Source organism: Salvelinus alpinus, chromosome 23 (genome assembly GCF_045679555.1).
Source record: "Salvelinus alpinus chromosome 23, SLU_Salpinus.1, whole genome shotgun sequence".
In the NCBI taxonomy this organism is placed as follows: Eukaryota; Metazoa; Chordata; class Actinopteri; order Salmoniformes; family Salmonidae; genus Salvelinus; species Salvelinus alpinus.
Genome location: NC_092108.1, coordinates 6570921 through 6843420, shown reverse-complemented (window position 1 = coordinate 6843420; position 272500 = coordinate 6570921). Strand labels below are relative to the sequence as shown.

General features: G+C 42.8%; 2 protein-coding genes and 1 long non-coding RNA gene across 7 annotated transcripts in view; 2 read left to right on the top strand and 1 right to left on the bottom strand.

Moving 5' to 3' along the window:
* The window catches only part of LOC139550121 (guanine nucleotide exchange factor VAV3-like), a 102875-nt gene extending 75947 nt beyond the window's left edge, over window positions 1–26928 (top strand). For 2 of the 5 annotated variants that reach the window (XM_071360763.1, XM_071360762.1), the window contains exons 21-27: window positions 4392–4457; window positions 4657–4691; window positions 4895–5011; window positions 8519–8606; window positions 11880–12012; window positions 23922–24070; window positions 26311–26928. In XM_071360763.1, the coding sequence (XP_071216864.1) occupies window positions 4392–4457; window positions 4657–4691; window positions 4895–5011; window positions 8519–8606; window positions 11880–12012; window positions 23922–24070; window positions 26311–26352 (630 nt within the window). In that variant the 3' untranslated portion in view covers window positions 26353–26928. The other 3 variants (XM_071360765.1, XM_071360767.1, XM_071360764.1) reach the window with 3 other exon arrangements.
* Window positions 26929–53940: 27012 nt separating this feature from the next.
* LOC139550119 (netrin-G1-like) lies at window positions 53941–220046 on the bottom strand. The gene is made up of 6 exons (XM_071360761.1): window positions 218299–220046; window positions 175780–176423; window positions 117178–117356; window positions 78202–78228; window positions 77418–77462; window positions 53941–57578 (listed from the first exon to the last, which is right to left on the bottom strand). The coding sequence occupies exons 1-6, from the start codon at window positions 218560–218562 to the stop codon at window positions 57301–57303; spliced, it is 1437 nt and encodes a 478-aa protein (XP_071216862.1). The 5' UTR covers window positions 218563–220046; the 3' UTR covers window positions 53941–57300.
* LOC139551310 (uncharacterized) lies at window positions 201885–202847 on the top strand. The gene is made up of 2 exons (XR_011670242.1): window positions 201885–202357; window positions 202570–202847. It is a non-coding gene; the product is annotated as an uncharacterized lncRNA (long non-coding RNA).
* Window positions 220047–272500: the final 52454 nt, after the last annotated feature.

Sequence of the window (272500 nt, the reverse complement as noted above, 5' to 3'; positions counted from 1 at the left end):
CCTCATGGCTTAGTTTTTGCTCTGACATGCACTGTCAACTGTGGCACCTTATATAGACAGGTGTGTGCCTTTCCAAATCATGTCCAATCAATTGAATTTACCACAGGTGGACTCCAATCTAGTTGTAGAAACACCTCAAGGATGATAAATGGAAACAAGAAAAAAAAACTATTTTCGCTTTGTCATTATGAGGTATTGTGATGTCATTATGGGGTATTGTTTGTAGATTGAGGGAATAAACAATTTAATACATTTTAGAATAAGCCTGTAATGTAACAACATGTGGAAAAGGGAATGCACTGTATTAAGGATATTTGTTTATTAATTCGACACTTAAAAAAAAAACAATATTCTGGGCTATCTGGAGCTTCCCCTTCATAAGCTTAGATAAGCCCCCAAACCAGTAATTACTAGCGTAATCAAAATGGCATTGAATGAGGGCAGTGGCCCTCTCATGGAGTCCTTAACAAGCAGCTTGGACTTTCTAGCCGATATCTTAGTCCTGGCAATAACATAACCCTAGCACTTTAGTGGTCATGTGTCACGGATTCCCCCGGTACTGCTGCTCATTCCGTGCACCAGTTCCGGAGGTCTACTTCATCGGCCTCTAGGCGTCACTGAAATGTCACATTCCCATGATTAGTAACTGTATATATGTGCCGTCTGTTCACCATTGTCTTGTCGGTTATTGTTCCCATGTCCGTTGGTCTTGTGAGTACCTGCGCTTTGTTGTTTTGGCTTTCGTGCTGCGTGTATTGTGTACTCATTATAACGGGTCTCGTCCAGTGTATTGTTGTGCCTTTGTTATTACGGGTGTCGCCCTGTGTAGTGTATTGCGGGTCTCGTCCTGTGTATTTATTATTTTACCTCGCTCTGTGTGTTTGGGTTACGTGTTTGTTTTGGGCTTCGTCCCTGTGCCTTTTCATGGCATGTGGTATATTTTGGGGTGGAGTATTAAACCCCCATATTACGAATTCCTGCGCCTGTCTCCAATCATTTATACAACTTGACTTCATGCTCACACCTCCCAAGCTTCCATAAAGGATGCATCCCAGGTAGCTAACAGAGGTTTTAGTCGTTAGCACCTCACCCCCTAGCTCCAGTCTGATTTCAAAGGACCTACACAATTTAGGTCTGGACACAAAATGAATTGCCTCAGTTTTACCTAAGTGCAGAGATCGTTTATTATCTCCAAGCCATTTGTTAATGTTAGTAAGCTTTGTGCTAAGTATGCGCTCCAACATAGTTTTACTTTTGTGAGACACCAGAAGTGTAGAGTCATCCACATAAAGGAAAAGACAGCCAGAACAAGCATCTTTCATATCGTTTAAATACAGTAGAAACAGTAGAGGGCCAAGGACGCTCCCCTGCGGAATGCCACAACTCATTGGTTTTGCCTGAGACAGTGAACCATTAACCTCTACTACTTGCTCCCTACCTGACAGATAGGACTTTACCCAGCCTAGAGGGATACTGCTCAACCACAGTGCCTCCAGTTTGGAGATTAGGAGACAGTGGTTAACTGTATCAAAGGTCTTCTGTAGGTCAAGCAGTACCATTCCACAGAGATTTTCCCTCATCAATCTCGTTCCTGATGAAGTCAGTCAAGTAAAGTAGACATGAATCAGTGGAGTATGTTTTTCTAAAACCCGACTGAAAATCAGACATTAGACTTTGTTTGTTGATATATTCATAAGTTTGCTCATGTACAACTCTCTCCAGGATCTCTGATGTTACACTGAGGATAGATACAGGCCTGTAATTCCCAGGGTCAGACTCTATCCCCTTCTTATACGGAGGTATAACTTTAGCTTGTTTCATGTCCCTGGGAGAGATGCCTTGTTCAAGAGAGAGATTAGCCATATGTGTAATACAAGGGGCGATTTTTTTTTCCAGAGCATTTAATCTGCTAGCATACTGGCTATGTTAGGTGTTGCTACCTTTGTAAAAAATTTAAATAATTTTGCTGAACCCCTAACTCGGCATAATACTTCTTGACTTGTGTCAAGGGTGGATGTGCAGCAGGTGGGATGGAGTGAGGCGCAGGACACAGAGGATGAGTAAAAACGGACTTTACTCAAATACAACATCAAAATAATATCCACGCAGGGAAAACAATTCAGCTCACAAAATGTAGCGACAGCTTAACACAGAACAAACACGCACAAAACCATGGGGGGAACCAGAGTGTTAAATAAGGAACATAATTATGGGAATGGAAACCGGGTGTGTACAATGAAGACAAAACAAATGTAAAATTAAAAGTGGATCGGTGGCGGCTAGAAAACCGGTGACGTCGCCCGCCGAACGCCGCCCGAACAAGGAGGGGGACCAACTTCGGCGGAAGTCGTGACAACTTGGTTGTTTCCGTACAAACCAGAACTGGTGGGCAGCTTACTGGTGGCAGAACTGAAAAAATAAAACCACTCTGCTTTATCGTATACCTTCTCTCACCTGAAGTTCAGTCCAATACTGTTTAATGTGTTTTTGGTTCTACAACCTAGTTCCTTAAATGATTTCCAAAGCTTTTTAGAGTAATTTTTGTTCTCAATCATTTTATCAGCAAAATAACACCCCTTAGCTTCATCCATCGTGCTCTGTGCTTCATTTCTGTGACGTTTATATAGAACAAAATCAGGCTGCTCTTGAGAGTTCTTACATTTCTTAACGACCTTATTCCATTAGCTGCTTCCAAGGCAGCAGCTAATCTTCCTGGGGTCCAGCAACATTAAGTTTAAAATATGACATTAAATTTCATAACACTTTACCCAATACATTTAGCATGTTCCCTCAGGCCACTACTCCACTATCACATATTTACAATACAACATCCATTTGTACGTGTGTGTAGAGTGCATGTCTTATCATGTTTATGTGTGTCTGTGCCTGAGTGAGTCTCTTCACAGTCCCCGCTGTTCCATAAGGTGTATGTTTATCCATTTTTAAAATCTGATTCTACTGCTTGCGTCAGTTATCTGATGTGGAATAGAGTTCCATGTAGCCATGGCTCTATGTAGTACTGTGCGCCTCCCATAGTCTGTTCTTGACTTGGGGATTGTGATGAGACCTTTGGTGTCTTGTTGCGGTATGCATGGGTGTCTGAGCCGTGTGCTAGTAGTTTAAACAGTCACCTCGTTGAATTTAGCATGTCAACACTTCTTACAAAAACAAGTAATGATGAAGTCAATCTCTCCTCCACTTTGAGCCATGAGAGATTTACATGGATATTATTCATGTTAGCTCTCCTTGTACATTTATGGGTCTGCCGTGCCGCCCTGTTCTGAGACAATTGTAATGTTTTGCATCACTAGTGTGTTGGTGACTGCTGCATCACTAGTGTGTTGGTGACTGCTGCATCACTAGTGTGTTAGTGACTGCTGCATCACTAGTGTGTTAGTGACTGCTGCATCACTAGTGTGTTGGTGACTGCTGCATCACTAGTGTGTTAGTGTGTTAGTGACTGCTGCATCACTAGTGTGTTAGTGACTGCTGCATCACTAGTGTGTTAGTGACTGCTGCATCACTAGTGTGTTAGTGACTGCTGCATCACTAGTGTGTTGGTGACTGCTGCATCACTAGTGTGTTGGTGACTGCTGCATCACTAGTGTGTTGGTGACTGCTGCATCACTAGTGTGTCAGTGACTGCTGCATCACTAGTGTGTTGGTGACTGCTGCATCACTAGTGTGTTGGTGACTGCTGCATCACTAGTGTGTTAGTGACTGCTGCATCACTAGTGTGTTGGTGACTGCTGCATCACTAGTGTGTTAGTGACTGCTGCATCACTAGTGTGTTGGTGACTGCTGCATCACTAGTGTGTTAGTGTGTTGGTGACTGCTGCATCACTAGTGTGTTGGTGACTGCTGCATCACTAGTGTGTTGGTGACTGCTGCATCACTAGTGTGTTGGTGACTGCTGCATCACTAGTGTGTTGGTGACTGCTGCATCACTAGTGTGTTGGTGACTGCTGCATCACTAGTGTGTTAGTGACTGCTGCATCACTAGTGTGTTGGTGACTGCTGCATCACTAGTGTGTTGGTGACTGCTGCATCACTAGTGTGTTGGTGACTGCTGCATCACTAGTGTGTTGGTGACTGCTGCATCACTAGTGTGTTAGTGTGTTAGTGACTGCTGCATCACTAGTGTGTTAGTGTGTTAGTGACTGCTGCATCACTAGTGTGTTAGTGTGTTGGTGACTCTTGCATCACTAGTGTGTTGGTGACTGCTGCATCACTAGTGTGTTAGTGTGTTGGTGACTCTTGCATCACTAGTGTGCATCACTAGTGTGTTAGTGATGCAGCAGTCGGAGGAGGTCCACGGGGGAGGAGGAGGGGATGGATGTTGCTCCCAGACTAATATAATGTGATTAACCAACAACCATGTGCCGTTGCAGGGCAAGATCTTGGCGACGAGAGAGATTGGTTTCTTTCCCAGCGATGCCGTTAGGCCGTGCCCATGTGTAAGTATAGATGCTAATTTAACAACTTATTTAAAGGCTTATTAATGAAGCCTTCATAAACTTTCATAAGCCTTCTCATAAACTCTTTCTAATGCCTACGTTCTTCACAGGTGATTGCTCATTACTGCAGATGACCTCTAGTTGTATGCATTGATTTCATTTAGCTGGAAATAACTGTGTTTCTCACTGTCCCTCCCAGGTACCCAAACCAGTGGATTATTCAGCCCAGCTGTGGTAGGTGAAACAGCAACTCTTACACATTAGGAATAATAATGTCATTGTTTCTGGGTTTCCAATGGTTATTTGTGGACTGTTTGTGATTGTCTAATGATTGTGTAATAGTTGTGTGTTGATGGTTGTCTGATGGTTGTGTGTTGGTTGTGTTGATGGTTATCTGATGTCGTCTTATGGTTATCTCATTGTTTTCTCATGGTCAGGTTTGCAGGGCCAATGGAAAGGCAGGAGGCGGCGGTAAAGCTGATGGACAGAGAGAACAGCACCTACCTGATCAGACACCGGACCAGAGAGTCTAACGAGTACGCCATCAGTATCAAGTAAGTGGACCTTGGGGCCCGGGGTGTGTGTGTGTGTGTGTGTGTGTGTGTGTGTGTGTGTGTGTGTGTGTGTGTGTGTGTGTGTGTGTGTGTGTGTGTGTGTGTGTGTGTGTGTGTGTGTGTGTCAGCATCATGTACGTGCAGCAGGGCCATGTTCTTCCCTACCAGGACCATGGTGTAACTGTCACGTCACACTGTCCTGTTCAAGAGCCATTGATAGTCTGAAAGCCGTTTTTTGGGGACAGTGTTTTTACCTTCCAGATTATATGTGGAGCAGGAAATTACACCTTCAGCTGTTCCAAACAGAACCAGGATTTAACTGTCGTGTCACTGGACACGCTCATGGTCAGTTAGCCATTCAGTAAGTCTTAGAGCAGAGACGTTGTCCAGTTATTCGGCTACGGTCTATGGGCTAGAGAGACTATGAAGTAGAGCAGAGTCGAGGGGCTCGGAAATGGTGTCTGGTAATGTGACACAGCTCTCCAGCCAGTGGCATTCAAGCCACAGTAGACTCTTATGGTGGACTCTATGGTTATCAAGGTGGACTCTATGGTTGTCATGGTGGACTCTGTGGTTATCAAGGTGGACTCTATGGTTGTCATGGTGGACTCTACGGTTGTCAAGGTGAACTCTATGGTGGACTCTACGGTTGTCAAGGTAGACTCTATGGTTGTCATGGTGGACTATATGGTTATCAAGGTGGACTCTATGGTTATCAAGGTGGACTCTATGGTTGTCAAGGTGGACTCTATGGTTATCAAGGTGGACTCTATGGTTGTCAAGGTGGACTGTGGTTGTCATGGTGAACTCTATTGTTATCCAGGTGGACTCTATGTTTGTCAAGGTGGACTCTATGGTTGTCAAGGTGGACTCTATGGTTGTCATGGTGGACTCTGTGGTTATCAAGGTGGACTCTATGGTTGTCATGGTGGACTCTATGGTTATCAAGGTGAACTCTATGGTTGTCATGGTGGACTCTATGGTTATCAAGGTGAACTCTATGGTTGTCATGGTGAACTCTATGGTTGTCATGGTGGACTCTATGGTTATCAAGGTGGACTCTGTGGTTGTCATGGTGGACTCTATGGTGGACTCTATGGTTGTCATGGTGGACTCTATGGTTATCAAGGTGAACTCTATGGTTGTCATGGTGGACTCTATGGTGGACTCTATGGTTGTCATGGTGGACTCTATGGTTATCAAGGTGGACTCTATGGTTGTCATGGTGGACTCTATGGTGGACTCTATGGTTGTCATGGTGGACTCTATGGTTATCAAGGTGAACTCTATGGTTGTCATGGTGGACTCTGTGGTTATCAAGGTGGACTCTATGGTTGTCATGGTGGACTCTGTGGTTATCAAGGTGAACTCTATGGTGGACTCTACGGTTGTCAAGGTAGACTCTATGGTTGTCATGGTGGACTCAATGGTGGACTCTATGGTTGTCATGGTGGACTCTATGGTTATCATGGTGGACTCTATGGTTATCAAGGTGGACTCTATTGTTGTCAAGGTGGACTCTATTGTTGTCAAGGTGGACTCTATGGTGGACTCTATGGTTATCAAGGTGGACTGTGGTTGTCATGGTGAACTCTATTGTTATCCAGGTGGACTCTATGTTTGTCAAGGTGGACTCTATGTTTATCAAGGTGGACTCTATGTTTGTCAAGGTGGACTCTATGGTTGTCATGGTGGACTCTATGGTTGTCATGGTGGACTCTATGGTTATCATGGTGGACTCTATGGTGGACTCTATGGTTGTCATGGTGGACTCTATGGTTATCATGGTGGACTCTATGGTTATCATGGTGGACTCTATGGTGGACTCTATGGTTGTCAAGGTGGACTCTATGGTGGACTCTATGGTTGACAAGGTGGACTCTATGGTTGTCAGGTGGGCTCTATGGTGGACTCTATGGTTGTCAAGGTGGACTCTTTTGTTGTCAAGGTGGACTCTATGGTGGACTCTATGGTTGTCAAGGTGGACTCTATGGTTGTCAAGGTGTTACGATCAGTTAGGATAGCCTTCCACAAACTTCCACAAACGGGTAGCCTTCCACAAACTTCCCACAATAAGTTGGGTGAATTTTGGCCCATTCCTCCTGACAGAGCTGGTGTAACTGAGTCAGGTTTGTAGGCCTCCTTGCTTGCACACGCTTTTTCAGTTCTGCCCACACATTTTCTATAGGATTGAGGTCAGGGCTTTGTGATGGCCACCCCAATACCTTGTCCTTAAGCCATTTTGCCACAACTTTGTAAGTATGCTTGGGGTCATTGTCCATTTGGAAGACTCATTTGCGACCAAGCTTTAACTTCGTGACTGATGTCTTGAGATGTTGCTTCAATATGAAGTGCACCAGTCCCTCCTGCAGCAAAGCACCCCCATAACATGATGCTGCCACCCCCGTGCTTCACGGTTGGGATGGTGTTCTTCGGCTTGCAAGCCGCCCTCTTTTTCCAAACTTAACGATGGTCATTATGGCCAAACAGTTCCATTTTTGTTTCATTAGACCAGAGGACATTTCTCTAAAAAGTACGATCTTTGTCCCCATGTGCAGTTGCAAACCGTAGTCTGGCTTTTTTATGCCGGTTTTAGAGCAGTGGTTCTTCCTTGCTGAGCGGCATTTCAGGTTATGTCGATATAGGACTCATTTTACTGTGGATATAGATACTTTTGTACCTGTTTCCTCCAGCATATTCACAAGGTCCTTTGATGTTATTCTGGGATTGATTTGCACTTTTCGCACCAAAGTACATTCATCTCTAGGAGACAGAATGCGTCTCCTTCCTGAGCGGTATGATGGCTGCGTGGTCCCATGGTGTTTATACTTGCGTACTATTGTTTGTACAGATAAACGTGGTAACTTCAGGCTTTTGGAAATTGCTCCTAAGGATGAACCAGACTTGTGGAGGTCAACAATTTTTTTTCTGAGGTCTTGGCTGATTTATTTTGATTTTCCCATGATGTCAAGCCAAGAGGCACTGAGTTTGAAGGTTGGCCTTGGAATACATCCACAGGTACACCTCCAATTGACTCAAATTATGTCAATTAGCCTATCAGAAGCCTTCTAAAGCCATGACATCATTTTCTGGAATTTTCCAAGCTGTTTAAAGGCACAGTCAACTTAGTGTATGTAAACTTCTGACCCACTGGAATTGTGACAGAGTGAATTATAAGTGAAATAATCTGTCTGTAAACAATTGTTGGAAAAATGACTTGTGTCATGCACAAAGTAGATGTCCTAACCGATTTGCCAAAACTATAGTTAACAAGAAATTTGTGGAGTGGTTGAAAAACAAGTTTTAATGATTCCAACCTAAATGTATGTAAACTTTCAAATTCAACTCTATTTACTTAACATTTTTCCCAAAACCGCATTGTTGGTTAAGGACTTGTAAGTCAGCATTTGAATGTAAGGTCTACTACACCTGTTGTATTCGGCTAATGTGACAAATAACATTTTATTTGGTTTGATTAGCTAAAGCCTAGCCATTCTCTGCCCACAGGATCAACGACGAAGTCAAACACATCAAGATCCTGACAAAGAATGCGTGCTTTTACATCGCAGAGACCAGGCTGTTTAAGACTGTGTTGGTATGTCGTGTTTTGGTCCCACTTTGCAATTTAACACGCAATACAGTATACATAATTATACCACCGCGTTGTTGAATACTCTTTTCTGATTGGCTAGAAGGGCATTATAAAACCAGATAATGGAAAGTTGGAAAAGATAAGATATACTTTATTAGTCCATACAGGATGGGAATTTGTCTTCTGCTTTTTATCCAACCTCCCCGATATACACACACAAACACACACACACACACACACACACACACACACACACACACACACACACACACACACACACAGCACACACACACACACACAGAGAGATATGTAGGACGCCTTGCAATGCATGATGCAGAAAGTACCTACACTGCAGCTTGTTTCTAGTTATAAAGTGGCAGCTATGCTGAATCAACATCCTCACAAACTGCAGCTGGAAATATTGGAAACGTAGATTTAGTGAGTGCTAATGCTGTCAAATAGCTAGCTCGCCTCAATTCGTTTCTAGTTTAGTGACGCTGTGCTGTCAAAGTCCTCCCTCATGATTCTAGTTTAGTGAGCGCTATGAACATGTCAAATCTCTGGTCCCTACATGTTTCTAGTCATTACGCAAGTGGCGCTATGCTGTCAAATCCTCCCATGTTTCTAGTTTAGTGGTGCTATGCTGTCAAATCCTCCCTCATGTTTCTAGTTTAGTGACGCTGTGCTGTCAAATCCTCCCTCATGATTCTAGTTTAGTGGCGCTATGCTGTCAAATCCTCCCTCATGTTTCTAGTTTAGTGGCGCTATGCTGTCAAATCCTCCCTCATGTTTCTAGTTTAGTGACGCTGTGCTGTCAAATCCTCCCTCATGATTCTAGTTTAGTGGCGCTATGCTGTCAAATCCTCCCTCATGATTCTAGTTTAGTGGCGCTATGCTGTCAAATCCTCCCTCATGTTTCTAGTTTAGTGACGCTGTGCTGTCAAATCCTCCCTCATGTTTCTAGTTTAGTGACGCTGTGCTGTCAAATCCTCCCTCATGATTCTAGTTTAGTGGCGCTATGCTGTCAAATCCTCCCTCATGTTTCTAGTTTAGTGACGCTGTGCTGTCAAATCCTCCCTCATGTTTCTAGTTTAGTGGCGCTATGCTGTCAAATCCTCCCTCATGTTTCTAGTTTAGTGGCGCTATGCTGTCAAATCCTCCCTCATGTTTCTAGTTTAGTGACGCTGTGCTGTCAAATCCTCCCTCATGATTCTAGTTTAGTGACGCTGTGCTGTCAAATCCTCCCATGTTTCTAGTTTAGTGGCGCTATGCTGTCAAATCCTCCCATGTTTCTAGTTTAGTGGCGCTATGCTGTCAAATCCTCCCTCATGTTTCTAGGTTAGTGGCGCTATGCTGTCAAATCCTCCCTCATGATTCTAGTTTAGTGGTGCTATGCTGTCAAATCCTCCCTCATGTTTCTAGTTTAGTGGCGCTGTGCTGTCAAATCCTCCCATGTTTCTAGTTTAGTGGCTCTATGCTGTCAAATCCTCCCATGTTTCTAGTTTAGTGGCGCTATGCTGTCAAATCCTCCCTCATGTTTCTAGGTTAGTGACGCTGTGCTGTCAAAAATCCTCCCACATGATTCTAGTTTAGTGACGCTATGCTGTCAAATCCTCCCTCATGTTTCTAGTTTAGTGGCGCTGTGCTGTCAAATCCTCCCATGTTTCTAGTTTAGTGGCGCTGTGCTGTCAAATCCTCCCATGTTTCTAGTTTAGTGGCGCTGTGCTGTCAAATCCTCCCATGTTTCTAGTTTAGTGGCGCTGTGCTGTCAAATCCTCCCATGTTTCTAGTTTAGTGGCGCTGTGCTGTCAAATCCTCCCATGTTTCTAGTTTAGTGGCTCTATGCTGTCAAATCCTCCCATGTTTCTAGTTTAGTGGCGCTATGCTGTCAAATCCTCCCTCATGTTTCTAGGTTAGTGACGCTGTGCTGTCAAAAATCCTCCCACATGATTCTAGTTTAGTGACGCTATGCTGTCAAATCCTCCCTCATGTTTCTAGTTTAGTGGCGCTGTGCTGTCAAATCCTCCCATGTTTCTAGTTTAGTGGCGCTATGCTGTCAAATCCTCCCTCATGTTTCTAGTTTAGTGGCGCTATGCTGTCAAATCCTCCCTCATGTTTCTAGTTTAGTGGCGCTGTGCTGTCAAATCCTCCCATGTTTCTAGTTTAGTGGCGCTATGCTGTCAAATCCTCCCTCATGTTTCTAGTTTAGTGGCGCTATGCTGTCAAATCCTCCCTCATGTTTCTAGTTTAGTGGCGCTATGCTGTCAAATCCTCCCTCATGTTTCTAGTTTAGTGGCGCTATGCTGTCAAATCCTCCCTCATGTTTCTAGTTTAGTGGCGCTATGCTGTCAAATCCTCCCTCATGTTTCTAGTTTAGTGACGCTATGCTGTCAAATCCTCCCATGTTTCTAGTTTAGTGGTGCTATGCTGTCAAATCCTCCCTCATGTTTCTAGTTTAGTGGCGCTATGCTGTCAAATCCTCCCTCATGTTTCTAGTTTAGTGGCGCTGTGCTGTCAAATCCTCCCATGTTTCTAGTTTAGTGGTGCTATGCTGTCAAATCCTCCCATGTTTCTAGTTTAGTGGTGCTATGCTGTCAAATCCTCCCTCATGTTTCTAGTTTAGTGGCGCTATGCTGTCAAATCCTCCCTCATGTTTCTAGTTTAGTGGTGCTATGCTGTCAAATCCTCCCTCATGTTTCTAGTTTAGTGGCGCTGTGCTGTCAAATCCTCCCATGTTTCTAGTTTAGTGGCGCTGTGCTGTCAAATCCTCCCATGTTTCTAGTTTAGTGGCGCTATGCTGTCAAATCCTCCCTCATGTTTCTAGTTTAGTGGCGCTGTGCTGTCAAATCCTCCCTCATGTTTCTAGTTTGACCAGCTGTTTTCAGCAACTGATATGTTTGAATTCGGTTGTCGTATTGGCAGGTTTGCTAGCAACAAACTATTTAGCTAGCTTCTAGCCTAATGTTTGCATTGCGGTCTCCTCGTAATGAACAGTGACCAGTGTCCTGACGAAAAGGCAAACTTTTCTAACTATGCCAGGCAAAATCGGTTATTATCAGCTCATTGTTATGGATGTATCCAAATTAATAGCAATAGAAAACAGTTTATTAAACAAACGCAAATGCAGCTACTTTGCTGTTATTCTGGCTGCAGAGGTCGTGACCATGTTAGCCGTAGCTAGTTAGCAAGCGAGGAATACGAACCGCTAGCAACGGAACATGTAGAACCAACAACTTGGTCGCTTCTATAAATATATATTTATTTTTAAACACCCAGGACCTGGTAGACTACTACAAGGAGCATTCTCTGAGGGAGGGCTTCAAGAGTCTGGACACAACACTGCAGGTACCATTCAGGGAGCCAGGCAACGGGAACAACATGCCCCGAGGCATCCGACACACTGGCACTGGTGAGTACAGGACAGATCCCTATCCCCACTAACATAATGGTCTAATGCCTCTACACCTGCATTGCTTGCTGTTTGGGGTTTTAGGCTGGGTTTCTGTACAGCACTTTGAGATATCAGCTGATGTAAGAAGGGCTTTATAAATACGTTTGATTTGATTTAATGCACACTGCCACTGGTGAACACAGTGTGAACACCACCGGTAGTCGCTTAATGGTCTAGTACAGTAATTGGTGAGTACAGGAGGCAACTGAATCCCATCACCACCATATATATCTTGTTTTTGTATTTTGAAATGTTTAATTCAAATCACTTCCTCAATTGACCCCCAACACTCGTTGGAATGTGTTCAAAGAAGTGAGTCCTGAAATTAGGATGTCTGAATGTTCTCATGGTTTTATATCCAACAAGATATCACAGACTCACGTCATTGATCTCTCTGTTTATATCACAGCACAGCCAGAGAACATTGTACATGTGTACAGAAAATATACATGCTTACGCTCACTGCTTGCACAACCAACTCCCAATTTTCAAACCAAAAAATATTGTTGTTCAATTAAATAAAATCTGCTTTTAGCACTTACGCTTATTAAACACTCCAGTGAAAAATAGTGTTATATTCAAATCACAGCCCTGTTTTTGACTTACTGTATTTAAGTGGTAATTTGACTCTCAAGAGGAACACATCATGCTATCAGTATTCCATGAAACACCTAATAGTTGTCTATTGAAATGTTTAGTTCGATTAGGAAACAAGCACACATTTGCCCAGACAGTGTAAATACGCAGGCTTCTTTCGCCTCTGCAAATCATCCTCCTCCACAGCCTGCTTTTAGCACAGTGAGATTTAGAAATGGCCACCTGTCTGCATTTCTCTAATATTCAACTGTACATATTCAGATATTCAACTGTACATATTCAGATGTTCAACTGTAGATATTCATATATTCAACTGTACATATTCAGATATTCATTCGTGTCTAGACCTTGTACCACATGGAAATGAAGGCCGTAGATATGGCCAGACTGGAATATTTGACCTTCCCTCAGCCCTGATATAGCCAGATTGGAATATTTGACTTTCTCTTAGCCCTGATATGGCCAGACTGGAATATTTGACTTTCCCTCAGCCCTGATATGGCCAGACTGGAATATTTGACTTTCCCTCAGCCCTGATATGGCCAGATTGAAATATTTGACTTTCCCTCAGCCCTGATATGGCCAGACTGGAATATTTGACTTTCCCTCAGCCCTGATATGGCCGGATTGGAATATTTGACTTTCCCTCAGCCCTGATATGGCCAGACTGGAATATTTGACCTTCCCTCAGCCCTGATATGGCCAGATTGGAATATTTGACCTTCCCTCAGCCCTGATATGGCCGGATTGGAATATTTGACTTTCCCTCAGCCCTGATATGGCCGGATTGGAATATTTGACTTTCCCTCAGCCCTGATATGGCCAGATTGGAATATTTGACTTTCCCTCAGCCCTGATATGGCCAGACTGGAATATTTGACTTTCTGATACTGTAAATATTCAGGCTGTGATGAAATCAGTGATATGTAGGCCTAGTCAATACGTAGCTCTGTATGTATCTAAGCCAGTCAACAGTCAATACCACTCTCCACAGCCTCAGAGAGCTCTACAAGATGCCAGTGATCTTAGTCAGTAGAAGAAGCAGCAGCAGTATGAGCAGCGCTCAGCACCCAGGCATTATGAATCAATGTATTGCTTTGCTCCAGTTCAAACCAGAAGCACAACAACAACAACCAAACCTCATAAGGATTGCGTTCCAAATGGTCACCTATTCCGTTTACGGCGCACTACTTTTGACCAGGGTCCGTAGGGGTCATGTGATCACCCCCTTTTGCAGGATAACTTTCCTGCCTATCTGAGGTTTAAAAGGGCTTCTGGGGTTTGTAATTTTCACTTTAAAATTTCAGAATTGATTTTCCCCCCCTTAGGACCAAACCCTACAAAAAAATGGCCATGAATTATAATCCACATAATTATTCACAGTTCCTGTTGCTGCAGGATTATTTTCCTGCTTTTTCAAACTGGCTCAAATTAAGATCCTACATCTGTAATAAGGAATAGGGTGATATTTATGATGTACCCCTGGTAGTGCACTATATAGGGAATAGGGTTCCATTTTGGGATGTACCCCTGGTAGTGCACTATATAGGGAATAGGGTTCCATTTTGGGATGTACCCTTGGTAGTGCACTATATTGGGAATAGGGTTCCATTTTGGGATGTACCCCTGGTAGTGCACTATATAGGGAATAGGGTTCCATTTTGGGATGCACATTAAGCTAACTGATGCTCCAGACTGAAGCAGCAGCACTCTGTAACAGCCAGTGAAAAGGAGGAGAGGACACACAGTGTGTGTGTGTGTGTGTGTGTGTGTGTGTGTGTGTGTGTGTGTGTGTGTGTGTGTGTGTGTGTGTGTGTGTGTGTGTGTGTGTGTGTGTGTGTCTCCCAATGAATGTATATATGAATGGACAAAGTCATTGATAACGTTCCTATTTGTATTTTTGTATTTATTATGGCTCCCCATTAGTTCCTGCCAAGGCAGCAGCTATTCTTCCTGGGGTTTATTATGGATCCCCATTAGTTCCTGCCAAGGCAGCAGCTACTCCTCCTGGGGTTTATTATGAATCATGAGAGATTGACATTCATATTATCAATGTTAGTTCTCTGTATACATTTAAGGGCCAGCCGTGCTGCCCAGTTCTGGGCCAATTGTGATTTTCCTAAGTCTCTCTTTGTGGCACCTGACCACACGGCTGCACTGTAGTCCAGGTGCGACAAAACCAGGGCCTGTAGAAGTAGGGCCTGTCTTGTTGATAGTGTCCCCATCTTAGCTACTGTTGTATCAACATGTTTTGACCATGACAGTTTACAATCCAGAGTAACTCCAAGCAGTTTAGTCACCTCAAATTTCCACAGTATTCATTACAATATTTAGTTCACGTTTCGGGTTTAGTGAATGATTTGTACCAAATATGCATAAATTAAGATACTTCCACACCTCATTCCTTTTTTTTCTTCTTAGGCCAATTAAAAGATGAGCCCCCACTTGTCACAAGTCGGCTCATAGCCTGTGACAAAAATGACGGGACACAAACAACAGGTATAGGCCAATTAAAAATGTTCTTTATTATAAACCAAACTATTAACTTTAAACTAAGAAAAAGGAATGAGGTGTGGAAGTATCATAATGTAAGGTGTATGTAAAGTGCATGGATGCGTGAATCTGTGTGTGTGAATATGACTGAGTGAAAACTATGCAAAACTACAAAGGAACAAACAAAACAGGATCATACCTGGAGGAGCAGAGAGAGAGAGAGAAGTGATTAGTGAAACAGCAGTTTAAATACCCTGAGCCCAGGTGACTCCAATCACTAACGACCCTCCTCTGCCTGCAGGAGGAACCGCATAGACACACTGGCTTTACTCAGACAGCTTTCCTGCGGAATTCCTGACTCTACCTGGATTATGATGGAGATGCTTCCATTAAAGAACACCCTCTGTGTTCTGTTAGATAGGTATCTCTTTATCCACAACATAGCAGGGGGTGTAAAGCCATAACACATACGTTTTTCCAGGAACCGACTATGATCAATAATGTCAAAAGATGCACTAAAAGACTAATAAAACAGCTCCCACAATCTTTTTATCATCAGTTTCTCTCAGCCAATCATCAGTCATTTGTGTCAGTTCTGTGAATGTCCTTCCCTATAAGCGTGCTGAAAGTCTGTTGACAATTTCTTTACTGTAAAATAGCATTGTATCTGGTCAAACACAATTTTTCCAAAAGTTTGCTAAAGGTTTATAAAGCGGCCTTAATGTTCTTGGGTAGCGGAATTACTTTTGCTTCCCTCCAGGCTTGAGGGCACACACTTTCCGGTAGGCTTAGATTGAAGATGTGGCAATATCGTCCTCTATTATCCTCAATAATTTTGTTGTCAGACCAAATTACTTATATCATTGTTGATAAACAACGATAATTGTTTTCACCTCTGTTCACACTCACTTTTCAGAAATCAAAATTACAATGCTTGTCTTTCATAATTTGCTCAGTTATGTTTGGTTGGATGTGTAGTGTCGGTGTTTGTTGCTGGCATGTCATGCCTGGGTTTACTAATGTTGCCTGAAAAATCAGTAAAGTAGTTGGTAATATCAGTGGGTTTTGTGATGAATGACTCATCTGATTCAATGAATGACGGAGCTGAGTTTGCCTTTTTGCCCAAAATTTCACTGAAAGTGCAGCAAAACTTTTTATGATCATTCTTCATATAATTTATCTAAAGGATAGTAACTTTATTTTATCTTTGTTTCATAGTGTAGTTTCTTCTTCGTTTTATTCAGTTTAATCATATGATTTCTCAATATGCAGTACGTTTGCCAATCGGTTGTGCAGTGAGACTTATTTGTTATTGATGTTGCCTCATCCCTCTCAACCGTGCATTTGTTCGATGATGGTTGGGATGAGGGGTGAAGGATAGCTGAACGTGAGAGTGGTTTTATTCAGAGTTCGATAATCAATGCAAGGGCGCAGTCCCCCATCTTTCTTCTTAACAAAAAATAGGCTTGAGGAGGCTGGTGACGTAGAGGAGTGGATAAAACTCTGCTGGAGGCTCTCCTGTACGTAGGTCTCCGGATAGGAGAGAGAATAGACGTGTCCTCTCGGGAGGGCTGTGCCAGACAGCAGGTCAATGGCACAGTCCCAGGTTCGATGAGGAGGCACGCGTGTAGCCTGGGTCTTGGAGAAAACCCGGTGCAGATCCTGGTATTCCTCTGGTAACTCCACTTGAGGGGCGTGGTCCGGACTTTCCACCGTAGTGGTGTTGACAGACACTACGAGACACCTCCCCTGACACTTCTGGATTGGAGAATTCCCTGGCTTGTCACCTCCTCACCTGTTTGTGGATAGACGGCAGGTTGGGGAGAAATTACTTTCCCCTCAAATCCTTTCCCCTCAATAGGAGCAGAGGCCCAGATTCCTTCTTCTCCTACGCTCTACCTCGGGCAAACATGCAAGCCCCCCTCCATCGGCTCTGGCCACAGAGCAGGTGTAGTCATGGGCTCCGGATTCTGCGCAGGTCTTCGTCGGAACCTCAGGAAGTTGTCCAAATGAATCGCCATGCTGATGAGCTGGTCGAGTGACAGGTTGTCATCACGGCAGGGTAACTCCATCTGTACCTCCTTCCGCAGTCCACTGCGAAACACGGTGACCAGAGCCAACTCGTTCCATCCGGTGGAGGCCCCAATGGTCTGGAACTCCAGGGCGAACTCCGAGGTGGTCCTAGATCCCTGGCGTAGTCGGAGTAGACGCTCAACCCCCTCTCAGCCCTCCACAGGATGATCAAACACAGAGCGGAAGAGGAGGGTTTTTAAAAGAAAATAAAGGTTTGAGCTCAGTGCTAACAGTATAACTCTGGTTCATAGGCACATGATTACTCGTATACAATAGCTGCAGGATTGACAGAGGAAATCACGGGAGATAGAGGAACATAAATTAGGTTGCTTACATTGTGTCTGCCAACTCCCCTGGGATAATGTACATTTGCTTCAGTATTACGACAACTCAGTGACACAATGGTAGGGATTATCTGAGCTGGGTTTGGGTATTGATAAGTCATTGTCTCAACGCAGCCTTGAAATGCGAGGACAGAGTCCAGGAGCGAAGATGATTTGGATGGACTCCTTCATTCTATTCCATCTTCTGTTTCCATGTGTCAAAGTTATCTATGGATGTGATTCCAACAGAGACATAACATGCGCAGTTTGAGCTACTCCAGAAAGTGATGTTGCAGGCTAGCTCAATGCTGCCCCCTCTAATTGGTTCAAGGACATACACTGTACAACAAAAAACATTAGGAACCTCCCCCTTAAGTATTGGTACCATGATTGTCTTCAAGTTTGTATTTTTATTCTAGCAAATTGAAGTTGGTCTAGGGTGTCAAATAAGGTGGAGGAGATATGATTCTTAACGAGCCTCTCAAAGCACTTCATGATGACAGAAGTGACTACGGTAGTCAATTAGTTCAGTTACCTTTGCTTTCTTGGGTACAGGAACATCTTGAAGCAAGTGGGGACAGCAGACTGGGATAGGAAGAGATTGAATATGTCCACAAAAATCCAAGCTAGCTTTATTTGACTAGACAAGTCAGTTAAGAACAAACTCTTATATACAATGACAGCCTAGGAACAGTGGGTTAACTGCCTTGTTCAGGAGCAGATTGACAGATTGTTACCTTGTCAGCTCAGGGATTTGATCTAGCAATCTTTCGGTTACTGGGCCAATGCTCTAACCACTAGGCTACCTGCCTCCTCAAGGTTTTTCGAGGGTTAACATGCTTAAATGTCTGACTCACGTCATTATGGGGTATTGTGTGATGAGTAAATATAACAATTTAATAAATTTCAGAATAAGGCTGTAATGTAACAAAATGTGGAAAAAGTCAAGGGGTCTGAATACTTTCGAAATGCACTGTACATTTGCTTGATCTTGAACTGAGCCTCAATCCAAATTGCACCTGCTTCTAGTACTTTGTTGGTTGGATGCACCAAGCTTGGCACACCTGTATTTGGGGAGTTTCTCCCATTCTTCTCTGCAGATCCTCTCAAGCTCTGTCAGGTTGGATGGGGAGCAACGCTGCACAGCTATTGTCAGGTCTCTCCAGAGATGTTTGATGGGGTTCAAGTCCGGGCTCTGGCTGGGCCACTCAAGGACATTCAGAAACTTGTCACAAAGCCACATCTGCGTTGTTTTGGCTGTGTGCTTAATGTTGTTGTCCTGTTGGAAGGTGAACCTTTGCCCCAGTCTGAGGTCCTGAGCGCTCTGGAGCACGTTTTCATCAAGGATCTCTCTGCACTTTGCGCCGTTCATTTTTCCCTCAATCCTGACTAGTCTCCCAGTCCATGCCACTGAAAAACCATGATAATTGCTTAGTAATGTGGACACAAAGGAACTTGAAGCTCTCGACCCGCTCCACTACAGCCCCACTGACGTGGATGGGGTGTGCTCGGCCCTCCGTTTCCTGCAGTCCACGATCAGCTCCTTGACTTAAATGTAAATGTAAATGTTGAGGGAGAGGTTGTTGTCCTGGCACCACACTGCCAAGTCACTGACCTCCTCACTGAGGAGGCTGTTTCATCGTTGTCTTTGATCAGGCCAACCACCATCGTCAGCAAACTTAATGATGGAGTTGGAGTCGCCACGCAGTCGTGGGTGAACTAGGAGTACGGGAGGGGACTAAGCTCAGACCCGGGTGTAAGCCAGGGAACCATATTGACCTGTGTTTGTTTATCACTGAGGGAGTGGGTGTAAGCCAGGGAACCATATTGACCTGTGTTTGTTTATCCCTGTGGGAGTGGGTGTAAGCCAGGGAACCATATTGACCTGTGTTTGTTTATCCCTGAGGAAGTGGGTGTAAGCCAGGGAACCATATTGACCTGTTTGTTTGTTCCTGAGGGAGTGGGTGTAAGCCAGGGAACCATATTGACCTGTGTTTGTTTGTCCCTGCTGGAGTGGGTGTAAGCCAGGGAACCATATTGACTTGTTTGTTTATCACTGAGGGAGTGGGTGTAAGCCAGGGAACCATATTGACCTGTGTTTGTTTATCCCTGAGGGAGTGGGTGTAAGCCAGGGAACCATATTCACCTGTTTGTTTATCCCTGAGGGAGTGGGTGTAAGCCAGGGAACCATATTGACCTGTTTGTTTATCCCTGTGGGAGTGGGTGTAAGCCAGGGAACCATATTGCGGAGTTGACTTGGGCTAGGGTGCACAATACGACCAGTCTGGCTATTCAGCCTCTCTGATGGGAACAGACGTGTGTGTGTGTGTGTGTGTGTGTGTGTGTGTGTGTGTGTGTGTGTGTGTGTGTGTGTGTGTGTGTGTGTGTGTGTGTGTGTGTGTGTGTGTGTGAGAACAGAAGTCACTGTTTGTGTGGTGGGAATTGCAGAGATCTGTATTTGACAGACCCCATGCTGGACTAAGGCGGTTACCTCATGCTGGCACGCTGGAGTGTGCGTGTGTATGACTGGTGGGTTGGCATGGAGAAAGATTTGACTTACATAAAAGTCACACACACACATACACACAAAATAAAAGTGGAACTAAACCCCTTTCTGGTTTTTTTCTTGGACAGTATAGGATGTCAAGGCTTAGAACAATGGAGATGGTTCTACACGCGTAAAATCTTCATTTGATCCTGCAGCAACAGGACATTTGAATTAATTATTATAACAAAAATATATATATATTATTACATTTTTCTAGGGGTTGATACATTTTTCATAAAGGAAAATAAACTCAGAAATGTCAAACTGGAAATTAAAAACTTTGGAAGCCTTTTTACATGTGTCATTTAGCAGACTCTCTTATCCAGATCCACTACAGTAGTGAGTCATTTAGCAGACTCTCTAATCCAGATCCACTACAGTAGTGAGTCATTTAGCAGACTCTCTTATCCAGATCCACTTACAGTAGTGAGTCATTTAGCAGACTCTCTGATCCAGATCCACTACAGTAGTGAGTCATTTAGCAGACTCTCTTATCCAGATCCACTACAGTAGTGAGTCATTTAGCAGACTCTCTAATCCAGATCCACTACAGTAGTGAGTCATTTAGCAGACTCTCTGATCCAGATCCACTACAGTAGTGAGTCATTTAGCAGACTCTCTTATCCAGATCCACTTACAGTAGGGAGTCATTTAGCAGACTCTCTTATCCAGATCCACTACAGTAGTGAGTCATTTAACAGACTCTCTAATCCAGATCCACTACAGTAGTGAGTCATTTAGCAGACTCTCTTATCCAGAACCACTACAGTAGTGAGTCATTTAGCAGACTCTCTAATCCAGATCCACTACAGTAGTGAGTCATTTAGCAGACTCTCTTATCCAGATCCACTTACAGTAGTGAGTCATTTAGCAGACTCTCTGATCCAGATCCACTACAGTAGTGAGTCATTTAGCAGACTCTCTTATCCAGATCCACTACAGTAGTGAGTCATTTAGCAGACTCTCTAATCCAGATCCACTACAGTAGTGAGTCATTTAACAGACTCTCTTATCCAGATCCACTTACAGTAGGGAGTCATTTAGCAGACTCTCTTATCCAGATCCACTACAGTAGTGAGTCATTTAGCAGACTCTCTTATCCAGATCCACTACAGTAGTGAGTCATTTAGCAGACTCTCTTATCCAGATCCACTTACTGTAGTGAGTCATTTAGCAGACTCTCTTATCCAGATCCATTACAGTAGTGAGTCATTTAGCAGGCTCTCTTATCTTGATCCACTACAGTAGTGAGTCATTTAGCAGACTCTCTTATCCAGATCCACTTACAGTAGGGAGTCATTTAGCAGACTCTCTTATCCAGATCCACTTACAGTAGTGAGACATTTAGCAGACTCTCTTATCCAGATACACTTACAGTAGTGAGTCATTTAGCAGACTCTCTTATCCAGATCCACTACAGTAGTGAGTCATTTAGCAGACTCTCTTATCCAGATCCACTACAGTAGTGAGTCATTTAGCAGACTCTTTTATCCAGATCCACTACAGTAGTGAGTCATTTAGCAGACTCTCTTATCCAGATCCACTACAGTAGTGAGTCATTTAGCAGACTCTCTTATCTAGATCCACTACAGTAGTGAGTCATTTAGCAGACTCTCTTATCCAGATCCACTACAGTAGTGAGTCATTTAGCAGACTCTCTTATCCAGATCCACTACAGTAGTGAGTCATTTAGCAGACTCTCTTATCCAGATCCACTTACTGTAGTGAGTCATTTAGCAGACTCTCTTATCCAGATCCATTACAGTAGTGAGTCATTTAGCAGGCTCTCTTATCTTGATCCACTACAGTAGTGAGTCATTTAGCAGAGTCTCTTATCTTGATCCACTTACTGTAGTGAGTCATTTAGCAGACTCTCTTATTCAGATCCACGACAGTAGTGAGTCATTTAGCAGACTCTCTTATCTAGATCCACTACAGTAGTGAGTCATTTAGCAGAGTCTCTTATCTTGATCCACTTACTGTAGTGAGTCATTTAGCAGACTCTCTTATTCAGATCCACTTACAGTAGTGAGTCATTTAGCAGACTCTCTTATCCAGATCCACTTACAGTAGTGAGTCATTTAGCAGACGCTCTTATCCAGAGCGACTTACAGTAAGTAGTGAGTGCATGCATTTCATTCCCGTAGGAATCTAACCACCCTGGCTGAGCCACAGGAGACCATTTTAAACGTCAAATACACAAGAAGTTTTACATTTATGTATTGCAGTAAAATTCTCCTGCAAACGTGTGGTCAAATTAAGATTCTACATCTGTATACAGTACAATGACTAACAACACAAACATGGTTGCTGAATTGTTTGGCACTTTCAATGTTTTGCTCACTAACTCTTCTCCCATCAGCTTTTGCTAGTCTTTTATGATTTTGCTAACTTTTCCCAACTCTCTCTCCCTCTGCTCTCTCTGAAACTTGTTTACATTGCTTGTGTTCTCTCTCCCCATCTCTCTCTCTCTCTCTCTCTCTCTCTCTCTCTCTCTCTCTCTCTCTCTCTCTCTCTCTCTCTCTCTCTCTCTCTCTCTCTCTCTCTCTCTCTCTCTCGCTCTCTCTCTGTTGGTCCCATGTTTTATGAGCTGAAATAAAGATCCCAGACATTTTCCATACGCACAAAAAAGCTTATTTCTCTAAAATATTTTGCACACCTTTGTTTACATCTCTGTTAGTGAGCATTTCTCCTTTTGCCCAGATAATCCATCCACCTGACAGGTGTGGCATATCAAGAAGCTGATTAAACGGCATGATCGTTACACACATGCACCTTGTGCTGGGGACAATAAAAGGCGAGTTTTGAGGGAGCGTAAAATTGTTAAGCTGACTGCAGGAATGTCTACCAGAGCTGTTGCCAGAGAATGGAATGTTCATTTCTCTACCATAAGCCGCCTCCAACATTGTTTTAGAGAATTTGGCAGTTGGTCCAACAGTACGCCAGCCCAGGACCTCCACATCCGGGCTTCTTCACCTGCGATATCGTCTGGGACCAGCCACACGGACATCTTATGAAATTGAGGAGTATTTCTACCTGTAATAAAACAATTTTGTGATTGACTAGGCCTGACTCTCAAGTGGGTGGGCCTATACCCTCCCTGGCCCACCTATGGCTGTGCCCCTGCCCAGTCATAGATCTCTCTCTTATTGTTTACATTGCCAAAGCAAGTGAAATAGATAATAAACATAAGTGAAATAAACCCAGCAAAAAAATGTACAGTAAACATTTGCACATTGTCATAACACTGTATATAGCGATAATACGACATTTGAAATGTCTCTATTCCTTTTGAAACTTTTGTGAGTGTAAAAACTCTCTCTCTCTCTCATCCATACTTTCTCTCCCTCACCACTTCTTTCTCTCTGAACATTCTGAACGTCTCTGTAGTCTGTCCTCCTGGCAGCTGGGGCTTTGTTCCTCCCTCCTCCTCTCCTTTCTGGTCAGGTACAGGTGCACTCTTTCTACTCTTTCTGTGTTCTACTTTTCTTTCTACAGCTTTTCTAGTCACTGTAGCTTACCTCATGCATTTCAAGTGTGTGTGTGTCAGTGTGTGTGTCAGTGTGTGTGTCAGTGTGCGCATGTCAGTGTGTGTGTGTGTGTGTGTGTGTCAAAGGAGGTTGGTGGGAGGACGAATAGGAGGACATTGTAATGTCTGGAATGGAATGAACAGAACAGAACAGAGTCAAACGGGGTTTCCATGCGTTTCATGTGTTTGATATCATTTCATTATTTAATTCCAGCCATTAGAATGAGCCCGTCCTCCTATAAGCACCTCATCACCAGCCTCCTCTGGTGTGTACTAACGAGCCTGTTGTTGTTGTTTGTGCCAGTGTTCTCTCCCAGGGTGGTGGGCATCGCGTTGGCACGCTACGACTTCAGCTCCAGAGACACCAGAGAGCTGTCTCTGCAAGAGGGCGACATAGTCAAGATCTACACCAAGATGGCTAACGGCTGGTGGAAGGGGGAGGTCAACGACAGGGTGAGTTAATATCTCTGGTGGAAGGAGAGAGGTCAACGGCAGAGTGAGTTTATATCTCTGGTGGAAGGGAGAGGTCAACGGCAGGGTGAGTTAATATCTCTGGTGGAAGGGGGAGGTCAACGGTAGGGGGAGTTAATATCTCTGGTGGAAGGGAGAGGTCAACGGCAGGGTGAGTTTATATCTCTGGTGGAAGGGAGAGGTCAACGACAGGGTGAGTTAATATCTCTGGTGGAAGGGAGAGGTCAACAGCAGGGTGAGTTAATATCTCTGGTGGAAGGGAGAGGTCAACAGCAGGGTGAGTTAATATCTCTGGTGGAAGGGAGAGGTCTGGTGGAAGGGAGACAACAGGGTGTGTTAATATCTCTGGTGGAAGGGAGAGGTCAACGACAGGGTGTGTTTATATCTCTGGTGGAAGGAGAGGTCAACGACATGGTGTGTTTATATCTCTGGTGGAAGGGAGAGGTCAACGGCAGGGTGAGTTAATATCTCTGGTGGAAGGGAGAGGTCAACGGCAGGGTGAGTTTATATCTCTGGTGGAAGGGAGAGGTCAACAGCAGGGTGAGTTTATATCTCTGGTGGAAGGGAGAGGTCAACGGCAGGGTGAGTTTATATCTGGTGGAAGGGAGAGATCAACGGCAGGGTGAGTTTATATCTCTGGTGAAAGGGAGGGGTCAACGGTAGGGTGAGTTTATATCTCTGGTGGAAGGAGAGGTCAATGACATGGTGTGTTAATATCTCTGGTGGAAGGGAGAGGTCAACGGTAGGGTGAGTTTATATCTCTGGTGGAAGGGAGAGGTCAACGGCAGGGTGAGTTTATATCTCTGGTGGAAGGGAGAGGTCAACAGCAGGGTGAGTTTATATCTCTGGTGGAAGGGAGAGGTCAACGACATGGTGTGTTAATATCTCTGGTGGAAGGGAGAGGTCAACGACAGGGTGAGTTTATATCTCTGGTGGAAGGGAGAGGTCAACGACAGGGTGAGTTTATATCTCTGGTGGAAGGGAGAGGTCAACGGTAGGGTGAGTTTATATCTGGTGGAAGGGAGAGGTCAACGGTAGGGTGAGTTTATATCTCTGGTGGAAGGGAGAGGTCAACGGTAGGGTGAGTTTATATCTGGTGGAAGGGAGAGGTCAACGGTAGGGTGAGTTTATATCTCTGGTGGAAGGGAGAGGTCAACGGCAGGGTGAGTTTATATATGGTGGGAGGGAGAGGTCAACAGCAGGGGGAGTTTATATCTCTGGTGGAAGGGGGAGGTCAACGGTAGGGTGAGTTTATATCTCTAGTAGAGGGGGGGGGGGGGGGGGTAAACGGCAGGGTGAGTTTATATCTCTGGTGGAAGGGAGAGGTCAACGACAGGGTGTGTTAATATCTCTGGTGGAAGGGAGAGGTCAACAGCAGGGTGTGTTAATATCTCTGGTGGAAGGGAGAGGTCAACGACAGGGTGAGTTTATATCTCTGGTGGAAGGGAGAGGTCAACGACAGGGTGAGTTTATATCTCTGGTGGAAGGGAGAGGTCAACAGCAGGGTGAGTTTATATCTCTGGTGGAAGGGAGAGATCAACGGCAGGGGGAGTTTATATCTCTGGTGGAAGGGAGAGGTCGACGGCAGGGTGAGTTTATATCTCTGGTGGAAGGGAGAGGTCAACGGCAGGGTGAGTTTATATCTCTGGTGGAAGGGAGAGGTCAACGACAGGGTGTGTTAATATCTCTGGTGGAAGGGAGAGGTCAACAGCAGGGTGTGTTAATATCTCTGGTGGAAGGGAGAGGTCAACGGCAGGGTGAGTTTATATCTCTGGTGGAAGGGAGAGATCAACGGCAGGGTGAGTTTATATCTCTGGTGGAAGGGAGAGGTCAACGGCAGGGTGAGTTTATATCTCTGGTGGAAGGGAGAGATCAACGGCAGGGGGAGTTTATATCTGGTGGAAGGGAGAGGTCAACGGCAGGGTGAGTTTATATCTCTGGTGGAAGGGAGAGGTCAACGGCAGGGTGAGTTTATATCTCTGGTGGAAGGGAGAGGTCAACAACAGGGGGAGTTTATATCTCTGGTGGAAGGGAGAGATCAATGGCAGGGGGAGTCTTTCATCCCACTTTAATTGAAACATGACTTCCTTCCGTCTGTGAAAGGTCATATTCTCCCTGCCGGTGAATCCAACGTTCCTGATCTTTATCTAGATGATAATGCATGTTGTTTCAGTGATCTTTCCCATATGATTTCCATTTTTTTTTGTTTTCATTGTTGGCAGGTGGGCTGGTTTCCCTCTACATATGTAGAAGAGGAAGACTGAGCTGGTTGGTTAAACCTCTGTTCTCAGGTGACACGGCTACAGCCCACACTGCACTACTGCTCCAGACATCCTCCAGGCTGTGGGGCTCCAGCATCCTGGCACTCTGATCGAACTCAGACAAGACAAAAGCCCCAAGCCAGACAGATGGAAGTAGAAAAGGCCCTCTATCCTCACCCATCCTCACCCTACCTCACCCATCCTCACCCTACCTCACCCATCCTCAACACACCCCTCCTCACCTCTCCCATCCTCACCCCGCCCCACCTCACCCCTACTCACCCCTCCCATCCTCAGCCCTCCTCACCCTTCCTAACCCCTCTCCACCTCATGCCCTCCTCACCCCACCCATCCTCACGCCTCCCAACCTTAACCCCTCCCCACCCATCCTCACCCTTCCCCACCTCATCTCCTCCTCATCCCTCCCTACCTCATCCCCTCCTCACCCCTCCCCACCTCACCCCTCCCATCCTCAACCGTCCTCACCCCTCCCTACCTCATCCTCTGCTCACCCATCCCCTCCTCACCCCTCCCCCCCTCACCCCTCCCATCCTCAACCGTCCTCACCCCTCCCTACCTCATCCTCTGCTCACCCCTCCCCATCCTCACCCCTCCCCACCTCACCCCTCCCATACCTCAACCTCCTCACTGCTCACCCCTCTCCTACCTCACCCCTCCTTCTGCTCACCCCTCCCCACCTCACCCATCCCCTCCTCACCCCTCCCTACCTCATCCTCTGCTCACCCCTCTCCACCTCACCCCTCCTCACCCCTCCCTACCTCATCCCCTCCTCACCCCTCCCATTTTCATCCCTCCTTATGACCAGCACTGTTCTATTTTGACTGCACTAGACTCCAGACTTAAAGTAGGGCCACTCCCTCCCTGGTTGAGAGTCAAACTTGATGAAGCTGTCTTCTCTTACCTTGTGTTGTTATTGATAACGTCACTGGTTAGTCTGACAGATTAGTCAATTATTAAACACTTCTTGGCATGAAAGCAAGAGATTTTTCTGCTTTTCAACACCCACAGTGTTTGAAGACTGTACACAATGTTGAAGACTTGTTTGTTGTGCTACTTTAATTCCATTATGTGACCGCTATGTTCCCCTTATATACAGTGAGCTCCAAAAGTATTGGGACAGTGACATTTGCATCTGCATTGCTTTGCTGTTTGGGGGTTTTAGGCTGGGTTTCTGTATAGCACTTTGTGACATCAGCTGATGTTAGAAGGGCTTTATAAATACATTTGATTTGATTGGTTGATCGATTGATTTGTTGTTGTTGTTTTGGCTCTGTACTTTAGCACTTTGGATTTGAAATGAAACAATGACTGAGGTTAAATTGCAGACTGTCTGCTTTAATGTTAGGGTATTTTCATCCATATCAGGTGAACTGTTTAGAAACTACAGCACTTTTTGGACATAGTCCCCCTATTTGAATGAATCGTGAATAATGATGAGTGAGAAAGTTACAGATGCACAAATATCATACCCCCAAAATAATGCTAACCTCCCCTGTTAATGTAATGGTGAGAGGTTAGCATGTCTTGGGGGTATGCTAACCTTACCCTGTTAATGTAATGGTGAGAGGTTAGCATGTCTTTGGGGTATGCTAACCTCCCTTGTTTATGTAATGTTGAGAGGTTAGCATGTCTTGGAGGTATGCTAACCTCCCCTGTTTATGTAATGTTGAGAGGTTAGCTTGTCTTGGAGGTATGCTAACCTCCCCTGTTTATGTAATGTTGAGAGGTTAGCATGTCTTGGAGGTATGCTAACCTCCCCTGTTTATGTAATGTTGAGAGGTTAGCATGTCTTGGAGGTATGCTAACCTCCCCTGTTAATGTAATGTTGAGAGGTTAGCATGTCTTTGGGGTATGATATTAGTGTGTCTAACTTTCTCACTCATCATTATTCAGGATTCATTCAGGATTATCCGTAACCATGGTAATGTCCATGTTAATGTAGAAGTGTTTAGAAACATATTCTAGTCTTATTTACAATAAAAGTGACTCCAAAATGACACAATACATTATTTACCATTAATTTCTGTTGGGCACAAAATAATCTGAAACACAACCAAAGCAAACAGCAAATGCATCTAACAAATGTGTAGAGTCACAAGCTTGATGTAGTCATTGCATGCTTTGAATATGGGACCAAATACTACACATTCTACTACTTTAATAAACATATAAGTGAATTTGTCCCAATACTTTTGGTCTAATAAAATGGGGGGGACTATGTACAAAAAGTGCTGTAATTTCTAAACAGTTAATCCGATGTGATTGCAAATTACCCTCAAATTAAAGCTGACAGTCTGCAATTTAACCCCCTTGTTTTTGTATTCAAATCCAAAGTGTTTGAGTATAGAGCCAAAACAACAACAAATGTGTTACTGTCCCAATACTTTTGGAGATCACTTTATGACATTACTTGTTTCCTGTATAACAGGGTTTCTCAACTGACGACCTGCGGGCCCATTTTATTCCCCCCACCCCCCCCTCCACCCCCCCAAAATGTTAGATAGTTTTTAAATTGTTGGACATAAAAAAAACGATAAAAACACCAGCAAATCAGCTCCAAGTGATGTTATTTAGAAAATCTATTCCAAAGTATTCCCCATGCATAATCGAGGGAAATACGTGACCGTATACAAATGTAAGCAAGATTTGAAATTATAAAGTTTTTTGTCAAATATAATATATTTGTTTGTGGCTTCTTGCCGTCAGTCTACAAATGATTTGTAATGATGTTTCCGGTCCCCCACCATCCCTTCAGAATCTAGTTGTTGATCTCTGCTATTATAAGAACAATGACTGATATTGTTATTGATTCCTGAATGTGACAGCTCATCCCTCTATACTGTACCCATTGTTCACCTGTGTTTTTTTTCCTCATCAGGAGATTTGTTACACACACTTTTGTTGAAATAGTAATTCAGTAGTTAGCCAGAAAAACAAACCATATTTAGCCTCCAGATTATGGCCAAGTATTGTTTTAGCTACTGTACATCATTTTGGATGGATAGCCATGTAAACTTTGCTGGACAGAGTTTGACGTCTACCTAAGATCATTACAGAGTCGAACTGAGAGACTGTTTCCTAATTTGGCATATTCAAGACAATCCAGTTTTGTTCAATTTGAGTGAAAGGGACCACTTGATGCGAAAAGCAATACATATTTAATGTTCATGTTTTTTCACGATGTTAAAAGTCACTTCCTTGTTGAATGCTGATCTTATCCTCTATGTTGTAATGCAGTCCCTATTTTTTTCCTTTTTTTTTTATGAACATTTATTAAATAATTTGTATTACTACGAAGTGTTATTTCATGTGTACTACATTTAAAAAAAATAAAAAAAATGTATTCGGTAAATTCTGCACAAATGTTCAAGCCTGCTTCAGCCAACGCATCTGAAAAATAGTTATGCAACAACGTCATACACACGATAGTCCCCCTGCAACAAGGGGCCAAAATAAATATAATCAAAGGTTATTGCTGGCATACACAGATTTGCAGGTGTTATAGCAGGTGCAGCAGTAGAATCTCAACAAGAAATTAAGAAATGCCAGAATGAGTCCAATTTAACAATCCGAAAGTAGATATATTAGAGTCAGCAGTGTGAGAATGGGGAATATAAATGCATAGTGTGTATAGACAGTAGATCATTTGAAAAATAAAATGGCACTTAGAGCAGTAGGTATATTAGGATGAGCTGTGTAGAGAATACAGTATATACATACACAGTGAGTAAACAAAAGTACATAAACAATATATGAAGTGACCCGTGTTCAATGACTATATACAGTACCTTTTTTTATTTTACCTTTATTTAACTAGGCAAATTCTTATTTTCAATGATGGCCCAGGAACAGTGGGTTAAACTGCCTACTAAGACGAATGGTCTTGCTAAGACTAATGGTCCTACTAAGACTAATGGTCCTACTAAGACTAATGAATTTTACCTTGTCAGCTCGGGAATTCGATCTTGCAACCTTTCGGTTACTAGTCCAACGCTCTAACCACTAGGCTACCTGTCCGCTGCCACATGGGGAATGTACTGGATATAGCCGGCTAGTGATGGTCCTGCTAAGACTATTGGTGCTGCTAAGACTATTGGTCCTGCTAAGACTAATGGTCCTGCTAAGACTAATGGTCCTGCTAAGATTAGTGGTCCTGCTAAGAGTAATGGTCTGGTCTTACTAAGATTAATGATCCTGCTAAGACTAATGGTCCTGCTAAGACTAGTGGTCCTGCTAAGACGAATGGTCCTGCTAAGACTAGTGGTCCTGTTAAGACTAGTGGTCCTGCTAAGACTAATGGTCCTGCTAAGACTAATGGTCCTGCTAAGACTACTACTAAGACTAATGGTCCTACTAAGACGAATGGTCCTGCTAAGACTAGTGGTCCTGCTAAGAGTAATGGTCTGGTCTTACTAACATTAATGATCCTGCTAAGACTAATGGTCCCGCTAAGACTAATGGTCCTACTAAGACTAATGGTCCTACTAAGACTAATGGTCCTACTAAGACTAATGGTCCTACTAAGACTAATGGTCCTGCTAAGACTAATGGTCCTGCTAAGACTAATGGTCCTGCTAAGACGAATGGTCCTGCTAAGACTAGTGGTCCTGCTAAGACGAATGGTCCTGCTAAGACTAGTGGTCCTGCTAAGACTAGTGGTCCTGTTAAGACTAGTGGTCCTGCTAAGACTAATGGTCCTGCTAAGACTAGTGGTCCTGCTAAGACTAGTGGTCCTACTAAGACGAATGGTCCTGCTAAGACTAGTGGTCCTGCTAAGACTAATGGTCCTGCTAAGACTACTACTAAGACGAATGGTCCTGCTAAGACTAATGGTCCTGCTAAGACTAGTGGTCCTGCTAAGACTAGTGGTCCTGCTAAGACTAGTGGTCCTGCTAAGACTAGTGGTCCTGCTAAGACTAGTGGTCCTACTAAGACGAATGGTCCTGCTAAGACTAGTGGTCCTGCTAAGACTAATGGTCCTGCTAAGACTACTACTAAGACGAATGGTCCTGCTAAGACTAATGGTCCTGCTAAGACTAGTGGTCCTGCTAAGACTAGTGGTCCTGCTAAGACTAGTGGTCCTGCTAAGACTAGTGGTCCTGCTAAGACTAGTGGTCCTACTAAGACTAATGGTCCTGCTAAGACTACTACTAAGACTAGTGGTCCTGCTAAGACTAGTGGTCCTACTAAGACTAATGGTCCTGCTAAGACTACTACTAAGACTAGTGGTCCTGCTAAGACTATCCCTCTCTCCTCCTCTCCTCCTCTCCTCCTCCCATCCTCATATCCTCCTATCCCTCTCTCCTCCTCTCCTCCTCTCCTCCTCCCATCCTCATATCCTTCTCTCCTCCCATCCTCCTATCCCTCTCTCCTCCTATCCTCCCATCCTCCTCTCACCCTCTTCTCCTCTCCTCCCATCCTCTTGTCCTCCTCATATCCACAGTGATGAAAGTCAACAGCAGGGATTTGGACTCAGCATCTCAACAGAGAGAAAGAAAAATGGGAGATCGATGGAGAACGAGGGAGATAGAGAAATGGAGAGAGGCAGAGTCAAAAGCCCTGTATCATACTTCAGCTGTCTGTATGATCTCTTTAACCCACAGCTTCTCTCGCTCAGTCCCCCCAGATCACTCTATGGAGTTAAACAAGGATTTAGGAGGGTCTGGAGCAGGCTTCAAATAGTATTAGAGCTTTCAAATATTCTCCTAAAGGAGTTAACTCTCCAATATACTTTTTTTTTTTTAGCTGACGGCGTTCTAGACGGCTTTCTTATTCAATCAGTCACATGACTGATTCCTTTCCCTATCATGATGGTGAAACTCCAGCCTCTAGGTACCTGGCTGCTTTACATTGTAGTCATTTAGCAAACGCAGAGCGACTTACAGTTAGTACATTCATCTTAAGATAGCTAGGCAGGACTACCATATATCACAGTCACATTAAGTACCTTTTTCTTCAATAAAGTACACTCGGAAAGTATTCAGACCCCTTCTATTTTTTCCACATTTTGTTACGTTACAGCCTTGTTCTAAAATGGATTAAAACAATATAGAATCTCATCAATCCACACGCAATACCCCCATAATGACAAAGTGAAAACAGGATATTACATATTTACTTATTTACATAAGAATTCAGATCCTTTGCTATTGAGCTCAAAATTGAGCTCAAATTGAGCTCAGGTGCATCTTGTTTCCATTTATCATCCTTGAGATGTACCTAAAACTTGATTGGTATCCACCTGTGGTAAATTAAATTGATTGGACATGATTTGGAAAGGCACACACCTGTCTATATAAGGTCCCACAGTTGACAGTGCATGTCTGAGCAAAACAAAATTCTGCAGCATCGAAGGTCCACAAGAACACAGTGGCCTCCATCAATCTTAAATGGAAGAAGTCTGGAACCACGAAGACTCTTTCTAGAGCTGGCCGCCCGGCCAAACTGAGCAATCGGGGGAGAAGGGCCTTGGTCAGGGAGGTGACCAAGATCCCGATAGTCACTCTAACAGAGCTCCAGAGTTTCTCTGTGGAGATGGGAGAACATTCCAGAAGGACAACCATCTGTGCAGCACTCCACCAATCAGGCCTTTATGGTAGAGTGGCCAGACGAAAGCCACTCCTCAGTATAAAGCACATGACAGCCCTTTTGGAATTTTCCTAAAGGACATTCAGACCATGAGAAACAAGATTCTCTGGTCTGATGAAACCAAAATTGAACTCTTTGGCCTGAATTCCAAGCGTCACGTCTGGAGGAAACCTGCCACCATCCCTACGGTGAAGCATGGTGGTGGCAGCATCGTGGCAGCATCATGCTGTCAGCGGCAGGGACCAGGAGACTGGTCAGGATCGAGTGAATGATGAACGGAGCAGAGAGATCCTTGATGAAAACCTGCTCCAGAATGCTCAGCACCTCAGACTGGGGCTAAGGTTCACCTTCCAGCAGGACAACGACCCTAAGCACACAGCCAAGACAACGCAGGTGTGGCTTCGTGACAAGTTTTTGAATGTCCTTGAGTGGCCCAGCCAGAGCCCGGACTTGAACCCGATCTAACATCTCTGGAGAGACCTGAAAATAGCTGTGCAGCAACATTCCCCATCCAATCTGACTGAGCTTGAGAGGATCTGCAGAGAAGAATGGGAGAAACTCCCCATACAGGTGTGCCAATCTTGTAGCATCATGCCCAAGAAGACTGGAGGCTGCAATTGCTGCAAGAAGTGCTTCAACAAAGTACTGAGTGAAGGGTCTGAATACTTATGTAAATGTGATGTTTCAGATTTTTAAAAAAATCATAAATTTGCACACAAAAACAAATGTTTTTTTGCTTTGTTATTATGAGGTATTGTGTGTAAATTGATGGGAGGGAACGATTTAATTAATTTTAGAATAAGGCTGTAACATCACAAAATGTGAAACGAAGTGGTGGTCTGAATACTTTCCATATGTGCTGTATATACAAACGTATATTAATGGATTCGGCTATTGGGACCCGTTGCTGACAGGTATATGAAATTGAGCACACCGCCATGCAATCTCCATATACAAACATTGGCAGTAGAATGGCCTTATTGAAGAGCTCAGTGACTTTCATCGTGGCACCGTCATAGGATGCTACCTTTCCAACAAGTCAGTTTGTCAAATGTCTCCTAGAGTTGCCCCGGTCAACTCTAAGTGCTGTCATTGTGAAGTGGAAAGTCTAGGAGCAACAATGGCTCAGCCGCGAAGTGGTAGGGCACACAAGCTCACAGAACAGGACAGCCGAGTGCTGAAGCGGAGTGCTGCCTCTGTAAGCAATGTCAGCACAACAACTGTTCGTCGGGAGCTTCATGAAATGGTTTTTCCATGGCCGAGCAGCGTCACATAAGCCTAAGTTCACCATGCACAATGCCAAGCATCGGCAGGAGTGGTGTAAAGCTCGCCGCCATTGGACTCTGGAGCAGTGGAAACGTGTTCTCTGGAGTGATGAATCACACTTCACCATCTGGCAGTCTAACAGACAATCTGGGTTTGGTGCCAGGAGAACGCTACCTGCCCGATTGCATAGTGCCAGCTGTAAAGTTTGGTGGATGATAAATAATGGTCTGGGCTGTTTTTCATGGTTAGGACTAGGCCCCTTAGTTCCAGTGAAGGGAAATCTTAACTCTACAGCATACAATTACATTCTAGACGATTCTGTGCTTCCAACTTTATGGCAACAGTTTGGGGAAGGCCATTTCTTTTTTCAGCATGACAATGCCCCTGTGCACAAAGTGAGGTCCATTCAGAAATGTTCTGGAAGAACTTGACTGGCCTGCACAGAGCCCTGACCTCAACCCCATCGAACACCTTTGGGATAAATTGGAACACCGACTGATGCTCTTGTGGCTGAATGGAAGCAAGTCCCCTCAGCAATGTTCCAACATCTAGTGGAAAACCTTCCCAGAAGAGTGGAGGCTGATATAGCAGCAAAGATAAGATGACAGACAGACAGACAGACAGACAGACAGACAGACAGACAGACAGACAGACAGACAGACATGCCACACCTGTCAGGTGGATGGATTATCTTGGCAAAAGGAGAAATGCTCACTAACAGATATGTAAACAAAGGTGTGCAAAATATTTTTGAGAATTAAGCTTTTTTGTGCGTATGGAAAATGTCTGGGATCTTTATTTCAGCTCATAAAACATGGGACCAACAGAGAGAGAGATAGAGAGAGAGAGAGAGAGAGAGAGATGGGGAGAGAGAACACAAGCAATGTAAACAAGTTTCAGAGAGAGCAGAGGGAGAGAGAGTTGGGAAAAGTTAGCAAAATCATAAAAGACTAGCAAAAGCTGATGGGAGAAGAGTTAGTGAGCAAAACACTCCCATATCTACTGGGTGAAATACCACAGTGTTCCATCACAGCAGCAAGATTTGTGGCCTGTTGCAACAAGAAAAGGTCAACCAGTGAAGAACAAACACCATTGTAAATACAACCCATATTTATGCTTATTTATTTACCCTTTTGTACTTTAACCATTTGTACATCGTTACAACACTGTATTTATTTTTAATATGATATTTGTAATGTCTTTATTCTTTTGGAACTTCTGTGAGTGTAATGTTTACTGTTCATTTATATTGTTTATTTCCCTTTTGCATATTATCTGCTTCACTTGCTTTGGCATTGTTAACATATGTTTCCCATGCCAATAAAGCCCCTTGAATTGAATTGAGAGAGAGAGCCAGAGAGAGAGAGTAGCATGTGTGTGAATATATTCAAACTGGAGCAGGCTGAAACTGGGAGAAGGGAAGGCAGTTCTCATTTAGAGAGTTTTGATCTGAGAGATGTTAATTGCTTGATAGAGCTGATAGAGTCCTGATAGTCCTGATAGAGTCCTTATAGTCTTGATAGAGTCCTGATTGTCCTAATAGAGTCCTTATAGAGCTGATATAGAGCTGATAGAGTCACTTTAGTCCTGATAGAGTCCTTAAAGTCCTGATAGAGTCCTTATAGAGCTGATAGAGTCCTTATAGAGTTGATAGAGAAGACAGTCTTTATAGAGCTGATAGAGTCCTTATGGTCCTGATAGAGTCCTTATAGAGCCGAGAGAGTCTTTATAGAGCTGATAGAGAAGATAGAGCTGATAGAGTCCTTACAGTCCTGGTAGAGTCCGCATAGAGCTGAGCGAGTCCTTATAGAGCTGATAGAGTCCTTATAGATCTGATAGAGTCCTAATAGAGATGAGAGAGTCTTTATAGAGCTGATAGAGTCCTTATAGAGCTGAGAGAGTCCTTATAGAGCTGATAGTGTCCTAATAGAGCTGAGAGAGTCCTTATAGAGCTGAGAGAGTCCTTATAGAGCTGATAGAGTCCTTATAGAGCTGATAGAGTCCTTATAGAGCTGATAGTGTCCTTATAGAGCTGATAGAGTCCTTATAGAGTTGATAGAGAAGACAGTCTTTATAGAGCTGATAGAGTCCTTATGGTCCTGATAGAGTCCTTATAGAGCCGAGAGAGTCTTTATAGAGCTGATAGAGAAGATAGAGCTGATAGAGTCCTTACAGTCCTGGTAGAGTCCGCATAGAGCTGAGAGAGTCCTTATAGAGCTGATAGAGTCCTTATAGAGCTGATAGAGTCCTAATAGAGATGAGAGAGTCTTTATAGAGCTGATAGAGTCCTTATAGAGCTGAGAGAGTCCTTATAGAGCTGATAGTGTCCTAATAGAGCTGAGAGAGTCCTTATAGAGCTGAGAGAGTCCTTATAGAGCTGATAGAGTCCTAATAGAGCTGATAGAGTCTTTATAGAGCTGATAGAGTCCTAATAGAGCTGATAGAGTCCTAATAGAGCTGATAGAGTCCTAATAGAGCTGAGAGAGTCATTATAGAGCTGATAGTGTCCATATAGAGCTGATAGAGTCATTATAGAGCTGATAGTGTCCATATAGAGCTGATAGAGTCCTAATAGAGCTGAGAGAGTCGTTATAGAGCTGAGAGAGTCCTTATAGAGCTGATAGAGTCCTAATAGAGCTGATAGTGTCCATATAGAGCTGATGGAGTCCTTATAGAGCTGATAGTGTCCTTATAGAGCTGATAGAGTCCTAATAGAGCTGATAGTGTCCTTATAGAGCTGATAGAGTCCTAATAGAGCTGAGAGAGTCCTAATAGAGCTGATAGTGTCCATATAGAGCTGATAGAGTCCTTATAGAGCTGATAGAGTCCTAATAGAGCTGAGAGAGTCCTTATAGAGCTGATAGAGTCCTTATAGAGCTGATAGAGTCCTTATAGAGCTGATATAGTCCTTATAGAGCTGATAGAGTCCTTATAGAGCTGATAGAGTCCTAATAGAGCTGATAGTGTCCTTATAGAGCTGATAGAGTCCTAATAGAGCTGAGAGAGTCCTTATAGAGCTGATAGAGTCCTTATAGAGCTGATAGAGTCCTTATAGAGCTGATAGAGTCCTTATATAGCTGATAGAGTCCTAATAGAGCTGATAGTGTCCTTATAGAGCTGATAGAGTCCTAATAGAGCTGAGAGAGTCCTTATAGAGCTGATAGAGTCCTTATAGAGCTGATAGAGTCCTTATAGAGTCCTAATAGAGCTGAGAGAGTCCTTATAGAGCTGATAGAGTCCTTATAGAGCTGATAGAGTCCTTATAGAGCTGATAGAGTCCTAATAGAGCTGAGAGAGTCCTTATAGAGCTGATAGAGTCCTTATAGAGCTGATAGAGTCCTAATAGAGCTGAGAGAGTCCTTATAGAGCTGAGAGAGTCCTTATAGAGCTGAGAGAGTCCTTATAGAGCTGATAGAGTCCTTATAGAGCTGATAGAGTCCTTATAGAGCTGATAGAGTCCTTATAGAGCTGATAGAGTCCTTATAGAACTGATAGAGTCCTTATAGAGCTGATAGAGTCCTTATAGAGCTGATAGTGTCCTTATATAGCTGATAGAGTCCTAATAGAGCTGATAGTGTCCTTATAGAGCTGATAGAGTCCTAATAGAGCTGATAGAGTCCTTATAGAGCTGATAGTCCTTATAGAGCTGATAGAGTCCTTATAGAGCTGAGAGTGTCCTTATAGAGCGGATGTAGTCCTTTTCCCCCCATTCTTTTCCACCTTTATTTAACCAGGTAGGCAAGTTGAGAACAAGTTCTCATTTACAATTGCGACCTGGCCAAGATAAAGCAAAGCAGTTCGACACAAACAACAACACAGAGTTACACATGGAGTAAAACAAACATACAGTCAGTAATACAGTAGAAAAATAAGTCTATATACAATGTGAGCAAATGAGGTGAGATAAGGGAGGTAAAGGCAAAGAAAAGGCCATGGTGGCGAAGTAAATACAATATAGCGAGTAAAATGCTGGAATGGTAGATTTGCAGTGGAAGAATAAGCAAAATAAAGATAGAAATAATGGGGTGCAAAGGAGCAAAATTAATAAATAAATACAGTAGGGGGAGAGGTAGTTGTTTGCGCTAAATTATAGATGGGCTATGTACTTGTGCAGTAATCTGTGAGCTGCTCTGACAACTGGTGCTTAAAGCTAGTGAGGGAGATAAGTGTTTCCAGTTTCCTTATAGCCCTGATAGAGTCCTTATAGAGCTGAGAGAGTCTTTATAGAGCTGATAGAGAAGATAGAGCTGATAGAGTCCTTACAGTCCTGGTAGAGTCCGTATAGACCTGACATAGTCCTTATAGACCTGATAGAGTCCTTATAGAGCTGATATAGTCCTGATAGAGCTGATAGAGTCCTTATGGTCCTGATAGAGTCCTTATAGAGCTGATAGAGTCATTATAGAGCTGATAGAGTCCTTATAGAGCTGATATAGTCCTGATAGAGCTGATAGAGTCCTTATAGTCCTGATAGAGTCCTTATAGAGCTGATAGTCCTTATAGAGCTGATAGAGTCCTTATGGTCCTGATAGAGTCCTTATAGAGCTGAGAGAGTCTTTATAGAGCTGATAGAGAAGATAGAGCTGATAGAGTCCTTATAGTCCTGATAGAGTCCTTATAGAGCTGATAGAGTCCTTATAGAGCTGATAGAGTCCTTATGGTCCTGATAGAGTCCTTATAGAGCTGATAGAGTCATTATAGAGCTCATATAGTCTGTATAGACCTGATAGTGTCCTTATAGAGCTGATAGAGTCCTTATAGAGCTGAGAGAGTCTTTATAGAGCTGATAGAGTCCTTATAGTCCTGATAGAGTCCTTATAGAGCTGATAGAGTCCTTATAGTCCTGATAGAGTCCTTATAGAGCTGATAGAGTCCTTATGGTCCTGATAGAGTCCTTATAGAGCTGAGAAAGTCTTTATAGAGCTGATAGAGAAGATAGAGTCCTTATAGTCCTGATAGAGTCCTTATAGAGCTGATAGAGTCCTTATACGGCTGAGAGAGTCTTTATAGAGCTGATATAGTCCTTATAGAGCGGCTATAGTCCTTATAGAGCGGCTATAGTCCTTACAGTCCTGATAGAGTCCTTATAGAGCTGATATAGTCCTTATAGAGCTGATAGAGTCCTTATAGAGCTGATAGAGTCCTTATAGTTCTGAAATAGTCCTTATAGAGCTGAGAGAGTCCTTATGGTTCTGATAGAGTCCTTATAGAGCTGAGAGAGTCCTTGTAGTCCTGATATAGTCCTTATAGAGCTGATAGAGTCATTATAGTCCTGATATAGTCCTTATAGAGCTGATAGAGTCATTATAGTCCTGATAGAGTCCTTATAGAGCTGATAGTCATTATAGTCCTGATAGAGTCCTTATAGAGCTGATAGAGAAGATAGAGTCCTTATGGAGCGTTTACTTCAATTCTAGCTACCATGCAAACGCAGGGCTAATGGTCGTTATGGAACTTTAAGTCGAATTACTGTACCACACAAGCAGATGCTTCTAGTTTCTCTCTCTCTCTCTCTTTCATTCTCTCTTTCTCTCTCTCTGTCTCTCTGTCTCTCTTTCACTCTCTCTGTCTCTCTCTCTCGCTGTCTCTCTCTCTCTTTCATTCTCTCTTTCTCTCTCTCCTCTCTCTGTCTCTGTCTCTGTCTCTCTCTTTCTCTTTCCTCTCCCTCCTATCTTCTCTCTCTCTCTTTCTCTCCCCTTCTCTCTCTCTCTCTCTCTCTCTCTCTCTCTCTCTCTCTCTCTCTCTCTCTCTCTGTGTCTCTCTGTGTCTCTCTGTGTCTCTCTTTCTCTCTCTCCTCTCTCTCTCTCTCTCTCTCAAATTCATTCTCTAAGAACATCCTCATTATATGACTGTTGAAGTGTCTCTTCAGAAGGCTGTGGAAGTGTTTCCTTATGTTTGTTTTGTTAATTCAACGTTGTGTTTGTGTGGTTGTGTTTGTAGCTCAGTGCTCACTAGGCGCTAGCTCCTTTCGTCCTCCCAGAACATGATCACAATCAGTATGAACCGATTTCTTCTAGGCTGGCTCAGGGAACACTGTGTGTGTGTGTCTGGGAATGGCATATTTTATTTATGCGTGCCTGGACACCGTCAGTTTAATCCAGCAATAGTCATTTCTCCAAGAGGGTGTTAGTTACTGGGGGGCGGTGGTGCGGTGGTGCGGAGCTGCTAATCCCAGCTGGGGTTGATTTGAAATTCAGGCTCTTTGGCACTAGAAGGATAGTCGTTGCTTAGTTTTACATTGAGAAAGTAGACAAGAGCTTTTATATCCTGTCATGCTGAATGGAAGAGAGAGGACATTACAGTCTGTAGCAACACAGCTGATCGCTGCTAGTGTGTGTGTCAAATCAAATCAATGTTTATTTTAATCATTATTTCAAATCAAAGTTTATTTGAAATTTGTGTGCGTTCTATTCAGATGAGGAGGCTTTAGATCGGTGTGAGATGAGATGAGGGGGGACATCAGATTGCTTTCTAAACGTGTGCTTTTATAGGACCCACTTTGAAAATGAGATGTATGTTCTCGGTAAGATTTTTTGGTAACTCAAGGGTAATTTCTGTTAACAAAGAAGCTGGGAGTCAGGAAGCAGACACAGTTGGGGAGTTTAATATAACACCAACGATATTAATACAAAAACAAGAGTACCGTCAGGACATGGAAATAGAGCAAATAAAGGTTGATTGGAAATAACCACACAGGGCTATATATAAATATATATATATGGGGAGTAATCAGGAAGGTGATAGAGTCCAGGTGTGTCTGATGATGAAGCGCAGGTGTGCGTAATGATGGGTAACTAGGGCCGGTGGTTAGCAAAGCGGCCATGTCGGAGGGAGGAGAGGAGAGGAGAGGAGAGGAGAGGAGAGGAGAGGAGAGGAGAGGAGAGGAGAGGGAGTAGACGTGACAATTTCAATCAATGAGAAAACTGGCCTACTGTATTACCCATTTGATTGTTGAACATTTATAAATATGATGTTATTATCTCTGGCTAACAGCCATGTCAGTTCAGACATCCTCTGTTGTTAACCTAGTGTCCTTGAGGTGCATCAGATTGATTTATGATGTGTTTTTTTATAATGCCTTCTTGAAGTACGATCGAAAATGTGGAGTGCATCTGGAATATTTCCTCCTGTTCAATTACATTCCCAGATTGACCTCGATTATCTTGTTCTTCTTATTGTCTCTTAGTTCTCTGTGTCAGTCTCCAGCCACCCAGTTGTTCCAGAAACCCTGTGTCCTTGAGGGGTCAGTGGCCCCCCTTAGCGTTCCTGAGCCTGCTGATGAGAGAGTCTTTATAGAGCTGATAGAGTCTTGATGGCTTAATGGTTTTGTGTGTCCCAGCCCAACATAAGTGCTGTTCCTGATGTGTTGCAGTGTTAACGGACAGGATGTACTAAAGTCTCTCTGGTGGAGTGGAGAGGACAGATCGATTATGAACCATCCGCCCATTCCAACGATGGGCAGGAAGGACAGCATGTGCGTGGAGGTGGTGTGTGTGTGGGGGGCTAGTGAGTTTGTGTTCTTTTTTTTCTTTTTTAAAATTTTATCCCATTTTCTCCCCAATTTTCGTGGTATCCAATCGCTAGTAATTACTATCTTGTCTCATCGCTACAACTCCCGTACGGGCTCGGGAGAGACGAAGGTCGAAAGCCATGCGTCCTCCGAAGCACAACCCAACCAAGCCGCACTGCTTCTTAACACAGCGCGCCTCCAACCCGGAAGCCAGCCGCACCAATGTGTCGGAGGAAACACTGTGTACCTGGCCCTCTTGGTTAGCGCACACTGCGCCCGGCCCGCCACAGGAGTCGCTGGAGCGCGATGAGACAAGGATATCCCTACCGGCCAAACCCTCCCTAACCCGGACGATGCTATGCCAATTGTGCGTCGCCCCACGGACCTCCCAGTCGCGGCCGGCTGCGACAGAGCCTGGGCGTGAACCCAGAGACTCTGGTGGCGCAGCTAGCACTGCGATGCAGTTCCCTAGACCACTGCGCCACCCGGGAGGCCTCGAGTTTGTGTTCTTTAATAAAACCCCATTACATAGTCAAACATAACTGAAATCTGAAATTAATTTCTAAATTAACTTGAGGCTTGGGCCAAAAGTAGTGCACTACATAGGGAATAGGGTGCCATTGGGTCCTGATCTAAAGTAGTGCACTATATAGGGGATAGGGTGCCATTGGGTCCTGATCTAAAGTAGTGCACTACATAGGGAATAGGGTGCCATTGGGTCCTGATCTAAAGTAGTGCACTACATAGGGGATAGGGTGCTCACCCAACATAAGAGTTGGTTCCTGTGTCACATCACAGAGAGAAGAAGTCCCTCATGGCAGCATGTATTGATTTGTCCTTGTGGAACATCTTAATTACACACCAGTCGTTGTCCTAGTGGAACATCTTAATTACACACCAGTCGTTGTCCTAGTGGAACATCTTAATTACACACCAGTCGTTGTCCTTGTGGAACATCTTAATAACACCAGTCGTTGTCCTAGTGGAACATCTTAATTACACACCAGTCGTTGTCCTAGTGGAACATCTTAATTACACACCAGTCGTTGTCCTAGTGGAACATCTTAATTACACACCAGTCGTTGTCCTTGTGGAACATCTTAATTACACACCAGTCGTTGTCCTAGTGGAACATCTTAATTACACACCAGTCGTTGTCCTTGTGGAACATCTTAATAACACCAGTCGTTGTCCTAGTGGAACATCTTAATAACACCAGTCGTTGTCCTAGTGGAACATCTTAATTACACACCAGTCATTGTCCTAGTGGAACATCTTAATAACACCAGTCGTTGTCCTAGTGGAACATCTTAATTACACACCAGTCGTTGTCCTAGTGGAACATCTTAATTACACACCAGTCGTTGTCCTAGTGGAACATCTTAATTACACACCAGTCGTTGTCCTTGTGGAACATCTTAATAACACCAGTCGTTGTCCTAGTGGAACATCTTAATTACACACCAGTCGTTGTCCTAGTGGAACATCTTAATTACACACCAGTCATTGTCCTAGTGGAACATCTTAATAACACCAGTCGTTGTCCTAGTGGAACATCTTAATTACACACCAGTCGTTGTCCTAGTGGAACATCTTAATTACACACCAGTCGTTGTCCTAGTGGAACATCTTAATTACACACCAGTCGTTGTCCTAGTGGAACATCTTAATTACACACCAGTCATTGTTCTAGTGGAACATCTTAATTACACACCAGTCTTTGTCCTTGTGGAACATCTTAATTACACACCAGTCGTTGTCCTAGTGGAACATCTTAATAACACCAGTCTTTGTCCTTGTGGAACATCTTAATTACACACCAGTCGTTGTCCTAGTGGAACATCTTAATTACACACCAGTCATTGTTCTAGTGGAACATCTTAATTACACACCAGTCGTTGTCCTTGTGGAACATCTTAATTACACACCAGTCTTTGTCCTAGTTAAATAAATGTTAATAAAAAAATAAAAACGTCATTTAAAAAATAAATAAATAGCGTAACACCTTAATTACCAATCTTTGTCTTATTCTTGAAAGTCGGGAACATCCTCGTCTGGCAGGGAAACTTTATTTTTATTGTTGAAATTTTGTTGAAAAAATTGTTGAATTGTTGAAATTTTACCTTAACATTTTTATTTAGATCAATTTTATAAGCGAAAACTATTCATTTTCATGTCGGCTTTATGCCTGCAAATGCCTTTGTCCAGGGCAATTACATTTTTTTCTATAATTGACAATAAAACAAAAAGTATGTAGTTTCGTGCAATAGCCCTATGTGACGACATTAAATCATATTTCTCTTAAAACTGTGATTCCTAAAAGATGTGTCCGGAGATTTGGTCAACTCTGTCAGATTTGTCTAAAATCCTAAATGAATCAGGAATGAGCAGGGACAGCTATACCCTTAAGGACCCCTTATTCATATCCTCATTACATGTAGTACAACAAAACCACTCATGGTCTGTAAAGTTCTCTACTTTTGAAAGAATTAAACAATATTGGAATCACCATGGTGACAAATATAAACCGTCAACTCCATCTCCCTGATAGATTAAGATAGTATATTTATGTTGGTTCAAATATGTTATATTTAATTAGGTTTTAGAGTCATAAATCAACTGAGGAAAAACTAAATTGCTAGTGTGTATACTACTTTAATGAAGAAAAATTCAAGTTTTGTCAACTTCGTAAAACGTAAACTCCATCAGAGTGCTGAAAGATTTGATAGAATGGTTATGTTTTTTGGGGGAATTTTTAAGTGAATAATTCCATATATTACAAATGTCTGCATTGAACCTTTCTTTTTAGGGGAAAGAAATATGTATGTTTGAGTTTCTGTCAATATTTTTTTCAATATTCTTACAAAAAAAATGTTTTGCCACTGTGCTTCAACATATGCTTAAACAATGGAATTATTTGCTGTGATAGACCTAAGGGTTAATGTTTACTTTATAAATGTTGTTATATGTAATAAATCTAGAAAAACATGCCAAAATACTAACGAAATGAGCCCTGGAGCATTCAATAGTGCTCTGAAACAAAACAAAAAGAATTTGGGAGATTTGTATTAAATATTTGAATAATCTAATGTTAGAATTAAAGGCCATTAAACACTTGCATTTTATGGGGTCTGACAAAGTTGACATAAATCCAGTTTATTGCATCTTACGACAATATACATATATATATTATTTTTTTTAATTATGAGGTAGTTCCTTTACATGGTGATAGTTTGGTATATAGAAATATACTTCAAATGTTGTTAATATTAAGAGTAATATACTGTATGAGCTCTAAAACAGCAACGTTTTCTCTCAGCCTCATGGCAAAATGTGTAATATATATATTTCTTTTTTTTGGAGGGGGGGGGCCTTGCTCGTACCTTGCGGAGAGGCCCCGCGAAACTATAATACGCCACTGACCACACCAGGTACTATATATCTTCCAGTGAGGTACCATAGCAGGTATTATACATCCTGCGTATTGGCAACTTCTGCAACAGAGATGTGACAGAGATGCTAGTAACTCAAGCATATGCAGTGATTGAGGTCAAGGAGAAGTATAGTCGACCTTCCTGGAGTTACAGAGCTGGGCTGTTGTTGCTGACTAGCGACTTCACACAACAAATCACTGTGTACAACAAATCACTGTGTACATGTGACCAGCTGGGTTCAAACCGAGGTCTTTGGTGTACCATAGGAATGTGTTAGCCCGCTGAACTAAAGCATGAGCTAAGCTGAAATCCAAGGCCTATGTTCAGGGATCCTCAAAAACTCTCGAAATACACGGCTGATGGAAACACACATTTCTTAAACCAGCCTGAAGAAAACATTTTGAATTAGTAAGTCATTTTGCCTCCCCTTTCTAGAATAAACAATATTAATATTTAAATAATCCTCTGAATTTGGGGGAGAAAGTACTTCCCCCTCAAATGTGAACCAAGGGGACTAAGCAGTACCTTATTATGGATGAGCGCAAATTTCAATAACAACTTATTAACTTAAAAACACAGAAACAGTCGAGAAAGTCTAGCTTACTCTCTCTCTCTCTCCCCGTGCCCTACCAATACTAACTGGTGTTGTGCAAGTACAGAACGCGTCTGGTGTTTTGCAGACAGACAGGGAAGCTGCTGCTGTGCTGAATTGAATATGGATATTGTATCGCTAATAAGATGAACCTCCCAGTTCCCTCCTGGCAGCTGCTGAGCTTGTTGTTTCCCAGATACAGAACACCAGGAGTGTGTCCCAAATGGCTCCCTATCCCTATATAGTGCACTAGTATTGACCAAAAGTAGAACCAATAAAATAACTGGAAAACTACAAACCCCATCCACCTGGCACTCCAGGCAGGTTAAAACAAACAACTACAAACCCCATTCACCTGGCACTCCAGGCAGGTTAAAACAAACAACTACAAACCCCATCCACCTGGCACTCCAGGCAGGTTAAAACAAACAACTACAAACCCCACCCACCTGGCACTCCAGGCAGGTTAAAACAAACAACTACAAACCCCATCCACCTGGCACTCCAGGCAGGTTAAAACAAACAACTACAAACCCCATCCACCTGGCACTCCAGGCATGTAAAAACAAACAACTACAAACCCCATCCACCTGGCACTCCAGGCAGGTTAAAACAAACAACTGCAAACCCCATCTACCTGGCACTCCAGGCAGGTTAAAACAAACAACTACAAACCCCATCCACCTGGCACTCCAGGCAGGTTAAAACAAACAACTACAAACCCCACCCACCTGGCACTCCAGGCAGGTTAAAACAAACAACTACAAACCCCATCCACCTGGCACTCCAGGCAGGTTAAAACAAACAACTACAAACCCCATCCACCTGGCACTCCAGGCAGGTTAAAACAAACAACTACAAACCCCATCCACCTGGCACTCCAGGCAGGTTAAAACAAACAACTACAAACCCCATCCACCTGGCACTCCAGGCAGGTTAAAACAAATAACTACAAACCCCATCCACCTAGCACTCCAGGCAGGTTAAAACACTCAGAGTATTTGAATAGTATTTAGAATAGTATCTGAACCCAGGTCTGCTGTGGATGTGTTATATAAGGGTCTCTCTCTCGTATGGGTGCAACCGACCAATGCTGACAAGGACAGAACCCAAAGACACTGTGTGTGTGTGTGTGTGTGTGTGTGTGTGTGTGTGTGTGTGTGTGTGTGTGTGTGTGTGTGTGTGTGTGTGTGTGTGTGTGTGTGTGTGTGTGTGTGTTTACATAGGGTGCTCATGTCTAAGAACGTCCTCACTAATACCCTCTCTTCTCAGGTGAAAAGGGAAAGGGAGCACCAAGATACCACTCACTGCCAGGGACAGACTGGGACCAGAAACCGGCCCTGGCCTTAAAATACACCGGGCCATTTCCCCCCCTTGTGGCCCCCACTGTCCTATTTATTTCCTCTATAACTAGCCAAATTATGATCATTTTTTTGCACAAAACTCCTGAATATTGACAGGTCCCAATGAGCTAAAGATGGACCGGCCCATCTGGCATCTGGCAGAATTGCCCTTTTGACCAGTCCGTCTCTGCTAACGGCTGCTGTGACTCTGGGGAGGTAGAACACCACCCAGCCAGCTAGCTAGCTAGCTAAATCTCTAGGTGTTTCTTTCCTCCCTGTCCCAGTGTTTACCTACCTGTCTACTGTAGCATGGTAACAATTCTCTACCACCCACGGTGTACTGTAAGCTCATAGCGCATTAAATACACCATTGTTAAAGTGCACAAACTTCAACTAAAAGGACTATTGGGGTTTCGTTTCAAATGGTACCCTATTCCCTATATAGTGAACAACTTTTAACCAGAGCCCATGGCACCCTATTCCCTATATAGTGCACTACTTTTAACCAGAGCCCATGGCACCCTATTCCCTATATAGTGCCCTACTTTTAACCAGAGCCCATGGCACCCTATTCCCTATATAGTGCACTACTTTTAACCAGAGCCCATGGCACCCTATTCCCTATATAGTGCCCTTGGAACGAAGCCCCAATAGACATTTTATTAGCATTCTGTGCACTTTGATGATAACCCACAACTAGCCAGCCAGTCAGCCATACTATATACTGTACCATATACTGTACTATATACTGTACCATATACTGTGCCATTATACTGTACCATTATACTGTACTATATAATGTACCATATACAGTATTATATACTGTGCCATTATACTGTACTATATACTGTATTTTTATGTTACCATATACTGTATCAATATACTGTACTATATACTGTACCTTTACTGTACTATATATTGTACTATTTATTATACTGTACTGTATAGTATACTGTACTATATACTGTACCATTATACTGTACTATATACTGTACCATTATACTTTACAATATACTGTACTATATATTGTACTATTTATTTTACTGTACTATATATTATACTGTACTATATATTATACTATACTATATACTGTACCAATATACTGTATTATATACTGTACCACTATACTGTACTATATATTGTACTATTTATTATACTGTACTATATATTATACTGTACTATATATTATACTATACTATATACTGTGCCAATATACTGTACTATATACTGTACCATTATACTTTACAATATACTCTATTATATATTGTACTATTTATTATACTGTACTATATATTATACTGTACTATATATTATACTATACTATATACTGTACCATTATACTGTAGCCTAGCTTTTTGAGGATACGTGTCTTTATGTTGAAGTTAACACGTTTACTTTCAGGCTTTGTAGATTCGGTACTGAAAAGAAGGTGGTTTCAAAGGAATGCAATTAAGTGAGAAAAGATGTGTAACCCAGTCTATTATTCCACGAGCAAGCAGCCTGCATACCCATAGTCTATTATTCCACGAGCAAGCAGCCTGCATACCCATAGTCTATTATTCCACGAGCAAGCAGCCTGCATACCCATAGTCTATTATTCCACGAGCAAGCAGCCTGCATACCCATAGTCTATTATTCCACGAGCAAGCAGCCTGCATACCCATAGTCTATTATTCCACGAGCAAGCAGCCTGCATACCCATAGTCTATTATTCCACGAGCAAGCAGCCTGCATACCCATAGTCTATTATTCCACGAGCAAGCAGCCTGCATACCCATAGTCTATTATTCCACGAGCAAGCAGCCTGCATACCCATAGTCTATTATTCCACGAGCAAGCAGCCTGCATACCCATAGTCTATTATTCCACGAGCAAGCAGCCTGCATACCCATAGTCTATTATTCCACGAGCAAGCAGCCTGCATACCCATAGTCTATTATTCCACGAGCAAGCAGCCTGCATACCCATAGTCTATTATTCCACGAGCAAGCAGCCTGCATACCCATAGTCTATTATTCCACGAGCAAGCAGCCTGCATACCCATAGTCTATTATTCCACGAGCAAGCAGCCTGCATACCCATAGTCTATTATTCCACGAGCAAGCAGCCTGCATACCCATAGTCTATTATTCCACGAGCAAGCAGCCTGCATACCCATAGTCTATTATTCCACGAGCAAGCAGCCTGCATACCCATAGTCTATTATTCCACGAGCAAGCAGCCTGCATACCCATAGTCTATTATTCCACGAGCAAGCAGCCTGCATACCCATAGTCTATTATTCCACGAGCAAGCAGCCTGCATACCCAGTCTATTATTCCACGAGCAAGCAGCCTGCATACCCAGTCTATTCTGTCTTAGTAAGCAGGTCATGTAGAGAAATGATGCTGGTTTCAGGACGATGTATATTTCAACAGCGTCCTGCACCTGCTACTATGATTTAGAGTCGTGGTACTTTACAGTCATGTATTCTACTCTCTTGAGCTTCATCTCTATCTAAGAGACGTATAACTTTTAAAAAGTGATTTTGAAATGTCCAACTACGGCTGAGCCAGGAGCCTGGGAGAAGTGTCAAAAGAATGTTTATTGCGTTAACAGATGCGTACAGCCTTCATCACACCTCTTCATCACCAAGACACCAGCCACCCAAGACATAAACTGTTCTCTCTGCTACTGCACGGCAAGCAGTACCGTTGTACCAAGTCTGGAACCAACAGGACGCTGAAAAGTTTTGTAGCCATGAGAATGCTAAACAAAACTGCTAAATAGATTATCAAATGGCTACACGGATTACCTGCATTTACCTTTTTTTAACTAACCCTCTTGCACTGACTCTATGCACACACATTAGACTCATTAGACACATTACCCACACACTGGACTCTACCCAACACACTGGACTCTACCCAACACACTGGACTCTACCAACACACTGGACTTTACCAACACACTGGACTCTACCAACACACTGGACTCTACCCCCACGCTGGACTCTACCCCCACGCTGGACTCTACCCCATACGCTGGACTCCACCCACACACTGGACTCTACCAACACGCTGGACTCTACCCACACGCTGGACTCTACCCACACGCTGGACACTACCCACTCACTGGACTCTACCCACTCACTGGACTCTACCCACTCACTGGACTCTACCCACACGCTGGACTCTACCCACACGCTGGACTCTACCCACACGCTGGACTCTACCCACACGCTGGACTCTACCCACTCACTGGACTCTACCCACACGCTGGACTCTACCCACACGCTGGACTCTACCCACACGCTGGACTCTACCCACTCACTGGACTCTACCCACACGCTGGACTCTACCCACACGCTGGACTCTACCCACACGCTGGACTCTACCCACATGCTGGACTCTACCTCCACACTCAACTCTACCTCCACACTCAACTCTACCCCCACACTGGACTCTACCCACACTGGATTCTACCCACACTGGATTCTACCCACACTGGACTCTACCCACACACTGTACTCTACCCCCACACTGGACTCTACCCACACACTGGATTTTACCCCCACACTCGACTCTACCCCCACGCTGGACTCTACCCCCACGCTGGACTCTACCCCCACACTGGACTCTACCCACACACTGGATTCTATCCACACACTGAATTTTACCCACACACTGAATTTTACCCCCACACTGGACTCTACCCACACACTGGATTCTACCCACACTGCATTCTACCCACACTGGACTCTACCTAAACACTGAATTTTACCACCACGCTGGACTCTACCCCATACGCTGGACTCTACCCACACGCTGGACTCTACCCCCACGCTGGACTCTACCCCCACACTGGACTCTACCCACACACTGGATTCTATCCACACACTGAATTTTACCCACACACTGAATTTTACCCCCACACTGGACTCTACCCACACACTGGATTCTACCCACACTGCATTCTACCCACACTGGACTCTACCTACACACTGAATTTTACCCCCACACTGGACTCTACCCACACACTGGATTCTACCCACACTGCATTCTACCCACACTGGACTCTACCTACACACTGAATTTTACCCCCACACTGGACTCCACCCACACACTGCATTTTACCCCCACACTGGACTCTACCTACACACTGCATTTTACCCCCACACTGGACTCCACCCACACACTGCATTCTACCCACACTGTACTCTACCTACACACTGAATTTTACCCCCACACTGGACTCCACCCACACACTGAATTTTACCCCCACACTGGACTCCACCCACACACTGAATTTTACCCACACACTGGATTCTACCCACACTGCATTCTACCCACACTGGACTCTACCTACACACTGAATTTTACCCCCACACTGGACTCCACCCACACACTGAATTTTACCCCCACACTGGACTCCACCCACACACTGAATTTTACCCACACACTGGACTCCACCCACACACTGAATTTTACCCCCACACTGGACTCCACCCACACACTGAATTTTACCCCCACACTGGACTCCACCCACACACTGAATTGTATTTATTTTTATCCTGTTGACTAGTCACTTTACCCCTACCTACAGTATACTGCTGTTACTGTCTATTATCTATCCTTTACCCCTACCTACAGTATACTGCTGTTACTGTCTATTATCTATCCCTTTTCCCCTACCTACAGTATACTGCTGCTACTGTCTATTATCTATCCTTTACCCCTACCTACAGTATACTGCTGTTACTGTCTATTATCTATCCTTTACCCCTACCTACAGTATACTGCTGTTACTGTGTATTATCTATCCTGTTGTCTACCCCTACCTATATGTACATAGCTACCTCAACTACCTCGTACCCCTGCACATCGACTCGGTACTGTTACTCCCTGTATATAGCCATGTTATTACCTGGTACTTCCTGTATTTAGTCAGCAGCATACCACCCTGCATCCCACTGCTGGCTTGCTTCTGAAGCTAAGCAGGGTCGTTCCTGGTCTCTCACTAGATGGGAGACCAGATGCTGCAGGAAGTGGTGTTGGAGGGCCAGTAGGAGGCACCCTTTCTTCTGGTCGAAAAAAAAAAATATCCCATTGCCCCAGGGCAGTGATTGGGGACATTGCTCTGTGTAGGGTGCTGTCTTTCGGATGGGACATTAAATGGGTGTCCTGACTCTCTGTGACCACTAAAGATCCCATGGCATATAAGAGTAGGGGTTTTAACCCCGGTGTCCTGGTTAAATTTCCAATCTAAATTTCATACCATCATGGCCACCTAAACATCCCCAACTTACAATTGGCACATTCATCCCCCTCCTCTCCCCTGTAACTATTCCCCAGGTCGTTGCTGTAAATGAGAATGTGTTCTCAGTCAACTTACCTGGTAAAATAATAATAATATATATTTAAAAAAAGTTATTACCTGGTAGTCTCTGTAGCCATGTTATTACCTGGTACTCCCTGCATATAACCATGTTATCACCTGGTACTATGTATATAGCCATGTTATTACCTGGTAGTCTCTGTAGCCATGTTATTACCTGGTACTCCCTGTATACAACCATGTGATAACATGGTACTATGTATATAGCCATGTTATTACCTGGTACTTCCTGTATATAGCCATGTTATTACCTGGTACTCTGTATATAGCCATGTTATTACCTGGTACTTCCTGTATATTGCCATGTTATTACCTGGTACTCTGTATATAGCCATGTTATTACCTGGTACTCTGTATATAGCCATGTTATCACCTGGTACTTCCTGTATATAGCCATGTTATTACCTGGTACTCTGTATATAGCCATGTTATTACCTGGTACTTCCTGTATATTGCCATGTTATTACCTGGTACTCTGTATATAGCCATGTTATTACCTGGTACTTCCTGTATATTGCCATGTTATCACCTGGTACTCCTGTATATAGCCATGTTATTACCTGGTACTCTGTATATAGCCATGTTATCACCTGGTACTTCCTGTATATAGCCATGTTATTACCTGGTACTCTGTATATAGCCATGTTATTACCTGCTACTTCCTGTATATAGCCATGTTATTACCTGGTACTCTGTATATAGCCATGTTATCACCTGGTACTTCCTGTATATAGCCATGTTATTACCTGGTACTCTGTATATAGCCATGTTATTACCTGCTACTTCCTGTATATAGCCATGTTATTACCTGGTACTCTGTATATAGCCATGTTATTACCTGGTACTCTGTATATAGCCATGTTATTACCTGGTACTCTCTGTATATTGCCATGTTATTACCTGGTACTCTGTATATAGCCATGTTATTACCTGGTACTCCCTATATATAGCCATGTAATTACCTGGTACTCTGTATATAGCCATGTTATTACCTGGTACTCCCTGTATATAGCCATGTTATTACCTGGTACTCCCTGTATATAGCCATGTTATTACCTGGTACTTCCTGTATATAGCCATGTTATTATCTGGTACTCTATGTATATAGACATGTTATTACCTGGCACTTCCTGTAGATAGCCATGTTATTACCTGGTACTCTGTATATAGCCATGTTATCACCTTGTACTTCCTGTATATAGCCATGGTATTACCTGGTACTCTGTATATAGCCATGTTATTACCTGGTACTCCCTGTATAGCCATGGTATTACCTGGTACTCTGTATATAGACATGTTATCACCTGGTACTTCCTGTATATAGCCATGTTATTTTTTACTCTTTATTGTTATTCATTATTCACTATGTATATATTCCTAATGTTACTATTTCTTCATCTTTAACTCTGCATTGTTGGAAAAGGACACGTCAGTAAACATTTTACTGTTAGTCTACACCTGTTGTTGACAAAATACATTTTTATTTGATTTGATTACTCAGCCTTGTAATGCTACCAGAACTTGTATTTGGTGTGCTACTCCATTTTCTGGGCAGCCATTTTGGAAAATATAACCTTCAACACTACTAAACAGATAGTACACGACTGTTAGTCCATGACACCACTGACAACTATAATGTGTGGGCCCAGATGCATAAAACTCTGGAAAATGTACAATAGTAGAACATAAAGAATCACCTATTAAATTTATCATTTTATCATAGTAAAGACAGTCAGTCTGCCAAAACTAATCGGCTCAAGATGCAATATGTAACCCACCAGGAGTGACTTAATTCCTATTCATCCACCGTGGATTACAGCTAGGCTAATTTCCCCCTCTCATGAATACGCAGAGTCACAACACCAGCAGGAAAGAGACGAGCTTAACGGAACTTCTTCCTTTCTTCATCGGTTTCATGGATTATATCAACTACCAATCTCACCTGGATTACCGTCAATTAGTGTCATGCAATCTCATTCGGAGCCCGTTGGTACATTTCCACACGGCGGGGAATGGGTTTGAGATCTAGAGGACTGCTGCATCATGAATGTAAGAAGGGACACCACTGGTAGAATAGAGTTAGTTTAGCAACACTTTTGAAGTAAACAGTTTTATATTATACTCAGAAAATATTTTCTGTTGTTGACATCAATAAGACACCTGGATTTGTTGCTGTAATCTTGGGGAATTTACACACAGCAGGGCAGGCTATGAGTGTCTAAAGTGAGGTTTTGTAAGAGTAACAATATATTGTCTTGTCTGACTGAATTGTAATGTTATTATTATGTACTTGGATGATGTGTTCTGCTGTAGGCTTTAAAGCAATAGAAAACACCTGGATTTCCCTTTGGTGCAGCTGTATAGTATGTCTGTGTGTCTGTAAACAGTTTTCCATACAGTATGTCAGCAGGTCTCAACCACAATATCAGGAAAAATAAAACAATTTCTTTATGCATTCTGAGTCGTAGACATCTTCAGGAGTTGCCCTGCCACCCCAAGCTGCCCAGCAACGATACAAAAATGTAAAGTAATACATATTTTTCATTTACTTTTAAAATCATGAAAATATCTTTTTGTTTTGTACAAACATTAAATACAGCTACAATACCAACACAGGTGAGCTCAACAAGCGTTTCCATGACTACGAAGCCGGCAACAAAAATAACAGTAGTTTTTGTCTCCGAGTCAACCGGTAGTCAAGGAGAATGGCCTTTTTAAGCAGCCAAAGAAAATCACTAGACACTAAAGCACAGGTAGGAGGAATAGAAGTACGGGAAGGAGGTAAGGGAAGGTAACCAAGAGGGAGGAAAGAAGGAAAGGGGAATATTTACCAAGAGTGACTTCTCAACCACTTTGTAATGCAGATGACAGATCCAGAGAGATTTCAGTTTTTGTTTTGTTTTCTACAGTTTGGTTGGCCCACATTAAGTGGCATAACCTCTGTGAAGACTATTCTTCTGTTCCCAAAGAATGAGAACGTTGTCAACATTGTTTCTAGGTCACACATTGGTATACCAACATCTGTTGTCATTAGATGTGTCTTTAACTGATAATTCACCCAAATTCCAAAATTACATAATGGTTTTCTTACTCTGTAAGCAGTCTGAGGACAAGGTTTGACAGAAATCTATGCTTTGGTTTAGTTTCCAAATGCTATTTATTTTTTAACATTTTAGGCAAAAATCCTTACAAGTCCTGGTACTGATGTTAGCATTTTTCACGCATCATGTTCATATCATCTATACGTAACTTTGTTGAGCTTCAAAAATCAATTTTAGATACTTCCGGATGATTTAAACATGCATGAAAAATGCTAATATCGGTACCAGGACCTACATTGTATTTGGGCTACCGAGTGGCGCCGTGGTCTAAGGCACTGCATCTCAGTGCAAGAGGTGTCACTACAGTCCCTGTTTTGAATCCAGGCTGTATCACATCCGGCTGTGATTGGGCGGCACACAATTGTGTGCGTCGTCCAGGTTTGGCATGGGTAGACCGTCATTGTAAATAAGAATTTGTTCTTAACTGACTAGCCTGATAAAATAAAAAATAAAAATAATAATTTGTGCCACGTGATAAAACCTTAGCATTTGGAAACAGTGCCAGGGAATTAAAACCAAAGCATGGATTTCTGTCATAACATGTCCATAGACTGGTTACAAGATAAGATAGCCAATGTGTCATTTTGTAATTTGGGTGTACTATCCCTTTAAATGGCACCCATATTCCTTATAAAGTCTACTACTGTTGACCAGAACCCAATGGGTGCACTATATAGGGAATAGGGTGCACTATATAGGGAATAGGGTGCACTATATAGGGAATAGGGTGCACTATATAGGGAATAGGGTGCACTATATAGGGAATAGGGTGCACTATATAGGGAATAGGGTGCACTATATAGGGAATAGGGTGCACTATATAGGAAATTGGGTGCACTATATAGGAAATTGGGTGCACTATATAGGAAATTGGGTGCACTATATAGGGAATAGGGTGCCATTTGGGACAGGACCATAGTGAGATTGTAGGTTGTAGATTGTACTGTAAAGGCGTTTACAGATGGGCCACGGTAAGCGGCGAAGGTCTCATAAACTTCAATGGGAGTACGGTGGCGGGCGGCAAAATACGAGTGTTTTATTTGTAAGCGACGCGGTTCGTGGTGCTTGCTCCGTGAGCAGCTCCGCTGGCTTGGAGCTCAAGGCGCCAAAATAATAAATTAGCTGAAGTCTTGAGCGGTCGGTGCACATAGTTGACCAATGAGCATCGTTCATCTTGTCAACCAATCAAACAATGTTTTAATGACAACATTCGGAGCTGACAACAACCGGGATCGCTGGTCTCTACAGACGGTATGCAGATTTTCTCATGGTTCAATTGCCATTTACCGCAGCGTCTGTCTGTCTGTCTGTCTGTCTGTCTGTCTGTCTGTCTGTGTCTCTCTCTGAGCAAACGTATCTAGCATTTATTTGTTATCCATTCAGTTTATCAGCCAACAACATATTGCACTTCTACTCTCATCCTTGCAGTCCTTGCGGTGACTTTTGACATTAAATAAAGGTTCCTTATTTATACCTCGAACCAGGGCACGTAATATCCTGTTTAGTGTCCCTGCTTGATCCCATGTCCTTCAGGGCTGAATTCCTTTCCCTTTTTCTGTAGATCTGATCTGAGCTGTCTTTCTGCTGTCCCAGAATGTACTTGCATTAGGTCCTGCCCTGCTGTCCTTCAGAATGACAACATGGCTGACAAATGGCCAAGTGGACCTCTTCAGTTCCAAGTTCAAAGTTCACTGGCCAGTTGTAATGAATACAACAATTCTTAGCAGAACCATATCACCACCAGGGGGAGCAGTAGGGAGAGGAGCAGACCTGGAGGGCCCAGGAGGAGAGGGTAGAGGAGATGGAGGTAGTGGAAGAAGAGAGGGTGGTGGAGGGATGGCTGCCCAGCAGTGGGGTACTCCTCGCAGTGCCCGAGGACCTGGCATCGGGTCTTCTCACACAAGACGCCTTTGAAACCTGGAGCACAGTGGCACCGTTGATGGTGGTGGCACGTTCCCCCGTTCTGACAGAGAAGCATGGCGTTGTCACACACATGGGCTGTGAAGAGAGAGAGAGGGAGAGAGAGGAAAGGGGGAGAGGGAGGGGGGAGAGGGAGGCGGGAGAGAGAGAGGGAAAGGGGAGAGAGGAAGGGAGAGAGAGAGAGAGAGGAAAGGGGGAGAGGGAGGGGGGAGAGAGAGGAGAGAGGGAAAGGGGAGAGAGGGAGGAAGAGAGAGAGAGAGAGGGAAGGGGGAGAGAGGGAGGAGAGAGAGAGGAAAGGGGGGAGTGAGAGAGAGAGAGGAAGGGGGAGAGAAGGATGGGAGAGAGAGAGAGAGAGGGAAGGGGGAAAGAGGGAGGGAGGGAGAGAGAGAGAGAGGAAAGGGGGGAGAGAGGGAGGGGGAGAGAGAGAGAGAGGAAAGGGGGGAGAGAGGGGGGGAAGGGAGGAGAGAGGGAGGGGGGAGAGAGAGGAAAGGGGGGTGAGAGGGAGGGGGGAGAGAGGAAAGGGGGAGAGAGAGAGACAGAGAGAGAGGGAAGGGGGAGAGGGAGAGGGGGGAGAGAGGAAAGGGGGAGAGAAAGAGGGAACGGGGAGAGAGAGACAGAGAGAGCGAAGGGGGAGAGAGAGAGAGGAAAGGGGGAGAGGGGGAGGGGGGGAGAGAGAGAGAGAGAGAGAGAGAGAGAGAGAGAGAGAGAGAGAGAGAGAGAGAGAGAGAGAGAGAGAGAGAGAGAGAGAGAGAGAGAGGGAGAGAGAGAGAGGAGTTAAAGGATCATGAGTTTTTACTAATGTTACAACACAGTGTTGTTAAAGACATGGTAGCTTAGTTGTGGTCACGATCTGTTTACCTATAAGTACAAACATAGTTATGTTGTTGAGTTATTACATATTTATTAACTTATTTCCGGATAACCTCTAAACAACCTACAATGCATTGTTTGTCAACGTCATATGGAGGATCTACTCTGTCCTACCAAGTTCGTATGCTACCTCTGTAGCTAGCTCAAGCTGGCTAACATTAGCCACATCTCATGCTATTCACAGACATTTTGGCTGTGTTATCTAGTGGGAATCTGACAGTACGGCAGGCTCTGGTGCTTCCTCGCCGTGGGCTCAAAAGGAAAGAAAAAATCATACCTGCTTGTTCTAATTATACCTCCTCTGTTCTCCTTTTTATCTTGACAACTTTTTTGCATGTTCACTGTGAAGAAGGCTACAGGAGTTTTGTAACTTTCCCCATCTTGGCTTAGTGCTAGCGCGCTAGTTGATGGACATCTGGAATCTATCTTTGTTGGATTTCGGTACAGTGAAGTGGCCACCTCCCCCTCACTTGGTAGCTAACTCAAAGTTTTACCATCGGATTGGCCCCAAACATCAACATGTATGTATCTTTGCTTTTAGTTTGCGGTTAAGTTTTTTGGGGGTTTATGGTGTACTTTTTACCCCTTTTTCTCCTCAACTTCGTGATATCCAATTGGTAGTTACAGTCTTGTCCCTTCTCTGCAACTCCCCTACTGACTCGGGAGAGACGAAGGTTGAGAGGCCATGCGTCCTCCGAAACACGACCATGCCAAGCAGCACTGCTTCTTGACACACTAACCACTTAACCTGGAAGGCAGCCGCACCAATGTGTCGGAGGAAACACCGTACAGCTGGCGACCACCGAAGTCAGCGTGCACTGCACCCGGCCCGCCACAAGGAGTCGCTATGTTCTTATGACAAGGACATCCTGGCCGGCCAAACCCTCCTCTAACCCGGCCGACGCTGGGCCAATTGTACGCTGCCTCATGGGTCTCCCGGGCGTGGCCAGCTGTGACACAGCCTGTGCATTAGACTGCTGCACCACTCAGGAGGTTATATTCTAGTTGTGTTAGTTGTGTTCTAGCTGGTCTCCAGTAGTTGGGCTCTTGCTTGCCGACCATAACCGTGGTGGTTGGCTAGGCTGACCCTGCTAATAGCTAGTTGGCTGGCTGGCTGGCACTGCTAATAGCTAGTTGGCTGGCTGGCTGGCACTGCTAATAGCTAGTTGGCTGGCTGGCTGGCCCTGCCAATAGCTAGTTGGCTGGCTGGCTGGCACTGCTAATAGCTAGTTGGCTGGCTGGCTGGCACTGCTAATAGCTAGTTGGCTGGCTGGCTGGCCCTGCTAATAGCTAGTTGGCTGGCTGGCTGGCCCTGCTAATAGCTAGTTGGCTGGCTGGCTGGCCCTGCTAATAGCTAGTTGGCTGGCTGGCTGGCTGGCTAGCTTGCAGGCTAAGATAACTGCATATACCTAACATTCTTCGATAACTGGTTAGATGGTGTTGTGTATTTCCAAAACGTTGGTTTACTTTAATGTAGCTGTAACCTAGGTGTTGAAAGGAACAGGCTGACTCATTCAGTGCTATCTGGTAAGGCCAACATCAGCAGATTAGTAGGGCTTCTAATAATTTGAAAAATTGCTTAGAAAACCAGGTGTTTTCATCTGCGTATTAAGATAATAGAGTAAGGTGTTTACATGACTAAACCATAACTGGCCTACTGCCATAATCAGTTTAAAATCAAAGTATTAGTTTGGACGTAAACGTAATGTGTGAGTATTGGGACACATCCGCTCACTTCGGTTTCAAAAAAGGACTGTGTAAGTGATTGTTTATGACTGAGACCATAGAAGGAGACCTTGCGGAGGTGTAGTATTTTAGAGACCACGGGGGGATTTGAGAGAAAATAACACTGAAACAAAAGGAACCACAGCAGGCTATCCACATGATTGGCTCTCAACTATCATGCTCGTCATGTAATTGGTGCCCTCCTACCAGGCTCTCCACGCGATTGGTTCCCTCCTATTAGGCTCTCCACATGATTGACACCCTCCTATCAGGCTCACCACTTGATTGGCTTCCTCCTACCAAAGCTATCCACGTGATTGGTGCCCTCCTACCAGGCTCTCCACGTGATTGGTGCCTTTGTAATGCAAATTGGCATGTGCAGATGATTCCATTATAGTTCCTCCCTGGCTGAAGTAAACATCGCAGGCAGCAAACACTGGGATCCGAATACCAAAAACTAGGATGTTAGGATTGTACTGAAGTATTGTAACAAACACACACTTTTGCTAAGTAATAACGACTGTTAATACAATCATTTATATTGACATCCTAAAATGTGTCACTATTCACTGCACTTCTCCCTAACCTTAAAAATCAACCACATTGATTTCACATTAAAACAATCTATTCATTATATATCATTCCTATCCTTCAAATGAACACACCTGACCAGCAGTAGGGGGCACAAGGGGCAGTGGAGTGGTTTCTCTTAAGACAACCTTGTCCAAATGAACACACATGACCAGCAGTAGGGGGCACAAGGGGCAGTGGAGTGGTTTCTCTTAAGACAACCTTGTCCAAATGAAAACCTTTGCCTTGATCTCCAAGGGAAGGCTATTCCATAGATAAATGCCTGTATATGAAAACACGCTCCTCGCAGGACTGTTTACTCTTGGGATTTTACAAGACATAACACGATAGCTCTGCTATTGTAACTGTGTTGGTTATAGACCATATCAATGTGGTTTTTCACGTAACCTGGGGCATCATCATTTAAGATGTCAAACATATGATTACGTTTAAGTTGGTCCACTCTGGACTCCAAAGGCAACAAGCCCACCTTCCGGAACTGTATCCCTATGTGGGTCCTAGGTGGGACATTCAGCATATACCTAATAACATTATGTGGGTCCTAGAGGGGACATTCAGCATATACCTAATAACATTATGTGGGTCCTAGAGGGGACATTCAGCATATACCTGATAACATTATGTGGGTCCTAGAGGGGACATTCAGCATATACCTGATAACATTATGTGGGTCCTAGGTGGAACATTCAGCATATACCTGATAACATTATGTGGGTCCTAGGTGGGACATTCAGCATATACCTGATAACATTATGTGGGTCCTAGGTGGGACATACAGCATATACCTGATAACATTATGTGGGTCCTGGGGGGGGGGGGGACATTCAGCATATACCTGATAACATTATGTGGGTCCTAGGGGGGACATTCAGCATATACCTGATAACATTATGTGGATCCTAGGTGGGACATTCAGCATATACCAAATAACATGATGTGGGACCTAGGTGGGACATTCAGCAAATACCTGATAACATTATGTGGGTCCTAGGTGGAACATTCAGCATATACCTGATAACATTATGTGGGTCCTAGGTGGAACATTCAGCATATACCTGATAACGTTATGTGGGTCCTAGAGGGGACATTCAGCATATACCTGATAACATTATGTGGGTCCTAGGTGGAACATTCAGCATATACCTGATAACATTATGTGGGTCCTAGGTGGGACATTCAGCATATACCTGATAACATTATGTGGGTCCTAGGTGGAACATTCAGCATATACCTGATAACATTATGTGGGTCCTAGATGGGACATTCAGCACATACCTGATAACATTATGTGGGTCCTAGATGGGACATTCAGCATATACCTGATAACATTATGTGGGTCCTAGGTGGAACATTCAGCGTATACCTGATAACATTATGTGGGTCCTAGAGGGGACATTCAGCATATACCTGATAACATTATGTGGGTCCTAGATGGGACATTCAGCATATACCTGATAACATTATGTGGGTCCTAGATGGGACATTCAGCATATACCTGATAACATTATGTGGGTCCTAGTGGAGACATTCAGCATATACCTAATAACATTATTTTGCATGACCTGCATTCTCTTTTTCAGCTTTTTTGATAGCCCACTATACCAAGAAGAGCAGCATAATCAAAATGACACTAAATCAAGGTTGAGACAAGCACTTTAATGTTAAAATATCTAGTGTTACGATATAAACATTTCAATTTGTTCACCATTTTAGAATTAATTTTAGCAGCAATCAGGTCTCCAGAAAGGGATTGATCTAGGGACACACCAAGATAAGATACACTTGTTTTAGATTCAATCTCCTTGCCTGCACAGTATACCGTTATTTTGTCAGCCCTAAGCAATCTACGTTTTGTTGCAAACAAAATCGATTAAGTTTTTCCCAAATGTTGCGACAATTTGTTGTCAGTTAACCAATCTGTAACAAAATGCAATTCCTTACTCAGGGTCTCCTCTATGTAAATTATATCCTTCCCTGATACCAGTATGGCTGAGTCATCAGCATAAAACAAGAGGTTAACCTTTACTGTATCTGGCATATCATTAAGAAATGAGAGAGGCCCTAAAATGGATCCCTGTGGTACTCCACAGGATATTTATTTGGCCTCTGACATCACCAACATGACATACTTGTCTTCTGTTGGTCAGATAAGACCTAAACCAATTAATTAATTAATTAATTAATTTTACATTGGAAAACATATTAACAAGAATGCAGCCATTTGTCGTTAGTGGGAAGAGCGAAAATCTATGTGGTTTTAATTTTAGAATCTAAAATAATTAGATTTAGGAATCTTTGACCATTTAAAAAATAAATAAATCATAACTATTGCAGTAAACATTCCTCACCTTTTTTGGCTGTGATGGGTTCATATTCGCGAAAGAGACATATACAACAAATGACCATGTGCATCTCTCATTAAATTGGACCTAGTAGCCTGGTAAATAGATAGGCTATATGTATTTAGAGTTTTGCAATATCATAGGCAGTGCAGTTTACAATACGGGTGAACAGTTAATTTTTACATTGAAGTAGGCCTTAGTAAGCTACTGTAGCCTGTCTTATGCCTCATGTCCATCAAACTCTTGGCATTCCGGCAGAAGTCATTCGTTGCCAAGGGAGCAGTCCGCAACGCTACGTTGTGGGTGCCGCACTAGGCGTGTGTTCTGTGTACCGCAAACAGTCAATATGTTCTACCTGTGCATTGTTTTTACCGCGGGGTGGTACAAAACGGTTCTACACACACAGACTCCAACTAGCTAGCTTTTTAGCAAGTTGAAAAGCGAAGCACACGTGAATCAAGTATAGATATTGCGGGCTAGATATCCAGAAAAAACAAAACGCATATGCATCTGGTGGACATTGGATATCAGACAATGTTTCAGAATTCGCGGGCAGCCCATCATATTAAGGTTGGGGGAAAAGTCGATGAAAAACATTTTTGAATTCCGTTCTGCTGACAGGTCCACAACAATTTGCCATTGTTTGACAATTTGACAGTCCTTTTCCAGATACAGCATAAATTACTGTTAAAGATTCTGCCAACACTGTAAATAGACCGCTAGCCTATTTAAAATGTTGTTGTCTTAGGTTTCTCTTTATGTGGTGTTGTGTTGTGTTGTCTCTTGTCGTGACGTGTGTTTTGTCCTATATCTATATTTTATTAATTTTCAATTTGTAATCCCAGCCCCCGTCCCCGCAAGAAGCCTTTTGCCTTTTGGTAGGCCGTCATTGTAAATAAGAATTTGTTCTTAACTGACTAGTCTAGTTAAATAAAGGTTAAATAAAAATAAAAAAGTTGACAGTATGGGTAGGCTACAGTATTGCTGTGCGATAGGAGCGCGACATCATTGCCTATTTGAACTCAGAGCCTATACAAAGGCAGGGCATAGAAACGCAATAATCTACTGATCAACTAACAATTTATCTTTTGCATGTCGTGGTTTAGCCTGAACAGCTTCTACCCCCCCAAGCCATAAGACTGCTATATAGTTAACCAAATAGCTACCCGGACCATCTGCGTTTACCCTTTTTTTTGCACTAACTATTTTGACACATCACATACGCTGCTGCTACTGATTATTATCTATCCTGTTGCCTAGTCACTTTGCCCTTACCTAGCCTCGTCACGAACAAGGTTGACCTAAAACGGGAAGCTTAGGGGGGAGGTCCATGGCAGAAATCAGCCAAAGAAGGGTCGGAACTCGGTTGTATGTATGTGATGTCTAGCAATACATCAAACCAATGAAATGCCTTGCTAGGGCGGAGCTCCAAAGATGCTCAGAATAGTGAATAGTGCCGTGAAGACTAAACATCTCAACAAAACAACCACTGATGACAAAACATTTTTTTTGAACGTTTGCAGCACGCTGGATAAGTATTTGATGCACTGGGGTAGCGAATACTTGCTATTGTTTAAATGTATGGACGTTCTTAGTTTCTCAGCTGCAGCAGCAGACTAACTTTCTGCCTCAGATTCAGATTCAAAGGTCTCTAATCTGCAGACTTTACAGAGTTTACTTTGTTGGCAGTGGATCTGTGGATTATCCATCTGCTCCACGTCCTCCAGAAGACCCCGGGATCATTGTTTTTCCCCCAGCATCTGTAGGCCTGATTAACTGGGCTTAGGAAAGGTTGGAGGGGTGGAGCGAGAGACAGAGAGAGAGAGAGAGAGAGAGAGAGAGAGGGGTGGAGAGAGAGAGAGAGAGAGAGTGAAAGAGAGAGAGAGAGAGAGAAGGGGTGAGAAAGAGAGAGAGAGAGAGAGAGAGAGAGAGAGAGAGAGAGAGAGAGAGAGAGAGAGAGAGAGAGAGAGAGAGAGAGAGAGAGAGAGAGAGAGAGAGAGAGAGAGAGAGAGAGAGAGAGAGAGAGAGAGAGAGAGAGAGAGAGAGAGAGAGGAGAGAGAGAGAAGGAGAGAGAGAGAGAAGGAGAAAGAGAGAGAGAGAGAGAGAGAGAGAGAGAGATAAGGGGTGAGAAAGAGAGAGAGAGAAAGAGAGAGAGAGAGAGAGAAGGAGAGAGAGAGAGAGGGAGAGAGAGAGAGAGAGAGAGAAAGAGAGAGAGAGAGAGAGAAGGAGAAAGAGAGAGAGAGAAGGTGATAGAGAGAGAGAGAGAGAGAGAGAGAGAGAGAGAGAGAGAGAGAGAGAGAGAGAGAGAGAGAGAGAGAGAGAGAGAAAGGGGAGAGAGACAGAGAGAGACAGAGAGAGACAGAGAGAGACAGAGAGAGACTGGGTTGAAGGCGTGGAAAGAGCTGGAGCTGAGAAGCCGTAGACAAACTGATTTGACGGGTTTGACTTATTCTGGATTCCAACAGTCAAACGCAGTCAAATGAGTGGGATGTGGTAGAAGTGTGCAGATTTAGTGTGGAGCTGAGGTACTGTTTCAAAGGAACATTCTGTGCTGATACTGTCTGTATCCCACATAATAATATTAGAGAAAAGCCACGGAGGGTCCAGACAGTATCTTTCACTCTGTGTCTTGAGTTGACAGCAAATAGATATTTTTCTACAGTACTACCAACACAGTTCTGTCATATCTACTGCATTAGTGAGAACGAATTTACTCTGATTTTTGATTCATCATATGAAGACGAACATAACCGTGATCAGTCTTTAATGGTCCGTAAAAGGGTTGTGGTAATAATGACTCTCCATCCAAGGAGTCTGTCCTTGCTTATGGTAATCTACACTGTCCAATCCAACTGTCATTAGTACTCCTGTAGACAGACGTGAGAAATATCAAGAGTTTCAAACACAGACCAAAGGACAACGACACCCGCTCATTGAGTGGCCCTGAGAGAGAGAGACACACACACACACACACACACACACACACACACACACACACACACACACACACACACACACACACACACACACACACACACACACACACACACACACACACACACACACACACACACACACACACACACACCCCACGCTGAGTCCCTCACGTGTGCAGCATCGCAACTTTGTCAAAGGATGTGACATTCTCTGCAGGATAACTGTCAACACAGATTCATCATTGGGTCATGCTGTATGTGTTTGAGTGTGTGTGTATGTGTTTGTTATTGTGTGTGTGTGTGTGTGTGTGTGTGTGTGTGTGTGTGTGTGTGTGTGTGTGTGTGTGTGTGTGTGTGTGTGTGTGTGTGTGTGTGTGTGTGTGTGTGTGTGTGTGTGTGTGTGTGTGTTTGTTATTGTGTGTTTTCGTATTTGCGCGTCACAGTGCCACTACTAATCGTCTACTGATGGATTGGACAGCAGAGAGACTCAATGACTAGGATTTAGACTACAATGTGTTTTGAATGTTAGCTTTACAATTGAATGGTATCACAAATAGATGTTTTCAAACTTGAAGAATGAGAGCAGAGCTTTTCCCTCCCCAATGATATATGGTCTATTTTCCAAAAAAAGCCATTTGATTTACTTCTAAGGAAATAATGACTGAAGTGTATTTCACAGCATGTGCACTGTTAACTGCCCCTCCTAATCAGAACCTTACTGTATACTGTGGTAATGATTAGGTTTTAAGTGCTGTAGCTATTATATCGTTTAGCCTACTGAAAAGATATTGGCACAGATCTATCCACAACCTTAGTGGCTAGAGATCTAATCACAACCTTAGTGGATACAGATCTAACCACAACCTTAGTGGCTACAGATCTATCCACAACCTTAGTGGATACAGATCTAACCACAACCTTAGTGGCTACAGATCTAACCACAACCTTAGTGGCTACAGATCTAACCACACCCTTAGTGGCTACAGATCTAACCACAACCTTAGCGGCTACAGATCTAACCACAACCTTAGCGGCTACAGATCTAACCACAACCTTAGCGGCTACAGATCTAACCACAACCTTAGTGGCTACAGATCTAACCACAACCTTAGCGGCTACAGATCTAACCACAACCTTAGCGGCTACAGATCTAACCACAACCTTAGTGGCTACAGATCTAACCACAACCTTAGCGGCTACAGATCTAACCACACCCTTAGTGGCTACAGATCTATCCACAACCTTAGTGGCTACAGATCTAACCACACCCTTAGTGGCTACAGATCTATCCACAACCTTAGTGGCTAGAGATCTAACCACAACCTTAGCGGCTACAGATCTAACCACACCCTTAGCGGCTACAGATCTAACCACAACCTTAGCGGCTACAGATCTAACCACAACCTTAGCGGCTACAGATCTAACCACAACCTTAGCGGCTACAGATCTAACCACAACCTTAGCGGCTACAGATCTAACCACAACCTTAGTGGCTACAGATCTAACCACAACCTTAGTGGCTACAGATCTAACCACACATCTCAATAACAGATCCATTTGCTTTTAGTTATTTTCTTCCTTTCTTTCTGAAAAACTACTTTTTCAGTGAGTTCATTGTTTAAAACCTGTTCAGGCATCTCCCTGACTCGTCTATTCCTCAACACGGTGAAATATTGATGTTCTGTGATAATGTAAGATATGGCACCCTGTGATGTCATATGGAATGGAGAGTGATACATCAATATTCCAGAACTCTGTCACTCGCTATGATCATCCCGGTTAGAGAGAGAGAGACAGAGAGACAGAGTGAGAGACAAAGAGTGAGGGAAAGAAATATACAGTGCCAGTCAAAGTTTGGACACACGTACTCATTCAAGGGTTTTTCTTTAGTTTTACTCTTTTCTACATTGTAGAATAATAGTGAAGACATCAAAACTATGAAATAACACATATGGAATCATGTAGTAACCAAAAAAGTGAAACACTAATCAAAATATATTATATATTTGAGATTCTTCAAAGTAGCCACCCTTTGCCTTGATGACAGTTTTTCACACGCTTGGCATTCTCTCAACCAGATTCACTTGGAATGCTTTTCAAACAGTCTTGAAGGAGTTCCCACGTATGCTGAGCACTTGTTGGCTGCTTTTCCTTCACTCTGTGGTCCAACTCATCCCAAACCATCTCAATTGGGTTGAGGTTGGGTGATTGTGGAGGCCAGGTCATATGATGCAGCACTCCATCATTCTCCTTCTAGGTCAAATAGCCCTTACATAGCCTGGAGGTGGGTTGGGTCATTGTCCTGTTGAAAAACAAATGATAGAGCCACTAAGCGCAAACCAGATGTGATGGCGTATGGCTGCAGAATGCTGTGGCAGCCAGGCTGGTTTATTGTGCCTTGAATTCTAAATAAATCACTGACAGTGTCACCAGCAAAGCACCCATCACACCATCACACCTCCTCCTCCACTCTTCACGGTGAGAACCACACATGCGGAGATCATCCGTTCACCTACTCTGCATCTCACAAAGACGGTTGGAACCAAACATCTCAAATTTGGACTCATCAGACTAAAAGGACAGATTTCCACCGGTCTAATGTCCATTGCTCGTGTTTCTTGGCCCAAGAAAATCTCTTCTTATTATTGGTGTTCTTTAGTAGTGGTTTCTTTGCAGCAATTCGACCATGAAGGCCTGATTCACGCAGTCTCCTCTGAACAGTTGATGTTGAGATGTGTCTGTTACTTGAACTCTGTGAAGCATTTATTTGGGCTGCAATTTCTGAGGCTGGTAACACTAATGAACTTATCCTCTGCAGCAGAGGTAACTCTGGGTCTTCCTTTCCTGTGGCGGTCCTCATTAGAGCCAGTTTCATCATAGCGCTTGATGGTTTTTGTGACTGCACTTGAAATTTTCCGAATTGACTGACCTTCATGTCTTAAATGTCTGATTGACTGTCGTCTCTCTTTGCTTATTTGAGCTGTTCTTGCCATAATATGGACTTGGTCTTTTACCAAATATGGCTATCGTCTGTATACCACCCCTGCCTTGTCACAACAAGTAGGTGTGTCCAAACGTTTTACTGGTACTATATATATACAGTGGGGAGAACAAGTATTTGATACACTGCCGATTTTGCAGGTTTTCCTACTTACAAAGCATGTAGAGGTCTGTAATTTTTATCATAGGTACACTTCAACTGTGAGAGACGGAATCTAAAACAAAAATCCAGAAAATCACATTGTATGATTTTTAAATAATTAATTTGCATTTTATTGCATGACATAAGTATTTGATCACCTACCAACCAGTAAGAATTCCGGCTCTCACAGACCTGTTAGTTTTTCTTTAAGAAGCCCTCCTGTTCTCCACTCATTACCTGTATTAACTGCACCTGTTTGAACTCGTTACCTGTATAAAAGACACCTGTCCACACACAATCAAACAGATTCCAACCTCTCCACAATGGCCAAGACCAGAGAGCTGTGTAAGGACATCAGGGATAAAATTGTAGACCTGCACAAGGCTGGGATGGGCTACAGGACAATAGGCAAGCAGCTTGGTGAGAAGGAAACAACTGTTGGCGCAATTATTAGAAAATGGAAGAAGTTCAAGATGACGGTCAATCACCCTCGGTCTGGGGCTCCATGCAAGATTTCACCTCGTGGGGCATCAATGATCATGAGGAAGGTGAGGGATCAGCCCAGAACTACACGGCAGGACCTGGTCAATGACCTGAAGAGAGCTGGGACCACAGTCTCAAAGAAAACCATTAGTAACACACTACGCCGTCATGGATTAAAATCCTGCAGTGCACGCAAGGTCCCCCTGCTTAAGCCAGTGCATGTCCAGGCCTGTCTGAAGTTTGCCAATGACCATCTGGATGATCCAGAGGAGGAATGGGAGAAGGTCATGTGGTCTGATGAGACAAAAATAGAGCTTTTTGGTCTAACTCCACTCGCCGTGTTTGGAGGAAGAAGAAGTATGAGTACAACCCCAAGAACACCATCCCAACCGTGAAGCATGGAGGTGGAAACATCATTCTTTGGGGATGCTTTTCTGCTAAGGGGACAGGACGACTGCACCGTATTGAGGGGAGGATGGATGGGGCCATGTATCGCGAGATCTTGGCCAACAACCTCCTTCCCTCAGTAAGAGCATTGAAGATGGGTCGTGGCTGGGTCTTCCAGCATGACAACGACACGAAGCACACAGCCATGGCAACTAAGGAGTGGCTCCGTAAGAAGCATCTCAAGGTCCTGGAGTGGCCTAGCCAGTCTCCAGACCTGAACCCGATAGAAAATCTTTGGAGGGAGCTGAAAGTCCGTATTGCCCAGCGACAGCCCCGAAACCTGAAGGATCTGGAGAAGATCTGTAGGGAGGAGTGGGCCAAAATCCCTGCTGCAGTGTGTGCAAACCTAGTCAAGAACTACAGGAAACGTATGATCTCTGTAATTGCAAACAAAGGTTTCTGTACCAAATATTAAGTTCTGCTTTTCTGATGTATCAAATACTTATGTCATGCAATAAAATGCAAATTAATTACTTAAAAATCATACAATGTGATTTTCTGGATTTTTGTTTTAGATTCCGTCTCTCATAGTTGAAGTGTACCTATGATAATAATTACAGACCTCTACATGCTTTGTAAGTAGGAAAACCTGCAAAATCGGCAGTGTATCAAATACTTGTTCTCCCCACTGTATATACGTGTGTATATATATATATATAGAGAGAGAGAGAGAGAGAGAGAGAGAGGGAGATTTGATAGAAATGGCTGAAAGACACACAACCACACACCACACACCACACAACCACACAACCACACAACCACACACCACACACCACACCACACCACACCACACACCACACCACACCACACCACACACACACCACACACCACACACCACACCACACCACACACCACACACCACACCACCCAGCTCTGGGAGAAAGAGATGAAAACAACAGCTGAAGAATAGATCCCCTCTGCTTTACCTTCATCCTGGAAATCCTAAAAGTTACCTTCTCATTTCTGTCTTTGGGCTTTGAGGGCTGAGGGGAAGGGGGGGGGGGCTGTGGGGAACGGGGAGGCACGCAAGGAGCAACTATCGTTGGAACACTTTTTACACAGACAACAGACAGACAGGAGATCTGTGCACAGGGATTAACCAGAGATAGCTGCAGATCAATCTACATAAACCCCACAGTAGCACAGACAAAAAGGGCAAACCCAGGGATATAAATCTGAAGCAATCGTTAAGAACTTCCACTCACTACCAAATATGGTGAGGAGAGGAAGTCGAGCGGCGGTCACTGGGAGAAGATGGAGCTAGATGAAACATGGCCGAAGTCCTGCTAGTTTATCATCACTAACCAGGTTTAGATCCAACCTTTTTAAAGTAAAGTACATGTCGATTAATACATGTCATGACTGGCCTGATGGAAACAGCTAATTTATCGGTAAACTTTCCAAATATCGACAAAACAAAATACGGCAGACAAGGTTGGCTCTTTTGTGTCGTTAAAAATAATGATGTGTCAGGCTCTGCCGCAGCCGGCCACGACCGGGAGGCTCATGAGGCGACGCACAATTGGCCCAGCGTCGTCGTGGCCGGCAGGGATATCCTTGTCTCATCGCGCACCAGCGACTCCTGTGGCGGTCCGGGCGCAGTGTGCGCTAACCAAGGTAGCCAGGTGCACGGTGTTTCCTCCGACACATTGGTGCAGCTGGCTTCCGGGTTGGAGGCGCGCTGTGTTAAGAAGGAGTGCGGCTTGGTTGGGTTGTGTTTCAGAGGCTTTCGACCTTCGTCTCTCCCGAGCCCGTACGGGAGTTGTAACGATGAGACAAGATAGTAATTACTAACAATTGGATACCACGAAATTGGGGAGAAAAGGGGGTCAAATTTTTAAAAAAGATTTTAAAAAGATAAAAGAAAAACCTAGCTAATGAAACATTCGATTGGATGAAAAACCTAGCTAATGAAACATTCGGTTGGATGAAAAACCTAGCTAATGAAACATTCGATCTCAATACAGTGTTCCCAAAAGTAAAATCTGTTACGGACAGAGTACATTAAGTTCTGTAGACTTGACCCTTTGGCAAAGTTTTTTTTTTAAATTGCGTTGTTTAATTAAGAGTCTATTGACGTGCGTCAATGACCCGTGCGTCAATCTAATTAACATAATAAAAAAATCCCCATCAAAATCCATCAGTTTAAACTGGAGAAATCCGTTTCTTTTGCATTTGTCTCAATCAGAGGAGGCTCCTCAGAGGAGGAAGGGGAGGACCATCCTCCACAGTAAATTTCATTAAACTAAAAATAGTGAAACATTAAAAAAGTTATCCTTTTTAGATGAAACTATATTAAATATATAACATGTAAAGTGTTTTATGAGCTGAAATAAAAGATACGCACAAAAAGCTTATTTCTCAAAAAATGTTGTGCACAAATCTGTTTATTAAGAAGCTGATTAAACAGCATGATCATTACACAGGTGCACCTTGTGCTGGGGACAATAAAATGCATAATAAAATGTGCAGTTTTGTCACACAACGCAATGACACAGATGTTTAAAGTTTTGAGGGAACGTGCAATTGCTAACTGCAGGAATTTCCACCAGAGCTGTTGCCAGATAATTAAATGTTAATTTCTCTACCATAAGCCAACTCCAACGTTGTTTTAGAAAATTTGTCAGTACGCCCAACCGGCCTCCCAACCACAGACCACATGTAACCACGCTAGCTCAGGACCGCCACATCTGGCTTCTTCACCTGCGGGATGGTCTGAGACTGTGGGTTTGCACAACCCAAAGAATGTCAATGGGCAAACGCTCACCTTCGATGGCCACTGGCAGGCTGGAGAAGTGGGGAATTCATGGATGAATCCCGGTTTCAACTGTACCGGGCAGATGGCAGACAGCGTGTATTGCATTGTGTAGGCGAGTGGTTCTCTGATGTCAACGTTGTGAACAGAGTGCCACATGGTGGCGGTGGGGTTATGGTATGGGCAGGCATAAGCTACGGACAACAAACACAATTGCATTTTATCGATAGCAATTTGAATGCACAGGGATACCATGACGAGATCCTGAGGCCCATTGTCGTGCCATTCATCTGACACATCACCTCATGTTTCAGCATGATAATGTACGGCCCCATGTTGCAAGGATCTGTACACAATTCCTGGAAGCTGAAAATGTCCCAGTTCTTCCATGGCCTGCATACTCACCAGACATGTTACCCATTGAGCATGTTTGGGATGCTCTGGATCGACGTGTAAGACAGTGTGTTCCAGTTCCTGCCAAAAATCCAACAACTTCGTACAGCCATTGAAGAGGAGGGGGACAACATTCCACAGGCCACAATCAACAGCCTGATCAACTCTATGTGAAGGAGATGTGTTGCATGAGGCAAATGGTGGTCACACCAGGTACTGACTGGTTTTCTGATCCCACGCCCAAACCTTTCTTTTAAGGTATCTGTGACCAACAGATGCATTTCTGTATTCCCAGTCATGTGAAATCCATAGATTAGGGCCTAATTAATTGATTTAAATTAACTGAATTTGTTATATGAACTGTAACTCAGTAAAACCTTTGAAATTGTTTCATGTTGCATTTATATTTTTATTCAGTGTAGAGTCGTTTAGCTCAAACACCCGGCTCAAACAGAGAGGGATGCCATGTTAGCTAGCTGGCTATGGCTATCCAACACTAAAACTTTTCCAAGTCAAGGTAAGCTTTTGGTTTTATTTATGTATTGCCAACGGGGCTCGCCGGTTTACCTGCTAAACTGCTTACTAACTGCACACTGTACTGCATGATTGTAGTGGTTAGTTATAATAGCTATGTTGACTTGACTTTAGCTAATATGGTAATAATGATGTAGGCTGTGTGTAGCGGTTAGCAGTTATGATACGAAGGTTTTGCTTGGAAACGTTTTCGCCTGGTCACAGACAGCTGTTGTGCAGCTGTTCTGCAGTGTTGTGCACTGAAGCACACAAGCAAAGGGAAAAGTTGAGAGAAGGAGAGCGCGTAGATGCGAGAAGGAATTAACGAGCAAAGTGATCATGCATTGTCCAATAGAAACTCTCATTTGCAACTGTTTGGACTAATGATTACACCCTAGATCAGCTAGACACAGGCAAGAGTTTATTGAATGTCACTTGATTGGTCAAATGTTTCTCTTGACCTGTGCACATACGTTGTAAACTTTAATTTATAGGCTAGGTTGTAGCAACTTCATGATAAGTATAGGGAAAATGTTACTATTACGTAGTAACCTAAACCTATCGATGTTACATTGAACTGGGTGAATGGAATATGAATGACAGTCATCCAATATGTTGTAATAGAAATAAGGCCGTGCTCATAAATAATTATTATCCATCCTTATCTTAAACGTCACCGACCGCCACTGCTCTCAATCCACCACATCCGCCTTCTGCATCTACGGTGGAAGGTGGATAAGCTACAGTGTTGTTTGTCAGACCATCATACACCATGAAAATCGGTCTTCTCACGAAAACATCTGTTGCGTCCGAACAGTTTGGCCGACAAAAACCCCTCGTAAAGTGTCACAGAACTTGTCTGAAGTCGAACAGTTTGGCCGACAAAAAACCCTCGTAAAGTGTCACTGAACTTGTCTGAAGTCGAACAGTTTGGCCGACAAAAACCCCTCGTAAAGTGTCACTGAACTTGTCTGAAGTCGAACAGTTTGGCCGACAAAAACCCCTCGTAAAGTGTCACAGAACTTGTCTGAAGTCGAACAGTTTGGCCGACAAAACCCCTCGTAAAGTGTCACAGAACTTGTCTGAAGTCGAACAGTTTAGCCGACAAAACCCCTCGTAAAGTGTCACTGAACTTGTCTGAAGTCGAACAGTTTGGCCGACAAAACCCCTCGTAAAGTGTCACAGAACTTGTCTGAAGTCGAACAGTTTGGCCGACAAAACCCCTCGTAAAGTGTCACAGAACTTGTCTGAAGTCGAACAGTTTGGCCGACAAAACCCCTCGTAAAGTGTCACAGAACTTGTCTGAAGTCGAACAGTTTGGCCGACAAAACCCCTCGTAAAGTGTCACAGAACTTGTCTGAAGTCGAACAGTTTGGCCGACAAAAACCCCTCGTAAAGTGTCACAGAACTTGTCTGAAGTCGAACAGTTTGGCCGACAAAAACCCCTCGTAAAGTGTCACTGAACTTGTCTGAAGTCGAACAGTTTGGCCGACAAAACCCCTCGTAAAGTGTCACTGAACTTGTCTGAAGTCGAACAGTTTGGCCGACAAAACCCCTCGTAAAGTGTCACAGAACTTGTCTGAAGTCAAACAGTTTGGCCGACAAAACCCCTCGTAAAGTGTCACTGAACTTGTCTGAAGTCGAACAGTTTGGCCGACAAAAACCCCTCGTAAAGTGTCACTGAACTTGTCTGAAGTCGAACAGTTTGGCCGACAAAACCCCTCGTAAAGTGTCACAGAACTTGTCTGAAGTCGAACAGTTTGGCCGACAAAACCCCTCGTAAAGTGTCACTGAACTTGTCTGAAGTCGAACAGTTTGGCCGACAAAACCCCTCGTAAAGTGTCACTGAACTTGTCTGAAGTCGAACAGTTTGGCCGACAAAACCCCTCGTAAAGTGTCACAGAACTTGTCTGATGTCGAACAGTTTGGCCGACAAAACCCCTCGTAAAGTGTCACAGAACTTGTCTGAAGTCGAACAGTTTGGCCGACAAAAACCCCTCGTAAAGTGTCACAGAACTTGTCTGAAGTCGAACAGTTTGGCCGACAAAAACCCCTCGTAAAGTGTCACAGAACTTGTCTGAAGTCGAACAGTTTGGCCGACAAAAAACCCTCGTAAAGTGTCACAGAACTTGTCTGAAGTCGAACAGTTTGGCCGACAAAAACCCCTCGTAAAGTGTCACTGAACTTGTCTGAAGTCGAACAGTTTGGCCGACAAAACCCCTCGTAAAGTGTCACTGAACTTGTCTGAAGTCGAACAGTTTGGCCGACAAAACCCCTCGTAAAGTGTCACAGAACTTGTCTGAAGTCAAACAGTTTGGCCGACAAAACCCCTCGTAAAGTGTCACTGAACTTGTCTGAAGTCGAACAGTTTGGCCTACAAAACCCCTCGTAAAGTGTCACAGAACTTGTCTGAAGTCTGTAACGGCCAAACCTGTTTGAGCCACAAACTAATACGGCTCTAACGAACACAATGGCGTTCTCTGTTTTGCTCTACGACTCCCACAAGGGTCACAGGATTCGTCTGAAGGTAGCCCATACAAACGAATCGAAGTTTGGAGCTAGTTTCGTGACAACAAAATAAGGGGTTAATTGTGGGTCCAAAAAAAGCACTAATATTTCCTGAGCTTTCTTATATCTCTTAATAATATAGGACATTCACAGATTAGGTGTTACCTATCGGGAAATATGCAAATACATGCAAAACGCACCAATACCTGGTACTTGGTTATTCCCATCTCCTTGCTTGTTCTGCCCAATGTGCTTCATTTGCTCCAATTGGGGGGAAAAACGGCGATTATAAATCTTGGGTTAGTTATCAGTACCTTTGACAGTAGACTCATCCTGTGTTTTTTCTCTGTTTTCAAACTCATCCTGTGTTTTTTCTCTGTTTTCAAACTCATCCTGTGTTTTTTCTCTGTTTTCAAACTCATCCTGTGTTTTTTTCTCTGTTTTCTCTCTCTCTACTCTCCTTGTCCTCTCTCACTCTACTCTCCTTGTCCTCTCTCACTCTACTCTCCTTGTCCTCTCTCTGTTTTCTCTCTACTCTCCTTGTCCTCTCTCTGTTTTGTTTCTCTCTCTACTCTCCTTATCCTCTCTCGCTCTCTCTGTTTTCTCTCTCTTCCTCTCCCTCTTTCCTCTTCTCTCCTCTCTTCCCTCTGTCAATTTCCTCTCCTTCTCTCTCCTCTTTTATCCTCTTTAATCTCCCTCTCTCTCTCTCTCTTTATCTCTCTCTCATCCCACTTCTCTCTATTCTCTCTCCTTTTCCTATACTCCTCTCAGTGAGGATAGCAGAGGGGAAGCCCCCATGGAGAGAATTGTGTGTAATTAAGATAGAGGGCCTGATCAAAGGCATCTAAGAGCTGAGGAGAGGTTGAGGTGTGTGTGTGAGAGAGAGAGAGAGAGGGGGGAGGGGGAGGGAGGGAGCTGAGGAGAGGTGAAGGTGATCATTGGATGTCTCCTAATGATGTGGACTTCTCAGACGTCTGGACTAGAACGGCTGGAGTGTGTGTAATTGTGTGTGTGTGTGTGTGTGTGTGTGTGTGTGTGTGTGTGTGTGTGTGTGTGTGTGTGTGTGTGTGTGTGTGTGTGTGTGTGTGTGTGTGTGTGTGTGTGTGTGTGTGTGTGTGTGTGTGTGTGTGTGTGTAAAGGGACAGCATTACCCAATTTCAATTCTTGAATTTCAGTTTAGTAAGAATCAAATCAACCTCAATTTTATCCTACCTTGATTACGGTTTGCAACACCTAGAGATGAAGCATTAGCTCGATCTGTGTAAAGATGGGAGAGGTCATATAAGTGACAGTTATTTTATGCTATCAGATAGTTCATCCTGGATGAATTGAATGTACATAGACAGCATGCACAGCTATCTCACTGAAGGCAGTCCTAATGATGTTGCGTGAACATGCATGACTGTTACATAGAGAGAGTCAGGGACACTGAGTAGCAGCAGTGTGTGTAATCTCCACCAAAATACTCCGGACTCTTGATTCATATTCCATTTTGATACCAACTATGATAATGGTAATAGATAATGGTTTGTGCTTTAGGGACTTGGATCTACAAGGGGGCGGCAGGTAGCCTAGTGGACTAGTAACCGAAAGGTTGCTGGTTTGAATCCCCGAGCTGACAAGGTAAAAATCTGTCGTTCTGCCCCAGAACAAGGCAGTTAACCCACTGTTCCTAGGCCATCATTGTAAATAAGAATTTGTTCTTAACTGACTTGCCTAGTTAATTAGATAAAAAAAATAATTTAAAGTACGAATGACTTCTTGCATGCAACATAAGTGAGTAGACATTTTGAGAGGCTCAAGAAGCTTATCTAGCTAAAGGATGTTCAACTACACTATTTGGGCAACAAGCACTGAGACCCATGGCTAAAAACGACACAGTCATCTCTTAAGAATGCATTTCTGATGGAGCATCGACAAAAACAATAACGTCTTTATAAAAGATGAAGTCTGAGGTGAAAATTATAAATGTTGATTTAAATGTTGATTTACTTACGCACTGGTACATGACTGCTATGGATACCTATGGAGAAAAAGAATGAAAGAAAGAAGTGTATTTTTTTTAAATGACAAAGAGAGATGATCAAAGTATGTCCACAGCTTTTATCTTTAACCCCTTAAAATATCGGAGTAGAACAGGCCACAAACTAAACTTAACATTCAGGAAGATACAACATGTATACAGTGTATATATAACAGAAGAGATATCCTGTAAACTGGTGAAATGTCACCCACAGGATTATGGTTGTCATCGATTTTCAACATAGACAAACCTTGTATAAAATATGTTGAGTTTATTCCTTTGAAACAACGTCAGATCATTGTTACGTACAGTATATCCACTATCAGAAAAACAACAGGCTGGGGCAGAACCTCCTACTGAAGAGTTGATCTATCTACAGCTATCCATAACCCATCCAGGGATTTAAACTAAGCCTAGCTTTGATATTTGTCATCGACTACTACCAATGTGCTATCGTGAGAATGATTATCAATAAATCTCGTAATAACTACATATATTCACCGTTGCCATAGAAGTCATTCCAAAAGGTAGGTTTATTAACATAGCAAATGAAATGTAAGCATACTCTCTATAAATCGTACAGCATCAATTATAATAGATCTATTATATTATTATTTATTTATTTATTTATTTTTTATTATTATTATATATGCATTTACAAAGGCATCAACAGCTATTGTTTCAAATCAACCCCAGGACTCAACTAAAAATAAACATAACATATAGGCCTAGGATTTTAAGCTTCTGGTTGATTATAAAGTTAATCATTAATACGTTGGATTCACAACATCTCAACCAAACATCTAAGTGAAGGAATAGGAATACATAAAAAAAAACGTTATTTAAAATGCGTTTAACGTTTTATTAGATTAAATTTAATCTTTAAATTTCATTTTTTTGGGGTTGAGCTTGAGAGGGCAATCCAGCACATCAATTATTAATTTGGAGATTAACTGGATATTGAATTTTGTTTGGTTGTCAACGCAACCAAATATCAACATTTGAAGGAGATGTATCTTCTGCTTGGATAGTTATATCTGTGCCACTGACTTAGTCTGGATTTAATTCCACTTTGTCTTCAAATTAATAATTAATATGTCGGGTTCACGTCTCCACCTCAACCAAAAATCAAAAGTTAAATAATTGGACTAAATTAAATTAAATTAAATTTTGAAGGCATTTTAAAGTTTGATTTGATTAAGTCCTACTCTTTAACTTTGATTCTTGGTTGAGATGGAGACGTGAATCCAACATATCAATTATTAATTTGTAAACAAACTGGATGAAATCCAGACTAAGCCAGTGACACAAAAGATACATCTCCTTTTTTATGTTGATATTTGGTTGGGTTGACAACTAAACACTTTTGCAGTACAGAAAATAGCCTATTAACCTGCCGACAAGTTAACAAATGATATGTTGGATTCACGGCTCCAACTAAACCAGACATGAAAGTTAAAGAATAGAATTGAATCAAATCAAATCAAATCATTCAAATCAAAATGTATTTGTCACATGCGCCGTATACAACAGGTGTAGACTTTACCATGAAATGCTTACTGACAAGCCCTTAACCAACAACGCAGAGTTAAAATGTATGAAAATTGGCAAATGAAAATAGAAAATAGCAACAAAATAAATAACAATAATGAGGCTATACTGTACCGAGTTGATGTGCAGGGGTAAAACGTACACGTAGGTAAGGGTAAAAGTGACTAGGCAATCAGAATAGATAATAAACACAGTCGCAGCAGTGTATGTGGAAAGTGTGAAAGTCTGTGTATGTTTGTGTGTTTGTGGCGTCAATATGAATGTGTGTGTGTGTGTGTGTGTGTTTTGTGTGTGTGAGCCTATGTAGTGTGTGTGTGTGTGTGTGTGTGTGTGTCTGTGTCTGTGAGTGTATGAGTTGGAGTGTCAGTGTACGTACAGTAGCCATTTGATGAACTGTTCAGCAGTCCTATGGCATGGGGGTAGAAACTGTTCAGGTGCCTTTTGGTCCTAGACTTGGCGCTCCGGCACCGCCTTGCCGTGCGGTAGCAGAGAGAACAGTCTATGACTTGGATGAATTTTGGGGGGGCCTTCCTCTGACACCACCTATTATAGAGGTCCTGGATGTTAGGGACTGGGCCATCCGCACCACCCTCTGTAGCGTCATGCGATCGAGGGCGGTGCAGTTGTCATACCAACTGGTGATGGTGTAGCTGTATTACTTTTTGAGGATCTGAGGGCCCCGTGCCAAATCTTTTCAGCCTCCTGAGGGGGAACGGGTTCTGTCCTGCCTCCTGAGGGGGAACGGGTTCTGTCCTGCCTCCTGAGGGGGAACGGGTTCTGTCCTGCCCTCTTCACGACTGTCTTAGTGTGTGTGGACCATGTTAATTCCTTAGTGATGTGGACACAGAGGAACTTGAAGCTCTCGACCCGGTCCACTACAGCCCCATTGATGTGGATGGGGGGGGGGGGGGGGGGGGGGGCGTGCTTGGCCCTCCATTTCCTGTCGTCCGCGATCAGTTCCTTTGTCTTGCTGACGTTGAAGGAGAGGTTGTTGTCATGGCACCACACTAAAGCCAGTGACTCAGATGAAACTATTGAAGCATTAGATATCTTTTAAATGTTGATACAATGTTTGGTTTGCGTTGTCAACCAAACATTATTCAATATTACTATACAGTAAATAGCATAACGTTAAGGCTATCTTTGAAACGAGTTCTTTGTAGCTCAGCTGGTAGAGCATGGCGCTTGTCATGCCAGCATAGTGGGGCCCACCCATATGTAAAATGCATGCACGCATGACTGTAAGTCACGTTGGATATAAAAGCGTCTGCTAAATGGCAGATATAAGTTTTATATTATTGTAGAAATAACGCTATTTATTCAACCTTAAAATGAGTAGCATGTTGAGGTTAGCCTACATTAACTATAAATGTCTTATAGAATCATAGAAAGTGTGCATGTTCAACATAGCATGCAAAAGTTGCAGGTCTGTGAAGATCTTCACAATTACTATAATAATCTGCTCAGAATCTCGAACAGCATTGATCACTTGCACCATGTGCTTTAATGTAATCTCAACTACAATCCATGTCATTAGATTCTGCTATTTGATGAAGCACAGTGAGAAAACATGAATCTGTTTTTAAAATATAAACAAAATACCTGACATCGTTTTCCTTTGGAATTTGGTTGTGTTTTTTAGATGGTTGATAACACATTGGGAATTCAAGTAACTTCTAGCTGTCTTTTAGAGTCGGTGAATAAAGGTCTCAAACAAATATTTTCCACATTGAAATGACGTGGGAATTTGCCCAGCGGGAAGAGATTGAAACAGGTATTTGAGCAGTTCTTACAACAGCTTCTTTTCGTGTTTGGTATTAATCAAATCGCAAACCCTTGACTTTTACCAAAGGATTGTCCATCTGTTTTCAGGGACTGCTTTCAGCTTTAGACACTCCACAGTGTCCACTGATTCACAGCAGTGGGCCAACAGACAGACGGTGAATTAGGGATGATACGCTGCATGGGCCTAACCAAGCACTCATTCACAATGGCCCAAAGACAAAGTCTTCCTTGTTGATGGACCAAGCACTGATGATAATCATGGCCTTCAAATGGCAAAGTGTCAACAAAATCAAGGCTGGAAATTGCAATGTTCTGAGAACAAAATCAATCAACAACACAAACAAAGAGGAATGGAATGGGATAGACAACTGATTTCGCAACGCATTTCTAAGCTAGGATTTCTCACACAATGTTTTAACATTTCTTATAAGTGTAGAGTACCCCTACTAACATCCCTATCCCTTCTAACATCCCTACTAACATCCCTACTAACATCCCTACTAATATCCCTACTAACATCCCTACTAATATCCCTACTAACATCCCTACTAACATCCCTACTAACATCCCTATCCCTTCTAACATCCCTACTAACATCCCTATCCCTACTAACATCCCTATCCCTTCTAACATCCCTACTAACATCCCTACTAACATCCCTATCCCTTCTAACATCCCTACTAACATCCCTACTAATATCCATTCTAATATCCCTACTAACATCCCTACTAACATCCCTACTAACATCCCTATCCCTTCTAACATCCCTACTAACATCCCTACTAATATCACTACTAATATCCCTACTAACATCCCTATCCCTTCTAACATCCCTACTAACATCCCTACTAACATCCCTAACATCCCTATCCCTTCTAACATCCCTACTAATATCCCTACTAATATCACTACTAATATCCCTACTAATATCCCTACTAACATCCCTACTAACATCCCTACTAACATCCCTACTAACAGCCCTACTAATATCTCTACTAACATCACTACTAATATCCCTACTAATATCCCTACTAACATCCCTACTAATATCCCTACTAACATCCCTACTAACATCCCTACTAATATCCCTACTAATATCCCTACTAATATCACTACTAACATCCCTACTAACATCCCTACTAATATCACTACTAACATCCCTACTAACATCCCTATCCCTTCTAACATCCCTACTAACATCCCTACTAATATCCCTTCTAATATCTCTACTAACATCCCTACTAACATCCCTACTAACATCCCTACTAACATCCCTACTAATATCCCTACTAACATCCCTACTAATATCCCTACTAATATCCCTACTAATATCCCTACTAATATCCCTACTAACATCCCTACTAATATCCCTACTAATATCCCTACTAATATCACTACTAACATCCCTACTAATATCACTACTAACATCCCTACTAATATCCCTACTAATATCACTACTAATATACGTACCAACATCCCTAATAATATCCCTACTAATATCCCTACTAATATCACTACTAATATACCTACCAACATCCCTACTAATATCCCTGCTAACATTCCTACTAACATCCCTACTAACATCCCTACTAACATCCCTTCTAACATCAATATCCCTACTAATATCCCTACTAACATCCCTACTAATATCCCTACTAACATCCCTACTAACATCCCTACTAACATCCCTACTAACATCCCTTCTAACATCAATATCCCTACTAATATCCCTACTAACATCCCTACTAACATCCCTACTAACATCCCTTCTAATATCCCTACTAACATCCCTATCCCTACTAACATCCCTTCTAACATCCCTACTAACATCCCTATTAACATCCCTACTAACATCCCTACTAATATCCCTACTAACATCCCTACTAACATCCCTACTAACATCCCTACTAACATCCCTTCTAATATCCCTACTAACATCCCTATCCCTACTAACATCCCTTCTAACATCCCTACTAACATCCGTACTAACATCCCTACTAACATCACTACTAACATCCCTACTAATATCCCTACTAACATCCCTACTAACACCCCTACTAACATCCCTACTAATATCCCTACTAACATCCCTACTAACATCCCTACTAACATCCCTACTAACATCCCTACTAACATCCCTACTAATATCCCTACTAACATCCCTTCTAATATCCCTACTAACATACCTACCAATATCCCTACTAACATCCCTACTAACATCCCTACTAATATCCCTTCTAATATCCCTACTAACATCCCTACTAACATCCCTTCTAATATCCCTATCCCTTCTAACATCCCTACTAATATCCCTACTAATATCCCTACTAATATCACTACTAACATCCCTACTAACATCCCTACTAATATCACTACTAACATCCCTACTAACATCCCTATCCCTTCTAACATCCCTACTAACATCCCTACTAATATCCCTTCTAATATCCCTACTAACATCCCTACTAACATCCCTACTAACATCCCTACTAACATCCCTACTAATATCCCTACTAACATCCCTACTAATATCCCTACTAATATCCCTACTAATATCCCTACTAATATCCCTACTAACATCCCTACTAATATCCCTACTAATATCCCTACTAATATCACTACTAACATCCCTACTAATATCACTACTAACATCCCTACTAATATCCCTACTAATATCACTACTAATATACGTACCAACATCCCTAATAATATCCCTACTAATATCCCTACTAATATACCTACCAACATCCCTACTAATATCCCTACTAATATCCCTACTAACATCCCTACTAATATCCCTACTAACATCCCTACTAACATCCCTACTAACATCCCTACTAACATCCCTTCTAACATCAATATCCCTACTAATATCCCTACTAACATCCCTACTAACATCCCTACTAACATCCCTTCTAATATCCCTACTAACATCCCTATCCCTACTAACATCCCTTCTAACATCCCGACTAACATCCCTACTAACATCCCTACTAACATCCCTACTAATATCCCTACTAACATCCCTACTAACATCCCTACTAACATCCCTACTAACATCACTTCTAATATCCCTACTAACATCCCTATCCCTACTAACATCCCTTCTAACATCCCTACTAACATCCGTACTAACATCCCTACTAACATCACTACTAACATCCCTACTAATATCCCTACTAACATCCCTACTAACACCCCTACTAACATCCCTACTAATATCCCTACTAACATCCCTACTAACATCCCTACTAACATCCCTACTAACATCCCTACTAACATCCCTACTAATATCCCTACTAACATCCCTTCTAATATCCCTACTAACATACCTACCAATATCCCTACTAACATCCCTACTAACATCCCTACTAATATCCCTTCTAATATCCCTACTAACATCCCTACTAACATCCCTACTAACATACCTACTAATATCCCTACTAATATCCCTACTAACATCCCTACTAACATACCTACTAATATCCCTACTAATATCAACATCCCTACTAAAATACCTACCAATATCCCTACTAACATCCCTACTAATATCCCTACTAACATCCCTACTAACATCCCTTCTAATATCCCTACTAACATCCCTACTAACATCCCTACTAACATACCTACCTCCTGGTCCCATGTGGCTCAGTTGGTAGAGCATGGCACTTGCAACGCCAGGGTTGTGGGTTCATTCCCCACGGGGGGACCAGGATGAATATGTATGAACTTTCCAATTTGTAAGTCGCTCTGGATAAGAGCGTCTGCTAAATGACTTAAAAAATACCTACCAATATCCCTACTAACATCCCTACTAACATACCTACCAATATCCCTACTAACATCCCTACTAATATCCCAACTAACATCCCTACTAACATCCCTTCTAATATCCCTACGAACATCCCTTCTAATATTCCTACTAACATCCCTACTAACATCGTTACTAACATCCCTACTAATATCAATATCCATACTAACATTCCTACTAATATCCCTACTAATATCCCTACTAATATCCCTACTAATATCCCTACTAATATCCCTACTAACATCCCTACTAACATCCCTACTAATATCCCTACTAATATCCCTACTAACATCCCTACTAATACCCCTATTAACATCAATATCCCTACTAACATTCCTACTAACATCCCTACTAATATCCCTACTAATATCCCTACTAATATCCCTACTAACATCCCTACTAATATCCCTACTAATATCCCTACTAATTTCCCTACTAACATCCCTACTAATATCCCTACTAACATCCCTACTAACATCCCTACTAACATCCCTACTAATATCCCTACTAACATCCCTACTAACATCCCTTCTAACATCAATATCCCTACTAATATCCCTACTAACATCCCTACTAATATCCCTACTAATATACGTACCAACATCCCTACTAATATCCCTACTAATATATCTACCAACATCCCTACTAATATCCCTACTAATATCCCTACTAATATACCTACTAATATCACTACTAATATCCCTACTGACATCCCTACTAATATCCCTACTAACATCCCTACTAACATCCCTACTAATATCCCTGCTAACATCCCTGCTAATATCCCTACTAACATCCCTACTAATATCCCTACTAATATCCCTACTAATATCAACATCCCTATTAATATCCATATTAACATCCCTACTAACATCCCTACTAATATCCCTATTAACACCCCTACTAACATCCCTACTAATATCACTACTAATATCCCTACTAATATCCCTATTAACATCCCTACTAACATCCCAACTAACATCCCTACTAATATCCCTATTAACATCCCTACTAATATCCCTACTAACATCACTACTAATATCCCTATTAACATCCCTACTAACATCCCTACTAATATCACCTACTAATATCCCTACTAATATCCCTACTAATATCCCTATTAACATCACTACTAATATCCCTACTAACATCCCTACTAATATCCCTACTAATATCCCTACTAATATCCCTACTAACATCCCTTCTAATATCCCTACGAACATCCCTTCTAATATTCCTACTAACATCCCTACTAACATCGTTACTAACATCCCTACTAATATCAATATCCCTACTAACATCCATACTAACATTCCTACTAATATCCCTACTAATATCCCTACTAATATCACTACTAATATCCCTACTAACATCCCTACTAATATCCCTACTAATATCCCTACTAACATCCCTACTAATATCCCTACTAATATCCCTACTAACATCCCTACTAACATCCCTACTAATATCACTACTAATATCCCTACTAACATCCCTACTAATATCCCTACTAATATCCCTACTAATATCCCTACTAACATCCCTACTAATATCCCTACTAACATCCCTACTAACATCCCTACTAATATCCCTACTAACATCCCTACTAATATCCCTACTAACTATCCCTACTAACATCCCTACTAACATCCCTTCTAACATCAATATCCCTACTAATATCCCTACTAACATCCCTACTAATATCCCTACTAATATACGTACCAACATCCCTACTAATCATCCCTACTAATATATCTACCAACATCCCTACTAATATCCCTACTAATATCCCTACTAATATCCCTACTAATATCCCTACTAATATCCCTACTAACATCCCTACTAATATCCCTACTAACATCCCTACTAACATCCCTACTAATATCCCTGCTAACATCCCTACTAATATCCCTACTAACATCCCTACTAATATCCCTACTAATATCCCTACTAATATCAACATCCCTACTAATATCCCTACTAACATCCCTACTAACATCCCTACTAATATCCCTATCTAACATCCCTACTAACATCCCTACTAATATCCCTACTAATATCCCTACTAATATCCCTACTAACATCCCTACTAACATCCCTACTAACATCCCTACTAATATCCCTATTAACATCCCTACTAATATCCCTACTAATATCACTACTAACATCCCTACTAATATCCCTACTAACATCACTACTAATATCCCTATTAATATCCCTACTAATATCCCTACTAACATCCCTACTAATATCCCTACTAACATCCCTACTAACATCCCTACTAATATCACCTACTAATATCCCTACTAATATCCCTACTAATATCCCTACTAACATCACCTACTAATATCCCTACTAACATCCCTACTAACATCCCTACTAACATCCCTACTAATATCCCTATTCAACATCCCTACTAATATCCCTATTAACATCCCTACTAACATCCCTACTAATATCCCTACTAACACCCCTACTAATATCCCTACTAATATCCCTACTAATATCCCTATTCAAATCCCTACTAATATCCATACTAACATCCCTACTAATATCCCTACTAACATCCCTACTAACATCCCTACTAACATCCCTACTAACATCCCTTCTAACATCAATATCCCTACTAATATCCCTACTAACATCCCTACTAACATCCCTACTAACATCCCTTCTAATATCCCTACTAATCATCCCTACTAACATCCCTACTAACATCCCTACTAACATCCCTACTAACATCCCTACTAACATCCCTACTAATATCCCTACTAACATCCCTACTAACATCCCTACTAACATCCCTACTAACATCCCTTCTAATATCCCTACTAACATCCCTATCCCTACTAACATCCCTTCTAACATCCCTACTAACATCCGTACTAACATCCCTACTAACATCACTACTAACATCCCTACTAATATCCCTACTAACATCCCTACTAACACCCCTACTAACATCCCTACTAATATCCCTACTAACATCCCTACTAACATCCCTACTAACATCCCTACTAACATCCCTACTAACATCCCTACTAATATCCCTACTAACATCCCTTCTAATATCCCTACTAACATACCTACCAATATCCCTACTAACATCCCTACTAACATCCCTACTAATATCCCTTCTAATATCCCTACTAACATCCCTACTAACATCCCTTCTAATATCCCTATCCCTTCTAACATCCCTACTAATATCCCTACTAATATCCCTACTAATATCACTACTAACATCCCTACTAACATCCCTACTAATATCACTACTAACATCCCTACTAACATCCCTATCCCTTCTAACATCCCTACTAACATCCCTACTAATATCCCTTCTAATATCCCTACTAACATCCCTACTAACATCCCTACTAACATCCCTACTAACATCCCTACTAATATCCCTACTAACATCCCTACTAATATCCCTACTAATATCCCTACTAATATCCCTACTAATATCCCTACTAACATCCCTACTAATATCCCTACTAATATCCCTACTAATATCACTACTAACATCCCTACTAATATCACTACTAACATCCCTACTAATATCCCTACTAATATCACTACTAATATACGTACCAACATCCCTAATAATATCCCTACTAATATCCCTACTAATATACCTACCAACATCCCTACTAATATCCCTACTAATATCCCTACTAACATCCCTACTAATATCCCTACTAACATCCCTACTAACATCCCTACTAACATCCCTACTAACATCCCTTCTAACATCAATATCCCTACTAATATCCCTACTAACATCCCTACTAACCCTACTAACATCCCTTCTAATATCCCTACTAACATCCCTATCCCTACTAACATCCCTTCTAACATCCCGACTAACATCCCTACTAACATCCCTACTAACATCCCTACTAATATCCCTACTAACATCCCTACTAACATCCCTACTAACATCCCTACTAACATCCCTTCTAATATCCCTACTAACATCCCTATCCCTACTAACATCCCTTCTAACATCCCTACTAACATCCGTACTAACATCCCTACTAACATCACTACTAACATCCCTACTAATATCCCTACTAACATCCCTACTAACACCCCTACTAACATCCCTACTAATATCCCTACTAACATCCCTACTAACATCCCTACTAACATCCCTACTAACATCCTTACTAATATCCCTACTAACATCCCTTCTAATATCCCTACTAACATACCTATCAATATCCCTACTAACATCCATACTAACATCCCTACTAATATCCCTTCTAATATCCCTACTAACATCCCTACTAACATCCCTTCTAATATCCCTATCCCTTCTAACATCCCTACTAACATCCCTACTAATATCCCTTCTAATATCCCTACTAACATCCCTACTAACATCCCTACTAACATACCTACTAATATCCCTACTAATATCCCTACTAACATCCCTACTAACATACCTACTAATATCCCTACTAATATCAACATCCCTACTAACATACCTACCAATATCCCTACTAACATCCCTACTAATATCCCTACTAACATCCCTACTAACGTACCTACCAATATCCCTACTAACATCCCTACTAATATCCCAACTAACATCCCTACTAACATCCCTTCTAATATCCCTACGAACATCCCTTCTAATATTCCTACTAACATCCCTACTAACATCGTTACTAACATCCCTACTAATATCAATATCCCTACTAACATCCATACTAACATCCCTACTAATATCCCTACTAATATCCCTACTAACATCTCTACTAATATCCCTACTAACATCCCTACTAACATCCCTACTAATATCCCTACTAATATCCCTACTAACATCCCTACTAATACCCCTATTAACATCAATATCCCTACTAACATTCCTACTAACATCCCTACTAATATCCCTACTAATATCCCTACTAATATCCCTACTAACATCCCTACTAATATCCCTACTAATATCCCTACTAATTTCCCTACTAACATCCCTACTAATATCCCTACTAACATCCCTACTAACAGCCCTACTAACATCCCTACTAATATCCCTACTAACATCCCTACTAACATCCCTTCTAACATCAATATCCCTACTAATATCCCTACTAACATCCCTACTAATATCCCTACTAATATACGTACCAACATCCCTACTAATATCCCTACTAATATATCTACCAACATCCCTACTAATATCCCTACTAATATCCCTACTAATATACCTACTAATATCACTACTAATATCCCTACTGACATCCCTACTAATATCCCTACTAACATCCCTACTAACATCCCTACTAATATCCCTGCTAACATCCCTGCTAATATCCCTACTAACATCCCTACTAATATCCCTACTAATATCCCTACTAATATCAACATCCCTATTAATATCCCTATTAACATCCCTACTAACATCCCTACTAATATCCCTATTAACATCCCAACTAACATCCCTACTAATATCCCTATTAACATCCCTACTAATATCCCTACTAACATCACTACTAATATCCCTATTAACATCCCTACTAACATCCCTACTAATATCACCTACTAATATCCCTACTAATATCCCTACTAATATCCCTATTAACATCACTACTAATATCCCTACTAACATCCCTACTAATATCCCTACTAATATCCCTACTAATATCCCTACTAACATCCCTTCTAATATCCCTACGAACATCCCTTCTAATATTCCTACTAACATCCCTACTAACATCGTTACTAACATCCCTACTAATATCAATATCCCTACTAACATCCATACTAACATCCCTACTAATATCCCTACTAATATCCCTACTAATATCACTACTAATATCCCTACTAACATCCCTACTAATATCCCTACTAATATCCCTACTAACATCCCTACTAATATCCCTACTAATATCCCTACTAACATCCCTACTAACATCCCTACTAATATCACTACTAATATCCCTACTAACATCCCTACTAATATCCCTACTAATATCCCTACTAATTTCCCTACTAACATCCCTACTAATATCCCTACTAACATCCCTACTAACATCCCTACTAATATCCCTACTAACATCCCTACTAATATCCCTACTAACATCCCTACTAATATCCCTACTAACATCCCTACTAACATCCCTTCTAACATCAATATCCCTACTAATATCCCTACTAACATCCCTACTAATATCCCTACTAATATACGTACCAACATCCCTACTAATCTCCCTACTAATATATCTACCAACATCCCTACTAATATCCCTACTAATATCCCTACTAATAGACCTACTAATATCACTACTAATATCCCTACTGACATCCCTACTAATATCCCTACTAACATCCCTACTAACATCCCTACTAATATCCCTGCTAACATCCCTGCTAATATCCCTACTAACATCCCTACTAATATCCCTACTAATATCCCTACTAATATCAACATCCCTACTAATATCCCTATTAACATCCCTACTAACATCCCTACTAATATCCCTATTAACACCCCTACTAACATCCCTACTAATATCACTACTAATATCCCTACTAATATCCCTATTAACATCCCTACTAACATCCCAACTAACATCCCTACTAATATCCCTATTAACATCCCTACTAATATCCCTATTAACATCACTACTAACATCCCTACTAACATCCCTACTAACATCATTACTAATATCCCTATTAACATCCCTACTAATATCCCTACTAACATCACTACTAATATCCCTATTAATATCCATACTAACATTCCTACTAATATCACCTACTAATATCCCTACTAATATCCCTACTAATATCCCTATTAACATCACTACTAACATCCCTACTAACATCCCTACTAACATCACTACTAACATCCCTACTAATATCCCTATTCAAATCCCTACTAATATCCCTACTAACATCCCTACTAACATCCCTACTAACATCCCTACTAATATCCCTACTAACATCCCTACTAACATCCCTACTAACATCCCTACTAATATCCCTACTAACATCCCTTCTAATATCCCTACTAACATACCTACCAATATCCCTACTAACATCCCTACTAATATCCCTTCTAATATCCCTACTAACATCCCTACTAACATCCCTTCTAATATCCCTATCCCTTCTAACATCCCTACTAACATCCCTACTAATATCCCTTCTAATATCCCTACTAACATCCCTACTAACATCCCTACTAACATACCTACTAATATCCCTACTAATATCCCTACTAACATCCCTACTAACATACCTACTAATATCCCTACTAATATCAACATCCCTACTAAAATACCTACCAATATCCCTACTAACATCCCTACTAATATCCCTACTAACATCCCTACTAACATCCCTTCTAATATCCCTACTAACATCCCTACTAACATACCTACCTCCTGGTCCCGTGTGGTTCAGTTGGTAGAGCATGGCACTTGCAACGCCAGGGTTGTGGGTTCATTCCCCACGGGGGGACCAGGATGAATATGTATGAACTTTCCAATTTGTAAGTCGCTCTGGATAAGAGCGTCTGCTAAATGACTTAAAAAATACCTACCAATATCCCTACTAACATCCCTACTAACATACCTACCAATATCCCTACTAACATCCCTACTAATATCCCAACTAACATCCCTACTAACATCCCTTCTAATATCCCTACGAACATCCCTTCTAATATTCCTACTAACATCCCTACTAACATCGTTACTAACATCCCTACTAATATCAATATCCATACTAACATCCCTACTAATATCCCTACTAATATCCCTACTAATATCCCTACTAATATCCCTACTAATATCCCTACTAACATCCCTACTAATATCCCTACTAATATCCCTACTAACATCCCTAACATCCCTACTAATACCCCTATTAACATCAATATCCCTACTAACATTCCTACTAACATCCCTACTAATATCACTACTAATATCCCTACTAATATCCCTACTAACATCCCTACTAATATCCCTACTAATATCCCTACTAATATCCCTACTAACATCCCTACTAATATCCCTACTAATATCCCTACTAACATCCCTACTAACATCCCTACTAATATCACTACTAATATCCCTACTAACATCCCTACTAATATCCCTACTAATATCCCTACTAATTTCCCTACTAACATCCCTACTAATATCCCTACTAATATCCCTACTAACATCCCTACTAATATCCCTACTAATATCCCTACTAATATCCCTACTAACATCCCTACTAATATCCCTACTAACATCCCTACTAACATCCCTTCTAACATCAATATCCCTACTAATATCCCTACTAACATCCCTACTAATATCCCTACTAATATACGTACCAACATCCCTACTAATATCCCTACTAATATATCTACCAACATCCCTACTAATATCCCTACTAATATCCCTACTAATATACCTACTAATATCACTACTAATATCCCTACTCACTACTAATATCCCTACTAACATCCCTACTAACATCCCTACTAATATCCCTGCTAACATCCCTGCTAATATCCCTACTAACATCCCTACTAATATCCCTACTAATATCCCTACCAATATCAACATCCCTACTAATATCCCTATTAACATCCCTACTAACATCCCTACTAATATCCCTATTAACACCCCTACTAACATCCCTACTAATATCACTACTAATATCCCTACTAATATCCCTATTAACATCCCTACTAACATCCCAACTAACATCCCTACTAATATCCCTATTAACATCCCTACTAATATCCCTATTAACATCACTACTAACATCCCTACTAACATCCCTACTAACATCATTACTAATATCCCTATTAACATCCCTACTAATATCCCTACTAACATCACTACTAATATCCCTATTAACATCCCTACTAACATCCCTACTAATATCACCTACTAATATCCCTACTAATATCCCTACTAATATCCCTATTAACATCACTACTAACATCCCTACTAACATCCCTACTAACATCACTACTAACATCCCTACTAATATCCCTATTCAAATCCCTACTAATATCCCTATTAACATCCCTATTAACATCCCTACTAATATCCCTATTAACACCCCTACTAATATCCCTACTAATATCCCTATTAACATCACTACTAACATCCCTACTAACATCCCTACTAACATCACTACTAACATCCCTACTAATATCCCTATTCAAATCCCTACTAATATCCATACTAACATCCCTACTAATATCCCTACTAATATCCCTACTAATATCACTACTAATATCCCTACTAACATCCCTACTAATATCCCTACTAATATCCCTACTAACATCCCTACTAATATCCCTACTAATATCCCTACTAACATCCCTACTAATATCCCTATTAACATCAATATCCCTACTAACATTCCTACTAACATCCCTACTAATATCCCTACTAATATCCCTACTAATATCACTACTAATATCCCTACTAACATCCCTACTAATATCCCTACTAATATCCCTACTAACATCCCTACTAATATCCCTATTAACATCAATATCCCTACTAACATTCCTACTAACATCCCTACTAATATCCCTACTAATATCCCTACTAATATCCCTACTAATATCCCTACTAACATCCCTACTAATATACCTACTAATATCCCTACTAACATCCCTACTAATATCCCTACTAATATCCCTACTAACATCCCTACTAACATCCCTACTAATATCCCTACTAATATCCCTACTAATATCCCTACTAACATCCCTACTAATATCACTACTAATATCCCTACTAACATTCCTACTAACATCCCTACTAATATCCCTACTATCCCTACTAATATCCCTACTAATATCCCTACTAACATCCCTACTAATATCCCTACTAATATCCCTACTAACATCCCTACTAATATCCCTACTAACATCCCTACTAACATCCCTACTAATATCCCTACTAACATCCCTACTAATATCCCTACTAATATCCCTACTAACATCCCTACTAATATCCCTACTAACATCCCTACTAACATCCCTACTAACATCCCTTCTAACATCAATATCCCTACTAATATCCCTACTAACATCCCTACTAATATCCCTACTAATATATCTACCCAACATCCCTACTAATATCCCTACTAATATCCCTACTAATATACCTACTAATATCACTACTAATATCCCTACTGACATCCCTACTAATATCTCTACTAATATCCCTACTAACATCCCTACTAACATCCCTACTAATATCCCTACTAATATCAATATACCTACTAATATCCCTACTAATATCCCTACTAACATCCCGACTAATATCCCTACTAACATCCCTACTAATATCCCTACTAACATACCTACCAATATCCCTACTAATATCAACATCCCTACTAATATCCCTATTAACATCCCTACTAATATCCCTACTAATATCCCTACTAATATCAACATCCCTACTAATATCCCTATTAACATCCCTACTAACATCCCTACTAATATCCCTATTAACATCCCTACTAACATCCCTACTAATATCCCTACTAATATCCCTACTAATATCCCTATTAACATCCCTACTAACATCCCTACTAACATCCCAACTAACATCCCTATTAACATCCCTATTAACATCCCTACTAACACCCCTACTAATATCACTACTAATATCCCTACTAATATCCCTACTAATATCCCTATTAACATCACTACTAACATCCCTACTAACATCCCTACTAACATCACTACTAACATCCCTACTAATATCCCTATTCAAATACCTACTAATATCCCTATTAACATCCCTATTAACATCCCTACTAATATCCCTACTAATATCCATATTAACATCCCTACTAACATCCCTACTAATATCCCTATTAACACCCCTACTAATATCCCTATTAACATCCCTATTAACATCCCTACTAACATCCCTACTAATATCCCTATTCAAATCCCTACTAATATCCATACTAACATCCCTACTAATATCCCTACTAATATCCCTACTAATATCACTACTAATATCCCTACTAACATCCCTACTAATATCCCTACTAATATCCCTACTAATATCACTACTAATATCCCTACTAACATCCCTACTAATATCCCTATTAACATCCCTACTAACATCCCTACTAACATCCCTACTAATATCCCTACTAATATCCCTACTAACATCCCTACTAATATCCCTACTAATATCCCTACTAACATCCCTACTAACATCCCTACTAATATCCCTACTAATATCCCTACTAACATCCCTACTAACATCCCTACTAATATCCCTACTAATATCCCTACTAATATCCCTACTAATATCCCTACTAACATCCCTACTAATATCACTACTAATATCCCTACTAACATCCCTACTAATATCCCTACTAATATCCCTACTAATATCCCTACTAATATCCCTACTAATATCCCTACTAACATCCCTACTAATATCCCTACTAATATCCCTACTAACATCCCTACTAATATCCCTACTAACATCCCTACTAACATCCCTACTAATATCCCTACTAACATCCCTACTAATATCCCTACTAATATCCCTACTAACATCCCTACTAATATCCCTACTAACATCCCTACTAACATCCCTACTAACATCCCTTCTAACATACAATATCCCTACTAATATCCCTACTAACATCCCTACTAATATCCCTACTAATATCCCTACTAACATCCCTACTAATATCCCTACTAATATCCCTACTAATATCCCTACTAATATCACTACTAATATCCCTACTAACATCCCTACTAATATCATCTACTAATATCCCTACTAACATCCCTACTAACATCCCTACTAATATCCCTACTAATATCAATATCCCTACTAATATCCCTACTAATATCCCTACTAACATCCCTACTAACATCCCTACTAACATCCCGACTAATATCCCTACTAACATCCCTACTAATATCCCTACTAACATCCCTACTAATATCCCTACTAACATCCCTACTAATATCCCTACTAATATCCCTACTAATATCAACATCCCTACTAATATCCCTACTAACATCCCTACTAACATCCCTACTAATATCCCTACTAACATCCCTACTAACATCCCTACTAATATCCCTACTAATATCCCTACTAATATCCCTATTAACATCCCTACTAACATCCCAACTAACATCCCTACTAATATCCCTACTAACATCCCTACTAACACCCCTACTAATATCACTACTAATATCCCTACTAATATCCCTACTAATATCCCTACTAACATCACTACTAACATCCCTACTAACATCCCTACTAACATCACTACTAACATCCCTACTAATATCCCTATTCAACATCCCTACTAATATCCCTACTAACATCCCTATTAACATCCTACTAATATCCCTACTAATATCCCTATTAACATCCCTACTAACATCCCTACTAATATCCCTATTAACACCCCTACTAATATCCCTATTAACATCCCTATTAACATCCCTACTAACATCCCTACTAATATCCCTATTCAAATCCCTACTAATATACATACTAACATCCCTACTAATATCCCTACTAATATCCCTACTAATATCACTACTAATATCCCTACTAACATCCCTACTAATATCCCTATTAACATCCCTACTAACATCCCTACTAACATCCCTACTAACATCCCTACTAATATCCCTATTAACATCAATATCCCTACTAACATTCCTACTAACATCCCTACTAATATCCCTACTAATATCCCTACTAATATCCCTACTAATATCCCTACTAACATCCCTACTAATATAACTACTAATATCCCTACTAACATCCCTACTAATATCCCTACTAATATCCCTACTAACATTCCTACTAACATCCCTACTAATATCCCTACTAATATCCCTACTAATATCCCTACTAATATCCCTACTAACATCCCTACTAATATCACTACTAATATCCCTACTAACATTCCTACTAACATCCCTACTAATATCCCTACTATCCCTACTAATATCCCTACTAATATCCCTACTAACATCCCTACTAATATCCCTACTAATATCCCTACTAACATCCCTACTAATATCCCTACTAACATCCCTACTAACATCCCTACTAATATCCCTACTAACATCCCTACTAATATCCCTACTAATATCCATACTAACATCCCTACTAATATCCCTACTAACATCCCTACTAACATCCCTACTAACATCCCTTCTAACATCAATATCCCTACTAATATCCCTACTAACATCCCTACTAATATCCCTACTAATATATCTACCCAACATCCCTACTAATATCCCTACTAATATCCCTACTAATATACCTACTAATATCACTACTAATATCCCTACTGACATCCCTACTAATATCTCTACTAATATCCCTACTAACATCCCTACTAACATCCCTACTAATATCCCTACTAATATCAATATACCTACTAATATCCCTACTAATATCCCTACTAACATCCCTACTAACATCCCTACTAACATCCCGACTAATATCCCTACTAACATCCCTACTAATATCCCTACTAACATACCTACCAATATCCCTACTAGCATCCCTACTAATATCCCTAATAATATCCCTACTAATATCAACATCCCTACTAATATCCCTATTAACATCCCTACTAACATCCCTACTAATATCCCTATTAACATCCCTACTAACATCCCTACTAATATCCCTACTAATATCCCTACTAATATCCCTATTAACATCCCTACTAACATCCCAACTAACATCCCTACTAATATCCCTATTAACATCCCTACTAACACCCCTACTAATATCACTACTAATATCCCTACTAATATCCCTATTAACATCACTACTAACATCCCTACTATCATCCCTACTAACATCACTACTAACATCCCTACTAACATCCCTATTAACACCCCTACTAATATCCCTATTCAAATACCTACTAATATCCCTATTAACATCCCTATTAACATCCCTACTAATATCCCTACTAATATCCCTATTAACATCCCTACTAACATCCCTACTAATATCCCTATTAACACCCCTACTAATATCCCTATTAACATCCCTATTAACATCCCTACTAACATCCCTACTAATATCCCTATTCAAATCCCTACTAATATACATACTAACATCCCTACTAATATCCCTACTAATATCCCTACTAATATCACTACTAATATCCCTACTAACATCCCTACTAATATCCCTATTAACATCCCTACTAACATCCCTACTAACATCCCTACTAACATCCCTACTAATATAAACATCCCGAATAATATCCCTATTAACATCCCTACTAATATCCCTATTAACATCCCTACTAACATCCCTACTAACATCCCTACTAATATCCCTACTAATATCCCTACTAATATCCCTACTAATATCCCTATTAACATCACTACTAATATCAATATCCCTACTAATATCCCTACTAACATCACTACTAATATCCCTACTAATATCCCTACCAATATCAATATCTCTACTAATATCCCTATTAACATCCCTACTAACATCCCTACTAACATCCCTACTAATATCCCTACTAATATCCCTACTAATATCCCTACTAATATCCCTACTAATATCCCTATTAACATCCCTACTAATATCAATATCCCTACTAATATCCCTACTAACATCACTACTAATATCCCTAATAATAGCCCTACCAATATCAATATCTCTACTAATATCAATATCCCTACTAATATCCCTACTAATATCCCTACTAACATCCCTACTAACATCCCTACTAACATCCCTACTAACATCCCTACTAATATCACTACTAACATCCCTACTAACATCCCTACTAATATCCCTACTAATATCCCTACTAACATCCCTACTAACATCCCTACTAATATAAACATCCCGAATAATATCCCTATTAACATCCCTACTAACATCCCTACTAACATCCCTACTAACATCCCTACTAATATCCCTACTAATATCCCTACTAACATCCCTACTAACATCCCTACTAATATCCCTAATAATATCCCTACCAATATCAATATCTCTACTAATATCAATATCCCTACTAATATCCCTACTAATATCCCTACTAATATCAACATCCCTACTAATATCCCTATTAACATCCCTACTAACATCCCTACTAATATCCCTATTAACATCCCTACTAACATCCCTACTAATATCCCTATTAACATCCCTACTAACATCCCTACTAATATCCCTACTAATATCCCTACTAATATCCCTATTAACATCCCTACTAACATCCCTACTAACATCACTACTAATATCCCTGCCAATATCAATATCTCTACTAATATCAAAACCCCTACTAATATCACTACTAAAAGCACTACTAATATCAATATCTCTACTAATATCCATACTAATATCACTACTGATATCAATATCCCTACTAACATCACTACTAATATCCCTACTAATATCACTACTAATATCAATATCCCTACTAACATCCCTACTAATATCCCTACTAATATCCCTACTAATATCAATAGCTCTACTAATATCCCTACTAATATCAATACACCAACTAATATCCCTACTAATATCACTACTAATACCAATGTCCCTACTAACATCCCTACTAATATCAATATCCCCTACTAATATCACTACTAATATCAATACCCCTACTAATATCCCTACTAATATCACTTCTAATATCAATATCCCTACTAATATCAATATCCCCTACTAATATCACTACTAATATCAATACCCCTACTAATATCCCTACTAATATCACTTCTAATATCAATATCCCTACTAATATCCCTACTAACATCACTACTAATATCCCTACTAATATCAATATCTCTACTAATATCACTACTAATACCCCTACTAATATCAATACCTCTACTAATATCAATATCCCTACTAATATCAATATCCCTACTAATATCCCTACTAACATCCCTATTAATATCCCTACTAACATACCTACTAATATCCCCACTAATATTAATATCCCTACTAATATCTCTACTAATATCAAAACCCCTACTAATATCAGTACTAATATCACTACTAATATCAATATCCCTACTAATATCACTACTAATATCAATATCCCTACTAATATCACTACTAATATCAATACCCCTACTAATATCCCTACTAATATCACTACTAATATCAATATCCCTACTAACATCCCATCTAATATCAATATCCCTACTAATATCACTACTAATACTAATATCAATATCCCTACTAACATGCCATCTAATATCAATATCCCTACTAATATCACTACTAATATCAATACCCTACTAATACCACTACTAATATTACTACTAATATCAATATCCCTACTAATATAACTACTAATATCAATATCCCTACTAATATCACTACTAATATCAATATCCCTACTAATATCCCTACTAATATCACTACTAATATCAACATCACTACTAATATCACTACTAACATCAATATCTCTACTAATATCACTACTAATATCCCTACTAATATCAATATCCCTACTAATATAACTACTAATATCCCTACTAATATCAATATCCCTACTAATATCCCTACTAATATCAATATCCCTACTAATATCCCTACTAATATCAATATCCCTACTAATATCCCTACTAATATCCCTACTAATATCAATATCTCTACTAATATCCCTACTAATATCAATATCTCTACTAATATCCCTACTAATATCAATATCCCTACTAATATCAATATCTCTACTAATATCAATATCCCTACTAATATCACTACTAATATCAATATCACCACTAATATCTCTACTAATATCAATATCCCTACTAATATCCCTACTAATATCAATATCCCCACTAATATCTCTACTAATATCAATATCCCTACTAATATCACTACTAATATCCCTACTAATATCACTACTAATATCCCTACTAATATCAATATCTCTACTAATATCAATATCTCTACCAATATCAATATGTCTACTAACATCAATATCTCTACTAATATCAATATCTCTACTAATATCAATATCTCTACTAATATCAATATCCCTACTAACATCCCTACTAACATCAATATCCCTACTAATATCAACATCCCTACTAATATCCCTACTAATATCAATATCTCTACTAATATCAATATCTCTACTAATATCAATATCCCTACTAATATCAATATCCCTAATAATATCCCTACTAATATCACTACTAATATCACTACTAATATCACTACTAATATCTCTACTAATATCAATATGTCTACTAATATCAATATCTCTACTAACATCAATATCCCTACTAATATCAATATCTCTACTAATATCAATATCCCTACTAATATCAATATCTCTACTAATATCCCTACTAATATCAATATCCCTACTAATATCCCTACTAATATCAATATCCCTACTAATATCCCTACTAATATCAATATCTCTACTAATATCCCTACTAATATCAATATCCCTACTAATATCAATATCCCTACTAATATCAATATCCCTACTAATATCAATATCTCTACTAACATCAATATCCCTACTAATATCAATATCTCTACTAATATCAATATCCCTACTAACATCCCTACTAATATCAATATCCCTACTAACATCCCTACTAATATCCCTACTAATATCAATATCTCTACTAATATCCCTACTAATATCAATATCCCCACTAATATCCCTACTAATAGCTCTACTAATATCAATATCCCTACTAACATCACTACTAATATCAATATCCCTACTAATATCACTACTAATATCAATATCACTACTAATATCCCCACTAACATCCCTACTAACATCAATATCACTACTAATATCCCTACTATTATCACTACTAATATCCCTACTAATATCACTACTAATATCCCTACTAACATCAATATCTCTACTAATATCAATATCTCTACTAATGTCAATATCCCTACTAATATCACTACTAATATCCCTACTAATATCTCTACTAATATCCCTACTAACATCAATATCTCTACTAATATCAATATCCCTACTAATATCACTACTAATACCCCTACTAATATCAATATCACTACTAATATCAATATCTCTACTAATATCAATATCCCTACTAACATCACTACTAATATCAATATCCCTACTAATATCCCTACTAATATCAATATCACTACTAATATCCCCACTAACATCCCTACTAACATCAATATCCCTACTAATATCACTACTAATATCCCTACTAATATCAATATCTCTACTAATATCACTACTAATATCTCCACTAACATCCCTACTAACATCAATATCCCTACTAATATCACTACAAATATCCCTACTAATATCACTACTAATATCCCTACTAATATCCCTACTAACATCAATATCTCTACTAATATCAATATCTCTACCAATATCAATATGTCTACTAACATCAATATCTCTACTAATATCAATATCTCTACTAATATCAATATCTCTACTAATATCAATATCTCTACCAATATCAATATGTCTACTAACATCAATATCCCTACTAATATCACTACTAATATCCCTACTAATATCAATATCTCTACTAATATCACTACTAATATCTCCACTAACATCCCTACTAACATCAATATCCCTACTAATATCACTACAAATATCCCTACTAATATCACTACTAATATCCCTACTAATATCCCTACTAATATCAATATCTCTACTAATATCAATATCTCTACCAATATCAATATGTCTACTAACATCAATATCTCTACTAATATCAATATCTCTACTAATATCAATATCTCTACTAATATCAATATCCCTACTAACATCCCTACTAACATCAATATCCCTACTAATATCAACATCCCTACTAATATCCCTACTAATATCAATATCTCTACTAATATCAATATCTCTACTAATATCAATATCCCTACTAATATCAATATCCCTAATAATATCCCTACTAATATCACTACTAATATCACTACTAATATCACTACTAATATCTCTACTAATATCAATATGTCTACTAATATCAATATCCCTACTAATATCAATATCTCTACTAACATCAATATCCCTACTAATATCAATATCTCTACTAATATCAATATCCCTACTAATATCAATATCTCTATTAATATCCCTACTAATATCAATATCCCTACTAACATCCCTACTAATATCAATATCCCTACTAATATCCCTACTAATATCAATATCTCTACTAATATCAATATCCCTACTAATATCAATATCCCTACTAATATCAATATCCCTACTAATATCAATATCCCTACTAATATCAATATCTCTACTAACATCAATATCCCTACTAATATCAATATCTCTACTAATATCAATATCCCTACTAATATCAATATCTCTACTAATATCCCTACTAATATCAATATCCCTACTAACATCCCTACTAATATCAATATCCCTACTAATATCCCTACTAATATCAATATCTCTACTAATATCAATATCCCTACTAATATCCCTACTAATATCAATATCTCTACTAATATCAATATCCCTACTAATATCAATATCCCTACTAATATCTCTACTAATATCAATATCTCTACTAATATCAATATCCCTACTAATATCAATATCCCTACTAATATCACAATAGCTCTATCAGTTCTATCAGTTCTATCAGTTCTATCAGTTCTATCAGTTCTATCAGTTCTGTCAGTTCTGTCAGTTCTGTCAGTTCTGTCAGTTCTATCAGTTCTGTCAGTTATACCAGTTCTGTCAGTTCTGTCAGTTCTGTCAGTTATATCAGTTCTGTCAGTTCTGTCAGTTATATCAGTTCTGTCAGTTCTGCCAGTTCTATCAGTTCTATCAGTTCTGTCAGTTCTGTCAGTTCTATCAGTTCTATCAGTTCTATCAGTTCTATCAGTTCTATCAGTTCTGTCAGTTCTATCAGTTCTATCAGTTCTACCAGTTCTGTCAGTTCTATCAGTTCTATCAGTTCTGTCAGTTCTGTCAGTTCTGTCAGTTCTGTCAGTTATATCAGTTCTGTCAGTTCTATCAGTTCTATCAGTTCTGTCAGTTCTGTCAGTTCTATCAGTTCTATCAGTTCTATCAGTTCTGTCAGTTCTGTCAGTTCTATCAGTTCTATCAGTTCTGTCAGTTCTGTCAGTTCTATCAGTTCTGTCAGTTCTGTCAGTTCTGTCAGTTCTGTCAGTTCTATCAGTTCTGTCAGTTCTGTCAGTTCTGTCAGTTCTATCAGTTCTGTCAGTTCTATCAGTTCTGTCAGTTCTGTCAGTTCTGTCAGTTCTATCAGTTCTGTCAGTTCTGTCAGTTCTATCAGTTCTGTCAGTTCTATCAGTTCTATCAGTTCTACCGGTTCTATCGGTTCTGTCAGTTCTATCAGTTCTGTCAGTTCTATCAGTTCTGTCAGTTCTATCAGTTCTGTCAGTTCTGTCAGTTCTGTCAGTTCTATCAGTTCTATCAGTTCTATCAGTTCTGTCAGTTCTATCAGTTCTATCAGTTCTACCAGTTCTGTCAGTTCTATCAGTTCTGTCAGTTCTGTCAGTTCTGTCAGTTCTGTCAGTTATATCAGTTCTGTCAGTTCTGTCAGTTCTATCAGTTCTATCAGTTCTGTCAGTTCTGTCAGTTCTATCAGTTCTATCAGTTCTATCAGTTCTGTCAGTTCTATCAGTTCTATCAGTTCTACCAGTTCTGTCAGTTCTATCAGTTCTGTCAGTTCTGTCAGTTCTGTCAGTTATATCAGTTCTGTCAGTTCTGTCAGTTCTATCAGTTCTATCAGTTCTGTCAGTTCTGTCAGTTCTGTCAGTTCTATCAGTTCTATCAGTTCTGTCAGTTCTGTCAGTTCTATCAGTTCTATCAGTTCTGTCAGTTCTGTCAGTTCTATCAGTTCTGTCAGTTCTGTCAGTTCTGTCAGTTCTGTCAGTTCTATCAGTTCTGTCAGTTCTGTCAGTTCTGTCAGTTCTATCAGTTCTGTCAGTTCTATCAGTTCTATCAGTTCTGTCAGTTCTATCAGTTCTGTCAGTTCTATCAGTTCTGTCAGTTCTATCAGTTCTATCAGTTCTACCAGTTCTACCAGTTCTATCAGTTCTACCAGTTCTACCAGTTCTACCAGTTCTATCAGTTCTATCAGTTCTATCAGGTCTATCAACTATGTCAGTTCTATCAGTTCTATCAGTTCTACCAGTTCTACCAGTTCTACCAGTTCTATCAGTTCTGTCAGTTCTATCAGTTCTATCAGGTCTATCAACTATGTCAGTTCTATCAGTTCTATCAGTTCTACCAGTTCTACCAGTTCTACCAGTTCTATCAGTTCTGTCAGTTCTATCAGTTCTACCAGTTCTATCAGTTCTACCAGTTCTGTCAGTTCTACCAGTTCTACCAGTTCTTTCAAACCCATTCTTCAGGTCTATCAACTATATCAGTTCTATCAAATCCATTCTATCAAGCACACTATATCAATCCCATTCTATGGTTCTATCAGTTATATTTGTAAAGGTATTTATTAGGGATCCCCATTAGCTGAGGCTTTTCCGGGGTTCTAAACACATTAAGGCACTAATGAAATAAGTACATCACATAACATTCCACCACTATATAGACTACATCACAAAAAGTATGTGGACACCTGCTCGTTGAACATCTCATTCCAAAATATGTTTTTTCTCCCCCTTTGCTGCTATGGCAGCCTCCACTCCTCTGGGAAGGCTTTCAACTAGATGTTGGAACAATGCTGCAGGGACTTGCTTCCATTCAGCCACAACAGCATTAGTGAGGTTGGGCACTGATGTTGAGCGATTAGACCTGGCTCGCAGTCGACGTTACAATTCATCCCAACGGTGTTCAAATGGGTTGAGGTCAGGGCTCTGTGCATGCCAGTCTATTGAAGAAAAAAAAGTAATCCCAGCCACGAACCTACCAGACGAGCTAAATTACTTATATGCGTGCTTCGAGGTAAGCAACATTGAAGCATGCATGAGCGCACCAGCTGTTCCGGATGACCGTGTGATCACACTCTCCATAGCCAATGTGAGTAAGACCTTTAAAAAAGTCACCATTCACAATGGCCAGATGGATTACTAGGACGTGTACTCAGAGCATGCGCTGGCCAACTGGAAAAGGTCTTCACTGACATTTTCAACATGTTCCTGACCCAGTCTGTAACACCTACAGTACCAGTCAAAATTTTGGACACACCTAATCATTCAAGGTTTTTCTTTATTTTTACTATTTTGTACATTGTAGAATAATAATGAAGACATCCAAACTACGTAATAACACATATGGAATCAAGTAGTAACCAAAAAAGTGTTAAGCATATCAAAATATATTTTATATTTAGATTCTTCAAGATAGCCACCCTTTGCCTTGATGACAGCTTTGCACACTCTTGGTATTCTCTCAACCAGCTTCATGAGGAATGCTTTTCCAACAGCCTCGAAGGAGTTCAAACATACTCTGAGCACAGTCTGTGGTCCAAAACCTCCCAAACCGTCTTAATTGGGTTCTGGTTGGTGATTGTTGTCAGGTCATCTGATGCAGCACTCCATCACTCTCCTTGGTCAAATAGTCCTTACACAGCCTGGAGGTGTGTTTTGGGTCATTGTCCTATTGAAAAACAAATTATACTAATTGCAAACCACATGAGATGGCATATCACTGCAGAATGCTGTGGTAGTCATGTTGGTTAAGTGTGCCTTGAATTCTAAATAAATCACAGACAGTGTCACCAGCAAAACACCCGCACTCCATCACACCTCCTCCTCCATGCTTCACGGTGTGAACCACACATGTGGAGATCACCCATTCCCCTACTCTGCGTCTCACAAAGACATGGCGGTTGGAACCAAAAATCTCAAATTTGGACTCATCAGACCAAAGGACATATTTCCACAGGTCTAATGTCCATTGCTCGTGTTTATTGGCCCAAGCAAGTGTTTTATTCTAATTGGTGTCCTTTAGTAGTGGTTTCTTTGCAGCAATTCGACCATGAAGACCTGATTCACGCAGTCTCCTCTAAACAGTTAATGTTGAGATATGTCTGTTACTTGAACACTGTGAAGCATTTATTTTGGCTGCAATTTCTGAGGCTGGTAAATCTAATGAGCTTATCCTCTGCAGGTGACTGGTTCTTCCTTTCCTGTGGTGGTCCTCATGAGAGCCAGTTTCATGATAGCGCTTGATGATTTTTGCGACTGCACTTGAAGAAACTTTCAAAGTTCTTGAAGTTTTCCGCATTGACTGACCTTCATGTCTTAAAGTAATGATGGACTGTCGTCTCTCTTTGCTTATTTGAGCTGTTTTTGCCATAATATGGACTGGTACTGTACATGTTTCAAGCAGACCACCATAGTCCTTGTGCCCAAGAACACCAAGGTAAACTGCCTAAATGACTACCGACCCGTAGCACTCACATCTTTAGCCATGAAGTGCTTTGAAATGCTTGTCATGGGTCACATCAACACCTTCATCCCAGAAGCACTAGACCCACTCCAATCAGCATACCACCCCAACAGATCCACAGATGACGCAATCTCTATTGCACTCCACCCTGCCCTTTCCCACCTCGATAAAATGAACACCTATGTGAGAATGCTGTTCATTGACTACAGCTCAGTGTTGAACACCATAGTGCCCTCAAGGTTCATCACTAAGCTAAGGACCCTGGGACTAAACACCTCCCTTTGCAACTGGATCCTGGACTTCCTGACGGGTCGCCCTCCAGGTGGTGAGGAGAGGCAACAACACATCTGCCACGCTGAACCTCAACACGGGTGCCCCTCAGGGGTGCGTGTTTAGTCCCCTCTTGTGCTCCCTGTTCACCCATGACTGCGTGGCCAAGCACGACTCCAACACCATCATTAAGTTTAGCGATGACACAACGGTGGTAGGCCTGATCAGAGAGGAGGTCAGAGACCTGGCAGTGTGGTGCCCGGACATCAATCTCTCCCTCAATGTGATCAAGACAAAGGAGATGATTGTGGACTACAGGAAAAGAAGGGCCGAGCAGTCCCCATTCTCATCGGGCTGTAGTGGAGCAGGTTGAGAGCTTCAAGTTCCTTGGTGTCCACATCATCAACGAACTATCATGGTCCAAACACACCAAGACAGTCATGAATTTGGCATGAAAAGGCCTATTCCCCCTTGGCTTAGGTCCTCAGATCCTCAAAAAGTTATACAGCTGCACCATCGAGAGCATCCTGACTGGTTTAATCACCGCCTGGTATGGCAACTGCTCGGCCTCCTACCGCAAGGCGTTTCAGAGGGTAGTGCGTATGGCCGACCTTCCTGCCATCCAGGACCTCTACACCAGGCAGTGTCAGAGGAAAGCCCAAAAAATTGCCAAACACTCCAGCCACCCTAGTCGTGCTGCAAGCGGTACCAGAGCGCCAGGTCTAGGTCCAAAAGGCTTCTTAACAGCTTCTAACCCCAAGCCATAAGACTCCTGAGCATCTAATCAAATTGCCACCCAGAATTTTTGCACTGATCCCCCCCCTTTTTTTTAAACTTTGCTGCTACTCACTGTTTATTATCTATGCATAGTAGTCACTTACCCCTACCTACATGTACATATTACCTCAATGAATCTGTACCCCCGCACATTGACTCGATACCGGTAGCCCCTGTATATAGTTGGATTCGTTATTGTTCTATTCTATTGTCACTTTAAAAAAATTTACTTTCGTTTTTTAGTAAATATTTTCTTAACTCTTATTTTTCTTAAAACTGCATTGTTGGTTATAGGCTTGTAAATAAGCATTTCACGGAAAAGTCACATGTGACAAATAACGTTTGATTTGATTGCCTTCCCAGAAGAGTGGAGGCTGTTATAGCAGCCAATGGGGCTCCATATTAATGCCCATGATTTTGGAATGAGATGATCGACAAGCAGGTGTCCACATACTTTTGGTAATGTAGAGTATGTCTATATCTAAAGTATATGATAGTGTAGGTGTATTCTTTTCCATAGTTCATCCCTTTTATCCCGACAGCTCTAGTCCCCTGGCAACAGAGAGCCTCCTTTCATCTTAGGTTTTTACATGGAGGGTCACGTACAGCTATAGATCTGCATATGTTGGGTCCTGATTTTTACATGGAGGGTCACGTACAGCTATAGATCTGCATATGTTGGGTCCTGATTTTTACATGGAGGGTCACGTACAGCTATAGATCTGCATATGTTGGGTCTGATTTTTACATGGAGGGTTGATTTTTACATGGAGGGTCACGTACAGCTATAGATCTGCATATATTCAGTAAGGTCCTGAATATGAAATATGTAAAATGTAATACCCCGTCTGTCACTAGGAGATGTATTGCTATTGTGACTGAAGACGATGATGTGATGACAGATGAGTGCTATTAAACTAGAATTAAATTCTGCACTTTCAGCAAATTTGTCTTCAAGGACCATACGGTTAATATCCTAGCAGGAAATATGAGCCGTTGCGTTAGTTGCTGCATGGGGGAAAACGCATGGAACGCACCATGTTGTGTGCTATAGGCTACATCCCAACTGGCATCCTATTCCCTACACAGTGCACTACAATGGCTCATAGGGCTCTGGTCAAAAGTAGGAATAGGGTGCCATTTCAGATGCAGAAAATTGTCTTCTCTTATGAGAGAATAACAAATAACTCAAATCGAAGACAAATAAAAAAGCGATTAAACTTCCACACCTGTGGGGATTAATGTTATTCCGCTATTATGTAATACTACCAGGGTGCCGTATGCAATATCATGGCATTCTGTCTTTCTCCAAACCAGTGTGTCATATCGTTTTTTGATATGGAGTATATGGAGACTGGGTCTGGGGGTTTTATCCGTTCAGTGCAGATGCGTCCGAGGCGTTGGCTGTTTTTAATAACGCCCCTGTCAGTCTGAGAGAGAGAGGGACAGCTGGTCTCACGTTGCAGAGAGTCTCCTAACTGGAGGAACACGGCGTACGGGGAAATCAAGCCACTTCTCCTTAGACGACACATACATGGGTATGAAGGCACACATGAGGGTACGTGCACACACCCTGAATGCACACACAGGTACACACATGCACACACACACACACACACACACACACACACACAAACACACACTCACTTAATTTGCTCACACACACATAACATGCACACACGTTAGACCCTCAGTGTTGGTCTGGCTATAATACTTAACCCTCAGTGTCGGTCTGGCTAGAATACTTTATCCCTCAGTGTTGGTCTGGCTATAATACTTTATCCCTCAGGGTTGGTCTGGCTAGAATACTTTATCCCTCAGTGTTGGTCTGGCTATAATACTTTATCCCTCAGTGTTGGTCTGGCTATAATACTTTATCCCTCAGTGTTGGTCTGGCTATAATACTTTATCCCTCAGTGTTGGTCTGGCTATAATACTTTATCCCTCAGTGTTGGTATGGCTATAATACTTTATCCCTCAGTGTTGGTCTGGCTATAATACGTTATCCCTCAGTGTTGGTATGGCTATAATACTTTATCCCTCAGTGTTGGTATGGCTATAACACTTTATCCCGCAGTGTTGGTCTGGCTATAATACTTTATCCCTCAGTGTTGGTCTGGCTATAATACTTTATCCCTCAGTGTTGGTCTGGCTATAATACTTTATCCCTCAGTGTTGGTCTGGCTATAACACTTTATCCCTCAGTGTTGGTCTGGCTATAATACTTTATCCCTCAGTGTTGGTCTGGCTATAATACTTTATCCCTCAGTGTTGGTCTGGCTATAATACTTTATCCCTCAGCGTTGGTCTGGCTATAATACTTTATCCCTCAGTGTTGGTCTGGCTAGAATAATTTATCCCTCAGTGTTGGTCTGGCTATAATACTTTATCCCTCAGTGTTGGTCTGGCTAGAATAATTTATCCCTCAGTGTTGGTCTGGCTATAATACTTTATCCCTCAGTGTTGGTCTGGCTATAATACTTTATCCCGCAGTGTTGGTCTGGCTATAATACTTTATCCCTCAGTGTTGGTCTGGCTATAATACTTTATCCCTCAGTGTTGGTATGGCTATAATACTTTATCCCTCAGTGTTGGTCTGGCTATAATACTTTATCCCTCAGTGTTGGCATGGCTATAATACTTTATCCCTCAGTGTTGGTCTGGCTATAACACTTTATCCCTCAGTGTTGGTCTGGCTATAATACTTTATCCCTCAGTGTTGGTCTGGCTATAATACTTTATCCCTCAGTGTTGGTCTGGCTATAATACTTTATCCCTCAGCGTTGGTCTGGCTATAATACTTTATCCCTCAGTGTTGGTCTGGCTAGAATAATTTATCCCTCAGTGTTGGTCTGGCTATAATACTTTATCCCTCAGTGTTGGTCTGGCTATAATACTTTATCCCTCAGTGTTGGTATGGCTATAATACTTTATCCCTCAGCGTTGGTCTGGCTATAATATTTTATCCCTCAGCGTTGGTCTGGCTAGAATACTTTATCCCTCAGTGTTGGTCTGGCTATAACACTTTATCCCTCAGTGTTGGTCTGGCTATAATACTTTATCCCTCAGTGTTGGTCTGGCTATAATACTTTATCCCTCAGTGTTGGTCTGGCTAGAATACTTTATCCCTCAGCGTTGGTCTGGCTATAATATTTTATCCCTCAGTGTTGGTCTGGCTATAATACTTTATCCCTCAGTGTTGGTCTGGCTAGAATACTTTATCCCTCAGCGTTGGTCTGGCTATAATATTTTATCCCTCAGTGTTGGTCTGGCTATAATACTTTATCCCTCAGCGTTGGTCTGGCTATAATACTTTATCCCTCAGTGTTGGTCTGGCTATAACACTTTATCCCTCAGTGTTGGTCTGGCTATAATACTTTATCCCTCAGTGTTGGTCTGGCTATAATACTTTATCCCTCAGTGTTGGTCTGGCTATAATACTTTATCCCTCAGTGTTGGTCTGGCTATAATACTTTATCCCTCAGTGTTGGTCTGGCTATAATACTTTATCCCTCAGTGTTGGTCTGGCTAGAATACTTTATCCCTCAGCGTTGGTCTGGCTATAATATTTTATCCCTCAGTGTTGGTCTGGCTATAATACTTTATCCCTCAGCGTTGGTCTGGCTATAATACTTTATCCCTCAGTGTTGGTCTGGCTATAACACTTTATCCCTCAGTGTTGGTCTGGCTATAATACTTTATCCCTCAGTGTTGGTCTGGCTATAATACTTTATCCCTCAGTGTTGGTCTGGCTATAATACTTTATCCCTCAGTGTTGGTCTGGCTATAATACTTTATCCCTCAGTGTTGGTCTGGCTATAATACTCCGTCCATCAGTGTTGGTCTGGCTAGAATACTGTATCCCTCAGTGTTGGTCTGGCTATAATACTTTATCCCTCAGTGTTGGTCTGGCTAGAATACTTTGTCCCTCATTGTTGGTCTGGCTATAATACTTTATCCCTCAGTGTTGGTCTGGCTATAATACTTTATCCCTCAGTGTTGGTCTGGCTAGAATACTTTATCCCTCAGTGTTGGTCTGGCTATAATACTTTATCCCTCAGTGTTGGTCTGGCTAGAATACTTTATCCCTCAGTGTTGGTCTGGCTATAATACTTTATCCCTCAGTGTTGGTCTGGCTATAATACTTTATCCCTCAGTGTTGGTCTGGCTATAATACTTCATCCCTCAGTGTTGGTCTGGCTAGAATACTTTATCCCTCAGTGTTGGTCTGGCTATAATACTTTATCCCTCAGTGTTGGTCTGGCTATAATACTTCATCCCTCAGTGTTGGTCTGGCTAGAATACTTTATCCCTCAGTGTTGGTCTGGCTAGAATACTTTATCCCTCAGTGTTGGTCTGGCTATAATACTTCATCCCTCAGTGTTGGTATGGCTATAATACTTTATCCCTCAGTGTTGGTCTGGCTATAATACTTTATCCCTCAGTGTTGGTCTGGCTATAATACTTTATCCCTCAGTGTTGGTCTGGCTATAATACTTTATCCCTCAGTGTTGGTCTGGCTATAATACTTTATCCCTCAGCGTTGGTCTGGCTATAATACTTTATCCCTCAGTGTTGGTCTGGCTAGAATAATTTATCCCTCAGTGTTGGTCTGGCTATAATACTTCATCCCTCAGTGTTGGTCTGGCTAGAATACTTTATCCATCAGTGTTGGTCTGGCTAGAATACTTTATCCCTCAGTGTTGGTCTGGCTATAATACTTCATCCCTCAGTGTTGGTATGGCTATAATACTTTATCCCTCAGTGTTGGTCTGGCTATAATACTTTATCCCTCAGTGTTGGTCTGGCTATAATACTTTATCCCTCAGTGTTGGTCTGGCTATAATACTTTATCCCTCAGTGTTGGTCTGGCTATAATACTTTATCCCTCAGCGTTGGTCTGGCTATAATACTTTATCCCTCAGTGTTGGTCTGGCTAGAATAATTTATCCCTCAGTGTTGGTCTGGCTATAATACTTCATCCCTCAGTGTTGGTATGGCTATAATACTTTATCCCTCAGTGTTGGTCTGGCTATAATACTTTATCCCTCAGTGTTGGTCTGGCTATAATACTTTATCCCTCAGTGTTGGTATGGCTATAATACTTTATCCCTCAGTGTTGGTCTGGCTATAATACTTTATCCCTCAGTGTTGGTCTGGCTATAATACTTTATCCCTCAGTGTTGGTCTGGCTATAATACTTTATCCCTCAGTGTTGGTCTGGCTATAATACTTTATCCCTCAGCGTTGGTCTGGCTATAATACTTTATCCCTCAGTGTTGGTCTGGCTAGAATAATTTATCCCTCAGTGTTGGTCTGGCTATAATACTTCATCCCTCAGTGTTGGTATGGCTATAATACTTTATCCCTCAGTGTTGGTCTGGCTATAATACTTTATCCCTCAGTGTTGGTCTGGCTATAATACTTTATCCCTCAGTGTTGGTCTGGCTATAATACTTTATCCCTCAGTGTTGGTCTGGCTATAATACTTTATCCCTCAGTGTTGGTCTGGCTATAATACTTTATCCCTCAGTGTTGGTATGGCTATAATACTTTATCCCTCAGTGTTGGTATGGCTATAATACTTTATCCCTCAGTGTTGGTCTGGCTATAATACTTTATCCCTCAGTGTTGGTCTGGCTATAATACTTTATCCCTCAGTGTTGGTCTGGCAAGAATACTTTATCTCTCGGCTGATTATAGCACCATGCTCATTCATCAGTGTAGAGTTTGAGTTGAGTTCATTTTTATTTTTACAGGGACAGTGCACATTAATCAATGTTTCAGTAAACGTGCCGGTTTTAGTCAGCTGGCTAATTTTCAACCGCAGTCCCTAGGCAGGTTATTTTTTTACACTGAGGGATAAGGTTCTATAATCAGCCCAACACCGAGGGATAAGGTTTTATAATCAGCCCACCACTGAGGGATAAGGTTATATAATCATCCCACCACTGAGGGATAAGGTTATATAATCATCCCAACACTGAGGGATAAGGTTCTATAATCAGCCCAACACTGAGGGATAAGGTGCTATAATCAGCCCTTATACCTCAGCTATAATCAGTGTTGGGCTGATTATAGAACTGTATTCCTCAGTGCTGGATATAGCACCTTATCCCTCCCTGTTGGGCTGGCTATAGCACATTATCCCTCCGTGTTGGGCTGGATATAGCACATTATCCCTCCGTGTTGGGCTGGCTATAGCACATTATCCCTCCGTGTTGGGCTGGATATAGCACATTATCCCTCCGTGTTGGGCTGGATATAGCACATTATCCCTCCCTGTTGGGCTGGCTATAGCACATTATCCCTCCGTGTTGGGCTGGATATAGCACATTATCCCTCCGTGTTGGGCTGGCTATAGCACATTATCCCTCCGTGTTGGGCTGGATATAGCACATTATCCCTCCGTGTTGGGCTGGATATAGCACATTATCCCTCTGTGTTGGGCTGGATATAGCACATTATCCCTCCGTGTTGGGCTGGATATAGCACATTATCCCTCCGTGTTGGGCTGGCTATAGCACATTATCCCTCCGTGTTGGGCTGGATATAGCACATTATCCCTCCGTGTTGGGCTGGCTATAGCACATTATCCCTCCGTGTTGGGCTGGATATAGCACATTATCCCTCCGTGTTGGGCTGGCTATAGCACATTATCCCTCCGTGTTGGGCTGGATATAGCACATTATCCCTCCGTGTTGGGCTGGCTATAGCACATTATCCCTCCGTGTTGGGCTGGATATAGCACATTATCCCTCCGTGTTGGGCTGGATATAGCACATTATCCCTCCGTGTTGGGCTGGCTATAGCACATTATCCCTCCGTGTTGGGCTGGATATAGCACATTATCCCTCCGTGTTGGGCTGGCTATAGCACATTATCCCTCCGTGTTGGGCTGGATATAGCACATTATCCCTCCGTGTTGGGCTGGCTATAGCACATTATCCCTCCGTGTTGGGCTGGATATAGCACATTATCCCTCAGTGTTGGGCTGATTATAGCACCTTATCCCTCTTCTAGCTTCCCTAGAGTTAGCTTTCCTGGGGTCAGCCTGGTGTTAGCCTGGTGTTAGCCTGGGGTTAGCCTGGGGTTAGCCTGGTGTTAGCCTGGTGTTAGCCAGGTGTTAGCCTGGGGTTAGCCTGGTGTTAGCCTGGGGTTAGCCTGGGGTTAGCCTGGTGTTAGCCTGCATTAGATATATTAAGGAAATGAGCCCCCTGGCCTAGACCTGGGATCTGACAGATCAGACAGAAATCTCCTCCAAGATTGACGAAAAGCCCACATGCCTCATATATCATTTTTTTATTCTTGATTAGATTGTGTTGAAACTTTTACCACAATTGTTTTTTTTTAGATATATAGAGACTTAGTCTACTCACAGATGTTAGCAGTTCCTCTGGGAATGGGCAGGTAGGACCCGACACTCCAGGGTCGTCCGTGGTAGTGTCTCTTACAGCGGCCGCAGTCCGGTCCTGTTGTGTTGTGTTCACACTCACATCCCAGCTTCCCCTTGTCCTTGTCAAACACACAGCTGTTGGAGTGCAGGTTACACTTACACCTGAGGAGGGAAAACACACAATCAGATTGATTTCACCTTTATTCATAGCCAGATAAGTCACTGAACACAAACGATCTTCTATAAGAGTAGCGTTCGGGTTGCACTTCGATCTGAGAAGGAGAACATCGTGCAACAGACAGAATGTAAATACTTGTTATTGTTTTGTACCAAAGGCTGTGGGTTGGTTCTTCAAGCCGGATTACAGTGCTTACTCCTGGATAACATTAAAATGAACTATTTTATTGACATGAATCAAATATGACTGACTGGGAAGCTAAAACAAATCTTCATGTCTAAGACAAGGTTACTCATCATGCCGACGCGTTTCACCAAATCACTTCCTCTATACAGGGATATTTCACTGTGCCTTTGCTGTGGAGTGTTGCCTTTTCTATAATTTAATAGTGGGTATACAGGGATATTTCACTGTGCCTTTGCTGTGGAGTGTTGCCTTTTCTATAATTTAATAGTGGGTATACAAGGATATTTCACTGTGCCCTTTGCTGTGGAGTGTTGCCTTTTCTATAATTTAATAGTGGGTATACAGGGATATTTCACTGTGCCTTTGCTGTGGAGTGTTGCCTTTTCTATAATTTAATACTGGGTATACAGGGATATTTCACTGTGCCTTTGCTGTGGAGTGTTGCCTTTTCTATAATTTAATAGTGGGTATACAGGGATATTTCACTGTGCCTTTGCTGTGGAGTGTTGCCTTTTCTATAATTTAATAGTGGGTATACAAGGATATTTCACTGTGCCTTTGCTGTGGAGTGTTGCCTTTTCTATAATTTAATAGTGGGTATACAGGGATATTTCACTGTGCCTTTGCTGTGGAGTGTTTCCTTTTCTATAATTTAATAGTGGGTATACAAGGATATTTCACTGTGCCTTTGCTGTGGAGTGTTGCCTTTTCTATAATTTAATAGTGGGTATACAGGGATATTTCACTGTGCCTTTGCTGTGGAGTGTTGCCTTTTCTATAATTTAATAGTGGGTATACAAGGATATTTCACTGTGCCTTTGCTGTGGAGTGTTGCCTTTTCTATAATTTAATAGTGGGTATACAGGGATATTTCACTGTGCCTTTGCTGTGGAGTGTTGCCTTTTCTATAATTTAATAGTGGGTATACAAGGATATTTCACTGTGCCTTTGCTGTGGAGTGTTGCCATTTTTATAATTTAATAGTGGGTATACAAGGATATTTCACTGTGCCTTTGCTGTGGAGTGTTGCCTTTTCTATAATTTAATAGTGGGTATACAGGGATATTTCACTGTGCCTTTGCTGTGGAGTGTTGCCTTTTCTATAATTTAATAGTGGGTATACAAGGATATTTCACTGTGCCTTTGCTGTGGAGTGTTGCCTTTTTTATAATTTAATAGTGGGTATACAAGGATATTTCACTGTGCCCTTTGCTGTGGAGTGTTGCCTTTTCTATAATTTAATAGTGGGTATACAGGGATATTTCACTGTGCCTTTGCTGTGGAGTGTTTCCTTTTCTATAATTTAATAGTGGGTATACAGGGATATTTCACTGTGCCTTTGCTGTGGAGTGTTGCCTTTTCTATAATTTAATAGTGGGTATACAAGGATATTTCACTGTGCCCTTTGCTGTGGAGTGTTGCCTTTTCTATAATTTAATAGTGGGTATACAAGGCCTACATGGATTTCCCACTCCGGTACTTGACTTAGATCAGACTAAGAGGGAAGAGAGAGAGAGGAGAACGCATCGTTATTCTTAAAACGAGAGCTAATTTGGCTAACCCTCTATGGAGGGAACAGCATTTAAAAACAAGAGCTAATTTGGCTAAGCCTCCGTGAAGGGAACAGCATTTAAAACAATACCTAATTTGGCTAACCCTCCGTGAAGGGAACAGCATTTAAAACAATACTTAATTTGGCTAACCCTCCGTGAAGGGAACAGCATTTAAAACAATACCTAATTTGGCTGACCCTCCGTGAAGGGAACAGAATTTAAAACAATACCTAATTTGGCTGACCCTCAGTGAAGGGAACAGCATTTAAAACAATACCTAATTTGGCTGACCCTTCGAGGAGGGAACAGCATTTAAAACAATACCAAATTTGGCTGACCCTTCGAGGAGGGAACAGCATTTAAAATAACACCAAATTTGGCTGACCCTTCGAGGAGGGAACAGCATTTAAAACAATACCTAATTTGGCTAACCCTCCGTGAAGGGAACACCACATTAAATAAAGTCAGGATTCTCAGGCATCCCAAATGGCACCCTAATCCCTACATAGTGCCCTATAGGGAATAGGGTGCGATTTGGGACACAGGCAATAACGTTCTCTTTATTGAGGACTAAACAGAGGGCTGATTGAGAGTTAACAAGAAGACAACAAATGAACCAAGGCATTCTTCAAAGTTACTGAAACCTTTTTGGTTCCAGGTAGAACTATTTTTGGTTCCAGGTAGAACTATTTTTGGTTCCATGTTGAACTCCTTTTGGTTCCAGGTAGAACTCTTTTTGGTTCCAGGTAGAACTATTTTTGGTTCCAGGTAGAACTATTTTTGGTTCCATGTTGAACTCCTTTTGGTTCCAGGTAGAACTCTTTTTGGTTCCATGTAGAACTCTTTTTGGTTCCAGGTAGAACTCTTCTGTGTTCCATGTAGAACCAAAAGTGTTCTACCTGAAACCGAACAGGGTTCTTCAAAGAGTTTCCTATGGGGACAGCCGAATAACACTTTTGGTTAAAACCTTTTCTCAATAGGGGGGCGCCATTTTCACTTTGTAAAAAATCGTTCCCAAATTAAACTGCCTCGTACTCAATTCTTGCTCGTACAATATGCATATTATTATTACTATTGGATAGAAAACACTCTCTAGTTTCTAAAACAGTTTGAATTATATCTGTGAGTAAAACAGAACTCATTTTGCAGCAAATTTCCTGTCAGGAAGTGAGAAATCTGAAATCGGGGGCTCTGTTCCAGGGTCAGCCTATTAATTTGCATGGAATCTATGGGTCTACATGCACTGCATACGCCTTCCCCTAGATGTCAGTAGGCAGTGAGAGTTGGAATGGGGTGTATAGCTCTATCTGAGGCCAAACAAGACCTGTTGGAATGACGCGACCACTCTTTCCTTTCTTCACCATGGCGCAAAAGGGTCACCTGGATTGCGTTCTGAAAAGCTTTCGTTATCGACGTTAGATATCTCCGGCTCTGATTTTATTTGATATATGTGTTAAAAACATCATAAACTAGTTATATTAAACCGACTTATATCAGTTTATATCAGTTGATTGCGATTTTCGGTATTTTGTTTGTTATGCGTTCTGGTGAGTTGGACACTTCCGTGCCGCATGGCCAGCTTTGTTAGCTAAATCGACAGATGAAGACGACATTCTACAACCGAACAACGATTACTCTGGAAAAAGGACACCTTGTACAAGATTCTGATGGAAGCTCATCAAATAGTAGGAACCATTTATGATATTATTTCGTATTTCTGTCGAAAATGTTTAGACTATATTCCGCCCAGATTTCGGGCGCTGTCTCGCTATAACGTAAGCTAAATGTCGTACTAAAGTTATTTTTAAAAATCTAACACAGCGGTTGCATTAAGAACTAGTGTATCTTTCATTTGCTGTCCAACCTGTATTTTTTTGTAAAGTATATGATTAGTTATTTGATTAGATGATGTGAATGTCAGAAATATATCCGGATTTTTTGTGCAGTTTGGCTAGTATTCACATTGTTCAACCACGAATTGTACCACTAAATATGCACATTTTCGAAAAAAACATATATGTATTGTGTAATATGATGTTATAGGACTGTCATCTGATGAAGTTTGAGAAGGTTAGTGAATAAATGTATATCTTTTGCTGGTTTATTCGCTATCGCTAACGTGCCTTGAATGAATGCGGTTGTGTGGTAGGCTATTGTAGTAAGCTAATATAATGCTATATTGTGTTTTCGCTGTAAAACACTTAAAAAATCTGAAATATTGGCTGGATTCACAAGATGTTTGTCTTTCATTTGCTGTACACCGTGTATTTTTCATAAATGTTTTATGATGAGTATTTAGGTATTTCACGTTGGTTTCTGTAGTTATTCTAGCTGCTTTGGTGAGACTTGTGATGGTGGCTGCAATGTAAAACTATGATTTATACCTGAAATATGCACATTTTTCGAACAAAACATATGCTATACAATAAATCTGTTATAAGACTGTCATCTGATGAAGTTGTTTCTTGGTTAGTGACTATTTATATCTTTATTTGGTCGAATTTGTGATAGCTACCTATGCAGTAAATTTTTTTTGAAAATATGCAGTTGGGTCTTTTGCTATCGTGGTTAGCTAATAGAAATACATATTGTGTTTTCCCTGTAAAACATTTTAAAAATCAGAAATGATGGCTGGATTCACAAGATGTGTATCTTTCATCTGGTGTCTTGGACTTGTGATTTCATGATATTTAGATGCTAGTATTTACTTGTGGCGCTATGCTAGGCTATGCTAGTCAGCTTTTTTACTGATGAGGGTGCTCCCGGATCCCGGATGAGTACCAAGTAGAAGTTCACTCTCTCTCTCTCACCCTCTCGCTATCTCCCCCCTCTCCTCTTCTCTCCTCTATACATACACCTCAATTGGGCTCACCATGGTAACCTTCCCCTTAATTAAAAAGCAGCCAAAACAGGATCACATGCACACACACACAAACGCACAGACACACACCTGTGTGTGTGTCCTCGTCACAAGAGGTATGTCCCTCTGCTCTATTCAGTAGGGCAGACCCTGAACTGGCATCGTTAATAACGCTTTCCATTAAGTTTTAATGATTGGTTATATTCCTCCTAGACTAGTGTCTCTTTATAGTGGAAATATTATCTATTATCTTATCTAAAACATTGTCGGCCCTCATTTCCCTCATTTCTCTCACCGCTTATCCTTGTGTTTAAATGAGTACTGTGTCTCTTGTGTAAACATGTCTACTGTGTCTCTTGTGTTTAAATGAGTACTGTGTCTCTTATGTATAAATGTCTACTGTGTCTCTTGTATATAAATGTGTACTGTGTCTCTTGTGTTTAAATGTGTACTGTGTCTCTTGTATATAAAGGTCTACTGTGTCTCTTGTATATAAAGGTCTACTGTGTCTCTTGTATATAAACTGTGTCTCTTGTGTATAAATGTCTACTGTGTCTCTTGTATATAAAGGTCTACTGTGTCTCTTGTGTTTAAATGTGTACTGTGTCTCTTGTGTAAACATGTCTACTGTGTCTCTTGTGTTTAAATGTGTACTGTGTCTCTTGTATATGAAGGTCTACTGTGTCTCTTGTGTTTAAATGTGTACTGTGTCTCTTGTGTAAACATGTCTACTGTGTCTCTTGTGTATAAATGTCTACTGTGTCTCTTGTGTATAAATGTCTACTGTGTCTCTTGTATATAAATGTCTACTGTGTCTCTTGTATATAAAGGTCTACTGTGTCTCTTGTGTATAAATGTGTACTGTGTCTCTTGTGTAAACATGTCTACTGTGTCTCTTGTGTTTAAATGTGTACTGTGTCTCTTATGTATAAATGTCTACTGTATCTCTTGTATATAAAGGTCTACTGTGTCTCTTGTGTATAAATGTGTATTGTGTGCCCCAAATGGCAATTCATAAAGACCAATGTATCTCATGTGAAGGCTTCTGCACAGTAACAGAAGTCCTGTTGTGGACTATAATGTAGGAGAATATAACACAGTAGATATAGTAGGAGAAAATCCAAAGAAAAACCAACCAGAATTTTATTTTTTGTTGAGAGAGACCATCCTCTTAGAAATGCAACAGAAAGGTCATATTGAAAATTAGCTCCCTGGATGCAATTCCTATGGCTTCCACAGGGTGTCAGCAGTTTATGTTCAAGTTTCAGGCCTGTAACTTCAAAGACTAATAAGAAATATCAGTTTTAGTAGAAGGACAGTCTTGGAAATCCGTGTTTGCGCGCGCCATGTATAAATTACTCCCCTGCTAAAATCGGTTTCCTATTGAACATACTTCTTTCCAAAATAAATATTATAGTTTGTTTACATTTTAGGGTATTTGAGGAGTAAATAGAAATGTATTTTGACTTGTTGAAACAAAGTTTAGGGGTAGATTTTTGGATTCCTTTCTCAGCAAGTGGAACGAATGGATTACTCAAATCGATGGCGCCAACTAAACTGACTTTTTGGGATATAAAAAATGATTTTACCTAACAAAACAGCACTACATGTTATAGCTGGGACCCTTTGGATGACAAATCAGAGGAAGATTTTCAAAAAGTAAGTAAATATTTAATTGTTATATGTGAATGTATGAAACCTGTGCCGGTGGAAAAATATTTTGATGTGGGGCGCCGTCCTCAAACAATCACATGGCATGTTTTCGCTGTAACAGCTACTGTGAATCGGACAGTCCAGTTAGATTACCAAGAATTTAAGCTTTCAGTCGACATAAGACACTTATCTGTACCTAAATGTTTAAAATCCATAATATTTATGATTATTTATTTGAATTGCGGGCCCTCCAGTTTCATCGGAAGTTGTCCCGCTCCGTTTGAGCAGACACATGCACATTTGTGACCTGCTGGAGGTCATTTTGCAGGGCTCTGGCAGTGCTCCTCCTTGCACAAAGGCAGAGGTAGCGGTCCTGCTGCTGGGTTGTTGCCCTCCTACGGCCTCCTCCACGTCTCCTGATGTACTGGCCTGTCTCCTGGTAGCGCCTCCATGCTCTTTACACTACGCTGACAGACACAGCAAACCTTCTTGCCACAGCTCGCATTGATGTGCCATCCTGGATGAGCTGCACTACCTGAGCCACTTGTGTGGGTTGTAGACTCCGTCTCATGCTACCACTAAAGTGAAAGCACCGCCAGCATTCAAAAGTGACCAAAACATCAGCCAGGAAGCATAGGAACTGAGAAGTGGTCTGTGGTCACCACCTGCAGAAGCACTCCTTTATTGGGGGTGTCTTGCTAATTGCCTATAATTTCCACCTTTTGTCTATTCCATTTGCACAACAGCATGTGAAATTTATTGTCAATCAGTGTTGCTTCCTAAGTGGACAGTTTGATTTCACAGAAGTGTGATTGACCTGGAGTTACATTGTGTTGTTTAAGTGTTCCCTTTATTTTTTTGAGCAGTGTATAACAGAACTTATGTAGCAGGCAAAACCCTGAGGACTAACCTTTTTTTTTTTAAAGTCACTGTCTGTTCAATGAGTTTTTATGGGCAGGACAGATTTCTAATCACTCTACTCTCAGTTCCTACTGCTTCCACTGGATGTCACCAGTCTTGGGAAATAGGTTGAGGTTATTCATTTGTGAAATGAAGAAGAAGGACACCAGGAAGTAGAGTAACGTCTTGTGTACTGTTTGAGAGTTGCGCAAGACTAGAAAAGTAGCGTTAGTTTGTTGATCTCCTGTATTGAAAACAGATTGACCCGTCTTCAATTTGATCGATTATTAACGTTTACAAATACCTTAAGTTGTATTACAAAACTACTTTGAAATGTTTTGGCAAAGTTTAGAGGTCATTTTTTTTTGATATTTTGTAGTGACTTTGGCTTATAGGAAGCTGTTTTTTTCTGGTACAACGGCGCCAAATAAATGGACAATTTGGATATATATGGACGGAATTAATCGAACAAAAGGACCATTTGTGATGTTTATCGAACATATTGGAGTGCCAACAAAAGAATCTCGTCAAAGGTAATGCATGTTTTATATGTTATATCTGCGTTTTGAGTAGCGCCGGCATGGTTGAAATAGGCTACACTCTCTTTGTTGACATTGTGCTATCATCAGATAATAGCATCTTATGCTTTCGCCGAAAAGCTTTTTTGAAATCTGACATGTTGGCTGGATTCACAACGAGTGTAGCTTTAATTTGGTATCTTATATGTGTGATTTAATGAAAGTTTGATTTTATATAATTTTTTTTGAATCTGGCGCTCTACATTTTCCCTGGCTATTGGCCAGTTGGGACGCAAGCATCCCGCTATCCCAGAGAGGTTTTAAGAAGTTGAGGGTGGAGTTGAATCGACAGAATCAAATCAAATCACATTTTATTCATCACATGCGCCGAATAAAACTTCACTGGGGTAGCCATTTGACTAGATGTTCAGGAGTCTTATGGCTTGGGGGGTAGAAGCTATTTAGAAGCCTCTTGGACCTAGACTTGGGCGCTCCGGTACCGCTTGCCGTGCTGTAGCAAAGAGAACCTTCTATGACTAGGGTGGTTGGAGTCTTTGACACTTTTTAGGGCCTTCCTCTGACACCACCTGGTATGGAGCGTGTAAGTAAGTGAGTTATGCAGAAGTTGGTACATTGAAGGTCCATGTTACAGTCATAGTGAGGAAGTGGCCTTTTCCCCTCGGTTTGCAATGGCACCTCTTTATTCACATCAGGTCCCATTATAAGAAATGCTTTTTGACATTTGAATCCAATTGCTAATTTCTAACTAGTCCACAGCACAATACCGGAAGTTAGGCAGCCATACACAGTTGTGTCTGTCTCTTCTCAGTATCACTCCCTCGGTGATGTACCTAAACAGGGACACTTTAATTCAAATAAAAATAAAAAATGTAAAAATTAATCACATGCGTCCGAATACAACAGCTGTTTACCTTACCGTGAAATAGTTACTTACGAACCCTGAACCAACAATGCAGTTCAAGAAATAGATATAAGAAAATATTTACTAAATAAACTAAAGTAAGTTCAGCAGTCTTATGGCTTGGGGGTAGAAGCTGTTACGGAGCCTTTTGGACCTAGACTTGGTGCTCTGGTACCGGTTGCCGTGCGGTAGCAGAGAGAACAGTCTATGACTTGGGTAACTGGAGTCTTTGACAATTTTTTTGGCCTTCATCTGACAATGCCTAATATATAGGTCCTGGATAGCAGGAAGCTTGGTCCCAATGTTGTACTGGGCCGTACGCACTACCCTCTGTAGAGGCTTACGGTTGGATGCCGAGCAGTTGCCATACCAGGGAGTGATGACACCTGGTCAGAATGCTTTCGATGGTGCAGCTATATTACTTTTTGAGGATCTGGGGACCCATGCCAAATCTTTTCAGTCTCCTGAAAAGGTGTTGTTGTGCCCTCTTCACAACTGTTTTGGTATGTTTGGACCATGATAGTTCATTGGTGATGTGCACACCAAAGGAACTTGAAACTCTCAACCCGCACCACTACAGCCACGTCGATGTTAAAGGGGTCCTGTTCAGACCGCCTTTTCATGTTGTCCATCATCAGCTCCTTTGTCTTGCTCACATTGAGGGAGAGGTTGTTGTCCTGGCATCACACTGCCAGATCTCTGATCTACTCCCTATAGGCTGTCTCATTGTTGTCAGTGATCAGGCCTACCACTGTTGTATCGTCAGCAAACTTAATGATGGTGTTGGAGTCGTGCTTTGCCACGCAGTAGTAAGTACACACTCTGAGGGGCCTCAGTGTTGAGGATCACCGTGGCAGATGTGTTGTTGCCTACCCTTACCACCTGGGGGCGGCCTGTCAGGAAGTACAGGATCCAGAGTAGAGGGAGGTGTTCAGTCCCAGGGTCCTTAGCTTAGTGATGAGCTTTGTGACCACTATTGTGTTGAACGTTGAGCTGTAGTCAATGAACAGCATTCTCACATAGGTGTTCCTTTTGTCCTGGTGGGAAAGGGCAGTGTGGAGTGCGATTGAGATTGCGTCATCTGTGGATCTGTTGGGGCGGTATGCGAATTGGACAGGGTCTTTGGGTTTCCGGGAGGATGGTGTTGATGTGAGCCATGGCAAGCCTTTCAAAGCACTTCATGGCTACAGACGTGAGTGCAACGGGGCAGTAGTCATTTAGGCAGGTTTCCTTCGCTTCCTTGGGCACAGGATCTATGGTGGTCTGCTTGAAACACGTAGGTATTACAGACTCGGTCAGGGAGAGTTTGAAAAGACACTTGCCAGTTGGTCCACGCATGCTTTGAGTACATGTCCTGATAATCCGTCGGTCCCCGCGGCCTTGTGAATGTCGACCTGTTTAAAGGTCTTGCTCACATCGGAGAGCGTGATCACACAGTCGTCCGAAATAGCTGGTGCTCTCATGAACGCTTCAGTGTTTCTTTCCTCGAATCGAGCATAAAAGGCATTTAGCTCAGTTGGTAGGCTCACGTCACTGGGAAGCTTTTGTAGTCCGAAATAGCTTGCAAGTCCTGCCACATCAGATGAGCATCAGAGCAAGTGTGGTAGGATTCAATCTGAGTCCTGTATTGACGTATTGCCTGTTTGATGGTTCATCTGAGGGCATAGCGGGATTTCTTATAAGCGTCTGGATTAGTGTCCCTCTCCTTGAAAGCGGCAGCTTCAGCTTTTAGTTCGGTGCGGATGTTGCCTGTAGTCCATGGCTTCTGGTTGGTATATGTACGTACGGTCACTGTGGGGACTAAGTCGTCAGTGCACTTATTGATGAAGCCGGTGACTGAGGTGGAACATATTCCACTCTGTGCTAGTAAAACCCTCCTATACCATCTGACCACTTTTTTCCCCTCTGGTTGCACATGTGACATGCTGATAGAAATGAGGTAAAACGGATTTAAGTCTGCCTGCATTAAAGTCCCCGGCCACTAGGAGCGCCGCTTCTGGATGAGCATTTTCTTGTTTGCTTATGGGCGTATACAGCTCGTTGAGTGCGGTCTTTTTGTGGCAGCATCGTTTTGTGGTGGTAAATAGATGGCTACGAATAAAATCGATGAAAACGCTCTAGGTAGATAGTGTGGTCTACAGCTTATCACGAGGTACTCTATACCACAAAACTTTAATATTAAACATTGCGCACCAGCTGTTATTTATTCTGCTAAATGACTGTCTGTCTGTGCCATTACTAAATCAGTACACACTCCATTACTTAACCAGTACACACTCCATTACTTAACCAGTACACACTCCATTACTTAACCTGTACACACTCCATTACTTAACCAGCACGACATACTGCACATTCTATTCTTACTTTGTTGCTGTTGGGTAAACTACTGGCACACAGCTCGGACACCTATGCATACCCCACAAGACATGCCACCAGAGGTCTCTTCACAGTCCCCAAGTCCAGAACAGACTATAGGAGGCGCACAGTATTAAATAGAGCCATGACTACATGGAACTCTATTCTACATCAAGTAACTGACGCAAGCAGTAAAAATATCTTATGAAACAGCAGGGACTGTGAAGCAACCCAAACATTGACACACACACACACACACACAGACACACACAGACACACACACACACACACACAGACACACACACACACACACACACACACACACACACACACACACACACACACACACACACACACACACACACACACACACACACACACACACACACACACACACACACACACATACACATGGATTTAGTACTGTAGATATGTGGTAGTGGTGGATCAGGTGCCTGAGGACACACATTGTGTTGTGAATGTATTGTAATGTTTAAAAAATTGTATAAACTGCCTTAATTTTGCTGGACCCCAGGAAGAGTAGCTGCTGCTTTGGCAGCAGCTAATGGGGATCCATAATAAATACAAATACAAATGTCATCTATTTTTCAGCATGCAAGTAAACAGTCATATTATTACGGTTCGTTTACTTTCTTAGACCACAACAGAAGCAATTACATACTCTATCTAAATGGTTGTCTGTGTGTTTTAAGTTAAAAGTGTTCTGCTAAGGACCTCTCTCCCACACTCAGTACAATCACTTCAGTCTCTGTAGTTAAACTATCAGAATTTACATACACTTATGTATATGCCGAGTTGTGGACTTGAGTCACACGACTTTGACTCGAGTCTGAGTCAAGTCACAAATTTGATGACTTGACTTGAGAGAAAATAAAATAACTGTAGACTTGGATCCTCAAAACTCAGGTACTCGACTTTGACTTGAGACTGTATTTTAATAGGCTAGATTAATATTTGAATAGGCTTGATATAGCCTACCATTTGGATTTTATATTTCTACTTTTGCTTATTAGATCTGGTCACTAACACAGGCTTACGTTATTGCACCAAAAGATGCGCATTCTGACTATTGACCAATGAGTAGCCTCGTCGCCAACCAGAATTCCCTAAAATGGAAGACGTAACAAGTCAATTTCATAGAAATTCAGGGAAAATCTGTTGACCAATGAGTAGCCTCGTCGCCAACCAGAATTCCCTAAAATGGAAGGCGTAACAAGTCAATTTCAGAGAAATTCAGAGAAAATCTATTGACCAATGAGTAGCCTCGTCGCCAACCAGAATTCCCTAAAATGGAAGATGTAACAAGTCAATTTCATAGAAATTCAGAGAAAATCTATTGACCAATGAGTAGCCTCGTCGCCAACCAGAATTCCCTAAAATGGAAGGCGTAACAAGTCAATTTCAGAGAAATTCAGAGAAAATCTATTGACCAATGAGTAGCCTCGTCGCCAACCACAATTCCCTAAAATGGAAGATGTAACAAGTCAATTTCATAGAAATTCAGAGAAAATCTATTGACCAATGAGTAGCCTCGTCGCCAACCAGAATTCCCTAAAATGGAAGCCGTAACAAGTCAATTTCATAGAAATTCAGAGAAAATCTATTGACCAATGAGTAGCCTCGTCGCCAAGCAGAATTCCCTAAAATGGAAGGCGTAACAAGTCAATTTCATAGAAATTCAGAGAAAATCTATTGACCAATGAGTAGCCTCGTCGCCAAGCAGAATTCCCTAAAATGGAAGGCGTAACAAGTCAATTTCATAGAAATTCAGAGAAAATCTATTGACCAATGAGTAGCCTCGTCGCTACCCAGAATTCCCTAAAATGGAAGACGTAACAAGTCAATTTCATAGAAATTCAGAGAAAATCTGACCTCCAAAACAACAGGACTTCTGTTACTATGCAGAAGCCTTCATATCAGTCTAACTTTAGGGTCTTCCAGGATTCTGTGTTGGAAACCATCCTCACCACTGTATAAAATACACGAGCTCCTTCACGAAAACCCTGTCTGAGAACCCAAATGGCTCCCTAGTCTCTTTATAGTTCACTACGTTTGATCAGGACTAGTGCACTATTAAGTAGTGCACTATATGCCCAATATAGGGAATGAGTTGCCATTTGGGACACCCTCCATTTGGGACACCCCTGAAGTCCTTACACTCCTACTGAGGGGTGGGGAGATGAAGGCTGTTACTCTACAGAGGAAACTTTGGCCCAGACTGCTAGGCAAAAGAGTTCAAGGTCTGCCGCTACTGGGTTGACCTGAGATGATCCTCAAACACCTTCAGGGATCTCAGAGAAGCTTTGATGTATTTTACATGAGAGAAAGAGGAAGAGAGAGATACTGTATGTGCTGCATGTAAACTGAAGGGAGAGGGAGAGAGAGTGCAGGTAGAGAGAGAGAGAGAGAGAGACAGAGACAGAGAGAGAGACAGAGAGAGAGACAGAGGAGGTAGAGAGAGAGAGAGAGAGAGAGAGAGACAGAGAGATGTACAGAGGAGGTAGAGAGAGAGGAGGTAGAGAGAGAGACAGAGAGAGAGGAGGTAGAGAGAGAGAGAGAACGAGAGAGATGGAGTAGAGAGAGAGAGGAGACAGAGAGACAGAGAGAGGGACAGAGGAGGTAGAGAGAGAGAGGAGGTAGAGAGAGAGACAGAGAGAGAGGAAGTAAAGAGAGAGAGGGAGAGACAGAGAGAGAGAGACAGAGAGAGAGAGGATAGAGAGAGAGAGAGAGAGAGACAGAGAGAGAGACAGAGGAGGTAGCGAGAGAGAGAGAGAGAGAGACAGAGAGAGGGACAGAGGAGGTAGAGAGAGAGAGGAGGTAGAGAGAGAGACAGAGAGAGAGGAAGTAAAGAGAGAGAGGGAGAGACAGAGAGAGAGAGACAGAGAGAGAGAGGAGAGAGAGAGAGAGAGATGGAGTAGAGAGAGAGAGGAGAGAGAGAGAGAGAGACAGAGGAGGTAGAGAGAGAGAGGAGTAGAGAGAGAGAGAGAGGAGGTAGAGAGAGAGAGGAGGTAGAGAGAGAGAGAGGAGAGAGACAGAGAGACAGAGAGAGAGAGAGAGAGAGAGAGAGAGAGAGAGAGAGAGGGACAGAGGAGGTAGAGAGAGAGAGGAGGTAGAGAGAGAGACAGAGAGAGAGGAAGTAAAGAGAGAGAGGGAGAGACAGAGAGAGAGAGAGACAGAGAGAGGAGAGAGAGAGAGAGAGAGAGAGCGAGAGAGATGGAGTAGAGAGAGAGAGGAGAGAGAGAGAGAGAGAGAGAGGAGGTAGAGAGAGAGAGGAGTAGAGAGAGAGAGAGAGGAGGTAGAGAGAGAGAGGAGGTAGAGAGAGAGAGAGAGGAGAGAGACAGAGAGAGAGAGAGAGAGACACCCTCCAAGACCCCCCCCTGGACCTACACACCCCCCCCACATCAACCATGCCCACACCCAATTTAGGCCCCCTCGGATCAGACCTATGCCACTCCTGCCCACCCCATGCACCCCACCCCCGCAAAGAGGGCATCAACATGGAAGTCACACATACGCCCAGGTAGTGAGCGGGCAAACAGGCCCAACCCCCACTCTTACACTCGCCCAAGCCAACGGCATGTACCAGATGCTCAGCAGGCTCTGCTCACACTTACTGGCCTGAGGCCAAACCACACGGCCAACAACATTGGACACTTTATGGAACAAAAAGCCTTCACTATATCATCCTGGAATATCCAAGGCCTGGGGTCATCTGCCTTTGGCCTAAAGAGCAGGAACCCGGACTTCACCAAAGAAATCGGTAATGCAGACATTGTCATCCTGCAAGAAACCTGGTACAGAGGAGACGGACCCACTGGTTGCCCTCTAGGTTACAGAGAACTGGTAGTCCCATCCACCAAACTACCAGGTGTGAAACAGGGAAGGGACTCAGGGGGAATGCTAATTTGGTATAGAGCAGACCTAACTCACTCCATTAAACTAATCAAAACAGGAACATTTTACATTTGGCTAGAAATTCAAAAGGAAATTATCTTAACAGAGAAAAATGTCCTCCTGTGTGCTACCTATATCCCCCCACTAGAATCCCCATACTTTAATGAAGACAGCTTCTCCATCCTGAATGAGGAAATCAATCATTTCCAGGCCCAGGGACATGTATTAGTCTGTGGCGACCTAAATGCCAGAACTGGACAAGAACCTGACACCCTCAGCACACAGGGGGACAAACACCTACCTGGAGGTGACAGCATTCCCTCCCCCATATGCCCCCCTAGGCACAACTACGACAACATAACCAACAAAAACGGGTCACAACTCCTGCAGCTCTGTCGCACGCTGGGTATGTACATAGTCAATGGTAGGCTTCGAGGGGACTCCTATGGTAGGTTCACCTATAGCTCATCTCTTGGCAGTAGCACTGTAGACTACTTTATCACTGACCTCAACCCAGAGTCTCTCAGAGCGTTCACAGTCAGCCCACTGACACCCCTATCAGACCACAGCAAAATCACAGTCTACTTGAACAGAGCAATACTCAATCACGAGGCATCAAAGCCAAAGGAACTGAGTAACATTAAGAAATGCTATAGATGGAAGGAATGCAGTTTGGAAATCTACCAAAAAACAATTAGACAACAGCAAATTCAATCCCTTTTAGACAACTTCCTGGGTAAAACGTTCCACTGCAATAGTGAAGGTGTAAACTTGGCAGTAGAAAATCTTAACAGTATATTTGACCTCTCAGCTTCCCTATCAAACCTAAAAATCTCAAATAGAAAACCGAAGAAAATGAAGAACAATGACAAATGGTTTGATGACGAATGCAAAAATCTAAGAAATAAATTGAGAAACCTGTCCAACCAAAAACATAGAGACCCGGAAAACCTGAGTCTACGCCTTCACTATGGTGAATCACTAAAACAATACAGAAATACACTACGGAAAAAGAAGGAACAGCACGTCAGAAATCAGCTCAATGTAATTGAAGAATCCATAGACTCTAACCACTTCTGGGAAAATTGGAAAACACTAAACAAACAACAACACGAAGAATTATCTATCCAAAATGGAGATGTATGGGTAAACCACTTCTCCAATCTTTTTGGCTCTATAACAAAGAATAAAGAGCAAAAACATATACATGATCAAATACAAATCCTTGAATCAACTATTAAAGACTACCAGAACCCACTGGATTCTCCAATTACCTTGAACGAGTTACAGGACAAAATAAAAACCCTCCAACCCAAAAAGGCCTGTGGTGTTGATGGTATCCTTAATGAAATGATCAAATATACAGACAACAAATTCCAATTGGCTATACTAAAACTCTTTAACATCGTCCTTAGCTCTGGCATCTTCCCCAATATTTGGAACCAAGGACTGATCACCCCAATCCACAAAAGTGGAGACAAATTTGACTCCAATAACTACCGTGGAATATGCGTCAACAGTAACCTTGGGAAAATCCTCTGCATTATCATTAACAGCAGACTCGTACATTTCCTCAATGAAAACAATGTACTGAGCAAATGTCAAATTGGCTTTTTACCAAATTACCGTACAACAGACCATGTATTCACCCTACACACCCTAATTGACAACCAAACAAACCAAAACAAAGGCAAAGTCTTCTCATGCTTTGTTGATTTCAAAAAAGCCTTCGACTCAATTTGGCATGAGGGTCTGCTATACAAATTGATGGAAAGTGGTGTTGGGGGAAAAACATACGACATTATAAAATCCATGTACACAAACAACAAGTGTGCGGTTAAAATTGGCAAAAAACACACACATTTCTTCACACAGGGTCGTGGGGTGAGACAGGGATGCAGCTTAAGCCCCACCCTCTTCAACATATATATCAACGAATTGGCGCGGGCACTAGAACAGTCTGCAGCACCAGGCCTCACCCTACTAGAATCCGAAGTCAAATGTCTACTGTTTGCTGATGATCTGGTGCTTCTGTCACCAACCAAGGAGGGCCTACAGCAGCACCTAGATCTTCTGCACAGATTCTGTCAGACCTGGGCCCTGACAGTAAATCTCAGTAAGACCAAAATAATGGTGTTCCAAAAAAGGTCCAGTCGCCAGGACCACAAATTCCATCTAGACACCGTTGCCCTAGAGCACACAAAAAAACTATACATACCTCGGCCTAAACCTCAGCACCACAGGTAACTTCCACAAAGCTGTGAACGATCTGAGAGACAAGGCAAGAAGGGCATTCTATGCCATCAAAAGGAACATAAATTTCAACATACCAATTAGGATCTGGCTAAAAATACTTGAATCAGTCATAGAGCCCATTGCCCTTTATGGTTGTGAGGTCTGGGGTCCGCTCACCAACCAAGATTTCACAAAATGGGACAAACACCAAATTGAGACTCTGCATGCAGAATTCTGCAAAAATATCCTCCGTGTACAACGTAGAACACCAAATAATGCATGCAGAGCAGAATTAGGCCGATACCCACTAATTATCAAAATACAGAAAAGAGCCGTTAAATTCTACAACCACCTAAAAGGAAGCGATTCCCAAACCTTCCATAACAAAGCAATCACCTACAGAGAGATGAACCTGGAGAAGAGTCCCCTAAGCAAGCTGGTCCTGGGGCTCTGTTCACAAACACACCCCACAGAGCCCCAGGACAACAGCACAATTAGACCCAACCAAATCATGAGAAAACAAAAAGATAATTACTTGACACATTGGAAAGAATTAACAAACAAACAGAGCAAACTAGAATGCTATTTGGCCCTAAACAGAGAGTACACAGTGGCAGAATACCTGACCACTGTGACTGACCCAAACTTAAGGAAAGCTTTGACTATGTACAGACTCAGTGAGCATAGCCTTGCTATTGAGAAAGGCCGCCGTAGGCAGACATGGCTCTCAAGAGAAGACAGGCTATGTGCTCACTGCCCACAAAATGAGGTGGAAACTGAGCTGCACTTCCTAAGCTCCTGCCCAATGTATGACCATATTAGAGACACATATTTCCCTCAGATCACACAGATCCACAAAGAATTCGAAAACAAATCCAATTTTGATAAACTCCCATATCTACTGGGTGAAATTCCACAGTGTGCCATCACAGCAGCAAGATTTGTGACCTGTTGCCACAAGAAAAGGGCAACCAGTGAAGAACAAACACCATTGTAAATACAACCCATATTTATGTTTATTTATTTTAACTTGTGTGCTTTAACCATTTATACATTGCTACAACACTGTATATATATAATATGACATTTGTAATGTCTTTATTGCTTTGAAACTTCTGTATGTGTAATGTTTACTGTTAATTTTTATTGTTTATTTCACTTTTGTATATTATCTACCTCACTTGCTTTGGCAATGTTAACACATGTTTCCCATGCCAATAAAGCCCCTTGAATTGAATTGAATTGAATTGAGAGAGAGAGGTGAGAGACAGAGAGAGACAGAGAGACAGAGAGAGAGAGAGAGAGAGAGAGAGAGAGAGAGAGAGAGAGAGAGAGAGAGAGAGAGAGACAGAGACAGAGACAGAGACAGAGACAGAGACAGAGACAGAGACAGAGACAGAGACAGAGACAGAGACAGAGACAGAGACAGAGACAGAGACAGAGACAGAGACAGAGACAGAGACAGAGAGAGAGAGAGAGACCTGGGGAAAATACTTGTTTCTAAAGCTAGAGGCAGGAAATGTCCTCCAGTCTTGCTATCATGATGTTTGTTCACTATAGCAGTATGATACATGGGGAGAAATGGTTCTGTACCTGGTTTATTCTCTGTTTACTATAGCATTAGCAATGATCCATTTGGGTCGGCAGGTAGCCTAGTGGTTAGAGTGTAGGGGCGGCAGGTAGCCTAGTGGTTAGAGTGTAGGGTCGGCAGGTAGACTAGTGGTTAGAGTGTAGGGGCGGCAGGTAGCCTAGTGGTTAGAGTGGAGGGGCGGCAGGTAGCCTAGTGGTTAGAGTGTAGGGGCGGCAGGTAGCCTAGTGGTTGGAGTGTAGGGGCGGCAGGTAGCCTAGTGGTTAGAGTGTAGGGGCGGCAGGTAGCCTAGTGGTTAGAGTGTAGGGGCGGCAGGTAGCCTAGTGGTTAGAGTGGAGGGGCGGCAGGTAGCCTAGTGGTTACAGTGTAGGGACGGCAGGTAGCCTAGTGGTTAGAGTGTAGGGGTGGCAGGTAGCCTAGTGGTTAGAGTGTAGGGGTGGCAGGTAGCCTAGTGGTTAGAGTGGAGGGGCGGCAGGTAGCTTAGTGGTTACAGTGTAGGGACGGCAGGTAGCCTAGCGGTTAGAGTGTAGGGGCGGCAGGTAACCTAGTGGTTAGAGTGTAGGGGCGGCAGGTAGCCTAGTGGTTAGAGCGTTGGGTCAGTAACCAAAAGGTTGCTAGATTGAATCTCCGAGCTGACAAGGTAAAAAATCTGTCATTCTGCCCCTGAACAAAGCAGTTAACCCACTGTTCCTAGGCTGTCATTGTAAATAAGAATTTGTTCTTAACCGACTTGCCTAGTTAAATAAAAAAAATCCATGAAGAGATCATGTTGGAAGATTAGTGTACATATTATAATTGGGAGAATAGTGTAGGATATACCCTCGTCTATTTCCTGCACTAACCAAGTATTGCGCCATGCGTCAGGTTCAAACTGTTACGGCTCGGTCTGCGCTCCGCTCCATAACTGATTTAATTAGCCTACATGTCTTTTTTTAATATTATCAACTGTTACTCAGCAACAACCACATGGTCGTGACGGCGTTTAACAGAGGAACCAAATGAAGGTAAAACAAAACAATGTAATCACATGGAATGATAATGTAGACTATACCAACTGAAGGGAACTAACAGTAAATTAGCAGTTTAATATGTGTGGTTATTAGGCCTACTGACGGTCGATACTGATAGTGGCTAAACTGTAACATGATAGAAAGTCAGGGTAGCCTACAATCAAGCCATTCGAGAGAGTCACATCCCTGCAAGGTAAAAAGGCTGTACCATTTAAAATCTGCATAATGGCAGAGCATTTCATAAACTTTACTGTGGGGAAAGATATGATTCAGTTTGCTGCCGTATGACTGGTTTCACATTTGTTTCCAGCGATTATAAGGTAAAAATAGATTGTTATTTATATTTACAATTCCCTTATCCAAACTGATTACTCATTTACCTAGCTCTTATCAATAGTTCTTATCAAGTTATAAATTACAGTGCGTGGAGAATGCTGTCGATGTTTTTTCCACTTGGAATCGGTAGGTTCACTCGATTCCTCGCGCGTAAAGGTGGTGTAATTATGAGAGAATGAAATCAAGGTCAGAATACGTCGTATCTGTAGACACACCTCCGCCACAGCTTCATTTCTTTGATCTCCACCCGAACGACTGGCGGGTAAATAGCATGCTGTTCTCATGCTTAAATTTAAATTCAAGGTCAGAGAATCGTGCATAAAAAAGGGGAATAACGTTCCATTTACGCGCGGTACTCATTGAAGTGGCTGTAGAGACTAAGACTACGTCCCAAAACGGCACCCTATTCAATACAGGCCCTGGTTAAAAGTAGTGCACTAAAATGGGGAATAGGTGCCATTTGGGATGCGGACCCTTTTTACTGTGGGTGTACTACTACTTTCATGGTTGTGACTCATGATGCGTTAAATACTATTAACAAACACTCTGTTGTTGTTTTGCTTTTCCATTTCCAAATGAATTGACAGTGTGCTGATGTTGTCTAATATCTATTTGTTGCTGTGTCACTGTTGGTATTTCCACAGTGGTGTAAAGTACTTAAGTAAAAAATACTTTAAAGTACTGTAAGGTCCTGTATTTATTTTCTTAGTCAACCTTGTGTTCTGTTTCGTTGTGTTCTGGAACGTAGCCCTGTTTCGTTGTGTTCTGGAACGTAGCCCTGTTTCGTTGTGTTCTGGAACGTAGCCCTGTTTCGTTGTGTTCTGGAACGTAGCCCTGTTTCGTTGTGTTCTGGAACGTAGCCCTGTTTCGTTGTGTTCTGGAACGTAGCCCTGTTTCGTTGTGCTCTGGAACGTAGCCCTGTTTCGTTGTGTTCTGGAACGTAGCCCTGTTTCGTTGTGTTCTGGAACGTAGCCCTGTTTCGTTGTGTTCTGGAACGTAGCCCTTGTCTTTCATTTGTGTTCATTGATTTCACCTGTGTTCGTTACTCACCTGGTCTCATCAGCTCCTTATTTAGTTCAGTTCTTTCTGTTTGTGCCTTTGTGAGGTGTTGTGCGTTTTGACTCTACTAAGCCTTTTCCTAGCTCGTTTGTGAGAACCAGTTTTAGCCTTCAGTCCTAGTTTTGATTCGCCTGTTTACCTGCCTGTGTATGACCATGATTCCAGCCTTCTGCGAAGGTGAATTAAACACCTGCCGTGCTCTGCGCGTGAATCTACACCTTTTCTCCAGGAGTATTCATTACAAGTACTTCTTAACTTGTTTTTTGGGGATATCTGTACTTTACTACTTATATTTTTGACATATTTTACTTTTACTTCACTACATTCCTAAAGAAAATATTGTACTTCTTACCCCATACATTTTCCCCGACAACCAAAAGTACGCGCTTATCAAGAGAACACGTGGTCATTCCTACTGCTTATGGCCTGACGGACTCACTAAACACAAATGCGTCTTTTGTAAACGATGTTGCATTGTGCCCCTGACTATCCATACATTTTAAAAACAAGAAAATGGTGCCATCTGGTTTGCTTAATAAGAATTAATAATAATAATAAGAATTAATTTAACAAGGAATGTTAAATGATTTATACATGTACATTTGATACTTAAGTATATTTATATATATGAAACAAAACACTTTTAGACTTTTACTCAAGTAGTATTTTACTGGGTGACTTTCACTTTTTACTTGAGTAACTTTCTATTATTAAGGTATCTATACTTTTACTCAAGTATGACAGTTGGGTACTTTTTACATCACTGGTTATCAGGAACACGATGCCTTTTGTAGCTGTAAAACAAAGAAACGGTTTAGTCATGGTGTGATCGATTTCAGTATTTCTGTTAAAGTCATTGAAAACACACAACACTGTTGTTAACCCTCCACTCCAAAAATCTAAATCCGCTCTGAGTGCCAACATGATGAAAATAAAAAAGATCAATGTGTAACTCGAGTAGCCGTGAAACAGCAACAATCCCTTGCCATCTTTTCAGAATGAGAAAATTAGGGCAATATGTAATATTACCATCTCAGTTGAGGCCTAAAACCTTGCTAAATCAGTAAAAAGGTTTTCTCTTGGGGGTGTTTTCTCTGGGTGATTTTTCTAGAGGGTTTCTCTAATATGTTGAAGTACATTTCAGTCAAACAATTACCTCCAGTGAATGAATAACACATTCAACATGGTAATGTAACATAAGAAAATCAATTGCATTAGATATTGTCTCTTTTCCTATTTCAGTGTTAGCAGTGAGAGTGTGGGGAGAGACTTGTTGAGACCTCATTATGGCGTGCCATGTCGTGTCACCGTGAAATTCAAGAGTCCGATTAGACCTCGTTTCTCATTCTCTGAACGATGGAAAGTTTTTTTTCATTCATTCGTCTGGGTATTACTAATCCAATACATCTGTCTGACACACACACACACACACACACACACACACACACACACACACACACACACACACACACACACACACACACACACACACTACACACATTTAATACATATCTGGGCAAATTGTTTGTGTCTTACATCCTCGCAAATATTAACGTCAACCCCTCCACAACGTTTTCCATTCCCCAAATTCCCGGATAAATATTAGTGTGCGTCTGTGTGTGTGTGTGTCTGTGTTTGTGTGTGTATGTGTGTCTGTATGGGTGTGTGTGTGTCTGTATGTATGTCTGTGTGTGTGTCTGTATGTGTGTGTGTGTCTGTCTGTGTCTACGTGTGTGTGTGTCTGTGTGTGTGTGTGTGTGTGTGTGTCTGTCTGTGTCTGTGTGTCTGTGTCTGTGTCTGTGTGTGTGTGTTTGTCTGTATGTTCCCCTGCTCTACATTTTCCAGGTGAAGTGAAATTAAAATGTTATTTGCATGGTGGGCGGACAGCTCCGGCATCACAGCTGTGATTTGTCTCAATGACAGGAGGTATTATAGAGGTGTGTGTATTGATGTAGGCATTATGGTATTATAATGTGTCCCACTTCCCTCTTTACGTGTGAGTCATTTAGCAGACACTCTCATCCAGAGCGACTTAGAGGAGCAATTTGGGTTAAGTGCCTTGCTCAAGGGCACATTGACAGATTTCACCTAGTTGGCTCAGGGATTCAAACCAACAACCTTTTGGTTACTGGCCCGACCTCCTACCTCTTAACCACTGGACTACCACCCAACACTTCAATGAGTTACATAGGAGTAGGGAGCAGACTTGGGGGAGATGTACAGCGCTTTGCAAAAGTTTTCATCCCCCTTGGCGTTTTTCCTATTTTGTTGCATTACAACCTGTAATTGAAATGGATTTTTAATTTGGATTTCATGTAATGGACATACACAAAATAGTCCAAATTGGTGAAGTGAAATGAGAAAAAAATTACTTGTTTCAAAATATTATTTTAAAAAACTAAACAGGAAAGTGGTGTGTGCGTATGTATTCACCCACTTTGCTATGAAGCCCTTAAATAAGATCTGGTGCAATGAAGTCCACCTGTGTGCAATCTAAGTGCAACATGATCTGTCACATGATCTCAGTATATATACACCTGTTCTGAAAGGTCTGCAACTAAGCAAAGGGAACCACCAAGCAAGCGGCACCTTGAAGACCAATGAGCTGTCCAAACAGGTCAGGGTTGGGTTATAAAAAAATATCTGAAACTTTGAACATCCCACGGAGCACCATTAAATCCATTATTAAAAAATGGAAAGAATATGGCACCACAACAAACCTGCCAAGAGAGGGCCGCCGACCAAAACTCACGGACCAGGCAAGGAGGGCATTAATCAGAGAGGCAACAAAGAGACCAAAGATAACCCTGAAGGAGCTGCAAAGCTCCACAGCAGAGAATGGAATATCTGTCCAGAGAACCACGAAGTATACTCCACAGAGCTGGGCTTTATGGAAGAGTGGCCAGAAAAAAAGCCATTGCTTAAAGAAAAAAATAAGCAAACACATTTGGTGTTCACACAAAAGGCATGTGGGAGACTCCCCAAACATATGGAAAAAGGTACTCTGGTCAGATGAGACTAAAATTGAGCTTTTTGGCCATCAAGGAAAACGCTATGTCTGGCGCAAACCCAACACCTCTCATCACCCCGAGAACTCCATCTCCACAGTGAAGCGTGGTGGTGGCAGCATCATGCCGTGGGGATGTTTTTCATTGGCAGGGACTGGGAAACAGTCCCTGGGAAACAGTCATTCCTTCAGAATTGAAGGAATGATGGATGGCGCTAATAACGGGGATATTCATGAGGGAAACCTGTTTCAGTCTTCCAGAGATTTGAGACTGGGACGGAGGTTCACCTTCCAGCAGGATAATGACCCTAAGCCTACTGCTAAAGCAACACTCGAGTGGCTTAAGGGGAAACATTTAAATGTCTGGGAATGGCCTATTCAAAGCCCATAACTCAATCCAATTGAGAATCTGTGGTATGACTTAAAGATTGCTGTACACCAGTGGAACCCATCAAACTTGAAGGAGCTGGAGCAATTTTCCTTGAAGAATGGGCAAAAATCCCAGTGGCTAGATGTGCCAAGCTTATAGAGATATACCCCAAGAGACTTGCAGCTGTAATTGCTGCAAACGGTGGCTCTACAAAGTATTGCTTTTGGGGGGGTGAATAGTTATGCAAGCTCAAGTTTTCAGGTTTTCTGTTTGTTTCTATGGCTGGCCATGCTTTCCACCTGGCTACCTCTACCCCGGCCAAGAGCTCTGCATCCCCTGCATCATCTAGCCCGCTCTTGCTGCTGGTGATTCTCTGATCCACCTCTACGCAAACCACACCATTCCGTATACATCTGGCCAATCTCTGGACACTGTGTTAACAAACCTCCAAAGGAGCTTCAATGCCATACAACACTCCTTCCGTGGCCTCCAACTGCTTTTAAATGCTAATAAAACCAAATGCATGCTCTTCAACCGATTGACTAGCATCAATACTCTGGACGGTTCTGACTTAGAATATGAGGACAACTACAAATACCTAGGTGTCTGGTTAGACTGTAAACTCTCCTTCCAGACTCACATTAAGCATCTCCAATCCAGAATTAAATTTAGAATCGGCTTCCTATTTCGCAACAAAAACTCCCTCACTCATGCTGCCAAACATACCCTCGTAAAACTGACTATCCTACCAATCCTTGACTTCGACGGTGTCATTTACAAAATGGCCTTCAACAGTCTACTCAGCAAACTGGATGTAGTCTATCACAGTGCCATCCGTTTTGTCACCAAAGCCCCATATACTACCCACTACTGCGACCTGTATGCTTTCGTTGGCTGGCCCTCGCTACATATTCGTCGCCAAACCCACTGGCTCCAGGTCATCTATAAGTCTTTGCTAGGTTAAGCCCCACCTAATCTAAGCTCACTGGTCACCATAGCAGCACCCACCCGTAGCAGGCGCTCCAGCAGGTATATTTCACTGGTCATCCCCAAAGCCAACACTTCCTTTTGCCGCCTTTCCTTCCAGTTCTCCGCTGCCAATGACTGGAACGAATTGCAAAAATCACTGAAGCTGAAGACTTATACCTCCCTCGCAAACGTTAAGCATCAGCTGTCAGAGCAGCTTATCGATCACTGTACCTGTACACAGCCAATCTGTAAATAGCACACCCAACTACCTCATCCCCACATTGTTATTTATCTTCTTGCTCTTTTGCACCCCAGTATCTCTACTTGCACATCATCATCTGCACATCCATCACTCCAGTGTTAATGCAACATTTTAATTATTTTGCCTCTATGGCCTATTTATTGCCTTACCTCCCTACTCTTCTACATTTGCACACACTGTACATAGATTTTTTTCTATTGTGTTATTGACTGTACGTTTGTTTATGTGTAACTCTGTGTTGTTGTTTTTGTCGCAATGCTTTGCTTTATCTTGGCCAGGTCGCAGTTGTAAATGAGAACGTGTTCTCAACTGGCCTACCTGGTTTAAGTAAAGGTGAAATAAAAAATAAAAATATATATTATGCATTTTCAAAGTGGTAGGCATGTTGGGTAAATCAAATGATACAAACCCCCCAAAATCTATTTTAATTCCAGGTTGTAAGGCAAGAAAATAGGAAAAATGCCAAGGGGGGTGAATACTTTCGCAAGCCACTGTAAATAGTGAAAACAGGGGCTTTTGGAAATGTCCAGAGGAATAGCAAATTTGGAATAACAAATTATATTATGTTCTATGCAGATAAACTACCCCCACTTTAGTCACACTCCATTCTTTCTCCAATGGGAAAAAACAAACATCATACAGATACGATATTTGGTACAGCTGAGGTCTTGATCATAGCTTGAATACCAACATACAGCTATCTACAGTAGCCTAGTTTTGATTTCAACCGCTTCTTATGACTGCCTGGCTGCCTGTTGCATGAGGGCAGCTGTGTTGTTGTGTTGCTGAGCAACTCCCTCCGTCCCACCTTCCCTGCCTCTTTCTCCTTCTCCCTCCCTCCCTATCCCTCTCTCCCGTTCTCTCTCTCTCTCTCTCCTGCCTTCCCTCTCTCTCGCCATCTCCTAGCTAAAATAACACTTCAAAGGGAACATTAAGATATTTGAGCTGTTAACCACGACAGTGACATTAAGCATCACTCTCTGGGATACCTGCTTATAGATTGGCACCTAGTGGATATCTGTGTAATTTCCCTCTTTCACCTCAGGGAATGTTCGACTCAAATCAAATCCTCACACAGAGGGTTTATTTTTTCTCAGAACTACTATAACCTTGACTTCAACTCAACTCACCCAGAAATTGTAAAGATAATATAAGAAAAAGAATGATGCCTTCAGAAACATCACAACATACTGGGTTTAGGACGTCATGTCTTCTTGATGATGCAGATGTAAAAATAATACATCTCAAATCAAATCAAATCAAATTTTATTTGTCACATACACATTGGTTAGCAGATGTTAATGCGAGTGTAGCGAAATGCTTGTGCTTCTAGTTCCCGACAATGCAGTAATAACCAACGAGTAATCTAACCTAACAATTGCACAACTACTACCTTATACACACAAGTGTAAAGGGATAAAGAATATGTACATAAAGATATATGAATGAGTGATGGTACAGAACGGCATAGGCAAGATGCAGTAGATGGTATAGAGTACAGTCTATACATATGAGATGAGTAATGTAGGGTATATAAACATAAAGTGGCATAATTTAAAGTGGCTAGTGATACATGTATTACATAAAGATGGCAAGATGCAGTAGATGATATAGAGTACAGTATATACATATACATATACATATGAGATGAGTAATGTAGGGTATGTAAACATTATATAAAGTGGCATTGTTTAAAGTGGCTAGTGATACATTTTTACATCAATTTCCATTATTAAAGTGGCTGGAGTTGAGTCAGTATGTTGGCAGCAGCCACTCAATGTTAGTGGTGGCTGTTTAACAGTCTGATGGCCTTGAGATAGAAGCTGTTTTTCAGTCTCTCGGTCCCTGCTTTGATGCACCTGTACTGACCTCGCCTTCTGGATGATAATGGGGTGAACAGGCAGTGGCTCAGGTGGTTGTTGTCCTTGATGATCTTTATGGCCTTCCTGTGACATCGGGTGGTGTAGGTGTCCTGTAGTTTGCCTCCGGTGATGCGTTGTGCAGACCTCACTACCCTCTGGAGAGCCTTACAGTTGTGGGCGGAGCAGTTGCCGTACCAGGCGGTAATACAGCCCGACAGGATGCTCTCGATTGTGCATCTGTAGAAGTTTGTGAGTGCTTTTGGTGACAAGCCGAATTTCTTCAGCCTCCTGAGGTTGAAGAGGCGCTGCTGCGCCTTCTTCACAACGCTGTCTGTGTGGGTGGACCAATTCAGTTTGTCCGTGATGTGTACGCCGAGGAACTTAAAACTTTCCACCCTCTCAGTGTTGAGGATCAGCTGGGTGGAGATGATGTTACCTACCCTCACCACCTGGGGGCGGCCCGTCAGGAAGTCCAGTACCCAGTTGCACAGGGCGGGGTCGAGACCCAGGGTCTCGAGCTTGATGACGAGTTTGGAGGGTACTATGGTGTTAAATGCTGAGCTGTAGTCGATGAACAGCATTCTCACATAGGTATTCCTCTTGTCCAGATGGGTTAGGGCAGTGTGCAGTGTGGTTGCGATTGCGTCATCTGTGGACCTATTGGGGCGGTAAGCAAATTGGAGTGGGTCTTGGGTGTCAGGTAGGGTGGAGGTGATATGGTCCTTGACTCGTCTCTCAAAGCACTTCATGATGACAGAAGTGAGTGCTACGGGGCGGTAGTCGTTTAGCTCAGTTACCTTAACTTTCTTGGGAACAGGAACAATGGTGGCCCTCTTGAAGCATGTGGGAACAGCAGACAGGGATAAGTATTGATTGAATATGTCCGTAAACACACCAGCCAGCTGGTCTGCGCATGCTCTGAGGACGCGGCTGGGAATGCCGTCTGGGCCTGCAGCCTTGTGAGGGTTAACACGTTTAAATGTTTTACTCACCTCGGCTGCAGTGAAGGGGAGCCTGCAGGTTTTGGTAGCGGGCCGTGTCAGTGGCACTGTATTGTCCTCAAAGCGAGCAAAACAGTTATTTAGTCTGTCTGGGAGCAAGACATCCTGGTCCGCGACGGGGCTGGTTTTCTTTTTGTAATCCGTGATTGACTGTAGACCCTGCCACATACCTCTTGTGTCTGAGCCGTTGAATTGTGACTCTACTTTGTCTCTATACTGACACTTAGCTTGTTTGATTGCCTTGCGGAGGGAATAGCTATACTGTTTGTATTCGGTCATGTTTCCGGTCACCTTGCCCTGGTTAAAAGCAGTGGTTCGTGCTTTCAGTTTCGCGCGAATGCTGCCATCAATCCACGGTTTCTGGTTTGGGAATGTTTTAATCGTTGCTGTGGGTATAACGTCGCTGATGCACTTTCTAATGAACTCACTCACCGAATCAGCGTATTCGTCAATGTTGTTGTTGGACGCAATGCGGAACATATCCCAATCCACGTGATCGAAGCAGTCTTGAAGCGTGGAATCAGATTGGTCGGACCAGCGTTGAACAGACCTGAGCGCAGGAGCTTCTTGTTTTAGTTTCTGTCTGTAGGCTGGAAGCAACAAAATGGAGTCGGGGTCAGCTTTTCCGAAAGGAGGGCGGGGGAGGGGCTTATATGCGTCGCGGAAGTTAGAATAACATTGATCCAGGGTTTTACCAGCCCTGGTTGCGCAATCGATATGCTGATAGAATTTAGGGAGTCTTGTTTTCAGATTAGCCTTGTTAAAATCCCCAGCTACGATGAATGCAGCCTCAGGGTGTGTGGTTTCCAGTTTACATAGAGTCAAATAAAGTTCGTTCAGGTCCATCGATGTGTCTGCTTGGGGGGGAATATATACGGCTGTGATTATACTCGAAGAGAATTCCCTTGGTAGATAATGCGGTCGACATTTGATTGTGAGGAATTCTAAGTCAGGTGAACAGAAGGACTTGAGTTCCTGTATGTTGTTATGATCACACCACGTCTCGTTATTCATAAGGCATACCCTCCCCCCCCCGCCCCTCTTCTTACCAGAAAGATGCTTGTTTCTGTCGGCGCGATGCGTGAAGAAACCAGCTGGCTGCACCGACTCTCGAGTGAACCATGTTTCCGCGAAGCAAAGAACGTTACAGTCTCTGATGTCTCTCTGGAATGCGACCCTTGCTCGGACATCTGAGTTTTATCTGAAGTTTACAGTAGCTGCAGTATCCTCCTCAGTTTATAAGGTTTATAAAGTACGGTTTGCAAAGCCTCAGTTAAATATCCCATTAATAGTGAGGATGTAGATTTCATTCTCTGCTTGTCAGATAACCATGAGGGATGGAACAGTGACATGAACACAACTTTGAGTTGGATTAAACCTTGAAACTCTACAGAACTCTTCATGGCGACTGTAAAGACAGTGAACTAACAATGACACGTATCGCGTAATACAAGCCAATTGCACGCTCCTTCAAAAGTTGAGACACCTGCACATTTTAGTGGCCTCTTATTATCCCCCAGCACAAGGTGCACCTGTGTAGTGATTGTGCTGTTTAATCAGCTAATTTGATATGCAACACCTGTCAGGTGGATGGATTATCTTTGCAAGGGACAAATGCTCACTAACAGGGATGTAAACAAATTTGCGCACACATTTTGAGTGAAATAAGCTTTTTGTGCGTATGGAAGATTTCTGGGATATTTTATTTCAGCTGATGAAACATGGGACCAACACTTTACTAGATTTTTGTTAATTATAGAATATTTTCGTAATAATTTAGATGTATGGGAATTAATCAGAGGTTGTATTATCATCTACTTTTAAGCTTTCTAAAGCTAAAATTCTACACCGTTTGTTATCAATATTGAGGAGTCCATTCTCTCCCTGTCTGATAACCATGAATGAACTGTGACATGAACAATACAATCTTTAAAATAGTCAATCAAACATAACTCAAAGAAACATACTGTGTTATAAAAGTGTTCCATGAATTGAACACTCATGGAATCATTTAGTTAGGGGAAGAACATTTTGTTTTTGTAAGACAAATAATTTTGTTAGCTGAGTTCACAAGGATGGCACATCAATTCTACTCTGTGATCAAACCCAGATAACCAGAAGGATAGATAGAGCCCAGATACCCAGAAGGATAGATCAAACCCAGAAACCCAGAGGGATACGTAGAAGTTAGATGCCCAGAAGGATACGTAGAAGCCAGATGCCCAGAAGGAAAGATCAAACCCAGATACCCAGAAGGATAGATCGAATACGGATTCCCTGAACGATGGATAGATCGAACCCAGATACCCAGAAGGATAGATCGAACCAAGATAAGCAGAAGTATACATAGAAGCCAGATACCCATCAGGATAGATTGAACCCAGATACCCAGAAGAATATGTAGAAGTGAGATACAAAGAAGGATAGACCGAACCTAGTCACACAGAAGGATACATAGAATCCAGATACCCAGAAGGATTGATCGAACTCAGAAACCCAGAAGGATACATAGAATCCAGATACCCAGAAGCATAGATCGAACCCTGATACCCAGAAGGATAGATCGAACCCAGATACCCAGAAGCATACGTAGAAGCCAGATACCCAGAAGGATAGATCGAACCCAGATACCCAGAAGCATACGTAGAACCCAGATACCCAGAAGGATAGATCGAACCCAGATACCCAGAAGCATAGATCGAACCCAGATACCCAGAAGGATAGATCGAACCCAGATACCCAGAAGCATACGTAGAAGTCAGATACCCAGAAGCATACGTAGAAGCCAGATACCTTGAAAGACACCTATAACACTTAACTCGTTCTCTGCATCGTACCACCTGAGGTGGAAAGGCATTATTGCATTTGAAGTTTACAGGTAGCTTTCTAGCAATAAAAGTTCAACTCAGTGTAACATTGGCATACTGAACACAGTTTTCTATTTGCAACCCATACCCTCTATAACCTCTGCAGGTCCAAGCACCAACCCTAACCCTGTGAAGCATAACCAACACAAAGGGCTCCATTCAACCCACAGTTCTGAGGGGGCACCAAGTCCGGGTTTGCATTGTTCAAACAGCTGAAACAGCATTTTCTGCAGTCTAGAGCCATAATCATTATGCTTAATTCTATGTAAAATAATATGTTTCCTTTTTCTGCATATCTAAGCATACCTCTTGAGCTCTCTGTATCCTCCTGACTGGTGGTTATTTATTAAAGAAAAGAACTGTGCTGGGTAAAAATCTGTGTAAAAGATTGTAAGGAATGTGAGTCTTACTCAGTACATATAGTTATTGTTTGTTTTTCTAAAGTCTACTAACCTTGCCAGCAGGCATGTCAGATAAGACCCACTGAAATGTGTAGCAAAATTTGAAATGGTGTTTTTTACAATCAATAAATGTAGAGACTCAAAGCTAGAAAATGGTATATCATACACTACAGTTGAGCAACAAGGGGAAAGTAATTCTGCTTTTAAAGTTGATAAACTTCTAACCTCACTTTTGAGAAAATGGCCCTTGAATGTTTCGGTACCTGCTTGAGAGCTCTTCTTTGTCTACACCGATTCAGCATTGTCCACACCCACTTAAAATATTTAGCCCCACCCATCTCTTTAAGAATTCACATGTGAGGCTATGTAGTAAACAACCGAAGATCAAGGCTAAAGGCTGGTTTAAACTACGTGTGTGTTTGTAAATTTAATCTGGAGTGACAGAGTGCGCTCTGGGCGTTCATAAACTCAGAGCGTTGTCAGATTGGCTGTTCGTAAATTCCGAGCGTTTTGCTCTCAGAGCGTTCAGAGCGCACGCTGGACACTCTGGCCGAGGATTAGGGTTGATCCGAGTGTTCTGACCCAACAGCAGTCAAGCACCCAAGCTAACTGGCTAACGTTGGCTAGCTTGCTAGCTACTTCCAGACACAAATTAGAGAACAGCTTACTGACCATTTTACTCGCACTAGCAGAGCAGTTTAGACTGATTTTATGTTATCAAGAGCGTTGGTAACTCCAACTGTGACGCTGGCTACAATTTAATTGCGCTTGTTTGTCAACGTTTACTGACACCGACCATATTTAGCGGGTGTTTAGCGTTCGTGAATTTGTCAGTTATTCTGCGTTCTGGCACACTCAGACGAGAGTGCTCTGAAATTGAAATAGATAGCCAGAGCGAATTTACCAGCTACGTCTATCGAAAGTTGTTGCAGTGACATCATAAACATTCTATTGAAATAGTTACTTGCATAATGGAGTCTTTTGTTAACACCAGTAGCTAGCTAGCTAAACAATGAACCATAAATCCAACTCTTAACGTTACTACCCTGCATGAATCTGCAGGTAGCTAACCCACCAAGTTCAATGTTAGCTAGCTAACATTAGGCTATAACTAGCAAGGCAAATGGCTCAGAGATACAAATAATATTACTACACAGATCATACACGTAACTTTAGCTAGCTAGCCAGCTAGCTAACATTAGCTAGCTAGCTAACAGTACACTTTAACTTGAAATTAAAACGACTTTCTGACAAAATTAGAAATGTGTAATAACTAAAAATGTAGCTAGCTAGACTCTCTTACCCGTATACATGGATGGACGCTTCTCCCTCTCTGTCACGGACGCCATGGTTGCCATTAGTTTGAAGATGTAATCCGGAGAATTGTGTTTTATACAACAGCCTTCTGTGTGTTCTCTTTTCTCCATATCCTTAGCTGTCATACTCTAATTCCATTGCTTTCAAAGCTTGGTCCTCCAGAGAAACACTTATGCAGTTCTACTACGTGATATCTTTCAAAAAAGCTGTGTTGGAAAGGATTACCTACACAGCTCATGGTGTAGACAGAAGCATTCTACATGGCAGACCAATCCGAACTCATCTCTCGGCATGTCCAGCCCACTCATTATCTCAGCCAATCATGGCTAGCGGGAAGGTTGCTCTCTTTATCCTTAGGTAAACCAACTTGTCTCGTAAATTAACAATTGTATTCATGGTTACAGATGGCATACAAGTTTGTTATTAAGGCACATGAAAGTTCACATGTTCCAGAAGGCATTTCTGCCAAAAAGCGCATTTTGATTAAAAAAAATAAGTTTACCTTCAAATGTGAGGTAGTGACAAGCAACATACGCCTAGTTTCCTGAAACCAGTCACAAATATATGAATACATCTAAATACAAATAAAACAAAACATATTTAAATTTTTTTAAACAGGACCAATCGTGCTCTTGTACCAACTATGGGATTAAGGCTGTCCGGCATAACAGTTCTAACCAGGTTGATTGACAGCAAGTCAGGTTTAATTACTGCTGGTGTTTACTACCCTAATAAACACACACACACGAGCGTTTGCACACACAATTCTCTCTCTCTCTCTCTCTCTCTCTCTCTCTCTCTCTCTCTCTCTCTCTCTCTCTCTCTCTCTCTCTCTCTCTCTCTCTCTCTCTCTCTCTCTCTCTCTCTCTCTCTGTCTCTCTCTCTGTCTCTCTCTGTCTCTCTCTGTCTCTCTCTGTATCTCTCTGTCTCTCTGTCTCTCTCTCTCTCTCTCTCTCTCTCTCTGTCTCTCTGTCTCTCTCTCTCTGTCTCTCAATTCATTTCAATTTTTTTCAGTTGAAGGGCTTTATTGGCATGGGAAACATATGTTAACATTGCCAAAGCTCTCTCTCTTTCACAAACACACATCTTTAATTTCTTATCTCTCTCTCTCACACACACCAGTCAGTCTCTGATGTTTAATTAGTACTCATTAGGGCCTTTTTCAGTCCACCTAAATAATGAATGAGAGACAGAGGGAAACACATAAAAATAAACTCTCCATCGAGCACAGTGGATAAACAGGAATGTCAACAGCCTTTACAGTGAAAACAGACCCAGCTGTACTGTCTATAGGGTCAAGGCTGGGTCCCAGCTGTACTGTCTGTAGGGTCAAGGCTGGGTAACAACTGTAGGGTCTGTACCTGTACTGTACCAAATGTATTATCTGTGTGTGTCATTTTCCCATTGGGGCAAGAATAGAGTACCCCAGAGGCCTTTTAGTACCAGAGAGAGTAACCTGGACTTCTTAGAACTAGGAGATTCGGCTGAAAAAGATGTTCTAATTGTCAGAAATGCAACAAACAAACAAAGAAATTCAGTATGACAATTGATAAGTCCAACGGTCACCATATTGGAATCACCATTTGGTTGTTGAATCGGTAAAGTCTCGTTTTGATCCGACGTCTAGAATTTGAGCTAGGTGTTCGCACATTTCAAAGGCTTCCTTATGCTAACGCCCCTGTTAAAAATCCGGTATAGTGGTTCTCGGTTACTGCTGAACGGATAATGACGAGAGGCGGGGGACTGTGGTGTTGTGTAACTCTAATCAAGTTGATTTGCAAAGTTTCATCGACATTGGTGTCATATCGGCTTAGAAGTGATGGTAGGAGAGAGAGAGAGATGAACCTGGAGAAGAGTCCCCTAAGCAAGCTGGTCCTGGGGCTCTGTTCACAAACACAAACAGATCCCACAGAGCCCCAGGACAGCAACACAATTAGACCCAACCAAATCATGAGAAAACAAAAAAATTATTACTTGACACATTGGAAAGAATTAACAAAAAAACAGAGCAAACTAGAATGCTATTTGATCCTAAACAGAAAGTACACAGTGGCAGAATAACTGACCACTGTGACTGACCCAAACTTAAGGAAAGCTTTGACTATGTACAGACTCAGTGAGCATAGCATTGTTATTGAGAAAGGCCGCCGTAGGCAGACCTGGCTCTCAAGAAAAGACAGACTATGTGCACACTGCCCAGAAAATGAGGTGGAAACTGAGCTGCACTTCCTAACCTCCTGCCCAATGTATGACCATATTAGAGACACATATTTCCCTCAGATTACACAGACCCACAAAGAATTCGAAAACAAACTCAATTTGGATAAACTTCCATATCTACTGGGTGAAATATCACATTGTGCCATCACAGCAGCAAGATGTATGACCTGTTGCCACAAGAAAAGGTTAACCAGTGAATAGCAAACACCATTGTAAATATAACCCATATTTATGTTTATTTATTTTCCCTTTTCTACTTTAACTATCTGCAGATAATGTGACATTTGAAATGTCTTTATTCTTTTGTCAGTGTAATGTTTACTGTTATTTTTGTATAGTTTATTTCACTTTTGTATATTATCTATTTCACTTGCTTTGAAAATGTAACATATGTTTCACATGCCGAGAGAGAGAGAGAGAGAGAGAGAGAGAGAGAGAGAGAGAGAGAGAGAGAGAGAGAGAGAGAGAGAGAGAGAGAGAGAGAGAGAGAGAGAGAGAGAGAGAGAGAGAGAGAGAGAGAGAGAGAGAGAGAGAGAGAGAGAGAGAGAGAGAGAGAGAGAGAGAGAGAGAGAGAGACAGAGAGAGAGACAGAGACAGAGACAGAGACAGAGACAGAGACAGAGACAGAGACAGAGACAGAGACAGAGAGAGAGAGAGAGAGAGAGAGAGAGAGAGAGAGAGAGAGAGAGAGACAGAGACAGAGAGAGAATTGGATGCATCCACAGTCTAGCTACAGTGAAATGCTAGTGAGGAGTGACGTGTTGAAAAGTGAGACTGTTGAAATATTTACTTTATGTGTGTGTGTGGTTGATTAGACGGCCACGGCGTCTAATGACTTGCAGAACGTAGTACAATACAAGAGCTACCTGTGAAAAAATACTCAGTTATACTTGTAGTGTTATTAGTATTGTTGGGCCTACGACTTCTGACTGTGAAACTAACAAAACACCCTGTTTTTCACAAGTAGATTTATCATCCACATTGAGTGGTTGCAAAATGCTTTAATGAATTATTCAAAGTCTATAATTGTTTTTGAGGCAAGAACCATATGGACCCTGTCATATCATTGCCAGGAAGACTGGAATGAGGTGTGGAGAAGCAGGGTGCTTCTGAAAGACTTTAACTAGCAGCTGAACTTCCTCCCAACTTTACTCATGTGACTCTATCCTTATCAGGTTTGGGCAGGGGTGGAAAAAAAGTATTAAATTGTCATACTTGAATAAAAGTAAAGATACCGTAATATAAAATGACTCAAGTAAAAGTGAAAGTCACCCAGTGAAATACTACTTGAGTAAAAGTCTAATAAAATTATCATATTTTAAATGTACTTAAGTACAGTGGTGGAAAAAGTACTCAATTGTCATACTTGAGTAAAAAAAGTACAACGTAAAAGTCAATGCTATACATCAAATTCCTGATATTTAGCAAACCAGACTGTCACGCCCTGGCCTTAGTTATCTTTGTTTTCTTTATTATTTTAGTTAGGTCAGGGTGTGACATGGGGGATGTTTGTGTGTTTTTGTCTAGTCGAGGGTGTTTGTAGTGTCTAGGGGGTTTTGGTAGAGTTTATGGGGTTGTGTTCAGTGTAGGTGTTTAGGTATGTCTATGGCTGATACTTCCGGCGCCGATCGAGATGGCCGCCTCGCTTCGCGTTCCTTGGAAAATATGCAGTATTTTGTTTTTTTATGTGTTATTTCTTACATCGGTACCCCAGGTGATCTTAGGTTTCATTACATACAGTCGGGAGGAACTACTGAATATACGATTAACGTCAACTCACCATCGTTCCTACCAGGAATATGACTTTCCCGAAACGGATCCAGTGTTTTGCCTTCCACCCAATACAATGGATCTGATCCCAGCCGGCGACCCTACGCGACGCCGTAAAAGGGGCAAACGTAGCGGTCTCCTGGTCAGGCTTCGGAGACAGGCACATCGCGCTCCACTCCCTAGCATACTACTCGCCAATGTCCAGTCTCTTGACAATAAGGTTGTTGAAATCCGAGCACGGGTAACATTCCAGAGAGACATCAGGGATTGCAACGTGCTCTGCTTCACGGAAACATGGCTAACTCAAGAGACGCTAACGGAGTCGGTGCAGCCAGCTGGTTTCTTCACGCATCGCGCCGACAGAAACAAACATCTTTCTGGTAAGAAGAGGGGCGGGGGGGTATGCCTTATGATTAACGAGACGTGGTGTGATCATCATAACAACACACAGGAACTCAAGTCATTCTGTTCACCTGATCTAGAACTCCTCACAATCAAATGTCGACCGCATTATCTACCAAGGGAATTCTCTTCGATCATAATCACAGCCGTATATATTCCCCCCCAAGCAGACACATCGATGGCCCTGAACGAACTTTATCTGACTCTTTGTAAACTGGAAACCACACACCCTGAGGCTGCATTCATCGTAGCTGGGGATTTTAACAAGGCTAATCTAAAAACAAAACCCTAAATTCTATCAGCATATCGATTGTGCTACCAGGGCTGGTAAAACCCTGGATCATTGTTATACTAACTTCCGCGACGCATATAAGGCCCTCCCCCGCCCTCCTTTCGGAAAAGCTGACCACGACTCCATTTTGTTGATTCCAGCCTACAAACAGAAACTAAAACAAGAAGCTCCCGCGCTCAGGTCTGTTCAACGCTGGTCCGACCAATCTGATTCCACGCTTCAAGACTGCTTCGATCACGCGGATTGGAATATGTTCCGCATTGCGTCCAACAACAACATTAAAGAATATGCTGATTCGGTGAGCGAGTTCATTAGGAAGTGCATTGACGATGTCGTACCCACAGCAACGATTAAAACATTCCCAAACCAGAAACCGTGGATTGACGGCAGCATTCGCATGAAACTGAAAGCGCGAACCACTGCTTTTAACCAGGGCAAGGTGACCGGAAACATGACCGAATACAAACAGTGTAGCTATTCTCTCCGCAAGGCAATCAAACAGGCTAAGTCCCAGTACAGAGACAAAATAGAGTCGCAATTCAACAGCTCAGACACAAGAGGTATGTGGCAGGGTCTACAGTCTATCACGGATTACAAAAAGAAAACCAGCCCCGTCGCGGACCAGGATGTCTTGCTCCCAGACAGGCTAAATAACTTTTTTGCCCGCTTTGAGGACAATACAGTGCCACTGACACGGCCCGCTACCAAAACCTGCGGGCTCTCCTTCACTGCAGCCGAGGTGAGTAAAACATTTAAACGTGTTAACCCTCGCAAGGCTGCAGGCCCAGACGGCATTCCCAGCCGCGTCCTCAGAGCATGCGCAGACCAGCTGGCTGGTGTGTTTACGGACATATTCAATCAATCCTTATCCCAGTCTGCTGTTCCCACATGCTTCAAGAGGGCCACCATTGTTCCTGTTCCCAAGAAAGCTAAGGTAACTGAGCTAAACGACTACCGCCCCGTAGCACTCACTTCCGTCATCATGAAGTGCTTTGAGAGACTAGTCAAGGACCATATCACCTCCACCCTACCGGACACCCTAGACCCACTCCAATTTGCTTACCGACCCAATAGGTCCACAGACGACGCAATCGCAACCACACTGCACACTGCCCTAACCCATCTGGACAAGAGGAATACCTATGTGAGAATGCTGTTCATCGACTACAGCTCAGCATTTAACACCATAGTACCCTCCAAACTCGTCATCAAGCTCGAGACCCTGGGTCTCGACCCCGCCCTGTGCAACTGGGTCCTGGACTTCCTGACGGGCCGCCCCCAGGTGGTGAGGGTAGGTAACAACATCTCCACCCCGCTGATCCTCAACACTGGGGCCCCACAAGGGTGCGTTCTGAGCCCTCTCCTGTACTCCCTGTTCACCCACGACTGCGTGGCCATGCACGCCTCCAACTCAATCATCAAGTTTGCGGATGACACTACAGTGGTAGGCTTGATTACCAACAACGACGAGACGGCCTACAGGGAGGAGGTGAGGGCCCTCGGAGTGTGGTGTCAGGAAAATAACCTCACACTCAACGTCAACAAAACAAAGGAGATGATTGTGGACTTCAGGAAACAGCAGAGGGAGCACCCCCCTATCCACATCGACGGGTCAGTAGTGGAGAAGGTGGAAAGTTTTAAGTTCCTCGGTGTACACATCACGGACAAACTGAATTGGTCCACCCACACAGACAGCGTTGTGAAGAAGGCGCAGCAGCGCCTCTTCAACCTCAGGAGGCTGAAGAAATTCAGCTTGTCACCAAAAGCACTCACAAACTTCTACAGATGCACAATCGAGAGCATCCTGTCGGGCTGTATCACCGCCTGGTACGGCAACTGCTCCGCCCACAACCGTAAGGCTCTCCAGAGGGTAGTGAGGTCTGCAGAACGCATCACCGGGGGCAAACTACCTGCCCTCCAGGACACCTACACCACCCGATGTCACAGGAAGGCCATAAAGATCATCAAGGACAACAACCACCCAAGCCACTGCCTGTTCACCCCGCTATCATCCAGAAGGCGAGGTCAGTATAGGTGCATCAAAGCAGGGACCGAGAGACTGAAAAACAGCTTCTATCTCAAGGCCATCAGACTGTTAAACAGCCACCACTAACATTTAGCGGCCGCTGCCAACATACTGACTCAACTCCAGCCACTTTAAAAATGGGAATTGATGGAAATTATGTAAAAATGTACCACTAGCCACTTTAAACAATGGCACCTAATATAATGTTTACATACCCTACATTACCCATCTCATATGTATATGTATATACTGTACTCTATATCATCTACTGCATCTTGCCATCTTTATGTAATACATGTACCACTAGCCACTTTAAACTATGCCACTTTATGTTTACATACCCTACAGTACTCATCTCATATGTATATACCGTACTCTATACCATCTACTGCATCTTGCCTATGCCGTTCTGTACCATCACTCATTCATATATCTTTATGTACATATTCTTTATCCCTTTACACTTGTGTGTATAAGGTAGTAGTTGTGGAATTGTTAGGTTAGATTACTTGTTGTTATTACTGCATTGTCGGAACTAGAAGCACAAGCATTTCGCTACACTAGCATTAACATCTGCTAACCATGTGTATGTGACTAATAAAATTTGATTTGATTTGATTTGATTTGGTTGCCTGAGTGGTTCTCAATCAGAGACAGCTGTCTATCGTTGTCTCTGATTGGGAGCCATATTTAAGGCAGCCATAGGCATTAGACAGGTTGTGGGTAATTGTCTATGTCTATGTTGCATGTGGGCACGTAGGTTTGTAGCTTCACGGTCGTTTTTTGTATTAGTTTGTAAAAGTGTTTGTTTCGTCTTCGTTATAATTAAAGAAGATGTATTCGTATCACGCTGCGCTTTGGTCCTCTCTTCCACATAAAGACGATCGTGACACAGACGGCACTATTTCCTTTTCTATTACTTCTTTTTGACAGCCAGGGGGCACACTCCGACCCTCAGACACCCCGACACTCAGACACTCAGACACCCAGACACTCAGACACCCAGACACTCAGACACCCAGACACTCAGACACTCAGACACTCAGACACCCAGACACTCAGACACTCATACACTCAGACACCCAGACACCCAGACACCCAGACACTCAGACATCCAGACACCCAGACACCCAGACACCCAGACACTCAGACACTCAGACACTCAGACACCCAGACACCCAGACACCAAGACACTCAGACACCCAGACACCCAGACACCCAGACACTCAGACACTCAGACACCCCGACATCCCGACACTCAGACACCCAGACACTCAGACACCCAGACACTCAGACACCCAGACACCCAGCCACTCAGACACTCAGACACCCAGACACCCAGCCACTCAGACACCCAGCCACTCAGACACCCAGACACTCAGACACTCAGACACTCAGACACCCCGACATCCCGACACTCAGACACTCAGACACTCAGACACCCAGACACCCAGACACCCAGACACCCAGACACCCAGACACTCAGACACTCAGACACCCAGACACTCAGACACTCAGACACCCAGACACCCAGACACTCAGACACTCAGACACTCAGACACCCAGACACTCAGACACCCAGACACTCAGACACTCAGACACTCAGACATCCAGACACCCAGACACTCAGACACCCAGACACTCAGACACCCAGACACCCAGACACTCAGACACTCAGACACCCAGACACCCAGACACTCAGACACTCAGACACCCAGACACTCAGACACCCAGACACTCAGACACCCAGACACCCAGACACTCAGACACCCAGACACCCAGACACCCAGACACTCAGACACCCAGACACTCAGACACTCAGACACCCAGACACTCAGACACTCAGACACCCAGACACTCAGACACTCAGACACCCAGACACCCAGACACTCAGACACCCAGACACTCAGACACCCAGACACTCAGACACTCAGACACCCAGACACTCAGACACTCAGACACCCAGACACTCAGACACTCAGACACCCAGACACCCAGACACTCAGACACCCAGACACTCAGACACCCAGACACTCAGACACCCAGACACCCAGACACCCAGACACCCAGACACCCAGACACTCAGACACCCAGACACCCAGACACCCAGACACCCAGACACTCAGACACTCAGACACTCAGACACTCAGACACCCAGACACCCAGACACTCAGACACTCAGACACCCAGCACACCCCAGACACTCAGACACTCAGACACCCAGACACCCAGACACTCAGACACCCAGACACTCAGACACTCAGACACTCAGACACCCAGCACCACTCAGACACCCAGACACCCAGACACTCAACACCCAGACACCCAGACACTCAGACACCCAGACACTCAGACACTCAGACACCCCGACACTCCGACACCCCGACACTCAGACACCCAGACACCCAGACACCCAGACACTCAGACACCCAGACACCCAGACACCCAGACACTCAGACACCCAGACACTCAGACACCCCGACACTCAGACACCCCGACACTCAGACACTCAGACACCCAGACACCCAGACACCCAGACACCCAGACACCCAGACACTCAGACACCCAGACACTCAGACACCCAGACACTCAGACACCCAGACACCCAGACACTCAGACACCCAGACACCCAGACACTCAGACACCCAGACACCCAGACACTCAGACACCCAGACACTCAGACACCCAGACACTCAGACACTCAGACACCCCGACACTCAGACACCCCGACACTCAGACACTCAGACACTCAGACACCCAGACACCCAGACACCCAGACACCCAGACACCCAGACACCCAGACACTCAGACACCCAGACACTCAGACACCCAGACACCCAGACACCCAGACACTCAGACACTCAGACACCCAGACACCCAGACACTCAGACACTCAGACACTCAGACACTCAGACACTCAGACACCCAGACACTCAGACACTCAGACACCCAGACACTCAGACACTCAGACACCCAGACACTCAGACACTCAGACACCCAGACACCCAGACACCCAGACACCCAGACACTCAGACACTCAGACACCCCGACACTCAGACACTCAGACACCCAGACACTCAGACACCCAGACACCCAGACACTCAGACACCCAGACACCCAGACACTCAGACACTCAGACACCCAGACACCCAGACACCCAGACACCCAGACACCCAGACACCCAGACACTCAGACACTCAGACACCCAGACACCCAGACACCCAGACACTCAGACACTCAGACACCCAGACACCCAGACACTCAGACACTCAGACACCCAGACACTCAGACACTCAGACACCCCGACACTCAGACACCCCGACACTCAGACACTCAGACACTCAGACACCCAGACACCCAGACACCCAGACACTCAGACACCCAGACACTCAGACACTCAGACACCCCGACACTCAGACACCCCGACACTCAGACACTCAGACACCCAGACACTCAGACACCCAGACACCCAGACACCCAGACACTCAGACACTCAGACACCCAGACACCCAGACACTCAGACACTCAGACACTCAGACACTCAGACACCCAGACACCCAGACACTCAGACACTCAGACACCCAGACACTCAGACACCCAGACACCCAGACACTCAGACACCCAGACACCCAGACACCCAGACACCCAGACACTCAGACACCCCGACACCCCGACACTCAGACACTCAGACACCCAGACACTCAGACACCCAGACACCCAGACACTCAGACACCCAGACACCCAGACACCCAGACACTCAGACACTCAGACACCCAGACACCCAGACACCCAGACACCCAGACACTCAGACACTCAGACACCCAGACACCCAGACACCCAGACACTCAGACACTCAGACACCCAGACACTCAGACACCCAGACACCCAGACACCCAGACACCCAGACACCCAGACACTCAGACACCCAGACACCCAGACACTCAGACACTCAGACACCCAGACACCCAGACACTCAGACACTCAGACACTCAGACACCCAGACACCCAGACACCCAGACACCCAGACACCCAGACACCCAGACACTCAGACACCCAGACACCCAGACACTCAGACACCCAGACACTCAGACACTCAGACACCCAGACACTCAGACACTCAGACACCCAGACACCCAGACACCCAGACACCCAGACACCCAGACACCCAGACACTCAGACACCCAGACACCCAGACACTCAGACACCCAGACACTCAGACACTCAGACACCCAGACACTCAGACACTCAGACACCCAGACACTCAGACACTCAGACACTCAGACACCCAGACACTCAGACACCCAGACACCCAGACACTCAGACACCCAGACACTCAGACACCCAGACACTCAGACACCCAGACACCCAGACACTCAGACACCATTTTTTAATTTTTTACCATATATCCTTAGAATACCCACTGACACATCAAACATTAGTATAAGATAATGTAAGGGTAGAAACCTTCTCTCTGTGGTAGATAGTGTTCTAGAACTTCTCAAACATAATGGACATTCTGAGTTCCGTGATAAGAACCTTTCTCCCATTCCATAGTAAGTATCCAGAGGGCTGACTGACGTTGGTAGAAAGTCGAATCATTCTCTCTCTCTCTCTCTCTCTCTCTCTCTCTCTCTCTCTCTCTCTCTCTCTCTCTCTCTCTCTCTCTCTCTCTCTCTCTCTCTCTCTCTCTCTCTCTCTCTCTCTCTCTCTCTCTCTCTCTCTCTCTCTTCCACCTCTCGCTCTCTCCTCTTTCCACCTTTCATCTGCGTTACGGTTCCACCCATGGTCAGAATCACACCTTAGCTGAGGTAATGAGTAGCAGAATGAGATATCTGCTGAAGATGGGGCTGGGAGGCAGCGTAGAGGGTCTGCAATTTACAGATCAGCAGTGTTTGTTTACCACACTGGAGTAAATATTGGGTAGAACACGTCTGACTTCCTGAATATGAATATTAGAGTCTGAGAAAGGGATGTTTGCATGTAAATATAGAAAAATATCTGCCATTTAGCAGACACTTTTAACCAAAGCGACTTACAGGTTTTTGTGCATACATTTTACGTATGGGTCGTCGCAGGAATCAACCCTACTACCCTGCTGTTACCAACAGAGCTACAAAAGGATCACATGGGTTTATCGGAGGGTTTTACGACATGAACTAAGCTCACAGGTAGCTCAAATTACAGTAATAAAGATTTGATATCATCACCTTACGGTGTGCTGTTCTCCTCAAATTACAGTAATATAGATGTGATATCACCACCTTACGGTGTGCTGTTCTCCTCAAATTACAGTAATATAGATGTGATATCACCACCTTACGGTGTGCTGTTCTCCTCAAATTACAGTAATATAGATGTGATATCACCACCTTACGGTGTGCTGTTCTCCTCAAATTACAGTAATATAGATGTGATATCATCACCTTACGGTGTGCTGTTCTCCATTCAGCAGAAAACTCTTCGGGAAGCAACTTCAAATGTAAAACGTCTCTCACCTCTGCCTTGGAGCATTTTGGCATTAAAAGGTAAATGTAGTGCCTGTGTCATAGATAAAAACAACAAACTCTTAAAAAGCCAATTAACACGGAGTTACATCAAATCAACAGCCTAGCCCTGTGGAGTTACATCAACCCAACAGCTTAGCCCTGTGGAGTTACATCAACCAACAGCCTAGCCCTGTGTAGTTACATCAACCCAACAGCTTAGCCCTGTGGAGTTAATTCAACCAACAGCCTAGCCCTGTGTAGTTACATCAACCCAACAGCCTAGCCCTGTGTAGTTACATCAACCCAACAGCTTAGCCCTGTGGAGTTACATCAACCAACAGCCTAGCCCTGTGGAGTTACATCAACCCAACAGCCTAGCCCTGTGGAGTTAATTCAACCAACAGCCTAGCCCTGTGGAGTTACATCAACCCAACAGCTTAGCCCTGTGTAGTTACATCAACCCAATAGCTTAGCCCTGTGGAGTTACATCAAGCCAACAGCCAAGGCCCTGTGGAGTTAATTCAACCAACAGCCAAGGCCCTGTGGAGTTAATTCAACCAACAGCCTAGCCCTGTGTAGTTACATCAAGCCAACAGCCAAGGCCCTGTGGAGTTAATTCAACCAACAGCCTAGCACTGTGGAGTTACATCAAGCCAACAGCCAAGGCCCTGTGGAGTTACATCAAATCAACAGCCTAGCCCTGTGGAGTTAATTCAACCAACAGCCTAGCCCTGTGGAGTTACATCAAATCAACAGCCTAGCCCTGTGGAGTTACATCAAATCAACAGCCTAGCCCTGTGGAGTTAATTCAACCAACAGCATAGCCCAAAACGTCCTCTGGTCTATTAACATGTCCTGCTAGTTCCTCTCTGCCTCAGTGATGTGTCTGTCCCCTCAGTGATGTGTCTGTCTCCACAGCAATGTGTATGTCCCCTCAGTGATGTGTCTGTCCCCTCAGTGATGTGTCTGTCCCCTCAGTGATGTGTCTGTCCCCTCAGTGATGTGTCTGTCTCCACAGCAATGTGTCTGTCTCCACAGCAATGTGTCTGTCTCATCAGCGATGTGTATGTCCCCTTTGCAATGTGTCTGTCCCCTCAGTGATGTGTCTGTCTCCACAGCAATGTGTCTGTCTCCACAGCAATGTGTCTGTCTCATCAGTGATGTGTCTGTCCCCTTAGCGATGTGTCTGTCTCATCAGTGATGTGTCTGTCCCACAGTGATGTGTATGTCCCCTTTGTGATGTGTCTGTCTCGTCAGTGATGTGTCTGTCCCCTCAGTGATGTGTCTGTCCCCTTAGTGATGTGTATGTCCCCTCAGTGATGTGTCTGTCTCGTCAGTGATGTGTCTGTCCCCTCAATATAGCTAGAGGACTCCTGATATCTCCAGGAGTGATAGGCATACGTTTTGTCTTTACCTGTTGTCTGTTAGTGCCTTTTAGCTAGCTAGGCCCATCTACTTTAAATGCTGTCTGTCTCCCCAGTAGGCTACTTGGTTGCTCATAACTTACAGATGATTGTTTACACATCAACCAGGATTAAGGGGCAGGTCAATTTGTGACTTGTTTTGTTAATCAGTGGCTGCATTTGAAGAGGAGTGGTTTCTCCTCTCCTAGGCAATCAGCAATTGGGATATATTGGCACGGTCTGCTGGCCTTCGACTTTGTCTCTGGACTAACAAAACCAGTGCCAATATATCCTCCAAACACCGGCTTCTCGGGCATTATCCAGTTGGGAAAACAACCTGTAAGTTACCACATTGACCCATTTCACATTGACCCATTTCACATTGACCCATTTCACATTGACTCATTTCACATTGACCCATTTCACATTGACCCATTTCACATGCAATTTTCTTGTTGTCTGATTTGCGTTCGTCAATTACAAAACTAAATTTTAAGAAAAGTACATGTCTAAAGATTACTTATTGAACATTGGTTAGCTCCAGAGAATTTTCACTACATAGAAAAAATATATATTGTAGGGTTTTTCCCATCACACCCCTTTTCATGACGATGCTAGCAGACATGTGAGTGAGTGCTAGCTAGCTACTTACCAGAATATTAACAACAACAGCACAAACACATGGGCCACACAGCTACAAGTAGTAAGTTACAAACAAGTTAAATGTATTCCACACACATAGCTACGTATAGTCTTTTTTGGACGCTGGGTCCCCACATTTTCCACTCTGCCACTACGAATAGCTTGAATATTCCATAATGGCACCAGAGAAGATGGCTGACGTTTTTTACGGGCTCCTAACCAACTGTGCGATTTGTTATTTTTTTTCCCCGCATTGTTTTGTAAAATTATTTTGTACATAATGTTTCCGCCACTGTCTCTTATGACCAAAAAAGAGCTGATGCATATCATAACCGCGATTACTCGCCTCGAACTGGACGAAGATTTTTTTCTTTAATGAGTCCGACACAAAGGATCTACTATTTCCCCGAGACCAGGCACAAATACCCGTTATACGCGTGAAGAAAAGACTGACATATAGGGGGCGGAGATCGGGGTGCCTTGTGAGAATTCGTTGGCGTGTGGGTAACCCGCCTCTACCATCCGTTCTATTGGCCAACGTGCAATCACTGGAGAATAAACTGGACGATCTCCATTCGAGACTATCCTACCAACGGGACATTAACAACTGTAATATCTTATGTTTCACCGAGTCGTGGCTGAACGACGACACAAATAATGTAGAGCTGGGTGTGTTTTCCGTGCATCAGCAGGACAGAACAGCTACTTCTGGTTAGACAAGGGGTAGGGGTATGTGTCTATTTGTCAATAACAGCTGGTGCGTGATGTCTAATATTAAAGAAGTCTCGAGGTATTAACTTCCTCGTCTGAGGTAGAGGACCTCATGATAAGCTGTAGACCACACTATCTACCAAGAGTTTTCATCTATATTATTCGTAGCCGTCTATTTACCAACACAAACCGATGCTGGCACTAAAACCGCACTCAACAAGCTGAATAAGACCATAAGCAAACAAGAAAATGCTCTTTCAGAAGCGCCGCTCCTAGTGGCCGGGGACTTTAATACAGGGAAACTTCTACCAACATGTCACATGTGCAACCAGAGGGAAAAAACTCTAGACCACCTTTACTCCACACACAGAGGTGCATACAGAGCTCTCCCTCGCCCTCAAATTGGCAAATCTGACCATAAATCTATCCCTCTGATTCCTGCTTACAAGCAAAAACTAAAGCAGGAATTACCAGTGACTCGCTCAATACGGAAGTGGTCAGATGACGCGGATGCTACGCTACAGGACTGTTTTGCAAGCACACACTGGAAAATGTTCCGGGATTCATCCAATGGCATTGAGGCGCAACAACATCCTCAACATTGGGTCCCCTCAGGGGTGCATACTTAGTCCACTCCTGTACGTCCTGTTCACACACCACTGCGTGGCCAAGCACGACTCCAACACCATAATTATGTTTGCTGACGACACAACAGTGGTAGGCCTGATCACCGACAACGATGAGACAGACTATAAGGAGTAGTGTGGTGCCAGGACAACAACCTCTCCCGAAATGTGAGCAAGACTAAAGGAGCTGATCGTGGACAACAGGAAAAGGAGGGCCTAACTGCCCCTCATTAACATTGACGAGGCTGTAGTGGAGCGGGTCGAGAGTTTCAAGTTCCTCGGTGTCCACATCACCAACAAACTATCATGGTCCAAACAAACCAAGACAGTCGTGAATATGGCGCGACAACACCTAACCCTCAGTCTCCTGAGGGGGAAAAGGGTCTCCAGATCCACAAAAAGTTCCACAGCTCCACCACCGAGAGCATCCTGACCGGTTGCATCACCGCTTGACATAGCAACTTCTCGGCATCCGAACGCAAGGCGCTACAGAGGGTAGTGCGTACAGCCCAGTACATCACTGGGGTCAAGCTTCCTGCCATCCAGGACCTCTATACCAGTCGGTATCAGAGGAAGGCCCAAACAATTGTCAGACTCCAGTCACCCAAGTCATAGGCTGTTCTCTATGCTACCGCACGGCAAGCGGTAGCGGAGCATTAAGTCTATGTCCAAAAGGCTCCTTAACAGCTTCTACCCGCAAGCCATAAGGCTGCTGAACAATTAATCTCTCAAACTCTGTCAGGTTGGATAGGGAGCGTTGCTGCACAGCTATTTTCACGTCTCTCCATAGATCGGCTTCCTATTTCGCAACAAAGCATCCTTCACTCATGCTGCCAAACATACCCTCGTAAAACTGACCATCCTACCAATCCTTGACTTCGGCGATGTCATTTACAAAATAGCCTCCAACACTCTACTCAACAAATTGGATGCAAATTGGATGCAGTCTGAAATCAGACAAAAAGTAGGTTTGACTGGTCTGAGAATAGCAATATCGGCAGGCCAGGCATATGGCCAATATGCTGTGATAATGTATTAGGCCTACTGCTCAAACCTCATTCCTACAGAGCTGATTTTAATAAATTAAAATTGTTTAAAAAAAATTTAAGTCACGTTGAAAAAAAAATAATCTGAGCGGTAGATCATGTGGTTTGCTTTTTTGACTGCGAAAGTGATCTTGACTCAGAAAAGGTTGGTGACCACTTGATTCAGAGTAAACTAGACTCACGTTGCTTAGTGCTGATGCTGTTACAGTGTCAGTGTAAGAAATTAGTAAAATCCTTTTTGGGGTGTTTTTCTTTTTAAACACCTGTGGTGTAAAGCCTAATTTGCAAATTTCCCAGGGTGCCTTTTTCTTTTCAAGTGAATTGTAGAGTGACCACCCATGGCTGTGTTTGTTAGTTACAGAGACATGCTTATTGAATTATTTCCCTTTAAAGGCATGTGGTTATCACCAAGTGAGTGTATCTAGGCAAATACTATCATTACAATTAAACTCTATGAGAATACATTAGATACATCATAAGACCTTACTTTGATGGCCTAGTCTTACCCTAATACAGTGGTGTTACAAAACTCCTGGTTTACAGGCCACATCTGGCCTGCAAGTCTCATTATGCTGGCTGGCAAAGTGATGTGTAATTATTTTTGGGAATCCAGCCAGGGTTATCCAACAGTTGAGATTTTTATTCAACCTGCATTCAGAATGACTAAAAGGATTAAGAACTCTGGTAAAGGAGACTACCTCAACCATTTAAATGGGAACAACCATTTCAGCAATGGGTGCAATCAAATCAAATCAAATGTATTTATATAGCCCTTCGTACATCAGCTGATATCTCAAAGTGCTGTACAGAAACCCAGCCTAAAACCCCAAACAGCAAGCAATGTAGGTGTAGAAGCACGGTGGCTAGGAAAATAATAAATCTAACTAACTGATTGGATTAGTTTAGACAAAAATATGTTATTTATCTTTGTGTAGAAAAAGATTAATCAATCCATCAATATACATTCAAAACAATGATATTAAAAACAATCCTAAAACATTTACTTGCAGTAGAGCATGCTGGGAAATATGATAATCATGGGCGTTGTTCTGATGGGACTGTTTAACTCTCCAAAGTGTACAACAATATATCTGGCTACTAACACCAACACTGGGGTTTATTTTACACCACTGAATGTTAATTTCACCCTTACAGAATGAATTTAACTCCTGAATCAACACTACAAAATAACACTGAAAAATAAACACTGGCCAATTTGCTGTGGACTTATACAGGCACAGTCACAGGTACAGCGGTCCCATTTGGAGAACAGCTGTGGAGGGTTTTATGATCCACAGGTTCTTCATTATGCATCTATGGAGCTATAAAATGATCTACTGAATCTGTAATGTTTTCTATCTCTGTAAACCTTTGGGAATCTCCTGATGAAACAATGACCAGGATATTTCATAGGACATTAATGTTTGCTGGGGGGGGGACAGACGGATGGGACGGGGGACGGGGGGGGACGGGGAGTTCCCTGGCTGTCCACCAAAGATGGAGGTCAAATTTAAATCTGGGCCTGCATCCCAAATAGCACCCATTTCCGATATAGTGCACTACTTTTGACCAGGGCCGTATGTATTGTAATGAATAGGGTGCCGTTTGGAATGTAACTCTGATAATTACAGGGATGTTAGCCGTGTATTCAGGCCCTGGCCCAGCGCTCATTAGAATGCAAAACAGAGCATTCTGCTCATAAAACATGAATCGACCCTAAAAGGATTTTAATTAAAATATTAAACACAAAATGTTTGATTCAGGGTAGCATGTAAATCATGCTATATGTGGAGCCCTTACCAGAGCTAGCTAAAAGCTCACTTTTATCATAATGTATTCACATCAGGTAGTTGACCATATACCTGTGACCGTCAAAAAAGAAAAGGAAACATTTGAGTCAATGAGGGATACAAAGTAAATTGAAAGCAGGTGCTTCCCCACAGGTGTGGTTAATTAAGAATTTAACATCCTTAGGGTCATGTATAAAAAATGCCCAGTTGACCATTATTTTGGCTACCACGGAAAGAAGAGCTCTCAATGACTTTGAAAGAGGTCTCGTTGGAGCATAGGGGGTTTATATGTGTTAAGTATGTCGCAAGTCACGACTTCACAGGAGAGCCGTTGATACGTATAAAATATTTTTTTTAATCAAAATGCGTTTTCTGGCAGAAATGCCTTGAACATGTGAACTTTCATGTGCCTTAATAACTAACTCATATGCCATCTGTAAATACGAATAAAATTGTTAAATTACGAGCCTTGTTGGTTAACCCACAAAAAAAGGTAGCAACCGTCCGACTAGCCACGATTGCTTTAGATAATGAGTGAGCTGGGCATGCCGAGAGAGGAGTTCGGGTTGGTTTGCCAAAGAAGTTTGTCAGTCTGTGTTGGTAATCCTGTCGAACTCGGCTTTTTAAAAAATGTATAAGTGTGGCTCTCCACTTTCTGGAGAATCAAGTTTGGAAATCAGTGGAAGTATGATGGCTAAAGAGATGGAGGAAACACCTGTCTCTGGATTACTTCTTCAAACTAAGGGCAACTGTGGCATGGCATTACTGACAGGGAGACGTCTCTAATGCATGATGATATAACGTTATACAGGTCAGATATTACTCGTTTTCTAATTTTGACAGAAAGTGGTTTTCGTTTCAAGCTAAAGTGTACTGTTAGCTAGCTAGCTAACGTTAGCTGGCTGGCTCCCTAGCCGTTATTATTCGTTTCCCAGAACCTTGTGCTGTTCAAGTTAGAGCCTAATGTTAGGTAGCTAACATTTAACATGGTTGGTTAGCTCCCAGCACTTTTGTTTAACTAGCTAACATTGGCTGGCTGGCTCGTTAGCTAACGTTACGTGACGTGTGTACAACACCCGTTGAATATGGCTAGTGTCAGTAAACGTCTGCAAAAAAAAGTGTAATGAAATTGTTGCCATCAGAGTTTGTTAGGCTGTTTTCATGTTATCCAGAGGTAAACTAATCATCGGCCAGAGCGTCCAGTGTGCGCTTCAAGAGCGAAGCGAGATGGGTGAGGCTTAGGGTGAGGGATGAGGGGTGGGTGAGGGTTGAGGGATGGGTGGGGCTTAGGGTGGGGGATGGGTGGGGCTTAGGGTGAGGGATGGGTGGGGGATGTGTGGGGCTTAGGGTGAGGGATGGGTGGGGCTTAGGGTGAGGGATGGGTGGGGCTTAGGATGAGGGATGGGTGGGGCTTAGGGTGAGGTATGAGGGATGGGTGGGGCTTAGGTTGAGGGATGAGGGGTGGGTGGGGTTGAGGGATGGGTGGGGCTTAGGGTGGGGGATGGGTGGGGCTTAGGGTGAGGGATGGGTGGGGCTTAGGGTGGGGGATGGGTGGGGCTTAGAATGAGGGATGGGTGGGGCTTAGAATGAGGGATGGGTGGGGCTTAGGGTGAGGTATGAGGGATGGGTGGGGCTTAGGTTGAGGGATGAGGGGTGGGTGGGGTTGAGGGATGGGTGGGGCTTAGGGTGGGGGATGGGTGGGGCTTAGGGTGAGGGATGGGTGGGGCTTAGGGTGGGGGATGGGTGGGGCTTAGGGTGAGGGATGGGTGGGGCTTAGGGTGAGGCATGAGGGATGGGTGGGGCTTAGGGTGAGGTATGAGGGATGGGTGGGCCTTAGGTTGAGGGATGGGTGGGGCTTAGGGTGAGGGATGGGTGGGGTTTAGGATGAGGGATGGGTGGGGCTTAGGGTGAGGGATGGGTAGGGCTTAGGGTGAAGGATGAGGGATGGGTGGGGGGTGGGGTGAGGGATGGGGGATGGGTGGGGCTTAGGGTGAGGGATGAGGGATGGGTGGGGGTGAGGGATGGGTGGGGCTTAGGATGAGGGATGGGTAGGGCTTAGGGTGAAGGATGAGGGATGGGTGGGGCTTAGGATGAGGGATGGGTGGGGCTTAGGGTGAGGGATGGGTGGGGCTTAGGGTGAGGGGTGGGTGGGGCTTAGGGTGAGGGGTGGGTGGGGCTTAGGGTGAGGGATGAGGGATGGGTTGGGCTTAGGGTGAGGGATGAGGGATGGGTAGGGCTTAGGGTGAGGGATGAGGGATGGGTAGGGCTTAGGGTGAGGGATGAGGGATGGGTGGGGTTTAGGGTGAAGGATGAGGGATGGGTGGGGCTTAGGATGAGGGATGGGTAGGGCTTAGGGTGAGGGATGAGGGATGGGTGGGGCTTAGGGTGAGGGATGGGTGGGGCTTAGGGTGAGGGATGGGTGGGGCTTAGGGTGAGGGATGGGTGGGGCTTAGGGTGAGGGATAGGTGGGGCTTAGGGTGAGGGATGAGGGATGGGTAAGGCTTAGGGTGAGGGATGAGGGATGGGTAGGGCTTAGGGTGAGGGTGTGAACGATGCTGAATGGGTGTCGACAAGAGCTCTTCACTAGATCGCAAAACAGGCGATTTTCTTGTTGATTCAAAGCAGAATTACTTTCCCATTGTTCCTCAAATGCAGTGTATGTTATACCATTTTTTAGCTCTGAGTCTCTACTTTCATATAATGTAAAAAACACCATTTCAAATGTTGATACATAAGAACGAATCCAGGTGGTGAGTCACGAGTTACAAACGAAGCATTTGTGTTTAGTGAGTCCGCCAGATCAGAGGCATTAGGGATGACCAGGGATGTTCTCTTGATAAGTGTGTGAATTGGGCAATTTTTCTGTCAAAATGTAATGAGTACTTTTGGGTGTCAGGAAAAATGCATGGAATAAGAAGTACATTATTTTATTTAGGAATGTAGTGAAGTAAAATTAAAATAGTAAACTACAGATACCCCCAAAAACTACTTAAGTAGTACTTTTTAAAGTATTTAAGTACTTTACACCTTTATGTGTGTGTTTGCGCCTGCGTGCATGTCTCAGTCACCAGATCTCTACCCAATTGAACACTTATGGGAGATTCTGAGACAGCGTTTTTCACCACCATCAAGAAAACACCAAATTATGGAATTTCTCAGGGACGAATGGTGTCGCATCCCTCCAATAGAGGGGATTTGGAAAAAGGGGGAGAACTCGATATGTTGTTTTGAAACAGTTTGGTTACTAGCTAGCTACCTTTTGAGTTTGGCTCCCACGGCGCGGTTGGAATCAGTTCTCGTACTGCTGCTTTCTGCTTTTGGCGGCAGCGTAACCAAGTGGCTTTAGAGTGGAGGGGCGGCAGCGTAGCCTAGTGGGTAGAGTGGAGGGGCGGCAGCGTAGCCTAGTGGTTAGAGTGGAGGGGCGGCAGCGTAGCCTAGTGGTTAGAGTGGAGGGGCGGCAGCGTAGCCTACTGGCTAGAGTGTTGGCCTAGTAACCGAAAGGTTGCAAGATCAAATCCCTGAGCTGACAAGGTAAAAATCTGTCGTTCTGCCGCTGAACAAGGCAATTAACCCACTGTCCCTAGGCCGTCATTGAAAAAAATAATTTGTTCACAACTGAATTTCCTAGTTAAATAAAGGTTAAATAGATAGATATGTTTTTAGAGCCATATCCATGCAATGCTTAGAGAAGATACCATGTCAAGTGTTAGTGACGTGCTGTTGTTGCAGGTTCTAAAGCCTATTATTTTGAAGTGTTGCCGTAGGCCACCAAGAGCGAACAGTCAGTATCTAAATAATATTTGTGAAATGCTTGATAGCGTATGTGCTGGAAACCGAGAGGTCTACTTTATTGGGGACCTGAATATTGACTGCTTTTCATCAAGTTGTCCGCTCAAGAGGAAGCTTCTTACTGTAACCGGTGTCTGTAATCTGGTTCATGTTATTAATCAACCTACCAGGGTGTTTACAAACACTACAGGAACAAGATCATCACATGTATCGATCACATTTTTACTAATGCTGTAGAACTTTGTTCCAAATTGTTTGCATAGTCAACTTACACACAGCTTTGACACACACACTTACCCCACCAGACATGCCACCAGAGGTCTTTTAACAGTGCTCAAATCCAGAACAAATTGAAGAAAGAGTACAGTATTATATGGAGCCATTATTGCATGAAACTCCCTTCCATCTCATATTGCTCAAATCAGCAGCAAACCTTGTTAAAAAAAAACACCTCATGGCACAATGCCTCTTGCCTATTTGACCTAGATACACACCTGATTGTCGAACATCTCATTCCAAGATCATGGGCATTAATATGTTGGTCCCCCCTTTTGCTGCTATAACAGCCTCCATTCTTCTGGGAAGTTTTTCCACTAGATGTTGGAACATTGCTGCGGGGACTTGCTTCCATTCAGCCACAAGAGCATTAGTGAGGTTCGACACAGATCCCTGACCATTTCGAATCCCACCGTACCTTCTCTGCTGTGCAATCCGGTTTCCGAGCTCACGGGTGCACCTCATCCACGCTCAAGGTCCTAAACGATATCATAACCTCCATCGATAAGAGACAGTACTGTGCAGCTGTCTTCATCGACCTGGCCAAGGCTTTCGACTCTGTCAATCACCGTATTCTTATTGGCAGACTCAATAGCCTTGGTTTCTCAAATGACTGCCTCTCCTGATTCACCAACTACTTCTCTGATAGAGTTCAGTGTGTCAAAACGGAGGGCCTGTTGTCTGCACCTCTGGCAGTCTCAATGGGGGTATCACAGGGTTCAATTCTCGGGCCGACTCTTTTCTCTGTATATATCAACGATGTCGCTCTTGCTGCTGGTGATTCCCTGATCCACCTCTACGCAGACGACACCATTCTGTATACATCTGGCCCTTCTTTGGACACTGTGTTAACTAACCTCCAAACGAGCTTCAATGCCATACAACACTCCTTCTGTGGCCTCCAACTGCTCTTAGACGCTAGCAAAACCAAATGCATGCTTTTCAACCGTTCGCTTCCCGCACCCGCCCGCCCGACTAGCATCACTACTCTGAACGGTTCTGACCTAGAATATGTGGACAACTACAAATACCTAAGTGTCTGGCTAGACTGTAAACTCTCCTTCCAGACTCATATCAAACATCTCCAATCCAAAATCAAATCTAGATCAAATCTAGATCAAATCAAATCGGCTTTCTATTTCGCAACAAAGCCACCTTCACTCACGCCGCCAAACTTACCCTAGTAAAACTGACTATCCTACCGATCCTCGACTTCGGCGATGTCATTTACAAAATAGCTTCCAATACTCTACTCAGAAAATTGGATGCAGTCTATCACAGTGCCATCCGTTTTGTTACCAAAGCTCCTTATACCACCCACCACTGCGACCTGTATGCTCTAGTCGTTATTTATTGCCATACCACCTCATGCCATTTGCACACACTGTATATAGACTTCCTTTTTTTTCTATTGTGTTATTGATTGTACGCTTGTTTATTCCATGTAACTCTGTGTTGTTGTTTCTGTCGCACTGCTTTGCTTTATCTTGGCCAGGTCGCAGTTGTAAATGAGAACTTGTTCTCAACTAGCTTACCTGGTTAAATAAAGGTGAAATAAAAAAATGTTGGGTGATAAGGCCTTGCTCGCAGTTGGCGTTCCAATGAATCCCAAAGGTGCTTGATAGGGTTGAGGTCAGGGCTCTGTGCAGGCCAGTCAAGTTCTTCCACACCGATCTCGACAAACCATTTCTGTATGAACCTCACTTTGTGCACGGGGGCATTGTCATGCTGAAACAGGAAAGGGTCTTCCCCAAACTGTTGCCACAAAGTTGGAAGCACAGAATCGTCTAGAATTTCTTTGTATGCTGTAGCGTTAAGATTTCCCTTCACTGGAACTAAGCGGTCTAACCTGAACCATGAAAAACAGCCCCAGACAATTTTTCCTCCACCAAATTTCAAAGAAGCTCCCAATGAACATTTATTGTGATGACGTTGCTTCAAGAGGCAGTTTGGAACTCGGTCGTGTGTGTCGCAATCGAGGACAGACGATTTTTATGCGCTACATGCTTCAGCACTTGGCGGTCCTGTTCTGTGAGCTTGAGTGGCCTACCACTTCGGCTGAGCTGTTGTTGCTTCTAGATGTTTCCACTTCCCATTAACAGCACTTACAGTTGACCGGGGCAGCTCTAGCAGGGCAGAAATTTGATGAACTGACGTGTTGGAAAGGTGGCATCCTATGACTGAGCTCATCAGTAAGGCCATTCTACTGTCAACGTTTGTCTATGGAGATTGCATGTCTGTGTGCTTGGTTTCATACACTTGTCAGCAACGGGGGTGGCTGAAATAGCTGAATCCACTGATTTTAAAAGGTGTCCGCATACTTTTGGCCATATTGTGTGTATATGTATTGATATGCAGGCTATGTGTGCCATTTTAAAATGTATGTAGTTCTGTCCTTGAGATGTTCTATATTATGTCATGTTTTGTGTGGAACCCAGAAAGAGTCGCTGCTACCTTCACAACAGCTAATGGGGACCCTAATAAAATACCTAGAATCTATGCCAAGGCTCATTGAAGCTGTTCTGGCGGCTCGTGGCGGCCCAGCGCCTTAGTAAGAAACTTTATTTTGGTGTTTTGTAGATTGGAGCAGCCTGACCACAGCCAAACCAAATACAATGAAACAAACTAACTTTGCTCCTAGATCCGTTTAAAGCATTCACAAATACTTTGGCACACAATACAAGATTTCTTGGTACAGGTCTCTCTATAGTAAAATAGATCTATGATCTCAATGGAATATAACTTTTTTAAATAAAAACGAATTAACCATCTCTCTTACCTGCCCTGCACCTTGATGTCAGAGATGGCGTAGAAGTATCTGGACAGGTTGTTTTCATCCACCATGGTGGCCCCGGTGGCCGGTTTCAGAAGCCGTATCCTCAGGTCCGTCACCGTGAAGAAGTCCCGCAGATTCCTGGTGGTGTCCAGTTGACCGTACAGCGATGCCATGTTGTGCAGCCGCGGTCCGGCGAACAGCGCGAACCGATCCTTGATCTCGAAACGGACGGTTTTATCGTACTTCCACACGTAGCCTCGGGAGTAGTCCTCGGTGCAGATGATGTCGAGGAGGGTTCGCTGGGTCAGCTCGTTCACCGCCTTGGGCTCCATGGTGAAGGCGTCGAGGCAGTCGGTAGCGTAGAACTGGTAAGGGATCCAGGTTTTACCGTAGTCTAGCGATTTCTCCAGAAGCATCTGCTCAGGGCGGCCGGACTCGAAGGTGAGGATGATGTCGTCCGTCAGCTCGATAGTTTTGTTCCAGGACAGCGTGATGTTGACCTCCAGGGGTTTGGGGAACGTATTCCATGAACTGGATTGCCAGAAGGTTGTGGGGTTGCGACCTTCAAAGTCGAACATGAGCTCCGGAGGATGGGCTAGTTCATCTGTGGAGGCGTCACACTCGTTGTTGCACATGTAAGGGTTTTCCTGTGAGAAACAGACGTCAAAGAGTGAAGAAATACCAGGGTTCATTCAGCATCATTATGAGACATTATAATGGCGTCGTAAGGGCCCACTCTGCCTATGACAAGTCTTGCAATGTATTGTAACTGCATCATAATGCATTATAACTATTGACTAGGATAAAGTACAACTGGGAAGAACAACTGCATAATAATCTTCCACTTGACTAACCATCTTCATCCTGTACACTATGCATCCTGTACACTGTGTATCCTGTACACTGTGTATCCTGTACACTATGCATCCTGTACACTGTGTATCCTGTACACTGTGTATCCTGTACACTATGCATCCTGTACACTGTGTATCCTGTACACTGTGTATCCTGTACACTGTGTATCCTGTACACTGTGTATCCTGTACACTGTGTATCCTGTACACTATGTATCCTGTACACTATGTATCCTGTACACTGTGCATCCTGTACACTATGCATCCTGTACACTGTGTATCCTGTACACTGTGCATCCTGTACACTGTGTATCCTGTACACTATGTATCCTGTACACTGTGCATCCTGTGCATCCTGTACACTGTGCATCCTGTACACTGTGTATCCTGTACACTATGTATCCTGTACACTGTGTATCCTGTACACTATGTATCCTGTACACTATGTATCCTGTACACTGTGTATCCTGTACACTATGTATCCTGTACACTGTGTATCCTGTACACTGTGTATCCTGTACACTGTGTATCCTGTACACTATGCATCCTGTACACTATGCATCCTGTACACTATGCATCCTGTACACTATGCATCCTGTACACTGTGTATCCTGTACACTGTGTATCCTGTACACTGTGTATCCTGTACACTGTACATCATGTACACTGTATCCTGTACACTGTGTATCCTGTACACTGTGTATCCTGTACACTGTGCATCCTGTACACTGTGCATCCTGTACACTGTGCATCCTGTACACTGTGCATCCTGTACACTGTGCATCCTGTACACTGTGTATCCTGTATACTGTGCATCCTGTACACTGTGCATCCTGTACACTGTGTATCCTGTACACTATGTATCCTGTACACTATACATCCTGTACACTGTGCATCCTGTACACTGTGCATCCTGTACACTGTGCATCCTGTACACTGTGCATCCTGTACACTGTGTATCCTGTACACTGTGTATCCTGTACACTGTGCATCCTGTACACGGTGTATCCTGTATACTGTGCATCCTGCACACTGTGTATCCTGTACACGGTGTATCCTGTACACTGTGCATCATGTACACTGTGCATCATGTACACTGTGCATCATGTACACTGTGTATCCTGTACACTGTGCATCCTGTACACTGTGTATCCTGTACACTGTGTATCCTGTACACTGTGTATCCTGTACACTGTGTATCCTGTACACTGTGCATCCTGTACACTGTGCATCCTGTACACTGTGCATCCTGTATACTGTGCATCCTGTACACGGTCTTTTCACCACCCCTCTCCTCTACTAACAATGTCACCTACTACTAGTAGAGAGATAATTCATCTGTCCATAATTACGTTGGGAATCTGTTGTCTGACGTCTTTTCACCTCCGTCCTCTACTCCTGTATTCCCCACCACTCATTCTCCCCAGTATGTCTCCGGTCTCATCTACTCTACCAACCACATTGACTGTGTGATGGATATTCCTGCTGTTCCTATAATATAGATGGGAGCGGAATCCTCAATGACTACCTCTTATGAAACACATAGCTGAGAAACATACATATTTCATGGGCCTTCATCTGCACAGCACTGCCTGCACCACCGAGACTCAGCACGACTCTGTGTGTGTGTGTGTGTGTGTGTGTGTGTGTGTGTGTGTGTGTGTGTGTGTGTGTGTGTTCTTTGTGTGCGTATGAGTGTTTGAGAATGAGAGTGCATTAAACACACTCACATTGACATTCATCTCACCTCTACCTACTCTGTATAACAATGGGGCCAGCCACAGATGAGACTTTGATTCAATATAAAACATTCGTTAGCCTGTAATAATTTCAGAGTACTAATGTTGGCTTTTTTTAAATGTAAAAAGTACTTAGCACTTGAAATAGCAGTATGATTATGAGGTTGTGATACAGCCAAACACATACAAACCAGACGTCATGTTTAACTGAAAGGGAATGCTTGATCTGATGTTCACATTCATGCTTCGTAAAACAGCAGGTGTAGACTAACGGTGAAATGATTACTGACGGGTCCTTTTCCAACAATGCAGAGTTGAAGATACAAATACATATGACATAGAAATACTGACACAAGAAATAAATACACAGCGAATAATCAATAACAATAAGTAAAAAAATAACATGGATATATACAGAGAGTACCAGGTAATAACATGGTTATATACAGTGAGTACCAGGTAATAACATGGTTATATACAGGGAGTACCAGGTAATAACATGGCTATATACAGGGAGTACCAGGTAATAACATGGTTATATACAGGGAGTACCAGGTAATAACATGGTTATATACAGGGAGTACCAGGTAATAACATGGTTATATACAGGGAGTACCAGGTAATAACATGGTTATATACAGTGAGTACCAGGTAATAACATGGTTATATACAGGGAGTACCAGGTAATAACATGGTTATATACAGGAAGTACCAGGTAATAACATGGTTATATACAGGGAGTACCAGGTAATAACATGGCTATATACAGTGAGTACCAGGTAATAACATGGCTATATACAGTGAGTACCAGGTAATAACATGGTTATATACAGGGAGTACCAGGTAATAACATGGTTATATACAGTGAGTACCAGGTAATAACATGGTTATATACAGTGAGTACCAGGTAATAACATGGTTATATACAGGAAGTACCAGGTAATAACATGGTTATATACAGGAAGTACCAGGTAATAACATGGTTATATACAGGGAGTACCAGGTAATAACATGGCTATATACAGAGTACCAGGTAATAACATGGCTATATACAGGGAGTACCAGGTAATAACATGGCTATATACAGGGAGTGCCAGGTAATAACATGGCTATATACAGGAAGTGCCAGGTAATAACATGGCTATATACAGGAAGTGCCAGGTAATAACATGGCTATATACAGTGAGTACCAGGTAATAACATGGCTATATACAGGGAGTACCAGGTAATAACATGGCTATATACAGGGTGTACCAGGTAATAACATGGTTATATACAGTGAGTACCAGGTAATAACATGGTTATATACAGGAAGTACCAGGTAATAACATGGTTATATACAGGGAGTACCAGGTAATAACATGGCTATATACAGAGTACCAGGTAATAACATGGCTATATACAGAGTACCATGTAATAACATGGCTATATACAGGGAGTACCAGGTAATAACATGGCTATATACAGGGTGTACCAGGTAATAACATGGCTATATACAGGGAGTACCAGGTAATAACATGGCTATATACAGGGAGTACCAGGTAATAACATGGATATATACAGGGTGTACCAGGTAATAACATGGCTATATACAGGGTGTACCAGGTAATAACATGGCTATATACAGGGTGTACCAGGTAATAACATGGCTATATACAGGGTGTACCAGGTAATAACATGGCTATATACAGGGTGTACCAGGTAATAACATGGCTATATACAGGGAGTACCAGGTAATAACATGGCTATATACAGGGTGTACCAGGTAATACCATGGCTATATACAGAGAGTACCAGGTAATAACATGGCTATATACAGGGTGTACCAGGTAATAACATGGCTATATACAGAGTACCAGGTAATAACATGGCTATATACAGGGTGTACCAGGTAATAACATGGCTATATACAGTGAGTACCAGGTAATAACATGGTTATATACAGAGAGTACCAGGTAATAACATGGCTATATACAGGGTGTACCAGGTAATAACATGGCTATATACAGGGTGTACCAGGTAATAACATGGCTATATACAGGGAGTACCAGGTAATAACATGGCTATATACAGGGTGTACCAGGTAATAACATGGCTATATACAGAGTACCAGGTAATAACATGGCTATATACAGGGTGTACCAGGTAATAACATGGCTATATACAGTGAGTACCAGGTAATAACATGGCTATATACAGGGAGTACCAGGTAATAACATGGCTATATACAGAGAGTACCAGGTAATAACATGGCTATATACAGGGTGTACCAGGTAATAACATGGCTATATACAGGGTGTACCAGGTAATAACATGGCTATATACAGGGTGTACCAGGTAATAACATGGCTATATACAGGGTGTACCAGGTAATAACATGGCTATATACAGGGTGTACCAGGTAATAACATGGCTATATACAGGGAGTACCAGGTAATAACATGGCTATATACAGGGTGTACCAGGTAATAACATGGCTATATACAGGGTGTACCAGGTAATAACATGGCTATATACAGGGAGTACCAGGTAATAACATGGCTATATACAGGGAGTACCAGGTAATAACATGGCTATATACAGAGTACCAGGTAATAACATGGCTATATACAGGGTGTACCAGGTAATAACATGGCTATATACAGTGAGTACCAGGTAATAACATGGTTATATACAGAGAGTACCAGGTAATAACATGGCTATATACAGGGTGTACCAGGTAATAACATGGCTATATACAGGGTGTACCAGGTAATAACATGGCTATATACAGGGAGTACCAGGTAATAACATGGCTATATACAGAGTACCAGGTAATAACATGGCTATATACAGGGTGTACCAGGTAATAACATGGCTATATACAGTGAGTACCAGGTAATAACATGGTTATATACGGAGAGTACCAGGTAATAACATGGCTATATACAGGGAGTACCAGGTAATAACATGGCTATATACAGAGAGTACCAGGTAATAACATGGCTATATACAGAGTACCAGGTAATAACATGGCTATATACAGAGTACCAGGTAATAACATGGCTATATACAGAGTACCAGGTAATAACATGGCTATATACAGAGTACCAGGTAATAACATGGCTATATACAGAGTACCAGGTAATAACATGGTTATATACAGGGTGTACCAGTACCGAGTCGATGTTTAGGGGTACGTTATTGAGGTAGCAATCTGCACATAGGTACAGGTAAAGTGACTAGGCAACAGGATAGATAGTAGACTGAGCTGTAGCAATACCATATGTGGAGCAGTGGTGATAGTGTGTGTGTGTGTGTGTGTGTGGACATGTTTAACTATTCTTGTGGGGACCAGAAATTTGACCAACTGTGGGATATTATTTTGGTCCTCACAAGGTCAAATACTATTTCTAAGGGGTTAAGGCTAGAATTAGTATTAGGATTAGAATTACTGTAGGGTGAGGGTTAGGGGTTGGATTATGGTTAGGTTTTTGGGTTAAGGTTAGGGTAAGAGTACGGTTTATGGGTTAGGGAGATAAGATTTTGAATGGGACTGAATTGTTTGTTCCCACAAGGTTAGCTGTCGAAATCAAATAACATTTGATTGGTCACATACACATTTTTGTGAGTGTGTGGGTAGAGTCCAGTGTGTGTGTGAGTGTGTGGGTAGAGTCCAGTGTGTGCATAGAGTCAGTGCAAGAGAGTTAGTTTCAAAAAAGGGTAAATGCAGGTTGTCCGTGTAGCCATTTGATTAGCTATTTAGCAGTCTTATGGCTTGGGGTTAGAAGCTGTTCAGGGTCCTGTTGGTTCCAGACTTCGGAACCACTTAGCGTGCAGTAGCAGAGAGAACAAGACTCCAGCCTCCGTGATGACGGTCAGCGTGGAGGATGAATTGTTAACCACCGCTACCATTTAAGGGCAGCCAGGAAGTCCAGTATCCAGTTGGACCCTGAACAGCGTCTAAATAGACGGTTATTAACCAAATAACTATAGACTTTTTCCCCCTTTTTTTTTTACTCATCAACATATACTGCTGCTACTGTTTATTATTTATCCTGTTGCTTAGTCACTTTATTCCTAGTTATATGTACAGTTGAAGTCGGAAGTTTACATACACCTTAGCCAAGTACATTTAAACTCAGTTTTTCACAATTCCTGACATTTAATCCTAGTAAAAATTCCCTGTCGTAGGTCAGTTAGGATCACCACTTTATTTTAAGAAGGTGAAATGTCAGAATAATAGTAGAGATTTATTTATTTCAGCTTTTATTTATTTCATCTTGTTTCCAATAGGTCAGAAGTTTACATACACTCAATTAGTATTTGGTAGCATTGCCTTTAAATTGTTTAACTTGGGTCAAATGTTTCAGGTAGCCTTCCACAAGCTTCCCACAATAAGTTGGGTGAATTTTGGCCCATTCCTCCTGACAGAGCTGGTGTAACTGAGTCAGGTTTGTAGGCCTCCTTGCTTGCACACAATTGTTCAGTTCTGCCCACAAACGTTCTATAGGATTGAGGTCAGGGCTTTGTGATTGCCGCTCCAATACCTTGACTTTGTTGTACTTAAGCCATTTTGCCATAACTTTTGAAGTATGCTTGGGGTCATTATCCATTTGGAAGACCCATTTGAAACCAAGCTTTAACATCCTTAAGACTGATGTCTTAAGATGTTGCTTCAATATATCCACATCATTTTCCTTCCTCATGATTTGGAATTGTGAAAAACTGAGTATAAATGTATTTGCCTAAGCTTCCGACTTCAACTGTATATATTATATTATAGCACACAAATAATTATACCTACCTCGGCCTAAACATCGACACCCCAGGTTACTTCCACAAGGCTGTAAACGATCAAAGAGGCAAGGCAAATTGGGCCTTCTATTCCTTCAAAAGGAACATAAAAAAATCAATATCCCAATTAAGATATGGCTAAAAACACTTCAATCAATTATCAAACCCATTGCTCTATGTGGTTGTGAGGTCTGGAGTCACCAACCAATCATTCACAAATTAGGACAAACACCCAATCGAGACTCAGCTAGCAATAAAGCAAGAAATATACTATGTGTACAATGGAAAATCCCAAACAATGCATGTCAAGCAGAATTATGACTATACCCGCTAAGTATCAAAATCCAGAAAAGAGCTGTTAAATTCTACAACCACGTAAAGGGAAGCGATGCCCACACATTCCACCACAAAGACCTCACCTACAGAGAGATGAACCTAGAGAAGAGTACCCTCAGCCAGCCGGTCCAGCCAGCCGGTTCTGGGGCTCTGTTCACAAACACAAACAGACCCCACAGAGCCCCAGGACAGAAACAGATTTGGACACAACTAAATTATGAGAAAGCAAAAAGACAACTATTTGACACACTAGAAAGAATCAACCAAAAAACCAGCTCAAATTCCAACGTTATCTGTCCCTAAACAGAGAGTACACAGTGAGAGTACACAGACCTGACCACTGTGACTGACCCTAAATTAAGAAAATGAGCACAGCCTTGCTATTCAGAGATGCCGTCATAGGCAGACCTGGCTCTCAAGAGAAGACAGGCTATGAGCTGCACTTTCTAACCTCCTGTAAAATGTATGACCACATTAGAGCCACATTTCCCACAGATCACACAGACCCACAAAGAATTTGAAAACAAATCAGACATTGATAAACTGCCATCTCCGTTAGGTGAAGTATTGCAGTGTGTTTATTTCCCTTTTGTATATTTTATTTATTCCATTTGCTTTGGCAATGTCAACATACTCTATGTTTTCCATGCAAATAAAGACCATTGAACTGAATAGAGAGAGAGAGCTTCGATGATGAGAGCGTGAAGCTGCTCTTGTATTTGTATTTAATTTGATGTCATGGCCAGACACTGGGATGAGTGCTCTTCAGAGACATAAGTGTGTGTGTGTATGTGCTTCCCTGAAGCCTTATTCAAAGACACAATGAAATACCCAAACTGTCCATGGCTAATGAAAAAAAACAATTTCCCCTCTCGAGCAGGAGTGAACCCGAGATCCACGGTGACATCAAAATCATTTTATTTTACGGAAAATAAACTGTGAAGCGCCGTGAGATTGCTGCGGACGCGGTTTCGCTCAATTTCATCTATTATTATTGTATTTCTTATGGACTGGCTCACGATGACTTCTACCCCTCAGGGAGGTTATCAGTCAAGTCATCTGAGCAGGATATACTGGTGACTCTTTATCACCAATCACAGCGCTGTATTATCTAGCCACTGGAGGTAGACTGGAGACGAGAGAAACACTTTCCAGACTTGTCACTTGTCTTGCTGTAGATGTTTTGCATGGGTTGATACATGGGTTGATACAGCGAATCAACCTTAACATCCTAATATAGAGGAACAGCAGCGGTAGTGGATAGATGGGTATTAATACAAAGGTCAGGATCTCTCACTGGTTCCAGCGGTGGTTATTTGACAACAAAACATGACCTTATGAAGATCGATAACCCTCTCTGGTCACTGCACACCGTAGGGCTCAAATGCTATAAGATACAGATCCGGCACTGGAGGAGGCTATTGGAAAATTATAAGAGCTCTCTTTGTTCTGTCCTCTCCTGCTGGCCACTGCTAAGAATGAGAGGGGGAGGATAGTCTCAAAAACTCTCCCAACAACTCACGAGGGAGACATTCCAGAACGTCACAACCTTTACAGTAGTTTTAGTTAAAGGTAGTTGATGCAAACTAGTCGCATGAGAAATGCACTCATTAAAAATGTACCTCTCTGATCTTCGTCTTGCTATTTTGTATTTTTATTAAGAAAAAGAGTCCATTGAAATCAGACCGTAGTCACTGTGTTGCCTAGGGAGAGGAGGAAGGAGAGAGAGGTAACTTCCTGACAAAGGTATGACCATATTAGACACATTTTCCTCAGATTACACAGATCCACAAAGCATTTTAAAACAAATCCACTCTTAATTCAGCCTGTTACACAGCGTTGTGTTCGAGACCACCTAAAACAAGACTTATTCAAGACCAAGACCGTAGCAAATCGACTCAGAGTGAAGACCAAGACAGGAGGGGGGGAAAGACAGAGTCAAGACCGAGACCGGGCAGGGGGACAAGGGGTCTGAGACATAGTCAAGACCGAGACCGGGCAGGGGACAGAGACATAGTCAAGACCGAGACCGGGCGGGGGACAAGGGGTCTGAGACATAGTCAAGAGCGAGACCGGGCAGGGGGACAAGGGGTCTGAGACATAGTCAAGACCGAGACCGGGCAGGGGACAAGGGGTCTGAGACATAGTCAAGACCGAGACCGGGCAGGGGGACAAGGGGTCTGAGACATTATCAAGACCGAGACCGGGCAGGGGACAAGGGGTCTGAGACATAGTCAAGACCGAGACCGGGCGGGGGACAAGGGGTCTGAGACATAGTCAAGACCGAGACCGGGCGGGGGACAAGGGGTCTGAGACATAGTCAAGACCGAGACCGGGCAGGGGGACAAGGGGTCTGAGACATTATCAAGACCGAGACCGGGCGGGGGACAAGGGGTCTGAGACATAGTCAAGACCGAGACCGGGCAGGGGACAAGGGGTCTGAGACATAGTCGAGACCGAGACCGGGCGGGGGACAAGGGGTCTGAGACATAGTCAAGACCGAGACCGGGCAGGGGGACAAGGGGTCTGAGACATAGTCAAGACCGAGACCGGGCAGGGGACAAGGGGTCTGAGACATAGTCAAGACCGAGACCGGGCAGGGGGACAAGGGGTCTGAGACATAGTCAAGACCGAGACCGGGCAGGGGGACAAGGGGTCTGAGACATAGTCAAGACCGAGACCGGGCAGGGGGACAAGGGGTCTGAGACATAGTCAAGACCGAGACTGGGCAGGGGGACAAGGGGTCTGAGACATAGTCAAGACCGAGACTGGGCAGGGGGACAAGGGGTCTGAGACATAGTCAAGACCGAGACCGGGCAGGGGACAAGGGGTCTGAGACATAGTCAAGACCGAGACCGGGCAGGGGGACAAGGGAACCGAGACCAGAAAAACAACAACACAACGAGATGCAACAATTCAAGTTTTTCTGTCAATGACGTTTGCTTTCAATGGGATTTGATAGGAGGGACACCAAATCCAAGCTAGCTTCAATGACACTTTTCTTTTGTTTTGCTGCACCAGGACCATTCACAGTTGAATGTTTTTATATATTATTTTTGTCGAGGGAGGCCAGATTCTCACTGGCTTCCCTTTGCCTTCAATGCTATTGGTGGCAACAATGTCATACTCGTTTGGACCAGACAGCATCAGACAGATGATCTTCATATGGAGAGACAGAGGGGCGCTGTTTGCTTTCTCCTGTGAGATACATTCAGCCTCTTGCGAATTGAAGAAATTATGAAACAGAGAGAGACAAGATAAACATTTTTTAAATGTGTTTATATATATTTCTTGGGGGGGGGGGGTAAATGTTTTGGGGAAGCCAGGCTTCCTTTAGCATCCATGAACACACGCAACCACTGGAGAACAAGACAGGTCTCGAGTACTACAACACTGCTGTTACCAGGAAAGGTCAAGGGTTACCAGGAAAGGTCAAGGGTTACCAGGAAAGGTCAAGGGTTACCAGGAAAGGTCAAGGGTTACCAGGAAAGGTCAAGGGTTACCAGGAAAGGTCAAGGGTTACCAGGAAAGGTCAAGGGTTACCAGGAAAGGTCAAGGGTTACCAGGAAAGGTCAAGGGTTACCAGGAAAGGTCAAGGGTTACCAGGAAAGGTCAACCAGTAGAGCACTAACAACATATTTATCTGTTTTTATTTATTTTCGTACTTCAACTATTTTCACATTGTCACAACACCGTACATAGCCAATAATGTAACATTTGAAATATCTACATTATTTTAAAACTTTTGTGATGTTTACTCATTGTTTATTTGCCTTGATTATTTCCCTTTTGTTTATTGTCTATTCCACTAAACATGCCAGTAAAACCCTTTGACTAGAATAGAATTGAGAGAGAGAATTCTAATCTATTCTGTTTTTGGTTGATTCTTTCCAGTGTCACGAGAGAGTGGTAGATAGAGAGAGGGAAAGAGCTAAGCAGGAAAAGAGAGGTAGTAGCTCGTCTATTTATTAGAATGGCTGACAACAATGGTTTGGATCAGAGAGTGGAAGAAGGCCCTAAAAATTGTCAAAGATCCCAGCCAACCCAGTCATAGACTGCTCTTTCTTCTACCGCATGGCAAGTGGGACCGGAGCGCCAAGTCTAGGACCTAAAGGCTTCTCAACAGCTTTTACCCCCAAGCCATAAGATTCCTGAACAGGTAATCAAATTACTATTTGCATTGTGTGTGTCCCCCACCAACCCCTCTTTTACACTGCTGCTACTCTCTGTTTATCATATATGCATAGTCACTTTAACCATACCTACATGTGTATATACTACCTCAATTAGCCCGACTAACCGGTGCCCCTGCACATTGGCCACCCGGACTATCTGCATTGTGTCCCGCCACCCGCCACCCGCCAACCCCTCTTTTACGCTGCTGCTACTCTCTGTTTATCATATATGCATAGTCACTTTAACCATATTTACATGTATATATTACCTCAATTAGCCCGACTAACCGGTGCCTGTATATTACCTCGCTACTGTATAAAGCCTTGCTACTGTATATTACCTCGCTACTGTATAAAGACTCGCTACTGTATAAAGCCTTGCTACTGTATATTACCTCGCTACTGTATAAAGCCTTGCTACTGTATATTACCTCGCTACTGTATAAAGCCTTGCTACTGTATATTACCTCGCTACTGTATAAAGCCTTGCTACTGTATATAGCCTCGCTACTGTATAAAGCCTTGCTACTGTATAAAGCCTTGCTACTGTATATAGCCTCACTACTGTTATTATTCACTGTCTTTTTACTGTTGTGTTTTATTTCCTTACTTATCTATTGTTCACCTAATACCTATTTTTACTTAAAAATTGCACTGTTGGTTAGTAAGTAAGCATTTCACTGTATACCTGTTGTATTCGGCGCACGTGACAAATAAACTTTGATTTGATCTCCATCGCCACGGATCAGTAACTCTACCAAGCTGGGTTCTAACAAGGCTATCTGATCTGTGATCAGTACTTATCGGTTATTTTCTCCATCAGAGTAATTCGACCAAGATGGGTTTCAACAAGGCTATCTGATCTGGGATCAGGGAGACACACTGACTGCATAGTGTAGGTGACGTTACTTAAACAGAAAGGTGGTGGGTTGAGGCAGTTCTCAGCAAATGGCAGAAGTGGACAGAAAGAGAGAGTTCCTGGGAGGTGAGACAGAAGTGGACAGAAAGAGAGAGATCCTGGGCGGTGAGACAGAAGTGGACAGAAAGAGAGAGCCCCTGGGCGGTGAGACAGAAGTGGACAGAGAGAGAGCTCCTGGGAGGTGAGACAGGAGTGGACAGAAAGAGAGAGCTCCTGGGAGGTGAGACAGAAGTGGACAGAGAGAGAGCTCCTGGGAGGTGAGACAGAAGTGGACAGAAAGAGAGAGCTCCTGGGAGGTGAGACAGAAGTGGACAGAAAGAGAGAGCTCCTGGGAGGTGAGACAGAAGTGGACAGAAAGAGAGCTCCTTGGAGGTGAGACAGAAGTGGACAGAAAGAGAGAGCTCCTGGGAGGTGAGACAGGGGAGTGGTGGACAGTTCATCCTAACATCAGTCATTTCCACTAATTTCTTATTGTCATTTCCATTAGAGAACGCTGAGGTAATCTCACCAGATAAAGTGGCAATAAATTCTAGCAGTGTTAACCTAGAACACCTCAATAACATAACACACGACATGACAGCAGATTATCCTCGGTCATTCAGATCTATGTCGTGTAGGCCTATGTGTGCGTGCATGTGCGTGTGTGTGTGTGTGTGTTAGTGCTGAGCAATCAGTGCTTCTTTAAGATCAGTTTTGGTTTGTTTATTAAAAAAAACGAATCACGGTTTTTGATTTTAAATTATTATTTTGTAATAATGTTGTAACAACACAGAATAAAACAATACAAGTCCCATGATGGTAGTGACTGCCCTTTACTGCTGATCACTTTATGAATCATTATCGATTCTTAAAAAGCTTAAACTGTTGTGGGGGAGTTCTAAGCTGATATATGGAATGGTTTTAAGATGGCTATACATACTATGGTTCATTTAGAAACTAGATTTGACATTTTAGGACTCCTTTAGATATAATAAATATATTTTTCAATATATATTTTTTATTTGTCCTTTTACTTCTATAGCCCAGCGAAACAACATTGAATAACACATTCATAAATGGCAAATAAGATTCCAAGTCATTATCTCTTTTCTAGAGAGCTGCTGCCTACGTTGTCTGACAAAATCACTGTTTTAGTAGTTGTTCTAAGTAAATAAAGGCATACTTTTATGACTGCTGAATACCAACTATCAACCACTTAGATCATATATTTTCTGGTAGAGATACCTGGTGAAGCAACAGCTCTCTATCGCACGTCTTCTGTTTCTTCTCACCCTCTCTGTGTAAGCGCACAATGGAGTATGGTTATAGGAGTTAATTATCGCGTTTTCTATGCTAAACTATGTAGAGTATAGGCCTGTTGGAAACTCCCAACTCCCAACTACATCGCACAGTTTGGGCTTGATCTGATTTATCTAAATGGAAGTCAATTAGTTGTTTAAAAATGGAAATGTAGTACTCACCACTTCACCACCTCATCCCCTCACCTCACCACTTCACCACCACCCCATCTCATCCCCTCACCTCACCACTTCACCACCACCTCATCCCCTCACCCCCTCATCTCACCACTTCACCACCACCCCACCTCATCCCCTCACCTCACCCCCTCATCTCACCACTTCACCACCACCCCACCTCATCCCCTCACCCCCTCATCTCACCATTTCACCACCCCACCTCATCCCCTCACCTCACCACTTCAACACCACCCCACCTCATCCCCTCACCCCCTCATCTCACCACTTCACCACCCCACCTCATCCCCTCACCTCACCACTTCACCACCACCCCATATCATCCCCTCACCCCTCATCTCACCACTTCACCACCCCACCTCATCACCTAACCACTTCACCACCCCACCTCATCCTCTCATCTCATCCCCTCACCTCACCACTTCACCACCCCACCTCATCCCCCCACCTCATCCTCTCACCTCATCCCCTCACCTCATCCCCTCACCTCTTCACCACTTCACCACACCACCTCATCCTCTCACCTCATCCCCTCACCTTCCCACCTCACCACCTCACCACTTCACCCCCACCCCACCTCATCCCCTCACCACCTCACCATATCACCACCCCACCTCATCCTCACCACTTCACCACCTAACCTCACCACCTCTCCACCTCTCCACCTAACCTCTCCACCTCTCCACCTAACCTCTCCACCTAACCTCTCCACCTCATCACCTAACCTCTCCACCTAACATCTCTACCTCATCACCTAACCTCTCCACCTCATCACCTAACCTCTCCACCTCATCACCTAACCTCTCCACCTCATCACCTAACCTCTCCACCTAACCTCACCACATAACCTCTCCACCTCATCACCTAACCTCTCCACCTAACCTCACCACATAATCTCTCTACCTAACCTCACCACCTAACCTCTCCACCTAACCTCACCACAACCTCTCCACCTCATCACCTAACCCCTCCACCTCATCACATAACCTCTCCACATCATCACCTAACCTCTCCACCTCATCACCTAACCTCTCCACCTAACCTCACCACATAACCTCTCCACCTCATCACATAACCTCTCCACCCCATCACCTAACCTCTCCACCTCATCACCTAACCTCTCCACCTAACCTCACCACATAATCTCTCCACCTCTCCACCTAACCTCATCACCTAACCTCTCCACCTAACCTCACCACATAACCTCTCCACCTCATCACCTAACCCCTCCACCTCACCACATAACCTCTCCACCTCATCACCTAACCCCTCCACCTCATCACATAACCTCTCCACATCATCACCTAACCTCTCCACCTCATCACCTAACCTCTCCACCTAACCTCACCACATAACCTCTCCACCTCATCACATAACCTCTCCACCCCATCACCTAACCTCTCCACCTCATCACCTAACCTCTCCACCTAACCTCACCACATAATCTCTCCACCTCTCCACCTAACCTCATCACCTAACCTCTCCACCTAACCTCACCACATAACCTCTCCACCTCATCACCTAACCCCTCCACCTCACCACATAACCTCTCCACCTCATCACCTAACCCCTCCACCTCATCACATAACCTCTCCACATCATCACCTAACCTCTCCACCCCATCACCTAACCTCTCCACCTCATCACCTAACCTCTCCACCTAACCTCACCACATAATCTCTCCACCTCTCCACCTAACCTCATCACCTAACCTCTCCACCTAACCTCACCACATAATCTCTCCACCTCTCCACCTAACCTCATCACCTAACCTCTCCACCTAACCTCACCACATAACCTCTCCACCTCATCACCTAACCCCTCCACCTCACCACATAACCTCTCCACCTCATCACCTAACCCCTCCACCTCACCACATAACCTCTCCACCTCATCACCTAACCCCTCCACCTCATCACATAACCTCTCCACATCACCACATAACCTCTCCACCTCATCACATAACCTCTCCACCCCATCACCTAACCTCTCCACCTCATCACCTAACCTCTCCACCTAACCTCACCACATAATCTCTCCACCTCTCCACCTAACCTCATCACCTAACCTCTCCACCTAACCTCACCACATAACCTCTCCACCTCATCACCTAACCTCTCCACCTAACTCACCACTTCATCTTACTTTTCCTCTATTATACACACTCCAACAAAACACCTTTTGTTCATCAGACATCTCACTGTTCATCAGACATCTCACTGTTCATCAGACATCTCATTGTTCATCAGACATCTCACTGTTCATCAGACATCTCTATTTGTCCAGCAGGAATATTTCTTATGATGATTCATTTCTGATCAAATTACAAGCTAACTAGCAATATTGTGGTGGTGGTGGGGGTGATGGTGGTGGTGGTAGTAGTGGTGGTGGGGGTGGTGATGCTGGTGGTAGTTGTGGGGGTGATGGTGGTGGTAGTGGTGATGCTGGTGGTAGTTGTGATGGTGGTGGTAGTGGTGATGCTGGTGGTAGTGGTGGGGGTGGTGATGCTGGTGGTAGTGGTGGGGGTGATGGTGGTGGTAGTGGTGATGCTGGTGGTAGTGGTGGGGGTGGTGGTGGTAGTGGTGATACTGGTGGTAGTGGTGGGGGTGGTGGTGGTGATGCTGGTGGTAGTGGTGGGGGTGATGGTGGTGGTAGTGGTGATGGTGGTGGTAGTGGTGATGCTGGTGGTAGTGGTGGGGGTGGTGGTGGTGATGCTGGTGGGGGTGATGGTGGTGCTGGTGGGGGTGATGGTGGTAGTGGTGGGGGTGGTGGTGGTGATGCTGGTGGTGGTGGCGTGCATGTGTGTATGAAGGCAGTTCAGAAGGCTGAAAACACCAGGATTCAATCAACAGCTCTAGCCTCTGTACCAAATTATACCCTATTCCCTATATGGTGCACTACATTTGACCAGAGCCCTGTGGCACCATATTCCCTATATAGTGCACTGCTTTTACCAGGAACCATAGGGCTCTGGTCTAAAGTAGTGCACTACATAGGGGATAGGGTACCATTTGGGATGCACACATAGATTCTCTCCTCACAGAAGGCTGATTAGAGCTGGGTTTAGTTGTAGTCTGGTTTTGACAAGTTTCCCCCCTTTCACTCAAAAAAAGCTATTAAAAAAAATGAAGGCCTTCTATTTATCCTTTATGCTGTTCTGAGGACAGCCTCTTTCAAAAAGAGTCAGTGGACTAGAGTCTGGTGCTTTGCTGTTTTCACTGAGCAGCCTGGGGTTACTATATTTACAAAGAGCTTCCACACAGAGAAAGAGAGAGGAGAGACAGAGAGAGAGAGAAGCAAAGAAGAGAGGGTGTGAGAGTGGGTGAGAGTGGGTGAGAACGATAGACAGAGAGATTTTTTTTGTCCTGTTCACTTGCCCGTGTAAAAGATGAGCGCTGCAGTTCAAATGCTTGTCATGTTAATCCCATTAGGAATAATCCCAGACCTAAAATGAGGAACACAGGCGTTCTCTCTGAGCTGAAGGCCAGTGACATCATTCTAGACCATCCACAGGGAAAGAAGGATCTGATTCAGAGCAGAGAGACACAAAGAGGATATGAGCATCCTGTTTAGTCTCTGTGTTAGTCACACTCCTAGTATGATACACATATTGTCAGGGTTGGATGTCCTTGACAGGCTCAGATCTCAGATACTAGCTAACGTAGGCCACTAACTCAACTGAGCTGCTAGCTAGCTAACTTCGAGCACTATTTAGCTAAGTGATTTAAATGGCATCAGCTAGCTAACGTCCTATTAGCTAGCTAACTTCCTATCAACTATCTTTCTTGATGGAATCATCAGCTAGCTAACTTCCTATCAGCTAGCTCTCTTGATGTAATCATCAGCTAGCTAACTTCCTATCAGCTAGCTCTCTTGATGTAATCATCAGCTAGCTAACTTCCTATCAGCTAGCTCTCTTGATGTAATCACCAGCTAGCTAACTTCCTATCAGCTAGCTCTCTTGATGTAATCATCAGCCAGCTAACTTCATATCAGCTAGCTCTCTTGATGTATTCATCAGCTAGCTAACTTCCTATCAGCTAGCTCTCTTGATGTAATCATCAGCTAGCTAACTTCCTATCAGCTAGCTCTCTTGATGTAATCATCAGCTAGCTAACTTCATATCAGCTAGCCCTCTTGATGTATTCATCAGCTAGCTAACTTCATATCAGCTAGCTCTCTTGATGTAATCATCAGCTAGCTAACTTCATATCAGCTAGCTCACTTGATGTAATCATCAGCTAGCTAACTTCCTGTCAGCTAGCTCTCTTGATGTAATCATCAGCTAGCTAACTTCATATCAGCTAGCTCTCTTGATGTAATCATCAGCTAGCTAACTTCCTATCAGCTAGCTCTCTTGATGTATTCATCAGCTAGCTAACTTCCTATCAGCTAGCTCTCTTGATATATCGCTCTGGATAAGAGCGTCTGCTAAATGACTTAAATGTAAATGTAAATGTATTCATCAGCTAGCTAACTTCCCATCAACTAGCTCTCTTGATGTAATCTTTAACTAGCTAACTTCGTATTAGCTATCATTGTAAATGAATAACACAGTTTCCAAATGCATTTTGTAGATAACAGTCAGAGAAGAGGGTGACATTGCAGCTCCCGCTGTCAGTAAAGGGACAGTGTAGACTAGTGGACAGGGCAGGTCATATTGAGGGAGGACATTCGGAAGAGATTCTACAGTTCCAGTCCCTAGAGGGGAAAACTTTGAAGACCGAGAGATAATAGCTAAATATTATTCAGTGCTGTCTAATTTTAGAATAATGAAGCCTGTTATCTTTTGTGATGTTTTCTGTCCTCAGATATGGAAAGCTTTAAAAGCTTGTTTGTAGATGAAAAGAGAGGTCCCAATGAATGTCACAAGAGACTAACAGTTTATCCTATATCCCATGGGTTATATGTGTAGGCCTACCTATGTTAGGGTTATGTTGTATACACATGTTGTATACAAAAATACAGTTAAACCTAACACACAATGTATAAACCTATTACAGTTGGAGCTGACCAACCCTGCTGACCAACCCTGTGCAGAGTTCTGCTTTCAGCCCAGCAATAACACACCTGATTCAACTCATCAAATCTAATGAGTTGATCATCAAGTGTGCTATTGCTGAGCTGGAATAGAAGTCTGCTCCCCCTGTAGATCTATTGCTGAGCTGGAATAGAAGTCTGCTCCCCCTGTAGATCTATTACTGAGCTGGAATAGAAGTCTGCTCCCCCTGTAGATCTATTGCTGAGCTGGAATAGAAGTCTGCTCCCCCTGTAGATATATTGCAGAGCTGGAATAGAAGTCTGCTCCCCCTGTAGATCTATTGCTGAGTTGGAATAGAAGTCTGCTCACCCTGTAGATCTATTACTGAGCTGGAATAGAAGTCTGCTCCCCCTGTAGATATATTACTGGGCTGGAATAGAAGTCTGCTCATCCAGTAGATCTATTACTGGGCTGGAATAGAAGTCTGCTCCCCCTGTAGATCTATTACTGAGCTGGAATAGAAGTCTGCTCCCCCAGTAGATCTATTACTGAGCTGGAATAGAAGTCTGCTCCCCCTGTAGATCTATTACTGAGCTGGAATAGAAGTCTGCTCCCCCAGTAGATCAGGGATCAGTGGAGCAACGTTGGCCACCGCTGGTAGGGAGTGTTTCCTGTTCCCCTGAAATGATGCTTCGGTAATAATAGCCTGCTTGTTGCTACTCAATGATATATTGTTGTTTAGACTAAGATGTATCATCTTTAAATACAAGTTAGTCTATCACTTCAAAATGTTTAAATAAAGTGTTAAATCTTTGAAGTGAAGTCATTTTAAACTGGCTTTAATTGTTAAAGTATTATTCTAAATGAACTAGTGTCAATGTTGATTTAATCACGTATCACAATCCTGCAATAAATAGAGGAAGGGGATCTGTCTCTAATGGGTCTGTGTTCCTGTGTTGTATTCTCAAATTAACATTTCCTTTGTGTCCAGTTGTAAGATCTACAATCTGTTTTATTTGATTGTCACTCTGTCTCAGTGTATCAGCCATGTCACTCTGTCTCAGTGTATCAGCGATGTCACTCTGTCAGCCATGTCACTCTGTCTCAGTGTATCAGCCATGTCACTCTGTCTCAGTGTATCAGCCATGTCACTCTGTCTCAGCCATGTCACTCTGTCTCAGTGTCTCAGCCATGTCACTCTGTCTCAGTGTATCAGCCATGTCACTCTGTCTCAGTGTATCAGCCATGTCACTCTGTCTCAGTATATCAGCCATGTCACTCTGTCTCAGTGTATCAGCCATGACACTCTGGCTCAGTGTATCAGCCATGTCACTCTGTCTCAGTGTCTCAGCCATGTCACTCTGTCTCAGTGTCTCAGCCATGTCACTCTGTCTCAGTGTATCAGCCATGTCACTCTGTCTCAGCCATGTCACTCTGTCTCAGTGTCTCAGCCATGTCACTCTGTCTCAGTGTATCAGCCATGTCACTCTGTCTCAGCCATGTCACTCTGTCTCAGTGTATCAGCCATGTCACTCTGTCTCAGTGTATCAGCCATGTCACTCTGTCTCAGTATATCAGCCATGTCACTCTGTCTCAGTATATCAGCCATGTCACTCTGTCTCAGTGTATCAGCCATGTCACTCTGTCTCAGTGTCTCAGCCATGTCACTCTGTCTCAGTGTATCAGCCATGTCACTCTGTCTCAGTGTATCAGCCATGTCACTCTGTCTCAGTGTATCAGCCATGTCACTCTGTCTCAGTATATCAGCCATGTCACTCTGTCTCAGCCATGTCACTCTGTCTCAGTGTCTCAGCCATGTCACTCTGTCTCAGTGTATCAGCCATGTCACTCTGTCTCAGTGTATCAGCCATGTCACTCTGTCTCAGTATATCAGCCATGTCACTCTGTCTCAGCCATGTCACTCTGTCTCAGTGTCTCAGCCATGTCACTCTGTCTCAGTGTATCAGCCATGTCACTCTGTCTCAGTGTCTCAGCCATGTCACTCTGTCTCAGTGTATCAGCCATGTCACTCTTTCTCAGTGTATCAGCCATGTCACTCTGTCTCAGTGTCTCAGCCATGTCACTCTGTCTCAGTGTATCAGCCATGTCACTCTGTCTCAGCCATGTCACTCTGTCTCAGTGTATCAGCCATGTCACTCTGTCTCAGTATATCAGCCATGTCACTCTGTCTCAGTGAATCAGCCATGTCACTCTGTCTCAGTGTCTCAGCCATGTCACTCTGTCTCAGTGTATCAGCCATGTCACTCTGTCTCAGTATATCAGCCATGTCACTCTGTCTCAGTGAATCAGCCATGTCACTCTGTCTCAGTGTATCAGCCATGTCACTCTGTCTCAGTGTATCAGCCATGTCACTCTGTCTCAGTGTATCAGCCATGTCACTCTGTCTCAGTGTCTCAGCCATGTCACTCTGTCTCATTGTATCAGCCATGTCACTCTGTCAGCCATGTCACTCTGTCACTCTGTCTCAGTGTATCATCCATGTCACTCTGTCTCAGTGTATCAGCCATGTCACTCTGTCTCAGTGTATCAGCCATGTCACTCTGTCTCAGTGTATCAGCCATGTCACTCTGTCTCAGTGTATCAGCCATGTCACTCTGTCTCAGTGTATCAGCCATGTCACTCTGTCTCAGTGTATCAGCCATGTCACTCTGTCTCAGTGTATCAGCCATGTCACTCTGTCACTCTGTCTCAGTGTATCAGCCATGTCACTCTGTCACTCTGTCTCAGTGTATCAGCCATGTCACTCTGTCTCAGTGTATCAGCCATGTCACTCTGTCTCAGTGTATCAGCCATGTCACTCTGTCTCAGTGTATCAGCCATGTCACTCTGTCTCAGTGTATCAGCCATGTCACTCTGTCTCAGTGTATCAGCCATGTCACTCTGTCTCAGTGTATCAGCCATGTCACTCTGTCAGCCATGTCACTCTGTCTCAGTGTATCAGCCATGTCACTCTGTCTCAGTGTATCAGCCATGTCACTCTGTCTCAGTGTATCAGCCATGTCACTCTGTCTCAGTGTATCAGCCATGTCACTCTGTCTCAGTGTATCAGCCATGTCACTCTGTCTCAGTGTATCAGCCATGTCACTCTGTCTCAGCCATGTCACTCTGTCTCAGTGTATCAGCCATGTCACTCTGTCGCAGTGTATCAGCCATGTCAATCTGTCTCAGTGTATCAGCCATGTCACTCTGTCTCAGTGTATCAGCCATGTCACTCTGTCTCAGTGTATCAGCCATGTCACTCTGTCTCAGTGTATCAGCCATGTCACTCTGTCTCAGTGTAACAGCCATGTCACTCTGTCAGCCATGTCACTCTGTCTCAGTGTATCAGCCATGTCACTCTGTCTCAGTGTATCAGCCATGTCACTCTGTCAGCCATGTCACTCTGTCTCAGTGTATCAGCCATGTCACTCTGTCTCAGTGTATCAGCCATGTCACTCTGTCTCAGTGTATCAGCCATGTCACTCTGTCTCAGTGTATCAGCCATGTCACTCTGTCTCAGTGTATCAGCCATGTCACTCTGTCTCAGTGTATCAGCCATGTCACTCTGTCTCAGCCATGTCACTCTGTCTCAGTGTATCAGCCATGTCACTCTGTCTCAGTGTATCAGCCATGTCAATCTGTCTCAGTGTATCAGCCATGTCACTCTGTCTCAGTGTATCAGCCATGTCACTCTGTCTCAGTGTATCAGCCATGTCACTCTGTCTCAGTGTAACAGCCATGTCACTCTGTCAGCCATGTCACTCTGTCTCAGTGTATCAGCCATGTCACTCTGTCTCAGTGTATCAGCCATGTCACTCTGTCTCAGTGTATCAGCCATGTCACTCTGTCTCAGTGTATCAGCCATGTCACTCTGTCTCAGTGTATCAGCCATGTCACTCTGTCTCAGTGTATCAGCCATGTCACTCTGTCTCAGCCATGTCACTCTGTCTCAGTGTATCAGCCATGTCACTCTGTCTCAGTGTATCAGCCATGTCACTCTGTCTCAGTGTATCAGCCATGTCAATCTGTCTCAGTGTATCAGCCATGTCACTCTGTCTCAGTGTATCAGCCATGTCACTCTGTCTCAGTGTATCAGCCATGTCACTCTGTCTCAGTGTATCAGCCATGTCACTCTGTCTCAGTGTATCAGCCATGTCACTCTGTCTCAGTGTATCAGCCATGTCACTCTGTCTCAGTGTATCAGCCATGTCACTCTGTCTCAGTGTATCAGCCATGTCACTCTGTCTCAGTGTATCAGCCATGTGAATCCATTTTGCAGCTTATCATATGCCATGTATCACCAATGCAGCCATAGGCCGACAGTATGATGTCATTACTAGCTCTATGGGGCATCTGTGTTCCGAAGCAGAGAATAGCTCAAACTCACACATTGTTTACATGTTGAGCTATATGTTCTCAATTTAAAATGAAGCCAGTAGACAATGTATATGAGGCAAACCATATAGCAGATTTTGTACATGTCTATTAGGTGCTGACGTAAAACATTGTCTAGTGCAAATCTAAACCCTTCTAATGTTTGTGCAGTATGAACGTAAGGATATGACTTTTAGGCTACAGGAGATGAGCGTTACAGGTGTCATATATGAGGTTCATTCATTTGTTGCTTCCAAAATGATTCCAGGTGGTTCCGTTAGATTGACAGTACATGGTTGCTCTATGTATCACTGACTCTGGATAAGCTAGTGACTATGCTAAAACTGATAGCCTTTTAGGTCAATAATATGCTGTTTTAACATTTTATTTGCTTTATAATCGTGAGAGAAATTGAACTAGCTCATAGCTTTATACCTAGGTAGCTTACAAGGTAAGCTGACATTTCTCAAAACAAACCTCATTGTGGTTTTGCTACACTTCTTGTCCCTCATGCTAGCCAGATGAACGTGGCCAAAATATCACTCCAAAAACAACATAATATTGATTTATGTTCAGCATTGTAGATTATTTATCTCCTGGTGCTTTAGCTCATCTCAAAACAACAGAGAAAAGCAGTGAAAACAGAGGGCCGCGGCACATTTCAACGGGGGAAGAGCGTTTCGCATTGGTGGAGACAGACGAGGACACTGGATCGATGAGGAGGACGACGACTAAGAAGCGAGTGAGAAGACGGTGGGGCAATGGATATGGAGCTTGAGATAAAACAACGGGGGGGGGGGGAAAGGACACAAAGTATTGGAGACGAAGGAGGATGTGAGCCAGAGAGGAAGAAGTGAAGCAAGAGGGTTCATCCGCCCCAAATCTGTCCTGGAAAAGAAGACCGCAAAGTGAGAACACTCTCACACACACACACGTCTCCATCTCCCAAACCATGAGGCCCTATACAGGGAATGGTAAAATCGTCCCAGTTCAAACACTGTGCAGGAATAATATACATCAGTTGCTTTACAGAAAACAAGGGACCAGAACATTTAAAAGACTGGAAAACAATGACATTAAAAAGGAGTAGCAGCAGAGTGAGAGAATACATGATGACTCCTCCTCCTCCTCATCTCCCTCCTCCTCCTCATCTCCCTCCTCATCTCCCTCCTCCCCCTCCTCCCCCTCCTCCCCCTCCTCCCCCTCCTCCCCCTCCTCTCGGGGACTCTGGGGACATGTTGCATGTCATCTCAGTGTCTCACTGTGAAGTGGAGCGGTGATGATGTGGTTGGAAGGGGCAGTGTTTGTGTGTGTGTGTGTGTGTGTATCTACATGCATGTCTGTGTGCAGCAGTGCGGGGATGATGTGACGGGGGCAGTTCAGAATAAAGTCAAGGTTACGGGGTGATGGGGGAGCTAAACACTGTGGCTGTCTCCAAATAAATATATGGATGAGAGAGAGGGAGGGAGAGTGGAAGGAGGGGAGAGAGAGAGAGAGGTGTAGGGGAGAGGAGGAAAAGGAGTGATGGGGGAGAGCGAGAGAAACAGAGAGAGGGATGGACATGATCTTCTCCTCCCATCCTAAACTCTTCCAGACATCACATGATGAACACATTTCTCTCCTTTCTCCGAGAGCAGCAACGAGTTCAGAAGAATTACTGTAATCTACAAAGTCAAAGCCTACAGACAGCAGCAGAATTAGTCGGTATTTGTGCATCGGCCTCACTAGTGATGCTATGTGACTTGCATTGCATCCCTATGGCCCTTGTAAAAAGTAGTGCACTATTTAGGTCAGGGTTCGTCAACTAGGTTTAGCATTAGCATTGTGACACATTTCTTCTGAGCTAATAGTCGGCGGGACAGAACATAATTAGTATATAGTATTAGCACAATTAATTGACCTACGCTACAATTTTTTTTTTTTTAAACACATCAGATTAGTACATAATAAATTCAGTGATTTACGCTCATAAAATCACCATGCCTCTCTTCAGTTATTATTTTGCGGTCTATTTCTCTGTGCGTTGATTGGTGGGGAAAACAGGTCGACGTGGCATACTGTAGGCCACATTACTTTTGTAACGTCAACATTCGTTCAGAACAATTAACTTGTTAACAAGACAAAATGTCGCTCTCATAAAGTATCAAAAGAAAGGTGGATAATGAAAATCGAAGTTTCAGGGAAGAACGTACAGGAGGGAGATAGATATGCGTTCATATTTTCCCAATGCCAAGCCAGTGTGTCTTATATGCAATGAAAATGTCGCTGTTTGCAAGGAATTCGATCTCAGACCTAATTATGAATCTAAGCATGTCACTTTCAAAGTGTCCTTCGATCCCCAGACAAGAGGGGCCAACACAGAAACATCGAAGCGTTAACTGCAAGCCGCACGTACAGCTTTTTTGGCCTGACATATTCTGTCACTTAAACGGGTTAAATCTCCAGTGACACGGAAGAGGGAAAACAGTCGTGGACATGGTGGGAAAACTTGAAGCCTTTACTAGGAAGCGTGAGTTGTTCGATTTGGACTTGTCTTCTGAAAGACTACTGCACTTCATGAAGAAACGAAAGGCAGAGGGACCAGGCCGCAGCATGGAAGATTTCATCAAGCAGCTGAGGGACAATTTATCCAGCAGTTTTGAAGACTACAGCATGCCCAATGATATAACTGCGTTTGTACGTGATCCTCTCACAGTCCACCCAGGTGGAGAATTCTCCTCCCTTGCTAAGAAAATGATACTGGATGTGGCCGCAATTCAAACGGAGCCGATAGAGCCAAAATCAGCGATGCGCTCAGTAGTCCTTGTGTGCGTTTTGGGTGACATGCTCAGAGGAATACAGCCAATAAAGAAACTTCATTTGACAACAATGTTTGGATCAACTTACCTGCGAGTCCTCCTTTTCATCTATGAACGCAGTACACACTCACGACAGGAACTGGCTTTCACATAAGTAAATCAAGGACTGCCTACGCATCAAAATCACATGCATCTCACGCAACATCCACAAGATAGTGTCCGAGGGGAAATGCAACTTTTCCCATTTGAATGTGTATAGTGGCCTATATGACTGTATTTAGTAAATACGAACATTATTTTGAGTGCTTGTCCAATGATATTTAGTTCTCAAGCTGACAGTATTTTCTGTTTGTTCTGTCGTTACAGGAGCAGGCTATCCCGATACAGACATTCAGACACAGAGATCGCCTTTTTTTCTTTAAATTATTGTTTTTTGTAGGATGATACGTTTTTGGCCAGTTGCAATTGTTTAAAAAAATCCCACTTCTATTAGGCTATATATTGTTTGATGGTGAAAGATGCTGGTAAACCTCATAGCCTACCCCAGACAGTTTAGTCATTTATATTGGGAAGAAATACATGCCAATGAAGTCCTCTTGTTGTTTGCAAAGTCAAATTAAAAAGAAGATTATTGTTGAAATAAATGTATCGACTTGTGTAGGTTTTCTCCATCTGTCGCTGTGCAACACTTGCATAACAAGTGAACTATGTATTTTCAGCACCAGGTAGCTGTTCACCTCCAATTGATTTCGCTGTGGTTGTAGCTTTACGTTTGAGCACCACAAAAATGGTCCGCTGCCCGCTTTATTAGTTGACTTTCTCCTGCATTCTCTCTCCTCATGAATTAAATTAAAATGTAACTTTTGCATTATTTAGGTAGTGTAACTTCCTTCTTGGAACATTACATTTGGGAGTTTTTGCATCTCGGGTCCGATAATTTTTGTATTATATTCATAATTCATTTTGGGGGCTTTGGGGTGGCCAAATAATATTGTTGGCGGGCCAGATTTGGCACGCGGACCGCCAGTTGGGGAACCCTGATTTAATCAAATTAAGTAATTGCCTGTAATAAAATGTAGCTGTTGAAAAACCACCATTAAATCCACCTCAACCAATTATGTCTGGTTCTGTGCGAGATATTCATTAATGTCATTTAGAGTGTTTAAACTGGGTGTTTTTTTAAGACTCGTCCTGCAGCATTAATAGTCCTAGTTTATTAGGCCCAGGGGCTGGTGTGCATGTGTGTGTGTGTGTGTGTGAGAGTGTGTGTGTGTGTGTGTGTGTGTGTGCCTGTGTTTTTATCTGTCTAATGATTCCCTCTACTCTTCACTATTCAAACAGTTCTAAGTGGATCATTTAGTTTATTTAATTAAACTAATGGGTAACACTTCCATTAAGTTCCCCAATACTATGTAACTAAACAGTAATACATACATATTGTTAGAGGTATTACTATAACTAAACAGTAATAACTACAGTAGTTAGAGGTATTGCTATGTAACTAAACAGTAATAACTACAGTAGTTAGAGGTATTGCTATGTAACTAAACAGTAATAACTACAGTAGTTAGAGGTATTGCTATAACTAAACAGTAATAACTACAGTAGTTAGAGGTATTGCTATGTAACTAAACAGTAATAACTACAGTAGTTAGAGGTATTACTATGTAACTAAACAGTAATAACTACAGTAGTTAGAGGTATTACTATGTAACTAAACAGTAATAACTACAGTAGTTAGAGGTATTACTATGTAACTAAACAGTAATAACTACAGTAGTTAGAGGTATTACTATAACTAAACAGTAATAACTACAGTAGTTAGAGGTATTACTATGTAACTAAACAGTAATAACTACAGTAGTTAGAGGTATTACTATGTAACTAAACAGTAATAACTACAGTAGTTAGAGGTATTACTATGTAACTAAACAGTAATAACTACAGTAGTTAGAGGTATTGCTATAACTAAACAGTAATAACTACAGTAGTTAGAGGTATTACTATAACTAAACAGTAATAACTACAGTAGTTAGAGGTATTACTATGTAACTAAACAGTAATAACTACAGTAGTTAGAGGTATTACTATAACTAAACAGTAATAACTACAGTAGTTAGAGGTATTACTATGTAAGTAAACAGTAATAACTACAGTAGTTAGAGGTATTACTATAACTAAACAGTAATAACTACAGTAGTTAGAGGTATTGCTATAACTAAACAGTAATAACTACAGTAGTTAGAGGTATTACTATAACTAAACAGTAATAACTACAGTAGTTAGAGGTATTACTATGTAAGTAAACAGTAATAACTACAGTAGTTAGAGGTATTACTATGTAACTAAACAGTAATAACTACAGTAGTTAGAGGTATTGCTATGTAACTAAACAGTAATAACTACAGTAGTTAGAGGTATTACTATAACTAAACAGTAATAACTACAGTAGTTAGAGGTATTACTATGTAACTAAACAGTAATAACTACAGTAGTTAGAGGTATTGCTATGTAACTAAACAGTAATAACTACAGTAGTTAGAGGTATTGCTATAACTAAACAGTAATAACTACAGTAGTTAGAGGTATTACTATGTAACTAAACAGTAATAACTACAGTAGTTAGAGGTATTGCTATGTAAGTAAACAGTAATAACTACAGTAGTTAGAGGTATTACTATAACTAAACAGTAATACATACATATTGTTAGAGGTATTACTATGTAACTAAACAGTAATAACTACAGTAGTTAGAGGTATTGCTATGTAACTAAACAGTAATAACTACAGTAGTTAGAGGTATTACTATGTAACTAAACAGTAATAACTACAGTAGTTAGAGGTATTACTATAACTAAACAGTAATAACTACAGTAGTTAGAGGTATTACTATAACTAAACAGTAATAACTACAGTAGTTAGAGGTATTGCTATGTAACTAAACAGTAATAACTACAGTAGTTAGAGGTATTACTATGTAACTAAACAGTAATAACTACAGTAGTTAGAGGTATTACTATAACTAAACAGTAATAACTACAGTAGTTAGAGGTATTGCTATGTAACTAAACAGTAATAACTACAGTAGTTAGAGGTATTACTATAACTAAACAGTAATAACTACAGTAGTTAGAGGTATTGCTATGTAACTAAACAGTAATAACTACAGTAGTTAGAGGTATTGCTATGTAACTAAACAGTAATAACTACAGTAGTTAGAGGTATTGCTATAACTAAACAGTAATAACTACAGTAGTTAGAGGTATTGCTATGTAACTAAACAGTAATAACTACAGTAGTTAGAGGTATTACTATGTAACTAAACAGTAATAACTACAGTAGTTAGAGGTATTACTATAACTAAACAGTAATAACTACAGTAGTTAGAGGTATTACTATGTAACTAAACAGTAATAACTACAGTAGTTAGAGGTATTACTATAACTAAACAGTAATAACTACAGTAGTTAGAGGTATTACTATGTAACTAAACAGTAATAACTACAGTAGTTAGAGGTATTACTATGTAACTAAACAGTAATAACTACAGTAGTTAGAGGTATTACTATGTAACTAAACAGTAATAACTACAGTAGTTAGAGGTATTGCTATAACTAAACAGTAATAACTACAGTAGTTAGAAGTATTACTATAACTAAACAGTAATAACTACAGTAGTTAGAAGTATTACTATAACTAAACAGTAATAACTACAGTAGTTAGAGGTATTGCTATGTAACTAAACAGTAATAACTACAGTAGTTAGAGGTATTGCTATAACTAAACAGTAATAACTACAGTAGTTAGAGGTATTGCTATAACTAAACAGTAATAACTACAGTAGTTAGAGGTATTGCTATAACTAAACAGTAATAACTACAGTAGTTAGAAGTATTACTATAACTAAACAGTAATAACTACAGTAGTTAGAGGTATTACTATAACTAAACAGTAATAACTACAGTAGTTAGAGGTATTGCTATGTAACTAAACAGTAATAACTACAGTAGTTAGAGGTATTACTATAACTAAACAGTAATAACTACAGTAGTTAGAGGTATTGCTATGTAACTAAACAGTAATAACTACAGTAGTTAGAGGTATTGCTATGTAACTAAACAGTAATAACTACAGTAGTTAGAGGTATTACTATAACTAAACAGTAATAACTACAGTAGTTAGAGGTATTACTATGTAACTAAACAGTAATAACTACAGTAGTTAGAGGTATTACTATGTAACTAAACAGTAATAACTACAGTAGTTAGAGGTATTACTATAACTAAACAGTAATACACTACAGTATTGTTAGAGGTATTACTATGTAACTAAACAGTAATAACTACAGTAGTTAGAGGTATTACTATGTAACTAAACAGTAATAACTACAGTAGTTAGAGGTATTACTATAACTAAACAGTAATAACTACAGTAGTTAGAGGTATTACTATAACTAAACAGTAATAACTACAGTAGTTAGAGGTATTACTATAACTAAACAGTAATAACTACAGTAGTTAGAGGTATTGCTATGTAACTAAACAGTAATAACTACAGTAGTTAGAGGTATTACTATGTAACTAAACAGTAATAACTACAGTAGTTAGAGGTATTACTATGTAACTAAACAGTAATAACTACAGTAGTTAGAGGTATTGCTATGTAACTAAACAGTAATAACTACAGTAGTTAGAGGTATTACTATAACTAAACAGTAATAACTACAGTAGTTAGAGGTATTACTATGTAACTAAACAGTAATAACTACAGTAGTTAGAGGTATTACTATGTAACTAAACAGTAATAACTACAGTAGTTAGAGGTATTACTATAACTAAACAGTAATAACTACAGTAGTTAGAGGTATTACTATGTAACTAAACAGTAATAACTACAGTAGTTAGAGGTATTACTATAACTAAACAGTAATAACTACAGTAGTTAGAGGTATTACTATGTAACTAAACAGTAATAACTACAGTAGTTAGAGGTATTACTATGTAACTAAACAGTAATACATACAGTAGTTAGAGGTATTGCTATGTAACTAAACAGTAATACATACAGTAGTTAGAGGTATTACTATGTAACTAAACAGTAATAACTACAGTAGTTAGAGGTATTACTATAACTAAACAGTAATAACTACAGTAGTTAGAGGTATTACTATAACTAAACAGTAATAACTACAGTAGTTAGAGGTATTGCTATGTAACTAAACAGTAATAACTACAGTAGTTAGAGGTATTGCTATGTAACTAAACAGTAATAACTACAGTAGTTAGAGGTATTACTATGTAACTAAACAGTAATAACTACAGTAGTTAGAGGTATTACTATGTAACTAAACAGTAATAACTATAGTAGTTAGAGGTATTACTATAACTAAACAGTAATAACTACAGTAGTTAGAGGTATTACTATGTAACTAAACAGTAATAACTACAGTAGTTAGAGGTATTGCTATGTAACTAAACAGTAATAACTACAGTAGTTAGAGGTATTACTATAACTAAACAGTAATAACTACAGTAGTTAGAGGTATTACTATAACTAAACAGTAATAACTACAGTAGTTAGAGGTATTACTATGTAACTAAACAGTAATAACTACAGTAGTTAGAGGTATTACTATAACTAAACAGTAATAACTACAGTAGTTAGAGGTATTACTATAACTAAACAGTAATAACTATAGTAGTTAGAGGTATTACTATGTAACTAAACAGTAATAACTATAGTAGTTAGAGGTATTACTATGTAACTAAACAGTAATAACTATAGTAGTTAGAGGTATTACTATGTAACTAAACAGTAATAACTACAGTAGTTAGAGGTATTACTATAACTAAACAGTAATAACTACAGTAGTTAGAGGTATTACTATGTAACTAAACAGTAATAACTACAGTAGTTAGAGGTATTACTATGTAACTAAACAGTAATAACTACAGTAGTTAGAGGTATTACTATGTAACTAAACAGTAATAACTATAGTAGTTAGAGGTATTACTATAACTAAACAGTAATAACTACAGTAGTTAGAGGTATTACTATGTAACTAAACAGTAATAACTACAGTAGTTAGAGGTATTACTATGTAACTAAACAGTAATAACTATAGTAGTTAGAGGTATTACTATGTAACTAAACAGTAATAACTACAGTAGTTAGAGGTATTACTATGTAACTAAACAGTAATAACTATAGTAGTTACCATGGTATTATGATGTAAACACATAGTAGTAGGGTTGTAACGCTATCAGTTATTACACAATTGGAACAAGTACTGTGTAATTGAAGGTTATTTCACATGAGTAATTATTAACTCGACTCAAAATGTTATTTATTTGTAATTTTACCCCCTTTTTCTCCCCAATTTCGTGGTATCCAATTGTTAGTAATTACTATCTTGTCTCATCGCTACAACTCCCGTACGGACTCGGGAGAGGCGAAGGTCGAAAGCCATGCGTCCTCCGAAACACAACCCAACCAAGCCGCACTGCTACCTAACACAGTGCGCATCCAACCCGGAAGCCAGCCGCACCAATGTGTCGGAGGAAACACCGTGCACCTGGCGACCTTGGTTAGCGCGCAGTGCGCCCGGCCCGCCACAGGAGTCGCTGGTGTGCGATGGGACAAGGATATCCCTTGTGGTATATGGGGCTTTGGTGACAAAACGGATGGCATTGTGATAGACTTATATCCAATTTCCTGAGTAGAGTGCTGGACGCAACATTGCTGAAGTCAAGGATCGGTAGGATAGTCAGTTTTATGATGGTATGTTTGGCAGCATGAGTGAAGGAGGCTTTGTGCGAAGTAGGAAGCCAATTCTAGATATCATTTTGGACTGGAAATTCTTAATGTGAGTCTGTAAGGAGAGTTTACTGTCTAACCAGACACCTAGGTATTTGTAGTTGTCCACATATTCTAAGTCAGAACCGTAGAACCAGAGTAGTGATGCTAGTCGGGCGGGCGGGTGCGGGCAGCAATCGTATACAGAATGGTGTCGTCTGCGTAGAGGTGGATCAGAGAATCACCGGTAGCAAGAGCGACATCATTGATATATACACCCCCGTAGAGACTGTCAGAGGTCCGGACAACAGGCCCTCCGATTTGACACACTGAACTCTATCTAAGAAGTAGTTGGTGAACCAGGCGAGGCAGTCATTTGAGAAACCATGGCTATTGAGTCTGCCGATAAGAATGCGGTGGTTGACGTCGAACGCCTTGGCCAGGTCGATGAAGACGGCTGCACAGTACTGTATTTTATCGATGGTGGTTATGATATCGTTTAGAACCTTGAGTGTGGCGCACCCATGACCAGCTCGGAAACCAGATTGTATCGTGGAGAACGTACTGTGGAATTCGAAATGGTCGGTGATCTGTTTGTTAACTTGGCTTTCGAAGATTTTATAAAGTCAGGGCAGGATGGATATAGGTCTATAACAGTTTGGGTCAAGAGTCTCTCTTTGAAGAGGGGGATGACCGGGGGAGCTTTCCAATCTTTGGGGATCTCAGACGATACGAAAGAGAGGTTGAACAGGCTAGGGGTTGCCACAATTTTGACGGATCATTTTAGAAAGAGTGTCCAGATTGTCTAGCCCAGCTGATTTGTAGGGGTCCAGATTTTGCAGCTCTTTCAGAACATCAGCTGTCTGGATTTGGGTGAAGGAGATGCAGGGGGGGCTTGGGCAAGTTTCTGCTGGGGGTGCAGAGCTGTTGGCCGAGGTAGGGGTAGCCAGGTGGAAGGCATGGCCAGCCGTAGAAAAATGCTTATTTAAATTATAGATTTATCTGTGGTGACAGTGTTTCCTAGCCTCAGTGCAGTGGGCAGCTGGGAGGAGGTGTTCTTATTCTCCATGGTCTTTACAGTTTCCCAAAACTTTTGGGAACTAGTGCTACAGGATGCACATTTCTGTTAGCAAAGCTAAGGCAAGCTTTTTCAATCTGACTGTGTGTATTGGTTCCTGACTTCCCTGAAAAGTTGCATGTGGCGGGGGCTATTCGATGCTAATGCAGTACGCCACAGGATGCAGTCAAGTCTGGGGTAAACCAAGGGCTACATCTGTTAGTTCAACAATTTTTTTGAATGGGGCTTTTTTAAGATGGTGAGAAAATAACTTTTAAAGAGCAACCAGGCATCCTCTACTGACGGGATGAGGTCAATATCCTTCCAGGATACCCGGGCCAGGTCGATTAGAAAGGCCTGCTTGCTGAAGTGTTTAAGGGAGCGTTTGACAGTGATGAGGGGTGGTCGTTTGACCCATTACGGGAACAGGCAATGAGGCAGTGATCGCAGAGATCCTGGTTGAAGACAGCAGAGGTGTATTTAGAGGGCAAGTTGGTCAGGATGACATCTATGAGGGTGCCCATGGTTACGGATTTAGGTTTGTACCTGGTAGGTTCCTTGATAATTTGTGTGAGGTTGAGGGCATCTATCTTAGATTGTAGGACGGCCGGGGTGTTAAGCATTTCCCAGTTTAGGTCACCTAAGAGTATGAACTCTGAAGATAGATGGGGGGCATTCAATTCACATATGGTGTCCAGGGCACATCTGGAGGATGAGGGGGTTCTATAACAAGCGGCAACAGTGAGAGACTTATTTCTAGGAAGATGGATTTTTAAAAGTAGCAGCTCGAATTGTTTGGTCACAGACGTGGATAGTATGACAGAACTCTGCAGGCTATCTCTGAAGTAGATTCCAACTCCGCCCCCTTTGGCAGTTCTATCTCGGTCGGAAAATGTTGTAGTTGGGGATGGAAATTTCAGAATTTTTGGTGGCCTTCCTAAGCCAGGATACAGACATGGCTAGGACATCAGGGTTGGCTGAGTGTGCTATAGCAGTGAATAAAACAAACTTAGGGAGGAGGCTTCTGATGGTAACATGCATGAAACCAAGGCTTTTACGGTTACAGAAGTCAACAAATGAGAGCACCTTGGGAATAGGTGTGGTGCTGGGGGCTACAGGGCCTGAGTTAACCTCAACATCACCAAAGGAACAGAGGAGGAGTAGGATAAGGGTATGGCTAAAGGCCATAAGAACTGGTCGTCTAGTGCGTTCGGGAACAGAAAGTAAAAGGAGCAGATTACTGGCCGTGGTAGAATAGATTCAGGGCATAATGTACAGACAAGGGTATGGTAGGATGTGAGTACAGTGGAGGTAAACCTAGGCATTGAGTGACGATGAGAGTGGTTGCGTCTCTGGAGCCACCAGTTAAGCCAGGTCAGGTCTCCGCATGTGTGTGGGGTGGGACAAAAGAGCTATCTAAGGCATGTTGGTTGGGGCTGGGGGCTCTATAGTGAAATAAAACAATAATAACTATCCTAAACAGCAGCAGACAAGGCATATTGACATTAGGGAAAGGCATGAGTAGCCGAGTGATCATAGGGTTCAATGAGCAGCAATAGGTGAGTCGGGGCCGTTCGGTAGTCAATACTACGCTAGGCGAGCTGGAGACACGGCGATTCAGAAAGCTAGCGGGCCGTGGCCAGCAGATGGATCTTCGCCAACGTCGCAACAGAAATGCCTGTTGAAACCACCTCGGACAATTACATCGGCAGACCAGTCGCGATGGATTGGCGGGGCTCCGTGTTGGCAATAAAGGGTCCAGTTCAATTGGCAAAAGAGGTATTGTACCCCAAGACTTAGCTGGTAGACCTCTTCGGCTAGCCGGGAGATGGGCCTAGCTTGAGGCTAGCTCAAGGCTAAATGGGGCTGGTTTCGGGACAGAGGCGTTAGCCAGGAGTAGCCACTCGGATTGCAGCTAGCTAGCTGCGATGATCCGGTGTAAAGGTCCAGAGCTTGCGGTAGGAATCTGGAGTTGTGGTAGAGAAAAAGCAGTCAGGTATACTCTGGGTTGATATTGCGCTGTGCAGACTGGCAGGTATTGACCGAGCTGAGGCTGGTTGGTGTCCAAGTTGATGGTGAAGACTGTTAGCAGTGGCTAACTGACTACTAGCTAGTAGCTAGTTAGCTGGCTATCTTCTGATGGGGGTTCCGGTTCTAACGTATAAAAATATTCAGTCCGTAGACGGAAAGTGAGATTAAAATATATACGAAATATATACGAAAAATACGAAGAAGGTGATTATTTTTACGCCATCTTGGAAAACGTAAATTGATACAATTATTTTTTATTATTCATTAATCTACACACAGTACCCTGTATTGACAAAGTGAAAACAAGTTTTCAGATGTATTTGCAAATTTATTCAAAATAAAAAACAGAAATGTGACCCGATTCAGGATACTAGTTGTATGTCGCCAGACACGACTTCACAGGAGAGCCGTTTGAACGTAAGAAATCAAAATGCGTTTTTTGGCAGAAATGCCTTCCCGGACATGTAAACTTTCATGTGCCTTAATAACAAACTTGTATGCCATCTGTAAATATGAATACAATTGTTAAATCACAAGCCTTGTTGGTTAAGCCATAGAACAATTTGGAAACCTTCCCATTAGCCATGATTGGCTGAGATAATGAGCGGGCTGGACATGCTAGAGTTCGGAGTTCGGATTGGTCTGCCATATTGAAGGCGTCTGTCTATTTCAGCTCGTCAGTCTGTGTTGGTAATCCTGTCGAACGCGCCTTTAAAAAAAATGTGTTGTGTAGTGGAGCTGCATAAGGGTTGCTCCCCATTTTCTGGACGATCAAGTTTTGAAATCAGTGGAATTAGAGTATGATAGCTATAGAGATGGAGAAAATTACATCTTCAATCTAACGGAAACAGTGGTATGGCATACCTGACAGGGAGATGCGTTCATGATGCATGTTGATGTACATTCTACAAGTAAGATCTAAGGTCTAATATTAGCTAGCTACATTTTCAGATATTATACATTTCTAATTTTGACAGAAAGTGGTTTCATTTCAAGCTAAAGTGTACTGTTAGCTAGCTAGCTAACGTTATCTGGCTGGCTCCCTAGCCAATGTTATTATTAGTTTCCCAGAGCTGTTTGCTTTCTAGATAAAGCCTAATGTTAGGCAGTGTTGGCACTTTATTCATTGCTGTATAATTTAGCTAACGTTACCTGGCTGGCTCGTGACGTGTGTACAACGCCCTTTGAATATGGCCGGTGTCAGTAAACTTCTGCAAAAAAGACAGAGCTCTTGACCAGATACCAAAACGTTTTTTCAAACGTGAGTTTACAAGTTGATCAACTTTCAAAGCAGAATTACTTTCCCATTGTTCCTCAACTGTAGTGTATGATAAACCAGTTTCTAGCTCTGAGTCTCTACTTCTATCCAATGTAAAAAAACACAATTTCACATTTTGCTACATAAGACCCGAATCCAGGTTGTGAGTCACAAATACCTTATTTACATAAGCATTCAGACATAATGAGATTGGAAATTGAGCTCAGGTGCATCCTGTTTCCGTTGATCATCCTTGAGCTGTTTCTTCAGCTTGATTGGTGTCCACCTGTGGTAAATTAAATTGATTGGACATGATTTGGAAAGACACACACCTGTCTATATAAGGACCCACAGTTGACAGTGGGTGTCCGAGCAAAAACCAAGCCATGAGGTTGAATGAATTGTCTGTAGAGCTCCGAGACAGGATTGTGTCGAGGCACAGATCTGGGGAAGGATACCAACACATTTCTGTACCATTTGAAGGTCCCCAAGAACAGTGGCCTCCATCATTCTTAAAAGGAAGAAGTTTGGAACCACCTAGACTCTTCCTAGAGCTGGCCGCCCGGCCAAATTGAGCAATCGGGGGAGAAGGGCCTTTGCCAGGGAGGTGACCAAGAACCCGATGGTCACTCTGACAGAGCTCCAGAGTTCCTCTGTGGAGATGGGAGAACCTTCCTTAAAGGACAACCATCTCTGCAGCACTTCACCAATCAGGCCTGAATGCCAAGCGTCACATCTGGAAGAAACCTGACACCATCCCTACGGGGAAGCGAGGTTGTGGCAACATCATGCTGTGGGGATGTTCTTTTGTTGTTGTCATTATTGGGGATTGTGTGTAGACAAGGAAAAAAACAATTGAATCAGTATTAGAATAAGGCTGTAACCTGTAAAAAGTCTGAATTCTTTCAGAATGCACTGTACATAACTGTTTACATTACACTTGATTCAGTATAGCCTTTGAGCCATAGCATAGAAATAAACAAATAAAACATTTACCGGTAGTTAATGACAGGGTGTGCCGAGCAGCAATTGTAAATAGGTTCTAGGGAATTTATGAACATTGTATTACATGTGGATTCGATGCTAGTGACACCTTTCTGGTCAAGTTATTAACGTGGTAATTCACAGGTGATTTTCAAACGTGTAATTACAAAACATTTATTTACATAGTGGAACAAGAAAATGTGTATTAACATCAGTAATTACACATGTGGAAAAACCTTCAATTACACAGTCCCTGTTCCAATTGTGTAATAACTGATAGCCCTACAACCCTACTACTATGTGTTTACATAGTAATACCTATGTAACTACTATGATGTTACTACGGTTATTACTGCTTAGTTACATAGTAATAAGGGAACTTAAAATGTAAAGTGTTTGCCAACTAATGTGAAACGCAAATTTATTTTCATTTATATGTAACGAACAAATAAACTTGAGGAATTCCGCGGGGAAACAATCCAATATACAATGGATCCTTTTATATGTCTGTCTTGTTTGTTACACAATATGGATATAATGTAATGTTCTCCAAATGAATGTACCTTGGCTAAAGCGATAATCTACTACTGTACACACACGTTATTCATCTTCTGTGTGAATATTCATGACCTCGGATCCACACAGAGCGAGTATCTAACACTGCAGCACACACCCCACAGGAAAGAGCTCACTGGTTTTACACATCCTCCTTCCAAAGCAGCGGGTCTAAAAATAAAAACAGGGCTAACTCCTGGACGCAGCGCACCTGTCGTCTCCTGTCCTCTCCTGTCCTGTCCTGTTCAGTCTCTCTCTCTCTCTCTCTCTGTCCTGATATGCCTTGTGTCTCTGCCCTGTATTGTCCTGTCATATCCCTCTGTCCTGTTCTGTCTCTCTGTCCTGTCATATCCTGTCTCTCTGTCCTGTCATATCCTGTCTCTATGTCCTGTCCTGTCTCCCTGTCTTGTTGTCCTGTTCTGTTCTGTGCTGTCTCTCTCTCCTGTCTTTCTGTCCCACCCTGTCCTGTCTTTCTGTCCTGAACTGTACTGTCCTGTCCTCCTGTACTGTACTATCCTGTCTCTCTGTCCAGTACTGTCCTGTCTCTTTGTTCTGTCCTGTCTCGCTGTCCTGTCTCTTTGTTCTGTACTCCTGTCCTGTCTCTCTGTCCTGTACTGTCCTGTTGTCCTGTACTGTCCTGTCTGATCTCTCTGTCCTGTACTGTCCTGTCTCTCTGTCCTGTACTGTCCTGTCTCTCTGTCCTGTACTGTTCTGTACTTCCCTGCCCCCCTGTCTCTGTCCTATCTCTCTGTCCTGTCCTGTCTCTCTTTCCTGTCCTGTCCTGTCTCTCCATCCTGTCTTGTGTCTCTGTCCTGTCTCTGTCTCTGTGCTGTCCTGTGCATCTGTCCTGTCTCTCTCCTGTCCTGTGTATCTGTCTTGTCTCTGTCCTGTCCTGTGTATCTGCCCTGTCCTGTGTATCTGTCTCTGACCTGTGTATCTGTCCTGTCCTGTGTATCTGCCCTGTCCTGTGTATCTGCCCTGTCCTGTGTATCTGTCTCTGTCCTGTGTATCTGTTCTGTCCTGTGTATCTGCCCTGTCCTGTGTATCTGTCTCTGTCCTGTGTATCTGCCCTGTCCTGTGTATCTGTCTCTGACCTGTGTATCTGCCCTGTCCTGTGTATCTGTCTCTGACCTGTGTATCTGCCCTGTCCTGTGTATCTGTCTCTGACCTGTGTATCTGCCCTGTCCTGTGTATCTGTCTCTGACCTGTGTATCTGCCCTGTCCTGTAATGTCATGTCATGACCTGTCCTGTCCTGTCCTGTCCTGTCCTGTGTATCTGTCTCTGTCCTGTGTATCTGCCCTGTCCTGTGTATCTGTCTCTGTCCTGTGTATCTGTCTCTGACCTGTCCTGTCCTGTGTCTCTGTCTCTGTCCTGTCCTGTCCTGTGTATCTGTCTCTGTCCTGTGTATCTGTCTCTGTCTCTGTCTCTGTCCTGTCCTGTGTATCTGTCTCTGTCTCTGTCCTGTCCTGTCCTGTGTATCTGTCTCTGTCCTGTGTATCTGTCTCTGTCCTGTCCTGTCCTGTGTATCTGTCTCTGTCCTGTCCTGTGTATCTGTCTCTGTCTCTGTCCTGTCCTGTCCTGTGTATCTGTCTCTGTCCTCTCCTGTCCTCTCCTGTCCTGTCTCTGTCCTGTTCCACACTACCATACTCCTACGTGGCACATTGTACCTTTGGCAGAAGTAGTTCTCCAACCAATATATGTGAAAGTAAGGATTCAACTGGAAGCAAAGGGACACTGAAAATCACAGAGGAATCACAGAGGAATCACAGATGAATCACACAGGAATCACAGATGAATCACAGATGAATCAGAGATGAATCACAGATGAATCACAAAGGAATCACAGATGAATCACAGAGGTATCACAGATGAATCACAGAGGAATCACAAAGGAATCACAGATGAATCACACAGGTATCACAAAGGAATCACAGAGGAATCACAGAGGTATCAAACATGATTCCACAAAGGTATCTCAGTGGAAAAACGTGTTTTTTTTAACATGATCGACAATACCTTGTGCTGTTACTGCATGTAATGACTACTGTATTATAAAAAACACTTTCAGACTGTGTTGATAAACTGATCAGCAAGCTGCTTGAATAAGCCAACACCATTGTCCTCAAACAGACAGACAGACATAATGGTATCGGTAACACAAGGACAGAGGGGCAGAGACCAAGTCTGCTCTCCTATCCATCTAGTCATGATGCAACTCTGGAAGTCTGGCAGTAGAGAATTAGTTCCTTTGTCCCGAGCATGCAGCACGGGGCCTTGTGATTGGCTGACACGAGCTCATCGACAGAACATGCTCTCCACATTGCCATAGTAACTGTGGGAGGCTTCTGAGACTAAGGCCAGGACTACCAGTCAGGACTGTGTGCCCGCTAAGCATGTCAACAGATAAAAACAGAATATCTTGCATGCACACACACACACACACACACACACACACACACACACACACACACACACACACACACACACACACACACACACACACACACACACACACACACACACACACACACACACACACACACACTGCGACGCTCTTCTCTCTCTTCCATGTTGCCGAGCTACTAAACGTGTCTGTGCCATCTGGAGTTTGAGAAGGAAAAGAGCTTTCAGGAGCCACTTTTATTTTTTAACGACAGACTGTGCAGATCCTCATTCTAATCAAAGATCTCCATCTACTCATGATATCACCGTACACAGCGGGGGCAACTTCCTGCTCGCTGTACTATACAGGCGTCAAACAACAAGAGCAGGATGGGGAATCTAATCCAAGAACATCACTATCGCAATGTCACCGCCCAACACACACACAAGCACAGCGGTATGTGTGTATGCATACATCCCGTTGTGTAGGGGTGTACAAGTCCGTTCATCTTGTTGCCTAGTCCAGTCCACTAAGTCCATTCCAGTCCAGTCAGAGACTCAGCACAGTATGTGGGTTGGAACCTACCTTCTCATTCGTCACAGCCAACTGTGTGTGCCTGTGCATGCAAAGTCAGTTAAGAACAAATTCTTATTTACAATGACGTCCTAGGAAACAGTGGGTTAACTGCCTTGTTCAGGGTCCAGAAGGACAGATTTTTACCTTGTCAGCTCGGGGGATTCTATCTAGCAACCTTTCAGTTACTAGTCCAACGCTCTAACCACTAGGCTACCTGCCGCCCCTACACTCTAACCACTAGGCTACCTGCCGCCCCTACACTCTAACCACTAGGCTACCTGCCGTCCCTACACTCTAACTACTAGGCTACCTGCCGTCCCTACACTCTAACCACTAGGCTACCTGCCGCCCCTACACTCTAACCACTAGGCTACCTGCCGCCCCAGTGTGTCCATACAAGTTTGTGTGTGTGCGTGTGTGTGTGTGCGTGTATCTTTCACCATCACAGTACTCACCAGTGTGCAGTATGTCTCAGGTGGGTCTCCACAGGTGATATTGGGCGGGTCCAGGCTGACGGTCAGGTACTTGGTCATGACTGTAGCTTCTGGTTGACAGGCCATGTAGTCCCATGTTAACCCTTCCTCTGTGTAGATCCGACTCTTACACACATCATAGTGGGACCAAGCAGCTGGGTATTGCTGCATGGCCACACACACACTCACACACACACTTACACACACACACACCGCCTGCAGTGTCAAAATCTCCGGAAAACGCATCGCAGGTTTCTCTTTTGTCCGTCCTATCGTGACAAAGTGGCAGGTTTTTACTGTCCCTTTGTACTCACACAAAGAGAAGATGGACTGAAAGAAGATGGACAGAGAGAAGATGGGAAGAAAGAGAAGATGGACAGAAAGAGAAGATGGACAGAAAGAGAAGATTGACAGAAAGAGAAGATTGACAGAGAGAGAAGATTAACAGAGAGAGAAGATGGACAGAGAGAAGATGGGCAGAAAGAGAAGATGGGCAGAAAGAGAAGATGGACAGAAAGAGAAGATTGACAGAGAGAGAAGATGGACAGAGAGAAGATGGACAGAGAGAAGATGGACAGAGAGAAGATGGGCAGAAAGAGAAGATGGACAGAAAGAGAAGATGGACAGAGAGAGAAGATGGACAGAAAGAAAAGATGGACAGAAAGAGAAGATGGACAGAGAGAAGATGGGCAGAAAGAGAAGATGGACAGAAAGAGAAGATGGACAGAAAGAGAAGATAGACAGAAAGAGAAGATGGACAGAGATAAGATGGGCAGAAAGATAAGAGAAGATGGACAGAAAGAGAAGATGGACAGAAAGAGAAGATGGACAGAAAGAAAAGATGGACAGAGATAAGATGGGCAGAAAGATAAGAGAAAGACAGAGAGAAGATGGACAGAGAGAAGATGGGCAGAAAGATAAGAGAAAGACAGAGAGAAGATGGACAGAGAGAAGATGGACAGAGAGAAGATGGACAGAGAGAAGATGGACAGAGAGAAGATGGACAGAGAGAAGATGGACAGAGAGTACTTTGAAAGACGGTTCCCAACTTCAAAAGGTAGGAAGAGGGGGCACCATGTTACTGTGTGAGCAGCTTCAGATAACAGTTATTCCTCTTCGTTTACTGGTCTTTGTGGGATCCGGCTGGAGCTACAGTCACTGTTGTGGGATCAGGCTGGAGCTACAGTCACTGTTGTGGGACCAGGCTGGAGCTACAGTCACTGCTGTGGGATCCGGCTGGAGCTACAGTCACTGTTGTGGGATCAGGCTGGAGCTACAGTCACTGTTGTGGGATCAGGCTGGAGCTACAGTCACTGCTGTGGGATCCGGCTGGAGCTACAGTCACTGTTGTGTGATCCGGCTGGAGCTACAGTCACTGATGTGGGACCAGGCTGGAGCTACAGTCACTGTTGTGGGACCAGGCTGGAGCTACAGTCACTGATGTGGGACCAGGCTGGAGCTACAGTCACTGTTGTGGGACCAGGCTGGAGCTACAGTCACTGCTGTGGGATCCGGCTGGAGCTACAGTCACTGTTGTGGAACCAGGCTGGAGCTACAGTCACTGTTGTGGGACCAGGCTGGAGCTACAGTCACTGTTGTGGGACCAGGCTGGAGCTACAGTCACTGTTGTGGGACCAGGCTGGAGCTACAGTCACTGTTGTGGGACCAGGCTGGAGCTACAGTCACTGATGTGGGATCAGGCTGGAGCTACAGTCACTGTTGTGGGACCAGGCTGGAGCTACAGTCACTGATGTGGGATCAGGCTGGAGCTACAGTCACTGTTGTGGGACTAGGCTGGAGCTACAGTCACTGTTGTGGGACCAGGCTGGAGCTACAGTCACTGTTGTGGAACCAGGCTGGAGCTACAGTCACTGTTGTGGGACCAGGCTGGAGCTACAGTCACTGTTGTGGGACCAGGCTGGAGCTACAGTCACTGTTGTGGAACCAGGCTGGAGCTACAGTCACTGATGTGGGATCAGGCTGGAGCTACAGTCACTGATGTGGGATCAGGCTGGAGCTACAGTCACTGATGTGGGACCAGGCTGGAGCTACAGTCACTGATGTGGGACCAGGCTGGAGCTACAGTCACTGATGTGGGATCAGGCTGGAGCTACAGTCACTGATGTGGGACCAGGCTGGAGCTACAGTCACTGATGTGGGACCAGGCTGGAGCTACAGTCACTGATGTGGGACCAGGCTGGAGCTACAGTCACTGTTGTGGGACCAGGCTGGAGCTACAGTCACTGATGTGGGACCAGGCTGGAGCTACAGTCACTGATGTGGGATCAGGCTGGAGCTACAGTCACTGATGTGGGATCAGGCTGGAGCTACAGTCACTGATGTGGGATCAGGCTGGAGCTACAGTCACTGATGTGGGACCAGGCTGGAGATACAGTCACTGTTGTGGGATCAGGCTGGAGCTACAGTCACTGTTGTGGGACCAGGCTGGAGCTACAGTCACTGTTGTGGGACCAGGCTGGAGATACAGTCACTGTTGTGGGATCAGGCTGGAGCTACAGTCACTGTTGTGGGACCAGGCTGGAGCTACAGTCACTGATGTGGGACCAGGCTGGAGCTACAGTCACTGATGTGGGATCAGGCTGGAGCTACAGTCACTGTTGTGGGACCAGGCTGGAGCTACAGTCACTGATGTGGGACCAGGCTGTTGTTTTTCTGGTTAAAGGGTGAGATTGTGTCAGAAGGCAACGTCGTTCAGAAGTGTTGATTGTTGTGAAACGCTTTTGAAGAGTTCAACGATTGGTCGGGGACGGTGTGGAGGGGTGTGGCCAACCTGTTGGCTGTATCTTCATCAACCAAGCAGTTTGTATGGTCTCAGGTTGAGGTGTTGTCAATCATTGTTGTCACTGTGGTCAGTGAGTGCTCTGTGGGAGACAAGGAGAGGAGGTTTTCTTAGTCAGTGCTCTGTGGAAGAGGATGTGATGAGGTTATCTGACAGACAGTGCTCTGTGGGAGAGAAAGATACGAGGTTTTCATATAGTCAGTGCTCTGTGGAAGAGGATGTGATGAGGTTATCTGACAGACAGTGCTCTGTGGGAGAGAAAGAGACAAGGTTTTCATATAGTCAGTGCTCTGTGGAAGAGGATGTGATGAGGTTATCTGACAGACAGTGCTCTGTGGGAGAGAAAGATACGAGGTTTTCATATAGTCAGTGCTCTGTGGAAGAGGATGTGATGAGGTTATCTGACAGACAGTGCTCTGTTGGAGAGAAAGAGACAAGGTTTTCATATAGTCAGTGCTCTGTGGAAGAGGATGTGATGAGGTTATCTGACAGACAGTGCTCTGTGGGAGAGAAAGAGACGAGGTTTTCATATAGTCAGTGCTCTGTGGAAGAGAATGTGATGAGGTTATCTGACAGACAGTGCTCTGTGGGAGAGAAAGAGACAAGGTTTTCATATAGTCAGTGCTCTGTGGAAGAGGATGTGATGAGGTTATCTGACAGACAGTGCTCTGTGGGAGAGAAAGAGACGAGGTTTTCATATAGTCAGTGCTCTGTGGAAGAGAATGTGATGAGGTTATCTGACAGACAGTGCTCTGTGGGAGAGAAAGAGACAAGGTTTTCATATAGTCAGTGCTCTGTGGAAGAGGATGTGATGAGGTTATCTGACAGACAGTGCTCTGTGGGAGAGAAAGAGATGAGGTTTTCATATAGTCAGTGCTCTGTGGAAGAGGATGTGATGAGGTTATCTGACAGACAGTGCTCTGTGGGAGAGAAAGATACGAGGTTTTCATATAGTCAGTGCTCTGTGGAAGTGGATGTGATGAGGTTATCTGACAGACAGTGCTCTGTGGGAGAGAAAGAGACAAGGTTTTCATATAGTCAGTGCTCTGTGGAAGTGGATGTGAAGAGGTTATCAGACAGACAAGGATCCGGTTGGAGTTTATGGGAAAGCAATGTACGAGAAGTGGATTAGTAGATACGTGGTCAGTGATCGTGCACGCACACACGCACGCACACACACACACACACACACACACACACACACACACACACACACACACACACACACACACACACACACACACACACACACACACACACACACACACACACACACACACACACACACGTTGTCTTATTTGACCACCGTTATCTACCCTTCAATAATGGCTCGGCTGAAATATACAATTTAAATGTGTCTTTGCTCGGATGTGAAACTTAATCTTCATTAGAATGCCAAACAAAGCGGTCCTTTTCCATGTGTCGAGTAATTTAAATTGCTTTTCCAGTCAGCCCTTTCTATTTGTTGGAATTTCAGAGTTCAGTGTCTACATACACCCAGATAATACTCTATTCCCTAGTTAGTGCACTACTTTTGACCAGGGCCCTGATCTAAAGTAGTGCACTATGTAGGGAAGAGCGTGTTATTTGGCGACACAGGCATAGTCTCACAGTTTAACTACTCATATTCTTTGGAGCGGTGGAGGTAGAGAAAATTGGGAGAGGAAAGTGGTGTGTTGAGGGATTGTTTTGCAGCTATCACTGAGAACTACGGCTCCTGTGATGGTCCCTGGCAGCCTTCTGTGTGTGTGTGTGTGTGTGTGTCCTGTCTGTCTGTCTGTCTGTCTGTCTGTCTGTCTGTCTGTCTGTCTGTCTGTCTGTCTGTCTGTCTGTCTGTCTGTCTGTCTGTCTGTCTGTCTGTCTGTCTGGTCTGTCTGGTCTGTCTGGTCTGTCTTGTCTGTCTTGTCTGTCTTGTCTGTCTGTCTTGTCTGTCTGTGTCAAATATAATATAATTTTATTTGTCAAATACTTTGTGAACAACAGGTGTAGATGAATAGTGAAATGTTTACTTACAGGCCCTTCCCAACAATGCAGAGAGAAAAATAGAAAGATAATAACACAAGGAATAAATACACAATGAGTAACAATAAATTAGCCAAATAAAGGAAGTACCAGTACCAAGTATATGTGCAGGTGTACAAGGTAATTAAGGTAGATATGTACAATTAAGGTAGATAGGTACATATAGGTAGGGTTAAAGTGACTAGGAAGCAGGATAGATAATAAACAGTAGCAGCAGCATATGTGACGAGTCATAAGAAAAGTGGCTCATGGCTTGGGGGTAGAATAGTCTAGGTAGCTATTTGGTTATGTCACGTTCTGACCTTAGTTCCTTTTTTATGTCTTTATTTTAGTTGGTCAGGGCGTGAGTTGGGGTGGGCATTCTATGTTGTTTTTCTATGTTTTGTTCTGTTGTTATATTTCTATGTGTTTGGCCTAGTATGGTTCTCAATCAGAGGCAGGTGTCAGTCGTTGTCGCTGATTGGGAGCCATATTTAGGTAGCCTGTTTTCTATTGTGTTTTGTGGGTGGTTGTTTCCTGTTTCAGTGTTTGCACCATACGGGACTGTTTCGGTTGTTTGTTTGTGTTTTGTTATTTTTGTTCTGTGTTTATTTTGATTTATTAAAAATCTATTATGGACACTTACCACGCTGCACATTGGTCCGATCCTTGCTACTCCTCCTCAGACGAAGAGGAAATATATTTGGTTAACTATTTGCTATTTGGTTAACTATTTATCAGTCTTATGGCTTGGGGGTAGAATAGTCTAGGCAGCTATTTGGTTAACTATTTATCAGTCCTATGGCTTGGGGGTAGAATAGTCTAGGCAGCTATTTGGTTAACTATTTATCAGTCCTATGGCTTGGGGGTAGAATAGTCTAGGCAGCTATTTGGTTAACTATTTATCAGTCCTATGGCTTGGGGGTAGAATAGTCTAGGCAGCTATTTGGTTAACTATTTATCAGTCCTATGGCTTGGGGGTAGAATAGTCTAGGCAGCTATTTGGTTAACTATTTATCAGTCCTATGGCTTGGGGGTAGAATAGTCTAGGCAGCTATTTGGTTAACTATTTATCAGTCCTATGGCTTGGGGGTAGAAACCGATCAGGGTCCTGTTGGTTCCAGATTTGGTACAACTTGACGTGTGGTAGCAGAGAGAACAATCTATGACTTGGGTGGCTGGAATATTTGACAATTTTTATGGCCTTCCTCTGACACCGCCTGCTATAGAGGTCCTGGATGGCAGGGAGCTCGGCCCCAATGATGTACTGGGTTGTACTCACTACCCTCTGTAGCGCCTAGCGGTCGGACGCCGAGCAGTTGTCATACCAAGCAGTGATGAGGCTCATACCAAATCTTTTTAGCCTCCTGAGAGGGAAGAGGCGTTTTAGAGCCTTCTTCACGATTGTGTTGGAGTGTATGGACCATGTTAATTCCTTAGTGATGTGGACACCAAGAAACTTGAAGCTCTCGACCCGCTCCACTACAGCCCCCGTCGATGTGGATGGGGGCGTGCTCGGCCCCACCCCCACCCCGTTTCTTGTTTTATTATCGTTGGTGATCCAGCCTACCACCTTCGTGTCATCTGCAAACTTAATGATGTTGTTGGAGTCGTGGGTGAACAGGGAGTACAGGAGGGTGTCTGGATTAGTTTCCCTCTCCTGGAATACGGCAGCTCTAGCCTTTAACTAAGAGCAAATGTTGCCCGTAATCCATGGCTTCTGGTTGGGATATGTACGTACAGTCACTGTAGGGATGACGTCGTCGATTCACTTATTAATGAAGCCAGTGTTAATTAAACAACTCAATGTTATCGGATGAATCCCGGGAACATATTCCAGTCTGTGGTAGCGAAACAGTCCTCAAGCTGTAACGGCAGTCTAAGTCGTACTCCTCATCGGACGAGGAGAGGCGGGAAGGATTGGAGGACCAATTTGCAGAGTGGTAAGTTTCCATGGTAATTTAATGAACACGAAAACAATACACGATACAAAACAATAAACGAACATACCGTAACAGTCCCGTGTGGCGAAACACTAACACAGGAACAAACACCCACAAACCACACGTGAAACCCCGGCTGCCTAAGTATGATTCTCAATCAGGGACGACGATTGACAGCTGCCTCTGATTGAGAATCATACCAGGCCGAACACAAAAACCCCAACATAGAAAACACACATAGACAACCCACCCCAACTCACGCCCTGACCATACTAAATACATACAAAATAAGGGAAATCAGGTCAGGAACGTGACACAAGCTTAGCATCTGCTTCAACGGACCAGCTTACCATCTGCTTCAACGGACCACTTCTGTATTGAGCAAGTCACTGGTACTTACTGTTTGAGTTTGCTTTTAAGCAGGAATCAGGAGGATAGAGTTATGGTAAGATTTGCCAACTGGAGGGCGAGAGAGAGCCTTGTATGACTTTCTGCGTGTGGAGTAAAGGTGATTAAGAGTTTTGTCACCTCTAGCTGCACAAGTGACTAAAATCACCGGCCAGTAGAAGCGCCACCTCTGGATGTGCATTTTCTTGTTTGTTTATGACCATATACAGCTCGTTGAGTGCGGTCTTAGTGCCAGCAACGGTTTGAGGTGGTAAATAGACACCTATGAAAAATATAGATCAACTTTATTGGTAAATAGCATGTGTCTGCAGCTTATCATGAGGTTCTTGAACTCTAGAAGCATCCGTAACCTTAGAGATCGTGCACCAGCTGTGGTTAACAAAGTGTGTGTGTGTGTGTGTGTGTGCGTGTGTGTGTGTGTCAGTAATGTAAAGCCTGCCAATAGGTGTGGGCAAAAAGAAACCAAAATAGATTATAACATTTGAATGCCAACCTCAGGATGAGTATATAGGACAGCTCTGAGCGAGAGTTAAGGTACTGTTGATTACATGTTGGTAACACCTATATTTCAACTGAAGGTGTTCTGATTTTACAAGGGTATCTTTTTATGAATTTTCCATTGTGGTTGACTAAATATAGTTCTGTGCTGCTTTCAAGACAAAGTCTACAATTTATAACGTCATCTTTATTTCAAGGGAAATACCTGCTTTACTCTATTTAATATAAATAAATAGATTTATGAACTACAATGACATTTAAAAGAAATAGAATCCTTCAAATAAATCCTTCAACCACATTGACGTTTTCAAATGTACATGTTAACGTGTCTCCTATTCCCTGACATCTTAACATGTCTCCTATTCCCTGACATGTTAACGTGTCTCCTATTCCCTGACATCTTAACATGTCTCCTATTCCCTGACATCTTAACATGTCTCCTATTCCCTGACATGTTAACATGTCTCCTATTCCCTGACATGTTAACGTGTCTCCTATTCCCTGACATCTTAACATGTCTCCTATTCCCTGACATCTTAACATGTCTACTATTCCCTGACATCTTAACGTGTCTCCTATTCCCTGACATCTTAACATGTCTCCTATTCCCTGACATCTTAACATGTCTCCTATTCCCTGACATCTTAACATGTCTCCTATTCCCTGACATCTTAACATGTCTACTATTCCCTGACATCTTAACGTGTCTCCTATTCCCTGACATCTTAACGTGTCTCCTATTCCCTGACATCTTAACGTGTCTCCTATTCCCTGACATCTTAACGTGTCTCCTATTCCCTGACATCTTAACGTGTCTCCTATTCCCTGACATCTTAACGTGTCTCCTATTCCCTGAAATCTTAACGTGTCTCCTATTCCCTGACATCTTAACATGTCTCCTATTCCCTGACATCTTAACATGTCTCCTATTCCCTGACATCTTAACATGTCTCCTATTCCCTGACATCTTAACATGTCTCCTATTCCCTGACATTAAAAAATATATATATATTTTTTTATTTTACCCCCTTTTCTCCCCAATTTCGTGGTATCCAATTGTTAGTAGTTACTATCTTGTCTCATCGATACAACTCCCGTACGGACTCGGGAGAGACGAAGGTCGAAACACAACCCAACCAAGCCGCACTGCTTCTTAACACAGCGCGCATCCAGCCCGGAAGCCAGCCGCACCAATGTGTCGGAGGAAACACCGTGCACCTGGCTCCCTTGGTTAGCGCGCACTGCGCCCGGCCCACCACAGGAGTCGCTAGTGCGCGATGAGACAAGGATATCCCTACCGGCCAAACCCTCCCTAACCCGGACGACGCTGGGCAAATTGTGCGTCGACCCATGGACCTCCCGGTCGCGGCCGGCTGTGACAGAGCCTGGGCTCGAACCCAGAGTCTCTGGAGCACAGCTAGCACTGCGATGCAGTGCCTTTAACATTGCTGCATATTTAACCATTCCTAATAGAACCCAGATGACTGGCCCATATTTATAAGAACTGGGAATCAAACACATCAAGCAGTACCAGTTTCTACCAATGTAATACTTCTTTACATTGGTGGACTAACTCCGGAGCCGAAATGGCTCTGAATACACTCAGGTTAAAGGGATACATCGAGGTTTTGGCAATGATGATCTCGTGGGTACAAATGTGTATGTCGCTGTGTCCAGTATGAAGGAAGTTAGAGGTAGTTTTGCGAGCCAATGCTAACTAGATTTAGCTCAATGACTGGATGTCTACACTGTTAGAGAAAATGGTTTCAAAATAGTTCTTCAGCTGTCCCCATAAGAGAACCCTTTTTGGTTCCAGGTAGAACCCTTTTTGGTTGTACTAGATAGCACCTTTTTTTTCTAAGAGTGTATAGGTGTCTGCTAGCATGCTAGTAGATACACATGACTTTAAGTCACTGCCATAAACTCTAGTCAGAATTTGCTCAGAAAAAGACCTCTAACTTCCTTCATACTGAACACAGATACATAAAAATGGTATCCACAAGTTCATCTGGGGAAGCAGATAAATCCTGCCAAAATCCTGAGGAATCCATTTAAGTCCCCTTGTTTTAACCAGGTCCCCCTAGGGCTCTCGTCAAAGGTAGTGCACTGTATAGGGAATAGGGTGGTATTTGGAATGCAGACATTGATGAAAAGACTGAAATATTTCTTTACACTGGAGACACAATAATTTCTGCAATTCATCCACATCTGAACATTTAAGATGAAAGATGTTAGGAATGTATGACTGACAGCCTTGATTAGATATACGTCTATGTGTGAGAAAGGGGAGGAGGAGGGAGAGAGGAGAGGGAGGAGGTAGGATGAGAGAGAGGATAGAGAAAGGAGAGGGAGGAGGGGGAGAGGAGAGGGAGGAGGTAGGATGAGAGAGAGGAGAGGGAGGAGGGGGAGAGGGAGGCAGGAGAGATAGTAGAAGGGAAGAGAAGGAGAAGGAGGGGAGGGGAGGAGAAAGGGCGGGAGGGTGGCAGGGAGGGAGGAGGGCAGAAAGGAGGAGAAGCGGAGAGACGAGAAAGGAGGAAGCAGAAAGACAGGAGGGTGAGAAAGGAGGAGGAGAGAGAATGGAGGGGAGAGAGGAAGGTGAAACGAGGAGGAGAGTGAAGGGAGAGAGAGGGAGGGAGGAGAAAGCAGAAAGACAGGAGGGTGCGAAAGGAGGAGGAGAGAGAATGGAGGGAGGAGTGGAGAGAGGAAGGTGAAACGAGGAGGAGAGTGAAGGGAGAGAGAGGGAGGGAGGAGAAAGGAGGAAGCAGAAAGACAGGAGGGTGAGAAAGGAGGAGGAGAGAGAATGGAGGGAGGAGTGGAGAGAGGAAGGTGAAACGAGGAGGAGAGTGAAGGGAGAGAGGGAGGGAGGAGAAAGGAGGAAGCAGAAAGACAGGAGGGAGAGATTTAGATTAGATTAGATTCAACTTTATTGGCATTGAACAAATACAAGTACAGTACAACAAAATGCCGTCTGACCAGAAGTGCTAATAAAAGAGGTAAAAAAATGTACAAGTGAAACAATTAAGTACAATGTATGTTATTAAGTGGGATGTATAAATGTGCAATGAAGGTAAATGGCAAGTACAAATGGCAAGTCTAAATTGAAGGCAAATTGAAAGTGCAAGGAGGCATGCAACTGAAATGCAGGGATAGCAGCAATGAGGTTCCCGAGGTAGACATGTACAACTGAATAATGTCCTTAATCAGACTTTGCAAAGCAATGTCAGAGTCCAGTAGTACCGTGAAGAGTGCAAAGAGAGTAGAGCAACAAGGTCCCTGAGAGGCAGTACTAAGATGTGGGTGGGTGGATATGGCTAGTGCCGTGTCACAGAGTTCAGCAGGGTTACAGTAGCTGGAAAGAAACGGTTATTGAGCCTGCTAGTGCGGGAACGTAGAGAACAGTACTGCCTACCCGATGGTAGGAGTGCAAACAGTTTGTGGCATGGATGTGAAGGGTCCCTGATGATGCCGCACGCTCTACACAGACACCGCTTCCGCTGGAGGTCTACGATGGCAGGGAGCTGGGCACCAGTGATGTGCTGGGCGTTTTTCACCACCCGTTGCAGGGCCTTTCAGTTGGGGACAGAGAATCTGCCAAACCACACTGGCGCAGTTAGTCAGAATGCTCTCGACCAGTTCACCAGGACCTAGGGAGACAGGCAGGCCTTCTTCAACCTCCTCAAAAAGTACAGGTGCTGCTGTGCCTTTTTGACCAGGGTTGAGGTCTTGAGGGTCCAGGAGAAGTCCTCAGAGACGTAGACACCCAGTAATTTGAAGCTGGACACATGCTCCACCTCAGTGCCATCAATGAGAACTGGGGCGTGGCTGCAGCTTTTAGACTTCCTGTAATCCACAATGAGCTCCTTGGTTTTCTTTGCATTGAGAACCAGGTTGTTGTCAGCACACCATGCAGCCTGGTACTTGACCTCCTCCCTGTAGGCTGACTCGTCATTGTCACTGATCAGGCCTACCACCGTGGTGTCGTCTGCAAACTTGACAATGGTCCGTGTACAAGAACGCAGTCTTAGGTGAAGAGGGAGTACAGGAGGGGGCTCAACACGCAGCCCTGTGGCACACCGGTGTTCAGGTTCATGGTTGAGGAGGTGAAGTTGTCTAACCTGACAGACTGTGGTCTGTTGGTTAGGAAGTCCAAAGTCCAGTTACAGAGCGAGGGGCTGATCCCTAGGTCATGGAGTTTGGTGACCAGCCTATAGGGAATGGTCCTATTGAATGTTGAGCTATAATCTATGAACAGCATTCTCACATAGGTGTTGGTTTTGTCCAGGTGAGTCAGGGAAGAGTGTAAAGCTGTGGAGATGGCATTCTCTGTAGACCTGTTCGGTCGGTGAACAAACTGGTGGGGATCCAGTGTTGGAGGGAGGCAGGACTTAAGGTAGGCCAAAACCAGTCTTTCGAAGCACTTCATGATCTTGGGGGTAACCACCTGTGCCAGTGACAGGTTGAAAATGTCAGTGAAGACCTCAGCCAGCTGCCCAGCACATGCTCTGAGCACACGACCGGGGACACCATCAGGACCAGCAGCCTTGTGTGCGTTCACCCTGCTCAGTGCAGACAAAACATCTGCGATGGATAGTCTGAGGGGTAGGTCATCTGAGAGGAGCTCAGCTTTGATGGCTGGATCCTTGTTGTCCCTGTCGAAGCGAGCATAGAACCTGTTTAACTCGTCGGCGATGGAGACGTCTCTGGCTGTAGGGTTTTTTTGGCCGGTAGAGTCTGTGATGGCTTGGATGCCCTGCCACATGCGTCGAGGGTTGGAGTTGTTGTTGAAGTGCTCCTCAATCCGCAGTTTGTGGTCATGTTTAGCCATCTTGATGCCCTTTTTCAGGTTGGCCCTGGATGAGCTGTAGGCTTCCGCATCGCCGGATCTGAAAGCAGCGTCGCGTGCCTTTAGCAGTAGTCGGACCTCTCTGTTTACCCAAGGCTTCTGGTTGGGGAAGGTCTATATTAGTTTATGGGTGGTGACATTGTTGATGTAATCCAGAACGGAAGAAGCATATGTTTCAATGTCCGTAATGGAGTCAAGGGCAAACAATCTCCAGTCTGTGTGTTGCAACTGGTGCTGTAGTAATGAGTCTGACCCCTCTGTCCACACACTGACTGTCCTCACTGATGGTTTCACGCGTTTAATAAGGGGTAAATACTTTGTGAGCAGGAACAGTGGAAAGGTGAATAGACTGTCCCATGTGGGGGAGGGGAATGGCTTTGTAAGCCTCCGGAATGTTTGTATACACGTGGTCTAGTGTATTGTGTCCCCTAGTGGGGCAGGAGACCTTTTGGTGGAATTTGGGAGAAACAGTTTTCAGATTTGAGTGGTTAAACCTCTTGACACTACAGGGGGTGCTGTTTCAACTTGGACATTTATCGTTCCCAAATTAAACTGCCTCGTACTCAATTCTTGCTCGTACAATATGCATATTATTATTACTATTGGATAGAAAACAATCTCTAGTTTCTAAAACCGTTTGAATTATGTCTGTGGGTGAACCAGAACTCTTTCTGCAGCGAAATCCATGACAGGAACTGCGAAGGTCTGAAAACGAGGCTCTGTTCTCAGATCAGTTTAAAGCTCTGTATGTATCCTATGGGTCGACATGAACTGCACCCGCATTCCCATGGATGTCAGTAACCAATGAGAAGTGGAATGGAGTGTCTACGTAGTTCTCAGAGCTTATAAAAGGCCAAGGAACGAAGTGCGCTCTCTTTTCGTCGTTCGTCATTGCGCAAAGCAAGACCTCAAGATGGCATTTTGAAACGCTCAGTTATCGGCCTTAGCTGTATCCGTCTGTAATTTAATTCGATATAGGTGTTAGAAACATCATAACGAAGTTATTTTAAACCGAGTTATATCAGTTTATGCGAGTATATTGCTATTTTCGGAATTTCCTTTGTATTGCGTTTTGGGGATTTGGGAATGTTGTGGCCACATAGCTATTGTTAGCTGCTAATTCCGAAGTTGAAGAGGACGTTTTACAACCAAGCAACGATTCTTTTGGACAAAGGACACCTTGCCCAAGATTCTGATGGAAGCTCGTCCAAAAGTAAGAACTATTTATGATGTTATTCCGTATTTATGTGGAAAAATGTAAACGCATTTGTCGGCCGTTATTGCGGCACTAGTCTGGCTGTAACGCACACTGTATGTCTAGTAACGTTCATTTAAAAAATCTAACTCAGCGGTTGCATTAATAACTAATGCATCTTTCATTTGCTGTCCAACCTGTATTTTTTAGTCAATCTAATCGATAAATAATCGTAAACTTAGGTGCCTTTCCAAGATGGCGCCGGCCAGAATGCATGACCTGTTGCCACTGATCACATTGTATAACAACGATTTGTGCTGCTAAATATGCACATTTTCGAACAAAACCTATATGCATTGTGTAATATGATGTTACAGGACTGTCATCTGACGAAGTATATCAAGGTTAGTCCAAAATTATATATCTTTTGCTGTATTGTTACGATCGCTAACCTGTGCTGCTGGTAAATTGCTTGTGTTTCTGGCTATTGTGCTAAGCTAATATAATGCTATATTGTGTTTTCGCTGTAAAACACTTAAAAAATCTGACATATTGGCTGGATTCACAAGATGTTGGGATTTCATTTGCTGTACGCTGTGTATTTTTCAGAAATGTTTTAAGATGAGTAATTAGGTATTTGACGTTGGTCTCTGTAATTATTCTGGCAGCTTCGGCACTATTTCAGATTGCAGCTGCAATGTAGAACTGTGATTTATACCTGAAATATGCACATTTTTCAAAAAAAAACATATGCTATACAATAAATATGTTATCAGACTGTCATCTTATGAAGTTGTTTCTTGGTTAGTGGCTATTTATATCTTTATTTGGTCGAATTAGTGATGGCTACTGATGGAGTAAAAAACTGGTGGAGTAAAAAAAGTGGTGTCTTTTGCTAACGTGGTTAGCTAATAGATTTACATATTGTGTCTTCCCTGTAAAACATTTTAAAAATCAGAAATGATGGCTGGATTCACAAGATGTGTATCTTTCATCTGGTGTCTTGGACTTGTGATTTAATGATATTTAGATGCTAGTATTTACTTGTGACGCTATGCTAGGCTATGCTAGTCAGCTTTTTTACTGTGGGGGGTGCTCCCGGATCCGGGTTTAGGAGGAATTAGAGGTTAAAGTCCCCTGCAACAATAAAAGCACCATCAGCATGTGCTGTTTGCTATTAGCAAAATGCAGTTCTTTCATTGTTAATTTAGCATTAGCATCCGCAAGGTATATCAGCTGCAGTAACAACAATGGATGTAAGCTCCCGAGGCAATGAGAAAGGCCTGCAGCTAATCATCAGGTAGTCCAGATTGGTTGAGCAGTGACTCCCGGTTATGTTACCTTCTGTATACCATGCTTTGTTTACATACATGCACAGACCACCTCCTCCTGTCTTACCAGAGTCCTCTGCCGTACGATCAGCCCTGAAGACATCGCGCCCCTCTAGCCCAATAGCGTTGTCGGCCTGTTGTTTAGCCACGTTTCCGTGACAATCCACCAAAAAAATTTGTGAGATGATTCTTAGTCGTATTTCGTTTATGTTGTTCGCCATTGACCGGACGTTAGCGAGGAAATGGCTAGGTTAGTGAAAGCTGATGTGGGGTTAGCTGTTGCCTAGCCCGGAGGCCACTCCGCTTCCCTCGCCTTTGTTTACGATCTTGACACCGCCTCCAGGTACCTCCTCTCTGCTATGTTTCAGTCTCACGGGGAGTCTTCCCGATCTCCAGTGGAAGTTGTAAGTTGTCAAAAAACTCTCTTTGTGCATTGTGTTTCAAAATCCAGGAGTTCTTGTCGGCTATTTAGAGTGTACGTCAGGCTGTACTGAGTGAATAATCTAAGAACTATTAAGTAAATGACTGCCAATTCGCTAAATCTGGGTAGATGCCGAGCCTCGTGTTGTACACGCGCCGCCATACAGAATGTGAAAGGTTTGTCTCTCTAAATGTGCTGATATCAATCAAGAAGTCTTGTAACAAGAAGCCAATTACAAATTTGATATCTATCCCAGAAGTGAATATGATGAAGTCACCGGCCAGGAAGCTGCCCAGGGGAGGACGGAAGACTGTGATGTGATAAAGAAAATGGTGTGTTAGTCTGTTTAATAATAACACAAATAAAATGGTGGGTGGTTATATTTGTTCTAACTGCAGGGGGTTCCAGGAACTGATAAGGGCTAGGCTGAGGACAATCACCATAATCACCATTTAGATAGAAACCTCCCGCCCATTATCGGATGCTTGAGTTTCATTATTCCACTGGTCAGATTATGTTTCACACTTACCTCTCGCTCTCTGATCACTGGAGTGAATCTGTGGTACCGTGGAGCCGCCTTGCTTCTTATCTGGTCTGCATTAGGAAAAGGGAAAAAGAGAAATTCAACGCTAAGCGATAGTGGATGGGGCTGGCTGCATGAATATTGGATGTCATCTTGAGAGAGAGATGAATGAGATGAATGAGATGAATGAGCCAGGACAACCTGATCAAACTAAATGTTGACAGTTTAAAATATGTGGTAATAGTATTATAAAGATATTTTGCAGCTGAATAAATGTTGCTTTTGATGCAAAAAAACACACCTTTCATTTAGTACTAACTTACTCACAGTGTGGTTTTTCATCTGACTAAATAAGATGATACTAATGTCTAGGCTTTTGCACAGTGGGCTAACACAGTCTTGAGCAAAACAGGAGACCAGGGTTTGAACTCACTTGGTCGCACACCATGTTACCCAATGACTAATGCACTGGGGATAACAACATTTTCAAGGTCCAAGGTTGCAAGAAGAAAATGCTAAGGCTGCTAGTGTGCATTCTATATTAAAATTCATAAATATTTCACCAGATCTCTTTATGTTCAGGAGAGAGAGAGAGAGAGAGAAAGTAGAAAGAGGGAGCGGGGGAGAGAGAGAGAGAGATGGAGAGAGAGAGGAAGACAGAGAGGAAGAGGGGGAGACAGAGAGAGAGAGAGGAAGAGGGGGAGAGAGAGAGAGAGAGGAAGAGGGGGGAGAGAGAGAGAGGAAGAGGGGGAGAGAGATGGAGAGAGAGAGAGGGGGGAAGAGCGAGAGGAAGAGGGGGAGACAGAGAGAGAGAGAGAGAGGAAGAGAGAGAGGAAGAGGGGGAGACAGAGAGAGAGAGAGAGAGAGAGAGAGAGGAAGAGAGAGGGGGAGACAGAGAGAGAGAGGAAGAGGGGGAGACAGAGAGAGAGAGAGAGGAAGAGAGAGAGGAAGAGGGGGAGAGAGATGGAGAGAGAGAGAGAGAGAGAGAGAGGAAGAGAGAGAGGAAGAGGGGGAGACAGAGAGAGAGGAAGAGGGGGAGACAGAGAGAGAGAGAGAGAGAGAGAGGAAGAGAGAGGGGGAGACAGAGAGAGGAAGAGGGGGAGACAGAGAGAGAGAGAGAGAGAGAGAGGGAGAGAGAGAGAGAGAGAGAGAGAGGAAGAGAGAGAGGAAGAGGGGGAGAGAGATAGAGAGAGAGAGAGGAAGAGGGGGAGACAGAGAGAGAGAGAGGAAGAGGGGGCTCTATACTCTATCTTACATCCTCTCTTCTGTTGTTTTTTAGTTGTGTGAAACACCTGCTTGTGTCTGCTATCATCCCATCCTATGGGCCAGTCAGGCATGGTGGAGTGTTTAAAGATGGCATTCGGCCTCTTTCTCTACATACCCCTCTCATACCCAAGATGGCGCCGAAGAACATGGCTGACGTTTTACATTCTCCCAACCAATTGCGCAATAATAAAAAAAAAAGTGCCTTTTGTTTAACCTTTCACGAGCCTCTACCCCGGGTCCGGGATCACCCCCCACACACTGATTAGCATAGCTAGCATAGCTTCACAAGTAGATAGTAGCATCTAAATATCATTAAATCACAAGTCCAAGACACCAGATGAAAGATACAGATCTTGTGAATAAAGCCACCATTTCAGATTTTTAAAATGTTTTATAGGGAAGACAAAATATGTAAATCTATTAGCTAAACACGTTAGCAAAATACACCACTATTCTAACTCTATCAGTTTCTTACTCCTTCAGGTGCTATCACCAATTCGGCTCAACTAAGATATTGATAGCCAATAACCTATAAAAAAAAACATCAGATGACAGTCTGATAACATATTCATGGTATAGGATAGTTTTTGTTAGAAAAAAGTGCATATTTCAGGTAGAAATCACAGTTTACAATTGCACCGACCATCACAAATCGACTAGAATTACTAGATAGAGCAACGTGTATGACCAATTTACTCATCATAAAACATTTCATAAAAATAGACAAAGCATAGCAATGGAAAGACCCAGTTCTTGTGATTTCAGACCATATTTCAGATTTTCTAAGCGTTTTTCAGCGAAAACACAATAAATCGATAAGTTAGCATACCACATGTGCAAACGTTACCAGAGCATCGATTCCAGCCAAAGAGCGCTATAACGTAATCACCGCCAAAATATATTAATTTTTTCACTAACCTTCTCAGAATTCTTCCGATGACACTCCTGTAACATCATTTTACAACATACATATACAGTTTGTTCGAAAAGGTGCATATTTAGCCATACAAAACCGTGGTTATACAATGGAAATAGTCACAACTCAAGCCTCAAAATGAGGAACGTCAGCTTTCAGAGTGATCTAGTTTAATCGAAAGCTAATCATATACTTGACTAAAAAATACAGGGTTGACAGGAATCGAAAGACAAATTAGTTCTTAATGCAACCGCTGATTTACATTTTTAAAATTATCCTTACTTTTCAATACAGGGTTCGCCAAGTGAAGCTATACCAAACAAAATGGCGAAATATGCGTTTAAAATATTTCGACAGAACAACGATTTATCATATTAAATATTGCTTACTTTGAGCTGTTCTTCCATCATATTCTTGGGCAATGTATCCTTTCTATGTTATAAACGTCTTTTGGTCGATAGATGTCCTCTGTCCTTCGAAATATCCACTAACGATCGAACGGGACCCCAAAACGTGTCCAAAGTTTCAGAGTGCACAACAAAGAAATTCCTCAAAATCGCACTAAACGGATATAAATTGCTATAAAACGGTTCAAATTAACTACATTATGATGTTTTTAACAACTATAACGACTGAAAACATGACCGGAGAAATATTGCTGGTTAGACAAGGATTTGGAATGAGGCAAGTCCGATGTCCTTCACGCTTCAGGCGCGCGACGAGAAAGGGCGGTCCCTATACATTTTGTGGTTTTATAATGGCTGGGATTGTGCAATAGACTCCATTCAAAACGTGATGACGTACAGACACCCAGAGGAAGACGTAGGCAGTGTCGGTTTCTTCATAGCATTCACTGTCGCCTTAAAAACAGACTCCAGATCAGGGGTAAAAATTTCTGAAATCTGACCCCTGTCATGAAAAGTGCTGTAGATATTGTTCTGTACCACTCAGAGACAAAATTCCAACTTCTATAGAAACTAGAAGGTGTTTTCTATCCAATAATAACAATAATATGCATATTGTACGATCAAGAATTTAGCACGAGGCAGTTTAATTTGGAGACCCAAATATGCTAATGCGGAACAGCACCCCCTATAGTTGCAAGAAGTTAACACATTTTTTAAAACTTATTGTGTACATAATGTTGCTGCTACCGAAAATAACTTCTGGAACTTCATAAAAGCGATTACTCACCGCGGACAGGAAGAAATTTTTTCCTTTCACGAGTTCGACAAGAAGGATATCCTGCTTTCACTGGAACAGGCCCAGATCCACGCCTTTTGCGTGAAGAAAAGACGCCGGAAAAGAGGCGGCAGATCGGGCAGCCTTCTGAGAATCCGGAGAAGAGCGAGTAAACTCCCAATGCCTTCCATTCTCATTGCAAAAGTGCAAATGACCTAGTATTGAGATTATCCTACCAAGGGGGCATTACAAACTGTAACATCTTATGTTTAACCGAGATGTGGCTGAACGAAGAAATGGACAATATAGAGCTGCCACGATTTTCCTTGCACCGGCAGAACAGAGACGCTACCTCTGGTAAGACGAGGGGTGGGGGTGTGTGTCTTTTTGTCAATAACAGCTGTTGCGCGATGTCTAATATTAAAGAAGTCTCGAGGTGTTGCTCGCCTGAGGTAGAGTACCTTATGATAAGCTGTCGACCACACTATCTACCAAGAGGGTTCTCATCTGTATTATTCGTAGCTGACTATGTACCACCACAAAGTGAAGCTGGCACTAAGACCGCTCTCAACCAACTCTATAAGGCCATAAGCAAAGAATAAAATGCTCACCCAGAAGTGGCGCTCCTAGTGGCCGGGAACTTTAATGCAGGCAAACTTAAATCAATTTTTCAAAATTTTTACCATCATGCCACATGTGCAACCAAGGAAAAATAATCCTAGACCACCTTTACTCAACACAGAGATGCATACAAAGCTCTCCCCCGCCCTCCATTTGGCAAATTTGACCACAATTCTATCCTCTTTATTCCTGCTTACAAGCGAAAACTAAAGCAGGAAGTACCAGTGACTCGCTCAATACGGAAGTGGTCAGATGACGCGGATGCTACACTACAGGACTGTTTTGCTAGCACAGACTGGAATATGTTCCGGGATTCATCCAATGGCATTGAGGAATACACCACCTCAGTCATCGGCTTCATCAGTAAGTGCATCGATGACGTCGTTCCCACAGTGACTGTACGTACATATCCCAACCAGAAGCCATGGATTACAGGCAACATCCGCATCGAGCTAAAGGCTAGAACTGTCGCTTTCAAGGAGCGGGACACTAATCCGGACACTTATAAGAAATCCCGCTATGCCCTCAGACGAACCATCAAACAAGCAAAGCGTCAATACAGGATTAAGATTGAATCCTACTACACCGGCTCTGACGATCTGAATGTGGCATGGCTTGAAAACTATTACAGACTACAAAGTGAAACCCAGATGCGAGCTGCCCAGTGACGCGAGCCTACCAGACGAGCTAAATGCCTTTTATGCTCGCTTCGAGGCAAGCAACACTGAAGCATGCATGAGAGCACCAGCTGATCTGGATGACTGTGTGATAACGCTCTCGGTAGCCAACGTGAACAAAACCTTTAAACAGGTCAACATTCACAAAGCTGCTGGGCCAGATGGATTACCAGGACGTGTACTCAAAGCATGCACGGACCAACGGTCAAGTGTCTTTACTGACATGTTCAACCTCTCCCTGACCGAGTCTGTAATACCTACATGTTTCAAGCAGACCACCATAGCCCCTGTACCCAAGAAAGTGAAGGTAACCTGCCTAAATGATTACCACCCCGTGGTACTCACGTCGGTAGCAATGAAGTGCTTTGAAAGGCTGGTCATGGCTCACATCAACAGCATCCTCCCGGACACCCTAGACCCACTCCAATTCGCATACCGCCCCAACAGATCCACAGATGACGCAATCTCATTCGCACACCACACCACCCTTTCTCACCTGGACAAAAGGAACACCTATGTGGGAATGCTGTTCATCGACTACAGTTCAGCGTTCAACACCATATTGCCCACGAAGCTCATCACTTAGCTAAGGACTCTGGGACTAAACACCTCCCTCTGCTTCTGGATCCTGGACTTCCTGACGGACCGCCCCAAGGTGGTAAGAGACGGCAACAACACGTCTGCCACGCTGATCCTTAACACTGGGGCCCCTCAGGGGTGTATACTTAGTCCCCTCCTGTATTCCTTGTTCACCAACGACTGCGTGGCCAAACACGACTCCAACACCATCATTAAGTATGCTGACGACACAACAGTGGTAGGCCTGATCAACGACAACGATGAGATGGCCTATAGGGACAGGTCAGAGAACTGTCAGTGTGGTGCCAGGACAACAACCTCTCCCTCAATTTGAGCGAGACAAAGGAGCTGATCGTGGACTACAGGAAAAGGCTGGCTGAACAGGCCCCCATTAACATCAATGGAGCCGGTCGAGAGTTTCAAGTTCCTTGGACTCCACATCACCAACCAGTTATCATGTTCCAAAAATACCAAGACAGTCGTGAAGAGGGCACGATAAAACCTTTTCCCCCTCAGAATACTGAAAAGATTTGGCATGGGCCCCCAGATCCTCAAAAGGTTCTACAGCTGCACCATCGAGAGCATCCTGACTGGTTGCATCACTGCCTGGTATGGCAACTGCTCGGCATCTGACCGTAAGGCGCTACAGAGGGTAGCGTGAACGGCCCAGTACATCACTGGGGCCAAGCTCCCTGCCATCCAGGACCTATATAATAGGCGGTGTCAGAGGAAAGCCCATAAAATTGCCAGAGACTTCATAGACTCATAGACTGTTTTGTCTGCTACTGCACGGCAAGCAGTACCGGAGCGCCAAGTCTAGGACCAAAAGCCTCCTCAACAGCTTCTACCCCCAAGCCATTAGACTGCTGAACAATTTTTTTAAATCGCCACCGGACAATTTACATTGACCCCCGCCTCCATTTGTACACTGCTGCTACTCGCTGTTTGTTTGTTACCTAGGCATAGTCACTACTCCCCCACCGACATGTAGAGATAACCTCAACTAGCCTGTACCCCTGCACACTGACTCGGTACCGGTGCCCCCTGTATATAGCCTCGTTATTGTTATTCTTATTGTGTTACTTTTTATTTAGCCCACTTGGTAAATATTTTCTTCTTCTTGAACTGCACTGTTGGTTAAGGGCTTGTAAGTAAACATTTCACGGTAAAGTCTACACTTGTTGTATTTGGCGCATTTGTCAAATAAAATTTGATTCGCTCTCTCTCTCAATTCAATGGGCAAATAGTTAAAGTACAAAAGGGAAAATAAAAAACATAAATATGGGTTGTATTTACAATGGTGTTTGTTCTTCACTGGTTGCCCTTTTCTTGTGGCAACAAATCGTTCTGCTATTATTGCCCAATAGATATGAGTTTATCAAAAGTTTTTCAAAATTGTATTTGTTTTCAAATCATTTTTGGATCTGTGTAATCAGGGAAATAAGTGTCTCTAATATGGTCATACATTTGGCAGGAGGTTAGGAAGTGCAGCTCAGTTGTAGGCAGTGTGCACATAGCCTGTCTTCTCTTGAGAGCCAGGTCTGCCTATGGCGACCTTTCTCAATAGCAAGGCTATGATCACTGAGTCTGTACATAGTCAAAGCTTTCCTTAATTTTAGTTCAGTCACAGTGGTCAGGTATTCTTCCACTGGGTACTCTCTGTTTAGGATCAAATAGCATTCTAGTTTGCTCTGTTTTTTTGTTAATTCTTTCCAATGTGTCAAGAAATTATCTATTTGTTTTCTCATGATTTGGTTGGGTCTAATTGTATTGCTCTGGCCTCTGTGGGGTCTGTTTGTGAACAGAGCCCCAGGACCAGCTTGCTTAGGGGACTCTTCTCCAGGTTCATCTCTCTGTAGATGAAATACAGCCTTCAAACAGAAGAGTGAAGGAAGCTTCAAACATCTTCTCCTTTCGCACTTTCAGCCATAAGAAATGTATATGCAGCGCAAGTATATCGTCTGATAAAAACGTCCTCTCTCTCAAAACAGAAACTTTTCAGGAAATTATTTTAAAAAAAAAGTTTTAAATATATTTTCACAAAAACTAATATACAATTATTAACTTCAGAAGCTATTTGGAATACATGTTCTTGGTCCTAGAGTCATGAAGTGTTCAAAGTACATTGAGGGAAGTTACTGCTTTCAATAAATGAAAAATAAATAAATAAAATAAGAACATTTGCAAAAAATGTAGTTACAAGGTTAATCATCAGACATCTAATATATTGATATTTAGTCTGAGATGTAAATCTTTAAATGCGTATAGATTATTTGATTAATTATTCCATAAAACATTACAATCTCACATTGTGCAACTAAAATCTGTTTGCATGTATTGATTCAGCCCAATCCAGCACCTAACTCAGGTTACTGGGCCAATTGAGCTGGCAAATGCTTGTTGTCCGGACTGATGACTGTAACCCCCCCTCCACAGATTTCAATTGTCCAACACCCATGCCTTCCCTATGAGCCAAAGCCAGCCAGAGTGTGATCAATTGGCAGGAAACACAGACGTGGCATCCGCTACCAGCCCCCTTCTGTCTATCTCTGTATTCCTCTACCTCCCGCTCTATCTACAGTACCAGTCAAAAGTTTGGACACACATTTACTCATTCCAGGGTTTTTCTTTATTTTTACTATTTTCTACATCAAAACTATGAAATTACACATATGGAATTATGAAGTAACCAAGAACGTGTTAAACAAAGTGTTAAACAATCAAAATATACTGGAGATTTGAGATTCTTCAAAGTAGCCACCCTTTGCCTTGATGACAGCTTTGCACACTCTTGACATTCTCTCAACCTGCTTTTTCCAACAGTCTTGAAGGATGAAATGGAACATTTCTGGGATCTTTTATTTCAGCTCATGAAACATGGAACCAACTTTACATGTTAAGTTTATATTTTTGGTCAGGGTATTTCTCTACCCCTCTCTCTCTCTCTCTGTCTCTGTCCCTCTCTTCTGCTCACTCTCCCGAGTAACAGTTTAAATTTAGCCACAGACAGTTAATGTCTGATGGCTGAATGTTTAAGCCAGGCATGGTAGCTCGGTGGGGCATTTCGGATACAGTATATAGTACATTGTGTAAAGGATACATTTTGCTGATATGTGTTGGGCTGATGCACCGAGTTAATGCTGTCTTAATCACCACCCAGCTAGTACACTGTTAACCACCACCCAGCTAGTACACTGTTAACCACCACCCAGCTAGTACACTGTTAATCACCACCCAGCTAGTACACTGTTAATCACCACCCAGCTAGTACACTGTTAATCACTACCCAGCTAGTACACTGTTAATCACCACCCAGCTAGTACACTGTTAATCACCACCCAGCTAGTACACTGTTAATCACCACCCAGCTAGTACACTGTTAATCACCACCCAGCTAGTACACTGTTAATCACCACCCAGCTAGTACACTGTTAATCACCACCCAACTAGTACACTGTTAACCACCACCCAGCTAGTACACTGTTAACCACCACCCAGCTAGTACACTGTTAATCGCCACCCAGCTAGTACACTGTTAATCACCACCCAGCTAGTACACTGTTAACCACCACCCAGCTAGTACACTGTTAATCGCCACCCAGCTAGTACACTGTTAATCACCACCCAGCTAGTACACTGTTAACCACCACCCAGCTAGTACACTGTTAATCACCACCCAGCTAGTACACTGTTAATCACCACCCAGCTAGTACACTGTTAATCACCACCCAGCTAGTACACTGTTAACCACCACCCAGCTAGTACACTGTTAATCGCCACCCAGCTAGTACACTGTTAATCACCACCCAGCTAGTACACTGATAATCACCACCCAGCTAGTACACTGTTAATCACCACCCAGCTAGTACACTGTTAATCACCACCCAGCTAGTACACTGTTAATCACCACCCAGCTAGTACACTGTTAATCACCACCCAGTTAGTACACTGTTAATCACCACCCAGCTAGTACACTGTTAATCACCACCCAGCTAGTACACTGTTAATCACCACCCAGCTAGTACACTGTTAATCACCACCCAGCTAGTACCCTGTTAATCACCACCCAGCTAGTACACTGTTAATCACCACCCAGCTAGTACACTGTTAATCACCACCCAGCTAGTACACTGTTAACCACCACCCAGCTAGTACACTGTTAATCACCACCCAGCTAGTACACTGATAATCACCACCCAGCTAGAACACTGTTAACCACCACCCAGCTAGTACACTGTTAATCACCACCCAACTAGTACACTGTTAATCACCACCCAGCTAGTACACTGTTAATCACCACCCAGCTAGTACACTGTTAACCACCACCCAGCTAGTACACTGTTAATCGCCACCCAGCTAGTACACTGTTAATCACCACCCAGCTAGTACACTGATAATCACCACCCAGCTAGTACACTGTTAATCACCACCCAGCTAGTACACTGTTAATCACCACCCAGCTAGTACACTGTTAATCACCACCCAGCTAGTACACTGTTAATCACCACCCAGTTAGTACACTGTTAATCACCACCCAGCTAGTACACTGTTAATCACCACCCAGCTAGTACACTGTTAATCACCACCCAGCTAGTACACTGTTAATCACCACCCAGCTAGTACCCTGTTAATCACCACCCAGCTAGTACACTGTTAATCACCACCCAGCTAGTACACTGTTAATCACCACCCAGCTAGTACACTGTTAACCACCACCCAGCTAGTACACTGTTAATCACCACCCAGCTAGTACACTGATAATCACCACCCAGCTAGAACACTGTTAACCACCACCCAGCTAGTACACTGTTAATCACCACCCAGCTAGTACACTGTTAATCACCACCCAGCTAGTACACTGATAATCACCACCCAGCTAGTACACTGTTAATCACCACCCAGCTAGTACACTGTTAATCACCACCCAGCTAGTACACTGTTAATCACCACCCAGCTAGTACACTGATAATCACCACCCAGCTAGTACCCTGTTAATCACCACCCAGCTAGTACACTGTTAATCACCACCCAGCTAGTACACTGTTAATCACCAACCAGCTAGAACACTGTTAATCACCACCCAGCTAGTACACTGTTAATCACCACCCAGCTAGTACACTGTTAATCACCACCCAGCTAGTACACTGATAATCACCACCCAGCTAGTACCCTGTTAATCACCACCCAGCTAGTACACTGTTAATCACCACCCAGCTAGTACACTGTTAATCACCAACCAGCTAGAACACTGTTAATCACCACCCAGCTAGTACACTGTTAATCACCACCCAGCTAGTACACTGTTAATCACCACCCAGCTAGTACACTGTTAATCACCACCCAGCTAGTACACTGTTAATCACCACCCAGCTAGTACACTGTTAATCACCACCCAGCTAGTACACTGTTAATCACCACCCAGCTAGTACACTGTTAATCACCACCCAGCTAGTACACTGTTAATCACCACCCAGCTAGTACACTGTTAATCACCACCCAGCTAGTACACTGTTAATCACTACCCAGCTAGTACACTGTTAATCACCACCCAGTTAGTACACTGTTAATCACCACCCAGCTAGTACACTGTTAATCACCACCCAGCTAGTACACTGTTAATCACCACCCAGTTAGTACACTGTTAATCACCACCCAGCTAGTACACTGTTAATCACCACCCAGCTAGTACACTGTTAATCACCACCCAGCTAGTACACTGTTAATCACTACCCAGCTAGTACCCTGTTAATCACCACCCAGCTAGTACCCTGTTAATCACCACCCAGCTAGTACCCTGTTAATCACCACCCAGCTAGTACACTGTTAATCACCACCCAGCTAGTACCCTGTTAATCACCACCCAGCTAGTACACTGTTAATCACCACCCAGCTAGTACACTGTTAATCACCACCCAGCTAGTACCCTGTTAATCACCACCCAGCTAGTACACTGTTAATCACCACCCAGCTAGTACACTGTTAATCACCACCCAGCTAGTACCCTGTTAATCACCACCCAGCTAGTACACTGTTAATCACCACCCAGCTAGTACCCTGTTAATCACCACCCAGCTAGTACACTGTTAATCACCACCCAGCTAGTACACTGTTAATCACCACCCAGCTAGTACCCTGTTAATCACCACCCAGCTAGTACACTGTTAATCACCACCCAGCTAGTACACTGTTAATCACCACCCAGCTAGTACACTGTTAATCACCACCCAGCTAGTACACTGTTAATCACCACCCAGCTAGTACCCTGTTAATCACCACCCAGCTAGTACACTGTTAATCACCACCCAGCTAGTACACTGTTAATCACCACCCAGCTAGTACACTGTTAATCACCACCCAGCTAGTACCCTGTTAATCACCACCCAGCTAGTACACTGATAATCACCACCCAGCTAGTACACTGTTAATCACCACCCAGCTAGTACACTGTTAATCACCACCCAGCTAGTACACTGTTAACCACCACCCAGCTAGTACACTGTTAACCACCACCCAGCTAGTACACTGTTAATCACTACCCAGCTAGTACACTGTTAATCACCACCCAGCTAGTACCCTGTTAATCACCACCCAGCTAGTACACTGTTAATCACCACCCAGCTAGTACACTGTTAATCACCACCCAGCTAGTACACTGTTAACCACCACCCAGCTAGTACACTGTTAATCACCACCCAGCTAGTACACTGTTAATCACCACCCAGCTAGTACACTGTTAATCACCACCCAGCTAGTACACTGTTAATCACCACCCAGCTAGTACACTGTTAATCACCACCAAGCTAGTACACTGTTAACCACCACCCAGCTAGTACACTGTTAATCACCACCCAGCTAGTACCCTGTTAATCACCACCCAGCTAGTACACTGTTAACCACCCAGCTAGTACACTGTTAATCACCACCCAACTAGTACACTGTTAATCACCACCCAGCTAGTACACTGTTAATCACCACCCAGCTAGTACACTGTTAATCACCACCCAGCTAGTACACTGTTAATCACCACCCAGCTAGTACACTGTTAATCACCACCCAGCTAGTACACTGTTAATCACCACCCAGCTAGTACACTGTTAATCACCACCCAGCTAGTACACTGTTAACCACCACCCAGCTAGTACACTGTTAATCACCACCCAGCTAGTACACTGTTAATCACCACCCAGCTAGTACACTGTTAATCACCACCCAGTTAGTACACTGTTAATCACCACCCAGCTAGTACACTGTTAACCACCACCCAGCTAGTACACTGTTAATCACCACCCAGCTAGTACACTGTTAATCACCACCCAGCTAGTACACTGTTAACCACCACCCAGCTAGTACACTGTTAATCACCACCCAACTAGTACACTGTTAATCACCACCAAGCTAGTACACTGTTAATCACCACCCAGCTAGTACACTGTTAATCACCACTCATCTATGGTTTAAGATCACCAGAGGATCAACATACAGCACTCCAGTCCTGTCAGTACAACCTCAGCCCTGTATATAGTCTATATAACCTCAGCCCTGTATATAGTCTATATAACCTCAGCCCTGTATATAGTCTATACAACCTCAGCCCTGTATATAGTCTATACAACCTCAGCCCTGTATATAGTCTATATAACCTCAGCCCTGTATATAGTCTATATAACCTCAGCCCTGTATATAGTCTATACAACCTCAGCCCTGTATATAGTCTATATAACCTCAGCCCTGTATATAGTCTATATAACCTCAGTCCTGTATATAGTCTATGCAACCTCAGCCCTGTATATAGTCTATACAACCTCAGCCCTCTATATAGTCCATATAACCTCAGCCCTGTATATAGTCTATATAACCTCGACCCTGTATATAGTCTATATATCCTCAGCCCTGTATATAGTCTATACAACCTCAGCCCTGTATATAGTCTATACAACCTCAGTCCTGTATATAGTCTATACAACCTCAGCCCTGTATATAGTCTATACAACCTCAGCCCTGTATATAGTCTATACAACCTCAGCCCTGTATATAGTCTATTTAACCTCAGCCCTGTATATAGTCTATACAACCTCAGCCCTGTATATAGTCTATACAACCTCAGCCCTGTATATAGTCTATGCAACCTCAGCCCTGTATATAGTCTATACAACCTCAGCCCTGTATATAGTCTATATAACCTCAGCCCTGTATATAGTCTATATAACCTCAGCCCTGTATATAGTCTATATAACCTCAGCCCTGTATATAGTCTATATAACCTCAGCCCTGTATATAGTCTATATAACCTCAGCCCTGTATATAGTCTATACAACCTCAGCCCTGTATATAGTCTATATAACCTCAGTCCTGTATATAGTCTATACAACCTCAGCCCTGTATATAGTCTATATAACCTCAGCCCTGTATATAGTCTATATAACCTCAGCCCTGTATATAGTCTATATAACCTCAGCCCTGTATATAGTCTATACAACCTCAGCCCTGTATATAGTCTATATAACCTCAGCCCTGTATATAGTCTATACAACCTCAGTCCTGTATATAGTCTATACAACCTCAGCCCTGTATATAGTCTATATAACCTCAGTCCTGTATATAGACTATACAACCTCAGCCCTGTATATAGTCTATACAACCTCAGTCCTGTATATAGTCTACATAACCTCAGCCCTGTATATAGTCTATACAACCTCAGCCCTGTATATAGTCTATACAACCTCAGCCCTGTATATAGTCTATACAACCTCAGCCCTGTATATATTCTATATAACCTCAGCCCTGTATATAGTCTATATATCCTCAGCCCTGTATATAGTCTATATAACCTCAGCCCTGTATATAGTCTATACAACCTCAGCCCTGTATATAGTCTATATAACCTCAGCCCTGTATATAGTCTATACAACCTCAGTCCTGTATATAGTCTATACAACCTCAGTCTTGTATATAGTCTATACAACCTCAGTCCTGTATATAGTCTATACAACCTCAGTCCTGTATATAGTCTATACAACCTCAGTCCTGTATATAGTCTATATAACCTCAGTCCTGTATATAGTCTATATAACCTCAGTCCTGTATATAGTCTATATAACCTCAGTCCTGTATATAGTCTATATAACCTCAGTCCTGTATATAGTCTATACAACCTCAGCCCTGTATATAGTCTATATAACCTCAGTCCTGTATATAGTCTATACAACCTCAGCCCTGTATATCGTCTATACAACCTCAGCCCTGTATATAGTCTATACAACCTCAGCCCTGTATATAGTCTATATATCCTCAGCCCTGTATATAGTCTATACAACCTCAGCGCTGTATATAGTCTATATAACCTCAGCCCTGTATATAGTCTATATAACCTCAACCCTGTATATAGTCTATACAACCTCAGCCCTGTATATAGTCTATACAACCTCAGCCCTGTATATAGTCTATACAACCTCAGCCCTGTATATAGTCTATATAACCTCAGCCCTGTATATAGTCTCTACAACCTCAGCCCTGTATATAGTCTATATAACCTCAGCCCTGTATATAGTCTATATAACCTCAGCCCTGTATATAGTCTATACAACCTCAGCCCTGTATATAGTCTATACAACCTCAGCCCTGTATATAGTCTATATAACCTCAGCCCTGTATATAGTCTATATAACCTCAGCCCTGTATATAGTCTATACAACCTCAGCCCTGTATATAGTCTATACAACCTCAGCCCTGTATATAGTCTATACAACCTCAGCCCTGTATATAGTCTATACAACCTCAGCCCTGTATATAGTCTATACAACCTCAGCCCTGTATATAGTCTATATAACCTCAGCCCTGTCTATAGTCTATATAACCTCAGCCCTGTATATAGTCTATATAACGTCAGCCCTGTATATAGTCTACACAACCTCAGCCCTGTATATAGTCTATACAACCTCAGCCCTGTATATAGTCTATACAACCTCAACCCTGTATATAGTCTATACAACCTCAGCCCTGTATATAGTCTATATAACCTCAGCCCTGTCTATAGTCTATATAACCTCAGCCCTGTATATAGTCTATATAACGTCAGCCCTGTATATAGTCTACACAACCTCAGCCCTGTATATAGTCTATACAACCTCAGCCCTGTATATAGTCTATACAACCTCAGCCCTGTATATAGTCTATACAACTTCAGCCCTGTATTTAGTCTATATAACCTCAGCCCTGTCTATAGTCTATATAACCTCAGCCCTGTATATAGTCTATATAACGTCAGCCCTGTATATAGTCTACACAACCTCAACCCTGTATATAGTCTCTACAACCTCAACCCTGTGTTTATTCTAAACACTATCAGCCATGTCTGTAGCCTGTACGACCCCTGGCTGCAGTCCATACAACCCCTGTCTGCCCAGTATGAGCCATACCCACTGGATTATTACTCAGAACAGAAATTAACTTAAAGATGAACAAACATAAATGTAATATACTTCGGATGCCCATGGCTCACCATATAAAGAAAAATGGACAAAACGTAACAAATTGGCCTATTTAAATCATTTGGAAAATAATTGAATATTGCACACAATTTTGTTCAAATTCGCAAGAGCATGACTACTTGTATTTCAATTAGAATCACACTTTAGCAACGGAATACTCTCAGGTTTCCCAGGTGGACTGGAAATGACCTGTCGTAACCATTCAACAAGTTCAGTATGCATTCTTGGAGCAGGTTTGGGCTTAACGTAGTTTAATTACAGAGTTAGTGTGTTGCAAGAGGTCATGGAACAGATTGCAATATCTGATTTAGTCCTTGTCACACTCACATTTTGAAAAAGTCTTTGTAAAATCGAAATCTATATCACAATAGCCAACCCGAGTCCTGTGCGTAAAGCGCGCATTTAGAAAGCAACGGACAGGGTAAAACACAGCTCTCGTCCTAAAAACGGTAGAGTATTAAATGAAGAGCTAAAATACCGATACAGCTCGTCAACTTATTATTAAGTAAGAAATTATTATTTTTCTACTTCTTCTTACCTTGGGAATCTCTTTTGCATCGCTCCTTTCCATGCAGAGCGGGACCTCCCGGCAGCGCAAACAACCTATTCTCTCTAGGTCTCTCTCGTCTATTACCGCTCAGACGCGACTCCTGAGACACTGGAATCACCCCGAGACACGGGAAACCTCCCAGTTTATCCTCAATCATCCGCTTCTTTTACGCAACGCAGACCTCCTCTCAGGATGCAGATGATATATTGTGTCATTTCACCTTGCGGGCGTTCCTCTGATCTCGGGAGCTTTCGCGATAACCTCATAAAACTCTCCTAACTATCTCGTGATCTGTGCTCACTGATTCGCTAAGGACCAGAACCACAGAGTGCCAGACAGATAGCGTATTCGGAGTGGGTAATCGCAGGCTTACACCTGCGTCTGTACCTCTTGTCTCTGCCCAACAAGAGTCAAGAGGCGACGGACTAGACTGGAGATAAGCAATATATGTTTTCCTAATGTGAGGTAATAGGAACGGCGATGCGTATTCTGGCTCAACACTTGTCTCTCCCACTCTTCTGGGTCCTAGAGATAACCTCTGCTAAAGGGGAGAGATGAACTCACCCGAGATATGGACTGATAAGAGATAGGAGAATACTCTTTAAACATGGAGTAGCCACACCGAGTTTATACCGGGGAAGACATTGGGGGATGATGGGGTTTAATATCAGTGGCATCGCATTCTTGACCAAATCTGTCTATCTATAAAATGTGAAAATGTCTATTTCACGTGTGGTTTCCACTATATATCAATGGACTAATATATATATATATTTCAAATAAAACCTCACAGTAATTTCTTATCTTCCGATAACAATATATTTAGTTCGTGTAAACCAAATGCAGCTGTTTTTCATGCGTAATTTCAGGCGTACCAACACTTACCTTGCTAATCTGTCAATTATAAAATGTATATAACAAGACAGATATAACAATATAGGTATAAACAACTCATCATCAACATATCAAAGGAATAATGTATTACATGATCACTGGACATGCAAGTGTTATTCCCTAGCCTACTAGTAATTTCTCTACACATGAGAAACGCGGACAGTAAAAAACGCCTGTTACGCATTGTTCATGTTTCCTTGAAGCCAATAAAGAAATCAAGCGCTTACCTTTCCTTTCCAAGTTCAACAGTCATTGAAATAAACTCAAAATGGGAATTCCTTGAAATAGACCATGCACAATGTGATGACTTTTGAGCGTTTTTCCGGGCACAGAAGCAGGATGCGGTGGTGCGGGGGTTGCTGTATGTGGCTCCCCGCGGCGAGGAGTCATCGATGTCACATTCACCCCTACAGGGTGCCGAACAGTGGAACAAGTGTCGTGAGGAGTGGGTTAAAACAAGCCGCTTAATGTGGTTGTATTGCCAAATCCGGGACGGATAGATAACCGAACCGAATCAGGTAGGTCAACGTCATAAAACTGTGTCCGTAAATGACGAATAGAGCCTTGAAGTAGCCTATAGTATACGTTTTTTTTTTCATCCTAGGATACGCAAGTATCTTTCAGTGACCGTTTGAAACTCCGGACAGCACCACAACAAAACCCGTGGTTTGTTATTTTCTGATATTTTCATATTTCTTTTTGGTCCTGTATTGACAGGTGGCTCTTCACAAACCCTGAGCACGTCAGCAAAACATCGATTACAATCTTAGAAAAAAAAAAAACCTGTAAATTGGTTCAATATGGCATACATCATGTAACTGTATAATGATACATGACTAAATCAGTCAATTAGAAAAGGCACGATATCCTACTGGTTTGAAACCATGCAATACCTTGTCGGTCACATCTCATATTATCATTTAAAATTGTGTAAATAAGTCAAAAATAAATCATGAATCTCTTCAGAATGTCAATTGATAATAAACCCACAGTGGATTGGGTAATGAGGAAGAAGTGTGTATTCGAGCAGGAAGTGTGTGTGTGTATGTGTGTGTTTGTGTGTGTGCGCGCGTGTTTACGTGCACGCACGTGTGTGTATCTACAGCAAGAGGTGTGTGTGTATGTGCACATGTGTGTTTTTGTGTGTGTCGGTGTGTCTGTGTGTGTGTGTTTGTGTGTATCTACAGCAAGAAGTGTGTGTGTGTGTGTGTGTGTGTGTGTGTGTGTGTGTGTGTGTGTGTGTGTGTGTGTGTGTGTGTGTGTGTGTGTGTGTGTGTGTGTGTGTGGGTGTGGGTGTGTGTGTGTGTGTGTGTGTGTGTGTGTGTGTGTGTGTGTGTGTGTGTGTCTGTGCATCTAGAGCAGAATGTGTTGTGCTGTATCCTGGGGACACACAGAGGAGCAGTACAACACTAGAGAGAAGCCTGGCCAATGCTCTGAGTGTGTAAGAGATGTGTGTTTCTGTGTGTGTGTGTGTGTGTGTGTGTGTGTGTGTGTGTGTGTGTGTGTGTGTGTGTGTGTGTGTGCGTGCGCGTGCGTGCGTGCGTGCGTGCGTGTGCATATGTCTGTACGTGTGCCTGTGCGTGACTGAACCTCCCTTGGTCCTTCGTCTGACTTGATATATTTAACTCACTTTTCTTTCAAAACATGTAAGCTAAGTTTTCAAGGTCTTCAGTGCACATTTGTACCGGTCCCCAAAGATGGTCAGTCTAATCGAAATCCTGCAACGAAAGTCCCATTTTTAAAGAGATGCCATTTCCATATTGATAAAGGGCTGATCTTGGACCAGGCCAGACCGCAATGACAATCAGCTTCAAATTATGTCGGAGGTGAGTAGATGATTCAGTGTGAGTGGATCCCAAATGCTTATTCCCTATGTAGTGCACAGCTTTTAAACTGGAGCCTTATGGGGTTTCTGAATGTCTATGGAGAAAAGTAGTGCACTAAATAGGGAAGAGGGTGCCATTTGTGAAATAGCTGTCCCTGATAGGAGCAAGTACCAATCTGGTAATTTCTATAAAATCACAGGTCCTGTATTCTACTGAGCAGACCGTACTAGTCAGACGCAGGTCCTGTATTCTACTGAGCAGACCGTACTAGTCAGACACAGGTCCTGTATTCTACTGAGCAGACCGTACTAGTCAGACACAGGTCCTGTATTCTACTGAGCACACCGTACTGGTCAGACGCAGGTCCTGTATTCTACTGAGCAGACCGTACTAGTCAGACACAGGTCCTGTATTCTACTGAGCAGACCGTACTAGTCAGACGCAGGTCCTGTATTCTACTGAGCAGACCGTACTAGTCAGACGCAGGTCCTGTATTCTACTGAGCAGACCGTACTAGTCAGACACAGGTCCTGTATTCTACTGAGCAGACGGTACTAGTCGGACGCAGGTCCTGTATTCTACTGAGCAGACCATACTAGTCAGACACAGGTCCTGTATTCTACTGAGCAGACCGTACTAGTCAGACACAGGTCCTGTATTCTACTGAGCAGACCGTACTAGTCAGACACAGGTCCTGTATTCTACTGAGCAGACCGTACTAGTCAGACACAGGTCCTGTATTCTACTGAGCAGACCGTACTAGTCAGACACAGGTCCTGTATTCTACTGAGCAGACCGTACTAGTCAGACACAGGTCCTGTATTCTACTGAGCAGACCGTACTAGTCAGACACAGGTCCTGTATTCTACTGAGCAGACCGTACTAGTCAGACACAGGTCCTGTATTCTACTGAGCAGACCGTACTAGTCAGACACAGGTCCTGTATTCTACTGAGCAGACCGTACTAGTCAGACGCAGGTCCTGTATTCTACTGAGCAGACCGTACTAGTCAGACGCAGGTCCTGTATTCTACTGAGCAGACCGTACTAGTCAGACACAGGTCCTGTATTCTACTGAGCAGACCGTACTAGTCAGACACAGGTCCTGTATTCTACTGAGCAGACCGTACTAGTCAGACGCAGGTCCTGTATTCTACTGAGCAGACCGTACTAGTCAGACACAGGTCCTGTATTCTACTGAGCAGACCGTACTAGTCAGACGCAGGTCCTGTATTCTACTGAGCAGACCGTACTAGTCAGACACAGGTCCTGTATTCTACTGAGCAGACCGTACTAGTCAGACACAGGTCCTGTATTCTACTGAGCAGACGGTACTAGTCAGACACAGGTCCTGTATTCTACTGAGCAGACCGTACTAGTCAGACGCAGGTCCTGTATTCTACTGAGCAGACCGTACTAGTCAGACGCAGGTCCTGTATTCTACTGAGCAGACGGTACTAGTCAGATACAGGTCCTGTATTGTACTGAGCAGACCGTACTAGTCAGACGCAGGTCCTGTATTCTACTGAGCAGACCGTACTAGTCAGACACAGGTCCTGTATTCTACTGAGCAGACGGTACTAGTCAGATACAGGTCCTGTATTCTACTGAGCAGACCGTACTAGTCAGACGCAGGTCCTGTATTCTACTGAGCAGACGGTACTAGTCAGATACAGGTCCTGTATTCTACTGAGCAGACCGTACTAGTCAGACGCAGGTCCTGTATTCTACTGAGCAGACCGTACTAGTCAGACACATGTCCTGTATTCTACTGAGCAGACCGTACTAGTCAGACACATGTCCTGTATTCTACTGAGCAGACGGTACTAGTCGGACGCAGGTCCTGTATTCTACTGAGCAGACCGTACTAGTCAGACACAGGTCCTGTATTCTACTGAGCAGACGGTACTAGTCAGACACAGGTCCTGTATTCTACTGAGCAGACCGTACTAGTCAGACACAGGTCCTGTATTCTACTGAGCAGACGGTACTAGTCAGACGCAGGTCCTGTATTCTACTGAGCAGACCGTACTAGTCAGACACAGGTCCTGTATTCTACTGAGCAGACCGTACTAGTCAGACACAGGTCCTGTATTCTACTGAGCAGACCGTACTAGTCAGACACAGGTCCTGTATTCTACTGAGCAGACCGTACTAGTCAGACACAGGTCCTGTATTCTACTGAGCAGACCGTACTAGTCAGACACAGGTCCTGTATTCTACTGAGCAGACCGTACTAGTCAGACACAGGTCCTGTATTCTACTGAGCAGACCGTACTAGTCAGACACAGGTCCTGTATTCTACTGAGCAGACCGTACTAGTCAGACACAGGTCCTGTATTCTACTGAGCAGACCGTACTAGTCAGACACAGGTCCTGTATTCTACTGAGCAGACCGTACTAGTCAGACACAGGTCCTGTATTCTACTGAGCAGACCGTACTAGTCAGACGCAGGTCCTGTATTCTACTGAGCAGACAGTACTAGTCACACACAGGTCCTGTATTCTACTGAGCAGACCGTACTAGTCAGACGCAGGTCCTGTATTCTGTAGTCTGTAGTACTAGTCAGACGCAGAAAATTAAAGCCATGTGAGTCAGATACAACTTTACCAGTCAGATACAACTGTACCAGTCAGATACAACTTTACCAGTCAGATACAACTTTACCAGTCAGTCAGATACACCTTTACCTGTCAGATACACCTTTACCAGTCAGATACACCTTTACCAGTCAGATACACCTTTACCAGTCAGATACAACTTTACCTGTCAGATACACCTTTACCAGTCAGATACAACTTTACCAGTCAGATACAACTTTACCAGTCAGATACACCTTTACCAGTCAGATACAACTTTACCAGTCAGATACAACTTTACCTGTCAGATACAACTTTACCAGTCAGATACACCTTTACCAGTCAGATACAACTTTACCAGTCAGATACAACTTTACCAGTCAGTCAGATACACCTTTACCAGTCAAATACAACTTTACCACTCAGATACAACTTTACCAGTCAGATACAACTTTACCAGTCAGATACAACTTTACCAGTCAGATACACCTTTACCAGTCAGATACACCTTTACCAGTCAGATACAACTTTACCAGTCAGATACAACTTTACCAGTCAGATACAACTTTACCTGTCAGATACAACTTTACCAGTCAGATACAACTTTACCAGTCAGATACAACTTTACCAGTCAGATACACCTTTACCAGTCAGATACACCTTTACCAGTCAGATACAACTTTACCTGTCAGATACAACTTTACCTGTCAGATACAACTTTACCAGTCAGATACAACTTTACCAGTCAGATACACCTTTACCTGTTAGATACACCTTTACCAGTCAGATACAACTTTACCAGTCAGATACAACTTTACCAGTCAGATACACCTTTACCAGTCAGATACAACTTTACCAGTCAGATACACCTTTACCAGTCAGATACAACTTTACCAGTCAGATACAACTTTACCAGTCAGATACACCTTTACCAGTCAGATACAACTTTACCAGTCAGATACAACTTTACCTGTCAGATACAACTTTACCAGTCAGATACACCTTTACCAGTCAGATACAACTTTACCAGTCAGATACAACTTTACCAGTCAGATACACCTTTACCAGTCAAATACAACTTTACCACTCAGATACAACTTTACCAGTCAGATACAACTTTACCAGTCAGATACAACTTTACCAGTCAGATACACCTTTACCAGTCAGATACACCTTTACCAGTCAGATACAACTTTACCAGTCAGATACAACTTTACCAGTCAGATACAACTTTACCTGTCAGATACAACTTTACCAGTCAGATACAACTTTACCAGTCAGATACAACTTTACCAGTCAGATACAACTTTACCAGTCAGATACAACTTTACCAGTCAGATACACCTTTACCTGTTAGATACACCTTTACCAGTCAGATACAACTTTACCAGTCAGATACAACTTTACCAGTCAGATACAACTTTACCAGTCAGATACAACTTTACCTGTCAGATACAACTTTACCAGTCAGATACAACTTTACCAGTCAGATACAACTTTACCAGTCAGATACAACTTTACCAGTCAGATACAACTTTACCAGTCAGATACAACTTTACCAGTCAGATACAACTTTTACCTGTCAGATACGGTTTTTACCAGTCAGATACAACTTTACCAGTCAGATACAACTTTACCAGTCAGATACAACTTTACCAGTCAGATACACCTTTACCTGTCAGATACAGTCTTTACCTGTCAGATACAACTTTACCAGTCAGATACAACTTTACCAGTCAGATACAACTTTACCAGTCAGATACAACTTTACCAGTCAGATACAACTTTACCAGTCAGATACAACTTTACCAGTCAGATACAACTTTACCAGTCAGATACACCTTTACCAGTCAGATACAACTTTACCAGTCAGATACACCTTTACCAGTCAGATACAACTTTACCTGTCAGATACAACTTTACAATTCAGATACAACTTTACCAGTCAGATACACCTTTACCAGTCAGATACACCTTTACCAGTCAGATACACCTTTACCAGTCAGATACAACTTTACCAGTCAGATACACCTTTACCAGTCAGATACAACTTTACCAGTCAGATACAACTTTACCAGTCAGATACAACTTTTACCTGTCAGATACGGTTTTTACCAGTCAGATACAACTTTACCAGTCAGATACACCTTTACCTGTCAGATACACCTTTACCTGTCAGATACACCTTTACCTGTTAGATACAACTTTACCAGTCAGATACAACTTTACCAGTCAGATACGGTTTTTACCAGTCAGATACAACTTTACCAGTCAGATACAACTTTACCAGTCAGATACACCTTTACCAGTCAGATACAACTTTTACATGTCAGATACAACTTTTACCAGTCAGATACAACTTTACCAGTCAGATACAACTTTACCTGTCAGATACAGTCTTTACCAGTCAGATACAACTTTTACATGTCAGATACAACTTTTACCAGTCAGATACAACTTTACCAGTCAGATACAACTTTACATGTCAGATACAACTTTTACATGTCAGATACAACTTTTACCAGTCAGATACAACTTTACCAGTCAGATACAACTTTACCTGTCAGATACACCTTTACCAGTCAGATACAACTTTACCAGTCAGATACAACTTTACCAGTCAGATACACCTTTACCTGTTAGATACACCTTTACCTTTTAGATACACCTTTACCTGTTAGATACAACTTTACCAGTCAGATACACCTTTACCTGTTAGATACACCTTTTCCTGTTAGATACACCTTTACCTGTTAGATACAACTTTACCAGTCAGATACAACTTTACCAGTCAGATACACCTTTACCAGTCAGATACACCTTTACCAGTCAGATACAACTTTACCTGTCAGATACAACTTTACCTGTCAGATACACCTTTACCAGTCAGATACAACTTTACCAGTCAGATACAACTTTACCAGTCAGATACAACTTTACCAGTCAGATACAACTTTACCAGTTAGATACAACTTTACCAGTCAGATACAACTTTACCAGTCAGATACAGTCTTTACCTGTCAGATACAGTCTTTACCTGTCAGATAAGATACAGTCTTTACCAGTCAGATACAACTTTACCAGTCAGATACAACTTTACCTGTCAAATACAGTCTTTACCAGTCAGATACAACTTTACCAGTCAGATACACCTTTACCAGTCAGATACAACTTTACCAGTCAGATACACCTTTACCAGTCAGATACAACTTTACCAGTCAGATACAACTTTACCTGTCAGATACACCTTTACCTGTTAGATACACCTTTACCTGTTAGATACAACTTTACCAGTCAGATACAACTTTACCAGTCAGATACAACTTTACCAGTCAGATACAACTTTACCAGTCAGATACAACTTTACCTGTCAGATACACCTTTACCAGTCAGATACAACTTTACCAGTCAGATACAACTTTACCAGTCAGATACACCTTTACCTGTTAGATACAACTTTACCAGTCAGATACAACTTTACCAGTCAGATACAACTTTACCAGTCAGATACAACTTTACCAGTCAGATACAACTTTACCAGTCAGATACAACTTTACCTGTCAGATACAGTCTTTACCAGTCAGATACAACTTTACCAGTCAGATACAGTCTTTACCAGTCAGATACAACTTTACAAGTCAGATACAACTTTACAAGTCAGATACAACTTTACAAGTCACATACAACTTCACCAGTCAGATACAGTCTTTACCAGTCAGATACAGTCTTTACCAGTCAGATATATATTGTTTATGGAACACAAAAGGTTTCTTCCTGAAACCAAAGTGTTCTCCTCTGGGGAAACCTGAAGAAACCATTTACATCTCTTTTTTATTAAAGTTCTCCACCCCCTCATCACCCTCTCAGAGAGCTGTCTGGGAGAAATGAAGAGGCTTTTAAATCTGGTCTGTGGCTCAGAGAGCTGTCTGAGAGACAGGAAGAGGCTTTTAAATCTGGTCTGTGGCTCAGAGAGCTGTCTGGGAGACAGGAAGAGGTGTATGATTCTGGTCTCTGTGGCTCAGAGAGCTGTCTGGGAGACAGGAAGAGGTGTATGATTCTGGTCTCTGTGGCTCAGAGGGCTGTCTGGGAGACAGGAAGAGGTGTATGATTCTGGTCTCTGTGGCTCAGAGAGCTGTCTGGGAGACAGAAAAAGGTGTATGATTCTGGTCTCTATGGCTCAGAGAGCTGTCTGAGAGAAATTAAGAGGTGTATGATTCTGGTCTGTGGCTCAGAGAGCAGTCTGGGAGAAATGAAGAGGTGTTTGATTCTGGTCTCTGTGGCTCAGAGAGCTGTCTGGGAGACAGGAAGAGGTGTTTGATTGATTCTGGTCTCTGAGGATGTACTGACTGCTTCAAAGACCAGTCCACCTGCCATCACTTTAATCATCTGTTCACATTATCTGGTTGCAGCAGGGACTCTTTGTGTGTGCATGTGTGTGTGTGTGTGCATGTGTGTGTGTGTGTGCATGTGTGTGCCCGTGTGGGTATTGTCCTTTCAGTCCTGCTGAGTCTGTCATGTGTGTGACAGCTGACTCTGAGTCTGTCCTGTATGTGACAGGTAATTTTGAGTCTCTCCTGTATGTGACATGTAACTCTGAGTCTGTCCTGTGTCTGACAGGTGACTTGTAACAGTGGCCCACTCATGTGTCAGGTAACTCTGGTAACAAACTATCCCTGGTAGCTGTATAATGTAGCTGAGAGGTTTTTTGGGTATCTGAAATCAGGCTAGAGCCCAACCCACCAGGACGCCAATGAGGCCCCTTGTCTCCTGTCTCCTACCAGAGAGGAATCAAGTCGTCTATGAAATAATTCTAGAAGCTAGAGATCTTCCAGTGACACACTTTCAGCCGGCTAGCTGAGCACCTGAGCAGGTGAAATCAGGCCATTGCCAGCCCAGACAGCTGCTGGATGGGGCCACCTGTCTCCCCCCAGGCTAGATGAGGGTAAGGTCTGTCTCCAGCTAGGGTAGAGGAAGAGGAGGGTAAAGTGGGCATTCTGCCAGCCACACCTCACAGGGTGTGCTACATATACACACGTAAACACACACACACACACACACACACACACACACACACACACACACACACACACACACACACACACACACACACACACACACACACACACACACACACACACACACACACACACACACACACACACACACACACACACACACACGCACGCACGCACGCACACACGTAAATTCAAACACACACACAGACACACACTTACAGACCCCTGGGCTGCGGGACACAGTGAATTGTTCACATACACACACACACACACACACACACACACACACACACACACACACACACACACACACACACACACACACACACACACACACACACACACACACACACACACACACACTTAATCACACACACAACCACAGGTAGCTCGGCTTCACTACAAAGGTCATTTATAACCGTAGCTTAATGTAACTACAGGCTTATCGACACTAGATATTATGTTTTATACTGATTTTACTCTTTCCACCAACGTTTTAATAAAAACAAAACAGACATTTCTAGGATATGTCCGTTTATTCCCTCTGTGGAACAAACACTCTCTCCATCATCAACAACTTACTACTCAGTCTGGCTGCTGCCTTTAGAGTGGAAGTTATCTGAAACACCTGAAGAATGCAATGCACAGCCAAATGTTGGTATCTTTCAACAATAAAGACGCTTTTAATTTTTTTTTTATCCCCCTTTGATTGTTATAAAAAAAAATGGATAATGTTTCCTTTACTCTTCAGGCACCTGGAAAGTGGAAATGATGATCACGCAGACAATAGTACCTGTTGTCATGGTGAGCCACTGAGCTTGTTTGTGTTTCATTCGGACAAGACCTTCTGGCACATGAAACTCTTGTCTTTCACTCTCTCTCTCTCTCTCTCTCTCTCTGCCTCTCTCTCCACCGAATTCAATTCAATTGAAGTGCTTTATTGGCATGGGAAACATATGTTAAAAACCTATTCAATTTTCACCGAAAATGACATACCCAAATCTAACTGCCTGTAGCTCAGGCCCTGAAGCAAGGATATGCATTTTCTTGGTACCATTTGAAAGGAAACACTTTGAAGTTTGTGGAAATGTGAAAGGAATGTAGGAGAATATAACAACTTAGAACTGGTAAAAGACCAACCGTTTTTTATTTATTTTTTTGTACCATCATCTTTGAAATGCAAGAGAAAGGCCTTAATGTATTATTCCAGCCCATGTGCAATTTAGACATTGGCCACTAGATGACAGCATGTGCAAAGTTTTAGTGTCATCCAATGAACCATTGCGTTTCTGTAAAATTTTTTGCATCAAGACTGCCCAAATGTGCCTAATTTGTTTATTAATAACTTTTCATGTTCAAAATTGTGCACTCTCCTCACACCATAACATTGTATTCGTTCACTGTAATAGCTATTGTAAATTTGACAGTGCAGTTAGATTAACAAGAATTGTAGCTTTCTGCCAATATCAGATATGTCTATGTCCTGGGAAACGTTCTTGTTACTTACAATCTCATGCTAATCGCATTAGCTCAACCGTCCCTCAGGGGACCCACCAACCCTAAAGACGTTTTTTAACATCGCCAAAGCAAGTGAAGTAGATAATAAACAAAAGTGAAATAAACAATAAAAAGGATCAGTAAACATTACATTCACAGAAGTTCCAAAAGAGTAAAGACATTTAAAATGTCATATTATGTATATATACATATTCTGTCGATATACGGTGTTGTATCGATGTGCAAATAGTTAAAGTATAAAAGGGAAAATAAATAAACATGAGTATGGGTTGTATTTACAACAGTGTTTGTGATTCACTGGTTGCCCTTTTCGTGTGGCAACAGGTCACACATCTTGCTGCTGTGATGGCACACAGTGGTATTTCACCCAGTAGATATGGGAGTTTTTGAAAATTCATTTTTTTCCCAAATTCTTTATGGATTTGTGTAATCTGAGGGAAATGTGTGTCTCTAATATGGTCATACATTTGGAAGGAGGTTAGGAAGTGCAGCTCAGTTTCCACCTCATTTTGTGGGCAGTGTGCACACAGCCTGTCTTTTCTTGACAGCCAGGTCTGTGTCACGCCCTGACCATAGATTGCTTTGTATGTTTCTATGTTTTGTTTGGTCAGGGTGTGATGTGGGTGGGCATTCTATGTTGTATGTCTAGGTTGTCTATTTCTGTGTTTGGCCTAGTATGGTTCCCAATCAGAGGCAGGTGTCAGTCGTTGTCTCTGATTGGGAGCCATATTTAGGTAGCCTGTTTTTCATTTGTGTTTGGTGGGTGGTTGTATCCTGTGTTAGTGTTTTTCACCATACGGGACTGTTTCGGGTTGTATTTTTGTTATTTCGTTCAGTGTTCTGTTTGATTTATTAAATATATCATTATGGACACTTACCACGCTGCGTATTGGTCCGATCCTTGCTACTCCTCCTCAGACGAAGAGGACGAAACCCATTACAGTCTGCCTACGACGGTCTTTCTCAATAGCAAGGCTGTGCTCACTGAGTCTGTACATAGTCAAAGTTTTCCTTAAGTTTTGGTCAGTCACAGTGGTCTGGTATTCTGCCACTGTGTACTCTCTGTTTAGGGCCCGAAAACATTCTAGTTTGATACGTTTTTTTGTAAATTATTTCCAATGTGTCAAGTAATGATCTTTTTATTTTCTCATGATTTGGTTGGGTCTAATTGTGTTGCTGTCCTGGGGCTATGTTGGGTCTGTTAGTGTTTATGAACAGAGCCCCAGGACCAGCTTGCTTGGGGACTCTTCTCCAGGTTCATCTCTCTGTAGGTGATGGCTTTGTTATGGAAGGTTTGGGAATCGCTTCCTTTTACTTGGTTGTAGAATTTAACTTCTTGGAACTATAGGGGGTGCTGTTCCGCATTAGCATATTTGGGTCTCCAAATTAAACTGCCTCGTGCTAAATTCTTGATCGTACAATATGCATATTATTGTTATTATTGGATAGAAAACACTTTCTAGTTTCTATAGCCGTTGGAATTTTGTCTCTGAGTGGTACAGAACAATATCTACAGCACTTTTCATGACAGGGGTCAGATTTCAGAAATTTTTACCCCTGATCTGGAGTCTGTTTTTAAGGCGACAGTGAATGCTATGAAGAAACCGACACTGCCTACGTCTTCCTCTGGGTGTCTGTACGTCATCACGTTTTGAATGGAGTCTATTGCACAATCACAGCCACTATAAAACAAGAAAACGTAGAAGTACCGCTCTCTTCCTGCATGCGGCGTGCGCAAGATGGGCATCAGACCTGCCTCCTTCCAAATCGTTGTTTAGAGAGTGATATTTCTCCGGTCATGTTTTTAGTCGTTATAGTTGTTAAAAACATCATAATGTAGTTAATTTGAACCGTTTTATAGCAATTTATATCCGTTTAGTGCGATTTTGAGGAATTTCTTTGTTGTGCACTCTGAAACTTTGGACACGTTTTGGGGTCCCGTTCGATCGTTAGTGGATATTTCGAAGGACAGAGGACATCTATCGACCAAAAGAAGATTACAACATAGAAAGGATACATTGCCCAAGAATCTGATGGAAGAACAGCTCAAAGTAAGCAATATTTAATATGATAAATCGTTGTTCTGTCGAAATATTTTAAACGCATATTTCGCCATTTTGTTTGTTATCGCGTCACTTGGCGAACCCTGTATTGAAAAGTAAGGATAATTTTAAAAATGTAAGTCAGCGGTTGCATTAAGAACTAATTTGTCTTTCGATTCCTGTCAACCCTGTATTTTTTAGTCAAGTATATGATTAGCTTTCGATTAAACTAGATCACTCTGAAAGCTGACGTCCCTCATTTTGATGCTTGAGTTGCTACTATTTTCATTGTATAACCACGGTTTTGTATGGCTAAATATGCACATTTTCGAACAAACTGTATATGTATGTTGTAAAATGATGTTACAGGAGTGTCATCGGAAGAATTCTGAGAAGGTTAGTGAAAAAATTAATATATTTTGGCGGTGATTACGTTATAGCGCTCTTTGGCTGGAATCGATGCTCTGGAAACGTTTTCACATGTGGTATGCTAACTTATCGATTTATTGTGTTTTCGCTGTAAAACGCTTAGAAAATCTGAAATATTGTCTGGAATCACAAGATCTGGGTCTTTCCATTGCTATGCTTTGTCTATTCTTATGAAATGTTTTATTAAGAGTAAATTGGTCATACACGTTGCTCTCTATAGTAATTCTAGTCGTCTTGTGATGGTCGGTGCAATTGTAAACTGTGATTTCTACCTGAAATATGCACTTTTTTCTAACAAAACCTATCCTATACCATAAATATGTTATCAGACTGTCATCTGAAGAGGTTTTTTCTTGGTTAGTGGCTATCAATATCTTAGTTTAGCCGAATTGGTGATAGCACCTGAAGTAGTAAGAAACTGATGGAGTTAGAAAAGTGGTGTATTTTGCTAACGTGTTTAGCTAATAGATTTACATATTTTGTCTTCCCTGTAAAACATTTTAAAAATCTGAAATGGTGGCTTTATTCACAAGATCTGTATCTTTCATCTGGTGTCTTGGACTTGTGATTTAATGATATTTAGATGCTACTATCTACTTGTGAAGCTATGCTAGCTATGCTAATCAGTGTGTGGGGGGATGGGGGGTGATCCCGGACCCGGGGTAGAGGCTCGTTAGAGGTTAACAGCTCTTTTCTGGATTTTGAAAATTAGCGGGTAACGGCCTAACTCTGCTCTGCATGCATTATTTGTTGTTTTACGTTGTACACTGAGAATATTTTTTGCAGAATTCTGCATACAGTCTCAATTTGGTGTTTGTCCCATTTTGTGAATTATTGATTGGTGAGCAAACCCCAGACCTCACAACTATAAAGGGTTCTATAACTGATTCAAGTATTTTTTTCCAGATACTAATTGGTATGTCAAATTTTATGTTCATTTTGATGGAATAGAGAATCTAGACACCCTTCTTGCCTTGTCTCTCAGATTGTTCACAGCTTTGTGGAATTTACCTATGGCGCTGATGTTTAGGCAGAGGTATGTATAGATTGTTGTGTGCTCTAGGGCAATGGTGTCTAGATGGAAATTGTATTTGTGGTTCTGGCAACTGGACCTTTTTTGGAACACCATTATTTTTGTCTTACTGAGATGTATTGTCAGGGCCCAGTTCTGACAGAATCTGTGCAGAAGATCTAGGTGCTGCTATAGGTCCTCCTTGGTTGGGGACAGAAGCCGGGTGCTGCAGAATGTTCTTCACCAATTCCTTGACATATATGTTGAAGAAGGTGGGGCTTAAGCTGCTTCCCTGTCTCACCCCACAGCCCTGTGGAAAGAAACGTGTTTGTTTTTTTGCCAATTTTAACCGCACACTTGTAGTTTGTGTACATGAATTTTATAATGTCGTATGTTTTTCCACCAAACACCACTTTCCATCAATTTGTATAGCAGACCCTCATGCCAAATTGAGTCAAAGGCTTTTTTTGAAATCAACAAAGCATGAGAAGACTTTGCCTTTGTTTTGTTTTGTTTGTCAATTAGGGTGTACAGGGTGAACATGTGATCTGTCATATGGTAATTTTGTAAAAAGACAATTTGACAATTTCTCAGTACATTGTTTTCATTGAGGAAATGTACGAGTCTGTAGTGAATAATAATGCAGAGTATTTTCCCAAGGTTGCTGTTGACGCATATCCCACGATAGTTATTGGAGTCAAATTTGTCTCCAATTATGTGGATTGGGGTGATCAGTCCTTGGTTCCTAATATTGCGGAAGATGTCAGAGTAAAGGATGATGTTAAAGAGTTTAAATATAGCCAATTGGAATTTGTTGTCTGTATATTTGATAATTTCATTGAGAATACCATCAACACCACAGGCCTTTTTGGGTTGGAGGGTGTGTATTTTGTCCTGTAGTTCATTCAATGTCATTGGAGAATCTATTGGGTCTTATAGTTGATTCTAAGACTTGTATTTGATCATGTATACGTTTTTGCTGTTAATTTCTTTTTATAGGGCCAAAAAGATTGGAGAAGTGGTTTATTCATACATCTCCATTTTGGATAGATAACTCTTTGTGTTGTTGTTTGTTTAGTGTTTTCCAATTTTCCCAGAAGTGGTTAGAGTCTATGGATTTTTCAATTACATTGAGCTGATTTCTGACGTGCAGTTCCTTCTTTTTCCGTAGTGTATTTCTGTATTGTTTTAGTGATTCACCATAGTGAAGGCGTAGACTCAGGTTTTCTGGGTCTCTATGTTTTTGGTTGGATAGATTTCTCCATTTCTTTCTTAGGTTTTTGCATTCTTCATCAAACCATTTGTCATTGTTGTTCATTTTCTTCCGTTTTCTGTTTGACATTTTTTAGATTTGATAGGGAAGCTGAGAGGTCAAATATACTGTTTAGGTTTCCTAGTGCCAAGTTTACACCTTCACTATTACAGTGGAATATTTTGTCCAGGAAGTTGTGTAAAAGGGATTGAATTAGTTGTTGCCTGATAGTTTTTTGTAGGTTTCCACACTCTCTCTCTGCCTTTCCTCTCTGTCTCTCCCTCTCTGTCTCTCCCTCTCTGTCTCTCTCTCTCTCTCTCTCTCTCTCTCTCTCTCTCTCTCTCTCTCTCTCTCTCTCAATTCAATTCAATTCAAGGGGCTTTATTGGCATGGGAAACATGTGTTAACATTGCCAAAGCAAGTGAGGTAGATAATATACAAAAGTCAAATAAACAATAAAAATGAACAGTAAACATTACACATACAGAAGTTTCAAAACAATAAAGACATTACAAATGTCATATTATATATATGCAGTGTTGTAACAATGTACAAATGGTTAAAGCACACAAGTTAAAATAAATAAACATAAATATGGGTTGTATTTACAATGGTGTTTGTTTTTCACTGGTTGCCCTTTTCTTGTGGCAACAGGTCACAAATCTTGCTGCTGTGATGGCACACTGTGGAATTTCACCCAGTAGATATGGGAGTTTATCAAAATTGGATTTGTTTTCGAATTCTTTGTGGATCTGTGTAATCTGAGGGAAATATGTCTCTCTAATATGGTCATACATTGGGCAGGAGGTTAGGAAGTGCAGCTCAGTTTCCACCTCATTTTGTGGACAGTGAGCACATAGCCTGTCTTCTCTTGAGAGCCATGTCTGCCTACGGCGGCCTTTCTCAATAGCAAGGCTATGCTCACTGAGTCTGTACATAGTCAAAGCTTTCCTTAAGTTTGGGTCAGTCACAGTGGTTAGGTATTCTGCCACTGTATACTCTCTGTTTAGGGCCAAATAGCATTCTAGTTTGCTCTGTTTTTTTGTTAATTCTTTCCAATGTGTCAAGTAATTATCTTTTTGTTTTCTCATGATTTGGTTGGGTCTAATTGTGCTGTTGTCCTGGGGCTCTGTGGGGTGTGTTTGTGTTTGTGAACAGAGCCCTAGGACCAGCTTGCTTAGGGGACTCTTCTCCAGGTTCATCTCTCTGTAGGTGATGGCTTTGTTATGGAAGGTTTGGGAATCGCTTCCTTTTAGGTGGTTGTAGAATTTAACGGCTCTTTTCTGGATTTTGATAATTAGTGGGTATCGGCCTAATTCTGCTCTGCATGCATTATCTGGTGTTCTACGTTGTACACGGAGGATATTTTTGCAGAATTCTGCATCTCTGCATCTCTCTCTCTCTCTCTCTCTCTCTCTCTCTCTCTCTCTCTCTCTCTCTCTCTCTCTCTCTCTCTCTCTCTCTCTCTCTCTCAGCTTCTCTCTCCCTCTCTCTCTCAGCTTCTCTCTCCCTCTCTCTCTCCACTCTCTCTATGCCTCTCTCCCTCTATCTCTCTGCCCCTCTCCCCCTCTCTCTCTCTCTCTACCTCTCTCTCCACTTTCTCTCTGCCTCTCTCCCCCTCGCTTGCTATCTCTCTATATATATACGCCTTCTGCCCCTCTCATCTCTCTCGCTCCCTCTCTCTCGCTCTCTGTCTCTCCCCCCCTCCTCTCTCTCACTCGCTATCTCTCTCTATATATACTCCTTCTGCCTCTCTCCCACCTGTCCTCCCTCTCTCTATCTCCTTCGCTCTCTCTCTACCTCTCCATCTCAATTCAATTAATCTCTTCTCCCTCTTCTCCCTCTCCTCTCCCCTTCTCCCTCTCCTCTTGAGAACTTCGAACAGCCATCACATAGAGAGGTCCAGTCTTTCAGAAAGCTCTTTAAACCATCATGATCCTGTTAACCATAACAGACCAAGCAGTAGGAAACAAATAGCCTGAGTTCCAGTCTGTTTGTGCTATCAAACCAACTCTGTGACTTATTGTCTGGGACCAGGCTAGGTAACTAAGTAGAAGGGTTTTAAATTAAATACAATACAGAATACTCATCCTGGCCAAAAGCCAAGTTTATACCTGTACCAACCCCACCCCCACAAGAACAGCCTTAATTTTGCAGGGCATGGACTCTACAAGGTGTCGAAAGCTGGCCCATGTTGAATCCAATGCTTTCCACAGTTGTGTCAAGTTGGCTGGATGTCATTTGGGTGGTGGACCATTCTTGATACACACTGGAAACTGTTGAGCGTAAAAACCCAGCAGCGTAGTATTCAAACCGGTGCGCCTGGCACCTACTACCACACCTCGTTCAGAGGGACTTAAATCTTTTGTCTTGCCCATTCACCTTCTGAATGGCACACATACACAATCCATGTCTCAATTGTCTCAAGGCTTAAAAATCCTTCTTTAACCTGTATCCTCCGAAAATAACTTCTGGACATCAGGACTGCGATTACTCACCACGGACTGGCAGAATCCTTTTTTCCCTTTAACGAGTCTGACGAGCCCGACCAGAACGATATACTGCTTTCTCGGGAACAGGCCCAGATCCCCGTGATTTGCATGAATACGATTTTACATTACAACCTTATAGTGAAATGTAAGTAAATGTATTCAGCACATGTGACTAATACAATTTGATTTAATTTTGATTTGACATGGAAAGAGCAAGTGTTCCTAATGGTTTGTCCACTCAGTATATATATTATGATATTCCAACCTGAGACAGCTGAACAACATGTCCACTATGTTAGGAACATGTTTACTAATATTCTTCAGGCACTTCCTTGAGACAGCTCATTTTATGTCCGTTAAAAGAAGAGGACCAAGGTGCAGCGTGGTGAGCGTACATTTTCTTTAATTAATAAAAATGACGCCGAACAAAACAATAAACACTACAAAAACAAACCGTGAAGCTCAAGGCTATGTGCCCTAAACAAAGTCAACTTCCCACAAACACAGGTGGAAAAAAGGTCAGCCTAAATATGGTTCTCAATCAGAGACAACGATAGACAGCTGCCCTGATTGAGAACCCTACCTGGCCAAAACATAGAACTACAAAACATAGAACATAGAATACCCACCCCAACTCTCGCCCTGACCAAACCAAAATAGAGACATAAAAAGGCTATCTAAGGTCAGGGCGTGACAGTACCACCCCCCCCCCCCCCCCCACCCCAAAGGTGCGGACTCCGACCGCAAAATCTAAACCTATAGGGGAGGGTCTGGGTGGGCATCTATCCGTGGTGGCGGCTCAGGTGCGGGACGCAGACCCCGCTCCACCACTGGCTCACCCCACATTGGTGGCACCTCTGGTGCGGGGACCCTTGTCGTCGACCCCGGACTGGGGACCCTCGTAGCGGGCCCTGGACTGGGCACCCTCGTTGCGGGCATCGGACTGGGCACCCTCGCTGCGGGCCCCGGACTGAGCACCCTCGTTGCGGGCCCCGGACTGGGCACCCTCGCTGGAGGCTCCGGACTGGAGAACGTCGCTGGAGGCTCCGGACTGGAGAACGTCGCTGGAGGCTCCGGACTGGAGAACGTCGCTGGAGGCTCCGGACTGGAGAACGTCGCTGGAGGCTCCGGACTGGAGAACTTCGCTGGAGGCTCCGGACTGGAGAACGTCCCTGGAGGCTCCGGACTGGAGAACTTCGCTGGACGCTCCGGACTAGAGAACGTTGCTGGAGGCTCCGGACTGGAGAACTTCGCTGGGGGCTCCGGACTGGAGAACACAGCTTGAGGCTCCGGACTGGAGGCAGTCGCTGGAGGCTCCGGACTGGAGGCAGTCGCTGGAGGCTCCAGACTGGAGGCAGTCGCTGGAGGCTCCAGACTGGAGGCCGTCGCTGGAGACTCCGGACTGGCTTCGTGCCATGGATCATCACTGGAGGCTTCTTGCCATGGATCATCACTGCAGGGAGGAGACGTATACGTTGAGCTGCCACAGGGCTCACCAGGCTGGGGAGACATACGGGAGGATTAGTTCTAGGTGCAGGCACAGGACGCACTGGGCTGTGCAGACGCACCGGAGACACAGTGCGCTTAGCCGGCGCAGGATATCCCGGGCTGTAGAGACGTACTGGCGGCCAGATGCGCTGAGCCGGCATCCACCGACCTGGCTGGATGCCCACTCTAACCCGGCCGATTCGGGGAGCTGGAAGGTAACGCACCGGGCTGTGCACGCGCACTGGAGACACCGTGCGCTCCACCGCATAACACGGTGCCTGACCAGTACAACGCTCGCCACGGTAAGCACGGGGAGTTGGCTCAGGTCGCCAACCTGACTCAGCCACACTCCCCATGTTCCCCCCCCAAAACATTTTTGGGAGCTGCCTCTCGAGCTTCCATGCTAGCCGAGTCCCTTCGTAACGCTGCCGCTCTGCTCTTGCTGCCTCCAGTTCCTCCCGTGGACGGCGATACTCCCCAGCCTGCCTCCAGGGTCCCTTACCATCCAGGATCTCCTCCCAAGTCCATGAATCCTGGACACGCTGCTTGGTCCGTTGTTGGTGGGAAGTTCTGTCACGGTCGTTAAAAGAAGAGGACCAAGGTGCAGCGTCGTGAGCGTACATTTTCTTTTATTAATAAAAATTACGCTGAGCAAAACAATAAAAAATACAAAAACAAACCAAAATAGAGACATAAAAAGGATCTCTAAGGTCAGGGCGTGACAGATCATCGCAAATTAAGAGGGACGATTTCCATGTTGGATAAAGGAAAAATTTCTGAAATGTGAAATATGTAAACATGTATATATTTTTTTCTTTTCAACCAATATAACTGTGTAAAAAAAGAAAAACAGCTACCTCCATCTCCGGTCTATATAAAACATTTCCTGATTGGATCCAAACTGTCAGAACGATAGTTAGTTAGCAAGTCTCCAGCAGCGAGCAGCTGGGAAATTGTCATAAAAACATCTTGTTGTTCAAGCTGATGAAAACCTCTTTTTCTTTTTTTTTACTGAACGTTTTACGTGTGTGTTATGTAGAGCTGCTTATGACTGGCAATCATTATTATGACGCTGAAACACCTGGCAGACAGAAGCAAGCTGGGGAAAAAAATTATCTTCTCCGTTGTGCACTAAATAGTGAATAAAGAAGATGCCCTTTCGTGACGTATTCCTGCTCTGTTACCGTAGAGACTCAGTAACAACGATGTACAACAACAAAAATGTATGTGCGTATACTTGACTTGACTTAATGCAAATCTGTTTAAAGATGACTTGTAAAGATCTGCAGGGTACTGGTGCCACTCAGTACTGGTGCTACTCAGTACTGGTGCTACTCAGTACCGGTGCTACTCAGTACCGGTGCTACTCAGTACCGGTGCTACTCAGTACCGGTGC

Coding starts and splice junctions, on each gene's coding strand:
- LOC139550119 (XM_071360761.1), bottom strand. CDS start 218,562: ATGCGTTTTCCGGAGATTTTGACACTGCAGGCGGTGTGTGTGTGTGTA. Junction 77,463..78,201: donor TAGCAGTCATGTACCAGTGC/GTAAGTAAATCA, acceptor ATCTTTACACAG/ATCGAGCTAATGCTTCATCT. Junction 57,579..77,417: donor TGTTGCAAACCGTAATCAAG/GTAGGATAAAAT, acceptor CTCTCTTCACAG/CCCATGTGTGTGACAACGCC.